Here is a 288,358-nt window from a genome sequence, read left to right on the forward strand (position 1 = left end):
TGGTATTAGTAAAGTTAAGTTTTCTTCCTTTTCAGAAGATCTCAAGAGTTAAGTGTTGCATTCAGCTATCACAATTTGACAAATAGCTCCTACTGATAGGAGTAGCCACACCCTTCATACTTATCTTGTGCTGGGTGTCTGATTACATCATGAGTAGACTCAGACATGTAAAATGCATTTAAAATATGTCTCCTCTTCCCACGCCACCCAACATAAAAGGGAAAAAAACCCCCAAACCACCAAATAGTTTTCTGCTGGTTTAGGTCTTTGCTCTGGCTCACTTGAAGAGCTGATGAGCAACCATACGGGTGCAAGAGGGGACAGAGCTATATAATCAGTAAAAGGGCTGAGTTGGGAAATGGGGTGTTCCTTCATTGCCAGGAAGCTATTATATTGGTATAACTATAATGTGAAGCCTTAGATTGTTTTTGCAGAGTAATTGCTCATCTTTCAAAAATATCCCCCCTGCAGATTTGCATTCTGTGCCCATATTTTGTTCATGGCAAGCACAGAACCTCTGAGGAAGTGTGACAGGCTTCCCAGATTTCAGTTGTATCAATAAATTTATCCAGATATCTTATGTTTTATATACATGTGTGTGTGTATGTGAACAACAATATAGAGTGATCTGATGGGCTGCTTTCCATCTGCTGTAGAAATTTTTTTTGCATCTTCAAACTTAAATAAAAACAACAATACCCAGATTGGTTTTCCCCACTTAGAGCACAATGATCAGAAAACAGAGTATAACCCTATCTGAAGCTGACATACATAATTCTCTAAGAAGTTTGGCACTTCAGAGATGATTTACTTGGTATAGTGCCATGAAACCTCCCATATACCTTACTTTTCAGTATTCAGCTGCATTGAGGAGTATTTTGCTGCTCTTGTTTGTTTCTTTGTACCACATTCATTAACCCCATCTTTGTAACTTTTTTCACCTGCCCACTTATTGGCATTCTAACTCACTTGATAAATGGTCTGCCATTTCTACAAATGCAATAGCTACAGTTTGTGTAGTAACAGAAAGGTCTAATCACCCCAGCTGTGATCCTCACATATTGCTACCAACCTTCTTGGGCACAGCAGACATTAAAGCAGGCTTACTGAAAGCATTTTTAACAGATCTAGTGTTTCATATGAAATTCTGCACAGATAATTCAGGAATTAGAAATCTTAGTCTGCAGTGAGGGGCTTGCTCCAAGCACTCCGTGTTTGATGTTCATTGTTTAGAGCAAACACATAAGGTTTGTGTTTGAATAAAAATACACCTCTCAATAATGTTTTAAGAGATTTTCATAACAAAACTTCACATCTTGTGAATGCTCAGCAACATTCCTTTAACTGTTTTATGCCAACTCCTTCTGGGGATTATGTTTCCTAGAATGTAAGCAGATACCAAGTTCTTTGTCCACGTTCATAGTTGTGACCTGGAGACTTGGTACTACGGAAAAATCAGTTCAATGCTGGTATAAACCTTGTTTCACCAGCTAGTTAAATTCTTTTTATTGCTGCCTTACACCCACAGAGCTAGCCAGTACAGCCAGAAAGTATTAATACATATGGCCCAATATATGCAGAAACATGATGGAAATTTAACTTGTTTAAAACTTTCATAAGCATATATGGATATTTTTTCCCAGCTTTTGTGCAGTTCTCATTACCCACCAAATCCTGACTCAGTTATTAAGATCTGCTTTTTGCAAATATAACTGATGGAATTATCTTTCTTAAAGGCTGTTTTGAAAGTTTTACTTGCAAGTTGAAGTAATAGATTTGAGTTTCTGAACATGTTTTGTATAAAACTATATTGCCTTTAACTGATATGTCTTTGTTACCAAATACTGACAGTTTCATAGAAATCCTTTCATGTTTTAGTTGTGGAGCTCAGAATACAAAGAAAAAGCAGCACATTTTAGTGACTAATTTTATGAATTTCTTTTTGTCAACTCCTCTGGAGCAGCTTATTATAGCATTATTTCTAGTAGTCACAGTGGACGACTGCACATGTTCTTAAGGCTTAATGGACATGGGCCTCATTGCTAGTAAATGGAGCCACATGAAAAAGGCACAACTTCTTAAAGAGCTGAATGCATGTGTTTGGCATTATGATGTTGTCTTTCTGTAGATCAAAAATGGTGTGAACAACTGTCTTAACAGAGATAATATTGTTAATGCAAACTTGTTGGACTGTACTTTTCCTGCAATACTTTTGAATAAATAGGTGTCTAAAGTAGGTAGGAAACATCTTACTACTTGTCTCTGATAGCTGTAGAAGAAACATGCATACCTAGCTTAAAACAGATAGAGGTTTTCTGATAGCCAAAGCTAGATGAGCAGAATCTTGTATTTACTCTGTGGAAGTCTGGGCAGAGCCACAGCTGGGAGATACTGATTTCAAATGTCCATGCTTGAGCCAAACTCAGGTCTTGTCTTTGCAATGGGTTCCTTACAGCTGAGACCCAGCAAGGTCTTCCTGTAAACTTTTAGATTAAGGGTTAGGAGTCTGGAAGAACTGTTTCTGTTCAAAGGTAGGCTGGTTGAGTAAAATGATAATTAAACATACGTGTATCTTCCAATGAATTTCTTATTCTTTGTTGAACTAGTGTTCAGACCAAAAAGTAACACTAATCTTAAGAAACAGATCATATAGAAGTAGCACTTCTGTAGCTATAGGACAGCTGCAAGAAAGGGGAACTCGGAGTGTTTGGTAGAAGGAAGCAAACAGTGTTTGGCTGGAGATAAGTGATTATAGTGACCCAGAAATAACATCCAGCAGTAAAAAACAGAGCCTGGAAACTGGTATGCAAAAGTAACATGAGGAAGCAGCCAGTACATGAAAGGGGTAATGACTGGATGAAATCACCAGAAGTAATTGATTTCATGACCCATGTAACACTCAGAGCAAGAGACTAGTGACATAAGCCCTGCATAGTAAAGAAAACTTTGGGGAAGACGCTCTGAAGACCCCAGGACTCAGTCACAGGTAGACCTGATTGCTGTGCGGAAGACTGTACCATGTTTGACATGACCCATCCTTGCCTATGACTGAGCATGACTTCCCTGGGAAAGCTGTGGCCTGTTCTGTGGATAACTGTAAAGGGTCACATGTGAGACATATGCATGTGTTGTGGTTTTTTGTTGGTTTACTGCTTTATTAACTTTAATTATTATTGTTTTATTAATTTTAGTTAATAAGTATTTGGATGCCTTGGTAAAACCACACCCACATAAACCAATCTGTTGTCACACCACACTGTAATGAAATTTTGTGATTTTGTGTATGGTGTATAGACAGAAGACATTGAGTGCTGTGAATCCATCCTTGCATTCCAGCGCCATGGCTGCATGCTGACAAATTGATGGAGGATGTGGGCAGCATGAAGGTGCAACAGATGAGTTTTGGAAAGCAACACAAATATTGTTTATTTCAGTATCCAAACCAGCAAATGGCACATTAAACTTTTTCAGTCTTCTTTTCATCTGAAGAATACAAAATTATGACTATTTGAAGCATCCATTCATGATGATATCTAGTTAATATATTTAATACATTTGAGATAAAAAAAAAAACTCCTTAGCTCTTTTGTCTTTTAAAAAATATGAGATTATGCTTAAAGGAAAGGGGCGTTTTGGTTTGGCTTTTTTTTTAGCAAAAAGGGATCACAGATGACAGCAGTTCAGAGATACCACTCACAAGCAGCACATTCTCATTCCTACTTTGTGATTATTCCCTTTAGGTGGATAGGCTTACAGGAAAGCAGGCAAGCAATTGTCTTAAAACTAATAACAAACAGCTCTGTTAATTAGCCAATGGGGGGGAGGGGGGGAATTTCTTATTTCTTTATAAACCAGATTTTGATTATAGCATATCTCTGTGTAGTCTCTGACATACTGCTGATTGAAAGATTTTTTTTGTTCCTGAACAGGGAATTTTTGAATAAGTTCTTGCCACTCCTATTGTTTGTTCAGATGACTTCCCCACCACTTTTAAAAGCCTTTTATACCAAGCAAAGTAAACTTGAGACTTATTAAGATAATGATACTTCTCCAAAATAAGTTTTGCCTTCCATTGCATCTTTTTTGAAGCACAAATGAAGAAAGTATCAGTGTGAACAATGAACATTTGGTCTGACAAAAAAGGAATAGTTACAGAAAAGCTAACATTTAGAGAGGCAACTGCATTTTTAGGAAGATGTATTTTTTTTTCAGTCCTTTACAAAAACTCTGGGAGTGGGTAAAATGATTAAGTGTCACCATGAGGTGTTTCTGTTTTGCCTCTGACAAAGGACGCTACATTTAAAACTACCTGTGGGGAGGCTGGGAAGAAGGTCGCCTCCTGATTTGTCAACCTAGGAAGCATATTTTGAATTGAAAAGGAATGTGTCATCTTACTAAAAGAGATTAACATTAAGCCCACAGCGTAAACAGCTTGGGTGGAAAAAAGGAAGCTGATTAGCAATTCAAGCTTTATCTTCACTGAAAAGCGACTGATGCCCAGAGAGTTCTGGCTTTCTTCACCTTTTGTTGACCATCTGTATCTATGAGCTCCCCAACAGAGATGCAGCTCACTTGGGGACAGAAGAGCAGAAGGGCATAGCCTCCTCTACAAGAGGCAGAAACCAAAAGCCACGCTAAACACCATCAATTAAAATTCATTAGTCCTGTAGGAGCTGCCCATTAGAGTGTTGAGTGTGCACAGATGCCGCTGTTACAAGCATGACACCAGTAATTAAGCACCAAAAGTAGGAGGACTTCACAGCCTATTTAGCAAAGATATGATCTCTCTGTTCTTGCATAAACTTTGCCATAACTTTAATTGCAGTAGATTTCACCTACATTGGTCAAAAGAAATATTGCCTTTCTTCTTATAACTGCTAGGACTGTTGCTTTCTAATTAGGTTTAAGACATAACAAAATAGATGAGATTACTTCATGGAAAAAAATGCTGTGCTATTAGAAGTGCATTAGTTATGATAGATGTCTATACTTAGTCAAGAAAAATTAAAGCCCGATTTATTCTTATACGTTTTCATGTTGGCTGTCACTGCTGACTGATGACTTGCCTTCTGAATGCATCTTTAATGCTTTAAGATAAATAAAAAAAGAGATGGTTATCTGCATGCAACTTGGTGGCACGTGCTTTTCAGTTCCATTTAAAGCTTGGTTTTCCAAGATCCTCAGAAGTGTAGAAAGTGATTCTTTTTACTTTAGTTTTTCTCATTTTCTTCACACAAAGAATGGGGATAGCACAGAGTTTGTCTGACAATGAGCACATTACTCTTGTTCTATCATCTACTTACAAATGGCTATCTGTTCTTCAGTTATTCTTTTGATTTCTTACTTAAATTGTATCTATCTATGCCACAAGCCCATTGCTTGGAGCTGGTACAGGAAGGGGAAGAAGTGTGTCAGACAAATGTAGAGAAAGTCACAGCTTAATTTGTCCTCCTTTCCCCTCTCCCCTGGTCTGAGAGCTATGCATAATATTTTGTTCCTTAGAATTGAGTTTCAGTGTCTTTATTTCATTTATTCAAGACTTATGAACTCATCTCTGGAAAAAAAAAAAATACACCTTAATTCCAGAGGGTATGAGAAATGGTGAACAATGTATGGGGTGGATGCAGATCCCAGCTGCACACATTCTTTTGTTGTTCCACAGGAGACAAGGTGGAAAAAATCCGCAAGCTGGACATTCAAGTTCCACACTCTGCCTACACCTTCTGTCTCCCAGGAGCTGGACAATAAAAGATAAATAGGTCATTTTGCAGCATTGTTATTGTGGTACAGAGAAGGGAGAATAATCTCTCTTAAATCAGGAAACATGACAATAGCCAGCTCTTTTCCCCTAAACTGTCCAATACTGCGAGATTAGCTTTGGAGGTTTGTACTATGGATTTATGGAGAAACAGAATTAATGTGCCATTCATAAAATTTCTAGTGTATAGTCATTAGAATAACCATCTCAATGCCAAATATTATCCTATTCAACATGGGAAATATGTTCACAATTAAAAAAAAAAAAAAAAGACAATCAATGGAAAAGACGGAAGATCGTTCCAGGCATAACAATAACATGGCAAACAGCAGCTTTATGTAGAATAGAAATAAACTGTAGAACATAGAAGGAGTCCAATAATACTTCAGGATTATTTAAATGTATTAACTTAATCGAACCAAGAAATAACTCTGTGAATATGAGTCTCTCAGGTACTTTTTAAAACTTTATATTTAGAAAAGTAACTGACATTTTTGCTGTGGTGGGCAGATGCCCTCACTCGAGCAATGACAACAGCAGGCAGTTGGTGTTTTGTCTCTGCTAGTGCTCCTGCTGTTATCTCAGTTGTGGCTGGAGGAAGAGCAAAAGTTGAAGGGGAAGGAATACCATGTAAACACAGCAAGTCTTTAACTATTACTTGCAACCACTGCTTTTGTGACACAAATGGGTAATCACTTTCTGGCAACATATATGCGTATATGTGTACCTTTGGTTACTTTTGATATAAATTTTGATCCATGTCTGATAATGAGTTGTTCTCTGCTGATATCTTTTCTCCTGCAAGTTAGTTACAATGAAAAAAGAAATCTAACTGAGCCTCCCATAAAAGTTAAGAAACAGTTTTGTTCAAAATTGCACTTTGATTGAAGTGCAAAAGTTCAAAGCCAAAACCAGCTAAATATACAGTAGAGAAAATAGTTCACATTCCATAGTAATGAAAAATACACGAATTTATCACACACTATATTCTTCCCGTTTGGCTTCCATTTTTTATAAAAGGAAAATTATAGGTATATTTCACAGAGGCATAAAGTACTACTGAAAGTTCATTGTAAGCTGTGACCATGCATGAAAAATGAAAAGAAGGTGACATACTGGTTTAAGGAAGTTGAGCCAACTAGGATTATAAATAATTGAAAAGATAAAAAATTACTTAAAGTAGTTGTGACTGACCACAGATAGCTTGGTGGTCAGCATAAATATTTTCAGTACAAGGCAAATGAAAGAAATTTACCATAATGAGAAGTGCATACAATAAAAATTGCTGATCCAGTCATGAGTCTAATAATTTACCTTACCTAAATCATAACAAAATAGTTGCCTGTATAGAAAACAAAATACATTTTTCACATACTTCATGAAAATAATAACTTGCAAATTAGATTTAAATAGCAAGATTATGGTCTTTTCTGACACTGAAAATATGTCAAAACTGTAGTCTAGCTCTATTAGGGTAAATATATATTAAAAGCAAACTTTAAAAAGGTTAATCTTGAACTAATTTTACAATTATGATTCCTGTTTAGATCCAAGTAACTCTTATGTTGTCTTCAGGGTAAATATGACTCAGTGTTTTACATTTAATTAACTATTTTTGACAATGAATACAGTGATAAAATGTATCTGTCTTTGAAGCTGGCATGTACAACCTGTATATAGCCTGTAAAGCAATGGTTAGCTCTGCACTCACGGTCTCTCAGTTGACCAGATGAAGGAACTAATGTGGGTACAGTGGAACTTCAAGGGTGTCCAGCCAGCTTCCCTCCTCACCAAAACTAGGCTGCAAGGGGAGCTGGAGAGCACTTGAGCCGTGTCACATCCAGGTGCACAGGTAGAACACATCCAGATAGTTAAGGCAGAGATGAAACCTGAAAAGAGGTTTCTACATGGCAAAAGCCCCCATTTTATTTCTTTTTTTTACCACATGGGAGTCGGAAGTATCATGGTGTTGCCTTTTTGTTATTGAAAGCATTATGGAGTTTGTATTAAGTAGTACAGCAAGACACAATGAATGTCAGCTTGTTAAAGTTGACCACAGTACCACATGAACAATAGTACTGTATAGGAAAAACAGGACATACAGGAAAAATCTAAACTAGTTAACATTGCAATGCATGAGTCAGCTCCCAACAGAGTAATTACGATTGCCATTAACATCAGTGTTTTGAGCTGAGTTTCATTTAGGTGGAATCTTAAACAGTATTTACATGCATATGGACATTATGCAGAAAAAGTCTTATCAGGGTTTCTAGACAAACTCATCAACTAGTTGCCCAATATGGCAATGACTCCCCCAGACTCATTATCAGAGACTGCAGTCTGCCTACAGATAACACATCCTCCAAATGCTATCTCTATGGAAAACGATTCATTTTTGGTATCATGTATACAAGAATGTAGAAATGATCTCGATTTACAGCACAGAACACTAGAGATAACACTTAATCAGATTATCACTTCATCCAGGCAAAGACTGTTATTTACCTTCTGTCTGTGCAAAACCAAAAAAAAAAAAAAAAAAAGTTTTCAAAGCAAAACCACGGGAACCTACAAGACTGGGATGTTGTTATTCCTGTGGTGCAATACTGCACTAGACCCCTGCCTTCCTTTTCAACCTGGTGGGTCAGCAATGGTTTTATTAGGCATCTGCGTACTGAAATGAGGTAACAGCATTGGGAGTTCTTACTTCATAGCAGGAATAAATAATCTGTTTCCACTACCACCACAGCTGAAAATCCATCACTAGGTATACTGCTTTTCCATGTAGTCCACAGGCTAAGCAGTCTCTGGACAATGCAGTAGAGACTGTCAAGGGTTCTCATCTTTCCTTATCAGAAGACATGACCTAAATGAATAGCGAGCTAGAAAACCAAAGTCCTAAACCAATCTAGCCTATACAAACTACTTTCTTATCCTTACCAGTTTTTAGACACCTTGTATGTACTGAGGATCAGGAAGCTCTGAGAAATATTAATGCCAGAACACATTGTGTATTCCTATACATCCTGGTCGGGACAGAGCAGTAATTAATATCTGTAAATAATGCTAATGGAGAAAAAGTAACTAATATATGCTTTAGAAATGTACCCACTTGTGTTCCTGTAAAGAAGCCCAAACCTCAGAAAGTCAGCATTCAGGAGAGATGACTTGTCTGTAGCTTTCCCTTTGCAGGTAAAATCAATGTTCAAGTAGAGTTGACCTAGCAACAGCATGCTATCGTCTTTGCCAACATCTTGAATTCTGAACAATGGCATTTTGGACTGGCACACAGCAGCATCATTCCTAAAGACAAGAAACCATGCACTTCTTCAAGCAGTAGAAAGTATTTTAGATTTTAGCACTTATATGGTTTCATATTTCTGCTGCTTTGACCCCCATCCACCTGATGTATCGTTGTCAAGGTTTTATGACGTTGTGGGAGCAGTTTGTATAATGTTACCATGATTCCAACCACTTTTTTCCATATCCATATGAACCATGGATTATCTATGTAATCTGTCTGAGTTTTGTCATCTTCAGGGATCAGACATGTCTTTTAACATTAAGAAATATTTTACTGTTGTGGTAAGATGACATATCTCCTTACCAGCAATATCCACTGCTGTATATTCAGGCTCTCTTGATAGAACCAGAACTTATACAGGTGTGTATGCCTGCAGAAAAGCAGTATTTTGATATTAAAAAATAAAACATGCAGGACATTCAACTACTTCTACACAAAAACTGCTTTGAAGAGTATTTATGTACTTACATAATTTCAGATGTAGCAAGACGTGCAATCTTTTAGTAGCTGGCTTGTGTGTTAACAGGATGTTTAGGAAAATGTTATGACTTGTCTCCTTTTCTTTTTGCCTAATGAACGTAACTATCTCTGTAGTATGGTTTCAGAGTTTAAAGAGTGAAAAAATTTGTCTTCTTCCTTCTCTTACCTCTTTGAAACACTGAAGAGGAAAAAAAAGTGTTACTGTAGGAATGGCCAAAAGACATATTCCCACCCCTAACTCAAGCTGAAGCACTATGTCTTTAATATATTATGCATAGATAGATACTTCAGATGACAGGGAAAAAAGAGCAGTAATGGGGAAGATGAGAAGTTTAGTTGTACTTCTTTCTTTACTACTACAAACACCGGCAATCTTCTCAATGTTCATAAAAATAAGCACATACTTCTAAAGAAGTGTATATTTGCAGAGTCAAATATTTTTTTTGAGTATTTGAAATCACATTTATTAAAAGAATCTTTTTATAAAATGTTACATACTTTACTATAAAAGGGGGGAAGTATGAACTCAACCTATTCTCCTCTTTACTCTCTCAGAGTAGGAGGCTCTCCACCAAGTACACTGAATGCTTTTTGTTAGCTAAATAAACTATCTCCTGTTACAGACAAGTGTTTGATTTATTATGTATTCCAAAACTTTAAAAATCCTAGCTTTATCCTCACTTTGCTGTCCTTTGAAAATGACATCTCATACACCGATAGAAAATTTCAGTAGACTTCAGTGAGCCTTTTGAGAACCCCATACACAAAGGCTCAATTCCAAAACCTTAGAGTCAAGATGTACTGAAAGGAAATGTGGATCTCAAGCACTGAAGTTCCTCTTACAGGCTTGTCTTTTTTGAAAATCCATATGACATAAAATTTCTATGGATCTTTAAATCCTAACTTACATTAATTTTTTTTCCTTGTCTGTTTTTAATACATCTTTTTTTTTAGTTGTCTGTCCTACAATAAAAAAATGTTTTTGGTTATTTGGCAGCATGCTTTATAATTGTATTCCATACATGCTGTATACTTGAATTCCAGGCCTGCAGCTTTGTGCCAAACATGGATATACTGTGAAAGGCTAAAAACAAGGAGAAGCACATGAAGAATACCAATGAAGCATAAAACAATCCAAAAGCATTTAAAAGCCTCTTTTTTTTTTTTTTTTTTTAAAGGTAGTTTTTGAGTTACCCTGAATTTCTACATAATCATATTCCTTTGGGCTGGGATTTTTTTTTTTATTTGTGTTGTCATTGTTAAAAGAATTTTGTTTACTGTGTTCTTTAACACGTTCAAGATGCCCTTGTCTAATGCAAAATATTATGTTCCTTAATAGGTTTTTGTTATGGTTGCTGTTAGGGGAAAAAAAACCTTGATAGAATTAGACAACAAACTGGGTAGATAATGTACCATGTAGGTGACTTAGCTCATACAACATGTGATTTAAATTTTGAACTTAAAGTCTGCTGTAAAAGAGAAACAATGTACAAAAATAATTTCTTTCTGTAATCATTTATTTGTCCATTGCTTACTCAAATGGAAGAAAAATCAGTAAGTAAATGTGTCATATTACTCCTTTTCTAGGATGGAGAGTCATGTTGATAATTGGTTAGTTAATTTCTAAGGGATGCTGCTGCAGATTTTCTGGATTCCGCCCCCCCCCCCCCCCCCCCCCCCTTATTATTGGTTCAGCAATTCTTTGCAAAGTTCAATGAGGTTCATTAGCTTATCTGAAGAAAATGGATCTGGTACTTTCAAGACAGCTTCTTTCTGTGACTTTTCTAATTAAATCTCTTCCATCAGACAAAAAGCTGCCCTTTTTACTTGACAAACATTTGTTCTAATTTGGCTTTCGCTGTTTTTTTGGTACTTGTACTTTTCTCTCTCTCTCCCTCTCTCTCCACCAACAGCAGCAGCAGCTGTTAGTCACAGGATCACAGTGTCTGACATTTACTCTGAATGTGCTTGCTTATTAAAATATTTCACTGTTAGACAAGCTTATCAGCTAAAAAATACAATAAAGAAGTTCCAGTATATTGGGTGAGTACCTTTCTAATAAAACGCATTTCTAGTATTTCAGTGCACAACTATTAATGTATGTATTTGTAGATATAAAATTAAATTAACCTTCCCTGGAAGGTTGTTTTGCAAGCTAAGTAATCAAGCATTAGTCAGGTGGGAAGTCCCAATCCACAACAAAGAAGTACATTGTACATATAAGAGGCTGAAGTTTTATAGGGACAGCATATTTGTCTACTCTTTTATCAGCATCCTCCAAAAAATTGTCAGTTTTAAGAGCTCTGCCTCAGAGTGGATTATCCTATGGGGAGGGGGAAGAAGGTTCAAGAAAAGTTTAATCAAAGCACTTTTTCACAATGCTTAGAAAACCTTGGTGAAAGCTTTCAGTGGACAGGCAGGTCACTGATTAATTCTTCAGGTATGTACTTTTCTCCTGTGTGAAATAACGTGATACGAGGTTAAGTGCTCACTGAGGAGCCAAGAGTTTGGGCTTTCAGTTTTCACATTGGACTATGGAAAGATACGCTCAGACTGTGACAAGCATCGCTGTACACAGTTTATGCTGCTATTCTTTAACACTCTCCAGTGTCATTAGCTTGCCAGCCATGTAGTCTGTAAGTAATAGGTTGCAATAGCAGCTAAAATTGACAAGTGCTTAGCCCAGAGCATGGATTGAATGTAATTCATAGGGTTCCTGAGTTAATTTCCAATACCTGTTTCATCAAGGCAGACTGATAGATGGCTGCCAGCATCTTCTGCCTTTATCTGTAAATCCCTGTGTCTTTTACTGCCATCATTCTGGAGCTGCTGTTATTTTTTTCCCCTTCTCTTTTCTTCCCTTTTTTTAGCTCCCCTTTTCTTTCCAGTCTTCTTATCTCCTTATTTTTTCCTCTCTTCCTTTTTTTTTTTTTGCATTCTTTCCCTCACATTTGCTCCTCCCTATTTCCATAACTCTAAATAGAGCTTACTCTATAGGCACATCATTCATTTAGATTAGAGGCCCTTGCAGCTAAATGCAAGACCTTCAGATGTTATTGAAGTGCATTTTTCCATGTGGCCCTGTTTAAAGTGATGTTTCTTTAGGGACTGCAGGGTGAAATATGAAGTTATCTGGGAGAGTAAATCTGAGATGTTGGACAGATGGTGAAGCGTCAGTGCATCCACAGAAATGCATTTCATTTTTATATAGGGGATGCTTTCAATCAGTTTTAGCCTGAGAAAACAGTTGCTGCTATTGCATCACTGGCATTTCATGTGGTTGGTTTTTTGTTTGTTTGTTTTTGTTTTTTAGATCAATAGTTAAGTCAATAAAATGGTAATAAATTTTAAATATATTTATGAATGATTTGGATGTGCAGGGGAATGAAGCACAATTCAGGATATCAAAATTGACAGGAAAAAAGCAATAAAAATATGGAAAAGAAAGAAATACTGCCCAATGAGGTCACAGAAAACCATGTTTGGTAAAAAATATACCCATTTACTGTGGATTATGCAAATTCATTTCTCACATCAGCTGTATTTCAGAAATATGAACTGATAACAAAATTTGTTATTTAAACTGTTTGGAATAACACTCATTCCCATAGAACTCGTGGGTGTACTACCAATTTTAAAATGGTACAATGGCTGCAAATAGTATGCAAGGACATCATGTGAAGTTTCATTTGATCTAGGCACAATCACTTCTGCTGTGTGGCCACCTAAGGTTTTGTGTTGTTTATTGAAGGAAATATCTAACTTGTATGGCTACATGTTTCTTCACATTAATTCCAGTTTTTATTGGCTTTTAATCAATCTATAGGCAGTTTTCTCTTTGCTGCTTACTTTGTGCAGCTATAAAATCACATGGATGAATCTTCTAAACCACTTCTGAAAAAGGTTGAGAGTCAAGAGTATAGAGTCTTTGCTTTCCATTAAGTTTCGGGCTAGCTGATATAAATCTGTGTTGCCAGTAAAGCATAGCCATTTGCTGGTTTTTGGTTGGTTTGTTGCTTTTTTGTTTGTTGGTTGGTTTTGGAGTTTTTGTTGTGGTGGTGTTTTGTTTTGTTTTGTATTGTTTTTTTAAATGAAAAGGACGGAGATATGCCATCAAGTTTCCCTGCTGTGTTTCCCCAACTACAGCATCTAATACCTTCGGTGTATGTTATTGCAAGTCTGAGTGATCTACCAGATTTCTCTGCTCTCCTGGAGAAATCAATACTTACAGGACTCTTTTGACAGTCATGTCAATAAAGAGTTGTAAGAAGGATAAAAAAAAAGTCAGCAGAAATAGTAATGCAAAGAGCACAAACAGCCAGAGTGCCAGCTTCTGGGGGAGGCCACCGTTGCTGGACTGACAGCTGCTAGCAGTAGTGGGGTAAATGTGTCATTAAAAATATTTTACTAACAATATAAGCCATATAGACATTTGGGATTTCTTAAAACAGAAATATATTTTAGGGCTTTTTTTATTTTGCAGTTTCTGTAAGTCTGCCTGATATTTAGCTAAAACCTTTCTTGTGGAACCTCTTAGGGTTTGTTCAGCATTTCTAAGAAAGAGCAGGAAGTTTTATGATTAGCTTGCCACTAGCTCTTAACCTGTGTTTTTTCTACAAGAAAAAAGTTTTTCTTTTCATTCATCTTTTGGGGAATATGACCTGTTTCAGGACATGATACATCATAGAAATGGAGTAAACTTAGCTTGCTAACCTATTTAGAACATTTTATTCTGAGCTTAAAGAATTTTGATTACATTTTATGATAGCTAACCCAAGGTCAAGGAATTTAGTTTCTTTCCATCAAGTGAACAGTGATGAGAAAAACACAGCCTGAGAGCTTTCCCATTGCTTATCTGGGTTGAGTCTTCTCATTCATTTTGTACTTACTTCCAGCTGTGCGTTCAAAACAATTAAGTAAACAAATACTATTGCTATTTCAATTGTTTATAAATAATAAAAAAGGGAAACACACCTGAATAAGTGCATATATGGGGTGCACCTGGAGGATGTTGGCTAAGAGAAAGTTCCTTTAATAAGTTCTTGTCCTTTCTGGCTGTCATCAGTTTGGAAAACAGAAGTGTTTGTTTGTGCGTCTGAATAGCTACATACAATTATTTCATGAAAAACACTGAATCAATGAACCCGAAATAATTTCGGCTGCAGATGCTTAATGAATTTGCCCTTGGCTGTTCTGTAACTTGCCCCAAATAATATAATTTTCATTCAAAGTCCTTGCATGACATATGGTAAAATTCAAACGCAGACAGTCTAGTCTAGAATTATTTTTGTTTTAATTTAGTTCTAGGGATGCTTGCAGACCAGCACAGGGCAGCAGTGGCTATCCTAAGCACTACAGAGATATAATATAGTTTGGGGCGCTATGAAAGTCAGTGTGAATCAATTCTGACTTGCAACCTGACAAGCCAACCTGTGAACAGCAGGTGGTGGGGAGCTATTTCATGCCCTGGGAGGCAGGAAAAATGATGGAACTTAGTATTTGAAGGATGGCTGTTCATACAGTTTCATTTCACTGGATGTAACCTGACATCAAATGGTGGAAAAAGTAGAATGTCAGGAAACAACAGTTTTATAAAATGTTTTATATAAGCTATTTACAAGGTCACCTTAAGTTTCACTACATATCTACTGAGATTTCCTGCTTTGTCAAGATATCATTAAAACTTCCTGTAGCTTCTGAAATATTTCAGAAATGCAATCCTTCCAAGTAGTGTTTATGTCAGAGGTTATTGTTTAAAGCAATCTGGGTAAACTTCAAGGTATCATTTTATTAGCTTATGTGATATTTAATTGGTAATCAATCTTTGTCGAGATAAGCAGTTTGAGCTAACTTAGCAAAGTAACAAAATCAGTTGGGAGGAGGCAAAACTAATTTTATTTGTAAACTAAGGTGTAGATATCACTTCCATTAGCATCAGTTTTGCTTTTGTTAAATAGTTTCCCAGGTTTCCTCAAATAATTTCTGGAGAGGCCACTTCACTTGAAGGCCTTCACAGTGTTATACTAATCAGAATGCTGCACCCTGTACACTGCCCATATTATATGTCAATGTGAAGCGGTATTTTGTTGAAGCAATATATGTAAGCTGAAAAAACTGATCCCCTATAAAGTAAAGCAATTGCACTTTTATTAAAGATTTGTGACTATAAATTAGCATCCTTAATTTTCTGAAAGATGTGGATAAAATTTTAAATTTCTTTGAAACCTTCTGTCAAGTGAATGTTTCAGTACCAATACTACAATATGTTTAAGATTGATGTAAGTTTAGGACAAGGTGGCTGGTTTAGGACAGGGGTTAATAGAGGTCACCATGTTATGGCTCTTACTGCTGAGTTAGGAAGAGGCAAAGACCAAGACTGCACTAAAAGTTAAATTTTAGCAAGTAAATCTGATAACTAGGCTACATGGCTGTGTTTGGAGTTATTAGGACTGGAGACTTGCTTTTTAGGAGGATCTGGCAGGTTATAGCTGGAAATGAGTCCACTGTGGACTATCAGAGCATGTTAAGGGATAGCAGAAGCAGCTGCATGGGAATAGATCTAAATCTGACAAGGACTGATGAGATTACAGTTAAGGTTTGGATTCTGGCCTCTCGGGACCAATGTGTGAGTGTCAATTTTAAGTATGGGAAGGATACAGGGGTTTGGCTTTTTCCCTATATCCATGTATTAGGTGGCAGGGATCACATGTCTAAGATTAGTGCTTGGTATGGATTTGGGGCCAGTCTGGGCAGCTACTGATTTGGATTTACTGTTCAGTGAATCAGAAGTAGCACAACTTCATTTATAGATTTGATTAGCAGGGTCTACTCAGCAGCACTGGTTTCTGAGTACTGTTAGAGTTTGTCTGGCAAGGGGTTGATGGGTTAGGGATAGTCTGTGCGGATAAATAGAAAACAACCAAGTTTATGAACCAGCTTATGAATCAGATCACTGATTGTCCACATTCATGGTGGCTCTCACGTTCTTTTGCTGTTGGGGATCTCAATGGGAAATTTTGTGGCATCACGTGCATATGAATGGGTTGGAGTGAGGGCTGTGGTCAGATTTTGGTAAGGGTTGCATTTACTGTACCTCTGTCAGAGGTCATTTTGTTAAGTTTGAGTCATGGGCTGGCAGGGGTCATGCAAGTCTTGCATAGGTTTGGGTTGGGATCCATGTCAGCATGCCTAATAACTAGCAGCTCAAATCAGCAAAGACTGTGTATACTATCCACAGTCTTCCAGTCAGTTTTCCCTCCTAGCCTATTTTCCTGCACACTCATGCAACTTCACACAATATTGTATTGTGGAGGTCTCAGCCCTTTCTCTTATCTTTCAGTGTAACATCAAAGCTAGTGTAGCTTCAAAAGAGGAAAGTAGGATTTAAGGCCATTTTCTGCTCCACTGTCTGAAGACAGTGTTAAAGATGAGAAGTCCTCTAAATGAAATATCTGCTTTTAAAAAGTTTCTGTTGATGAATCGTTAAATGTTTATGGAAAGGAATTCACATTCCAACAGACGTATCAGTATTTGGAAAATCAAAAGTATTTGTAGCTGCCAGTGAACTGGCATAAAGAGATTGGGATGAAGAGCTATGCATACAATTGAAACCCCCCCCCCCTATAATATACAATATCATAGGAAAGATGAATTTGTAATAAACAGAAATTCTGATTGCCACAGATGTATTTCAACAGACAGCACCACACACTGGTCCAGACAAAGCATTTCCTCAGATACACCAGTATAGTTTTTCTGAACCGATTAATTGCCCCACTACAGAAGAACGGAATATTTTGTAAAAACTGCAACAACAGTAATTTTCTGAGCTAAAGAATCATTGTAGGAGATACAGTAATAGTCTTTCTCCTGTATGGTGTTTATATCCCATATGTTGCTCTGTGCAAATATTGTTCCTGTCCCAAAAACATTAGGTAATTATTAAGGACTGTGTCCTTTTTCCATGCAATGGAATTTTTACTGTTGATAGAGGAAAGAGGACACTATTACATACAAATCAATACAGACATCCAGTCTTTATTACTTCTCCTTCAGTCCATTAACACAAATTTTTTTTTGTGCTTAGAGGTTGTTTTTTTTTTCTTCTTTCTTCTTTCATTTCTTTACCAGTGGTGTGATGCAGTTCTTCCTACTGCTTTATGTTTAAATCTTATATAAATGCTTGCATAGTGCATGTTACCTGCAGTTTTCCAGTTGTTTTTCCAATGGAAAGCCAGACATCATGGCAATATAAGTGGAACTGCTACCCTGATCAGATACAATTGTAGATACTCCATAACAATGGGGAAGTTCATGAAGTTTTAAGTCTTATGAACCAGGTTTGACTGGTAAGAGATCTGACCAGTGGTCCTGGGCTGAGGTGTATCAGAGCTGTAAGAATTTACCTTGTTACAAAAGTGAGTGAGTACATTGAAACTTAGTCCAAATTTTTTGCTTTGTTTTTGTTTTTGTTGTTGTTGTGGGCTTCTGGCTCCCTTTGTTTTTAACGAGAACTTTGAATATTCCTCCAGAATCAGAGAGATGGTTTTCAGTTCTGGGTCAATAATACATTTAAGAACTTTAAAAATCAGATCAAATGTATATGCTTATTCAGTTCAAAGCAGCTGCATATAAATATTGGTAAGGTTTATTTTGCCTAAGAGTGACTTGAAAATTTAATAGCCAGCTGAAGCTACCTAGATGCCCTCTGAAATAGAGACAGATACCATCAGAAGGTGATTCATCCAAACAGTCTTAGACAGCTAACTTTGGCTGGAATGAATTGCCTGCTGGAAGTGTCTATCTCTGTCTGTTTACTTCAGAGAAAGCATAGATGACTAATTTAATCTCCCAAAGTCACTTCTCTACAAGCTTGACTGAAGTTCAATAAAATGAACCTTTCCCTCGGTTCTATTATGGGAATTACACAGCAAACTACATATGTAAGAGCTTTGCAATGTTCACTTTTTGCTCCGGGTTGGTGCTAACCATGGAATCATAGAATCATGGAATGGTTTAGGTTGGAAGGGACCTTAAAGATCATTTAGTTCCAACACCTTCCACTAGACCAGATTGCTCAAAGCCCCATCCAACCTGACCTTAAACACTGCGAGGGATGGGGCATCCACAACCTCTCCAGGCAACCTGTTCCAGTGCCTCACCACCCTCATAGTGAAGAACTTCTTCCTGATATCTAACCTAGATCTACCCTCTTTCAGTTTAAAGCCACTACCCTTTGTCCTATCACTACATGCTCTTGTAAAAACTCCCTCTCCAGCTTTCTTGTAGGGCCCCATTAGGTACTGGAAGGCTGCTATAAGGTCTCCCTGGAGCCCTCTCTTCCTTCAGGCTGAACAACCCCAACTCTTTCAGCTTGTCTTCATAGGAGAGGTGCTCCAGCCCTCTGATCATCTTCATGGCCCTTCTTTGGACCCTCTCCAACAGGTCCATGTCCTTCTTATGTTGGGGTCCCCAGAGCTGGACACAGTACTGCAGGTGGGGTCTCACCAGAGTGGAGTGGAGGGGCAGAATCACCTCCCTCGACCTGCTGGTCCCACTTCTTGTGATGCAGCCCAGGATATGGATACCAAACTCCTACACCTAAGTATCCTACACCTAAATACCATAGGTGTTTGAAAAACTTTGGGGAAGATTTAAAGTTATGTAGTACATGTTGGTGTCTTTAAGCAAATAGTAAAGACTCTTCTTTCTCTACTGGGGCTCTCCGACATGATGCTCATATTTCAATACTTCACTGCACAGTCATGTCAGCTTCCCCCAGCAAAACTGACTAGGCAACCACCTCTTTATGTGTCCAGTCTTTCTCGAAATATTCATATGATTTCCTTTGATTAGATATTTTTTATACTGGATCTCAGCAGGGTACTTTCTCAGAAATCCAGCTATTTGTCTGAAAATTAATGTGCCTTTTTCAAACATCTACCTTTGTCAAGATAAAAATATCCCACTTTCTATCCTGTATGTCACATCTGCTTATGAAGCTTCTAAGTAGTGGCTGTCTTCCTTTGTTGTTGCTTTCAGAAGTTTAACGAAACTCTCTTGCTGTAGTCGTAACAGAAACCCTTAAAGGTAACCTTCCTTCACAAGCATGTGCTTCCTGCTTTGCAGAGCATTCTGAAAATATGAATGTCTGCCTCTGACTTCTAATTGTTAACTGACACCTAATTTCCCTGTATACTTTTATCTAGCGAGTGCTTATGTATATATGGTACAGAATATCAAAGCCCTGTTCTGGAATTCTTTCTCACAGGCAGATATTAAACTTCACAGATTAAAGCTGGTGCTCAAAACCCCTTCATTTTTTTCTACTCCTTCCCCCACCTTTTTCAGAAAGCTGAAGAGTCACATACATCTGTTCTATCATCCACTCAACTGGACTGCTTTTTTTTTTGTGTTGTTACTGCAAAGGGAGGCCCAAGAGGACAAAAAATCTGGAATACAGTGTTATTTCAGTTGATTAGAAAAGCTTTACTCTTGAGCACTATGAGGACCACGGGTGTATGGCAGAGAGTTGAACAAGATGTAGTTCTTTGAATGGGGAGGACTCAAACATCAATAGCTAGAATAAGTGGTAAGAAAATAATTTCCTTGGCATGCAGTGTTTTCAAAAGTAGGTTCCATGGTCATGTTCGTTCTTCTTTCATTGCAAGCAAGCTCTTTGTCTTGCCTTCCTTGGATGTTAAAATTATAGGTTTCTTCCCTCATTGATTTTTTTTTTTTTCATATTATGTATCAAGGTATTACAATATTATCAGAAAGTATAAAAGCACATAATGTTCTGTCCCATGCTAAGCACAGTGCAAAGAAGAGCCCTGTCCTAAAGACCTTACAGCCCAAGCTTGAGACAAGGGATGAAATTCACTAGCAGTCTTTGTGGATATGTTGGCATGTAGTATCAGCAGCTTGAGAATTTACAAATTTTTTTTTTTTTTTTCAACAAAACAGAGAGCACTGTTAAAAAGAATTTAGGAGCTCCTTAAACTAAGGGAGGTGCACAGTTGCACAGTTCATCACATTTCAGATGTTTAATTTTAGATGTATACAGCTTTGACACTGACATCTCAGCTGGTCACTGAGATAACTATAGTCATTGAGATAACAATTTATGGCATAATTCTCCTGATCTATTTTGAGATATATATATATATATATATATGTTAAAGTAATATGAAGAACTTATTTTCTTTGACTTTCAGGAGCCACTAGGTTGATTAATTCAGTTTTACAAATCTGAAGTTGTCTGAGACAAATACTATTTCAAATATCTGCATCAGGTGTTGCACCTTCTAGTTTTCTAGATTCTCCTAAATCTGTTGATTTTTAGAAGTTTTTTAAAAATAAAAAAATATTGATAAGGAACTGTCTTTCATTTTTACATTTTCATTTAACACCTTATTTAAATATGACCTCTCCCATCACTTCCATGCTCTTTCTTGTAGTTTAGCAGTTTTCATTTACAGAAAACACAGGGGCAGCACAATCATTCATGTCTGAGAAACTTTGTGAAAGAATCACATCTATAAATGATGTAGGCCAGTTACAGAAGTGATCTGGCTAACTGATGAAGTTACTACCTTTGGCTGCATTATATCTGCTAATATGCAGTAACTGTCCACGTAGACACTCCTAAACTACCCAGTGTGAAGTAAAACAAGCAGAATAGAGTTGGCTGGATCAAGCATTTTTCATTCATTCATGCCCAGTTCTTTTTGTTTGGGGCCCTATTATTCTGAGAATCTACACTACCTCTGCTGGTCCTTTCCCCGTTGTTTGGTGTGTCCTGTTCCAAAAATCTGGCTTAGTTAGTGGTTCTTTCAATAATGTATAACCATGATGTAAAAATTAAATGGATATGAAGTGCAAATACCTGAAAAGTCAAAAACTGATCAGATCAGACGATAAAAGGAACCCAGTATGCTACCTTTCTCTGTATCCCTGTCTTTGGCATTCTGTTTTGTTAGAAAGGTTTGTATTCTGTTAATCCACTTTTTAGCCGTCTTTGAAAACAGTTGTCTGTAAATTCTTTGCTTTTGTATGAGAACATACCCTCCCGTGGTGTTTATAAGATCTTTTTCTAACCACATTTTAATATATTTTGATGGATCCAAAATAATCAGACTCTGCCTATTCATTTTGTTGTTGCTGCTGAATTTTTTTCCTATTTATTTCTCAATCTAATGGAAATGTGAATGTACATAAAATAGTGAAGAGATGTTTTAGTTCTCTCAGGAAATTTTGCCCTCTCCATTGTTGTTTGGTAGAAACAGAGGTTATCAGCTCTGTATAGATTGTGCAGCACTGAAGAACTTTTTAATTCCCAGTGGAAATTTTAAGGTGCATAACCTGTCACCCCTCCAACCCCTATTTATGGCAAGCACATATTCACATGAAAAATGCTTTATAAGGATAAAACCATATTTAATTTCATTAGGAAATACATAATTCACTGGATGTTATCTAGTTATTTTCTAATATTTAGCAAATTAACTCAGTAGGGTTCTGAGTGGTTTCAAATTCTAATATTTGACATGCAGGTTTCTGCTTTCTTGAAATTTATGCAGATTTGCTAATACACTATTATTTTTAATTACTGCAATCTCAAGAAATGCCAGCTATGGTCAGAGTTCCACTCCTAAAGTTGCTAAATTGGTTTCAGATGTTACATCTTGCTCAAACATTTACAGTTGTGTTACATACCAAGGGTCATTTCTCTGAATGTAAACTTACTACTACAGTATATTGCAAGAGTTTTTATTATGCATCTGAATGAGTTCTGGAGTTACAAATACTTGTTCGTATTATAAAGTAGAGTACATGTTGGTTTTGCCTAACATGATGTGGGCCAGAACCAAATGACTCCAGTAGTCTGTTACAGTCATGCCTTTCTAGGAAAAGATTTAATTTCTTCCAGTGAAAATAGGATTTTGTCATTAATTTGATGGAGCATGAATAGTCCACTAAACTTGAGTAAGATTTGCTTTGCTTTACCTAACAAACTTGAAACCATTCTGAAGTCATTTATCCAATTTCTGTTTAATGTCAATACACAAATGCTCCTGAGAGCAGGAATCAGATTGCAAGTTTTCCATCACCCAGCTGAGTGATCAAGCTATTGGCCTAGAAAGTCATGTTCACTCCAAAAATCTCTTGTTTGGTTACGGAAATAGAAGACGATAAGCTGCTTGGTCGAGGTTGAAGTGACATATTTCAACACTGTCTCCCATTAACATCCTCATAGGGAAGCTCTTGAAGTATGGCCTGCATGAGCAGACAGTGAGGTTGATTGAAAACCAGCTGAATGGCTGGGCCCAAAGAGTGGTGACTGGTGGAACAAAGTCTAGTTGGAGCCCAGTAACTAGCAATGTACCCCAGAGGTCAATACTGGGTCCAGTCTTGTTCAACATCTTCATTAATGATCTGGATGAAGGTGCAAGGTGTACCCTCCAGCAAGTTTGCCGATGACACAAAACTGGAAGGAGTGGTTGATACACCAGAGGGTCATGCTTCCATCCAGAGTGACCTTGACAGGCTGAAGAAATGGGTTGGCGGGAACCTCATGAAGTTCAACAAGGGTAAATGCAAAGTGCTGCACCTGTGGAAGAATAACCCCATGCATGAATATATGCTGGGGTATCTGTGTTATAGTGGTAATACCATATAAGAGATTTGAAAATGTCTCCATCTCTTCAAGAATCAGAGATATGAAACGCTACCATGTTGCTATAAGTGTTTTGAAAATAAGAAAAAACAATAATTTTCTAAGTCAGTCATGAGTATAGGAGTTGTTTAACTTCTGTTGTGGCTTGCAAGCTTGGACGGACTCCTGAAGCATTTGGGCAAATTTTAAAGGAGGGCGGAAGGGGATGAAATCACAGACTGTAAGTTTGATATAAGAAAAGGAAATAATTTTACCTTCCTAGGAAGAGAAAGTGTCCAACAAAGCCTTTCATAAAACTGACTACAGAATAGGATCATGTGCAAGAGTAACTACAACTGAGTTACTAAACATCAGTGTTCATCACTGCATACTTAAAACTGAAACAGAATTTAAACTTAATGCTTAAGGTCATTGTTCTGACTTCAGTAACTGATGTTTTAAAGAAAGTGAAGAAGTGAAGAACTCCAGTGAAAAAGGATCTAGACTATCATATATTAATGGACAATAGGAGGCAAATAAGGAATGTGGATTTTCACATAGCAGGAACTATCTAGTGCCCAATATTTTTTTATGAAGTCAACATTTCTAGTCATAGTCTAAACCTAGACTCTTAAAACGTCATATCTAAGCAAAAAATGGGAATTTGTAAAGGAATAATGTTTTTTAATACCCACTCTTTTTGTTTCAAAAAAGCAAAAAAGTGATAATAAAAATACTTAAATTATTTAAAGTGATGTAATAAAATATTTCAATATAATTAGTTTGTTGCATTGCCCTGGATGAAAGTAGAGATTTACTTGTCCAGATATTACATTGCTATAAATCACAAGAGAGAACATGGATTAAATGCAAACAAAAAAATGGGAAGAAGTCCTGATACCTTCCTTCAGCTTCTTGCAGTAGCCTGTCTGAAGTTTTTTCATCTGCACATGAGACTTCCACACAAATGTAACTGGGATTAAAATTTGCTCCAGAACTAACTGCAGAATAGGCATGTCTGCAGAAAGCACTGAGTCCAAACAGAATACGCTTTAACTATATGATAAACTGCAGAACAACAAGTGTTGCAACTTTCGAAAACTAGTGTTTCTCTTTAAAAGAGCAAATTATAATCCTTTTTGTTTGAAATGTTGGGCTTGACCCTGGTATTAACTGAGAATGGCAGAGAGGAGAGAGAGTAAGACACTGTTGTTGATAGTTCTGCTTTTCTGTTTCATATGGAGTACATATTGATAGGATGACCCACTGCCTACTTCAGTCCTTGTAAGCAAAAGATGGAACAACTTTATGTTACCCAAGAAAACAATAAGCCTGTGTGACGCTGCTGAAAGATGACATAAGAAATATTTGAAGAAGATCAGCAAGAAAATGTTCTAAATTCTCAGAACCAAACGAGATCTTAGAAGCCTTAGATTAGGATGCAACTCAGGCACACCCTGGCTATCTAAAAGTTAGATGCCCAGTCCAAGATAGTTGATTAGGCTCTCTCAGGCATCTCCAGCTGGCAGTTCATCAAGATAGGTGGCAAAGATACACAGAATTGTGATTTGGAAATCCTGTCTCTCTCCATTGGCCATATAGGAAACATAAGCATTTGACTTAGATTAGGAATCTGACTTTTCAATGAGTAAAGCTGGGTAGTATGCATCCTCCTGTTTGGATCCAGAATTATTAGAACTCTGTCTTTTAGGAATGAAGTATTTTTGAAACCTATGGAACTCAACAGACATTATTTTTAAATTAAATAGAGATTTTTAATAGAAAATTATATTGAATTTAGAACTATGAGATAGAGTTGTCATCCTCAGATGTTGTTCCCTAATTAATTTAGTCTGAAATAGGTACAAAACAGCCTGCAGCTTACCATCTTTTATTTAAATAAGCAGATCTGTTACATAGCTCAGTAATTTCCAATATATATATTTTAACACATTTTGTTATTTTCCAGTGTTTTATTTCTTCTTATGTTTTTAATATGAAACTAAAGAGGTTTTAAGATTGTATGTTCAATTGACTGCATTTTTTTATTATTATATGTCTCCTGGTTACTTGATTTTTGCTATTCTATGAGATCATCAGGCAAATTAGGCGTTTGTCTTCCTTTGTCACTCAAACAGGCATTTTTAGTAGGATCTATTGCTCTCTTTTTCTTGGGATGTGTGTTATAATTTCTTAATGCTGCACTGTACCAATTTTAGTCAGCTCAAAATGCTCTCTATGAAACTCAGGGAAGTTATTCAGCCACTTGGCTCCTCCAACTGCTTTTTAAAATGTGCTAATTTGCAGAAATGGGTTACTGGTTTCACTGCTAATGATGAGATCAGAATAAGCTGTTGCTGCTCTCACTGCATTGAGTAACAGATACCCCCCTGCAAAGAGCAAGTTTACATGAATTTTTTTTCTGAAGAATCAAGCTGTTAGCTCTGCTGCTAAATGCCTATATCAGCAAAGAACTTTTAAAAAAACAGAGTGTATTCTGTCTTTAATCCCTAGAATAGAGTACTTCCATCTATCAACAAGAAAAATACATCGCGTAAAACCTAGAGGTATCCTTGAAAGAACAAAAGATGTGGCTGTGGTTATTACTCTTGAATGAGTTTCAAATGTTTCTGCATCAAGAAAAGTTGAAGGTATCAAAGAATTCTAGAGAACTTAAAAGGTTGCCTTAGTAAAGTATTCATGGGAGAGAATGTCCCCTTTCAGGTTAGCTGAAATGATGAAAGCCATTTACATTGAATTGACATGTATCTGCACAGGTACTAAAAGTATACCAAATGGTTTGTTATCAGCTGAGCTATCAAATCAGTAAAATGCTTTTCTGAGGATCTCAGGTTCTTAGAGCGTTGTTTACTTCATTTCAGAACAACAGAAACATCTACAACAATAATGTGAGGTTGTTGCCCTTCACTCTTAGGTTACTTTGAAGAAGCCTGGAAATGTAAAGATGGCTGTTTATATTTAATGTACCATATAAGGAAATGCTTCACCAATCATACTGAAATTAGCTGAAAGAAAGAGGAGAGGATAGACAGGAGGACAATAGAGGAAGGGTAAAATAGATGGAGGACAACAGTCAAAGTAATAAGAACATGTAACATGGAGGAAAACCATTTCAGAGCAATAACAATGACATCTCTCATGGGCTCTGATCCCGAAAGCTATCACAGAATAAGCTGCATTAATCATGGACATTTACTGCTTGTTGAGCTCTGAAATTTTGTGTGATTCTGTAGATAACACAGTTCATAATCACTCAGAAGAACATAGGGAACAATCTGTAAAACCACCTACTCTGAATGAACAGTGTTTCAGGACATAGACAGACAATCATATAAAATGATGTCAGTGACAATGGAGTGATGCTTTTTCATTCTCACATACAACAGAATCAAATCTCCAGCTCATTATTAAAAAACCAAAAACAATAACAAAAAACCAACCAAAAAACAGAAGGAAAGGAAACTCTGTTAAATTGTTGCAACTCATAGCAACTTTCCTACTACTGCAGGGCTTGTCTACAAATAGGTATTTCCTGGCATATCTATAATCTATGCTGCTATAGCTGTATTGGTTTAAGATCAGTATGGACATTGTTTCAAAATAATAGTAATTTTATTTGGAATAATTACTCTAGAGTAATTATTCTGGGACAATATAACAGTTTTGGCATATAGGATGTCCACATGGGAGCTAAGATTGATAGAACTATGGCAGAATAATTAGTTCAGTATATCTATGCCAGGAAATATCTATGTGTATACAAGCCAACATTGTCAATAATTATATTCTTTTTACTTACATTCCCTAGATATTTTCTACTGGATGTTTATGTTGCACATAGTCTATCTTGTTCTTGTTTAGAGGACCACTGAAAAATGGTCCACTTGAAGATCTGCAGCTATGGAATAGGGTCAGCACCCTGGTAGCAGGTGAGGTGTTGGGAGCAAAACACTCAAGCAGGCTGAGCCTGAGCCTCACTGCAGCACCGGGAGGAAGGGGTGAGTGACAGCAGTGGGAGGCTGCTGCTGCGGGGGATGGAGGACACCATCTGCCCACCTGGATTGCTGCCCTGGAGGGCTTCCTGCTTGCTAGGTGCTTGGATCTGGGATGTTGTGGAGAGTCTGTGGAGGCTTGTCCAGCCCTTGGACTGTCAATCTTTGCTGCTTTTCCTCACAGGCACCAATGATACTGTCAGGGACATGTGAAGCATATCTTGAGTGAGAATGCATGACTGGGGGTGAGGGTGAAGGGCATGGAGGCTGGAGTCCCAGACAGTTTTCTTCTCCATCCTGCTGGCGAGGGCTTAAGGAGTGGATGGATCCTGTGGATTAACAGCTGTTTGTGCTGCTGGTGTCAACAGCAGGGGTTTATGACCATTGGACACTTCTTCAGGATCAAGAACTGCTAAGAAGAGATGGGATACCTCTGACCAAGTGTGGCAAAAGCATCTTCACCAACATGTTGGCTAACCTGCTGAGAAGAACTTTAAAAATGATGGGGAATGGAGATGACCCCCAATCAAGGAAGAAAGTGGTGGACAGGAATGGCAAGCAAAGGGTGCAGGATGGTCATCACAGAAATGTGATCAGATAGTTGACACAACTGGAGCTCTGCAGTGGATAGATAAAGGCTCTTCAGAAAGGACAGGCCTTGATGGTGAGGAGGGGGAGCTGCCCCTTGTAAGAGAGAGCAGTGGGCATGCCTGAAGCTCTGCCTAAGGGTGGGTGATGAGTCAGCTGGGAGCTGAGGGTTGGGGATTAGAGGGAAGACCAACATGGGTGATGTTGTGGTGGGTGTCTGCTACAGACCACCTGGTCAGAAAGAAGGCGGTGCCTTCTCCAGACAACTAGAAGAAACTTCACATTTGCAGGTCCTAGTGACTTTAACTACTCCAATATCTTCTGGAGCGGCAGTACAACAGGGAAGAGGCAATGCACGAAAATTTCCTAACACAGGTGATCAAGGATGTGACAAGGGGAGATGCTCTTCTGGACCCGGTTCTTACAAACAAGAAAGGACTTGAAGGGGATGTGAAGGTTGGGGGCAGGCCTGCATAGATGAGCAAGGAGCTCTTGACAAAACTCAGACATAAAAAAAAAAAAAAATGTACAAGAGGTGGAAGTAGTTACATGACCTGAGAGAAATATAGAGACACCGTCTGACCATGAAACATTTAGGAAAGCTAAAACCCATATTGATTTGAATCGGGAATAATCCTGTGAAGGGCAACAAGAACGTCCTGCTGCTGAATGGGAGAGGGGACCTGGTAACAAAGGAATGAGGAAAGTCTGGGGTTTTCAGTGTTTTCTTCATCTCAGTCCTTACTGGTAAGACTGGCCTTCAGGAATCCCAAGTCCCAAAGACCAATGGAAACTCCAGAAGAAAGAAGAGGATCAGGTCAGGGAACACTTAAACAAACTAGACATACAGAAGTCCATGGGGCCTGATGGGATGTGCCCGTGAGTGCTGAGGAAGCCTGGCTGATGTCATTGCAAGGCCACACTTGATGAACTTTGAAATTACTCTTTTTTGAAAATGACTTGATTATCTCTGAAATGAACAGGGGAGCATATGGTCAAGTTGTTATCTACCAGAATCTTAAGTCCTTCTCTGCATAGCAGCTTTCCAGACAGCTGGCCCTCTGGGTGTGCTGGTAGATTGGGTTATTTCTCCCCAGGTTCAGGACTTGGAATTCCCTTCTGTTGAACTTCATGAAGCTCCTGTCTTCCCATTTCTCCAGTCGTTTGAAGTCTTTATGGATGGCATTACAACCACCTGGTTACATCCCTTTATGACCATCAGTCCAGCCAATTTTCGATCCGCCTCACTGTTCAATTGCCTAGTCTGTAACTCATCAGTTTGTCTATGTCAGTCTTATCAGAGACATTGTTGCAAGTCTAACTAAAGACTGGACAAGCTGATGAAGGTAGTAAAGAAGCCAGACCCTTCTCAGTTGTGCCTGTTGAAAAGGCAGGAGGCAATGGGCACAAACTGAAATACAGGATATTGCATTTAAACATAAGAGAAAAATGTTTACTGTGAGGATGGTTGAAGACTTGAACCTGGTTGTTCAGTGACACTGAAGTCTCCACCCTTGCAGATGTTCAAAACCCGACCAGGCATAGCCCTGGGCAACGTGCTGCAGCTCATCCTCCCTTGAGGACAGAGGTTGGACTAGATGATCTCCAGAAGTGCCTTCCAGTGTCAAATGTTCCATGATCCTTTGATTCTGTAAAATACATATGTTGCAGCACTGTTTGTTCTTAACATGATTATCAGAATTAGCATTTGTGCACTCTTGCTTAGTCTTGGTAAGCTCTAGTACTCAAGAGCATTTTTCATTATTTTTCCTTATAGTGATATAGTTGTTCTGGGAAACAGAAATTACAATGCAGTGAAATATTCAGCATCACTCAGTGATTTTAATTTGGTATCATAGTTGTTATAACCATTTTTTATATTTGTTTTAAAGATTATAGAAAGAGCACACACAATGTGAGATTGTACATTTGGTTGTCTAATACCTGCTCATGCAGAGAAGAATCCGTACATCATCTGGGCATTGCAAATGGATAATTTTGAATTTAATCTGAATATTTGTATGGATGAGCAAAATAAACATTGTTGGCACCTAAAATTTGATAATTGTAACTCCAAATTACTTTAATTTCTATAAATGAGAGATATAGCAAACTTTAGTGCCCCAAAATGCATACAATCTTTAAAGGTAGTGATGATGTGACTCCTTACTCCCCACAGGTCTCATAAAACCTTCCTCTTGTTAACTGTTACCCTCTAGTACAAAGATTTGACAATGGTTGCAGCTAATAAAAAGGGCCAGTGACCTTTTAGGAACCTGCAATGGAAAAGTCAAAATTCAATTGGGAGATTTTTTTTCTTCAGCATCTCATAAAGAATGAATGTACTAAATGTCAAGATTTTAGCTCAATAGGAATTTAAAATTCATTGTCAGTCATTCAAAGAATGACCTGTGAATAGCATCAGACTAGACTAGGCTATAGGAAAGGAAACCACAGGTGCCCCTTGTCCTCACCTTATCTCTGGCAAATACCACAGAACAATTTAGTGAAGTATTTTAGATTCACATTTTGCAGACTGCAGTGGGTGGGCTTCCGTCTCTGCCATTATTGTCAAGGGTTTTGTTGGTGAAAAGAGAAGCAAAGTGGTGGTCTATCTCAAATTTTTGTTCCTATAACTTGCTACATAAAAGATAAAACACAAGATTAAACTTGTGTTCTTCTAAAATGAGTCCCAGTGATTGCATCATTCTGGAAAGGAAGATAATGTTGCCAAGAAAAATCCCTGTCACACATGCTGATCATGTGTTTTTGGTGGAGGAGAGCTTGATGTTAGCTGGAAACTTCATCTTGGAGCTCTAGCAATTTTCTGTGCTTTTATACTTTCCCCTTCTGACATTGATCTTTCCAAATATCATGAGACAATGTTATGGCATCAGTTAATAGAGCATTAATACCCGGCTTTTTTGCTTGTTGCAGACATCCATCCCTAGTAAAGGATGGCTTCTACCACAGAGGAGAATTGTTTGTTCCTGAGACTTTCAGCTCCAGCTCTTACTGGCAAAACATGAATCCATGAAAGCCTCACAGCAATTTACGTTAAAATTCTTGCTTAGTATCTTTTGGTATTTAGAAATACAGGTTGTACAACCTATTGTATTTAGGTTTTGGGCCCACATCCAGGAACTACTGGTTGCTTTTACTGATCCACTGTTTCGTACCTTGGGCAAGTTACCTTAACTTTTAGTACTTACTTATAACACCAAGTGACCAGGATGATTAATTAATTAATGGGCCACATAATTAATGGTATAATACTATTTACTCCAAGGAATTGCATCAGGGATTAATTTGGTCCAGTGTTTCTACAATACTTCGAAAATATACTACTAAGTGCTAAGTATTAAGTGTGAAGTGAATACTAATATCTATGATTTGATATTGAGTCAAATAATAAAGCCAGTCATCATCTGTATATTTGCTCTCGTAATTTTTTTAGTTTTACTGTGAAAAATAGGTTAAGGTTAGGAAAGAGGCTGAATTGTTAAAGGGAGATGGCAACTACAAAGGAAAAATGACAACTGATAGAAAATTGGAGATACATGGTACGATACTAAATGCGCGAAGAATGGTGCTCAAAAGGGGTTATCTTTCATACAGAACAGAGACAAAACATCAGAGAAAGAAGATTTATAAAACTAATTAAGGGATCAAAGTGTAAGTAGCAAGTACAGAAATGAAAGGGTGATGACAATGTAAGTGACGCTGATGAAAACAGGTAGCTAGAAAAAAGTAGTATGAGAATGAAAAGACAGTTCCTATAGTTGATATCTTCTGTAAGGAAGGAAGTTGTAAAGTACACTTAATTGGAAAGAAAGGGGGGGGGGCAGGGTGTGTGTATGTGTAAGTATATGACAGCAAGAGAGATTTAATACCACCCAAAAGAATAAATGTTAGATGATACTCTACCTCTACAAGGATTCAGAGTAGTTTTTCTCTCCTCTTAAACTTTTTGAAGTTGCTAAAGCAAGACAGTTTCTGAAGAAACATGGACAATGTAAGCCACTTACTGTTAAAAATCAATTTACTAAAGGGGACACTGGAACAAATCCAAAGCTGATTTGAAAATTAAAGGGGATATGATTGTAGTAACAGTCATACCCTACAAAACTGAAGTATTTGAAGAGGAACAGTATTGATGCATTGATTGTTTGACCTGTATTGAAAAGGAAACATGAAAGTCAAAGCTCTGCTAGGTACAGACATTGACAACTAAAGAGGAGTCCTTGTAGCTGAAGTAAAAGCATGCCAGGAAACACTGTGTGCAACTCCACCTCCAGCTGCTGCTTCTCCTTGAACAGGTCAATAATGATAATACCTATCCCTTAGGAAACGGGGCCTAAGGTTTTCTATTTTTTCCCCTGCTGCTTGGCCTTTTCAAAGTCAGAGCTTAAATCAGTGAAACAAGTGACTTAAAAAACCTCCAGCACTGAAGACAGACCACAATCACTGTCTTTAAAATCTTTTCTTCACTGAGGCAATCATTTAAGAACAAATTGTCTAACCTTTCATCAGTCCAGGGCAGGTTATGACCGTAGACAGTATTGGATCAGGCTATCAATAGAAATTGTGGTTGGCAATATTCTGAAGTAGAACCTGAATACGTGTATGCATGTTACAGAAATATTAAACTAATACATACAGATGCATAGGTACATGGACACACAGGATTGAGCTAATCATACTGTCTCTACTACTGCACTTGATTTCAAGCAGAGCATGACACAGTAAACTCTTTGGGACACTTAGTATCACATGCTTTAACTAGTAAGTAATAAATCATTATGTATATATCGTGTTCTGCATCTTTCAATTGCCAGAAAAAAAAATAAAAATCCCTTTTATACAGCCTCAACAGCATTACTGTCAGCTAAAACTGTTACAGTTCACTGCAAATTCCATTCTTGATGGTAAGTGTCTGGTGGTAGTATTAATGAGTAATTCCTTAGATAATATCTGGCTGCACCATTGTGTTTTATACTTATTTCCCAAATTGTATAAGACAAGGTGCATGCACTGTAGATCTATTTTATTGCTATGCTATGCTCCGTGTACAAGCCTTGCATGGAATTCTTTGGTTATATAAAAAGTGTCTTAGTAGATTTCCTAATCAGGATGCATTGCTCTAAGGATGCAATGCCAGCATCCACCTGGGTAATTATTGCAGGATTTCTCTAACACCTTCTTTCAGCACCATGCTTCTCACTCTGTTGATTTTAGGAAATAATTTCAAGCAAGCAAAGGCTTGAGACCAGCAGGACGGCCCTTCTTGAGGACCTGAATAATAATACAGTCCAGGGAGCTTGTCTCCATGATGAAAAACACCAAAGTCTATCCTCAGGTGTTGCAGAGGCTCACTGAGCTGGGAATCGAATTCATTGCAAAGCAGATAAAACAGTGGTGCTTGAGGCAGGATGAAACAAGATCTAAGAAAATAATCAGACCCCTAGAGCAAACAGACTTGGATGACATTTTCTGAACTGAACAAGGATCTCCATTAAGTGATCATTCACAGTCATATTTATTGACAGGATAAAAGTAGGAGGAAGCAGTTTGAGGACACGTTGTTCTGGACCATGGGGTTCTGCTAACAAAGAGCCAGAAGGAATGGAGACAGAACTGAGATGATATGCAGCACAGGACACAGAATTATATTCCTTTATGCTGTGATTGTGCTTTGTCCCCCCACATATGACTGAAAGATATGGTTGATTGCACTGGATCCCTGGGCCTGGCATTAGAAATCATTCTCATGCTTATTTCCTTAAGAAATAGCTACAACTGAGGACAAAAGTATCTTAGCTTCTAATGGTAGCCAAGATATTTTATCCATTCATCATGGAAAATCTTCTATTTTTACGGTCCCTAACTGGCTGTTTCTGCAGGTACCTTTTGACCTTTTCTGCATGCCAGGATTCCAGCTGCCAGTGCAGTTGCCCATGTAAAAAAATGCTAGCATGGCAGATCTGAAAATGCCTGTGACAATGTGGGTGTATTTGGAACCATAAGTTCTTCCTCCACTGGCGGTTCCCTCCCAGGTGGACACTGGCTGACTGCCACCAGGACAGGTTTCTCCTCCTGATCTGGAATATGATCATACCAGCCAAAATATTTTGTCAGCTTTTGAAGTTCTTAGTGTTGTGCCTCTCCTGCTGTGTCAACAATCCCATTTGTATTAAGGTTGGATACAGACTAGAGTTCTTAAAATTTACATTGTCCAGAAAGGGCTTCCCTGATAGTGTCTTTACTGAGTGTAAGTCAAGCTTTTTAGTTGGTTCCTGGCTTTTGCCTCAGTTTCCAGACTAACAGCCTCTTTTCCCTTTATTTTTCTCTCTCTCTGAGTCTTCTGTCTGTGTCTCTGATTTCATGGAGTTTCTGCAGTACATGGAAGTTTCTCTACTCATATGTGCTACTTTTGGTTGGGATAGAGTTAACTTTCTTCATAGTAGCTAGTACAGGACTATGTTTTGGATTTCAGCTGAAAACAGTGTTGATAACACAGGGATGTTTTCATTCCTGCTGAGCAGGGCTTACCCAGAGCCAAGGGCTTTTCTGCTTCTCCCCCCACCCCACCAGCGAGCAGGCTGGGGGGGCACGAGGAGTTGGGAGGGGACACAGCCGGGACAGCTGACCCCAACTGACCCAAGGGATATCCCACACCATACGACGTCATGCTCAGCAATAAACTAGGGGGGAAGTTGGTGTGGTGGCTGCTGCTCTGGGACTGGCTGGGCATTGGTCGGCTGGTGGTGAGCAATGGTTTTCATTCACATCACTTGTCTTTCTTGGGTTTTATTTCTCTCTCTTTGCTATTTTCCTTTTCATTAGAACTTCTTCTTCTTCTTCTAATATTTTATTTCAATTATTAAACTGCTTTTATCTCAACCCATGAGTTTTCTCACTTTTACCCTTCTGATTCTCTCCCACCATCCTGCTGGGTGGTGGTGGTGGGGGGGGAGTGAGTGACTGGCTGTGTGGTGCTTAGCTGCTGGCTGGGGTTAAACCACAACATCATACTCCAATCTGATTAGATGTGAGCCATCTATAAGCTGATGCCACAGGGCTATGTTAGCATGGTATCAAGCCTGTGCATATATTAGGACACACCATTGTTCTTTTGCAGCTAAGCAGTTCCAGAGTTGACCTAACTTTTATCTGGCCAGCTAGAAATACCTGCACAAAGACCTTACATCTCTCCATCCTCTTTGTCAGTAAAATTTTCTAATCTGGGAGAAAAAGCCAGTCAATCCAAAGAATTGCTATGCTGTTGGGGACCCAGGAAAGAATGGGAAAAATGTGCCTTTCTGTCTCATCATGTTAAACACATATTACATGGTAGGGGCATTTTCTTCATATTACCATCTTAGTTTATCCAATAAAAATATCCATAAATAGGCTAACATTTTTCCCAGTTTTTTCTTTCTTTGGTGAATAACAAAAATGTCAATACTTTTGATATCATCACTGGGAAGCAACAAACTCATTCAAAGTCTTCTGATACCTTGATGATATGCATATCTATCTCTACAGAACTTCAGTCATGCATCACCAAAGTTGAGCAATACAATTGTAAAACAACTGTAATACGTTTACATAGTACATACTGAAAAAGCAAGTTCATCCGAGGCATTTTTGGCCACAAGAAACAGCCTCTGTGGGTAGAGCAGCAAAAATTGTGACAACAGTTAGTTTTTTATCTTTCATTACTATCTCTCCTTTTTGAGGGGACTTACTTCTTAATATTAGGAGAAGCTTCCTAAATAAAATTGTAAAAAATAGCTTGTCTTAAAAGCCCAGGGTCCCCTGGCACTACCAGCACAGTCTCCCTTTATCTTCAATAAGCTGAGTGGAAGAAAGAAAAAAGTCAAGAATCAACACATTGTCTTCGACAACTAATATCAGGCATTGGAACAGGGCTTGTGCATCACCCTTGGACAGCCTTAGGGGAGAACATTACAAAATTATAAAGCATTAAAACAGTCAGCAAACTGACTAGCAGAGATGTGGCCTCCTCCTGTTACTGTGGAAAATACTACTTAAAACTGCAGAGATGAAAGACCTTTTAATCTATTGAGGGAAGAATAAGATTCAAGTGAAATGTTATAGAGAAACTTGCTATAATTCTGCAGATATTTAGCTCTGCTTATGGCGTTAATACCATCAAAAGAACCCTCGGAAACTAAAGTGGAAATGGTAAGAAACTGACTTTAACAAAATAAATATTTAACTTATAGGGTGGCCAAATTATTACTTGTAGGTAGAATGTGACCCACATTCAGCAGCTCTGCAATGCAGCCTGCAGCAGTTTTATTACTTATTGGAAACATACAGCTTATAGACGGCCACAAATCCCAGGACATGCCACTCCTGAGAAAACAGATACTTTTCTTATCCCTCCCCTGGCTCAGAACCAGATTGATCAAGCTTGAGGCACTGTATGCTGAGAGCTGCAGGCCCTCGAAATTATCCCTGCTCCCCGCTTTTTGAAGTAGCTATTAGCTACTCCAAATAAGTTGTAACTCTTTTGTAGATTTGCAGTGCAAGGCCTTACTGGGATGATGTTGCCTCACTCGTGACATAGCAGGCTAGTTTCTTCAAGATTTTGCCTTAGTGAACTTCTGGTTCAAGCAAAACAAAACAATATAAAACAAAAAACAACCTCCAACCTAATTTCCACTTGCATAGCAATGTTACCCTCCAAGACCAGGAAAACGCATTGATTAGTAGCCGTTGGTGACTAGGAATCATCTCCATGGTAAAAGTGTCCCCTAACTAAGATACAGGCAATGGCATGACGGTGGAATTTTGACCAATGACAGTAGACATTAGATTAGTTTTGGCCAATTCCTTTCTCCTAGGAAAAATGCAAAAAAAGGCAAAAAAAAGCCCTTCATAGCCCTAGCATTGGTTACCTGAGGGTCCACTTCACCTGAGCAAGTGGAATATTAGATCTCGACACATAAGCAACAAGGTAATCCTGTGATTCAACCTCCTAACTTTTTTCAATTCCCAATTCATAATTCTGGGATTTTCTAAACTGAAGATTACTTTCCATGACAGAAATAGTCCTTTGGAGCAAAAAAGGCCATCAATTTACATTTTAAGATACAAGCCAACTTTTAATTATTGAGTGGTAGTGTAAAGCTTTACCTGGAGACAAGCTACCTCAGACCTTTCTGGAGCACCTGGCACCAACCTCTGCCAGAGGAGGGACCCCATGACGACTTATCTGAGCAGGACTGTGAGACTGTGATGACCGAGTCGGTCATCTGAGTACACTCTACTCAGCCTAAGTAGCTGTAATATTTCTAGGTATTTCCATTCAAATACTTTAACCCCAAAAGCTATATGCTTTGCCAAATCTGTTTTTAAGGAGATTTTATGTACTGCAGCAGGCTTGGATAGAAAGTGGTCAGTAGAGGAATTTATGGTTGTGTGCTGCTTAGATATTTTAATCTTGCTTATGTAGTCTCTCTCTGGTAAAATAAAATTATGCTTCTAAAATCCACCTAGACAGTGAAAGAGCATGCAAAGAAGATGCAAAGAAAACGCCAAACCATCCTCTTATTTTACCAGTTTTATCTCCTCCAGTCTTGGTCTCTTCAGTTTTCTGATGCTTACTTCTATTTGCTACATTTCGTTTATCCTTATATTCCTTCTCTACGGTTTCTCAGTATGTGAATATTTGAAATGCCCTCAAGGTACATATCCAGCCTTGTATATTCAATTCAATTTCATTATGTTTGTAGATTTCACTCCTGAAATAATAAACTCTGCAGCATGTGGTGAAACAATAAACTTTGCAGGCTTGTGGTGCATTCTGAAAACTCTAATGGTATTGTTACTGATGTACCTGTCTCAAACAGCTCAGGATTTTAAAACCACTCCAGTTTTGTTCTGTCCACCTTTTTTTTTTTTCCTTCTTCTTTTTGTATGATATATATTTACATGATATATAACAAAAGCTCTTGTTTCTGCATTTATACACTAAAACCATGTTTAGCATTTGTTTGGTGTAATAATACCACTAAATTGTGATAGTATTAGTCATTCCATATTTATACTGCAGAAACAGCTTTTAAAAAAGGACTAAGAAAGTTATTGTTACTGCTTTTATTTCTAGTCTTCAGAAGCTCCCACTGTGCGTGATGTAGTTTTCAAACATAAAATAGTAAGTCTTTATACTTATGTGGTCCCCATTATCATGGAGTTTGATCACCTCACGAACAATGCATTTATCTTCACAATAGAGATTCCTTTGAAGTAGGCAAGTGCTATTATTTCCATTCTGTTTTTCAGGAATAAAATGGTAATGTGATGGCCAAGACAACAAGGCAAAGCAATTAGGCACCTAACAATTCAGATGGAAATTTCTAGGGAACTTAGATCCCCAAATCTCAAAACCAGCTAGAATTCTCGTCTTTAGCTACCTAAACTCCTTCCTGTACGGGTGAGGTTTGTCTCACATATGAACTACCTATACAGATTAAGTTAGTTGTGTAGGTACCTTCTATCACCAACTGAGAGAGAGATCTTCCGTAAATCTTGGGGTTTATATATATCTCTTGATAGGAACACCAGTTTTACAAGAGGATGAATTAGTCCCTCAGGGTGTCTGGCTCTCTTTCTTGCAGAGGGAGCCTGGCTGATCAGGTTGAAATTAGGTAATGGAATTTAGATGAGATGAATTCAACTCTAGCTGGCTTATCTGAGATTGTGTGGAGTGTGGCAGAAGAGGAAGGCTCAAGAGGATCCTTTCTGAAGCCTCAAATCTTTCAGTTTTGTGCTGGTATGATGGCCCACTATCTTTAAAACAGTAACATGCATCTATACAGTCTCTTCAAGTGGATCTATCTGAGGATTTGAGAACTGAAATAAAATATAAATGAACAAATATGATGATTTTGGGGGAATTTACTTGTTGATTGCTTTATATAGCAGGTATAACTTATGTAGCTGATGCAGTGCCTTCAACTTGAAGTATAACTTACTAGTCTTCTGCTTCTGTCCAGGATCATTTTATGCACCTAGACTTTGTCTTTTATGAACTCAGATTATTTTAATCTCTACAAAGTTAAAAGCATATTGCAGAACAACAGGGATAGAAGAATGATGTTTGTATTACTGACACACTAAAACACCACTAAAAAGAAGTAAAATAAGCTTGAGATAAACTGCTGCCCCCCAAAAAACTGCCAAAGAAGCTAGGCTAAATTTTGTTGGTTTTTCCTCCTTTTTAATATTTGATGTTCATTATATATTTTTTATTGTTATTGATTTTATGTGGACAGAAATCATATACAATAGTGATAGGCAGCATAAAAGACAAAAAACAAACAAAAGATACACATGCAATTTAATTCCATATAGGACTTCTAAGATCAACTGAAAATTCTTCCCAATTCTCAAACACTCAATGGTTTTATTCTGTGATTTCTCTTCCGATTTTTACTAGAGGCTTATTTTTTAGAAGTTAAAGGTCTAATGCAGAATCTTAAAAAAAAAAAAAAAAAGGAAAATCCTTGTTAGTAATTTTAATATTTTTTTAGTCCAAAGCACATGATGACTGCAATTCATTTTCTTACATTTTTCTTTCTAAAATTACCCATACTTTCAATGTAATGCTCTATACTGTAATGCTATATGAACCCTAGCTGGTTTTTCTCAATGCCTACTTAAGTAATTTTAAACTTAAGTACTTCATCACCTTCCCCTACTTTTACTATTCTTTGTGTTCAGTCTGTAATACAGGTTAGTGTTGTTATAAGGGAATTGGTGTCTAGATTTCAGTCCAAGATCATTAATGCTATAATACTTTCTTAAGAACTTTAATATGTGTTGCAGCTTAACTGGCTGAGAGTGCTGGCCAAGTTAGTATTTATTCACTGGCAATAATGTACTGAAGTAGGCATGGTTTGTATTACATAAATATTGATTAAGCGTAAGTTCTACCAACGTGGAGAGCAGTAATACTGTAATCTGTATGACTGTAAGAAAGTAAATGAGTGAACATATGATCAGAACTTTGGTTTTCTTCAGATAAGAAAATAGCAAAGAAAAATTAGGTAAATATTTAAGGAAAAACAATGGGAGAAAGAGACTTTGGGAACTTAGGCCTGAATACATCCAAGCTAACTTTAAGCTCTTATAAAAGATGTCTAAATAGGATTGCAGCCGATTCAAGTTCCCTACGTAGGAGATAGGGAGGCACCTCCAAGTGGTGATGTAGACTGAAAACCCCTTTGGAGACATTTATCTCTCACCATTGATTATAAAGAAAGTTTAGACTGACAGTTTCCTAAACAACATCTCAGCAAAGCTCTTGAATTTAGGTAGGAGGAACTGAGGCCCTAGGGGATGCTTCATCGACATTTACAATGAATAACTGAAGAAGAACTGAATGAGGGTAAGTATTCATTGAAATGGGGAAAAAAAGTTAATTTCATTGTCTCTAGATATTTCCTAATGAAAGCTTATCACCAAAAGCATTTATCCTGTGCTGACTAAATTGTTTTAGATTTGTGATGGAATTTGGAAGTGGCTGCATCAGATAAATCTAAAGGTTCTTAGGGAACATTTAGCCCTTCTGAGCTGATCTTGGTTCAGTTCCTCTGGGTCAGGGATTTTAAAAGGAAAAAGAGAGAAAGACAGACAGTTATCTTTAAACCTGTAAAATGGCTATAACTCATTTTCTGCAATTGGAGTTTTGAGATATGTTTTTCTTTTGTCTTGGTGCCAGAATTATTTTTATACATGGTTTTATTTCTAGAAGTAGCATTTTAGGACAAAGGGACAAAATTCTTTTATGAACAAATTGCTATTATTAAATAAAGCACTTGTTCCTGGATTGAAATATTTGATAAAGTCACATCACAGATTACTCTGTTTATTTTTTAATGCCTGCTTTCATTTTTTATCTAGCTGTCTGTAAAATAGCAGATTGACTATAAACTGCTACTGTTGGGCTTTAGGATAGTTCGTACGGTGTAGCTAAGACCCGAGATTCACCTTCATGGGCTCCTACTCCCACTGAGTTTCCACCATTTACAAATCATATCTTTGTAATGACAAGGTACTCTGCCTTTGCTCAAAGCACAAATTATTACCATTCTAATTATTTACTGTTGCTATTGCAGTTCCATATCAGGCCTATAATTTCATTGTGGTAAACATGTTGAGTGCTCATATATATATACATAAACCAAAGGTATAGTCCCTTCACAATCCAAATGCAATATAGAATTTCTTTGATCTATAATCATTGCTGTGTCTTTAAACAACATATAAAATGTATTCTTTCCTATCTCTACATCAGAATATTTTTTTAAAAACCCAATAATTATTTCATCAGACATTACCGTTTCCTACCATGCATATTTTTCTCAGTCAGGTGCTGTGTGCTACTTCTGTGTTAGTTTACCCGAAGTGACAAAGAGTTTAAGGAGAATTTTTAAATTATGGCTAGTGATGTGTACTCACATTTTCATGTTGTCTAAATGATGATTGTTCTATTTTGATCCATAAGAGGATTTTTGGTTTTGTTTGTCAGACAGTGGTTTTATGGATATTTTCGGGTTTTGCACAATATTTGTCACATATAATACACTTTAACATATCTTTTAAATAATTGTTGCTTTTCTGTTATTTCTGATATATGCAGATATGGATATAGATAAAGATATAGATAGATGTAGAGAGATATAATGCACACACATGTATATATAATATTTTAAATATATATTATAAAGAAAGTTTTGCAGGCAGAAGAGTCAAATTTCCAAAGGTTTTATTATTTTCAAATTTGAGCTCATATTCTTCATTGTTAACTGAGGTGTGCAACTTTTATGAACGGAAGAGAATGATTGAGGTTGGAAGGGACCTCTGGAGGTCATTTGGTCCAACCCATCTGCTCAAGCAGGGCCACCCTGGGCTGGTTGCCCAGGACCATGTCCAGGCAGTTGTTGTTGACTGTCTCCAAGGAGGGAAGAAGACAAAAGTGTTTCCTGGTCTTCAGATGGCTCCTCCCATGGTTTACTCTGTGCCCATTGCCTCTGGTCCTGTCACTGAGCACCGCTGAAAAGAGCCTGGCTCTGTCTTTGCACCCTCCTTTCAGTTACTCATATACATTAGAAAGATCCCTCTGAGCCTTCTCTTCTCCAGGCTATGCAGTCCCAGCTGTCTCAGCCTTTTTTCATAGGACAGATGCTCCAGTCCCTTAATCATACTCGTGGTCCTTTTCTGGACTCTTTCCAGTATTTCCATGTCTCTCTTTTACTGGGGAGCCCAGAGCTGGACGCCAGACTCCAGGTATGGCTTTACCAGTGCTGAGTAGAGAGCAAGGATCATCTCCCTCAACCTGCAGGCAACACTCCTCTGAATGCAGCCTAGGATGCCATCAGTCTTCTTTTCTGCATGGGCAAATTTTTGACTCATGTTCAAGTTGGTGTCCAGCAACACTCCCAGTTCATTTTCTGCAAATCTGAAAAAAACCTTGTTCTTTAAAATTTGAATCATTTCTTGAAGGTATCTGCCTTGGTCCATTAGTTGTAGCCAAAAATAAAACAACTAGTATATGAAGTAATGAGGGATGTGTCCAGCTCTATGTGCATAATCTAGAAACCATCAGAAAATGTTAATCTATACTGGAATAGGTATTCTACAACAGCTCACTGAGAACTCACTTCAAAGAGTACCTTTTCCTTATTTTTCATGTAATACTTCCTTAGGTCTGAAATAAGAAAGCATTTACAAGCTAGTCATGCATTTCTGAGCTATTACTGAGTAATTATTTCTCAATAGTTCCATGTGTAGACAAGCTCTAAATGCAAGAAGTACTTACATTTTTTTTTTTTTTTGGAGTAATATAGTTGAAACAATATAGCCATGACCCGATGTAATGAGCTATAAAGAAAGGCCTGAGAATCCAAAAGCTTTCCCTGTGGATTCATAGATACAGGCACTGACTGGATCTGTTTGTGTCTGAGGTAGAAATAGATGTGGAAAGCCAGCAGGCAGCGTGTTCCTGAGAGAGAGGAACCCTCATCATGTCAGAAAGCTCAGCACAGAAATTGTGAGCAAGGAGACTCCCAGTTCCTGTTTGCTTCTACTTCATTTAGGACAACGAAACTTTGCCCGTTCCATGGAGGTAAATTGGTGGCACCAAAAAAGCACTCAACTGGTATCTGTTTCACTTCGTGATGGAAACTTAACAGTAAGACCTGAACGCTACCCGTCCAGAATCAACAATAGATAAGTGCATAAAGTAACCCAGTATATTGGTTTAGTTCAATGTTGCAAAGGGTTGAAAAGACTCTTGAGAAGGAGAGACAAAGAGAGAACAGGGTATATTGTTACTGAGCTTTTTATGGAAAGAAAATAGTCAGAGACAAGGACATAAGTCTAAAAGTAATAGGGGTCTTCCCTAGATGACAGAAAATAATAAGCCTTAGGAAAAGATAAATAGATTATAGAGTGTTATGAAAATTTTTTTCTTGTGAAATACTTTGGTTTTAAGGAAACAATTATTTGTTTACTGGGTTCTTGAATGCCTTATACTGAGACCATAGGACATCAGTGCTAGTGATGTCAGTCTGTTATGAGTATATAAAAACTCCACCCTGAGAGAAAAGGCTGCTTGTATTTTGACTGCTTCAGGGGTGACTACAAGGCAGCATTTAGTCAAGTTTCCACTGCTGTACGTGTATTGTTTCTGGCCTTCTGACTGCCCAAGTCAGGTAGCTGGTGGCAATGCACCCATTTGCCTGCATTTCCCATATGTGAAACTTCAAGTGTAGTGCTGGAAGGGAGGAAGGAAAAGGCAAAGGAAAAGAAATGTGATTCAAAACCTGAGATGAGGCTGAAAACCAGCCAGATTATACACTCAGATTTCAGAGTGTCATACTCCCTTAGGCATGAGTTCAAATGTAACAAAAAGATGAGGTTTCAAAGCTTATCAGTGGTAAAGGCCCCCTCTTTGTCTATGATAGTCTAACTGAAGACTTCTGATACCATTAGCTGAGAACTTGTAAACTTACTGATTCCTGACACACAGTTTTTTATTGGATCTCCTGTCAGGACTGGGCATTAGCCTTACATCTGACTCAGTGGACCTGCTGTGGAAATCCACTTTAGCAGATCTCTCAGAAGAACATCTGTGGGCTCATTTCACTTCTGGACAGTCTATAACAAACCTTGGAGATGAAAAAGTATTTGACCAAAGAGAGAGCAATATAATACAATATCTGTGTTGTTTTTACCTCCAAAAGGTTTATTTGTATAGCTGAACATGGCTTTGATTCTGATTTAAGGATTACAATTAGCACTTAATTTTGTCAAGATGCAGTGGTGATAACTGCATGGACTGTTACGTCTTCCGGTGAGCAAACACATTGAACGATATTTATAAGAGGCATGCCAGAATTCACTACAATATAAAGACAAACACATTTCGAAGTAACTTGTGACTACTGACACTTGCTTCCATTTAATTTTTATTAACTACTGCTTATTACTTGAGTCAAGAAAAATCTGTGCATTATTTTATCAAAATGTGGACAGGTATTTTTCTACACTGCTCCTCAAAGACTCTAACCATCTTCTTCCATTGTTACAGTACTCAAGGAAGTTATTAATGAGTACTGCAATATTGCACAGATGCCATGAAACAAAGTGACCAGAGGGAAAGAGACAACGATAAGTGGAATTCATTGGAGTAGGTGGGAGGTGAGGAAAGAGAAACAGTCAAGGACAATTTTACTTAGACAAATGAGTAGGATAAGATCTACAGCCAGCAAAACAAATGAGGTGGCTGAGAAAGAAACAAATGAGCAATAAAACAAAATTCCACAGGGCAAAGCCATGCTTGTGATGAAGGGAGCCAGCAGTATATTTTAAAGGCACAACAGAAGAATAATTTTGTGTACACTTTCACCTATAAGGTGGCAAGAGGAAGTCTAGAAGTTTGTCTGCTGCTATGCAGGCATGGCATCTGTCCTCCAAACCATATTAGGTCATAAAATTATCCCTGAGCTTCTCATGAATTAACAACTTTGAACTGTGAAAATTAGTGATGTATCTCCTAAATAATTCAGGAGTAGTCTGATGTCTCTCTTTAAGCCAACAGCAGTTGCACAAGTGTTAGGATTGGAGAGTCCTACTGCAGAGAGAAAATAAAAAGATTACATGGAGCCCTTGTAAAAGACAGCTTAAGCTGGAGTGATGGAAGGAAGAAAAAGGTGTGGCATGGATTATGAGGGTGGAAAAACAAGGGACAACAGATACAAGTTGTGGTTTGGGAGGTTCAAACTGAATGTTTGGAAAAGCATCATCCTAGGAGGGTTGGGGAGCACAGGGAAATCTTACTCAGTGAAGCTGTGCTGTCGCCATCCTTGGGGTTGTGCAAGACTTGGCCAGTCTAGCCAAACACTGACCTGGCCTATTACAGCAACAGTCCTGCTGTGAAGGGGAGGTTGGACTAGATCACCTCCAGAGGTCTGTGCCAACCCTCATTTCTCTTGTTCTGTGACTGTCTACTTCTACAAAACCTTTTCCTTTGAGATTGCTGCTGCTGCTGTGATGCAACAATCAGGATCTCCAGGTAAAATACAGCAGCAAATCAAAGGAATGGTGAAACATAGTAAAAATGAACAGCAGAATTTAGGGATATTTACCTAAATCTCTGTGGGTTTTTTTTTACCATATCACGTACATCTCAAGAGTGGGCATTTCAGGACCCGAAATAGTGCCCCAATCCATAATATTTCTTCTGTAAATAGAGTAAGCCACTAGCAGACTGCATACCTGTTATGTGCCTATCTCATTTCCTGAGGCAAAAGTAAAGAATTCAGCTCTTGTATCCTATTCATCTCTCCTGTCTCTTCTCTATGGTTAGAATATACTTCTCGGATTTCTTGCTGTGCTTCTTGCTGAGGATCCTGATTCTTTATGCCTAACATGCTGTCCTCCAAATACACTACAGCAGCAGCATTAGTCACTTCAGGACAAAGTGCTCTTGGATACAGCACATTGTTTCCTTCAACAGACAAATAAAATGGATGGTATAGCTGAGACTGCTTCTACTGTGGCTTTTAATGTATCTGACCTCCTCCAGTCTAATTGGAAAACAGCACATAGGTAGTGCCTGATTTACCCTTTGTAAAGACATTTAAAATTATGCGTTGCAAATGTAAAGCAGCACTGGTCTGATTTTAGGGGGTGGGGGAGGGTGGGGTGTAATTTTTACATATACTTTCTAAATATAAGATATAAGGCATTATTCCCCCCCCCCCCCCCCCCAAGTTCATATCAGAAAGAATATTTTTCCTTATTTTCTTTGTAGTGTTTCAGAAACAGTCTGAGCTGGGGCTACTGAAAGTTCCTGGCAGATTTTGCCAAACATTTTTCATACTGGGTTCTGTGGCAGATTATAGAATGTATGAGAAATTTCTTCAGGCAATTTCATGAACACTTACAAAAACTAGCAAATGCTATGAAACTTTCTTGTCTTGAGTGAGATGCTCTAGATAATTCTGGCTTTTTACTTTTGACTGGTCTTGATGTTTAAAAACATTCCATTTCTAAAATATTTTTCATTCCCACAGACTGCTCTCTCTCTTTGTCCCTCATTTTTTTAATGAAACCCCTAGAAAAATCTTTCTCTCTACAGTGAAAGCAGGATTTAACTCACTTAACTTTGGCTGCCTAAAAGTTAGGCATTGAGTCTAAGCTAGTCATTAAGGCTGTAGTCTACAGCTGAGAAAGAGTGAGCAAGAGAGATAGTGATTCATCCCACAAGTCTTGGACAGCTATTTCAGGATGGCATGAAATTTCCTCTGGGAGTGCCTCCTTATTTCCTCCACTGACTACATATGGTGCTGCTCACTCAGCTTCAGAGAAGGTAACGTTAGGTGCAATGGGTCCTTTCCTTGAATGCCTTTTCTAGGCTGCTTCAGATGGCTTTGCACCACCAATTTCTGTGGAATGAATCCTGATTCATGCGTGATTGACAATATTTAATTGAAAGGGTTCGAGTCTCTGGTGATGTAAAGCTGCTTAATTTTTAGTATTCATATTACAGCACTATTTGGAGAATGTCTTGTATTTGCTGTGAAAAATCAGGGTAGCTGTGGTTAGTGCTTCATTCAGCTTAAAATCGTATACAGAAATCTGAAAAAATAATTGTTTGCATTTTTTAAACTATTACATAAATTCTTCCTTTTCAGGTAAACACTGTGGAAGAGATACTTTTTAAGATGTTTGCTGCTAGATATTTATATAAAAACAATATACAGTGGAACAGCATAAAATTTATGTTTTATAAAGATATTCTGCCAAATTGGGTAAATAGGGCAGGGTCCATCTTTTCTTTTGTGTTTGAATTGTGCCTTATGTGCCATTTGTTATGTTTGACCTTTGCCTGGGACTCATAGGTGCTGCCTCAGTGTGAATCTCCTTAAGACTAACTGCTGTCAGCTCTTCTGGTCAGTGATTCATAAAATCAAATTACAGTAACACGTATTTGGAAACACAGTCCCTTAACAAAAAAGCCATAGCATCTTGCATCCCATTTTTAAACAAAAGTTTCAGCTTTGAAGAAACGCTATATCCTAAACACACTCTAAATCATGGCAACAATGTGGAATTGTAAAAAATTATTTTGTTTGTGGGTTTTTTATAGTTTTTCTCAAGGTTAATTTTCAAGCCTGTGTGAAAGATCAGCAAGCATTAAAGCACCTCCACACAAAGGTTTAATAGTAGTAAAAGAAATGTACAAACATGGTTGTTAGACATCATGAATAATCATATTTAGGAGTATCTGAGCTAACATAGCCAGTGACAGCACCTTGTCTTTGGCTTATAGTCTGTGGTTCTAAGTTGGAAAGTTGAACGAATTTGTTTGGACAGAATGTTTTTGTCTGAAAAAATACAAAATAGTAATTTTAAAAATAATATTTATTTATTTTCATGTGACTGGGCTGTTTATTTCCAGAACATGTTTCAAAATATGAAAATGCAAAACATTGATTGCTTCTAAATATTGTTCTTTTTTTAAATTTTCATTCAGTTATTAAAAAAACAGATACAAGTTTATGACTGGGTTATCGAAGTGGATCTTATGGGAATAAAATACTTATTTCAGCCTGAAACACTTCTTTTCTTTGTAATCTGGTTTTAAATTTTTGGAGTTTGGCCTAATTAAATGATAATGAATATTTGATATTCCCCAACTTTGTAAAACTTTTTAAGGTCAAAATATGCCCATTATTCACTTAGAATTAATTCTTATAATACCTGAAGAGGAGGGAAATCAGGCAGTGTCCAGTTAGTATCCTTGTTGTGAGATGTGACTCATAGAGTGTTTGCAAAGAGATGCAAAAGAAATGTTTCTCCTGCCCTTACCAATCCCTGAACAAAATTAATTTTACCTAACAAATCCTTGTATAAGTTACCTGGAATGTATAGTTGTGTCGTGAGCTATACCAGGTGATACACTGGGCACTGGCTCATATGCATAAACTAATTTCTTTAGTTCTTATGATGAAGTCCATCCTTCTCCCTAGACAAAACATAAATCCTTTCATAGATCTTCTGAGGTCTGTGTATGGATTAATGCATTCAGTTCTGTCACACAAGGTGCATCATGTGCTGTACTACTAAATATAGAGTAAGATCTCCTGGTTAAATATGACAAAGAATACTTAGTCTCCTTTTTTGTCATGCTAACAAGGAAACAATTTAGTTAAATGGAAAAGATAAATCAAAAGATGCCTCTGTTCCTCCTCTCGATGATGATGACCATTGGTTTTCTCATTATGATTATTTGTATCATAGTTATACTGAGAGAACATAGGATAGAAACTCACTAACTGGGAGTCCATGAAATCTGTAGTTGGGGGCTAGACAGTTCATTGTCCTTGATATTATTGTCCTATGGGCTTAAATAATGCAGGAAGGCAGGTGGTTTTGCCCCAACAGGGAAGGAAAATAAATATCTTGTTCTCTGTACTTATTACTGTTGTCTTATATTATGTAGAAATTCCCATAGGTAGGGTAGCAATGAAATGAGAAACTAGAGAAGAAAAAGACTTAGTCCCATCTGAGCAATGCTCTCTGTGACAGGCAAAAAAGAAATACAGGTGGAAAAATTTGAAGCCATTTTTGATCTCTTTGGTAGAGGAAGAACCAAACTATATATTTACTGAGCTGGAGTAGGAGCCAAGTCATAGATGACAAAGAACTGTTTCTCCTAATAGTTTCTTTATAGCTGTAAGAAACTATTTTCTTCTATCCTGTAGCAAACAACAAGGGCATCAGATATTTTATATTTATCCTAGAATGTCTGTTCAAGGCAAAAAATCTTATTTAATTTACTTTTCAGCTGGGAAAAAAAAGGAGGAAAATGTGTACTGCTAGTAGTGTTACAAAATGCAACTAAATTCGTCAGTGTAACTACCTAGGAAAGACGCAATTTGAGATCCCCTTGAACAAAAATTACTGCAGAAAACATTGGTGTCTTGGTAGCATTGTAATCTACAAGTAGTTAGAACTAGGTTTATACCTATCTGACTGTTCTCCTGACAAATCCTTGAACATTGCTGCCAGGAGAGTCTCTCCACTGCTGGGATACTCTCTGAAGAAGTATTGTCTGTTTTGCAAATTCATATAGTGTTCTGTAAGTTCCCAAGAATTCTTGAAATTTGCAAATGAAAAGGGCGGTAAAGTTCAGAGCATGCATTTCAGACAATTATGTACTTAGCATGCAGGGTATATTATGTTTTCTTTCATATTTTGGGCCTTTTGAAATGTTCCCTCAGTAGTAGATTATATCATCTGATGGGCAATTTACGTACATGTCTTGCCTGTCAAATCGCTTCCCTTAACTATAGACTTGGATGTGAGTAAGTAATGAATAATAGATGTAACGCCATTCAAAAGCTGTCATGACGTACTGATGCTCTCACTTAAATCCTACTGATCCTGGTGCCTCTCCCTGACTCACAGCTTCTGTTTTGCTGAAAAAATACATCATTTAAATAAGGGGAAGGAGAACAGGAAGTGTCTTGCATAATTCCTTGCTTCATCCCTTTCGCTTGCTTGCCAGGGCTAAGTTCTGCTGTAAAAGTTACCATTTTGCTGGTTACTAAAATACTGCATTATCTTTCCAGAGGCACAGTGCTCCCTATCGTGTTTCTGCAGATTTCTGTTCTATTCTGAGACATGTCCACATTATGGAAGCACTTATAGCTTCTGCTAAGGGCTTCAGGACATAAAAGATGTATTCTGTGACCTCCGGTGCGCGGATGTAAAGATGCATGAGCTTTAGCATGAAAGGGTAGTGCGTGGGAGGTAAGCAAGCCGCTTTCACAGGGGATGCTCAGTGCGGCAGACTCTCATACCAGAGCCTGCTCTCCTGGCTCGTGCAGTGCAAGAGGACAGGGACACAGCCTTCCTATACCCTTTTTCTACCCACCTGTTTTAACTAGCTGGGCCTAAGGACTAAGAATGGGTTAGTGATTATTTAACAGGAAGTAACAAACAACAAAATAAAACAAAAAGACTTGTTTCTGTTTCTTCCCCTTACTTTCTGCCTACACCAAACTACCAATCAATCTTGCCTTTTTTTGCCGTTTTTTTAGTGTCCGTCGTCCCCCCCCCCCCCCCCCCCTTTTCCACTGAAACTGTCTGTAATAAGCTTACCGTTCTGGCCCTACAGCATTAACATTTCACTAGTTTCACTAAGTGTCAAACCCCACGATTTTGTATATATCAGCAAAAACTCAAAGTATGTCTTCCCTGTCTGTTTGAGACACAGGAAAAATAATAGGGTCAGGTTGCACACTTTCTCTGTATCTTCCGCAGTTCATGCTGAAAAGGATTCTCTTCCCCTATTTAACACTATAGACGCAATTCTGCTGCATCATGAAATTCTTACTGAATCTGAGTTTTCCGGGCAGAAACTGAAGAAAGTAATGGAATCAGGTGCTTTTTTTTCCTTTCTTTCTCTTGTGGCAACTCCTTTGGCTTTTTAATGTGCATGTGATCTTCCTCTCCTTATGTTCTTTTTCTTCCAGTCTCTCCTTGCTGCCCCACCACCTGCTATGCTGACCCATCCCTTTATCACCTCCAGTCTATCACCTACAGCATAACAGCTGCTTGCCACTCTTCTCAGAGAAAGAAAAGTTAACCAGAAATTAACATCTCCTTGTTCTTACATTATTAATCCAGCATCACTTAAAATAACATTCGTAATTATATATCCCCTGATATTTATCCCTTGATCCCTTTCCTCCAGTTTGCATCCTGTCCTTGTGACAGCGTATGCTTTGATCACAGGGAAAATTTTGATTGAAAGCATGCATTTCAGCAAGCTTAGCTCACGTTCATTTAAAACCAAAGATGTTGAGGATCCCTCCTGGGAAGTCTGGGACCTCACTGGATTCTGGCAACCTTGATTCCTGGTCCCACCCTCTGTACTGTGGCACACAGATTTGCACACAAAAGCTAACTGCAGAAGTCATGCTGGCAGAGAAATAAACTTCCCAGTTTCCCCTTCACCATTCTAAATGAAAGCTCTGTTTTCCTTAGCCTGAAGTGTCTTTGGCTCCTCATTCAAGCTAGGAGACTCAAAACTATGCTTGAATAGCGGCACCTTTAACGCAGACTGCTTTGGGAACCACTAAACCAATTTCCCCTGCCCTTGATTGGTCTCTTGAGGAGCACAGCATGTTCCCAGCCATTTTCAGATGCCAAAACTGTCATGACAAAGGCAATTAATATGGTAACAAGAGAGTTAGCATCCAAAACACTGTTTCCTGAGGGGCTTGTCACATAAGCTGCGGAAAACATTAGAAACAGTTACAATCTGCATTTCTTTCCCCACATGCAAATTTCTACGAACCCTTGTAATTGCCCACATCTTGTATACTTGCAGTCAGGCAAAGATCAAAAGCCTGACTGAGTCAGATGCAGAATATATTACTCTTCATAGTAACTCAGACCAGTAAAGGCTGCCTTGGTGAAGGAACAAAGGCAACGAGCAAATCAATCTGGCAATGGAAAAACATGTATCTCCTAAATGAGTATCTTATGTGTATGTTACTGGGACATGTGTAGCCAAACTGGATGTCCACACACAGTTCAGACATAATCAGGGAGTGTGTGATTATTGTATCGTGGTGACTGTTGGCTTTTTTATTAGACTGTGGTGTAAACAAGTTGCTAAATACATTGGTTCAGCTTCTCAGCTGCGCCCATATACACTGGACACAGGTGGTAAGACAGAAAGGACCTATTATTGTGTAGCAGTCCTGGGGCTGATTCCAGACCTAATTTTGTGAGTCTAATTCCAAAGGGACATTATGTTCAAAGGGTTCACTGTAACTCAGCAGCATTCTGAACCGTGCCACTATAACCCAATCAGTATTGCAAAAGAAATGGCATACTTCCATTTCATATTCCCTCTCCTCAAGAGAATCTTCATCTGCTTTGTTAAATTGATTTTATAGCCCATTTATGCTACTAAAGAAGCACAAAGAGTGAGATCAAGAATCTGGCCCATTTCTGTTTCTAACTTAATTGTGTGCCTTAATGAAAACATAATTATATAAGTAATATTTATTTTCATGGTGTGGGTTAAAATAGATTTACCTATGAATCCACATAGGTCTCTGAGGCTTTAACAATTAGGTAAGTTTTAAAATACATATATATGTATTTATTACTCCTTTCTTGGGCTAAAGTGGAACTACTCTGGCCCCTTGGGTACGTCTGTAATTATGCAGCCTTAGAACACTGGTATGTGAAGCTTTTCCAGCCTACCATTAAATCCTTCTATGAAAAAAGTGGATTATGTATATAATAGACTCTAACACTTCCTGACTCTCTGCTGCAAAAAAAGTGGATACCATATATTATTTCAAATTATCTAGCTTATTTGTGATTCTCCCATTCTGAATATTATGGAAAACTCCACGCCCTCCCTCAAAAGCTGCCAAGCTCCTGTGTAGATTACTGCCCAGGTTTCACATTTTCAGAAGAAGGACATTTTAATGGCCAATAGGAGGATGAAGAAGCTATTTTTCAAAAGCTCTATGCAGACAGAGAGATGGTAACAGAAAAATGGACTCAAAATTATGCCACTCAAAAAGTGGCATTTTTAATACCAGTGCTTGCAGTGAAAGACCAAAAAGAGCCCAGTAAATTGTTGATGCAAATTTTTGGGCCAGTGAAACACTGAGAATACCATTCTGAAATTGGTACTTCAGTCATTGTCTTCCAAAAGCAGTTAGAGATTCTTCCTCATCACAACATGTTACTGTCTTAGAGGCTAGGAGATAGCAACTTTTCCCACGATCTGACCGTTGCTGACACTTGTGTCACTGAATGACGCTATGAACTCATGTAACTTTTCTGACTCGTGTTGCCAGTTCAAAACCTAGTGTTCCTTTCTTACACACAGAAAAGATGGGCCTCTGACCCACATCAGAAGTATTTGAAACCAAAGGTACCTCCTGTACACCGCAGTTGCAACCTACAAAGTTTGGATTCATCTCACTTAAGCGGGACATTTATTTCATGAAACTGAAAGCTGTAGACTCTGTAGTGGGTCAGTAGGAAAAGAATAAGCTGTATCTGCATTATCAAACTCGTGTGTAAAACCTTCTCGTGCTGTAGGCATATGCTGTTTTTTCCTTTGTAAACTGTATGTTCAGTCACGTACAGGTTTCACAAAGAGAAAGCACAAGCTTATACCAAAAATAGGAGCTATGGTCTATCCTATGAGTACCTGATCTGGGCAAACAATAGGGCAGGATGGCAGAGGGTACCATGGTACCTCTTGGTAAGTACAGCTGCACTCATGGATACCTTCAGAAGGTATCCATTCAGCCCATGCAGGATTTTCGTTGCCTTTTGGAGTTCCCTGTCACTCAAGTGTTATACTGGTCCAGTGGCATATGGGGCGCTTGAGCAGAACCTTTGCTAACAAGTGTACATGGACCTTGCAATTTAGAAGTCCTTTTCTACCTTCACTTTTCTGATCTAAATCCCAGTACTCTACAGTATAAGACCGAGATTTTGATTGAGGAACATTAAATTCTTTGTTTGTGTGCAGAGGGTGACAGCAATCTATGACTCTCTCAACCAATAATTAATGGATTTTAACTGAAATGGTTACGTAGACAATGTTGTTCATGTAAATGATATTGGCTAATTCTTTTTTTTTCCTCCAGTTAATTAAGAAACACAGCTCCTTCATCTTTTTTATGCAAAATGAGAGCCATGAATGCATATGATTGTATTTCAGAACAAGAGGAGCAATCTATTAGCTTTGATCTGCTTTTATAACCTTATCAGCACACTGTCACCTTCAAGTTCTAGCGGTTTCCAAGTGCCTGGTCAGCAGAGAACTGACAAGACAGGGGAAACATAGCAGTCTTCAGGTTCCCATTGAGACGAATGCTCTTCCATCTCTGTTCCTCTACCAGAATGGCCAGGTACAACATCCCAGCAGCTGAGATATGTCCCTTGCTGTGCCATTATTGACCAGGTGCTGATTTTGGATGAGGAGGGGCATGGTTAGTGAAGCCCCTCTTGATTGTCATCTGGGGTTCCCACCTGAGAAGTTGCATATATAAACCTATGTGCAACAGAATTAAAATGCATACATGGCATTTCCTGATGTGTAGTCAGCACGATAACTTACTACAGACACTCACATTGAGTCATAAGGTCACCTTCTCTTTCCAGAAGACTAGACTGAGAAAGCTAGAATGGAAGTGGAGCCAAACTTACTATTCCCACATATGTACAGGGCTATTTTACCTCAGTTTGTGTGCCACAGGTGTGTAACCACCCATTATATCTCACGACAGGATTTACCTCATCAAACATAAATGTCTACAAGGCAGATACTTACATCTGATCTAGCCACTGTGGACTACCTTTATAGTCAATGGTGAAAAGAAGACAGCCTGAAAGGGTGATTGATTCTATCCTAAAGTAGCTATCTGGAATAGGGCAGATGAATTGCATCCTAAAACTGCTTATTTCTCTCCATTGACTATAAAGGGAGTATGCAGTGATTAACTCGGATGTAGATGTCTGAAGTTAAGTGAGATGAATACCATCCTAAGTGACTTGTAGAGTTTTCCTCACCAATCTTTCTGTCGTGGGAGGATCTGTGCTTGGTTTATGTCATCAGTCCAGAGCAGAATCAAAATTGGACACATCAGAGATAAATGGATACCAGGATCCATGTCACAAACAAGCAACAACAAGTACTCCTTGCTTTTCTGACTGGATGGTGATACTTTGGTATGCTTTTCTAGTAGGGAAGATGTTCAATCTCTGTAAATATTCAATACAAAATAATAGCTGCCTCTAGAACAGTATCATTCCAGTGAAGAAGTCTGTTGAGTAACTGGTACTTTAATTACTCTTTGTGCTAGAAAGCAAGCTTTGAATTACACAATTATATTAACTTGTTAACCATCAAAAAGATTAAAAGAGTGTACAGAAAAATGCATTATTTTTAATATAAACTGTTACTTGCATTCAATCACTTGTCAGGTATTAAATTCAGGCAGAGTCAGAAGAAAACAGAGGAAGAACAATACATCTTCTAACACACCACATATTTTCATCATAATATGATTAGGGCTGAAATGCAGAAGTTCACGTATATCTGTTCAACTTCTAAAACTCAGGTCTTAAAATAAATATTTAAAAAATGGTAACTGAATATTAACACACATTCCCCAGGTATGTTGTTCTTCGTTGCTTGTAGGCCATCAGAAAATACTAAATACTTCTGAATTCAGTAGGGAATTGGTGTTTGGTAACTACAGTAAATGAATTTACTTTGTGAAGGGCTACTGAGAAAAGGAATTTCCTAAGTCAACATGAGCTGTGTTACACAATAAGGTATTATAAAGGTATTCTTGGTTTATGGTCACAAGTGAAGCCCTGACCAAAAAATAGACAAACCACTATTTAAGATTCATTTATTTTTTTAAGTTGCTAGTGCTTAACATTAACAAATTGCAGGGTTTTCGGTTTTGCACCCTTTTAGAAGCTGCTCTGACTGGTGATAGCAAACATGGGCTAAGACTGTGATAAAATATAGATTTACCATACAGTACTGAACCTTACATTCTTGCCCTAAAAACTGAAATTCTCCTATCAACCTTTAGGATGAAGCATGACTATTAGAAATTTAGAATTAAAAAGCCAGACATGCAGAGTCAGGCATAGTGGCTCAGAAGTGAGGGAGAAAGAATTGGGAATCCGACATAATAAATCATGCACTATATTTACTTTGCAGAATGCAGGTACAGGATTGATGGTTCTCCAATGCTGTTGCATACGCTGCTGACACATTAACTGATGCTGTGACTTTGCATGCTCATATTCAGAAGGAATGACTTGCTGCCAGTGGCTAAGGAAAAACCTGTAAAAAATACTTGTGCATATTAGATTGCTGCAACTTTATACACAATGCACAGGACTCTCATCCTTGACAAATAGCAAAGCCATAGATGGTGTGCTGGTGAGATGTCAAAGACCACTTCTGTGCATGATGTAGTACAATCTGCAGGCAGAGCATGTGCACAGCAAGGCTCTGGGATTGCTGATACTCTGTCTAGACACCCTCATAGTGTAACTAAAGCAGGAACATTGCAGCTGTTTGAAGAAGCCGAAACTTAGGAAAGGCTCTGCAAACCTTAAACCAATGTCTGATTTGTTGCTACACCTCAGACAGGCAGGTGCTGAAAATCCAAAGCTCCAGTTCCTTTTACAGTGTCACAAAATGATCAAGCTGCTCTAGAAGCATACCCAACAGTCACCAGACTTTCTTTTCCAAGAGAAGAATAATTACATTTTACAAGGAAATTTTATTGCATGGAAAAAAAAAGATCATTTTTACCAGGAAAAGTGCAAGAAACTACACTATGGAGACTTTACTAGGGTTATTTGTGGAGTAGGACATGTCATATGAATGCTTGTCCAGTGACAGAGAAAAACGTGACTAATATGGTCAGCATGTGTTTTGCCAAGAAGCTGACTTAAAAAAAAATCATTAATCGTTACTTATATACCAGACCAACTCTGGAAAATTGAGCAGGTATGGACAACTAAGTGACAAAGGCAGAAGTACTGGGATAAAGCTGACCAGTTTTCAAATATTTATCTTCCTGACTTTTCTAGTTTGAGCTATTTAAATCACATGTTGAATATATATTCATGGTTGAAAAAAATCAGATTAACTTGTCATAGCCAGTAGCCTACAATTTGTCATTTCATGGCTGTTAGGACAATTACACCTTCCAAATTACTAGCTGCCAAAACTGTCCTTAAGATAATGGTGAAGGGTAGTGAGCTATGTGCACAGCATATCTTGGAACAAGAGGGCAAATTTCCAGCTTTGCTCCATAATACATACACAGATCAATGCCATTAAGCATAGTCTAACACAGCTGATTTTGGTGAGAAATCAGAAGTCCTAAGTTTTGTGATAAAGGATAAACTCCAGGTTAGTAATCAGAAAGTCAATCTTTCTGAAAATTAAAAAACCCCAATATATAAAAACAGGAAAATTATATGGTGTAAAATATGGACAATATTCTAATAAAGACAAAAGGCGGAATTATTTGGTCTTTCTGTGTTAAGTAAAAGATGCTCAAAACAGTTGTACCTCAAGTCAGAAAGCAGGGAATGGTACTCAACAATTCAGCCTTCCTGATTTTGTTTCTCACAGGAGCAATCAGTTCAAGAAAGCAGTGTTTTCATGTTGTCAAGATCCACAGTGTTAACAATAGCTTACTCTTATTCAAGCCTTTTGATGAAAATCTTGGGAAGATGTCATTGTAAGTGTTGGAGTACACTTGAGAAATCTGATTATTGTAGAGACTGATAGTTACATTATATATATACAACACAAATGAAGCTGCATAACCTCCACATTGCTCCTGAGATAATGGATGGCTTACCATAACCAGCTCCAATGCAAAGTGTCAGGTTCTGTGAGCACAGAGGCAAAGATATATGCTCTCTTGATTTCTAGTCTCTATCGCTTATCTTCTCATTACTTGTTTTCACACTTTCAGAAAAAAACAAAAATGAATTATTACATGTTTGTGTTTGGTTGCAGGGGGGATGGTGCAAATTTAACTATAGTAGATAAGATGCAGTAATTACTAAGAATTACTTCTTTCATTAATTCCATCTAATGAGATGTACATGATTGCGTCATCACAAATTGTGTGGCTTCCAGGTTCCTGGCTCTACCTCCTTATTCTTTTCTTGGACAGTGGGTAGGTATTGGCCTGCAAAGCCATTTAGCTAGATTTTTGTGTGTTGTTGCTTTTGGTCTTTGTGGGGTATTTTTACATTATGGTGTTCCCTGTATGTGTGTTATCTTAGTCATTATCTCACAGGACAACTGAAGGCAGAAATGTGAAAACTGCCTAATGACTTAAAGATGCCATAGTTGCACATTAAAACAAATGATTGAATTTTTCTTGTAAATTCATCCATACGGTTAATCAAGGGAGAAGTACGTGTTTTATTACACATTCGTCTGTCAGAATAGTTAAACTTATGTCAAAGATAATGATCCTACAAGTACCCAGCACAATTAGACAGAGAAAACAAAGTTTAGGAACCACTCCTGAAGATTTTAGTCCATGTTAGGAATAGAAGAAGTAGATACTGCCATTTTCCAAATGGAACAAATTCTCCTTGCCTTCAAGAAGAGCTTTAGCAGATTAATAATTGAAAAAAAGATTCACTATGAATTTATCAGTGTTCCTGGTGAGGAATGGGTAGGTCAAGCATTTTTAACTCTTTACACTTCTCTATTACACAGGGCTTGCTGTCTTTTGTAACATTCCCATAGGCAATATAAGAAACATAGTTTGAATGAAACTTCTTCAATGTGACTGTAAAATGGCAAGAAAAATCTCATTGAATGAGAAGTTGTTGCTGTCCAGTGTTCAGTAGCAAACCGAAACATCTCTGCGAGGCTCTGCAGGGCTTTATGCCAGGTCCATTAATAGCTTAGTTCCAAAAAGATAAGACCCAGAGGGTCCATGATGGTAATATTCAATTCTGTAAAAGGCTTCTGCAGAATAGAAAGACATAAAGCAACAGTCCTGAGTGTTGTTCAAAGGAGCAATACAAGCCTATGAGCAATACAACAAATAATCATCTTAAATTTCAAAGGGGATTTAGGATAAGCATGATATGTATTAGGAAGAGCATTCTAATGATGATGATACAGATGTAGAAGCATATGTTGTGGAGGAAGGTCTTTGTCAGAAATGTTACAGGTTACAAATCTGTCAAGAATGGTATGGGTATAATGGATCCTACATTGAAACAGATGGACAGATTAGGTGAATCTTCGAGATCTGTTACAACCAGATTTTCTGGGTTTCTGTAATGCCCTTACTTGTTGTGTCAGCTTCTCCATCCTAAAGTAAGTATACAGACTTTAGGATAGCAAAGGTGGTTCAGGACAAGAGGTGGGAATCCAAATTGGTCACCTGGTAAAAATCATCCCATCTGCAGGTGGAAGGCAAGGACAAAAGCTCTTTGCCTTAGAAAGTGACCATGATATTTAACCCCATATCTTAGAGCCATCTACCAGTTAGGGGAGCTTATGATCCAAAGGTGTTGCCTCTACAAGGTAAAACAACCATAATCTAATGTTGGACTTGGTCTGTCCAATGAATCATGCTCCCTGAGCTTTAGCTTTGCTCAGAAGAAAACAAACTGGTTAAATACAAAGGAAAAGTACGGAAAAGTTTGTTTTACAAGAAATGATCATGAGTGAGAGAGATACACAGTGTTAGAATATGAATTATCTTCTGTACAAGCTATTTGCTTTCACTGAAAAGGTCATGATTTGAAAGACAGGTAAACATTTTGTTTATGTTGCTGTTGCCTTTGAAGTACACAGTAGTGTAAAGTTCCCAGTTCTTGAGGCTAATTGCTACAAATGTGATTTGTTCATTCACAGCCTTCCGTGATTTTTGCAAGCGGTTCTTCCAAAGCCCAGTGTCACAAAGGGATGAGTTTTGTAAAGGATTATACTTTTTGCCCGATATGCTGCTATAAGCCAGAGTGTTCTGTATGGCTGAGACACAGAAGATACAGCACAGAAGTACAGTGTCATTGTAAATTTAAATACAATTATATTTAATTAATACAGTTCCATCATTCCCTATTTTAAAATGTTTTGGGTATATTTCCTCTGAATTATCAGTGACCTCAATTCTTTGAGCCAGTTAGGTACAAACACTTGAGGGAAGGAGAATATAGGATATATGATAGTACAGGGGGACAATGCATGGTTTTCAGCACGTATAGGAGACAGAAATAAATAGGACCTGAGGTCAAGTTTGCGGCAGTTCCTCCAAACGAAGAAGCCAGACTGTGCACAAGCTGGTACCTAGTGGAGGAAGTCTGACCTGTCCCTGTTGTTTCACATTATTCCACAGCCAAGATCTGCGTTTCACTGCATCCTTAGTTCTTTTGGAACCTGCTGCCAGTCTCCTGATGTGACCCTGGCATGGGAGGTGCTGTTGGACAGCAGAGAGCCACAGCTGCTGGTTCATGCACTGTGAAAATATCAGAAAGATCCAAATGTTCTCCTTGCTACTTTCTTCTCCATGTTTGAATATAAGATAATTAGATTATACGATCCTTATTCTTTCAAGGGATATATTTTTTTCATTTTCATATTAATTTATCCTGAATGTGAACTTTATAAAGTGCAACCTTTTGAAATCAATCAATTCTTTCATCATCAAAAACAAGTCACAGTGTCCCGCCAAGGGTCAAAACACAATACCTATGTGATACTGTAAGTAAAGGGTTTCTTAAACTGTATGTTGTTTCCAGCTGATTTTTCTGTGTCATTTTAAGACATAACAAAATCCTAATCTTCTATCCTTTTTGCCACAACAGGATCTTTGCTACATGTCCTTAGAAGTGAAGGTACCAACACAAGGCTGCCATTCAGATCAGTTCTCCTTTGACCATTCTCACATCTCTCCAGTACTTCAGGATTCCTTGGGTTTTGTTTCCTTAAATCCTAGCCATATTGAATGACTGACTTTAGGCCATGCCCTCTAGCTTTACTGATTGTTAAAAGTCTGCTGTCAAGTGAAAAAAATGCATTGTTTTTCTGGCAGTATTTTGCAAGCAGCTGGTACAAGAAAAAATAGACCAAAAATAATATAGAGATTGTGCCTGTGTCTGGGTTTGAAATTGGTTACTTCATGCAATTGTAAACCATATATATTAGTATCAGCCTCCATGTTTCAGAAAAAGTGCACATCATGTCAGCATAGGAAAAAAAGGAAAAAGGAACAAGGGGAAGGTAAAGATGAAGGGAAAGGGGAAGGAGAAATTAAAAATGAAAGGGGAAAGGGAAAGGAAAAAAATAAAAAAGTTAAAAGGGAGAGAAAGCAAAAGCAAAAGCAAAAGCAAAAGAAAGAAAAAGAAGAAAAATAAGTGTAATTAGAAAACCACACTATTGTTTCTTCTGAGGAGGGATTACAGACCTGTCCTGTTATGGGATATTGTTCCCTTAGATGGTTTTGCACCTTGCTTCGCAATGAACAAAGCTAAAAAGAGAACTATATCGTAAAACCAATTCCTTTCTAATTTTTGGACAGTAGGTTATGAGAGTAGACCAGATTGTTTTGTTTATTGCTTTCTTTGTTCTTTTTTTTTTTTTTTTTTTTTTTTAACCAGCTTATATGCCTGCAACATTCTTAGAAAATTGTGCTATATATATGAATTTTCTTCCCAGAGCAGGGGAAAGAACAGTAGACAGACTGTACATACACGTATATGACTGCACACAGTTAGATTACCACCTGTCAGGTGGACCATCACAGACTGCTCCATTATGACACAGAATAACTTTGTTTAAATCATAGTTAAATTGATTATCCTTGCATCATTTCTTTGTCTATGTGCCTCTTGCTCTCTGGCTTTCTAAGGCTGCAAGTAATTTACATTCCTGACTGCACTATTGTCAGCCCACCAGTAGGTAGATATTCGTTCCAAATTGACTATAAATTTTTCTGTCTGGAAAAACAACAACAACAAAACAATGAGTTGGTTGAAGAGTAACAGGTCCAGAGAGTCTGAATTGACTTATCAAAGATTAGCAGGTTAGTAACAGAGCTGAAAATGTGGTCAAATGCCCTTATTTTTCACAGCAGAACCCAGTAAATCCCAGTTTCATGCTCTCCCTTTGCATTAACAGATGACTTCAGAGGTATAGATGTATCCAGTCTGAGGTGTTGATACAATCTCTGATCCCTACATAGCAATAAGGCACTCTTACTGCCTTTGGGCTTTGCAGTAAGTTTCAAGTTCCAGTTTAACCCTGGCTGGAGCTATTTTGGATATTGCAACTTAACACCAATAAATTAGAACCAATAAAGAGCATTTAATCTTCACTCAGGCAAAGTGAACCTGTGGAATCTACCTCAGGCTATCAAGGTAGTTATAGAGGCTGAACTTTAAAAGCCCTGTATAGTTTTATGGCATCTGAAACCTTTGTAGTTACGCAAGTTAATATATAAAAGCAACCTCATGGGACTTCAACAGATCACCTTATGTGTCAGGAAGGATTTTCTATTTGCATGTCCTACTTTACTTAATTGGGTAGATATATCATAGGACATCTTCACTATTTTCAGCTTATGCTTAAAAATTGTTCATCTTCATGGGTGGAGGCTCGCTTTTTCCCAATTTACTGTTCTGCCATTTGAAATCAAGTTCTTCTGTGTTCCAATCATCAACACAAAAACTGACTACAGACAGTTCAGTAAAATAACAAGCAAGTTTCACTCACAATGAACCATTATTTAGCCAACTTTGGTCTCTTTCTTTTTTTTTTAACTGCTTAGTACATAAATTCTTTAGCAAGTATTATAGAAGCATGGTACCTGGAATGCAATAGGTGTTACGTACAGAAGGTCTGCTCTTGCAGGTGAAATCATTTTACATGCATATGTCAAGTGCAGGGAACACATTATTGAAGTAGCTCTTACACGATATAGAGCCGCAGAGCTGCCAAGCATGCTAGTTTACCTTTATACCACTGTTTTGTTATGAACCAGGGAGCTCAGCTTTTCCTCTTGTCAACATATTTCTTTTGGCACTAAATTGAATGATGGTTAAAGAGAGACTTAGAAAATCCTAGAGTTCTTTGGCTGTGAAAATGGAAGCTGAAAAAAACTTTTTAAAAAGGTTTCATGGTTTATATTTTTAAGGAGAAAAGAATTTGAAAGCTGGACAGTTTCATAGTGGTGCCTGATTTTTTGAATTCCACTTATTAATTGCCTGCTTCAGATAATTAAAGCATTTGTGCTCAAAATAATTGGTGTCATTGAAAATAAAGGATTTAACCTTGGCAGTAGATTCAATCTGTCTGCTCCAATTCATTCCTGCAAAGACAAGAGGAATCATGAGGTTTTTTCTCTCTCTTAAGATTGCTAATAATTAGTTGAAACATTCAACAGATCAGCTGGGTAATGGATGTGTATAGTCCCTCATTGTTCTGCTTTATATGGCAGAACTGGAAGTGACGCTGTCTTTGAGACTAGGGGTAGTTGTGGTACTGCATTGGAAAAGGCTGAGAATAAGAGATGAATTATATAATCTGATCACATTTTAGCTCAACTTGGATATTACAGATTTGAAAATTCAGCTAAGTTGTTTATTTTTAGATTTTTGCTCCACAGAACATAGGATGGAAAGGCAATAAAGAAAGATGGACCAGTGATCTGAACTTCAGTCTGGGGTTTTGGGGGAGAAGCAGCTGTAGGTTTGTGCATGTCACAGAATTGTTGAGGTTGGAAGGGACCTCCAGAATTCATCCAGTCCAACTGGTCAGATGTATCCATTGTGATACAGAACAGATGTCATACAAGAGGTTTTTACTGCTAGAAGTCCAAACACTGTAATGTCTACTCTGGCTCACAGTCCAGAACCTTATGTTAAACATCTACAGTCGCTGAGGGAAGATTTAGCCATCACAAAAATCAAAATCTAAAATCTAAATATGGATTTGTCTAACCAGTGGAATTTGTTAACCAGTGGAAGAACTGAAGGGAATGAAAAGTTTTAGATTTCATAGTTATCTTGCCTGAGGTTGCCAACTGCATGGCCATTTCTTTTTTTCTTTTTTTTCCCCTTTCTTTTTGTTTTCTGAAGGAACAATGAAGGCTTTCCTTTCCAAAATATAGGCAATGTCTAATCTTATCTTATAGAAGAGGATGTGCAGTAAGGGAAAAGAATCTTTCCTTTACACGAGAAAGGGATTAGAGAAATTTATATAAGGTTATGTGACTTGAATGTTTGTCCAAGAGAAGGAAGACTCAGCTTCAGTTCCTTCTAATGCCTGATGGTGATTAAAATATCTCTAAAATTGATAGTGCTTTTGCAGAAAGCATTGTCCAAAATCCAAAAATAGAAGAATAGTCTGTTCTCCTCCTTCTGAAACTCTGTAAATGTGAAAAAAACAGTTAAAAATTCATTAGACATTCATTAGAAGTTCATTAGAAGAACATTCAGTGGAGTCAATGCCTCTGAAATTCTTGATCTCTCATTTGGGGGTTCTGGTCTCCGCACATTGTCCTATGGATTGCTTATGCCTTTTGTATGGAATAGAAATTCAAAATAGCTGATGATCTGACTTTAGCTTTGCTCTCTTGCTATAACTACATACTTGCATTTCACTTTTGCAAAATTTGCATCACTTGGGAGTTGGAAATAGCATAACAATGGTCAGTATTCCAGATAATTTTTCCTTCATAAAAATAAAACTTGTGTTTACAAGGCCTGTATAGAAGAAAAGCCACCTTCGATGCAGAGCATATCCCCATCTTTTCACAGTGAAATACATCTCCTGTATCCTTTTATTCTATAATGAATAATCATGCAGTAGCACCAGCAGTCTTTAGGGAATACTGTATTGTCATTGCTCTTTATATAAGTACTGATTACCCTTGCACCAAAACTATAACACATCATAATTAGTCCAACCTGTGGAGCTCATATCTGCAAACAGACCTAGCAGATCCCTGATGGACACATAAACTTACTCTCTTTGCTTACCGACAAATATGAAGGGCTTTTATCTCCTTAGGTAGGACAGCCTATTTTTGATCCCTCAAGCTTCCTGGTATCATAACAACAACTCAGCTGAGATGCTTGAGCTATTCCCTCCGTCAGCCTCCAACACTATTCTTAACAGAGTGACTGCAGCTGAATGATGGCAGGTAACTTCCAGTGCTGATTTCCCAATGCTAAAGAGCCAGAATAAAAGTTGCATTGGCAACACTGAAAGAAAGAAAGAGAAGAAGAAAAATGAAAAAAAAAAAAAGAAGAAGAGAAGAGAGAAAGGGAAGGAGTAAGGGAGAGGGAGAGGGAGAGGGAGAGGGAGAGGGAGAGGGAGGAGAGGACATTCCTCAGAGTAGAATACTTTAATATGAAGATAAATGTTTGTATGATTTCCCACACAATGGGTTAGAAATCTCAGCAATGAGGGTTCATTAAGTTCATTTAAACTGTATATCTATCTCCATATGAAGGCACATTCGTGTTGTTTTTTAGAACCCAGGACAACAGCCCGTTTTCTAGAAAATCTACTGTAAGTGGAAACATACATAGGAAAGGGAATAAATGGGTTTAAATTACATTGGGGGTTGGAAGACTAAAGGTCATGAACTCAATCTAGTCTTGCAAATGCAAAAAAAATACTTTTCAGAGCTTCATTTATCCTCAGAATTCATGAGATCTGCCCAGCCTCATTAGAGTGAAGCGGTAGAACAGGAGTAAGGTGATATGTCACTATTCTTTCAACAAGAAGATGGCACAAGCCAAGTAAAGCAGGTAGAAATACATTATTTAAAGTGAAGGAATTATCCCCTTTGCCTATTGCTTAGCATAATATAGATTGAAAAAAATCTTTTAAAGCTTATATGTCTGTAAAGCCAGTTCTCACTGATCTCCCTCAATGTCAGCTCCCACTCAAAAAAATTACACAGTTCATATTCAAATTCACATGCATATACATATGTATATGCATATACACATATTTATGCATATACGTATGTATGCATACACAAAAATATACAGTGACCCATCCCACCCACCTGCATCTTTCTTTAAGAAGTATTTAATGTTATAAAATTTGTATTATTGTTAAGGACTCTTTTTTTTTTTTTTTTATGTAGGTTTATAAAATATAGTGTGTAAGGATACATTTCTTCATCTTTGCTAAAGGCTTTCAATTTCCCTTCTCAGCAAAATCTTTAAATGCCTAAGATGATAGAATAATGGGAAAAGAAAGTGTTCTTTTCTCCTTTTTCAGAAGTGAATTCATGCCCATGGGATGTGCCAGATTTTAATGCTAGAAAACTAAGTCCTCTTATGCACTACATGTGCACTACAGTTGCAATCTTAGCAATGAGAGTGCGAAGTGCTCTGCCTGACAAGCTTAACTGCACAAGAATGACCAGCATTAGGGATAAGAGAGTACTTGAGCCTCAGTGAGCTTCTTGGAAACTGAGATTTTGGCATTATCAGAAAATCTATCACTTCATGAAAAAGGCCTGTTAATTTCAAATCAGAAGAAATGGCTGGATTTTTTTACATTTCCCCATAAAACTGAAATTCTTAATCATTCCTTGCCACCCTGATCTCATTTGCACATTTGAGATCCTTTAATAATTATTTTGATTTGTTTGATATTATGGTATACTATGCCCTCCTAATTATTTGAATTATTTATGAAGTCAGTTTCATATACTACTAATGTTTTGATTCATTCTGAAATTACAATAAAATAAATTCATTCTTTTTACATTGATGATTTTTTCATTTTTTCTTCCTGAAATTATACTGAAGATTGAGATGTCCTTTACTGTAATAAATGACTACTATATAAAAGTGAACATTATTTTTTTATGAAAACATCTTACTTTTAATCCTTTTTTTGGCGAGCCACACAACTGACTTGACTGTATAGCGGCAACTGGATTGTGAAGGAGTTAAGACTAACACTAAAATGTTACATCACATCAGTCACTTAACAGTTGTTAAACATGGACCAGAAGCAATTAATGCTAACAATAGTTTCAAACCAAGTAGTCAATTGGACCTTTCTGCTCAATTTTGTGGAAGTGCTGATCTGTCACAGGACATGGTGGCTGATGCCTGTGGCGTTCTGACAGCATTTCTAGAAAGAACATCCTGGATAGAAGTTTCTGCTTGCACTCCAAATGCAAAAGTCCTGTGACCATCTTAACATTTCATCTGTAGCTAATGGACAGTGCTGAACACACAGAACTGAGCTCTGCACATGGTACTTTTGGTTATTCCGAGGTGTACATATGATAAGTCCTTCTCAGCCAAAGCAGACCATATAGAAAGAAATCTTATATCAGGCCAAACCTGAATTCCAACTGGAAAGCAATGGCATTCATAAAAATTGAAGTAAAGACAAAATCTCTTGAATTTTTCACTTCTACAGTCTGGGTTGAATTAGGATTACAATTTAGAAGAAAAAGAATGCATTACAAATTCATGATGCTGTCCTAAACTGTCATAATACTCTGCTTCTAATCTGTAAACATCACTCCATTTTACTTTGAGTTGCTAGAGGGAAAACTACCAATAGTTGCTCGGTCTGCAATGTGGTTTTGTCATCTAACATACTGTCAGACTTGAAATGTTAGCATCAGAAGATTGTAGTTACAAACACCTATGGTATTTTTGTCCATGACTATCCACTATCATGGTGCTTGGAATGAGATAAGCAAGCAAACATACTCAGAAGAAAGTGTGAAAGTACATGTATACCTGGACATGATTTTGCACTGCCCAGAGTATACACAGCACAAGTCCTTATCAGCCAAAATAGATATACGTGAGAAGAAGGAGTGAAAATTCAATGGTACAGAAAAGACCATTGCTGTCTGGTGTGGTAAAAGCTCCATCTCCATCTCGATATAGCTTCATATTCCAGCGCAATCAATATTGGGAAAAGTTTGTTTAAAAGAACATTTTCAGAAAAAAAGTAAATATGGCTTTTTCTAAAACTGCCAAACTGTTTCTAGACAGCTGTATGGAAGGATATGTTAATAATCTACATCCAGCTGGTTCAGGCAGTTACAATGTTTAGAAATTTTCATCATTGGAGACATACTATCAATGCAAATTTCTTGCATTTTTGTTTTTGCTTATGAATAAGGGTTTTTTATAATTCAGGCATAAAATATTGTAACTGTGGGAACAGAAAGTGAGACTATAAAGGTGGACAGCACAATCCCTAAGTAAAGAAAACAGACTGGAAGAGCTCAGCGGCTTCCAGCATTCACTTTAACAACTAGATGGAATGTTTTTCCTAAATAAAAGGAGGCACAGCTGAGTCTTTGGTCCAGAGAGGAAGCAATGACTGCCATCCTCCCTCTTTATTCTAATTCAGCACTTCTGGCTATTCTCAGGGTGGTGTGGCATTCTGTTCCTTCCATCCTTTCCCTTCCCGTCACTGGGATTTATGTGTGATTTTTACTGTCTCCATAGCGTCCTGTCTCCACAAAAAGCAGACTGGCAATTAATCCATATTAGAAGCCAGTAGAAAACTCTAGATCCAGACTGGTACAAAGGACTCTCTAAAAAATACTGAAACTTGTATCATTGCCCAAAGCCTAGGTAAGACAAGGCGTTGTTCTCTGAAGTGTTAGACAGGAGTAGCTATCTCCTCAGACAGGGGCAAAATGCACAGCCACGATTTTGGGCTTTAGAACTTTACCGGTTGCATACGTATATACATATATTACTGGTTATGCATATTACTGTATACACATGCCAATTACATATGTGGAGAAACTCCTCTCACAGGTTCTATAAATAATTTTCTTTCAGATGGGATCACGCACTGCTCTGATCACCGCACTATTTAAATGGTGCATCCACAATTCCTGTTCTAGCCATCTGTCTGGAAATTAGTTTACTTTGTGATAAGGCTATGTCTGCAAAAGTACTGATCTTGTTACCCCACCCACTGCCATTTTTCATACATACCTACATGTGACAGATAGGAATCCTTGCCAGGCTGTGCAGGGATGTGACAAATACTAAACAGACATGCCATTAGTGTCTTCTGTCACTGCTCTAACGTGGGGATTATAACTAGTGCAGAAAGGGTTCTGCCAGCCTGTTACCTCAAGCTGAATTTCATCCACTAAACTTAATTACGGTATTTATATCTCTACAATTATGCATTTTCATGCGCATAACCTGCAGAAACCAAACCAAACAAAACCCAGGAATACCTAACCAAGATCCAAAAAAGCCTTATTTGGCAGAAGTGTTAATTATACACTTATGCGGATAACACAAGAGGAATATAATTCAGGAACCTCCCTTTCCCTCCCCGGCTCTGTTTCTGTGTAGTTTATTTCTGGTGTAGGTTATCAGAAGATGCGTTTTCAAAGGACAATACTTTAAAAATGTGGCAGCAGTGTGTATTGTTGAGTGTCATACAAAAGGAATTATACATTTATTCTTTCTGGCACATCTTCTAAAAAGCTGAGACCTGTCTTTTTCACTCCTCTAAATTTCTACTTGCATTTTTGTTCTTCCAAATACATTGGTGGTGCAAGTCAGGGAATTTGCAGCTCAAATGACCTGATTTATAGTTGCCATCAAGCACCTTGAAGTGCAGATTTTCTTGCGACCACTGAAAGGGAGGTACAAAGGAAGATCAGTCTTTCAAAAATTCATTCCTCATATATGCTGTCAAGAAATACCAGGTAGAGGGGAAAAAAATGAGGACTACAAAATAAAATATAATGAAAGGTGCAGTACAGATCTGTAAAACTACATCAACATATTATGAATGTTTTGTTGAGGCGCCTTTTATCTTACTCCTTTGCACTCCTGTTTTTCCTTTTTATGAAAAGAAATCTCAAGGCCCCAGAACTAAACTCTGAAAACTCGTCCTTTATCAGGGTCTCTGATAAGCTTCTGTAAAGGCTTTTCAGGAGTTTTGGTCTCAAAATATTGTGGCGAATGACAACATTCAATTAAAATGCAGCTTGAAATAAGAATTTGTATCCCTGCTGTAATATATTGCTTAATAATCAGTTACGGGATTATGGTGTCGACAAACTGCATGTTTGAGAAGATTTTAAACTTATGATTTTTTTAGAAATGAAAAAAATTAGAACTTGATTTAAATAAGCTGAAAAAATTTTATGGCTCAGAATATATAAATATATATATATATTTATGTATTACAGATCCTGCTGAAAGCTCTGGAAATTCCTTTCAGCACATAGTACTTGCATGAATGATGGGGTGTTTTGTCCTTTCTGCTGCTTATTTTTTCTTCTTTTTCCTTGGCTTTGATTCTGAGGACAGCACGCTCTTTTCATCTTGCTAGAGATATGGCTCTGCATAAATCTCTCAGGAGATCTCACTCTACCCAAGCAATTTTATGGTAAAAAAAGGAATGCTTCCTTATGTCTGTATAATTTCAGTTGTGTAAATCAGTGCATTGACCTCAATGCCAGCCTGACTTTATTGTGGATCCCCCTTGTTCACAAAGTTTGGCTTGTGAATTATAGTAGCCGTAACATCTCTTGCTTCCATGTTATGCAGCAGTAGATTGCAATTTTTCAGTAAGTGTTTGCACATAAGCTTTTATTTTCCTTGTACAGAAGCAGTTTCAGAGAGAAAAAAAAGAAAAGAAAAAAAACAAAGAAGAAAGAAAAAAGAAAAAAAAAAGTTGTGAGGAAGACTGAAAATTGAGAGTTATTGATAATCATTTTCTTGGTGGCTTGATTGAAGAAAATACTATCTGATTTGGAAGTATCAAGCATCTTTGCTAGTAAGCTGAGAAGAAGCCAGCTAAAGAATAAAATATGGCTATAAAGCTTCATATAAATTACAGAAATGACAAAATAAAATGTCTGTATATGCTAATTATATGGTGTACACCTAGTTTTGCATTTCCATAAATCCTTCTCTTGAATTGTTATACTGGCTAGTAATTAAGAGACTTATGACAAACTATTTGATTAATATTTTCAGCCAGGTCTGGACCCTACTGGGTACTGATTTCAGTGAAGTTTTAAGATGCACACAGGAGTATGCCATACTTTACTGAATGAACCTGCAATGTTTTTTGTGCTGTCAGATGTTTCTGGAGTGTCTGTGGAATTTATGGGGACATATGAACCTTTCAGTTGTGAGAGAATTCTGTTTCAAACATGTACTCACAATCTTAGCAAGAGAGCAAGACTGTTGCATCAGATACCTAGATATATCTAGAAAGCATTACAGGTATTGCTTTTTTTTTTTTTTTAATCTCAAATTAAATCATGTAGAGTATATATAACATTCAAATTTTATTAGATCTCCAAGAAGAAATCACTTCCTATGAATTTAGTGCTTGAATCTAATTTCTTTTTAGCCAATTATACAACACCAAAGAAATGCATGGAAATTTTTGTAGACAGTCTGTTTTGCATAAACTCTGTTTGATCATGGCAGAGAAGATCTAGGATCACCATTCCTAACATGACATAAAAAGGTTGAAAACTTGATTTACACTGTTAAAAAAAATGCTTTCCAAACAGAGAGGAAAAATATTATCCTTCTTTTCGTCAGTCACTGGTTTTGGTTGTTTGGGTTTTTTTGCATTATGTCTTTTGGTTTTTTAGTGGTTTGTTTGTTTGTTTGTTTTTAAAGTGGCCTGATTCATTTTGGCTACACCAGTGTATATTTTGTAATCTTTGTGTATACAAATTATACAAAGTGTTAATAGGCCAGCAGCAGAGGTCAGAAATACCTCTCTTTTACCTTGTGTACAGTAATCCATTTTCTAGATCTTATACAAAACTAAGCAGAACAGCTAGTCTAAGCTATTTAGAAGTGAGTTAGTCATAAAGAAGAAAGAAAACCCTTAGACAACACATAATTTTACTTCATGCCCAGGATCTTTACCATTAAAAGTAAATACTATATTCTTCACTCTGAGCTATATAATACATTTCTGTAGGGAAACCAGAGCTCAGATGTTAACTACTGGAGGATTTGCAGGACATTTAAGTATGATATGTAGTGGTACCTGCTACAAAGAGAAGAATATTATCCAAACAGTATGAAAATAAGTGCTGTATTCACAGATAAGGAGAGCAGTTTTAATTCCATTTTAAGAGTCATACAAGTATGTGTCAGCCATTATAATCATTGCCACAGGTTGGAAGGTTGCAAGAGACCAAAAACATGTTTATGGATTAGTAATCTCTTGTGGCCACAGGTGTCCAAAAGTGTTTCTTCTCTTCAGGAAAAAAAAAAAAAAAGTAAAAAAAAAAGTGGAGAGGGGGAGAGGCATGACAGGTTAAATATGAGCAATTCACACTTCAGTGTGGAGCTTCTTGCAAGGAACTGAGGGTGAGCCCCTGAAAAACTCCCGTCCAGCTATTGTAAATACTGCTTTGCAGCTGTGAAATCTTAATTAGTGTTTTTCTTCCATTTAACTGTTCCAGTGGGTAAAAGATGCCTTGTACCAATTTTTATCTTTTCACTCCCCATCTCCCTCACCTGCCCTTTTTTAAAAACTTTTGTACCTAAGATTTCCAGGGGGAACGGTGTCTATAAATTAAACTAACTGGCCACAGTGTTATATGATTATTGTCTAAGTGAAACAGATTTATCATCTTCACTTTTTCATTTCCTGTTCTAAGATTTCTGTTAAATACATATTACTCATGAATGACAAAAATTCTAACAGCATGAGAGGCTATTTCCCAGGAGGAGCAGGTACGTTCAGAGTGTGTTTATTACCGAGCTAATGCTCTTCACCAATAACTGATTGCACATTCTATTAGATTTTGTGCTCTGCTTTCTAAAAACTGTATATTTTATCAGGTGGGGTTACACATGTTAATCCACCGAGACCAGTGAAAGCTACTGCCTCTCTTAACACCTCAGGACATTGTCAATTTTTCACCCTAGTCTCTCATCACCTCTCCTAGCCTGGCCCTATGCTTGCATGTTGACTTGGGTGAGAATGCCAAGTAGAAGCGTCCAGAAGTGCAGTTCCCTGTGTTGCAAATGTAAATTAGAGATCCATGGAGAATTTCAGCTCTCATAAAATCTCACTTTAAGGCACCCTGGGTTGAATTAATCGTTATTAGTGCATTGCAGTCTGCTTTAATTAATATAGTCCATTAACATATAATAAAAATTCAGAAATGTAATTGAAAATTGTCAAAAGAATCTGACTGATAATAAAAGATCTATGCCCAGGTGATATTTTCTGTTTTAAACACATAGGAACAACATTAAATATCATCTCCATTGGGTACACATGCTTTCATCTGGAAGAGACCCCAGGTGAGCACTGCACACAGTTACCACTAAGCTGCTTTTTCTTCCAAGCCCCCTTCCTCTGGGGTGTAGAAACTGCTGTATGATTTTGGAACAGAGCATGAGAACCCTTCTGTCCTTGGATATCCGATGTTATTTTTTTTCTTCTTTCAATTTTCCTCTTTATGAAATACAAATAGCATAGTTTGATAGTGGCTGTGACAACATGGGAGCACTCAGTGTGTAAATAGTGTGTTTGGCTGTTTGCGGTGTCCTCTGATTACAGTCACTCATAAATGAAAATGATGTGCCTCTTTTTCACCTGTCATGAAGCCATATCTCAGGAAATACATAGCATGGACTAAGGGGCAGGCTGGGGGTTTCTGCATTCTCTTCTTGTCTCTTCTATTTGTGCGAATTCTGTGCATTTCAGTTGCCGTTTGCATAAAATGGAGTACTGTAATTTAAGGTACGTCACTGCTTCTGCCGTGGCTGTGGGGACATTCCTGCCCTAAATTTAAACTGACTTTGGTAAAACAGACCTGGGTGTGCTCAAGCACTTGCCTTGCTTCCAGTCTGAAGTTTGCTGCTGTGCTGTACTCTACAGCAGTTATACTGTATATAATATCTCAGTTAAAATCTGACATTCAGATGCCTTCAGGAGCAGCAGTCACATAAGGGCTGGGTGTTACCAGTATCACCAATTTCAGATGCTGAACTAAGATGGTAAGTTAGAAAACTGTTTCTCAGGCTCCCCGGACTCAACTGAGATGGACAGCCAGGTATAAAAGTGATTCAAAAAAAGCGACTTTCAAATCTGACAGTGGTTAAACTCTTAAATACTCTGAGTTTTAGTCCTTGTGCCAACTAAAACAAACCCAGGGGCTGACCATTGGCTCTGAGGCCAGTTAGCACCAGCTGACTCGTAATCCGTGCTGTTAATGCTGGCCCACCCCAGCTGGTTGGAGCAGTCCAAAATAAATCAAGTGGTGGGTGTTAGTTCAGTCCACAGTGAAGCAGTGTGGGTCCAGCACTCAGCCTGGCTTGCTTTTCTTTAACGGCACTTTCTTCATCAAATTATGAATGCGTCCAGGTCTAATCATCCCACTTACCCTGAGACATCTGACTGAAGGACCGAAGTTGCCTTGCTCAATTAGACTCCCTTCACGATCAATGAGAGAAACACACATGTCCAAAAGGCAATTCATCCCATCTAAGAACTTCATGAAGGCAGTGCCGTGAGTCTAAAGTTAGGTAAAATGAATCCATTTCCTATCGCTCTCCATTGTCTCTGGAGGAGCCAAAAAAGCCTCTGTCTTTCACTAATGTGGGAGAATTTAGGCAACTCAATTCTTTCTTATTGACCTAAACCTTATACAGTGTGACCACCTGTCCTCCTTTCCCTTAAAGATGGGTTTTAGCCAAATGGATACAAAAATTAGGTATCAAGTAAAAGCACTCTTTCAGTACTCTTATTGAAATCTGCATTTTCGAAAGCCTTTTGCTAAACAATCTGCCACAATTTTATCATTTACATTTAACTACTACTTTGAACACTAGAAACTTAAAAGAGGTCTATCTGAATGTCCTCCAGTATCTGGCTATAGCACTTTTTGCAAGGTTGGATCAAAGTTTATTAATAGCCATTATGGAAACGTAGGGAATAATATGACATTGAGAAGGGAGGACAGGTGTAACACCAATGAAGCTTCCTACAGCTCAATGGATGGAGAAGTTTTGCTTGCTGGGTTGTCTGTTTTGAAAATTTACAGGAAAAAGCAAGCTATTTTTTTGCTGTGGAATCAGGATCCCAGAAAATAAGGACCAAATTACTCTTATAAGTAATGGATTACAATGTCCCCGCTTACTATAATCTTATCTCTTTAACCACTTACACAGTAATTGTTCGACAAAAGACTGACACTCTTCTCTATTTCCTGGTTGTGATCCTGCAGGATTGCAGCCATTAAAGAATCATCAAGCAGAAGAAGTGCAAAGTCTTTGTTGCCCATTTTTCAAGCACCTTTATTAAGGTTTCTCTTTTTTCATTTACTTGTAGCACACGATTTCTCCAGTAACGATGTGCTGGTACTTGATTTTCTTTCAGCTCAACAACAGGCTCGATTAATTTTTTTTAAATGCCTTTTGGATTTAATTTCCTTCTCTTGGATTAGCAAATCAGACTGAGCAGAGTTGGAGAACAGCTGTCTATTCTTTTTCCACAATATTCATGTATTTAAATTCTTGATTATAAAGGTTGGACATTTATAGCATGTAAAGCTACGGTCAAGAAAAGTATTTTTAGTATTTGGACTTGAGTCAATCAAGATAATGTTGGATACTTTAAAAATAAAAAAGCTTCCAGTAAAAATTTTGATCTCAAACTGAAGAATTCTCTTCAGTGTGTTAGTTTCCAGATTCTCTGAGCTTTTATCAGATGCTTGTATCAACAAGAAAATATCATTGTCCATGTCTCATGAAACACATTCTTAACTGCATGTAACTAAAGCTGACTTCATCTGCTTGTATAGATTTTGAATGTGGGTTTTTAAAATGGCTCTCTTAACAAAAAAAAAAATATACAAAGAAACAAACAAACATTGTTTTTTAATCATCTAGAGAGTAAAAGACCTGCATATTAGGTCCTATTCATCCAGGGAGAGGCTAAGGTCTTTTCTCATACATGTCAGAAGTGTGTTAATGTGTGTAACTGGCATATTAAGAGAGATGGTGAGGAAAGGGGCCTTCAACTCTTTGATTCATGAACCCTTCTAGCTGCAGCAAACCATGCCTTATACTGAGTGCAACTCCTGGAATCAGAAGAGCAGGGAGAGAGAAGTATTATGTATACAGGACAGACTTAATGTCCCAGAATGCATGTGCATTTCACACTAGTCTATTCCTAAATTAAAAAAAAAAAAAAAAAAAAAAAAAGAAAAAAGAAAAAAATAAGGCTTGCATATAATATCTAGAGCATGCCCAAGTGATTATTAAGCCCTTTCTTGACTGCTTACAGTCATGTCCTGTGAGGTTTGCTTTCCTGGTGCTCATGCCTCTTTTCTGGTTGGAGAAATGGCATGTGCGGTCCTACAGCATCCCCAGTGTTTGAAGCTGTCCTGAGCCCAGAGGGGTCTGACAGCCAAAGCTCTTCCCAAAGGCAGGCTGCTACTCAATTTGGCTTCAGCTGAGATTAGATCAGCAGCAAGTTAGAAGCCATGCTGTTCTCAGCTGGGACAACCATGGAGATGAAATCTTGCCACCCCACTAATCACCGCTCTCTCAGCTCTTAAGAGGTGGCAACTCAAGATGGGGTCTGCTTAAGAGTTTTTGCAGAAACTCAGTATGAGTAGAAAAGAGACTTCCCTCCAAAAAGGTGTTTTTCATAATTTTCCACTTGATCTCAAGGACTGATCATACCCTGTAGCTGAAGGGTTAGAAGAAGGAACAGTTAGACTGAGGATGGACTAGTACAACTATCATACAGAAGCTACTTGCCCATAAATGTCATTTGATGGGAAGTGTGAGTGGCTAACTTCATACACTAAAGTCAGGTAGCATGGGCTTATTCTTCCCTAGGTGCTGGTCTTGTCATTTCCCTCTGTTGAACTTCACGAGATTCCTGTTTGCCATTTCTCCAGCCTGTTGAGGTCTCTTTGAGAGACTATTCTGAAAGACAACAAAACTGCCTGGCGTATCAACCACTCCTTCCAAATTTCTGCTGCCCTTAAACTCGCTGAAGGTGCACTTGGTCCCATCATTCAGTATATCACATACTCTGCAAGGTATCTGTGTTCTCCTGAGAGCTGGACAAAAAGAACTTTTGTTATGTGGAAATAAATCACTGTTTGAATGACCTGTTATGGAGCTGAGCTGTAAACAGTATGCACAATCCAGTTTGTAACAGCAAAAATTTCCTTGGTGGTTTTGATAAAACTTAGTAAAGCTGGGGATATGCAAATTGAACAGCAGCGCTTCCACAGACTTAGTTAAAACTCTCGATGGAGTGAGTTTCCATGCTCTAGACCCTAATACTGCAATTAGACTTGTCTGTACAGACTGGAGTGACATTCACCTTCATTTTGCTTGAGGGGACAATGGAGCATTGCACAGTTCATTGTCATTTTTTATTAAAACAGATAAGAATGGACTCTAGGTTGTGACCCTTGTATTCAGTGAGACCTCCAAAAATCACTCAGCTGCAGAGATAACATTCAAGAACACCCTCGAGGCTGTGTATGCTCTATAGCAAGAGAACCAAAGAGCCCAGTGAAAATGCTAAATGAATATTTTTCCTGGCTTCATCCAAATGTTATTGCTCTATGTACCTGTCTTGTAAGATCAGCTCTGAAAGTTTTGCTAGTAAAGTGGAATCTGGACATCTTGTTTTACTGCTGGTAACAGCAATAAATAATAGAAATATAATAGTACTAGGCTGTGAATTTTCCTCCAGTTATGAACTGTACAGACATATCAGAGAACAAGTATTAAGAAATATTGAAAATATTCATTATTAAGTAGCAATAATCACATTATTTGTCATCTCCTTTCCATAGTAACACAAGACAAATTGTTCCCTTTACTTATCTTTAGGTAAATGTTTACTGTCTCTACCTTAAAATGTTAACTACATCTTAACCTGAGCAGTCCATTCTGGGCACAATCAATATCTGGGTAGTTGTCTATAATGACAGATGTGAGCAATAAATGTCCATGTTGTCAAGCAATACTACATGGCATTTGGGGGTGCAGCAGTTACAGAATGAAGAACCTAAGTACGCTTAAGGCTCAAGCTCTCCATGGGCTGTCATGCAAAAGTCTTGCACTCCAGAAACAAATTTGAGACAGTGAATAGTAAATGGTGGTGACAGAATTACTTCTCTTGTTCCTTCAGATGATCTAGAAAATTGAGAGATTCCTCCTTCCACTAGGGAATGGCCTCTCCATGCTTTAGAACAAACAAAAATCTGTGGATTTTGCTTTTGTGGCTTTCTTTCCCCAGTTTGGCTTTTTTTTTTTTTTGTTTTTTTTTTTTTAAATAGCTGGTTTTCAGTTGTCTTTCTGGTCACCTTCTCAAATACTGATTTTGATCATTCTTCCATATATGCACTGTACTTCAGCTTGCACCTAGGCAATCCATGCTCTGTGAAGTTCATAGTAGCTCCCCTGCAGTGAAGGGAAGTTGAAGATGACCAGCTGCATCAGAGACTCCCCTTCTGTCTCTTGTCTCTCTCTGTCCCCTTCCTTTCCTCTCCTCTCAATCCCCTATATCCACTCTGGTCTCCCACTCCCTGTATTTAGCACAGCAACTTCTTCTGGATTCATGTTTCTCCCTTTTACCCTTGACTTTTTCTTCTTCCAGCTGCCCCCCCCAGCTTCAGGAGGACAGGGTTTCAGCAAGGTAGTGAGCTCCTTCAGCCCGTTTGGGTTTGCAGTGAGACGGAATGCCTGGGAGTGCTGACTCAGCACGGTGGAGCAGGGGCTACTTTGCCCAAGCATTTAAACAACAGTGCTGACAGCAGCTGAAAAAAAAAATTCTGCATGAAAATTACACAATCCATGAAATTTATTACACCTGCAGTTTGCTAGTTGACTTCCTCATTTGCATACGCTATTTTGGCTTCAAGTGACACAATATTTTAACACATGTACTTCTACATATAAAAATCCATTCTGTTCTAATTTGAGATAATGTTCCATTACCTATAGTAAATGCCTATATGTCAAACATTAGTATTTCTGAACTTCATTTGTTCTTTTAAACCATTTGGGTTTAGAAAGATCTTGCAGCATCTCCAATCTGTTGTTGTTAAGAACATTTGCATTAGAAAGTTGTTCAGAACCCTTACTCCCTAAATCTTTCTTCTTTGTTGCTTTGATTTACAGCTTCTAAACAATTTGCAGAATGTAATTTGTAATTAAGTGCATTCTTAGTCACATATGCAAATTCTAATGAATACTTGTCATGATTCTTCTATTTTTAATAACATTACTACTGCTATGCTGAAAATTCTTGAAGATCAGACCAATTTTAATAGGTCAGTGTTCTTTTCATAATTACCTGACTCATTTATTTTGTTTGCCTTAGCATGAATATTACTTGTTTGCTTATTTGATGGTGCTAGCAACAAAGGAAGTAAACATCTCTGCAGGTTTGGCGCAGAAAATAATTGTAAATTTTAACCTCTACAACACACTGTGGATATTCCATAAGACGTGTGAGTATTTCTTTCTTTTCAATGGGCAGAGAAATTTTATAGAAGAGCAAAAAAACCCAGTTATGCTTCTTACTTTTTCTAGGTCTATAAATGCCAGTAACAAAAAAAGCTAGGTTAGAAATAGCAAAATCTTTCAAATATTGATTGCATGGTTTATATACAGTCATCTTCATCTTTGGGTCTTAATACAAGGCCTCAGTTTGTTCATGAAAAGAAAATATGCCAGCCATTTTTAACTGAGTCCCAAATCAAAATTGGATCACATCTGATCAACATCATATAAATTGATCCAGAAGGACCATCATTAAGTCATGTAGTCCATCTTCCTTCCTCACAAGTGAGGTCAACTATACCTAAAACTTTTGTCTAATCTGCTCTTGAAAAATCTTTCATGGTGTAGATCTTACAACTTCCTAGGCAATGTGTTCCAGTGCTTAACTATCCTGGCATTTAGAAAACTTTTCCTAAACTCTAACCTATATCTCCGTAGCTACAATTTAAACCCATTGGTTTTTGGCCTGTTCTCGTATTTGAAGACTGTTATCAGGTCTCCCACAGTATTCTTTCTGCAGAACCAACCAACCTCAATCTTTTGCTGCAGATCATGTGTTTTTAGCTGTCTGATCATTCCTACTGCTCCTTCCTCCCTAGCTGATTTTCAACTGGTTCATATCTTTCCTGTGTGCCCCAGTAAACAGAAGTTCTCCAGTTGGAGCCTTGGACCCTCATAAAACTGAAGGGTGCTTCACATGTCTTTCACACTGCACTGTTCTTCATACATCCTGGGATGCTGTCTGTGTTGCTCTGTAGGAGCATGATTCTGCTCGGAAACACTAGGGCCACTTACTTCCCCCTGCCTTGAAACTGTGGCATCATGTGGGAGAAAATAGAAGATTTATTGACTGGAAGGTGCTAACCAGAGGCCACTTTGCCTTTGATGTCAGAACTGAGTGAGACTGAGAAAACTGTTGACTGCACTGATAACACTTTCTCTATGTTTTACCTAATTATCCTATAGTGCTGTCATAAAAAGTCCTTGGAGTGGAAGCCAGAATGTGGATTTTTTTCCAGCCCTGTTGACTGCCCATTTTAACAGGCTAAAGAACAATACTCCCTTCTCTATCTCATGTTCTGTCACTTCTGTGCTTCTCTGGCCACGTGTAATTCATTTTCCTGACGTGAAGTACGAAGTCTCTTGAGGCAGCAGAAGCAGAGAAGACATAGCACCACTTCAGTCTAGCCTCTTCAAACAGATATGTCCTTTATTCTAGGCTGGACAGCATAGGTTTGAACTCTTTCTGGCTAAAAAGGGCTGAAATACCCGTCTTTCACTTCTTGTACAATGGGTACAATCTCTAAGCATTTACCTGAAAGGATGGCTGTTCCCTCACTGTATAAAACTGCCTGGATGAAGTTGATCGATGCTGTTGCTATGTTAGGCAAGCTCTGAGTATGTCTAACAAATTAAGTGATGCCAGAAGGGCTTAGATACAAAAGTGAACAATAAGGTACTTGGATAGAAAAAGTATCTTTCAAATAGGGGGAAAAAAAAGTTAGACATGGTGGTAGGAGAACATTGAACACTCCAAATAACCAATCTCCTAAAAATACAGGTATCTACAACAGGATGAGCTGACTGCTTATTACATTTTAAGTATCTTCATTATGCCTTAGTTTTACACAAATTACCTAACTCCATATTTGCATCTGCCCCTATATTAAAATGCCATGACTGTTTCAAGGAAACACATGGAATCCTAAGAGGAGCAGACCGAGTCTGGAAGCTTCTTTACAGGGAAATAAGCTTGGGATTCAAATTGCACAGACGGATATTTTTTCCTTAAGAGTTTTCTTTTGAACTCTAAAGAAATACAATATTTGCTAGAAGTGTCACTGGGGGCCTGCCTCAATATGGAGGGTTGAATTTTCTTATATGAGAAAAAATCTTATCAAATTTTTAAGCTGAATATAAGAATAAAGATTTTTACTAGGAAATTTCAACTCCAGAAAGATTCCTGTCATGGCTATATAGTCCAAAATATATAGAAACATGGACAGATATTAATACTAGCCTTGGTGGGTCTTAACTGTTTTACTAAAAAGAGCTTTGCTATCCATAGCTGCGTGAGTCATCATCAAACAACTACCAACAGCTGCATTTGTCTGCAATTATGCTGCATTAGTAATACATAGGACTCAAAACAGTTTACTCAAGTAATAAGAATCAAATCCTTCCATCTTTAGTTCAGGTGATCAACTTCCTCCTGTTAAATATAATTGGATTACTCAGTGAAGAAGATATTATTCAATAGAAAAAGGAGTAACAGTATCAAGTGTTTGATTAATAATTGGGTAAATTCTTTGGACACAGAGGTACTACACTAAATAACATCTTCTGTTTTGTAGATGTGTACTGAAACAGTGGAATCAGAAATCAGCTGAAGCTAATCATCATTCCAAATTAGCCTGCATGATTGTATCTGCAATACTATGTGAATGTATTTCAAGTTGTATTTGACCTTGATTTTGATTTAACATACAAGGAATAGTTGGAATCAGTGGCAAAGTGTCTTTTTTTTTTTTTTTTTAGGAATAGGAAATTATATCTTACTGCAGTGAATATGGAGGGTCAAAGCCCTAGCTGATGAGAATTAGATGCAATCAATGAGCTTTTATCCATATTCATCAGCTGAAGATCTAGACTAGAAATTTAAAATCTTGTTTCCCAGAATGTATTCATGCAAGTCAATTTATTTTGGCAGTGTAGTCAATACCTCTGCAAATAAAAGATATTTACCATAGCATAACCAACATACTCTGGAGGTCATTACAGTGATTTCATATTTGTGTTCATTCATTATTATGGGGTAATATTACAAGATTCACAATGATTTCATTCAGTCATTTTTAGCAAATTAAATTATTGTAGTGTGCTACAGTTAGGATGATCATAGGAAACTAGACCCATAAGTTCTACAACTGACCTGGAACCTGGTGAGCTCTTCATCTACAGTGTACTCCTGCAACATTTTCTTCTTCATTTTTCACAAATTACTTACTCATTTTTGAAGTAACCCAACCCAAAATTCTGGATGCAGTGATCATGTACTTTTGCATTCTTGATCCTCTCAAGCCTAATCTTTCTGAGACTGGTGACACTGATATTTGATGTTGATAACTTAAGAAACTTTCTCGATACTGTAGAATTTGAATCCCGGAATTTGAGGCATTTAAAATAAACCTGGATAATTTTCATGTAAAGGTGATCTGCCATGTAACATTGCATGTGGCACTGCACAACATTTCATTGGAAACGTCAGATATGAAATTTTATTTATTTTGATCCTGCATTCTGAAGATTAATTCTTTTACAGATGATAGTCACTGAAATACAATAGCATTCTACAAGAGGAAATGGATACCAAGCTTGAACATTTAAGTATGTTCTAGAGTTCACTGAACTAGTCATAGTATAGTACTGTCTATAGGATGGGCATGAAATCTATCTTCCAGTTCCAGCTGTTACAAAAGGTGGTGGTTTAACATCTAAGAGAGATAGACTTCTGAAAAAAAAGATCAGTCAAGACCCTTTTACGCCATCCATGTAGTTCCAGAAATTACTCTGCAAACACACTCAGCTCTATTAACTCTGTTACTGCATCTGTGCATTCATGTGGCACCTCTGGTCAGTCAGGACCTATGGCTGACTGATCCCTGTGTATTCTTCATAGGAAATGAAACACCATATCATCAAACCATCAGCTAGTGATAGCAAAACATTCAGTCATCCATTTAATAGCATGAAAGTCTCACTATGACCAGTGAATTTTAACATGGGGAACTAAACCAAAGTTTTCTCTGCAAGCAGCTGTGATTTTTTTGTGGAACTTCTCAAAACACTAGATAAAAAGACAGATTATTTATAAGTGTATTTTTTAATTCTGTAAATTTGCAGTAGAAAATTTACATACGGGGGGGGGGGGCAGGGGAGAAACTAAGTAAATTATGTTTGCTGACACTTACTGTAAGCTGAATGAAACTCAAGCTATTTCTCATATGAATTTCACCAGGAATCTTCCACTGTGTATACTCTTAAGAGCATTATTGGTTCCATCAGCTAACGTGGTACCTGACATTTGGCCTCAAAATGTTTCACACAGAGGTCAGCAACAGTTGCCTTATTTCTTTTACAATGTGAAACTCTACTGTTCATTGTTTAAGGCAGTAGTTATTAATGGTTGATTGAAGCATGATTTGCATTACAAGCAGTGAGGCAGACGATTCAAGTGAAATAGCTCTGCTGGTCCAGGGCCAGTGCCTTCCAGTAGCCCAGGTGTCTTTGCACTGTACTCCTGGAATCAGTCAGGATATCCAAGACACCCAACCACATTGTACAGGGAGGTAGATGCAAAACAGTATTTCCAGTAAAAGGAAGAAATTAACAAACTGGAGAGATTCCAACAGACGACCGCTAAAATATGGGGGTAGTTAAGGGGCTGAAGCATATGATGCAGTAGGTGAAGCTGAGAGAGCAGGGTTTGTCCAGCATTAAGCAGAAGAATGTAAGTGTGGGTATCTGACTGCTGTCTCCAAGAATCTGACGGGAGAGTATAGCAACAACACAGCGTGACCTTTCGTCACAGTAGCCATACTCTTCATAGAAGTGCCCAGCAAAAGGACAAGATGAAACAGACAAAAGTTGCTTCTAGGTTTCCCTGAATGTAAAGAAAAAGTTTTTTTCACAATGAGGGCAGTCAAAGACTGGAACAGGATGCCCAGAGGGTCTAAGAAATCTCTGTTCTTGCAGATACTCAAAACTCAACTGCACATGGTTCTGAGCAAGCTGACATTATATTACCCCTGCTTTGAGATGAAAGTTTGCACCAGGAAACTACAAATGTCCATTCCAACCTAAAGCATTCTGCAGTCCTATAGTTCTTGTCATCTCAGGTTAGCACTGCTGCACCTGGGAAAAGAGCCTTTCACAGTCACCTTATAGACTGTCAAGTCCAGGATAGAAAAGGGTTTGAGAAGAGGCAGCCCAAAGGCAGGAAAAATAGTTCTGAGAAAGAGCTGCCGCCCTCCTTGGCAAAACACAAGACATTCCAACTTCTCAAGAAAGACCTGGATGGAAATGTTGGTGGAACTGAACTACTACTACCGAACTACTGTTGGTAGAACATAGGTGCTGCATGTGAACTGAATGATTTCCAGATTTACATTGCAAGATCTCAGAGATGAAGAGGAGTTTTTGTCTGCAAAGTGCTCTATAATATGTTAGCCTCTTGAGTGAGTAACAAGGCTTCCAACTGGAGCAATACCAATGATTCCCCTGTTGCACTAGGGAGGAAGTGGGCTGATGTCCAGAAAAGGATAGTGCAAAGGATCACTAGCAAAATCAGAGACATGATTCCTGTAGATACTCTGAGTGCAGTCTGAGAGCAGGTTTGAGACAGGGAACAACAAGAGAAAAGGAAGACATATACAATTCAGAACTCCACATTAAAGTGTTGATTAATAATGTGCACAAATGCAGGTAAGGTAGTCTCTGTACCTACCATTGCATCACGGTTGGATGTACTAAATCAAGTGCAGCAGAAGAACCAAAGCTGATTTTTAACATGAGGTGCCAGTAGCTTGAATTTTTTTTTATTTCCTTCATCTGTTTTTGTTCCCATGCAGACTTTTAAAAAGGAACTATTACTACCCAGACCTGCCCTTCCTCTGGGAATGTGCTCAGACTTACAGATTTGTGGTTTCTTTCAAGGGGGGTAGATCTTTTAGATGGAGAATCTACATTTAATATTATTTCCTTTTTAAAGACTTTTAGTGTTTCTTACTAATAAGTTACTTATGTTACCTGAAGCATTCAACACCAGGTGAACCAGTTTACTTTCATTGTAAGAGTGTGTCTGTTACTGTGCCAGTCTTCCCTAAAAGGTCCCTATTACTGGAAAAATTGTCAGCAATAGGTCCATTTGAAATAAATGCTCATTATGGTTTATAACAGCTAGAATACACTGACTGAAGATGATACTGGTGCTGTTTCAGAAAATATGTTTGAAGACCCTGCTAGGCTGAAGATGATGGGAAGGAAATTTTGGTCATGGAACCATGAGCATTCAAAATAGCAACAAGTGAGGGGGTTATGTTTTGGCAATAGCAGTGAGAAGCAAGTGAGAGGTTTAACAGTGGTGGAAAGCACACTGATGCACTTCGGAAGGGCTGCAGGAAGATTTAAGTGGGTGGGAACACTTTTATTTTATTTTTTTTTTTTTCCAGAGGAAGGCAAGAGAAGACATTAGGTATGGAAAAAAAGAGAAGAAAGGCAGAAAAGTTCAGGTGTAAGGGACAGGTTTGTTCACCTGCAATATTTTGGTCTTCTCAAGTTAGATGTTCTCTTTGTCAGAAGTATAATTATTAAATGTTAACACAGATTAACATCTAATATGTTGTGCTTCCTTCCATGTTGCCAGTATTACAAAGATGTCATTTTGCAGCAAGAAGCCCTTTTCCAGCAGTGCGGCTCTAAAAGCGTAATTTTCAAATGCTTTTCAGAGTTTATGCCTGGTGAGTAAGGCTCTTTACCTTGTGAACTTTCACATTATTGTGCCGAGTGAAATGGATGCTCTTGTCCTTTCAGGACGGAGTTTCAGCCATAACACTTAATTTCTGACCTTTGTGGGTTTAACTTGTACTCCATTCTGACCTTCAGAATGCTGGCATTAATATATGCATTTGCATATTATAGATCCACAGCCTGAAACATCTACCCAAAATTAGAATAAATAAGTAGCTGCTAGGCATGCACAATGCTTGTGTTTCTTCTTCTTTTTTTTTTTTTTCTTTTTTTTTTTACATCAGTGAGATTTTTATTTTTACTCAGGAATAAATACATATTGGTAGATGTGTATGTGCTGTAGAACACCAGAACCCATAATGTGGTATTGAAACTAATACAATGTGCAACACACAAGCTGAATAAGAAGACAGTAAACATGAGAATTTTCATTTTTCTATTAGTTTAAAATTGGACTAATGATTTTATATTTTTTTTTAGAATACATAAAAAAATCACTCTCAGACTAAAATCTTATTTCAAGTTTCAGCATGCTGTGAATTTTTATGGCCAAATTACAAGCCTCTGAATATAGAGGTTTATATAATGAAAATGCTGACAGCCCCTTAACTATAATAGCAAGAACAGACACTGCTATAACATAAAAGGAACTCTTATCCAGTAGAAGGGTGAATCTATAAATCATTGTTATGAAAAATACCTTTCTCCTTAGTTATTTTCAATCTGCAAATCATAAACTCATTTTTTGCTAGCAAAAAATAGACTGGATTGGATTTTAATGTTTTTTTCCTTGCTTCTCATCATTCTACATCTGTACTGACTCTTCCTTTCAATCATTTCCTTTGTGATTGCTCAGCTTCATGTTTCCTATATTTTGTTAGGCTAAAATGTAATATGCTTGAAGTTTATACTGGGAGTCCCATGCAGCTAGTCAGCTTAGAACCTGGCTTTCATCTTAAATGGGCAAAGCAAAAAGCCAGCAGAAAATGGAGGCAAAGGAGAAGAGAAAAAGTCATTTATACTTCTGAAGTGGCTAATGCTGTAAGAGTTATTCTGGAAGAGAATACCTCTCTCTTCAGATGAGTACTGGCAGCTGTGCTTTCTGCAGTATAGTATACCTGCTTCTGAAAGACACAGTCGTTCTGTGATACCTGTCTTATATTTACTTACTTAAGGTAAACTATACTTTCTTCTGCTGGATTCATTCTGCTTTCATTTACTCTGCTTGGCAGCTTACCTTGTGTACAAACTGTCAAAATTTGACTAATGGGCCTCTGGGAGTCAGCTGGTCAGTAAATCTTTCCGTTCTCAAGCTCCTTTGGCTTTGTCGAACTGCTCTGTCATTATAGTAACCAATTGAATTAGAATTGTTTTTTTATTTGTTGGATCATTCTCTATAACATAGGCAAAAATTACAGCAGCAGTATGGTAACAAATTGAACTGAAGGGGTGGGGGGGAAGCGTAATTTATTTTTTATTCCTCCCATGAATAAGAGTCTTAGATTTCCCAGTATCACCTGAGAAATACCAAAAAAAAAAAAAAAAAAAAAAAAAAAAAATCTACCTGTTTATGTGAGCAGTAATTATACATTCTGTGTAAGGAGAAAACATTCTGCTGTGCACTGATGAAGACTGTTAGTCATTTCATCATGTTCTGCAGCATTGCTCCTCCTGACTGCACACAGTACTAATAAAACAAGTTAATGGAGTTTATTCTGTCACAAACACTACAATTTCAAAGAGCTGATTGCTGTCTATGGGAAATCAGTGTCTAACAGCCTCTTAAAGATGTACAGTAGCTTTAACATATTATCCTACAGAAGATATACATTAAAGCACTCCAGTTAGTTATGTAAGAAGATATGGAGAAAAGGAACAACAACCTTCCACACTCTTGCTAATTCACAGACCATTTTATAATGGCAGGATCAGTACACAATGAGAGTCCCTCCATGTTTCCAGTATTTACAAATTCTCCAAATGATAGTTTGTCTGAAAGTCAAATTAGCTAGAATACAGAAATGAGAAATTCACATTTTATAAGATGCATTTAAACCAAATTGTACTGTTTAATAAGTAACTTGCAGCTTGGATTGATGTTGATAAAGATGTACAAACCAAATGCTGTTTCACAGGCTCTGAAATTGCATGTTATTCATACTAAAATATGAGGCTGATTATAAGATGCAATGATAATCAGACTGAATTAATAGGAGCCCTTTAACAAACCTTCATTTCCTCAAGACTCATGACATTGTCTGTAAGTAGACATTGAGAAGACGTACAATTTCAGAAAATAGTTTTCAATTGTTACATGAAGATCGAGGTATCTTGGTTTTGGGTTAATCAATAGAACTTCCTAATTTAAAATACTGTTTAACAGACGTGAAGGTTTACTACAGGATAATATGTTCTCCCACCCCTTCAGTCTAATTTCCATTAAACTCTAAGAAAAGGGAAAAATAAAAAGAAGATATTTCGTTGTTCACTAGACTTTAGCATCAAAGAAATGCATTTCCATTATGGAACACTACTATTTTACTTCACTATCTCCTTATAAGAGACTTATCTATTTGGCTCATGGAATACTAATTAAAGCTAGGGGATCTTAGGAAAGCTGAGGCTTATTCAAATTTCTAAATTTGAAATTTTCTGAAAGAGGCAGACACTAATGGGTCTTTCTTTCTTTGTATCGAATTTAAGCGCACAGAAACTAACAGGAATGCAGTAATAGCATTGGAGACAAAGTTAGTAATTTGAAGAAACAAAGCAAAATAAGAGTGAGTTTACTACTGGCCTGGACTCACCATTAGCGTAATATCCTTTGTTCTTGTTTGCAATGCTTTTTGTGGCTTGGTGAGAAGTAGGATCAAAAGGGAGATGGTAACAGCAGATGCAGATATAAAATGTGTACACTGTTAAACATATGGCCTTAGATTTGTATAAACAGAACAGAGTTGATGGGATTGCTTTTTCCATACCAGAATTTCTGTCACACACATGACATCTAGCCAGCAAACCTCATTTGCAGCCAGCACACTGACAATCCCTAGGATACAGTAAATGTTGCCTATATAATTTTAAATGTCTTTAGTGCAAGCATGTATCTTCCTAATGTTTCCTTTTTTGCCCTTTCCTGTACTATTTTCAAGGTTAAGGACATTTTATAAAGAGATGTAATACCATGTAGTCAAAACCATTATTGATCTCATTTCCATTGTTTCATTTTGTACAGTGTAAAGTCATTGTCTTTGGATAAAATATATGTATTTTCACATCATCCAATTAATGATGTATTAAACACTGTATTTTTTCCAAAAGTTTTTAAAGTGCATAATATTCTTTAAGCCATTAATTTTTCAAAGTAATTCAGTGCTTAAAGCCTGTTAAGTATCCCTTGTCTGCAATATTAATTACTAATACTTTCTGTTAGTATATTGTGTCTAAGTCAATCTGCCTTGGTTATATTTAACCTGCAAATCATATATGTACTTCTCATTATCTTATATTCCTGATTAAGAGGCTGATACTACCACTGGTAGGTCAGTGGGATACTGATAATGGGGCATATTCTCCTCTCAGACATATTGCTAAATCCTGAATAGGCTTACTGAAGTGCAGAGTTTATGGCTTCATTCTGCAATGTAAATGTGCAACGTTGCATGTGTGGATGTAAAAGCAAGATCAAGAAAGGCTTTACAGAGATGCTTAGTACCTCACTGACTGAAAGTTGCCACAGGCTGAAAAGAGGATTACTCAAACCTTCTGTCAGAAGATGGCACAAGAGGTTAGTGCCCAGTTAGGATAGCAAGAGCTGTGCTCAACCCCCCTGCCAATCTGATATGTCTATTATTTGTCATTTTATCCCTGCTTCAGCTTTCGCCCTTGCTAGTCATGAAAACAGCAAGCAACAGCTTCTATTACTGTTGGGCAATATTTAGGGCAGCTGTTGAGCATAAGTACAGCATTAATCTCTAGTTTAAGTCTCATTGACTTCATTGGGGTGTAAGTGTACAGTTATGAGGTCAGTGTCTCCAGTGCTGTCCTACAAAGAAACACTGTCATGAGCTGCAGTCCTAGCGCTTTCCCTTTCTTCTGATAGATTTACTTCACCTTAAGCTTATGCTCACTTAAACATCCTCTGCTATGTAACCTGCAAGGACTTGCAAGATCTTTGTTTACATACTCAAATGTAAGAGAATAAAACTCATGAGATACCATTTCACAAGCATTGTAGAAAACACATGTATGGATCCCCATTTCCTGATACAGCTTGTAGTTGTTGTGTCCACCTTTTTGAACAGTGGCATGCTCTATTCTCTCTCACACTGTAAGGAAGCAGAAGAAGTGTATCATGAAATGAGGATGTTCCATTAGTTTTAGCCTGACTACAACTTCAATCACACTTACATTATGTACTGATTTTTGAGTTGTGTTGGTTTTATTAAGCATTAAGAGCAGTGATTCCGAGAACAGATAACTAAAATTTGGAGAGAATAAAGTTATTAACTAATAACAATCATTTTTAGTAACATATTGTTATTAAAATGCAGTAACAAAATACTTGAAGATAAGGCATTGTTTTATTCCTTTGGATAGTACTGTGGTTAGTTCTCAGTTTCCATCCACCCATCGTAAATCTTCAGAAGCTATATTATCCAAAGGAAATGGGAAAGTAATCAACCTACCAAATGTCTTTATGGGAGTGGCAAGGAAGAAGCCCTACAGGTTTTTATCTCTTAACAGTTCTTCAACTCTTTGCTTTATAGTAGGTAAGATTTCTCATTTTTTTTTACTTTCTTATGTTATGCAAGGATTTCCCTTGGTATCTAGGTCCCTCAGATCCATCTTATCTCAATATGTAGATAATTCCTTCTTTCCTTCCTACGAAAGCTGTGAAAATGAGGCACTAGGGAGATGAAAGTCCCATTTGAGTCCTCAGACACTCTATACAACCCACTGCAGCACCTTTTATTTCGATATATCTGTAGGAATTTGTCACACATTACTGAAATCCTCTCAGGGGAAGTACAGCAGCTGTTTAACAATACTTGGCATCGGGCTACAACGTATTAAGGCAGGAAGTGATGAGCCAAAACATATCAAATTGAACTGCAGGGGCAAAGTAGGTATGCAAAATGCAAATCCTCAATCGGAATTTGGCCAATCCACCAGGACTAAAACTGCTACTCTTGCAAATAGTGCTGTGGAATTAAAACACAATTGTGGATATGCTGGATAGAAGTCTTACTAATCCCTTTGTTCAGGAACTTACTGAGAAATACTGACTGTGTAGATACCAGCCAATTTATTGAAGCTGTAGCCCTAGGGAGCTAGTGCAAGTTGTAATGCATTATGATGTTCTGCTCTGTGGCATTAGTGCAAAATATATACCCAACGAAAGTCAATCTTAAATGCATTTTGCTAGTGTGATGAATCATAGTCAGTATGTAAGACTTTGGATCTACTTCACATTTTTGAAATCTTTTTTTCTTCAAAGTAAGAATTGTTTATGTCTCCAATGTTTTTAAAAATTACAGACTCTTCAGATGTATTATGAAGTTTTATTAAAGTTTAAATTAAAGGCATTAAAATGTTGAGATAACTGAGGCAATAAGGGGGTTTTGTACCAATATCAGCTTGGGATTTGAACCAGGGCCTGGAGAGAGTTGGAGAATCAACTGTACTGAGAGATAAAGGAAGATGTTTCAAATGGGTGGAACTGAGGGAAGGCAGACTAGCTGTGTTGTGACTGTGCTAAGAAGTAGAGAGACTGGTAGCAGATGATCTGTAAGGGAACAGATCTGTTAGAGAAAGTACTGAAAATTATGGTTTAAAATAAAATACAGAAAGGAGGACTATAGCAGGGGAGATGGTATGAGGGAAGTATTTTCTCTTCTTCAAAACAGGAAGGTAGAAGAATTCTGCTAATGTTGGAACATGGGTATTGCTGGAACCTATATTTGCAGTACTCTTTGCAGGAAGAGGGTGCTGACAAGTAAAGGCTGCATGGATCCGTGGAGATAAGTAAAGAGAAAATGGAAAGTTGAAAGTCAAAGATCAAAGATGGCGTTAGTTACAAAGTAGTTCTCTCTGAATTACTTCTGTTTACCAGAAGGTCACAGAAGAAAATTAATTATATGACCAAAAATGTGATGAAAATACATGGAAGTTATACTCAGTTTTCAACAGAAAATGCTCTAGATTCACAGATAAAGATTTTTTTTTTAATTACAAGAAAGAAAATTATTCAACAAAATCAGACAATAGCTTAGCAATAAAGTAATCACTGAAAGTGAAGGAAACAGGGTAAGAAGGATTCAGATAAGTAAACGTATGATATGAAGATAAAAGGAGCATATTATGTAAAATTTAGTTTTTGCAGAGAATGTGCATTCTAATGTAAAGCAAGAACTTCTGAGGAATATGGGTCAATTAATTTCCATTGGATGAAAACACATCTAAAGCGGGGTGTTCCCTAAGGCTCACCAAACTGTCATTTATAGGCAGAATTCATTAAGGACTTTGCCATTCTTGATTAAAATAGAAAGCAAAAGCAAATTTCAGATCTTCTAGCTAACAAAAGCAGCCAGTTGATAGCTTGCTTTTGCTTCTTCATGGTTGTAGAAAAGTGTGGAATTACGTATGTTTTGTACTTGTAAGTATAGTCATCACATGTGTTGCTTGATTTCAGAGTCTATTTTGTTCAAATGCTTTAAGAAGCTTTTAAAAGTAATGTAGCTTCATGAAATGAAAGCCAAAATATTTCAAACCTTTTGAAAGGTATAACTGGAATTACTGTTGGTGTGTAAGGAACCTCTAAGATTCATTGGACATTGGTGGCTAGGATAGAAATTGGTGTGTATTATAATCAAAATATTAAAATCAAACCTATAATTAAAAAAGAAAATCTCACTTTGGGCTGTGAAAGCACATGGTCAATCCTACTATCAAGGGGAACTATTTGCCTACATTTGAAGCTCTCATGGAATGCCTAGCAGTTCTCTTAAAAACACTTTTACTATATTTTTGCTTAGTGCCTCTTCCAGACCACCTGAAACTGATGATTGTTGGACCCTCACAGGTAAGAAAGTACTTCACAGGCAAGCGCAGAAGAATAGGTGCTAGTGGCGATCTCTTTAGTCAGTCAGCAGAAAATGTGATGAGTGGTTGTGCTCATCAGTAGGGATTTGGAGAAGAAAAGGACCAGTAAAACTAAGGTTGTTGGGCATCCTAAGCACCACTGTCTGGCAGCACAAGGTGCAAAGGAGAGGGGAGAGGAAAGAGCCACCGAGACCCTGATAGTCTAGGTACTTCAGAGCTGCAAAGGAGAGAGCTCATGAACTCTCGATAATTTGGGAGTGTGTGTACCTATGTGTAGGTGAAAGAAGAGGAGATAAGGAGTTGGAGAAATGCAGACAGCTCTATGGTAACACTTGGAATTTATATTTGGGTGCTTACAGGGGTATGCAGAGCCCTCAAGAGCAACTCCTAGTAAGTGCTGGTTCTTAATGGGAAGTATTGAAACAAGATCTTCCCAATCATTATCAGACATATTTCACCTTACAAAGAATATTGGCTAAAGTACCCATTAAGCATTTGAGCTTTTCAGTTCATTTGAGCTGTACAGACAAAAAACCCCACCAATAAAAATGCTTGGGAATGACCTTATGCTCCTTTCTTTACAAAAGAAAAAACATATGCTGGGTAGATGAATTAGATGATGGGACACCATGGACTGGAGTTTAACTAAAACCATTGATCTTTGCAAATTACACTCATTTGACAATAGGGATCCATCAAAGTCCAATAGCACAATGCCAGAAAATCATTTTTTCTTTTTATACTTTGTTCCTTTTATCTTTCCTCCTCCTGTTTCTGATTATCTTCTCCATTTTATGGTGATGGCGCTAAATGCTAATGAGGTCATTCCTGGTCCTACCTCAGTCAGCCTTTTTGGCATGATTATTTCTGGAGCTGAACAAACTGTGTGGGATAAATGAGATTAACGCAGCAGGGGACATTTTCAGAGGTTCAGGTAAGAGCTTCCACTGATAGTTCACCTTGATGGCATAGGTTTATCTGCATTGCTAATTTGTGTGCTCGCACCTGCGTGTGAGAGTATGTGTGTGTATTCTCTTTGGCAGTTCAGTCTCACAGAGGCTACAGTGCTAGAGGGTGGCTTTCCCATTTGTCATAACTATGAGAAGGATCTGTCTTTTCCACCTTTCTTGAGATTATTTTTATTGCTGGTCTGTAGAAGTATAAGGAAGGCTGGGGAGTGATAGCCTCAGGAGAGCTGCAAAATGGAGAAGAGTCTCTATTAACATAAATAGAGATTCTGTGAAGCTGTATGAAGCAGTCACCAATGGTAAAATAAAAACAGCTAAAAGGAACCTCCGATGATCATGCAGAAGTGAATTTGGATTGGTTTTTTTTGGTTGGTTTTGAGGGGGGGATTGTTTGTTTCTTTGTTTGTTTTGGTGGCAATGTGGATTATGTTATGCTCGTTTAAAAGAAAATATGTAGATCTGGGATGACGAAGCAGAGGTTTAGTTAGTGTTGATTTTTTTTTTTTTTTTTTGTCTTGGATTATGTTTTCTCTTTAACTTTACATAGCAGCTTAGTAAGTTCTTGCTTGGGGCGTGGGGTTTGTTCCCCCCTGCCTTTTTTTCCCAAGGTATCACTGAACTAAGTTAGCAGATATCCATTCACTTTTTCAAATCTTTAGCTGAGCTATAGTAACTTTGATGACCTCTTGTGAAATAGAGCTGACCTAAAACTTGCTTACCCTGTAAGTGAGGTTTATCTGCCAGTTTAATGTCCAAAAGGAGGCTATGTATGACTATATTATCTCACATCTGTTGGTTGCTGACCTCCTTTTGGTTCTGACCACTGAACTAGATAGACCTTGACTCTAATCCAATGTGACAGTTGTACTGTCCCTCTGTCTTGAAAGATTTTTGGCTGGCGCGGAGATCGTGGTGAAGCTCTTATGCCATTCTCCTGTCCAACTCCGGAACAGGAGATAAGGACAGAGAACTGTAACAACACAATAATGCTTAACTGCAAAGTTGCTGCTAGATGCCACTGGTTTAGTGCAACAGAAGCTTTTGATAGGCACTTTTGCTACCCTTAGAGAGTTGTGAAGTATTTAAGACAAATATGCATATGTACACCTTTTTCATTACAGCTAAATGCAAAACAAAACAAACAAAACAACCCCAACCACACAAAGCTAACACCAGCTGTGTAAATGTACTGATTAGCTCTCTAAATGGGGAAGCATAGAGATTTATTGTTGTGCTTTTAGCCATTAAACTAGGAAATAGCTGCCTCATCTTCCCTAATTTGCAGCCAATTCCTGACTCAGGTTTTCCTCCCTTGATCAGTTCAGAGTCAGCAGAAGTGTTGTATGAATAAGGACAAAATATAAGCTGAGTAAGGACTCCATTCTTGATCTACAGAGAGAGAGAGAGAGAGAGAGGGAATGACTGTAGGACAGACAGTCTGCTATTCTTAATGGAAACAATTTATAACAGAAAATATTTCTGGAAACTGAGGGTCTTTTCTTTTAAGCTGTGTCGACTTGACAGAATATTTACCAATTTATCTACCTCCTTCTCTAACTGATTGGCTAGAAACAAAATGAACCCACAGCCAGATATTGTTGTCAGAGATCTGACTTCTGGTTCCATATACAGCTGCTGCAGAGCAGATCGTAGAGCAGTGGCAGGTGAAAAGACAGAACGCATCAATGCCACTGCATGGACAGTCTGAAAGACAAAGGGCCCTTATCTTCTTGTCTTCCCTCAGTCAGAAAGGAGAAGAACATGAGCTGAGGCCCGCTTTCAATTCCCACAGTTGTCAACATCAAATTCTCACTAAACCTAAAAGGGGCAGAGCCAAGTGCTGCCTGAGCTCCTTTTATTCCCCCCACACACCTCCCCTTCTGAAGGCTCCATTTTTAGATGGTTTTCTGCCATGTCATAGTTTCCTTCTCCCCATTGCAGAATATAGTTCCCACAACACAGAGGGAAGGAGGGCGAGAAGAGGGCAAGGCTGTCTTTTAATTCTGGAAGTTGATAGTACTTTCCTCCAAGGTAATGGAACACCATGAGGTGTGCTCTTGCATATTACTTCCTTTCCTAATTAAATTGAATGTGATAGTGAGAGCAGGTTGACATTGTTAAAGTAAATGATCCAGGGCTTTGGTAATGAAGACACATCCAGAGTGAAGTTTATTGTTTTAATTTTAATCTTGAACAACCTGAACACTATTGAGTAGGTTGTTCTAAAATATCCTGCGGTGCATTTTCCCTGTGAAATATATTTCAGCATGCTGCATACAAAATCATTTATAATAAGTTGATTTATGGATTGAAATGGCTTATTTATATGCAGTGTGAATTGATATAGAGTGTTTACTGAATTTTCTCCATAATAGCCTATCATTAGCCAGAATTCCCAGAGTGGGAGAAAAGGGGTTAGACACTGGAGACTAAAAAAAATGCTATACTATGTCCCATCTGCTTGGATAAGATCTGTTTTTATTAAATATGAATTTCAAAATGATTAATTTGATTTTTCTTGTCTCCTAGCCAGAAACTGGATTTGGAAGAAGGCACCCAATATATTAAAAAATTGGGAGTTTTAGCAAATCTGAGTAACATGAAATATTAATTTATGTTGGGAAAAGACTAAAATAACCCCCAAAAGCCAAAAAACATAATCCTACAAAGTCATTGCTTACCTGTTTATTACACAGTGTATTTTTCTTTTCTATAATTTTGGGACTTGAATCTTCTGTCAGTGCACTTCACTGTTATAACATGAGTGTACCAATTCACTAGAATTATACCAATCCAGCAGAACACAGAATCAAGCCTGATGCACCTTCCAGTATTAAGAAGCCATTTAATAACAGACAGTATGCCTGGTATACCACACTTCTGCAGCAGAGCAGCTTTATTATGTACTGTTGCTTAACAACTGTTGCTTAACAACGGATGAGGGTAATCCCGACTCTTCCATCACAGAGCCCTCCAGACTAGCATCAGTGCTAACATCTACCTATCTGTAAGGACAGGTTGGAGAGGAGGAAATTAAAATATGTAAGGAAGGCACTGCAAATATTCCTACCCTCTGCTAATCTATTTTCATCTCACATACCTTGAGTATTCTCACCTTTAAGTGCCTAATGCATGTGGGGGCTTCATGAAAGATAATAAATATGAATAACAGCCTGTAGCACTCCCACCCTCATGGCTCACATTTCTAGCTACCTCTATTCCTATCGCTTTTCCTTTCTTACTCATAGGATGTTTATCTTTATTTTTATTTATTGTGCTCAGGAGAGTTTATCACGTTAGTTACAGATTATTGTGATTCTGTTACTCAGTAATGACATCAGTAATGAGAATGATGTTAAAAATTCAGTCAAACAATAAATATGACAGCATAGCATCAGATTTTATTATGTATATGTGTGGCAATTGGAGGGTGATTTTAAAATGACAAAGTACTCAGGGTTTCAATAATACTTCCTGCAGCTGTGCTCTCCTTTAAGCTTTACTCTCCATTTAAGAAAGAAAAAATCTAAATCTAAATCATACATTATAAGCTCACAATTTAGCCATTTCAATATCAAGGGAAAGTTGAAAGCCAGTGCAGTCATGAATAAGCACTATGGAAAGCTTCAGACAACATCTACGATTTAAAAGTAATGGGAGGAAGAGGGGAAAAATGTTCTAAGGAAACAAAAAGATTTCAGAAATCGGGAAAACAACTTTGAATCAAGATGTACACATATAAAAATGTTAGCTAAGTTCTTACCGGTTCCTCCTTCAGAAAGGTGGTCTAATGGATTTATGGCACTATCTAAAAGGAGATTCAAGGTGGTATTCACAATGGCTGATATAAACAAAGGGAGGCTGGCTACCCTAAACTACATTCAGAAGGGAAAGGTATCCTCCATTAGGGAAAAACAAAGCAAAGCCAGGGTTATGATTTTTCTCTAAATTCTGTTTAAATAAGCCTCTCTTTCAATGGAGGCATTTGAGGTCAGTGGTCTTAGATCACATCTAGATTTTCAGTGTGTTTGGTGTCCTCCTTGTATACCTAACAAATCACACATGAGGACACCTGACTTCCAGAGTCTAAATTAACGATATGCTCGAGACCAGACAAGAAGTCATCTCTTCTGTGGACTTTCTCATAGCATAAATATAGAACAACACCTCCATCCCAGTCCCCTGGTTAAAATAAGCACTAATCACAAATGTCAGCTACCTAAAGACATTCAGATTTTGATGCACTCTCTTGAACATCCATTCTTGTTTCAAATGCATTTTAGGAAACCAAGTCTTTTGGGTTGTTTGTTTGTTTGTTTGTTTGTTTTTACCTACCAGTATTTTTTGGTATCACAGATTTTCTGTAGGAACAAGAGTAGATCACCTCAGTCAAAATCAAAACATCTAATTTCACCTCTCTTCATCTCTCTGTCCAGCTGTCTGTCTGCTTTATGGATCTGTTTATATTTGGAATATAGCTGCTCTTAAAAAGATTTCTGAGAGCAAATTTATTCATGACAACAGACTGCTCAGGTTCCCTGTTAATGTTAGAAAGAGCAGCAAAGTTGTTGTTGCTATATTGATGGATGTCTTTTCATCAGCTCACTACTGTAATCATTGTAATTTCTTAAGGTAATTTGTTATAGCACAATGCACTACCATGCAATCTACTATGGAATATTTCAGTTTATTGCAGTTCATATGTATGCAGTTACCTGCTATATGAGTTGACTCTGACTCATGCTGTGAGACACTGAAAGAGTTAATGTCTCAAACATTGTGGTGGGGCAAGTTCTGCTTAAGGACAAACCCTGCACAGCAAGGAACCCAGGTAAAAAGCCCATCAGCTCAGGCATCAGCAACAGGAGGGGGAGGACGTGCTGGAGGATGCCCTGCTCCATCTTCTGATAAGCTGTTCTGATACAAGGATCAAACAATGGCCACATCTGCAGGGAAGAAGTTACTCCACAAATGACCCCCAAGCCCAAAGGCTCACAGCCTGCTCATTAACCTGACGAGTTCAGGTGCCTGCCTGAAGGAGAGGCAAGGATGATAAAAGGACACAAACTGAAGCCCTGGGTGTGCAAGCCTGCCAGAACTGGACACCTTGGCTGACTGAACCAATGCTGGACCCAGGACCGGTGAAATCTTTCTCTCTTCCTTTCTTTCTCTCTGTCTTCTCTCTTTACTTTTCCTTTTCCACAATCCCTACACCTCATCCGTTTCAAGATATAAACCGTTGACCAAGTCTGAGACTAAGAGTAGTTCCAGCCGCCCCTGGGCCCTTCTCTGAAGAGGAGTCTGGAAAGCAAGGGGGTCTGCTCTGAACCTCCTGCCCCAACGGGAGGGCTCGCCTTACTCCCTGAATCAATGTATATGGTTACACAGTTTACAGAAGTAGTCTTATGCCAATTCCTGTTGTGAGAAACCCTGCCACCTACTACCACACTTGCCCAGTTACTTCTGTTACGAATAAAATCTTTAACTGATCGTTTGGTGTCCTTTCACCTTAATTTAGCCCAAGGGAATTTTGAATTAAACACAACTCCATGGTCTGTCCAGTCTGGGTTGTGACACATGCTGAGGTATCAGCCACCTTCTTGTATGGGAAGATTGGAGCAGAAAGCACACATGTGCAGACACAAGCAAAAGCATAAACACAAATCACTTTTAAAAATTCTAACATGCTTAACCCAATGGCAAAATAAAGCTTAACATTTCATGTGGGATTGCTGAGTCACAGAGGCAAAATATGGTGAACAGCAAAGCTAAAAGCTCTGCTCTTTCTCTACCAGAAGGAGAAGGACCAGCTGCAAATAAGCAGTGTTCACCATCCTTACCCGGCATTTCCCATGACAGTCTTTTCTATCTTCCCGTTACCTACTTTGTATTTTCACTTTGTATAGGATGCTTTACTTATGTTGTGTACATGCTCCTTCTTCTCTTTCTTATGCTCTAAAACTGATTCTACCTGCTCACAAGGCTGCATACTCTTTCAGTGACCATTTGAGTGTTATTTTATGCTCTTGATGCCTCTGCTATTATCCCGAACCTGTATTCCCAAAGCCTCTTTTATCAACCATTGCTTGCTACACTGGTACTGCAAACACTTGTGAACATATCTAGCTTTTCCCATGTAGTTAAATATAATTTGTAGTTGTCAGCTGAATCACGGCTTGAAAGAGCACAGTTCTGGGCATACGGACTCCATTGCATATTGAATCAAAGTATTTCATAATGGGACAGTCTCAGGTATAAGCAGATACGTTTTCAGAGTACTATGGGTACTCAGTGGGTATTATGCCACACTGCGTGGCACGCAGCATATGAATGGAATTCCTGTTAGTGAAACCCGTTCAATGTCCACAACGTGCTCTATTACCTCTAGTGAAATGAAAAAGCCAAGACAGGTATTGTGCTCAACTTCTGACTGTGTACACAATCTATTCAGCGTTTGTGAGGCCACATCTAGAGTACTGTGCCCAGTTGTGGGCCTCCCAACAGAGGAAAAACAGTCAATATACTGGAGTAATTCTGCTGGAGGAACTCCAAAAAAGGTCAGGGGGCTGAAGCACATGGCATATGAAGAGGCACTGAGAGAGCTCAGCCTGTTCAGCCTTAACGAAGAGAACACTAAGAGCAGATCTTATTCTGTCCATGGCTACCTGGAGGAGGGTGTAGAGAAGCTGGAGCCTGTCTCTTCTCAGAGGTGAATAGTGGAAGGATAAGAGGTAATGGACACCTGTTGGAACACAAGAAATTATTTAAACGAAATATATATTTTTTTTCTTTTTACCATGTGTATCATCACGTAACAGGTTGCCTAGAGAGGCTGCAGAGTCTCTGTGCCTCGGTATATTAAAAATTCAGCCTGACATAGCTCTGAGCAGCCTGTTCTGTTTGGACGTTACTCTGAGCAGGAGGTTGGACTGGAAACCTCTGTAGGTCCCTTCTACCCTATGCAATTCTGTGATTAGATGATTGCCTAAATTTCTCGTTGCACGAAAGATGAAAACAAAGTCTAAAGAGGACTGTCTCCTTAATTAAGTGTCATCCTTCTTCCCATTAATTCTAGAAAGAGCATAAACATTTTTCCTATTGTAAACAGCTACTTAAGCATGATTGAATCATATCCTAGAACTGCCTGTGGCTGTAAAGTGATTCTCGGTCACCAGCATGAATGCAAATGTCTCATTGCAAATGTCTAAAGTTCCACGAGATGAAAAAAGCACACCTCCAGTCTACTTGAGTTAGGTATAAGCCTTATGTGCAAAATATAGGGAATCAGTAGAAAATAGTGGGTCTTCCTTTCATTCAGAATTTCATTTGCTAAGCTTTTTCCTGAGTGCCTGATGGGGTTTCAGTCTGAAATTTTGCTGTGTATTCTAGTGGATGGGGTTGTGATTCAGAAAGCAGGGAACTGCTGTTGGAAGTCCCACTGAGTGTAGGGGAGACTGATCTCACCATACAGAGGAGGAGAAGGCAGCAGTGGGAACCTAGGGTTATTGCCTCTGTTTACAGGAATGTTTTGTTTGAGTTTTTTCAACAATGGAAGTCTGGTGAAAGACGTTAAGAAGCTGAGTATGATTCTGCTGCTTCTTATAAGACTGGAGGCAGCTCCCTTTTCACCCACTCTCTGACTCCATGACTCAGAGAGCATCTGCAGAGAAGTCCAGGAAACAAACCCAAGCACTACACACCAGCTTACCCGCACCGCTGAGCTGTCAGCTCCCTCCTGGCTCTGCCGGGGTCCCCTGAAACCAGCTTTCTCTCCAGAATGAACCTTCAGTGGGGAGCACGAGCCTTGACCTGGTACAAGTCACTTGGACTTATGGACAGGGACTGATCTCCAGCCCTCTCTTATTTAGCTGTATGGGCACAGCAGCAGGGGCTCGAACCTAAGGGCAGAGACTAGAAGCCTGCCTTAGCTAAGAACACCATGTTTGCCTGCAACACCAAAACATGACTCATACAGCCTTGTGAAACTGAATATGCTTCAGTTCACCTTTTGTAGAGCTGGAAAAAACCCAAGGGATTCTGTCCAAATTTACAATGAGTCTGACTTCATGCCATCCCGTGGTTTTGCAAAGGAAAACCCCAGTTGACAAAATATAGGAAAAATAAATGTACAGCCTGGCTTTCTGAGCCAGTCACTAGTATACCTATAATTAATTACTGGTTGAGATTTTAGTGTCCTGTGGCAACATTAAATCATTCATTATTTGCTTTCCTGATTTATGACTGACGGAGGTACAGTGCTATTGTACACATTTGGATTTATACTTATTTTATTATATTAATATTATTTTAATTTCAGAGCAGCTTTTCCAATGTTGTTGACATATGTTTCTAGCTCTCTGGGATTAGTAATTTTAGATAGGCACTATATCATACACGTCTTTCTGAACTCACTTTAAGTTTTGATAGGGAAGAAGGGAAGAAGTCAGGTATCAGAAAACAGAGATTGCTCCAGATCGTCTGCAGAATTTGTAAAACTCCATGTGATTATGCATTCCAAGAAAACAACGGTTATAAAATGAAAAATATTAAGGTAAAACAAGGGTTGGTTTCATTATATGAGGAGTTCCACAAATACTTCTTTTTGGCTCTGTCCTCATGTTCATGTGAGGTACATAACTGATGGAATCAAAGTTGAATAGGTGTAAATCAGTCCATTTTTTGTGTTAATCATTTAAATAACATGATTTAAAGCTAAACTGAATGGGTGTTTTTCTATAATTATACATATATACGAGCCACATTGAAACTGTTACACTGAATAATAACAATTAATAATGACTATCTGCATATTGTAAAACTCTGCCCACAAATGTTTCAAGGGGGAAAAAAAAAGGCTAAAAGAAGGGAAAAAAACACCCAAAAGGATTAAGAGCTTCCCAAAGTTCATTGAATGGACTCCTAAGCTTTGAAGTATGCTATTCAAAGAGAAGAGGCTTTTACACTAAAATCCACATTGTATGGGAGCTTGTGACACTGTAATTGTTTTAATTATGTATCCACAGTAACGTTTTTTCACTGTAACAGGGTTTTGTGTTAATGCTCCTCAAAAGCCACATGTGCAATGTTGTTTAACTGTTTAAGGCATAACTGCATTACTTTATAATATTAAGATGAAGTTTATATAAAACTGATGTAAAGACTTTCCCTGCAGCCTTATAGTACTTTCTTCTTTCATTTGAATTTCTCTAATTATCACTACTGCTGTGTAAAATACTATCCTGAGAGTGAATCTGATAAAAAAAAATAATATCTTGAATTTTGCTGTCGCAATGGAAACGCAGCTAGATTTTAGCTCAGTACACAAGTGGGAATAGAACTGAGCTTAAGTTCCCATTGATGCTTTTATACCCAAGAACTACTAGCATCGCTGTTGAACCTCGCTAAAACTTTAGTACAATGTACATGGTTAAACTCTCATCTTCTTTACAAAGTGCAATATTCTTTTAACCATGTCAGGGGAAAAACAATAACAGGAGCTCCAGATGTACTTGCTCTTGAAGGATAAACATCCTCTTGGTAGAAATGATTGTGTACACAGAAGGTAGAGATTTCTGGAGTATGAATGTTTTTGTACAGAGTCACTTTTCAGAATAGAATGAAACTCTGAAGTCCCATTACAGAATAGTTTTTAGAGAAATAATATCTCTTATAAAAACAATTGATACAGTTAGACAAAGCAGATAATCTTTCAGAGTTGTTTCCAAAGCGGAGGAGGCTTCTGTATCAAAAGACTGATTTTTCTCAATTGTATCAGGTATTATCTCTCCCTGAAAACCTTGCTTCATTCATATGCCTCGGTCTTCAGGGCTGTAACAACACCCATTAGATGAAAATACTCTTATTTAGGAATGACTTTGAAATATGTGCTTGTTAAATATGCACATGCATCAATTACAGTCAATGACACTCAAGCACTGCTAAATGTCAAGTACAGGTTTAAGTACTTTCCTCATCATTTCCTAAGGAATGGTTTGGGTCTTTGTACTTGTGTCTGGCTTTCTGATTCCCTTGCTGTTCTTCAGCTGTCCGCTGTGGCATGCCAGAGCCGTGATCCCAGATGCTTGGGATTTCCTCTTTCTCTGAAGTAGCGCCTCGTATTTCTAACCAGAGGAAAGTTACTGTATGGTAAAACAACCATGCAAACAAACAATAGTGCTTTTTTTTTTTTTAAGATGAAGATTTCTGTATGAAAGAGCAATAACTTGTTTTGCTCCTTTCTTGTGGTTAGGCTGTCAAACTGGATAGAACAGTGTTTTTAAATATTACCAATAGATTAAGGCAGTTCAAGTTAAGTCCTCTCTCAGTGCTCATTCCCTAGTCCAACAACATAGGGGTTTTTGTTGGTATTTCATACATTATGCAACACAGTGGCATTCCTCATTAACTTAAGAAGACTGAGAAGTTTACAGAGGTGCACTTATACCTGTGAGATTACAAAAGCTACTTATTTGATATATCTACCTTGCAGTTATTTACGTATCAGAAAAGAAAAGCCATTCCAAAACAAGAGAAGAGATGTGTGATAGCTTAGTGACTGACTGCAGTCTCGCTGAATGCAAGTAAGTGCCTGTAACCAAAACCACAACTGAGTTGTCTATTTTCTTTATCTGTGCTGAGGGTAAGGCGGAAAATCAACAAGCAACTTAAATAACATCCTGTCAACTTCAATATCCTAATATACTGGTAACACAGGGAAGGCATTCTTAATATCTACACACCATATAGCATATATATAATCGTTTACTTTTCCAAATTGTTTTTCTGGCATCTGCTTCTTCCAAAACCTTCCTCAGTTTACTAAGCCTGGTTTTCAAAATGTGAACACAGGCATGTTTATTCATCAGGCAAAAATGGATCTACAGTATATGCCTTGACGTGCTCCAAGGTAATTTTGACTTGGGTAACAATGAACCTGCAATGACATAGGCCTGCTGTGTTTGTCTCACCTACCATCATTGCCTGTGTTGCTGAGCTTTTTGTGTTACTGGTGGCTAACTAAGGATGGCTCTGCCATGTCTGCATGCAATGCAATTGTCTATCCTAGCTAGTGTGTGGTCAGAGCTCATGAAATATAAATCTTTATAGCGGCCCTGTCAAGTCATGGAAAGGCCAGCAGCCCTTTACAAATTTTCATTCTGTTTGTAGCCTTATTAGCCATGTTTTAAGATAGACTTTTCTATGGACTGGTATATGTCTCCATAAGGAAATTCCTAAGGAAAGGCCTGCATAGGTGGGTGCATCATCCCAAAAGTGAACGGGGCCAAGGTAAAAGCCAAAGATAGAGATTGATGTCACAAATTGTAAATTAGAAGGAAATAGCAGTTCAGATTATATGTTACTATAAGCCTTGTGGTAGTGATGCTTTTCTAAAGTTTCTATGCACTTGGCCCTACTGTGCTTCTTTCATTGCTTATTGTAAAACACTTCTGTTCAGATAACTGCTCTATTTTTTACCAGAGGTAGGCAGTAAAATTCAACATTAAGAAATTTTATGGCCCAAGTGGCTAAAGAGCTATGGCTGATAGTATTATTGACCTAGAATTTATTTCTGAACTGGGGTCAGAAGAGATCTCTGCAGCTCCACCCAACCTTGTTTTGCTATGAGTGTTACGACCATGTACTTGTACATTCATTATCATAAAGCTGGATCCAGTACTGACTTTCTGCCTTTCCTAAATAGAAGACTAAATTGAGTATTCTTCCTATTGTTCTGGGTCTCAATTCTGACAGTATTAAGCAGAAAACTTCCAGTAATATATATATTTTTTTAAGTCAGGTTTTATACTTAATGATTTGGAAATACCCATTCAAAGAAGAAATGGGCTAGAGAAAATCTATGCTCAAGGCCTTAGGCATATAACTATTGGGACATATGTGCCTTATTTTTTGTTGCTAAATTTGTCTTTTTCATGTGTGTTTATGTGTGTGCCCACGTCTGAGTGAAAGCCTAAGATAGGAAAGCTAAAAAAAAAATAAATAATCCCTTCTCTCAGTGAATTAATTTACTGCAGAAATCAAAGCTCTTTCCTCACCAAATGGATTGGTTATTGACAGATTTGCTTTTGGCCTTCAAATACCATGGTAAGAACCAAGGTCTGCTGTGTAGTTGGATTGAGCTTCACAACTCAGAAGACATGGGAAAGACAGACAGGTTTTCTGAATTCCCCTTGCTCTGAGAACTAATTAAAACCTGTCTGTTTTGATGTTGCTTACTATGGTGTAAATTCTTATTGTTTGGAGAGTTAGCTGTATTGTATTTGGTGCCAAATCCTATTCTGGGCACAGATGGGATCTATAAAATGCATAACAACTTGAAAATGGTGTACCTGATAGTGAAAATTATATGCAGTTGTGTGAAAGAAAAAAGAAATAGGAATAAGTGCCTGATTATGTTGTTTTGTTGTTTTTTTGTGGATTTTTGTTTTTGTTTTTTCTTTCCCTGTGGTTTTGCTATGACTATGGTTCTTAGGTGTTATAGTAATACCTGTAGATAATAAGAAAAAATATGCTTCTCAATGACATGGTGTTGGCTTTCCAAACTTGGGTATTCTATTGCTCTTGAACTGACTTCTATTTTTGCTGTGGTGACACTTCAAAATGAACATCACATCCCTGATTTCCATAAGCACAGATGGAATTCATCAGGGAGTCATAATTCCAATTCTTTCCCTCCTCTTCTCATTTTGAATGACAAGTGTAATAATAATGAGATCAGAAGAAGACATAATCTTTAAAATTAGAGAAGGAATGGCTAAAGTGAATGGTTGTATTAGTGAACTAAGAAATTACATTTCCATCAAGACAAAATTAGACACTTTCAGAAAATGCTTGGACAAAGCTGAAAATCACATGAGCTTTTCAGAAGATTAGATGCAGCAAATGAGACAGGACATCGTCTATGCACTGTGAAAAGGATGTGCCGTGAGGCTGTGATATTTAAGAGGGAGGAGGGAGGATGGAAAAGTGCAGCCTTTTCTATCTTGGAGGAAAATGGGAATATTTTGTCTCCAGTTGTTATCACGGACGCAGAAATATTTCAGAAAAGTCTTCTTGTGAATAGATGTTTGAGGTACTGCATCTACCTCTGGCAGAAACTAAGGTCTTTAGTTTTGTTTGTTCTTTATTATTACACTTTAGCATGAGTGGCAGAGCTTGTCACAGTGATAAGTACATATGAACTGAAATGAGCTACTTAGGAATCAACATCCGATTTTATATTCTTTGCTAAAGCCAGGGCTAAACAGTTTCTACTTCAGAAGCCAAGGGCTATTCAGTTTGATGTTCCTCTAACAATTATGGATGATGCTGGTTGCTTCCCTGAAGTTAGAAACACCTAAAAAAAGGCAAACAGACTCACCCTCTGGGGAGATGCCTTCAAATGCATCCTTTTTCCCATATGGACATTGTCAGCATTTACTTCAGAAGGATGGCTTAATGTAATGGGAGATAATACACTAAAATGAGGCGGGATGGAGGCCATTTTGTACAGCTTCAATCTACGCTCTCTCTACCAATCTGTGGAGATCATAATCAGCGCATTACATCTGCTACTTATTGTCAATGTGAAAAGAAGGTTGGAAAGCAAAACGATGCTTTCCATGCTGTGTTTTACTTCAGGAGTAGCTCTTTCTATGCCTGAATTTGGAATGCAAATAAAATTTGAACTTCTAAAATGTCCTGTTGAACTCACCGTCAGCAGTTCCTGTTTCAAACACGCTGAAATGTTTACAGTCTGGATAACAGAGGGAATCCAGTCAATTAATTTAAAATAAAATGGGATTTACATTATTTACCTAACTATTAAAAAGTAAAATTGAGCCTAAGAAGGTCATCTTGGTTTCCTCAGTTGTCAATGGGAAGATAGAAATCTTTTAAATGGTCATCCACTTTATCCTGTGAGAGTGCTTAAGGTAAGGGAGGAAACTCACACTCTGGAGCTGGTTTTGTCCATCCATCACCTTGGCTGTTTTTGCCTCTTCTGTTGTAACAAACTCCATGCATTATACATGTCTAGTTGAGACTACGAGTTGCAGCTGCTGGTCTGCTTTAGGTCTCTGGTACTGTGGTTTCCTTTCCATGCCCATGGTTTTAAGGTGCTATTGAGCTTCCTCTGTCTGTCCTCCACACTGTGGAAAACACACTTCAAGCACGTGCTTTTTGTTTAGTATTTATTTCAAATGGCATGAAATTAAAAAATTCCAATTTTATTGTAATTAAAAAAAAAACACCCAAACCAACAAACACCTTCCTGTTAACAACTAATTAGAGTGACTCTGATACTATGAACAAAGAAAGAAATAGGTTCATTTTAATCATAGCAAGGTAAATGCAGCACTTCTATGTAAGAGGCAGCTGATAAATGTTGCTTTGCGTTCAGTAGTCCGGGACTATTACTGGATGAATAGTGAAATACAGTACTTTATTATTCAACCTTAAGTATGCCTAGACTCAGAATCCAAAACTCTCAACATACCAGTTCTATTCAAGTCTTAATGAAATTTGTGTTCTCAGCTGGCTGGTACTCATGGATTTTTTTTCTTTTTTTTTTTTTTTCCCCCTCCTTTGTTTCTTTTTAAATTTTATTCCCCTGGTAATCATAAAAGCAGGGCAAGAATTACTTTCAAGGTAGAATCATTATTATTTGCATAGCATAGGCTTTCATTTAGTTAGAAATGCACATTTTTTATTACAATTCCCTTGAAAAATCAGTGGCTTAAATTGAGGAGAAACAGAAAGTCTTATGAAATTCCCAGTAGTTTTGTTAAGTCCAAAACTAAAATAAAACAAAACAAAAGAAAGATGTAAAGGTTTCATAAAACTCAAACACGTCACCACGGTATTGCCAACCTGCTGCTTAACCTATGAGGAGAATATTGCAGAACTGCACTCCATGCTGTGCCTGTGCTTTTGACCGTGTTTTCCCTCCTGTTTCATTTAAGTATTTAGGGTTAAAAATCTGTTGGGGAAATGGATGCCTCAGGGGTCAGATACCACTCAGACAAAACTTTCATTCCTGGCTCTGCAAACCAAGAGTACTCCTAAACCCCCTCTACCGCACAGGCTCACCTGCTGAAGTGCACTGTGCTCCACACAAAAAATGAAGGTTGTGAAAGACATGTTTCCAAACAGAACATGAAAAGTCAAGTCTGCAAGCAAAGGGCAAGCTTCCTAGTGGTTACTATGCAGACATCTTCTCAGCCAAGTCCCTAAGTTGCTAAAATGCAAGGCCATATCCGTGTCTCGGTCTTTCCCCTGGTTTCACATATCTTGAGCAATTCAGTTGGCACAGCGATAAAGGAGCATCACCCTTGCCCCAAAACGCACGGCTGAGATAAAAAGCGAAGGAATCTTATGGGTTTTGGAGAGAGGGATTGGCAAAATGGGAGCTTTGGACTAGGAAGAGATGAGAATATGATGTGTGGAGCAGGAGGTGTTTGAGAGTGAGAGCTGTGGAAGAGGTTGTTGGCACTGCCAGGCACCTCCCCTTCATTTGGCATTTTGTTGTGGGGCAAGAAGCACTTCTACCACACAGTTCATGCGGCTACACAAGCTATGTCTGTGTTACTCGTAAAAGAAAGCCAGGCATTGACCTGCAACTTTGAAGACAGGTGTGGTAGCGTAACAACTTATTCACACGGTTTAACATTAGCACCCTCTGGAGCAAACTGGCCACGCGCAAACTGTGCAGGCTATATCACGCTTAATAGTGGAGTTCCCTGAGACTTCCATGAATCATAACAGATGTAATTATTTCAATTTTTTTGAAGTAACGTGTGGTTCTGTTGCAGCGTGGAGATGTTATAGTATGTAACTGAGGATTAGTACTCCATGTGATATAGCATATGGGTGCTTGAGAATACAGTCTTTTGAGTAGGTGTTTAACACGGTAGGGTAGAGAAGCTAACACCAGTGTACCTTATCCCCACTGCCTTTTGGGAGTGGGATCTGATAGGAACAGCCTCCCAAGACAGTGGGGAGAAGGCTGTTCCTGTTTGGTAGGGGAATAGAAACTAGTCCTGGTGAAAAGCAGGTGGAGGATGAAAGGTCACAGCAGAAATAAAAATTCAGTGTGAGCTTCTAATATGGCGCTGTGATAAAATCACGCTAATGTGGTTGTGAGGTAATGTTTGCTGGTAGATGAGTTTGAAAACGATGTACCCTTTATTCATATTCTCTTGCCTAGTATAAGCCAAGTCCAGGCTAGACCCTTCCCACTGTATATAAACACAGATATCCATGGGTGGTATTTGAATTTCTGGAAAGCACATCATAGAAACGCTACTGTTATTTGTATATTTTCCATCCCATAAATCACTTCTTATTATCTTTTGATCGGGAGCCATGAGTAATAACCCCCTGAGACCAAATTCTCATTGTCTTCTTTGAAAGTAGGATTTCATCAGAGGTTTTTACTATTTGTGTAAAGCATCATTTATGCCTATACACTATTACTACCAAAGGCAGGGAAGATTCCAGCATTAAAACTACAAAATGTTTTCTGACTGTTTGAACAATTTATCAGCAAGAATTTATCATTTTACTTTACATGTTGTCTTCTTATTTTACTTTACAGCTTTTAAATCCTTTTTTTTTCCCTGACTCCCTGATTCTGACAATAGCAGAGTTTGATTTTGGGGTTTTGGGGTTTGTTTTTTTTTTAATGGGGAAAGGAGGGAGTTAGTAAGAAATTTTCCATCCTGAACAGACTGACCATCTGTAAATTCCACATTTATTTATTTCTGAGAATGTAAATGAGGAAAAAAAGAAAGAGAATCCCACAACTATTTCTTTCTTGCAAGATATAACCATGTATCTGTCTTCTCCGGTCTGCAGCTGTAGGATAACATTTAAATGTACCTATGATATTCTTTTAGTTTAATAGCTGTTGTTAGAAAAGCAAAATGCCTCATTTTTATGCATAGCAATAAGCAATAGTCTTTGAAAGGTAAAGAATAATGTATTAGAACCATTTGGATATCTTAGCAAGATCATGTATTTCTCTTCTTTTTCTTGTGAAGTAGAAGTTCCATGGCTTTTCTTAAGTCCAAGGGCAGAAAGATTTCACTCTCAGTGGGGTTGAGCAAACACGTCTAGAGAACAGATAAATCCAGGAAGGAGTAAATCAACTTAGTGACAAGGAAGAAATGGGAGCAGAGAGAAGTATGTCTCTTAACCTCACAGCATGGGAAAGGCATCTGTCTGAAGGACACAACAAAAATTAGTAGGATACAATCATAGGGATAAGTAAATTATTGCTTAGTGCTACAAGGTCTCTTATAACGTCACGTTCTTAATTTGACAACTGAGTTATAATTTACAGCAGGAATGAATTTGCCGATGGCAGATTTGGCTTGGGAAGAGGGAATGCTTACTATATCACTACAAAATATCAAACCATCTGGTTCATATAGGGAGGCACAGATTGAGAAGAATGGATAGTTATCAATGTGAACCAATATTCCCCATCCTCATACTTCGAATCAGAATTGTGCTAGTACTTTACATCTTAAAGTACATATACCGACACATATATATAAAATACATATACTGTGCCTTTAAATCTCTTCTTCTCTGCCAGTCTCTGTCTCACTCACAAATGCATACAGACACACACAAACACTCCGCTGAAAATACAGAGTTCACATGCAGTCATTTTCATATCAGAAATAGAAGAAATTCCATCTTTGAGCTTAAGGCAGGCACCAGGATCAGATGGATTTTCAGCCAAATATTATAAAATATTTAAAGACATTTTATATCTCATCTTACTGAGTACTTATAACCATGATTCAAGAATGAAGCTCTTCCAAATTGCATAGGATTTGTTGTTATTTCTTTATTAATAAAAAAATAGCCATTTCTGACATGTGGTTCGTAAATATCCAGTTACTGAATAAGATTTTAATATGCTTTGTGGAAAAAAAAAAATATCAAAAGCATTGCGCCTTAATGAAAACCACGTATTGTATCTCAGGAGGTTGCCCCAACAAGCAAAATGCAAAATACCAGATTAGGGAAAGTGGTTTAATTCATCCATATCAAGGTGGCTTTACTTGCAGCTGACACACTGCCAGGAATATTCACAGGCTGATAGAGGTAGTAAATTTTAGCAAGGTTTTATACAGCCAGATATATAGGTAGGTGGAAAAACATAGTTCTTCTTGACTTAGAGATCCTCACCTACATGGAGTAAGATTATGCTGGCACCTGGCAACAGGGAAGCTAAAACCAAGGCCATCTCTGCTGAATAAAGTAAAACAAAATCAGAAACCTCTAATTCTTGGACCACTTGGCAGCTTAATACAAGTAAAATGAATTTGTCCCTGCTCACTGCATTGGGGTTGGACTAGATGACCTTTAAAGGTCCCTTCCTACCCAAATTATTCTATGATTCTATGATTAAGGATGAACTGGGAAAAGACCCTAAGACCCTGGGTCTGGGAACAAGTTTAGGAAAGAAACTGTCAGGAATTATTTATATTTGGCTGGTTTGTAGAAATGCCAGTGAGGACTGCGCTCTGATAATGTGAGGAATCCAGATATGCAGATATATGGGTATATCTAGAACTTGCAATCAGACTAGACAAGGCAAACAAGGAAATACAGGCACAGAATGATGAAGTGACTTGTCCAAAGTTACCCTGTATGTCTTGGGGTGCCTAGTTCAGTTAACAGAACAGTGATATCCAATTTACCCAGCCTGAAAATACCCGTGAATCATCAGAGAAGTCAAGCCTTAGTCCAGCACCGCTAAAATGTTTTCAGTCTAAAGGGACAGATGCTCATAGCCTTCAACAGGGGGGAACTGTCTTTCAGAAAGCTTCGGATCCCAGCGTGTTTTCCCACTTTGGGTACCAAGAACCAAGACCATGTCCCTCCCCACAGCGGCCGGCCCTTCGCCCTCTCCTCCTCACCCCCTGCGCCGTCCCTCTTTCCCCTCTGCACGCCCCACTGCTCATCTCACACGAGAAGAATACGAATTGCATCCATGGTGTGTGCTCCTGGATTTTTTTTTTTTTATTTTTTTTTTGTGAACTACGCTTTAGAGGGGTGGAAGAGAGCACCAGGTGCACTGACAGAGGCTGACTAAGCTGTCTACAGGATGATGTACATTGCACTTGTCTCTCATTTACCAGGAACCTAATGAAAGATTTTCCTTCCCGAACCACAACATTATCCAAGCTGCCCTTGATTTGATGTTACTCTGTTCTACCATCTAGACAAAACTGTGTCAGAAAAAACACAGTGTGGCACAGAGCTTGTCAATATTTGTCACTGAATGAGATTCAGGAAGCCTATTTTCCCCAGAGGCAAAGATTTCTGGCTGTGAGTAATTATAGCCTCTTAACATGTTCTGTCTATTCCTAAGGTATTTTTGGAAGCATATGTTCCATCTCTTCACTGCTCGCAGAGAATATTTGTGCCAAGGCTTAAAACTCCAATCAGATAATCCTGAGAAAGCCACAGTAAGATAAAATTTTGAATACCAAATCTGCAAGGCAAGTTTGGATTTGGAATAGGAAAAGTTAGTATCACCAGTTTACCTTGCACCAACTGGCACTGAATTAAAACAGACCAAATAATGTTCTGGAAAACAAGTTTCCAACACATTTGTTCTAAAACAGCAACATAAGATTAATCCCAAATGTCTTGGCTACCTTTAAAGGAAAATCTACAGATTTTTGAATCTTCTGTATTTGCAGGATCCAGCTTTTAGAAATCAAATTGTCAATATTTTATGTTTATATAAAATACTGTTAATCTCTCTCTCATACATCTTATGACATCTTATCTTAAGATGTGTACATATATTTAGTCTGGAATAATGTACTAATTATAATTTTGACCAATACTCTCAAAGATGACCGGCAAATCCAGGTTTGCCAACACTGGAATTGCCCCCAGCTGTCCTCCCTAGTGCTCTCTGCCCTGACACATCAACTATTTCAGTTTTTGATCTAGTATTCAAGCTTGATTTATCAGTGAAAATGGGTTTGTTTTAACATGCCATTCAGCAAACTGCAGAAACCGACTTAGGCACAGGTACCTAGGCATGCAGGGTGGAAATCTCTGTAAGTGTGGATGAGCCATGCTTAGTGCTTATCTGACCAAGCCCTGAAAATTAAGCCAAATATCTTTGCTACCAATGATTTCCACAGAAGAAAAAAATGCAGTTCCAAATGCTTGGTAAGGAAAAATAGTTTCTGGATGCTTTAAAGGCAAAGATGAGATTGATTTTGCTTTGTTTACCAGTAAGGAAGCAAAGCCTAATGGAGAGCGAGCTAAAATGAGTCATTCTTCTTTCTACGCTGCTTTAGTCCGTGCTCTTCACTGACAGGGACTTGCAGTAAGACAGTGTTGTCTGTTTTTGAAACTTATACACAGGGAAGTAGGGAATTAGCAGAAAAACACAGTAAAGATTCTGACAGCTCAGTCTTTTTGAATTCATTCAGATAGTTCAGGCTTTTCTTTCAACAGTTATTTTGAAATAGTGTTGAAACAATATAATATTGTTTCACCCCTAGATTGCCCCTAAGACCTTGAGATTGTTACAGCCCAAAATCTCAACCATTACTTCTTTATCTATCATGAATGGTCCAGAAAGAGCATAATTGTTGAATGCAATGGGAGGTAATGGTTTTAGCACAGTGCAGGAGGGTGCCCACACTGAAGTGTAGAGTAATATTTAATTTATTATCTCTGGCCTCAAAAATATTTGAAGCACAGTATCTATGAGTTTTCAGGTGTTTCCTGTATTAAGTTAGATTCAGAAGAGATTTAAAACCTGTTGTAATTTTGGAAAAGCAAAGCTTCTTGCTCTTTAGTCTATTCCACACACCTTGGAAATGAATGCAGTTGATTCTAGTTTAGCCTGAGCAAATAGTGCAATAGGTCACTTTCTGAATTTCAGTTTCCTTGCTTACTTTTGGGGCAATTAAAACAGCTGGTTTTGGAGCTGTTCGAGTAGCAGTTGTTACCTCTTTGAATAAAATGCCTATGATGTACATAGATTGCTATTGGGTCTCAGCAGATATTATAATATCAGAAGATATTATAATGATAAATGAGACCTGATTACATTGCTTTTCAATGGCATTAATTTACATGTTTGTAGAAGTCTGTTGGGATTGGGTTTTATAGCTACTGTAATTTGTAGGCTTTTGACATTGCTTTGGGATAACTTGTCTAATTGGCTTTTTCCTCTCATCAGAATGGAGGATGTTTTGAAGCTGACATCACTGTGGACATTATGCTACAAGGGGTTTCTTTGGATTGTTATATGCAGGATTTTTTCCTCTTGTTAGTCTTTTGTACTTGTCATTGAAACTTTTCTCTGAGCTGTAAAAGCCTTTCTCTTTACACAGTAAGAACATGATGGAAAAATGGAAAATGTGTTAAATAAAAATTCATGAAAGGACCACCTATACAGTGATCAGCTAGGGGGGGAGGATTGCTTCCCCTGATAATTCTAAGGCAGATCATTCTAAAAAGATACATCAACCATGACAAAATGTGCTAAAAGAACAAAGCGCTCAATAATCTCTTCCTAATGCAATTTTTTCTAACAGCAATTTGTTTTCAGAAATTAACTTTTGGCACATCCGAGATTACAATACTGATATAGTCTGAGTTAAGGAGGTTTTGAATAATTAGAAAACTAACCAACCAGTGAGTCTAATCTCGTATTTCTTGTGTGTTGAAGATTTCCATTGACTTGAAGTGGAGGATGCTTGAATATACGTAGATCAGAAGTACAGGGGTAATATTAACTTTTCCCAAATGTAAAAAAAGGGAGATGCCATAGTAATCCTGCAGAGGAATTTAAAGGTAAGTGGTGTATTTATTTAAGGAAGCTTATTTAATAATGTGCTACTCATTAGGGGACATACAGCTGCTTTTCTTTTTTTTTTTCTGAGGAGCAAAGAGCTTGTTTCAGAAACCATGGGAAGGGAATCCTGCCTCCCTGTGCACTCCCTTTGAAAGACAGTCAGTGGGAGATTTCCTTCTTCCTGCAGGGACTGTCTGGAAGCTGAGTTCACGGTGGATATTATAGCTAGGGTTTCTTTGACAAGTTAAGATTGGATTTTTGCTCTTGTGAGTTTCTTTACATTTGCTATTCAAACTCTTTTTTTTCCCTGTGCAATTTCTGGTCAGCAATTGCCTTTAATGCTGCTTCTTTTGCCCCATTTCCTGCCTGATAGAAGTATTAGCTATTGAGTGTTTGTCTCCAGCCTTATCCTGATTTACTACAGGAAATAAAACCCAGTGCTTGTCATTGCCCAGAATCTTTTTTCTTTTCTTCTTCTCCCTAAAGGTAATCAATAGAACATTGCTAAAAAGATGTCAAACTATAGGCATTCACTAGGTCCTACTGGATAAAATTCCTCTTTTGTCTGCACGTGTGTAGATCTGTTGCCACACAGATAAAAATGAAGGTAGGATTTGGTCCAAAGACAGTAAGAAATGGCAAAGGATTGCCTGCAGAAGTGAATATTGATTTAGCAAGATCAGTCACTAGAAAGCCAATGAGGGAAGTGTACTAAGAAAGCCTTTCATAATACATTTTCTTTTGTTGCCTGATCTGTGTTAGTACCAGATAGATTTTATATAACTACAGGAAACTCAGTCATTTCATATCAGCCCTTGAGAAGGGAGTTCATTGCTCTCCCAAAATTTAAATGTGGCCATCATTTCAGGCAAAAGAAGAAGAACCACAAAAGTTTAACCATACAGGTGACTTGGGTGCCTTACTTTTTTTCCAAGATATTTATTTCAGGAAATGAGGGAATATGAATATATGTCATGTGTCCTAATAACTGAGATAACTTCTTTGCTCTAATCATATTGAATGTCTTCAAAGAAAATGCTTATTTTCACATTTCTTCCAATATGAATTCCAACCCAGAGGGAATGGATTATTCAGTTATCCAAGGGTCACATACTAGAAAGTTAAATTGAAGTTCTGACATATTTTTAACAAAATAAAAGCATCTGAATCTAGAGTTTACACATTCTTATTTGACATCTTCTTTGTGAGTGTCTAGTTTACCAAAAAGGTCATGAAAGAGAACACGAGAGATCCATGCATTATGCTGGTCGTGTGGAATATGTGCTATATAAGTAGAGTAACATCAATTCATTGAGTCCTTTCACTTTAATGAGAGATGATTTGGTGCCTTGTGATTTTCAAAAAGCTATAATTGAAAATATAATATAGTAAGGGTATTTTCAGAACACTTGTATATATCTTTTAAATCATCATGTTGGCTGCTCCTATGCTGCTGTGTAAACTGAACTGCAGCAATGATTCAAACGGTATAAGAGCTACTATGCACATTTTTTATCTCTAAAAATGGTTTTGGGGCTGGCTCTGAACTGGCTGGAAATATTCCCAAGAAAAAATAGTCAGTGTAGACTGGCAAGTAGAATTTCCCTCAAGGTCTACTTATCCACAGTATGGCTAAATCCCTTGCCCAGTACCAGCCTCCCATTATTACCTGGTGGAAACATAGATAGATGACTTAAATAATGTTCATCTGTAAGGCAGAATGAACTTCTGGCAGTACATCTCAGCCCATCCTAGGAATTAGGAAATACTCCTAGGGAAGCTCTCCTAGGACTTAGGTACAACACAGATCCAGTATTATTGTACAATCATAATAGGAATACTCACTTGCAGAAAACTTTTACGTCCTCAACTTTCCATTTTAGAAGATCTGTAAAGACCCTCTCTATCTACTCACTATGAAGTCAGAAAAAAACCTGAAAAAATACCCAATCCACCAGTCAAAAGAAATTAAATCCATTCCTTCTTTTGGTATCTTTTTTTCCCAATAGCAAACCCCTGAGTTCCTTTACTGTTTTTCACCTTCATCCATCTCCTTCCAGTGGTGTTGCTGAGAGGAGAGTCTGCAAACAGCTGTTTTTTCTCAAATAGCAACAACAAGATAGAAAACTGACACAGGACCAAGCTGTCTTTCAACTTTGGTTTTCCAAGAATTTCATTCTAAAGTGGACCCTTTTCTCTGACTGAAAACAGTCCATACTGTCATGTTTATTTTCTTTTAAAAAAGCTGGATTGGTCAAGTAGTCAAAGCATCCAAAAGAGATAATTCAATCTGGGGAGCCAAATCATACAGACTGTGTTTATTTAGCCACTCCAGCAAACAGAAAGTGGCTTCCAGGAGGTAAGCTTTTCTGAAACAGCACAATTAGTGCATGAAAACTTGGCCTTGAACCATGTCTCAGGGTTAGAAGTAGTATTAACTGCTAAGTATTTATCTGCACTCTGCCTGTTTGGAATAGGAAGACAATACACCAGCTGGTTCTCCATTTGTCTATTCCCTTCCTATAACAGGGGTGTCGCAGATAGATAAATTAATAGTATAGTTAGCAAGGAGTCAAAAGCTTAGGCAATTTTAGAGAATGAACTGATGCCTAAGTTATAAAAGAGGCGATGTATTAGCCATCCAAATCACTTGAGCGGAGTCTGTATTTACTAAATGAATGGAGAAAGGGGAAGACAATCCTGTACAGGCACAGTGATGTACAGCCAGCCTATACATTATAGACACTTTGCTTTAAATGAGCACTGCTCATCTGACAATCAGTCCACACCTACTTCAGGCATAAACATGAATCCTTACTGGAGTGGAGAGATAATAATAGGCATTGTAAAAAACTTAGCTGGCTTTACTGGAAGACACTAAGGATTTGTTTCGGTTGGTTACATGCAGGGATCTAGTGTCAGTTGGTATTTTTGGCCACATCATGAGGACAAGGCTTGATTCTGGCTGATAGCCTCATATGAGTATCTCAGATACTGTAGGGCACCTCAGATGTCTATGCCTAGGCAAGCATATCAAGTACATATCTAAATAATAAAAAAAAAAACCAACCTATTTCTGTATGCTTGTTTTATGTTCAAAACTCTGTATTTGGTCTCTTACTAGAAATAATTAGACTTTCAGGTGCTGACTACCTACAGTTGTCTGTGAAGATGAAATCAAAATATTCAGTACTACTGTGAGGTTTTTTTAGAGGGAGTCCCCAAAAAAGCATTTAGATTAATTACCAAAGGAAATTCAAGTTGCTTCAGTTAAATATCAACTATACATTTTTTATTTTATTAATCTCTGAACTAAGATAAACCCTGCAACTATTAATAAAAATACTGATGTCCTATTATTCAACCATGCTGGGAACCATCACTGAAAACCACTAATGCTTAAACAAGGCACTTAAATACTGTTGTCTTTTAATGAATTTTTAGGCTCCATTTCAAAACCCATTCTTGCTTTGTGGGATGCAAACAAACTAAACAAATATTTTCAAAAATCAGACTCTAAAGAGGAAAATTCAGCTGTCTTACCCCATTTACCTCAATAAGGTGAGTTCGTTGCTTCTCCTGTTCCTACCTCCTTGCAATCTGTCCTTCAAGCAAAATCTTTGCTTTAATGAGGTGCAAATTTTAAAGTCTAGTGGGACAACTTAAATGCTAATATTATTAAGCATGGGCAATTTTTCCTTCTCTTCATTCAGCCTCCCCCGCAAGGATATTAAACATGAAAAGCTATGTTAATGCAATGTAAAGTAGTATAGAGTGGCTGAGAAAGTTAGGAAAAGCAAAGTGTCTATTTTCTGTACCAACATTAAGTCAGCTATACTGCAAATCCTGTCTGCTTTATAGCAACATAAACATACATATGTTTTCCATATAAAATAATTTTTTCATAGCAAAACAAAATGAAAACATAAATGCCATATACCCATAGCACACCATAATCAGTTCTGGGAACTATAGCTGTCCTTTGTCAGGCTTCAAGAAACTGAAGTTCTCTCCCATTTCCCAGGTGCATGGGCACTACTGAAATCTTCAGTAATAAAAAGAACTGAATAATGATGAGGGCTGGTTAAAATGTTTTCTGGATTACCACCAACATCCTACTGGAACATTGAATTATCTGCTAACTGAAAGTTATTACCAAAAAAGATTTCAATTTTCTGCAAAAAATGAAGTTTTCTGTCCCAACTGTCATGTCTAGAGTCAAAATATTCTGATGAAAAAGTGAAATGTTTTTTTCAATGAAATATGCTATAGGTGCCTCATGGAAGCTGCACATCAGAAGCATCATTTGTTTTTTTCTACTTTGTCGGCAAAAATATCTAGTCAGATTGTGTTGCAGTAGTAACCGTCCTGAAATCTGCATTTCTTCCATCAAAAGGGAAAACCATATAAAGGAATCTAAACAGACACTTTAGACTATGAAGACACAGAGGCTGTAGATCATGAATATTATGGGGTTTCATGATGGGATTTTGAATAAAAATATTTATGTGTTGAAGATAAATATCTAAATTTTGGGGGGTAAAATATGAAAAATGTTGTTTTAAAAAATTTCATGTTATGAAGCCTATTTCTGTTCATAAAAAAGACATAATGGCTTTAAACATCTGTTTTCCTATGTCTTTTCGGAATATCAGAGAGGGGATGGGCACTCCAGTGGGAAAACGGGAGTTTCTCATTTCCAAGAAAGGAAGCTCCCATTTCCAGCTCTGTAGAGAAATGTGATAACAGACTTTAAAATCACAGTGTGTTTGTGTATAAAAACTCGTTACTGATCCAGGACTGATTCTTCTACAGCTTTGGCCTCTAGCCCAATTGCTTCAGAGAAGAAATGCCAAATCTGAGGAGAAGGAGGAAACATTTTTATGGCAATTTGATTTAACAATAACAACAACAACAACAAAAAGGAATCAGTCTGAAGCAATTTAAGGATTAAGAATATTGAAATAAAACTTGGGTTTGATGGGACATCAGGAGCAGAACAGACGAGGCAGTAAAGCTACACAAGAAATTAATTCATATAATTCTGTTAAATATTTAGTTCTGCAGGGCATATGTATTTTTCTATGTGAACATGAACATAGTCCTGTATCCAACTCTGTATTTTTTTAAGGCTACAACATCTTAACAACTTCTAAGTTTTATATTTGTTTAAGTTAGCACTAGCTAGGCATTTAATCACTGGTGTGAATGAATTCATTATGGGCTGATCTAAAATATACTCCTTTATAACATCCTGGGTGGAGGTGAATTTGCTTTTCTGATATTACTCCAACTAGGATTTAAGTCTACTTTAAATTTGGAGGGAAATTTCCTAACTGCAGAATTAATCATTTTATATTATTTTTGGATAAAATTAGAAAAAAAGATTGCCAAATAAAATAAAATTGATGCATTGAGAATTGTATTAAGTAAGCTCTAGGAAATGAAATAAATTCTAAGTCATCAAAAAAATGGCTGATGATGGATGCTTGACATTACACCCTCTGCTTAACAGAAGATTCCCTAAAACCTAATCTGTGCAAATCCTTAATTGTGGACTGAGATAGCCCATCAGTAAGGATTTCCACAGGTAGTTTTAGGAAGCAAACCATGCATGTAAGCTTAATTTTTGTAGAAATTAATAGTTTAAGGTGTTAGAGTATATTCACTTGCTGACATAAGCCAGGATGTTGTCAGAGCATTTGACCTGGCTCAGAAACACTTGCTGCATGAAGGCACGTTTATTACCCCTTTGCAGTCAGGGTGGTTAAGAAATTATTAAGAATGTTTTAATCAATAAGTAATTTTTGCTACATCGTCCAACCCTGAATTATAAAATTCATTTCATAAGTGGCAAAAATATTTTTTTCCTGAGCCAGTACCAAATGGCACTTAAAAGTACAGTATCCTAACAGGATTGTGACCTCAGAAATATCAGTGCACCAGCAAATTCGTGAAGCCTTCTGCTTCTATTCAGTAGACACAATGAAGCTCAAACACAACAGTGAAGGGTGTTAAGGTCTTAATTTTTTATATATATAAAATACACGAATGGCAGAAGAAAAATTGTATTATGTGTGCATACTCATAACCTCTGTTTTTATTAACCATTCATATATGATTTATAAAAAGAAATGTAATTTACAATCAATGATCAAATTATTCCATCGATGTATATAACTGTATTTCTTTCAAGCTGTGTAAACCCCACTAGTGCTTCATAGGTGCAATAAAGAACAGGTTATAAAGAACCAACACCTTCCAAGTAGGTGATAATGGTGTGTGGTTTTGTGGAATGAAGGTCCGGTAGCTCATATTTCCTGAATGGCTCCCATAACAAACTTGTGTATCCATTTTACTGAAAGAATAAAAAAGAAAATGCAGCCTTGCAATTGCCCCTTTTGAGGGAATTAATATTTTGAAGGTTAGTATACGTATTTTTTCACTTGTAGCCTATGCAAGGAACAGAACCATCGAGGACCAAACCTCTTCAGAAATAGCAAATATGTCAACACTCCCACAGGATCAGCACTGTTTGAAGAAGCTCACAAATCTAATCTTAGTGCGATCATTTGATCTTCACACAATGTATTTCAGGCAGTTGTACTGGATCATAGGCAAACCTCAAACTAAACTTGCCAGAAAATCAGAGGACTTCAAATATTACGAGGCATGCTTCAATCAGAAGGAAAGCTCCACACATTATCAGTAGCTCACCTGAGTGGTCCGAGACTGCCAGCTGCAGAGATTATACAGAGGAGAGCTTGGCTTTAGAGTGACATCATCTTCACTCTCTATTGACGAAGCATGCGTGCACTATCAGGCATCATATTGCCTGATGAGATTGTAATTCAAAGTAATTGATTTGAAAAGGAATGTAGTAGAGTGATAAAATACTAAGCCAGATTATTGATAATGCAAGTAAATAAATGAGTAAGAGTGTTGAAGTGTGATTTGTGAAATAAGGATTAGAGCTCCATTTGTGTTGTGTCCTTTATCATTTAATCAGGCTCATCCTCACTATCCTGAAACTAGGTTCATATCCTTACCCCACCATTGTAGTTAATCATCCGGATTTTTTACCTATTTTATAGTGTTACAGGGCTTGGATTACTTTTATTTTAATGTATTATGGTTTCATACAGGTGAGCTGCTTTTTAGCAGATGATGTTGCTTTCACTGCACAAAATGCCTTCGAGCGTAGGGAAGAAGAGAAATTAGTACCTTGAAGGGTAGCACCGATGCATGCAGTGCTTCTAAAAACCTGTGATACTGCTAGTGCTGCCAAGATTCAAGTTGCTCTATATCAATAAGGATTAAGAGATTTGTGCACGGTATCACACTTATGCTTTAGACTCGCATTCCGCATCAGAAAAAAAGTATGGAACTGGTAAGAGGTTGTCTTCTTAGAATATATTTTTTTTTCTTTTAATAGAATCATAAAATCATAGAATGGTTTGAGTGAGAAAGGACCTTTAAAGATCACCTAGTCCAGCCCCCCTGCCATGGGCAGGGACACCTCCCACTAGCCCAGGTTGCTCCAAGCCCCATCCAGCCTGGCCTTGAACACTGCCAGGGATGGGGCAGCCACAGCCTCTCCGGGCAACCTGTGCCAGTGCCTCACTACTCTCACATAAAAAATTTTCTTCCTTATGTTCAATCTAAACCTACCATCTTTCAGCATAAAACTGTTGCCCCTTGTCCTGTCACTACAGGCCTCAGTAAAATTTCTTCATCTTTCTTATATACTTATTCAATATGTATTGAAAGGCTGCAATATGGTGTCCCCAGAGCCGTCTTTTCTCCAGGCTGAACAACCCCATATGTCTCAGCTTTTCTTCATAGGAGAGGTGTTCCAGCCCTCTGACCATTTTCATGGTCCTCCTCTGACAGGTCCATGTCTTTTGCTGGGGACACCATGTCGTGGTTTAACCCCATCCAGCAGCTCATCACCACACAGCTGCTCACTCACTCCCCCCACACCCAGTGGGACGGGGGAGAGAATCAGGCAAGACAAAAAAGTAAGCCTCACGAGTTCAGATAAGAACAGTTTAATAGGACAGAAAGGAAGAAAATAATAATTGTAATAACAACAATAACAAAATGACAATAATGATAATAATAATAATAAATAAAAGGATTGGAATATACATAACAAGTGATGCACAATGCAATTGCTAGCCACTCGCCGACCGATGCTCAGTTAGTTCCCGAGCAGCGATCTGCCTCCCAGGCCAGCTCCTCCCAGTTTATATACTGGGCATGACGTCACATGGTATGGAATACCCCGTTGGCCAGTTTAGGTCAGCTGCCCTGGCTGTGTCCTGTGCCAACCTCTTGTGCCCCTCCAGCCTTCTCGCTGGCTGGGCATGAGAAGCTGAAAAATCCTTGACTTTAGTCTAAACACTACTTGGCAACAACTGAGAACATCAGTGTGTTATCAACACTCTTCTCATACTGAACCCAAAACATAACACTATACCAGCTACTAGAAAGAAAATTTACTCTATCTCAGCTGAAATCAGAACACCCCAGAACTGGATACAGTACTCCAGGTGAGGTCTCATGAGAGCAGAGGGAGAATCGCCTCCCTCAACCTACTGGCAATGCTTCTTTTTATGCAGCCCACAATATGGTTGGTGTTCTGGGTACACTGCAAGCTCACATCCAGTTTTTCATCCACCATTATCCCCAAGTCATTCCTTGCAGGGCTGTTCTTAATCCATTCATCCCCCAGTCTGTACTGGTACGGGGCATTGTCCTGACCCATCTGCAGGACCTTGCACATGGCCTTGTTGAAGTTCATGAGGTTTGTGTGGGCCCACTTCTCAAGCCTGTCAAGGTCCCTCTGGATGGCATCCCTTCCCTCTAGCGAATCAGCTGCACCACTCAGCTTGGTGTCATCTGCAAACTTGCTGAAGGTGCACTCCATCCCACTGACCATATCATTGATGAAGATATTAAATAGTATTGGTCCCAGTATGGACTCTTGAGGGACATCATTCATTACTGGTTTCCACCTGGATATTGAGCCATTGACGATAACTCTTTGGATGTGGCCATCCAGCCCTTTCCTTACCCATCTAACAGTCCATCAGTCAAACCCATTTGTCTCCAATTTACCAGCAAGATTGTTATGGAGGGTCATGTCGAAGGTCTAACAGACCTCTGCGTAGATGACATCTGTAGTTCTTCTTTTGTCTACTGATGCAGTTACTCCATCATGGAATGCCACTAGATTAGTCAGGCACGATTTGTCCATGGTGAGGCCATGTTGTCTGTCTCTAATCACCTCCCTGTCTTCCATATGTTTTAACATGTCTTCTGGGAGGGTTTGCTCCATGATATTACTGGTCACAGAAGTGAGGCTGACTGATCACTAGTTCCCAGGGTCATTTTTTTTACCCTTTTAAAAATTTGGTATGACATTTCCCTTTACCCAGTCACTGGGGACTTCGCCTGACTGCCATGACTTTTCAAATATGTTGGAGAGTGGCTTGGCAACTACATCAGCCAATTCCCTCAGGACCCTGGGGTATACCTCATCAGGTCCCATGGACTTATATCTATTCAGGTGTGGCAGGTACATCTGCCCTGACAGAAAGCAAAATTTCTCTGGCCATGGAAAGGAGAAAAAAACCCTAGAGGCTGCAGGTTGGAAGTTGAACTGCCCACTGTCCACACAGTAGTGCCAAATTACAGACACCAGGTACACGTGTCAGGAATATGGAAGTGTTGACCCTCGGCCAATGGGGACTAAAATGACCACATATGACCACAGGTCAGATTTGACTAGGGTATAAATGGGGCTCTGCACTGAGCCAGTGGTCTGCAGCCGGGGACTCTTCTCTTGGGTTGGGACACAGCTCTAAGTAACTCCTTGCGGTTGAGAGCCCTTATCTTTTAGGTGAGTCGTATGTACATTTTGAGTCATCACTTCTGAACCTTAAGAATTCTTAAGTCGGCTGTGTAGTACTCATTTTCCCTTACATCATTGAGCCTGTGGTTTACTAATGTTATCGGAGTTCTAACTTTTATTTATTGAAGAATAAAATCTAGTTTTTAACACCTGTTTGATCTGATTGTGTGTGCCTCCATGACATCAGGTCCCTCAGGTGATCTTGAACCTGATCTTCTCCTACAGTCAGAAATAATATAACAACCTCCTTCTTCTAAGAAAAATAGCCTTTTAGGTCAAACTTACCTTAAATTTCATACCTGTAGTATTTCTTGTTCATCTTAATGCTTCTCAAACTTTATGCTGTATAAAATTTGCTAAAATTTTGTCACTCACGAATCAGGTGACTCTTAGTACCAAAGATCCCTTTAGGGATTACAGGCAGCTGGGCTTCTAGTAGTGAATTTAGTCGATGAAGTCTTACAAGCCACAGTTCTGCCATTGATTTAGATATAGACCAGAACAGGTCTTTGTCCTTTGTGTTGCCTGTGCACTCCTACATTATTAAATCCTTTAGCAGCTGCAAATGGTCTGATGTTTACTGTAACACTACCTCTTTTCTTTCTTGTGAAGGTTACACCAAAAGTGGGGGTGTTATGACTCCAACAATTGCAATAAAAAAACAACAGAAGTTCTGTGAATGTATAGCACGAGGAAAAAGACTGTCGGTTCTCATTAAACTCATCTTCGTGTTTTTAAAATCTGAGGGAATCAATAACATTCAAGCCCTGTGTGAGAACAGCAGAGGAAGCATTAGAACAATAGAAGAGAAGAATAGAGAAGGAAGCATGTGACGTACGATTGCAAGTATCATGAATTCCTTTCATCCCTTAAAAAAAAAGAAAATTCGCCAGATGTAGTAAGCAAATTGGAAAGTAAGAAACTTTTTTTCTAAATTGCAGCTTGCAAGGCTTACTGGCTAAATTCAGTGTCAGAAGCAGAGAATAGCGTCACTCAAGTTCTCTTTTCTGGAAAGCATCCCTTTTCAAGAAAAGACTTAAACATTTGCTTAATGAGATGAAGGCAGATGCTTAAAGATAAATTTACGTGCATGCCCGAATCAGGGCCTACAAAATTATAAGGCAACAGGCTGGAAATATAAGCTGTTGAAATCCTGTCCTTTCCATCTGGAGATGGAAATACTTGTTGTCATATGTTCCATACTAGAGAGATGGGATGTTTATCTGCTTGCTGAGAAACACAGCTATGCAAAAAAAAATCTTACAGATAACAGATATGCCAAATTTTGCTTTTTTTTTGGTTTTGCTTCAAAGATGTCCAAGAGCAGTTTAGGAAATTAAAATACAATCCATGTGATTTATTTTTTTTTTTAGATTTTTTTTTTTTTTTTTGCAGTGATTAAATTTGATCTGCAAATTTCTACAAAATTTTGACATGCAAACACCCACTTAGTGCTCTGGTGACAAAGTCCATACAACATGTATTCTTCTCTGCCTTGACTGCATGAAGAAAAATGACAAGAAATACTCCACAAAAATATTGTAAATAGCACAAAGAGAGCTATTATTTGAAATTCATTTTCAGTTTTTAGAGGAATTGGTTATGCTAGCTTTCAGATGTTTGCAGGAAATGCTTCAAGTGTGATAGAAACTAGGTAGGTTTCTACCTGTCTTTGTAGGGGCATACATTAATTCCATTTAGTGCTGCTTACATTTTCTCTATGATTAATTTATTAACAATGACAGTGCATTTCTCATCATCATGCTTCTACTAAGTGTACTTACTGTATTAATAAAGAAATCTGGAACTGATAAAGATATATCAGGTGCATTTTCATTATAAGAGCCACATGTCAAGTCTGTCTGCTTCATCTTTTCCTAATTTTAATGTTAAAGGACCCTTGCCTTTTGTGTTAAATACACACAATATCTGCATGGTGAAGTTAGAACCCTCTACAGTATTTTATTATATCCATGTCATAGCTTGAAGAATAATTTAAACTATCATTTTTCTAGTTCTTATCCCTCCCTACCTAAGTCTTCTGAAAAAAAATCCTTGCCATTTCCCTGAAATCTGCAGGTGAAAGGTTAACTCAGAGGAATCCCATTTATTATCTATTAAATGCAATAGGGAGTTTTTGTCACTGCATTTGCCTTTTAAGAGTGTTTCCCACTATATCTTACATTGCACTTAGGCACTTATGATCTTAAATCTTTATCACATCTCTGTGAACTCAGCTATTTTTCTTAGTGCAGAAAATTACTAATGATTTACTTAAACTGGAGACATCAGTCTTTTTCTCTTCATAATTAGTTAGGTCTAGAGAGATTTAAATGATTTCTTTTCCTTCTATTGTATTTTTCCACAGGTTTCTCATTCTCCATATTTCCTGCCTTCTCTCTACTTATTTGAGCAAGATGACACACAGACTTTTACAGAAGTACAAAGTGCCTGAGAGAAGCCATTCTCTTATTTGAAGGAGGTCTGGTATTGTCTGACCTATGAGCTCACTATTGGACTTCGAGACTATCTCAGGTAATGCTATTGTTCACTGAAGCAGATCCAACTCTTGCAAATTACTAGTTGTCATATGTTTTCTCTTCCCTTTCAAGGACTGCTTCACAGGCTAAATGTCTAGTAATGAAAAGAAGAGGATAGTCTGTATTTAATAAATCTATTTTATAGCAAAACATACTGGGATCATGTGGTTTGTAGGCTTACTATTTGTGCAGAATAATAATACTGTGTGACCAAGCACATAGGTATAAAAAACTGCAGTTTTATATAAAAGTCCTGCAAGGGGCACAGGAGAAATTCTCCCACTGTTATGGGGTAGAAAGGGCTGGGAACTTAGTGTAGGGCAAATATAGTAAGTTGCTTATTTTTTACTTTTTTAGAGTACCCTGTGTTGAAAGAGAGGCAGTGTTTCTTCATGGCTGGTAATAAAACAGGAGAAAACTTGTCATAAATCAAGGCTGTGCAGCAGACTTGGTGAGGCATCAAGACAAAGGAGAGTAGGCGGTGAGGTTACCATGTGAAAAGTAAATAAGGACACGCTGTACGCTATTTCTTTTTTTTTTTTTCCTTTAAAAATTCTTATTAGCTTGCTACCATTTTTCTTTATCTGCCTTGACTATTGAGATCATAAGCCTTTGAAGTGGGGTTCTACTCTTTTTATATCATGTAGTCTATAGTCCAGTAAGGCCATGTTGAGATCCATCAGTGCTATCAAACTAAACTTTAAATATTATAAATGCATAGCCAAGACACATCATAATATCTTTCCATTATATAACACGCAAATACACATATGGTTATCACATAAACTTAAAGACATAAATTTATAAATATATAAATAATGCATTTAGATGTAATTAGATGTTATGCACACACACAAGTACATTCCTTATTTTTATGGCAATTAGTACGTGTGCTTTTAGTATGCATCCACATGCCAGAAAATGTCCCTTTAGTGGAGGAAAGAACAAATAAAATGGATTATTAAGAGGTTTGTCCCACTAATCACATAATTTCTCCCTACAGGCTACCAGTGATTTTTAATCTCTGTTTTTTTAGATTTCAGCTGCCACCGTGTACTGCAACTGAACTCCAGTTTTTACCTTTACACTGTCTTCTTTCAGTTTCTGCACCTGAGGGAAATTGCAGATTTCACGCCGTTCTTAGCAATAAAACAATAGGAAATAAAATTACAAGATCAGTTTGTTCAGGTTTAATAAGTGTTAGATAATATATTGCAATAATCATATTCTATATTCAACAGGAAGATATCAATTATATTAATACTATTTCCCCTGGTGTGATAAAGGCATTTCATGACAGCAATTAAGTTAATCTCCTACAGCAATGAGGTTCTGTGCTATAGTAAATCCCACATGAGAGTGACCATAAGACTCCATGTCATATAATTTCATGTCACGAAGGTAGCCCACCTGCTTCCCTAGTGAATCATAGGGTTTGTTAGATTACTTTGTAAAAGCAGAAGTGGAAACTGAACCAATTGTAACTGTGTTGAAGACATGAAAGAAATGACAAACATAATTGACATAGCGATACCCACAGCCTGCCAGAGGATTTAGGTTTACAGTTCCATATGCCAGTCATTACCCAGGTTCACAACGGCCCAGATTTATCCCTCTAATTGTAAGCCCTTACCTTAGGGTAACAAATTGTACCTATTTGGCAATACACAAGGCTACCTAACCACTGTTTTTCTGTTACTGCTTTCTCATACTTCCAATTCTGTGTGCCTCATCCCTATCTTTTACTCTTCTGGTGCATCAGTGAGCTAAATAGGTTCTTAAAATGAAGTGGGATGAAACTGAGAGCGGAGATGCATGTTCATCTGACTAGAAGTAGGAGCTCAACTTATGATGCTCAGTGGCAACAGATACAAATAGTGGCCTCACTTGGTGGTCAAGGTGAATCCCTTTCTCTTGATGAGTCATAATGGGAATTTAGGAAACCTTCCTGCATCACATGCAAACCTCCACCAGTAACTAGAACCTACAGGTACAGCTGACTTGTCTCCTACCTCACAGCTTAATTCAGTTATCTGAACATGGGCATCTAGTGCCATTTGAGTTATTTCAAATTAACTTGATTGTCCTCCAGTTGCCATGAAGGTGATTAAGGGACTGGAGCATCTCTCATGTGAGGAAAGGATACAAAAGCTGGGACTGTTTAACCTGGAGAGGAGAAGGCTCACTGGAGATCTTATTAATGTGTATAAACACCTGAGGGGAGGGTGCAAAGTGAACGGAGCCCAGCTCTTTTCAGTGGTGCCCAGTGACAGGACCAGAGGCAATGGGTGCAAACTGAGACACAGGAGGTCCCGTCTGAACATCAGGAAACAGTTTTTCACTGTGAAGGTGACTGAGCACTGGCACAGGTTGCCCAAGGAGGTTGCTTAGTCTCCATCCTTGGAGATCTTCAAAAACCGTCTGGACATGCTCCTGGGCAACCAGCTCTAGGTGGCCCTGCTTGAGCAGGGGGGCTGGATGAGATGAGCTTCTGACATCCCTTCCAACTTCAACCATTCTGTGATTCTGTGATAGAACTCAGAGATACCTTATCCTGAAGATGGATTCAATATAGTCAAGTCCTTAACCTTGTGTCTTCTGCTTTTAAACAGGTATGGGATCTTACTTTATTGTGCACTATAGACACAAAACAACATACATTCCTCAGTCCAATCCCTTTAGGGTACTCTTGGCTACATTTCTCATTAGGAATCCATATAAATTTAAGTTTAAAAAAAATGTTTTCAGGATTATGAAATGCTGGTTGAAATGTGGTGAGGGTAGCCATTCATTTTTTGTTTAATGAACTTTTCTACATGTAAGTATTGTAAAGTTACTCTGAACACTGTCCTTTGCAGATGCAGTTATTCATGGAGCAAACTGAATGTGAACAAGAGAGTCATGAATAAGTGAATCTATGACCTACAGAAACAATTCTCATATGTTCTCTATCATAAATAAATGTAGCGAGGAAGAGCAGACATGTCAGGTAAGTACAGTGAAGCTGTATTTTTTGCCAAGTCTCCATCCAGCCTCTTACTCAGTTTCTCTCTTTATCTCAAAATGATTCACAGATTTAAATAACGCATGGCAGTGATGGAAAATGTTATAAATTACCGAAGACACTGGGACAGCTAAGATAATCTGAGAAATTCAGACTGACACTTTCATCTGGTCTGCCCATGAAAGACTTAGAATCAAGAGATGGTCATCAGGCTGCTGGGGACGTGCATGGGCTGTGTATCTTACCGTGTACTTCTGTAACAAAACCCTGCATTTAGAGCAGAATTATTCCAAAATAATTATTGTCTTCTGTTAACAATGCTTAAATGTGACCACTAATGTAGATTATGAAGAATCCTATATTGCTTACTGTTTGCATGCGTCTGCTACTTCAGCAATTGCAGTTTGTTCTGTGTATTAAGAACATAGTTAAATGTCCAAAGCATTTTCAATTACCCTCGTCTCCTGTCTCAGTGACCGTACCTTCCACCTTTCTGACTACAGTCCCTGTTGGTTTGCTGTACTCACAGACGTTTGAAATTTTGCTGCATATACAATTTTCCTATCTCATTGCTTTGGTCATCTCCCTGCTCAGCTTTACATTATTTTCTTAGTGCTCCTTTATGGCATCAAATTAAGCTACTTGTTTCAATTTTAGAAGCTTTCTATGACCTTTTCCATTTTCTATAATGTTCTTACTCCCATCTCTCCATCTCTTATCTCAAGTTCACTCCTCAGCTCACTGAATTTTTGAGTAACCACCTTTTTTTCTAGTGCTAAGACATGCCTCTCACTGAGAGGAGTTTCCTGTAATATCATTTTTTTTTCTGGTAATGTCTACAAAAGACATGGAAAATGAGAAGGCTGTTGTTGCTGAAATACAACGTCTATCATGCTGACTAACTTTGTCTCATTGCCTTCCTCTACTCTGCCATCTGTCTGTCTGTATTTACTTGTTATCCCACCCCATTGGAGCATGGATTATTGTTTTATTCTTTGTTTGTAGACCACCTTTTGCAGCCAGGCTCTGTTTCAAAACTAGGCTTCCCAAGCACTGTAGTACCCAAGAGTAACTTGTAATGGGTCAGGAAAAAAAGATGAATCATGCTCCAAAAGCTTGCAGTGTAAGCCTAAAACAAGAGACAGCAGATGGATACTGACAGACAGATGGTGTTGAGCAAAAAATAATACAAGCAATTACCACTAATATAAATAATACAAGCACAAGGAATACACATATAAATAATACTCACATATATGATATGTGTAAATAATAATGCTAAAGAAGAAAAATAGACATAGCTGGAAGAAAAGCACACGAAGATATTATGATTTGTACTCTTCTCAGCTAGTTTCAGATTTAAAAAATTTAGATGTCTTGCCTAGGTTAGAATCTAGGTTTCCTTGGCAAATAATTTATTTTGAGGAATGTACTTATATTGCCTAAATTTGGGTCTTCAGCTTAGGTGTCTAAGTTAGAAAATTAATCTTCCTAAACTTCTTTATTACAGAAAGGAGGAGAAGCACTTCCAGAGGGTAATTCCTGCAATATTAGGATGGGATATGCCCATCATTATGAGAATCTATATAGAAAATTCAGATATATCTTCTAACTTCAAAGTTAGATGAAGAAAATGAAGATGTACATAAATTGAAGCAGACATATGAAGCTTATGAAATGGCTGAAAATTAAACCCAGAATTCTCAAGTCCCAGCTAATCACCATAGTTCTGAAACTCCCTTACCGGGAAGCAGCAACCCAGTAATAATAAGGCAGATTTCATGGGTCTTACAGGGCAGGACCTCAAAGGCCCTGTTTTAGTTTTAAAGCAAACAGACTTTAAGTAGAAATTATCCTTGAATTGCAGTCAAGCTCAGCAAATTGGTCTGTCCAGGACTTCCATCAAAAATTAATAAATCATTTCCTTGAAAATTTATCATCTGTTTCCTTAGTTTCTTTCCTTCTATGATTTTTTACAATAGCCTTCAGATAATATGTTTATAAATTTGGAGAGGTGTTATGTTGTGCTTTCTATTTTGCCTTCTTGTAGCTGAGGTCTAAATTGTGGGTGTAGAGTACTCCAATTGATAATGCAACATACAGTCACTATTTCTGCAGTCAATATTTGGACTACTGGGTCAATGTCTTGGCAAGTACACATGTACAAGGCTCCAAATGATTAGAGAGTATATTTCATGTTACTAGATAAACAAATACCAGGAATCAAGTGGAATTAAAATGTAGCCAATTAGGCCAACAAACCACATCCCTCTTCTATTCAGATGTTTGACAATGTGAAGCAAACCAAAAAAATTGTGAAAAACAGCAGCAAAGTTGCTGGAGAAAGAAAAAAAAAGAAAAGGAACAGGATGTAGATAAAGATGTTATTAAAATACTGGCTTTCATTCTCCTGTTACTTTACTACTTCTACATTATTTACCCATTCTCTTAACATCCATGTTTTACACTGTAAAATTTGACATTTTACATAGAAAAGGGAGAGGAACAACGTATTTTAGGCATTGGTAAATCAGTTACTGCATACGCTTATCTATAGTTTCTGATGTCACGTACAAAGTTTTTATTGTTGGCAAGGCATTTGGCAGTGCATTCCTCCTCTGCCCCCTGAATATCTAGGAAAGCTCGGTTTAGTGAGGGAGGAGTATAAACAAAGAAGTTAGGACAACTTGATGGTCTCTGCGGCTAAGTCGGCAAAGTGCTTTTGCCCACGCAGATGATGAAGCGGGGCAGAGCACGCTGAAGTGCTGGTCGTCGCAACGTCGGTGCTTGTTGTGTGCTGCACAGAGCACAGCTGGGGTCTCTCAGGAGCAGGACTTCTATCTGTCCAGAGTGCTCCATGTTGATATACTGCATGCTATCCATGGAGGGTCATGCTTGTCAGCTCCAGAGCCTATGCAATTTAAAGTAACGGATTTACAGCTGTGCTTTAAAGTGGGACTTTTTCTCAGATGGAAAGCAGGAGCTTAACTTATTGATGTGAAAGTCTCTATAGATACCGTAGGGTACGTAGATATCTGACTAAGCTTGGCTTATGGGGAAAAATAGTATCCTACAGAATGACAAACTCGCAGAGAGCCAAGGCAAAGATATTATCAGTGTTGATCTCCAAACCTCTATCATTTTGGATGCGGACTACAGACTTTTGGAGGAACTGAGGAGAAAAATCAGCTATTATCCCAAAGGCTGAAATGCAGGATACTCAGAAATGTTTGTGTGCTCAACAGCATTCTGAAGTGCTGTTTGAAATGATTCAGATACCAAATCTCTGAACACTGGGCAACCCAAGTGACATAATATCAGTACTTATTGTCATTTTATAGAGAGTTCTACATATGAACTTCTATTGATATGTGCTAACATATTTAGGTATAGCTGTTATGTTGCTGAAGGCTATATGTGGACAGATATAACACTAAAAAAAGGAAAAAAATGCATGAATAATAACTTTTGAAGAATTTCCCACAATGTTCAGAAATGTTTAATTCATTTCATATTACATGCAAGAAATTCTGTCTTCATTCAGTTTTTATTTTACAAAAAAGTGTAGTAGTTCCCTTTTTGTTTCAGGCTTCTATTTCTAACCTTGGCATAGGCTTGTAGTTGAAATAATTCTATTTTAATGTTTAATAAAAGACCTCAATCCCCCATATTAGTATTTTTTTCCCAGAACTGATTGGGAACCATTAATAAGTTTCCAAAAGGTTTTCTATGCTCTGTGGATATGTAAAATCTTGGTAAAATAACCTGAAAAAATATCATAATGTCCTGTACCGATCTGAGATGAAAATTAACACTAGGGGTTTCATTTCCAGAAAGCCTAGGGGTAAAACTGGCTTAAGATTTTTTTAATTTCCCAACCTTTCTCCAAAGCTTACCCTTCGTCACATGTAGTCTACCACTCTCTTAGTTGTCCTGGCAAAAATGGCTATGGGGCTGACCTGAGAAATACTCAGAAGTTTGGATTAAAAATATAAATATAAAACACAAATGCAAATATATTTAATAGTGTCTCTTTTAATGTGGATTAACTCCTGAAGCTTCCTCACAGCATGTCCATACAAACAGTTATCTGGCAATACAGCTAAGGGATCAGTGCTGGAATAGAAATGAGAAGAGGAAGAGAAGAAACAGTGATTCATTAAGTTCACATTAAAATCAAGAAAAAAGCAAATGTAACTGTGCCCCAAGGTGGTAGCCAAAGAGGAATGTATTAGGTTTACATAATATAGAGGGTTTTTACACATCTGCTCACATCAGCTTGTATTAGCACTGTAGGCTTCCCTCAGCAAAGATTGCCTTTGCAAAGTGTCTAGTTTTGAGGGCTGCAGAATATAATTTTTTTGCCGACCAGAAAGAACATCTCGAGTTCTGTTTTCAGTGTTATTCTGATACAACTTAACAAGAAATTTCACCATTTGCTATTTGTCCTGGTTTCAGCTGGGATAGAGTTAACTGTCTTCCTAGCAGCTGGTACAGTGCTATGTTTTGAGTTCAGTAGGAGAAGAATGTTGATAACACACTGATGTTTTCAGTTGTTGCTCAGTAGTGTTTAGACTAATTCAAGGATTTTTCAGCTTCTCACGCCCAGCCAGCGAGAAAGCTGGAGGGACACAAGAAGTTGGCACAGGACACAGCCAGGGCAGCTGACCCCAACTGGCCAACGGGGTATTCCAGACCATGGGACGTCCCATCTAGTATAGGAACGGGGAAGCGGGGGCGGGGAATCGCCACTCGGGGACTAACTGGGTGTCGATCAGCGGGTGGTGAGCAGTTGCCCTGCGCATCATTTGTACATTCCAATCCTTTTATTACTGCTGTTGTCATTTTATTAATGTTATCATTATCATTATTAGTTTCTTCTTTTCTGTTCTATTAAACCGTTCTTATCTCAACCCAGGAGTTTTTCCTCTTTTTTTCCCAATTTTCTCCCCCATCCCACTGGATGGGGGGAAGTGAGTGAGCGGCTGCGTGGTGCTTAGTTGCTGGCTGGGGTTAAACCATGACACTATTTGAATCTATGGATACAAGGCAGAAGGTAAGGAGACATTTCTGGCATGTAGGAATAGATTCCTCAATTGCTACTGATCCTATTTCTGCTTGAAATTGTTAGTTTCTCATTTTCACTTTTTATTTTTGAAGAAACTTTATATATTCATATATATATTAAAATATATACTATATATATATATCAAAAAAAGTCTCATTTTTGTGTGATTCAAAGGAGTGCCTGAATTCAGTGTTGACTGTATCACTTTCAGAGATTTAAATGAAAGTTCCAATGAGGTGAACTGCACCATCTGTGGTGACAAAAAAGAAAAACATGCAAGAACCCTGATACACATTTGTAGATCTGTTGATTTTTGGAAACCTATATTTCTCAGCTCAAAATACAAACTCAGTGCCCAGACTAAATTATGTTAGTTCAAGAGATTATTATGTTGCATGGTCTTTTTCAATGCTCGTCTTTAAAAGGACATAGTTTTTATAATTTAATGGACTTACGCAGTGCAATGATATATAGAACTACTGTGTGGATAATTCATACTTTCCATCAGCTTTTAAATGTTGGAGAAGTTCTGTATTTTTTAAAGAGTAGTGTTTATAAACAGGAATATTTTTTTCAGAACTTGGAGCCACAATGATTAAAGTAATGCTTTATTAAATGTACATTTGTGAAATACACAATATGAAACAACATTTTAAGGTTAGGCACCTAAACACATAGTGCAGGCATTTGAATCAGTGACTTAACCTTAGTATTGCTGAGCAGCTCTGTCTTTCATTGATTGCTTTCTTGGAAAAATACTCTGCTGACACCTCAGCCCTGGATTTCACTGTGGTACGTCATTGTCTTCTTAGTATTCATTGATGCTGAATGTACTAATCTGAGGAAAGAATAGGTATAGCCTAAAATGATTGCAGATGTGGATGGCAGCAAAATTAGCTGCCAATTTTCTAGACGAGTTGTAGCATTTTTTCTGAAGAAAAGAATAATCCTACATACAGATTCTCACTCCCCTAGGATGCCCTTGTACTCCAATGCATGATCCATTACCAGAATTTTTAAAGACACATGTCCTCCTCTCACAAAGTCACTGAGCTGTAGCAGTAAAGAATGACACAATCGCAGATAGACAGATAAATAACGCAGTCTAACACTGAATAGGGTTTGACCACTTGGGGGATAAAATGATTTCTGTTTTGTTTCATGACTGTGGGTTAGACTCCGTGACTAATGAATATACTGCTATGTCTCATCAGCCGTAACAGAGCATCAGAAGTCCATCTTTATGGAATAAAGTTTTCTGTGCTGGAGCAAAGGGATTTTTGTGGAAGCATGCCTGACTGTTAGTGACTCTTTTTTACAGAAGCAGTGGCAGGAAAAGCTGGAGCTCTGTTCTCGATGATCATCAGAACTGAATGTACGCAATTTCTTACTACAAATTCAATACAAGAATCGTGGATGAAATGTTGATTGTGAAGTTCCTACATCACATTGAGTGCAGCTAGTCACTCAGGCAAATATTTTATCATCTTCTACTGTCACAGCGTCAATAGAGCACCTCCCCCCAAATAAACAACATCAAAAACCTCAAAGCTCACCTGGCCCCAAACCCGTGAAGTACAAAGAATAATCTACGGCACTGGAATACATACTCAGGAACTGCATCTGCAGATTTTTCCAATGGTGCACAGTGACTCACAGATTTTGGACAAATAGGCTTCTACTGCTACAAGGACCAATTTTTTTCCCATATAAACTGTATTCCTTCAGGTAAGAAGTGAGTATAGCATTACCAGTCTGGAACATGCCTTGCTTGCCAGCCACAAAGTGCTCCCACCTTATTCACCATGGCAACATTGACACAGCTCTCTATCCCTCTGTTTCCACAATAAAGGACCGGTAGGTAGTGCTCCACAGTCTTATGAAAGGCTTCTGACGCAATCACAGATATCCAAATATTCTAATGGCTAAAATTTGTGTAAAAGCCTCTAAAACATCACAGCCCATCATCTGGGGGGGAAAAAAACCCAAACAAAACAACAACACACACAGGAAACAAGCCAAACCACAAACCAAGCTGGAGGCAAAGTACCCCATCATAAAACCATGGAAAAACAAACAGCGGTGTGAGAAAGCAGAACCAATTAAAGCTTTCCTCCACCATTACAGATAATTTTAAAACTTATTCTCCAAATCACAGGCTTCTTTTAAGGTTTTTTTCTGTACCTATGGCCTTTTTCAAAGCTTTTTTCCTCGTAAGCACAGCCCTTGTCAAAACTTCCACCAATCACAAATCTTTGAAGTGAGAGTTATTTCCCAAACAGCGAGCTCTTCAAAGTTCCCCACACACAGGCACAACTTTAAGTGTAGAGGAAAAAAGGCTACAGGTAGCACTTTAAAATTCACCAGAGTTAATTACAAGCTCTAGACACATCTTCAAATCTTACACTGTAGCCAAAGTTACTCTGTTAGTCTCAGGCTTCTTGGTTGGGTCTGAGCACTTCTAAAAGCTCTGTCCATCATTTTAAGGACCTTAGAAACGTAATATACATGAACCGCTTTTGAAGTGTCTCCTTCAGGCCCCTAAATCGCTTTGAAGCTTTTGAAATTTTTCTCATTCATCTGTTTGAATACAAGACTAGCAAAAAAAGTTCAAAAATCATAGGGACTTGTGTCCATGACTAACTACATTATGTGAGCAATGAACTGTTGAAGAAATTAAGGCTTTGCTTGTGATAACAAGACAAACACCCAGCAGTTACTTTGCCCCACATTTTTCTCTATTTTTATGACAACTTTGTAATACTGTCCTTAGTATATGCATTCCTAAGCACTTTATTAGTTTAGTATTCAAACATAATGTGCTACTAACTTGATTTTTGGAGTTGCGTACAGCACCACTGATTTTTGCTCTGAAAGCCAGGCTACATTTTGCAGTTTCTAAGCATGAAATGAGTAGGTAGTTATAGACATGCAATCTTGGAAAAACAACAAAAAAATTGTCTTTCAGAAGCATAGGTATAAAAAATATGAGTTTCTTTCCACTTTAGATATCCCAGCAATATTACTAATTTGCTGAATCTGTGGGCATTACCTTGCAAAATGCTTCAGTAGGGGAGCCAGTGCTATTGTACCTTACCAGCAAATTCCTAGTATTCATTTAGATTTTCCTTACTAGGTCACTTCATTAAAAAAAGATTAAAGTCTACTCCAGCTAGAGGCATGAATTCCCACTTCTGTTTCCAGAGAAGGCTGGTATCAGTGCAATTCTGAAATTTTTTTTGTTATAAAAGCAATGTTAAACACACTCATTAGGAGACTGAACGTCTCTTCTGGGTCTGCAGTGGGTCACAAAACTCTAACATTTGTTTGTAGCCCTGGAATTTAATGTAAGGGAGCTTTCCCAAAGAGTGTTGCTTTAAAGATGCAGGAGTTGAGGCAAGCCCAAAGGTAAACACAACATAAACCCACAACACTGACATCTGCTACAGCATTTTCCTTACACCTTACTGCCAAATTCATAACTTCCCACACATGCCATTTCTTCTTTGAAAAAAGATTCACAGAGATCAGCAATCTGAGATAGATGTTCCCTGAAACACTTCTGAGGGAGAGAGGATTCCCTCAAGTGAACAGCATTCTGCTGGGAGGAAAACCCCTTGGGATATCCAGGAGATGAACAGCTTCCTCTGTGGAACAGGACCAGGAAAGGACTGCCTCTGCCCATTCTTCACAAAAATCCAATAATTAGAACTGAATTAAAACTTTAAAGAAGAGTGGGTAACATTTAAATCCCTCTCTAGTTAAACAATGGGGTTTAAAACAGTGACAGTGGGAAGGCTTACACGTAAAAATTGTCCAGTAGAGAAGAGTTTTCACTCCTGATTTGCACACGTGAAGTGCACTGATCTTGTGCAGAAAAGCATGGGGGAGGATTAGCCGTGCTATGAACACACTTTCAAACACATCTCTGCGTTGGGTAGAAAACATCTATTTCATTAACGTCAGTGGGTTTTAAGTGCAAACTAGCTAAAAGCACCTTGGCACCAGAAGAAGGCTTTGTACCACAGCTTTATGCCACAGCAATAATTTACGCGCCCTGGGGATCTCACCAGCAGAAACACTGGAACTGACAGACTTAAGACCTCAACAGCAACTAGGCAAAAGCAATTGCGAATATTCCTGATTGCCTAAAGGTTGAACTTTGGCAACTAAAAAGGTTTTCAGGTGCCAGATTCCACTTGCTAAGTCCTCTTCTGATTTCTGATTCTGGTCAGATGGACCATGCCGACTTTCATGATATTTTTACTCAAAAAATTAAGTGTATTCATTTGGCTGTGCATGTTGCAAGAGCACTAAAAGACTGCTAAAGTACATGCTCACCATGGGCCTGATCAAAGCCCTCTGAGATCAATGGGAATATTTCCTTTGACTTCAATGGGCTTTTGATAAGATTCCAAATTACCCAGTGGAAAGTTAACCTCCGAAGAACGGTCCTGATGTTAGCAAACCCATGGGCACTGCGCTCAAAAGGAGGTGGCTCCGCACCTGGGTGATACGCTGTATCTCGCGCTAGAGCAGATGCAAGTGCGGCCTCTCCTTCTGATATTTCGTAAATCACCACAGTGGTGATAGAGGAAACATATTTTGATTGACGGATTCAATACTAGCTGGTACTTGAAACAGCTTGCGGCCACGTCAGGATCTGGCAGGAAGCCAGACCCCATTCACAATAATGGGACATCATACAAATATCAACAGGGCTGCATCCAAACCAGCTGTTATTATTAATTTCATGTCTTTTAAGAGGAAGAGAGGATTTCAGCCATTTGAAAGGATTTTTAAAATGGATAATTATACTGTTTGGTGATATTTAATTTCTGTTTACCCCTGAATGCTACTAAAGTTGTAGCTAGTGCTCCCATATGAGTTGGATTTAGATATACAATTGCCGTCTAATTTAGCTGAATCACCTGAAAACTCTCCCGCATTTGTGTTACAGGAGGTGATTTTTGTGAAGAAACTTGAAGGCAACTGAATGTTGACAAAAATAAAAAACATAAAGTTGGAGTTTAGACCACCGTGCTCTGATATAAGAGCCTGCAGACAGTTTAGAAAATATGAAGAGAAAAGAAAAAATATTTGCTGTTGTTTTGGAAAAGGTTCAACAGTTGGAGATTAGAAGTGAACAGACAATTCACAGTGAATTGTCTCAGCTCCACTGAAGTTTCCAGGGTCCTCATTCCATTTTGCCTTAAGAGCTAGCTTAAGAGTAGACGTGCTACTCTTTTATGTTACACTACTTTCTTTCTTTTTATTAGAGAGAATTTCCAATAAATAGAGACTTCAAGTTCAGCTATATCTTTAGCCTGTAACAGCTGCAAGTTTTCTAGTTGCTCTATGGAAAAGGCCTAGTCTTTATATTGGAAGGCTTTATTAAATAGAGTGAATAGAAACTTAAGTGATAGTGGAAGAATGAAGAAAAAAAGAAATTCTAACATTAGGTGGATTAATCAGGTAAAAGGGATAGATGTGTGGTCAAATTTACAACCAATAAAAAGTTTCATAGCTCTTTTAAGTGACTTACACATGACATTTACATGTGGAACAATTTGTCCACTCTTTCTTCGATATTGTTTGTATTCTTTTATTGATATACTCATGTGTGCATATATATGTATACATACCTATATACAAATGTATTTTTATGTAAGGCATATAAACTACATATATTAATGTTAGAGGAACACTATAAAATGTGTGTTCTTAAGCCTGATGTGGAGGGGTTATTTTGACTGGCAGAATTCAGACGAAAACTACAAACATAGGAGTGGACAGATGTATGCAGGGCATTTTTAAAACGTGGCGCAAGTCATGAAAGAGTTTGGTTATGATATGGAAGTTGTAGGAGAAGGGGAAGGAGAGTATCAAAGGAGACTTCTGGTTCTGGATGACAGAGGGTGGTAGCATGAAAACCTTAAAGGAAAGCTTTAGACAGGTCAGAAATGGGAGATTATGAGTCCGGTTTAGTCATCCAGGTTTTGAGAGATTAGTGAGCTGCCTGAGATATATGACTTTGAAAGAATACAGGTCTTTTTGAAGGGTTTGCTTAGGATACACTAGTGGAAACCCCTGCAAGGAGATACAGCACTCAGAAAGTAAAGGACAACGGGCAAGAAGAGAGCCCTCAGATTCCAAAGAGAGGTAGCAGAAAAAATTTACCACTTGCAAAAAAACCCACCATTGGTTACATCCATACTACGAAAATAGGTCTCACAAATACAGTGGGTTTTAGTTTTAATTGTAGTTGTCACTGTGGCTCATATGTTCACTGCTCTAGAAAGTTTATTTCTTACATTATAAAGTCATCATTTAGACAAATCATCTGCTGAATTTTTGTCCTTGACAGGTTTGAGTACTATATTTAAGTCCTAATCTTGTTATCTCAGTCTCTATCTTTCTGGTGTTGCTTGCTGTTTTATCTTCAGATTTCAAATAACAAAGTCAAAGCTTGGGCTTCTGCAAAAACTATACTGAAAAATGAGCTCTGCAGACATACATTTGAAAATGTATGTATCTCCAAATTAAAGCTGCAGGTTTCTTTACAGCTCTACCTTAGCAAATATCCAACCTGCATATGAAATATATTTGTGCTTTCTGTGCTTTTAAAGTTGTTGCTAGCTTGACTGAATGTGCAGCTGGTAGTGATCTACAGTTTTTGTTTATCCTGCTGAGTGAAAATGAGGGAGGACGTATTTGCAGACTCATTCAGATAAAATTCTAAAATGCTGCCTCATGCATTTTATTCTCCTGAAATGCTGTCTCATTCAGTCAAATTTCTCAAAGGTTCATTTCGGTAACAATAATGCTTAATAAACCCAGTACCCGAACTTTCCATGTCTAAAAATTGCTGCCTGTCAGAGGTTAGTTTCTGTGGATCCTTAGCTGTAAGAACTTTCTTAAGACAGGATCAGGAAAATACAGGCTCAAGGGCCAGTAATTTTAGGTGGCAAATAATAGTTATCCATGCTCAGTTATGATGAACTGAATATTTAAGAGTTCAAATATTTTTGTAGAATCACTTTTGCTTTTACACACCCTTTGATGAACCAGAATACCACTTAAAAGAAAAATCTTATGCAACAACTACCTCTCTGTGCTAGTTTATTAAACTGTCTTTATCTCAACCCACGAGTTTTCTCACTTTTACTCTTCTGATTTCTCCCCCATCCCAACACAGGGGGAGTGAACGAGCAGCTGTGTGATGCTTAGTTGCCTGCTGGGGTTAAACCATGACAGTCCTTTTTGGTGCTCAACATGGGGCTCCAAGGGTTCAAGATAATGACAGATTTGATTGGAATGTGCTAGATCAAATTTATAGCTGTTATTGCTGTTTAGCTATTAATCGGCAGGCGTCTGTGCTTGCCGTGGGGCTTGCTTGCCTTACTGTATATTATGTTCTAGTACTCCTTAGCGGCTGCTTTTTGCTTTCACTGCTTGCTGTCCTGCTGATCATCTTACTCTGCTGTGCCTGGGAACATTCTGATAACAGCAATGGCGATGGGCCTGGGCTGGCAGATGGCCAGGGCATCGCTGCCGTTCCTGTGCTGCTGTCCTGGACAGGCTGGAACTCCAGTGTGAACTCGAGTCGAAGGGACTGTGACCGGTGGATGAGTCCACTTGGGAGCGGGACACCCCAGAGCGTCATGGTTATGTGTGTGCAGGTGTATCTCTGAAGGCATTCTGGCCCATGGATAAGGCCATGCTGGAACCGGTACACCCCTGAGGGACTGTAGTCTGGGGATAAGTCCAAGCTGGAGCAGGGGCGAAGGGAGGACTTCATTGCAATGTTAAACCCTATAACCTGGCCCAAAGGGACCGGGGTGGAGATTGTAATGGAAATACCTTTAAATTGTCTAACCCATGATTTGACTTTCATGTTCTAGGATTTACTATAGCAGGAGCCACCTGCACCAATGGAGGACGAGCCTTACAAGAAGCAGTGCAAGTGCAGCAGTGGCCTGACCTGAGCTGGTTTTGGTGCCCAATAACCATGCAACACACCACCTCTCCTGTCCTGAGTGACCACCATAACAGATGGAACCCAAAGTAATGGACTAAATGAACATTTTGTGGACATTTATGGACATTTTGCAGACATTTCCATAGACTAAGGGAATGATATCTTTGTATTATATCAACAAATGGGAAGGGTGGTGGTAGGTAATGAGAATGTATTGGATAGTGTGAGACCTGAGCATGACATAAATGCTATGGAAAAAGGGGTGGAAAATGTGCTGGGTTTGGCTGGGATAGAGTTAATTTTTTCATAGAAGCTAGTATGGGACTATGTTTCGGATTTGTGCTGGAAACAGTGTTGATAACACAGGGATGTTTTCGTTCCTGCTGAGCAGTGCTTACCCAGAGCCGAGGGCTTTGCTGCTTCTCCCCCCACCCCACCAGCGAGCAGGCTGGGGGGGCACGAGGAGTTGGGAGGGGACACAGCCGGGACAGCTGACCCCAACCGACCCAAGGGATATCCCACACCATACGACGTCATGGTCAGCACGTAAAGCTGGGGAAGGAGAAGGAAGGGGTGACGTTGGGAGTGATGGCGTTTGTCTCCCCAAGTCACCGTCAGGCGTGATGGAGCCCTGCTGTCCTGGAGATGCTGAACGTCTGCCTGCCCATGGGAAGTGAGGAATGAATTCCTGGTTTTGTTTTGCTTGTGTGCGCAGCTTTTGCTTTACCTACTAAACTGTTTTTATCTCAGCCCACGAGTTTTCTCACTTTTGCCCTTTTAATTCTCTCCCCCATCCCACAGTGAGGGAGGTGAGCGAGCGGCTATGCGAGGCTTAGTTGCCGGCTAGGGTTAAGCCATGATACTCTTTAATTATTATGTTCCAAAATCTTTGGACAACTTCTGGATCCTGAATGTTTCTGAATTGTATTTTATTAAAACTTTTTAATATCACATTGATAAAAGGAAACATTACTTCTATTTAAAATATACGGAATGGAATATAAAATGTTGCTATATACCAGTCTTTCTGTATGGTATCGATGCCCATCAGTATCTTGTATTTGCCACTAATTCTTGGTAGTATAAATATATCCCAGTGCTTCCTTTTTGATAGTGTCTTGTTGCTTTTGGTTTGGTTTGTTGTTTTTTGTTGGGGTTTTTTTGCCTGTATTACAGTAGCTTTTCTTCTGTCTGTGATCTACCAAGATACAGTATTCTATGTTTTTTGTAATATGGGAGATACTGTTTTATCTATGTGCAGTCCTGTCTTTTTGTTCAACATCTCCTTGAAAAGGACAATTATTTTCTTGAATCAACACTTCAACAACTGTTGGGAGTGGTTTGGGTTTTTTTTTGTGGGTTTGTTGAGGCTTTTTTTTTTTGGTTGCTTGTGTGTTTTTATCTTTTCTTGAAGCCACAGATAAGCGTTTCTCATCTATTGGACTTTTTACACCATATGGATAAAATCTGATATTGTATGCCTTAATGTGTGATGCTCTTCCTCTTTGCTTTAACAGCTACTGATGCTCCTGAGTCTATTTATCTGTTTACATGATTTATCTTTGAATGTGCTAAGTCTTAAAAAAAAATGATACGGGAGGAAAGAGGTAAGTGTACCTATTTATTTGCACGAAGTGGAAAAAAATGTTTTATTTCTGCTGCCTTGTTCACCAGCTTTCTCTTGCACTGCATATACATTTTTTTTACTTTTGGGCTTTGAGATCTCTACCATTTATATTTATCAAAGATAGTCTTCCGGTTTAGAGTAATTAGTAATAATGACTCTGTGTCTGTCACTTCAGAAAAGTACTATGCCTTTCCCACATAAGCCATTGTTTTCTCAAATGCTGGGTATCTATACTGTGAGGCAGTCCATCTCCATATCAATAGCAGCTTTTTTTTTTTCTTGAATCTTTTCTTTTATACACTTTTCCTTCAGAGCACACTTGTAAATCACTCAAGTAATAGTCTAATTCTTTGGACTGAATTTGTTACTATTCAAGTCCTCTGGTTATTACCAGTAGTTCTTCAGCTCATCTCAGATCTTAAGGATTTTCTGCTCAGTAGACTAAATGTGCAAGAAATTATAAATCGTTTTTTATTTCAGAGACTGCATTGCTAAAGTTACATGTTCTTTCCAATTCTCTTGGTCTTATGACATAGTTATCTTCATTTTCTTCCATGTTTTACTTTCCATTTCTCATTTAAATTTTTCATGTACCATATTCGTTCTGAAACCAATGCATTCATTCAATGTCTATTTCTGCTTGTCATATGACTGTATCATTTAATAAACCACTTGGATAGAGATACCCAGCTGGAGTCCTCCTAAGTATAATGGGAAATGTTGCTGTTGGCTTACCCTTACTGATCGTAGACAATTCAGTTTGATCCGTTTCATTCATCCAAAAAATAAGTTACTGGAAGCCATACTTTAATGAAGGGATTAGACCTTTGCCTTTGCCATGTCCATGATTATGCCATCTACATTAAAATGTATGGAGATTTTCAGCTGTAAATTACCATTTTCTTACTTCCAACTTTTCTGCAGTAGTATTAGGGTTTTATGTGCTTATGATTTTATAAGAACTGGTTGAGAGAATTTTGCTGTAACTTTTTGGATGAGAATTTCTCTTTCATAAAAATTGAAATGTTTGAGAAGATTGCATTGTTTGGGGCAAATGTTGTTTTAGAAAAAGTCCTACATAACTGCAGGACTAAAATAAAGTAATTTGTTGTAATTTTATAATTTCAAATTTCTTTTTTAGTTTTGGATTACTTGTCTCTTCCACCCTGCCCCCCCCCCCCTCCCCCCCAGTTTCTTTTCTCTTTCTTATATTTTTTTTATTTCATTTTATTTTCCCTATTTTATTTCTATGGGAAAACCAGACAACGATATACTCAAATGTCACATGCTTCCCTGTATCTTCCACCATGTAAGAATGAATTGTTTCAGGTCAGTTCCATTTCATGTGGATCAGTGTGACTAAAAGTGTTTGAGCTCAGCCTTTTGGGTAAAGTAGTAAATTTGCATGACTGGAAGCTATACTTGGCAAAGATTGGTAGGTATTAGGTTGATGTTCTTCATGATTTCAAGGTATTAATGTGAAAGGCTTTCTCTAAATCAACCTTTACAGGGTCCTGTCTCAGGACTGCATAAATGCAATTAGCAGATCTCAGTGTGAAGCTACTCATGGTAACGGGGCAGCTTACACGGGCAGAAAATGATAAGGATTGATGAAGTTATCTTGTGACCCTGCAAAGAAAATGGGAAAGAGTGCCAGATGGCCAAGAGGAAGATATAAGGAGTCTGCTTTGCTTAAGACTAACAAGTGATCCAGAGGGTAATGTTACCTTAAGGCATAATCAAGCATTCAGGAGGCAGATGGTGGAAAGAGTATGGAGTCAAGACAGTTCTAATTAGTCCAGCACCATATGGAGTTGTCTCTTTTCTAGAAGCTCAACCTTTCAGACAGGCCTGTGGGTTTACCTGCTGGACATGCCAGAGACCTTTGGAAGTGTTTAATGACTACCAAGCAACTCACTTGCCCAGATTTTCATCCCAGAAATAAGTGGATGATGGTAAGTATGTGAAACCTGATGCTTAAATCTCCAGTGTGAAACTGAGATATAGCTGGACTGTATACAAGAACCAAGAAATTAGAAGAATTCCTAAGTTTGGTATGGTCAGAGTCTATCAGGTGTCCCTGAAATATTACTCCATTTTGTTTTCATTCATAAAAACTCAGCTTCTTACTTCCAGCCACCAGGTAGGAGGAAGCACTGCAGTTCTGCTGCCGTGATGTATGTAAGCTGTACTCCCACTTTGCATTTTCTTTTGGCCACCGTGATCACCACCTTTATTATTACTCCTGAAAAGTAGAAGGCATCTTCTGCATCTTGATTGTCTTTATCTGTCCTTGTATCCTTTTGTTATTTTGTTCATCAATTCCACAAATCAAAATCCTACACCAGCTATGTACCTGCTGGGAAGGACAGTGAGGTTTAATCCTAGGAAAATAAGAAAGAGAAAGCAACTAGAGAGCATATCTACAGTTTATGGTGGATTGCAGTGCAGCCAGGTAGAGCCAGTAAGGTACGTGGAATCAGGACCTTCCAAATCACATCTGGAAACAGCATGGCCACAGCAGGCTGATTCATTTGAATGGAGTCCTCTTCAATGTCTTTACAAGGAACCTATCCTCTTCTGTATGCATCAAGAAAAAATGAGAATAAAAAAAATAGGTTTATATTTTTTTTCATACTACCCACAGCCATGAGAAACATTGGAAACATGTAGAAGATTTTCTTCATAAAACTTTTAAATCTTGCAGCAACTGATGTGTAAGTCCTAACATGCCACAAATTGTTTCTTCTCATCACTAGCAAGTGAGCGAGTGCATTTGTCAAACCTTGTCCTCTAAGTGAAGACATAAATACAGAATCCACATTAGCTAGTATTGTAATGCCAGAAAACACAGTATTTGCCTTCATCCTTACATGTTTAGAACCTCAGTGTCTTTCCGGATAACTTTTTAGCTGATTCCTAATACTTTTGCACAAAACAAGACAGACTGCCTTCTTACTATCACCAATAACCCATTGCTTCCCCCCCGCCCCTCCTTTTTATATTTTAAAAAATAATTTTGGTTTTTCCACCTCCTATAATGAAAAACAATGTCCTCACCATCCTATTCTCATGTTTTCCTAATATATTCATTACATATAATCTAAATGTTTATAAACCACTCATTTTAAAGACAGGAAATTATATTTAGTGGAGTCTTAGTCACTCCTTTTCAATTTCAACCTTCTTTCCATACTATAAGACATCAAACGCACTAGAAAAAAATGCATAGCTTTTGTTTCTGACAGTCAACTGGCACCCAGAATCTGAGGCAGTCTCTAGGTCATACATCCTAAGACAACACTTATGAGCTCAGGGTGACATTATTTTCTTTTGTTTCTTCTGTTACCAAATTCAGAGTTTAAGGAGCAATCTAGGCTTTATTGTTTTCATCTCCAAGTCCAAAGCTTCACAGTCCCCTAGCGCTCTGTCTTTATTCAACTGCTCTGTAAAGCTGTTGAGAGAGGTAATGACTAACAAGAGCTGAAGTGCCAGTGTTATGCAGGTGACACAGTACCAGCATAATATAAAACCTAAACCCCAGTGTTTCTCAGAAATCACAGTGCTTATCTGAAATCAATACTTGGCTGAAGAGCAATTAAAAGGCAGAACTGAAGAAAAGTTAAAATGATGGTCTTAAGAGAAGAATTTGTCCTCTATCGGTCTGTACATGATGAAGTTGACTTGCAGCTTTAAGATATTTGTCCATTATTTAGAATTTGATCTGGCCACTGTGACATCTGTATTGACAAACTTTTTAATGGAATTAACTGGAAGGGACTAATCTCAATAATGTTAGCCATTTTAAGTTAGGTGTGTACCTAAGCCAATTGTCTAGGCTCCATGTATAGTCGGCAGGGAGAGAGAGTCACCTCCAAAGTACGACCGATGCCATTCACAGCTTGCTCAGCACAGCAGTTCAGATTCTATATCTGATTTGTCTTTTCCATTGCATTGTCTCTTCCTCTCACTTAAATATCTGTTTGACTGGTTAAAAATACTGTGCTTCTCAACATAGATGTTAAGTACCTAACCAACCACACCATAGAAATAATTTTTTTTTCTTTTCCCCTCATGCACAACACTTCTGGTTCAGCCGGCCACAGATTCTAGCTGCTATCTTTGTGGATTTAGTTATTCATAATCCTCATTATCTAGCTGTCTCTTCAATATGTCATCATCATTAACAAAATCCTAAGTCCGTATCTGAAGATGAGGGCTCTTGTACTTATACAATGCCAAATACTTTGCTCCTGCTTATTACTAGGTGAGCAGTATCTGGTAGCAGCTCATCTTTCATTATGATGGACAGGAGTGAAGCGTTCTGGGACACAACAATTATAGGCTCGTAAGGTGGAGAAGGAAACAAACTCAGAAAATCTGTCACTGCTGGAGCTAGTTGAAAGTTTTTCTCTCAAGATGGGCAGGAAGGGGTTGAATATAAAAAGCCTGAGGAAAAGAAATTGAGGGGTGGTGCAGAGAGCACGTGGAGAAGCTATGTGTCCACGTTGTTGCCAAATGAAGAGTTTACGGTACCTAAAACCAATCCCAACACCTCAGATAAATAATTTCTTTCATCCATTAATGCTTGAGATGCACTTTATTTTATCCTATTATTCTTTTCTTTTCAGATAACCAGTCACTGCAAATTTCATTGGTATTTCCCTTTTCCTGGATTTTGTTGTATAAATAATATTTTAGTGTATTTTTTGGTTTGTGCATTTTCTTGTTTTTAAATTAATTATTCATTAAGCATTAATTTTGGGAGTGAGATTACTTTTAACATAAACTACAATATATAATCATATTTTTCATCATAATTACTAAGAGTAATGATAGTATGTAATTCTGAATGGTAAATCGGGAAAACATTTTACTTCACACACCTCATATTTCACATACTTAAAATGATTACTTAGGCCAGGTTTTATATATAGATTTTTTAAAAAATCATTTTTCAATAGGAGACCTCTGGGATTGTTCTCCTGTCTTTTCTTTTGGATTCCAACTGTAAAAAGAATGCCCTTGCAAAGAACATAAGTTTTGAAAAGTTAATAAAAGAGATTTGGGGGGGGGGGAAGGAGAAAAAAAAAGGTTATTTTCCAGGAGTACACTAAATTACCATCAGGAGAAGTTTGTCTGAGTTTATTGACTACATCATTAACCCAAATTATCTTGTCTAACAATTTAGTCATCTCAGTTGCCTTTAAGCTAAAATCCTCCTTTTAAAAACCAGATTCTTTGTCTGTGCAGTATGCCTTGCATTTGATCATCCTCAAATACCAATGAAAACATAAATGCACAGGACCATGGAATATAAGCTCACTTTTTTACCTGGCAATGTAAGGAGGTTAATAGGTGAAATGATTTTGACATCAGTTTTTAGTTGCACCAGCTCTGCTTTATCAGGCAGAGGGGACAATGATGTGGTGGATCTCCAGTGCCATGGATGATGCCCAGGATAACAATTGCAGGGGCAATGCAACTGATTTCCTGGTGTGTGCTGAGGTTCCTTTGTGGAGTTTTTGCTAAACCTGCTGGGAATGCCTACTTCTTCTGTAAGCAATCATTTTATGAAACATTTATCTGTCTGTATGTGCTAACACTTATTCATAAACTAAACCTGACTGCCAACCTTGCAGAAAGGAATTGTTACACAAAAAAATGAAATGTTTGATCTATGGTAATGTGGCCTGTGTAGAAAACAATTTTTTATTATTTTTTTTCTGAGCGCATAAAGAGAAAGATGTTGATAAACTGTAGGGAGTTGGGTGGAGGGTTGTCACTACAGTACAGGTTGGAGCACTTGTCCTGCGAGGAGAGGGCAAGGGACAGGGACTCGTGCAGTCTGGAGAAGAGATGGCTGCAGGGGCACCTCACAGCGGTCCTCCAGTCGAACGAAAGGGAACTTCTCAAAAGCATCAGCGAAGAAACAGTGCTGTATGCTACCTCGTGTGTAGGTAATGTATACTGCCTTCTAATCTGTGGGGTTTTGGTTTTACAAAAGACTTCAACTGGTCCAAATTCAGTGATTTCAATGCTAAAAGTAAATGATTATATTATTATTAGGAGAAACGTTAGTGTTTGGGTTTGGCATAGGGAGGAAAAAAAGAGAAGGGCTTAAAAACCATGTAAACCAGGGAAAATAAACGCTGCTGCTGGAAATATACTGAACAGTAAAGCATTCAGTTTTGTCAGTCAATGAGATGTAAAGTGTTCTAGGAATGTTCCTGCTTGCTGTCCCTACATAAGATTAATGCAAACTTACTTTAAGAGTACAATTTATTTTTAATCAATGGCTTAATCATGTGAGTTTTCCCACAGTGGAGTTTTCCATCCGCAGTTACCAAATTGTCTGCCAACAGTGTTGTCCACTGTTGTTTCAGTTTCTCCATGAGATCACAAGAAAAACTCATTTCAGGGGTATTAAAAGTACACAGTTAGAAAGTAGGTCTGGGTAAATGGTTTGGAAAAAATCCAAATCTTATCATGCATGAAAAGCACAGAGCACAGAAATAATGCAAGAAAATAATTTCTCATGCTATTTTAGCCATACTGTGTGTCCAGATTTATCTGAGTACCAAACACAAATGTCTTAGGTGATTGATCTTTGCTTCATGAAGCTTCTAGTTTGGATTTGTCTTGCCCTCATGCAACTGTGCAATGACACAAAATGTCATATGTGATGGATATGGCTTTGCAAAAAACACAAAACCCACAGAAATAGCATTAAAGCTTTTTCTCCTTATGATTTTGGTTCATTTGACGTCTGTTCTGAACCTTGTTGAAAATAACAGAAAATCCATGAAGGATCTCATGTTTGGAGGGAGATTTTGTGAAAAAGCAGCTTTATCAGGAATCATCTTCCTTTGTCTTTCCATCCCTCATTTTTCTGAACACACTTCTAACCTATAAGCCAATTTGAGGTCTAATGGTCTACTTGAATGAGATATACCAAGGTATAACTTTCAAAGCTCTTGGGACCAAAATCTTGTGCCCTGCTTAAAGCCCAAGGAAAGTAACATTACATGGGAATATAAGAGATTAAATCCTTTGTTCAGTTCAGATCTCCTGTGTGGCACAGCCGCTGAGTCACATTCATGGCCGCTTTCTATTGAGCACCGCTGCAGCTTGGCTTACAGAGCTGCAAGAGCATTTCTGTTCCCATCACTGTGCTGTGCTGGCACATGGGCTCCTTTCCAGACTTGCAAAGTTCTCCCTTTGAGGTCCATCGCTAATTCCGGAAGGCTATGGTTTATACTATGTCACAACATTTGTCTGTGTGAATTGTCTTGCACAGTTGAGTCACAATATTTCTGTTGCTTTTGAGGAAAATTATTCCTACACTTAATGGGACTGAAGATTTCTAACTCAGAGATTGTGCCAAAATTGCCTCTAAAATGTGCTTGAAAATGCTTATGTAACAAGACATGTTTCCATTGTTATTTCCATCCTTTACTCATGAAATCTCCTGTGAAAATTAGATGAAAGGTCATTCCAGGACCATTTCCTGGACTTCAGTCCTAAACTACACCCCTTAAAGGAAGATCATGAGTGCACATTACAGAGAAAATCGTCAATAGTTAATGAGTTGGGTAGGAACAGGTTACATCACTAATAAATCCCTAATAAGTCACTTACAGAAATTGTAGCACTTAATGTAAGCCATACTTTAACTCCTTCAATATGGAATCCCACACTTCAAAACACACTGAGTTGTAATTTAAGACAAACAGCTATCCTTTTTCAAGCATATTAAATGATTATATGTATATTACCTTATACATACAGTTTATATCTATTTTACTCAGAAAACACTTAGACACTCTGGTGATAAGCAATATACTAAGCCACAAACTCATTACTTCAGTATTAGTAGAGTGGTTAAGAAAACAGAAATTACTCTCTAATGAGAAATTCCTACATTTTGAATAATTGTAACTTCCCATTAAAGCAAAAGTCAATGTTTCCAAGTATTTTATGGAGTCAAAGGGCTTAAATACTTTGTTTTGGAAAAACTGATGTAACATTTTAAAATATTTTGTTCAGGTGACATAAGATGATTGCAATATACTTTCAAATTTTAACTGTAATTAGTATATGTAACATATTAGATAAAACAATGGAAATTAAAATATCTTATTTTTACTTTCAGCCATATTGAATATCTTCCCTCAGAAATGTCAAAGAAACAAACATTGCTGTCAAACATTTTTATATTGTCAGAGCATTATTTTTTAATTGAACCAATTCATTTTAAAAGTTTTAATCAACTTGATGTCTTTATTTTCCTTTACTTTTTTCCTATTAATTGCTAAAGCTAGCCAATCACGTACTGATCCTCATAAAAGTGTTTTTAGTATGCATGACAAGTATGGATGGTATTCAGGCAAGTGGAAAATGAAAACAGGAGAAAATACTATTCAACATCACTTGGTTTATCTCCCCCAATATAAGTGCAATCCTTGCATCTATCAGGAATGAGGTTTGTAGCAGAGAGGGTAATGGTTTAATGTATTTTACAAGGCATTACTGGTACCTGTCTGGAATACTATACACAGTTCTGCTCATGTTCAAGAAATACAAGTTCAGACTGATTACTGATATGATCAAGGGTTTGGAACACCTTTAGTGTTGGAGAAGACTTCAGCCTAGTAAAATGGAAGCGGAAAGAAGATCTATTTTAGCTAAATAAATTGCAACAGAATAAAAGGATATATATTGTCAATTAATAACTTTTGTTCATAAATTACAAGAAGGTTCTTATTATCTGAATATTTCACTATTGCAACCATGAGTCATTAGAACACAGGTGAATGAGAACATATATTTAAGTTGTAGCTTCCTAAATTTGGGATGAAATTGTGTCACGTAGTTGCTTACAATAGCAGGCATTAGAACTAAATATTCCATGGCTGCTGAGAGGTGCTTCAATAAGGGCTCTGAGTTCTTTTTAAAGAAAGCTATACCCCTTGTGTGGCCTGCAAGTTTTCTTTACATGAAGACTAGGACAGAAGGGGCATTTCTGAAAGGGAGGGAAAGAGCTGCAGTGTACCTGCAACCATTAGCTTAAAAGCACTCCCAGATCCAGTAATACAGAGCCATTAAATGCTTTTCCAGTTCTATATGCTATGTTCTCATGTTGCTAAAGGATGGCATTTCCAAGCATGCCAACTGAGGACTATTTTAGATGAACTCTTTAAGCAGCAATGTGGTGAGAGGGCGGTCTGCTGTGTTGTTAACAGCTCTGTTGTTAAAAGGTAAGGTTATATTTCTAATTGTGACTTTAATGGCCACTTCTTACTCTGTGTTTCTGCTCCCTGTGTGCTCTCCACTTATATCTGCTACTTTAATGACTACAGCAAATTTTTACCATGACCATTAGCACAGTAGAACAAATGCAGTGATGGAATGTCTACTAAATTATTTTTTGATTCATGTACCACCAGCAAATTTCTTACATGTTTTCTTATTACTGAGTCCTATCATTCAGCCAGAAAGCATAATTTCCAGTTTCCAACTTGCATTTATTTTATCTCAGAAATCCTACTGATCTGTCCAACATGCCAGTTGCCACAGTGGTAGGCAAGAAAGCAGGCAGTGTAAGGCTACTTCTCAGAGTCATAGATCTTTACTTTTTATTATTATTGTTCTGCTTGATTAGGAGTTAAGTTGAGAATCAAGAAAATGGAAAGTATCACCATTTTTTCTTTTTACCCTCAGAGTAAAAAATCAAGGGGGATTTCTTGGTGTTATTTTATGTTTGGTTTTTCTTTCATTATTGTAGTTACTGTTTTTTAGATTATTTGCTTTCATTGAGTTATTCTTTGCCTCTCAATGTGCTCACACTGAATTCAGATTCATATCCTGTATGGATGGAAAGAACCATTATGATTATCTATTCCAACCACCTGTGTAACAGGCCATAAAATCTGAACCAATAATTCATACATCAAGTTCATATCTTCTGCTTGAGGGACAATATATCTTTTAGAAAGACATCCAGTTTTGATTTAAAGTCTTGATTCTCTCTGACTAATGTTTACACCTTTCTAAGCCATCCAGCAGGCCTGCAAACACGCTGTAGGGAAATGGTATCTTGAGGTTCTCCCTCGGTTGGCTTTCATGTTAAAATTGATCATTTAAAATTGACTTTTACAGTATTTCTTCCAGTACTCAAAAAAACCCCAAAACAACAAACCCCCAAAGAAAATAATATTTAATCATATTTTCTCCTCTCTGTAGGCATAACTTCAACAAATATTCAATGAAGGACATGACTTGCAAAATAAAATCTCTTGCAGGAACTTCACATTGTAAAAAAATGGTAAGGAGTCAGGGGTAATGTCTGCACAAAACAGAATATATATCATGTTTTAAATAATCGGTTCCTATTGGACTTTCTGGAAAAAAAAACCAAACCAACAAAAACAAAAAAAACCAAAACAAAACCCAACCAAAAAAAAAAAAACAAAAAACCCAAACCCCCCAAAACCAAAAAGCCTTTACCTTAAAGTTCCAGCTGTTACAGAAACAAAGGGAAAGCTGGTCATAAAGCCCACCTTGATCTTTGTCCTGCTTCCATTGGTTGCTAAATCTCATGAAGTAGATAAACACTTCCATCAGTCATGCTAAATCTTCCTACAAGATTGTACTTACATAGTTTTTGTGACTAATCAAAGGAAACGTCTGCAAATTCTGTGAAAGTGAACTTTTTCTGGTGTTTGCTAAAAGGCATGGCACAGACTTATGAGTAGATTTCTGTTCTTCAGAGATAAAATAATTAACATTAAATATAAACAAACATACAAACAAAACCTAAAATAAACTAAATCAAGTTGAGAAAATTTCAGTTTGCCTCATGATGAACCTTATTTTGGAAAGCATACTTCTTTTCAGATCAAAGGAAGAACAAAGTTTGCTTTCCTTCAGAATGAAATAAAAGGTTTTACATTCAAGAGTTTTACTAAAGCTCTTTTGAAGAAAGAATCATTTTTTGTGTCTAACTACAAATCTAATGAGATATTATATACCCATTTTCTTTGCCTACCTAGGAAAAGGGGACATTAAGGGAGTGATTAGTCGTAGAAAATGTTGCTAGAAGAAACTCTGAGAGGTCATCCAGCCTATTCCTCAGTCCAAAGCAGGATTAGCTACCAGTACGTCACTCCTGATTGATAATTCCTCAGTCTGATCTTAAATGCCTCCAAAGACAGGGTGTTTACAAGATCCTTAGGAAATCTATCCTAATGCCTCACTGTCCTTACTGTTACAGATTGTTTTCTGTATATCTGAACTCAAGTTCAGTTCCTACAATTGCTTCTCTGTTTGTGCTACCTCTAACTTGCTGGGCACGCTGCTGGCCACAGCATTTCAACTGTAGCTTGAGCAGTGCCGAGTAAGTGGAAGGATTACGGGATGTGTTTTGCAGAGGATGCTCTGCTTGTACATAGCAGTCTGATATTTGCTTTCTTTGTAACAACATGACACAGTTGACTCATGCTCAGTTAGCAATCCGCTATAATTCCCAGATCATCCCCATTTGGCCAGTTGTTTCCCAACTTATATTTGAGCAGCTGATGGTTCCAACATAAGTGGAGTACTTTTCCCTTGCCCTTTAATCTTGTTATACTGGATCAAACTCAGATCATCAGCTGTTGTATTCAGTGTTCCTTAGTGATAGCTGCTTGAAGAAATATTGCTGCACATGGATTGATTTTCTGTGGGAAATTATTTGCTGACACCAGGTCTGCACAGCATTGTATCTGTATCATCTTATTCCTATTCTACCACGGAGTCTAGCTTCTAAAGCAGCAAGTTCCATAGATTTGCTGTGTAATGAATGGTGTATATTTTTTTAATTCACATTATTAAGCCATGAAAATGGTGAAAAAGGTGTTTTTCTTTTTTCTTTACTGGTATGTATCTACAACTTACTTTGATAGTTAACAGAAAGACATGAACAGACCTGGAGGATCTGACAATCATACTACTGTTCATAAGCTCGTTTAAATCATAAGCTGAGATACAATTATAGGACTAGGATCCTTGTCAGGAGGTGTGTGGTATTACTTTTAGTCATAGTGCATTTCCTTCTGCTTCAAAACTATTGATACTCATGGACACAGACTCTGAGTGAAAGATTCCAAATGTCACTGTCACATACACCTATAGTCATTGCAACAGAATTGTGTGCAGCACAGTCCAAGGGCTTTAGTCATACACCATATTGAATATTTTACTGGGCTACACCAAGATATTCATATGGCATAAGGAAAAAATAAATTATTACAGTGCATATATGACCAATTAATGTTTTTAACATAGCCAGCTAGTTCTCAACATAGCTTTGATATCAATATGTGTTTTACATGATACTGTGAAGAATTCAATGATTGTGCTAACCAGGACTCTATTTAAAAAAAAAAAAAAAAGAAAAAGAAAAAAGATGATGCCTAGTAAATTTGAACTACTTTGTTTTCCAGCATCTGTACAATTTTATATTTTATTTATTTTATATTTATTTTTATATTTTATATCCATTCATATAACTAGTTTTATCATTACTGTAAGTGTGATAAAATCTTTGGAAGTTTATAGGTGATCCACCGGAATCCCGGGAGCTTTTATATTAACATAATAATACTAATAATACTACTAATAATAGTTGTTGTTGTTGTTATCATTGTTGTATTATTATTTACCACCTGCCAAAAATGTCAAGGTGCATCAGTAAACTTAGTACAAGATCAAACCTTTGTGATGTGAAGAAAATATGGCTGTGAAGCAGGAGGATTAAGTGTTCTGTCAAAGATGGTGCTGCAGTTCTGAATTATTTACAAAACATGGAATTCAAAATAGTAAAATTCTGGTTTCAGAGTCACAGTTTGTAAACTGCACATCTGAGAAATACACTTTTTGATGCTTCCCAACTTTGGGGCCAAAGTTAAACACAAGTCATTTCTCCAGTCATGAATACTTCTATTGATTTTGGACTCTGAGTAAAAGAAAACTCAGCTGAGGTCACAAAGTTTCTAGTGTGGCAGCCACAGTGCAAGTGATTAAAACCCTGTCTCTCACCTTAAGCATTCCAATTCAGTCTTGTGAAGTTTAACACCTCACCTCAAGTCTCAGCCAAGTCTCAAGGGACTTTGAATTGACATCGCAAACACACCTCCAAGTTTAACAAAGAAGCCGAAAAAGACAAACAAGGAAAAGAAATACTTATATGCCAGGAGGAGCTATTCCACAGAGATTCAATCCAAAGGAAAGCTGGAAGAAAACACTGCAAAAGCACATTTTTTTCCCCTTTCAAGGGCTGTAACTAGTCCCTGCTCCTACCATAGGAGGGCTCAAGAGTGTCCAGATAAAACACTCTCATCTTTTACCTTAATGAACTCTGAACTGACAAGTCTTTTATGACAAATTCAGTGTTCTAGCAGTAGCTTCAAAACTATATGAGATTTGGAGCCCCATTTAAAGCCATATCTGGTCTGTCTCGCCTCTGTGACAAGTTCTCTCAGTTCTCATCTGGGTCACTAAATGGAGATCCCATGATAGGGAAAACTGACATCCCATTCATCTTGCTTTGCATGAGTGCTTTGCCTGTCAGAAGAGCCACATAACAATGTTAGTTTTATATACTCTCAAGAAATGCAGCCCCAAACTGGCTGCCAAAAACCAAGCAGGAACAGTGCAGACATGAGAATATAGCAAGACGAGGAAACAAATTGAAAATTTAGATGACTACAAATGAAAAACAAAAGGGCGGTTGTCAAGCTTCCTTTTTTAACCAGAAAGATGAATTGCCTTCTTTTTCCTACATGCTAGTCAAAACCAGGTGTATGAAAAATGTCATAGAGTTTCAGGTCAGAAAGGATGATCTGATCATTTAATTCATCCTCCCCCCAGGGTCTTATATCTGTTCCAGAACTCTTAAATCGTGCTCAGTGACCTTGGTTAAGATTAGGCATCCCTTTCAGCACACCAGAAAAATTGATATAGGTCTCCATTTTAGATAAATGTAGAAGAAAGTGAAACACACCAAGAACAGATCTGACCACTTCTGTGCAGAGGGATGAAAAATTCTTTCAGACCCCAGCATACATGTGGCTGAAAGTAGTGTGGGGTGTGATTTGACTACAATTTTTCTTTATTCAAAATAGTATGTGTTAGGGATGTGTTGAGGAGAGTGCTTTTTTTCTCCCCAAAGCCCTTCAAAAAAAGGAAGTCAACCACAGTTTTCAGAAAGCCGTGGATTTCAGAGCCAGAAGAAGCCACCAGGCACTGTGCAAAGTTGAAGCTCAACAGAATAAGAACTAAGCTAACAGTGGTTGTCAGTGGGAAATCATCATTACAAGGGGATGTCACAAGTGGCACTCAACAGGTTTTGAAGCTCATGTTTGCTTTTTTTTTTCCTTTCAATTTGAAATAAATATATAATTAATTCTAAAATATGTGAATGACACAATCATGTTGTGGAGTCGTAAATCATGTTGAGCATAAGGCAGCTATACAGAGTCATTGCAAGAATTTGCTAAGCAAGGCCCACTAAATGTGTATATATGTCTAAGAACACTTCATTTTCAATAATGATCTTGACATGGTAAATGTGTTTATTTAGGAAATGGGAATGCATTCCAGGTGAACACGGAAGGTGGTTACTTTGAAAATGACTAAGGAATTTTAATACAAAAGCAACTCAGAGGACGTCTCAAAGGCAGAAAGACCAATATGGTCTTTGGGTGTATAAATTGTAGGAGACCTACTTCTGTGAGCAGGAGTAAGACAACAATGTGTCTCTTTCAGTGTTGTTTGGTATGCCTAATCTTAAAGATAATAAGTAAAGTTTTGCTGAGGTTCTTCTTGAAAGAACCATTCAAAGCTTTGAAAGGCTGAAAGAATTATGCCTGAAGAGCAGAAAAAAAATATTTACTTTGAAAAGAGTTCAATCTGTTTAGTTTATCAAAAAGAAAATGGAGTCATTTGATTACAGTGTTTACATTGTGTCTTTTAACAAAACTATTGTACTAAATTATCAAAAGAATGAACAAATATTTTTGCTGTGTCATCATACTGAAACTGCACAACCATTTGGAAGATAAGCTTTTAGTCAAATTATGGGAACAAACAGGTTAGGAAAAACATCAGTTTGTGATATACAGCATGTTAAACAAATTATTGTGAACCCTCTACCTTTAAGTTCTATGTATGTATCCATGAAAAAGAAACTAGCTAAGACGATAGTGGAAAACTCATCATTTGTGCAACATTCAGTAATAGATGTTTTAACTCTTGTGGTGGTAAAGAGGGAAAAGGAGAGATGAGAGCAAGAAAGAAAAGACTTTTTTGCTATTAATCAAGATGGAGTACATTTTAACTTGAAGGCTATAGAATTCTTTCTCTTGTTGCATTATGATTATGAAAAGAAGGAGAATTGATTTTATTTGCATTTGCCTGAAGTATTTAATAGGTACTAAAATAAAACACTTCAGATTTTTGGCTACTTTGGCAAGATTTGACAGCATTTCAGCCTAGATAAAGTGAATGGTTTACTGTGGAACATTTAGAAGACCTCATGCAACCCTCAGTAAAAAATGTGTTGCTTTAACTAGTGTCTAAATGATGTGCAAGTCAAATTAAAGATGGCATTTGTCATCTATACAAGTAAAGTGACTCATGCACAAAATTGAAGGAAAAAAAAAAGAAATTTGTCATCACAAAGTCTTTTATTTGCTGCTTCATCTTTATACAGTACATGAGGAAAGAAGGGCAGAACCGCTTAAACCCCAATAAGTCTGAAACTAAGAAACAGATTATAAGCCAAATCTAGTCAACTGTAAATGTCTATTAAAGATGAGTTTAAAAGGAATAGTAAAGTTACTAGGCTCAAAGATAATCTATAAAAGAAGACTAATTGAAAGGGGTAGATGAATGTCAGGCTTCACTTTGCAAGCAAAATAAATACAGACACAGACTTCAAATTAAAAAACTTATGTTTGCACTATTTTGCTATATTTTTTACTGACATTTACTCTTACTTACATCTCATTGCAATTTTTTCTAATCCTCTGACCATCATAATACTGACATCTATATAGGAAATTGTATACAACACTTTCCTTCTTTCATATGAACAGACATATTATATTTTCACTCTAGTTGTGTAAAGCCCAGAGGAAAAATTTTATGGTTGTTCCACAGAACCTCATATACCAAAATAAAATACATAAATAAAACCAGCCTTGCCCACTTCTCTTGAAAACAGTGGAAAGGAATTTCAAAACACAGCATCTGAGACATACTTAGGGTTAGATGCCAATACAGGTCTAAGTATAATCTTTCAGTAATCTCATTACAAGCTTCATAAATAGAGTGGGTAGGGGCCAGTCATCAATGTATAAAATACTAAAGTGTTCTAAGATTTTCATATCTAGTCAAAGTATGTGGAACTCCCAAGAGACGGTTGGTTTCAGGACTATATATTTAGAAGGATGTGGCATCTTCTAGAGAACTCGGTATGAAGTCTGCTGCAGAAATGCTTGATTTACTTTCATGTTTTCCAATTGTTGTTATAATGGTGATATCACAGTGTTGTGTAAGTCAAAAGGACAGCATTACTGTTACAGCTAGTGTCATCAAATATAAACAGTGGCTCATTTACAGTTAGATATTTAATAATATACAAATATTCCAAGTGTTTTTCTGTACTGGTCTGGATTTGGGGTCTAAAATAAATTTTTTATGTTGTGAGGACTACACAACACAATTATAAGATGGGGTTTTCTATTTTTACTTATATCAGTATACTTCTAAGCATGCCATTTTTTCTGCACATTTAATTTAGGTAATACTACAGTGTTTGTAAAGAAACATCACTTTAACTCATTCACTGCAAAGAAAAGCTTGCACATCTAATAGTCTTGAAAAGAAAGAAAGAAAAAAATCTTTCAAACCCCACAGGTTTCTGTAACAATCCTGCTATAGAAGCACTCAGAAGAACTGCAGGTGCAACCTGATAGCTTCAATGCAAAAACATTTTAGAAACTCTACCAGAAAAATGTAGCAAGTATTGGGATTATAGGACCTAATATCTCCATCACTGTCATCATGATCATCACATACATTTGTATAAACGTTTTCAGGACAATGAACCTTTGCCCACTTTAAAGATGTTAGACATTTGTATTATGTATTGTATTATATTCGTAGTAGGCATACATTATACAATAGTAAATAACAGTGGGATGATTAAGTCAATAAACTTTTTAAAGGACGTGAGAAATTGAGGTAAAAAAAATAAACAGCTAAAATATGAGTTGTTTATTTGCTTGGCTTTTGGAGGCATTGGCAAGAGAAACAGTAACTTTCCTGTTAGTTTTGCTGCAACTGTCATGAAAATGAATTTGTGTGTTTGTTTAAATGTTTACCAAGGGCATGGACAATGACAAACAGGATTCTCTTAGTTATGTTAACATTACGAATGACGGTAGTTGTTAACGTAAGGCCCAAATTAATTGCACTGAAGCCTGAAAGTCAAAACTTATTGCAAGTGGGAGTGAAGACAGTATTTTATGTCCAATACACAATGGTTCATTCTTAAATTTTACCCATAGATTTGTTTTCATTTCATCTAATTTCATTTTTTTGTCCTTGCTTTATATTAGTCATTCTGCAGTGGCAAAAGTGCAGGAAGGTGGTAGACAGACTTGTGTATAAGAGATTTTCCCTGATATGGTGTCTTATGGTAATATGTTGACCTGCAACTCCATAGCAATAATTCTGCTGAATGTTAAAGAAATTGCTTTCAAAGCTATAATGCCTCTAGGCACTTTGATCAATGCCTGTGCTTCCTTCGTCTGTCTCTCAAAGGGGCCCTCAGCTCTTAAGAGCTACAGCTGGTCCCTCTCTGCATGATATGTATATGTATACATCATACAAAAGTAGCATAGGAACATAATACGGTTGAACCATGCAGTTCATAATGCTTACTGAATGCTTCCACAGTTTTTAGGTGCACACTGTGCAATCTTTTTTCCTCATGTCTTCTAGACTGTTTTCCTTAGGGTTAGCTATGATATTCCAATGTCTCAGCAGTTTCCAAAAGCTGACGTTATTTATGGTATTTTAAACACCCTTCCCAAAATACTTTGTCCATTTCTTTAAATACAGAATACATCTTACTGACTCTACACAATTTCAGTCTGAACTGGAGATGAATGATGAATTTAAGGTTTTATGTTTTCCATTGAGGGTTGAAAAAGGAGCTTCATGCTGCTGGGATATGGGCATTCCCACTTTTCAGGTAGTATTCAGTGTTTTTTGCTTTTGACAATAGTTTTGGAATTATGTTCCAGAAAAATCTTTTAAATATTATGGCTCCCTTAAACCTCATATACTTGTCTTGAGATAAATTAATGTAGAGTTTTACAGAGGAGAGTAAGTAACAATTGCTACTTACAGCTAACCTCCTTAATACTCTAAGATATTTTTCAGAATGATTTTCAGTGGGCATGTGGAGAGAACATGATGATGTAAGTATGGTTATGTTAGCAAAGATTACCCAGAAGACTGTAATTCTTTTATGGCTTCACTGTCAGTTAATAATATGGCATGCTGATAAAATATTTTTACCACAACCTCCTAGACTGTATTTCATATATATGAAAGTTTGAAGCTTACAGGAAAATACGAATTTATTGGTTACGCAATCTACCACTGTGACAATTCTGGAAAGAGTAGTCTTTTATATCTGCAGAATAGGTACAGAACAAGCAGTGCATCTGCAGACTTCTTGCCAATGTTCCTTAGTCTTGACCTCAGGTGGCTACTTCTTGAAATGAGAATGAATCTCTGCTCTTTCAGCATTTTTTTTCCTTTGCCGAGACTGCTGTTGAAGTGCCAGTTACTTTCTAAAGTGTGAAGTGTCTTCAGAAAACTATAATTTTAAAATATATCTGAGACTCTTAGGCCAAAACTGTCCAATGTACAAAGCCAGTAAGGGAAAACAAGCAGAGAAATTGCACCAGGTATGAACACCGCTCATTACCTTTTTAGTAGATTTTAGCTCTTTAACCTTGGTAAAAACATGGAGGCATACCATAAAATCTTTCTGTTTCTGAATAATGTACACTTTATGTTTTCCATTATAGCATCTTCAAAGTCAAACTCACTTGAAAGGATAATAAATCAAATATTAGGACACAATACAGCTATAGGCAGACATCCTGCAACAACCCAGGCAAACTTTGTCATGCAAGTCAAAACGAGTCAAATGAGATTTATCTCACACCCAGGCAGGTGACTGTGGTTTTGTTCTTTGAGCAAAAAAAGCCAACAAATTCCTTGGCTTCCTGCATCCTGTTTACTTTGTCAAGTTTCAGCATAGGGTTTATTTACATGTTGCATGTTATATATTTACTTACTAACTTTGGCTTGTGCAGTTTGATGAGTTAAACTTGTTTTGTGAATAAAAAGCACAGCAATGCAAAAAAAAAAAAAAAAAAAAAAAAGTGATGCTTTCCTGGAAATGGATAAATACCTGTCTGCCGATGGGAAGTAATGAATGAATTATTTTGCCTGCAGGTGCAGGTTTTCCTTTACCTATTAAATTGTCTTTATCTGAACCCACAAGTTTTCTCACTTTTGCCCTTTTGATTCTCTCCCCCATTCCACTGTGGGGGGAGTACGTGAGTGGCTGTGTGGGGCTGAGCTCCTTATCGTGGTTAATCTACAACAACAGCAAATGTTCAGGCCCATTTTAAACCTAGCAATATTTTAAACTTAGTAGGATAGAAATAGGTACTCCAGACATGGTAAGTACAGAACTTTGCCCTAAATAGGGTAGAGTTCTTGGGCCGCTCTACAGGTTTTTGTACTTTGATGACAGCAACAGCTAAGACTGGTTCAAATTAAACATGTAAAGTGGAAGATCACTGTTAATGAAAAAACAAATACAATGTGCAGCAGAGACCTTACAGAAAGCAAATCCTCTGTAGCCCATAGGCCCAGTTCTCTGTTCCACAGGCTCATGGATGCTTGTGCAAAGAGCAAGTAAAAAATGGCTGCTCATTTTCTGACACCAGATTGACCTCTACCCACCTTACAAGGGTGAAATGAGGTAATACAATATCCTGAATGGAAAATTTAGAATCATAGAACAGAATTATAGAATGTCTCAGGTTGGAAGGGCCCTCAAAAGATCACCTGGTCCAATCTTTCATGGGAAAGGGAGCCCAAATGACATTATCTAGCACCCTGTCCAATTGCACCTTAAAAACCTTCAGTGATGCTCACTCTACCATGTCCCTGGGGAGGTGGGAATGTATTGGTTTTGTGTGGCAAGGTTTTGGTAGCGGGGGGGGGTGTTACAGGGGTGGCTTCTTTAAGAAGCTGCTGGAAACTTCCCCTGTGTTCGAGAAAGCCAATACCAGCCGGCTCTAAGACGGACCCGCCGCCGGCCAAGGCCGAGCCAATCAGTGATAGTGGTAACGCCTCTGTGATAACATTTTTAAGAAGGAAAAAAAAGTTGGGACGGGGAGAAAACAGCCGCCGGAGAGAGGAGTGAGAACATGTAAGAGAAACAACCCTGTGGACACCAAGGTCAGTGAAGAAGGAGGGGGAGGAGATGCTCCAGGCGCCGGAGCAGAGATTCCCCTGCAGCCCGTGGGGAAGACCCTGGTGAGGCAGGCTGTCCCCCTGCAGCCCAGGGAGGTCCATGGTGGAGCAGATCTCCACCTGCAGCCCGGGGAGGACCCCCCACCGGAGCATGTGGGTTCCCGAAGGAGGCTGTGACCCCGTGGGAACCCCGCGCTGGAGCAGGTTCCTGGCAGGACCTGCGGATCTGTGGAGAGAGGAGCCCACGGAGCAGGTTTTCTGGCAGGACTTGTGACCCCGTGGGGGACCCATGCTGGAGCAGTGTGCTCCTGAAGGACTGCACCCCGTGGAAAGGACCCATGCTGGAGCAGTTCGTGAAGAACTGTAGCCTGTGGGAATGGCCCACGTTGGAGAAGTTCGTGGAGGACTGTCTCCCGTGAATGGGACCCCACACTGGAGCAGGGGAAGAGTGTGATGAGCCCTCCCCCTGAGGAGGTGAAGTGGCAGAAAATAACGTGTGATGACCGTAAACCCCATCCCTGTCCCCCTGTGCCACTGGGGGGGGTTGGTAGAGAAATCCAGGAGTGAAGTTGTGCCCGGGAAGAAGGGAGGGGTGGAGGGAAAGTGTTCTGAGATTTGGTTTTATTTCTCATTACCTTACTCTGGTTGATTTGTAATAAATTGAGTTAATTTTCCCCAAGCTGAGTCTGTTTTGCCAGTGACGGTAATTAGTGAATGATCTCTCCTGTCCTTATCTCGACCGCAAGCTTTTTTTGTTATATTTTTCTCTGCCCTGTCCAGCTGAGGATGGGGGAGTGATAGAATGGTTTTGGTGGGCACCTGGTGTTCAGCCAGGGTCAACCCATCACAGGGACCTAACAAACACTGAGTGGGATGATCATGCCTCTCTCTCTGCTAGTAATGCCCCTGTGGATGCAGCCCAAGATCCAATTTTACCTTTGTTGCTGCAGGAGCGCACTGCTGACTCCTGTTCAGCTTGCTGTCCACCAGGAACCCCAGGTCCCTTTCAGTAAGGCTGCTCCTCAGCCACACAGATCCTAACTTCTACTGGGCTCTTTGGTTATTCTGTTCCAGGTGCAGGACTTTGTTAAACTTCACACTGTTCTTGCTAGGCCACTCTTCCAGCCTGTCCAGGTATCTCTGTAAGACGGCTCTCCCTTCTGGTGTGTTCATCTCACTACTCAGTTTGGTGTCAGCAAACTTGGTGAGGGTGCTTTCAATCCCATCATCCAGATCATTCATAAAGATGTTTAACAGCATGGGGCCCAGTATTTATCCCTGGGGGACCCCACTTGTGACAGGCTGCCAGTTTTACTAAAAACCATCGATCACCACCCTCCGAGTGCAACCTGTTAGCCAATTTCCCACCCATCTCACAGACTACCCACCCAACCTGTATCTTGCCAGTTTGTCCAGGAGAAGGCTGTGGGAAACAGTGTTGAACACTTTGCTGAAGTTCAGGTAAACAACATGCTCTACTCTCCCCATGTCAATGGAAAGTGTTACTTTGTTGTAGAAGGTGAGCAGGTTAGTCTGGCATGATTTGCCTTTAGTAAATTTGTGCTGGCTTTTCCCAATCACCTGCTCCATTTGGCTTGCAATAGTTTCTAGGAGGACTCGTTCCATTACTTTTGCAGGGAGTGAAGTATGGGCCTGTAGTTTCCTGGGTCCTCTCTCAGGCTCTTCTTGTAGATGGGTATGACATTTTCCCTCTTCCAGTCACCAGTGATATACCCTGATCTCCAAGGCCTTTCAATTATTATAGACAATGGCCATGTAACAATGCCGGCCACTTCTTCTACCAGCTTGGAGTGGATTCTGTCCAGGCCCATAGATTTATGTGGGTTGAGCCTTTGCAAGAGGCTTCAAACCAGCCCTTCCTCCACTACTGGTCAACACATAAGCTGTTGTATCTACTTGCTCCTGTGATCTGGGGTCCAGCTACACCAGTAAAGACAGAAGCAGAGAAGGTATTGAGAACATCTGCCTCATTAGCATTATCAGTAACTAGTTTCCTTGCCCTGTTTAGTAATGGCCTAAGTATTCCCTGTGTTTCTGCTTACTGCTCATGTATCTGAAGAACCCTTTCTTGTTGTTCTTGACATCTCTGGCCAATTTCAGTTCAAACTGAGCCTTAGCCTTCCTGACTGCATCTCTGCATGCCCTAGCAAGGTTCTTACAGTCCTTGATGGCTATTTGGCTGCTTTTGCATAGCCAGTATGCTTATTTTTTGCTTTTAAGCACACCCAAAAGCTCATTATTAAGTCAGGATGGTCTCTTGTTCTGTCTTCTTCCTTTCCTTTTCTGTTCTTTTACTTCCAGGAGGATGTTCTTGAATAACTCCCAGCACTCACAAGCTCCTTTGCCCTCTGTGGATGCTTCCCATGGAATTCCTAGGCTCTGAGTGCATTGAAGTTGGCTCTTCAAACTCCAGGGTCTTTGTCCTACTACCGGTCTTCAGTGTGCTCAGCAGGATCTTAAACTCCACAATGCTGTGGCCACTATATCCAAGGCTACCATTGGTAGTTACATTGTCAAGTAAGTCTTCTCAGTTTGTGAGCAGTAACTCTAGCAATGCACTGTGCCTAGTTGGCATGTCCAGCACCTGTAGCAGGAAGCATTCCAGGAATCTGATGGAGAACTCGTGCACTGCTGTGTTGTTTTCCTACCAAATGTCTGGGTAATTGAAATCATCCATGAGGATCAGGTTCTGTTGGCCTGAAACTTCCTTGAGCAGCCATTAAAAGATTGTGTTGATCTCATTATCCTGACTGAGAGGTTGGTAAAGGATAATATAAGGTCCTCCTTGGTGACAATCCCTCTAATCTTGATCTAAAGGCATTTGATAAGAACTTTCATGGTCTCCATAGCTCACCTCTGTACACTCAGATTTCTCTTTTACATAACGTACAACTGCACTTCCTCTTCTTCACTTCCTATCTTTCCAAAAGAATTTGTAGCCATCCATTGTAGTCTTCCAGCCACCTGTGCTTTCCCACCAAGATTCTGCTATTCCTATGACATCATAACTCTCAAACTGGGCACAGAGCTGCAGTTCCTCCTGTTTGTTGCCCCAGACTACATGCGTATAAATGCACTTGACATGGCCGGACTTAGGGTTCTTGCCTTTGGATAGGGTTGGGAAGCATTCCTCAGTAGTCTGGTAGGTGTGCTTATCCACCGTGTTTCGTATGAATATGCAGGTGTCACAGCTTTGGACACTACCCTGCAAATTTGGCGGATTAAAGCACAGTTTGGTAAGTCAGTCAGCCAATCTGCTAGCAAAGGTTGTCCTGTCTCTTCTAGATAAGTTGATCCCATCTCCCCAGTAGGCTGTATTCTTTGAAGAACATTCTGTGATCATAGAAACCAAAGTCCTGGTGAAGACACCAACCACGAAGTCAGGTATTGATCTGCACGATGTGTCGACTTCTGCCTCCACCCCTATCTCTGACTGGTAAGACAGAGGAGAAGATTTCTTTGGCATCTATGTCTTTCACTTGTGCCCCCAGGACTCTGAAGTCCTGCTTGATCTTGCCCAGGTTTTGCTTTACCGTGTCATTGATGACCACATGGAGAAGAAGTAGGGGTTAGTAATATGTGGTTCTAACCAGTTGTGACAGTCTCTCTGTGACATCCCGAATCTTGGCTCCCAGGAAGCAGCCAGCCTCCCCTGACTGTATATCAGGCTGGCAGACAGGTGCCTCAGTGCCTTTCAGCAGAGACTCACCCACTACTAGCAGTGGCTGCTTCCTTTTGCAGTTTTTAGTATGTGCTGTTGGTGCAGTTTCTCCCAGTGAATCTTGCTCTTTGATTTTGTCTGCTGCCAAGGCTTCGTATCTGTTGCTGGTTGGTACATACAAGGAAGGGGAGTGAAGTGAGATCTTGTTCCCATGGGTCACCAGAAACCATGGCACCTCCTTCTCCAAGGAGCTGTCTGTTTGTTGTTGAAGCTCTTTGCCTGGTAGTTCTTGGAGGTCACTGCCATGGGGCCTTAGTATTTCTTCTTGCAAAGTCTTGAATACTACTCTCTCATTCACTCTCCTTAATAGAGTGTAGCCCGATAACATCCTCCTGCACGCTCTGCCTGTGTGACTCCACCAGAGCACACCTTGTGCAGATGGAGCTTCCACCCTCTCCACACAGGAGGCAAAGGTGAAGCGTTTGCAGCCCTCTGCCTGGACAGCAGCTTCCAAGAGAGGAATCCCTGTCTGGGTGGCCTCCTCCAGACTAGCCTGGCTAGGAAGGTGATTCCTGTCGGCTGCAGAGCACGGCCCTCACCTGGTCTCTACCCCACCATGCTTCCAACAACCTCAAAGCACTGCCTAATAAGCCCTCCTAATTCCCTGGAGACCTCAAGCTGCTGGGTAAGCTTGCACAGCCAGCAGCGACCTGGGGTGACCGTACTGCTGCACAAATTGCTGACGCCACTCCGAACCCATGCTGCTCCCTGTTTGTACACCCTGTTGTTTGTGGTGCTCCCTTGGAGCTGGTTATCTGTGGCTTCCCACAGTTTGAAATGGCCCCGGGGACAGCCAGCATGGCTCAACTCTTGCCTGCACCTCTTGTGAGACTTGGCTGGTGCCTCCACATGCACAACCCAAGGGTGCTGGGGGCCCAGAAACCCCCTCAGCTACCTGCCAGGGACCCCACAGGCCTCACGCTCCTCTCAGCATGTGGCTACTGTTGGTAATGCTAGTACTGTCAGCTTCCCGTGATTTGGCCTTCTCTTTTTGCACCTTCTGAGTGTAAAACCTAACAACAGAAGCTGCACTCCAGATAACAGGTTAGGCTGCTTGCTGTCTATCACCTCTGCGAGATGTCTGCAGAAAATACCAGCAAACGAAATAATGGAACTGTATCTTCATTTCAGTGCCACGTTAAGATCTATAACAATTATCCTTATCATTTTTTTCTTCTCCTGAATCCTAGCCAAAGGCAACCATGCTGTTCTGCAGGCATGTGGAATGAAGGATTATGTGACACCATCTTTTCCAGAATACTTACAGCCAATATACAACTGATAAAACTGACCTGACGAGAGAAAATTTATTTTTTATTTTAGCTTCCATCTCTTAAAGCTTTACTGGATTTATTAAACATTTTTATTATCAAATTGGCTAGTATTATTGGTTGATAATTCATAATCTCTCTTTTGCTCTTCATGTTTTTATGGTTCAGTTTTAAAATCTTCTTCATGCATCTGTTAGCTTTGTCTTAATTTCATAACTCCTGATATATTTTAATAGCTGTGCCTCTAGGTACTGATCATTATGTACATTCTTTGTCTATTAAGTATGAGTTTAAAAACATCTATGTTCATATGATTTCATTATCTTGAAAATAACTCATTTTAATAACTTTCTGAAGTAGGTTACATATATCTACCTACGCAAAATAGTTTGTTCTGAACTTAAAACTAGACATGATTGTTATTAATGAGATCCTCAACAGTTATAGCTGGATGGGAAAAGTCAGCGTACAGTTTTATCTCTCTTATGTTATGTATCTAAATTTCCAATATTTGTTTTTGATTATTTAATATTCTTACATCCAAACTCAGATGCCTATCATTAGATACCTAAAGCCACACTAAACATTAAGCTGTAGGTAATAACTGTGAAAACAAAACCCCTTTGTTAATGGATTTCAGCTACATACTAGCTCTTATTTTGTCATTTCTTTTGTCAAAATTCTGTCTATGTGTGGGAAGCCTGTTCTGGATAAAATCTTCTACTGTTTTGCTTGCTTTCCCATAAGTGCTCACCTTTTGGCTTTGGGTCAAATCCTGGTCCTGTTGACTCAGTGGCAGTAGAGCTAATGATGACATCAATGGGACCTAGATTTGGTATCTTCTTCATTTACACTGTATCTGATCAGCTTTGTTCAAAAGAAACATGTTCTGCATCAAATGAGAGGCCTGGCTAATTCTATCTGAACAAAATTGTACCTTGTAAAACCTTATCAGAAAGTGGATGCTCCTCAGCAACATATGAGTCTGTTAGAAATCCTCACCAGAGTTTTCCATCTGGAGTATACACAGACCACATTAAGGCTCAGTTGTGCAATATCTTGTATACTGAATCTCAGTAATTTCAGGGAAATCAAAAGGAACATCAATGGAAATATTTATTACTTTCACTGGGACAGAAAATCGCTTCAGCTACAGCTTATGCAGCCAAAGTAAACCTTGATTTTCCAAATAAGGTGTTGATTGGTGTCAAGTTTAATTCAGAACATCCTGCTCGGATCTGACATAGTCTGATAGAACAAGATTCCAAATTCTAGTCTTGTGGAAGTAAATGGCAATAATCCCATTGACATCAATATAACCACAACTCAGCAGAGACAAGGTCTTGTGTCTGTTATGTCATCATAATGACACATAATTTTAATATTGTTCTCTGGATGTTACTGCGCAGTGAATAGTGCACAATTACCCAGAAGAACTGGTGTCAGAACTAAGAAAGCATACTTTTCTACTTCTGTGAGTATTTGGAAAAATTATTGTCATGAACATCTGTGTATTTACCAAAAAATTGCAGAGTTCAGAGGGTTCATAGCATCATTCTCTGCAGACTGGCAATACATTAATCTATTGTACAGTATGTATAATTACAAAGTATTACTATCTAACAGTAGAAAAAACAGTCAAACAGGTTGATACTATACTGATATTTCACAGTTGCCTTGCTTTTGGGGAAAATAAAGTGTTGCAAAGGAAGAATGGATGCCATTCATTTCATTTAATTTTAGGCATCATTAAGTCATATAAATCTAAGCTGGTAATCAGAGGGCCTTTATATACAGTCAGTGGAGGTATCCTGACATCTCTGAGGGCAATTTTAGGTACTCCCTTTAGAAGGGAATGCAGGTACCTATTTCTTTTCTGAAAAAGGGAAATGAGATGACTAGCATAGGCATAGATAATTACTTAGATGTCTGAAGATATGTGAGATGAATCCCATTCTATGAAGTTAATTAAAACACCTTACAAAGTATGAGGCTGTCAAATTACTGTTTTCATACACATTTCCTCATCATCTTGTCTTCTAAGGGCTTGTCTTCACTCCTGAGAAGAAGACAAGCAAACAAACAAAAAGTTGTGTTTATTATAGCCTCAGGGAAACTAGCACAAGTAACATGAGAATACCCTTAACACAAGGCATTCTACTTTTACTCTGAAGTAAACTTGTCCAAATGAGTTTCAGGTAGAGTAAAAGGCTGACCTTAATGTGTTTACACATCTCTAAACTTCCCATCCTTTCTGCATCAGAGAGGGCTGACAGCTTCTTTATGCTTGTGAGACTCTTTATTATTACCCCTTTCATTTTGATATTCACTACCCCCTGCAGTAGGACAATTTCCTTTTGATTATACCTTTCAAAATGTCTGTGTGAATGTGGGATTCAAATAGATTTCCTAGGCAATTCACCCCTATCGCTCCTGTGAATATTTACCAGTTTTCAGGGAAATGCCTTTACTGGGAGTGATTGGTTTATGGCAGTACCGAGAGCTATCTCATTGGCATGTTCACTGTGGGGCCACTCTCAGGCTCTGTTCTTGGGCCTTTAGCTAACCTCACTTTATTCATACTGATGCATTATGGCTCTGCTAGTCAAAATGGTTTCTTTTAATGATTTAATTTTATAAATTTATAGATTCTGAGGCCTGAGGTGGCAATTACGGTGCTCTAATGTGACTGCATAGCATAGGATGAGAATCCAAACTGCAGCTCGGTGATTTTGCATGGGCAGCCCCCTGTCTTTTTCCTTCCCAAAAGTCATTTGACTTCACAGGCCCTAGAGACTGTCATCTGTGATTTCGTAATAAAGCAAGATGTTATGAAGTTCTGCATTTCAGAAAATTCACAATTTAGTGATATATGTTCTGCTAAGGTATATAAACAACTTCTCCCTGGTATCGTGATAGGAACATTTATTTCAATACATCATAAACTTTAAAATAACAAGATTCCTCTGATCAGCACTTGAGTTTTGTAAGTTCTAATATGCAAATTTTTTATGGCAACCGAGATGATGAGGCTCCATCTGCTTAAACAAACATCCCTACTACCTAAATTACTAAAGAATAATCCTTGAAGGGACCTAGTACCAATTGTGTCTTTACTTACTGGTTGTCTTATTATAAATCAGAATATGTTATAAAAAATTCAGTCTATGTAGAGAATTTATATTCTTTCAACCAAAGGTGTTGTCCTCTTCTTGCAGCTTAGAAATAAGTAGCACAAACACCATGATTTTTACAACAAATCTTGGTCAGCTATAACAAATTCTGAGTAAGTGTCTCATTTTAGTGGAAATCTTCTATGTTTACACTGGCAAATAATTGAAAACAGAGCTTGACGATGTATTTCTCTGCCTATTTTATGAATCTCCTTAATGAAAGCAATACTGGGTTTATGTACTTGTCCACCTACTTTATGATTCTCCTTAATTAATGTTACAGAACTTTAAAAAATATTCATAGTTGTTCTTTTTATTTTTTCCATTAAAAATAAGCTTAAAGTTAAATCAAGTAAAGGAGAAACAAAGAATCACAGATCCCTGCAAACATTAAATACAGAGAGAAACTCCAAAATATCACAATGCAATTTGCCACCAGCACTAATTAGAGCTATCAAAACAGTTCAATATCACAGTTATAAGAAAAAAACACCAATAAAAGTGTGTATTCTTGCCAGTGTCATAATTATAATTCTGCCACCTTCTGGAACCATTATGAGAAAAGTACTTGAGTCACCAGACAGTTCTGTCATAGTAGGAAAAAAGACAGTTTTCACTGTGTCCCACAACTTGCTATGCAACTCATGTCATTATGGACTTCTTAATCAAATCTGGATTGGAAGATCATTCAAGTCTACCTGTCATTTTAAATCAAAATTTTTAACCTTGGGATGCAACTGATAGTAGTATTGTTGTCATTCTTTCAATCAAGGAGATAAATCAGTAAAAAAAATATTTTTGCAAAATGTACCCAGATGTTAAATTGCAAATGGTTGGTCCCTTTTGTATGGCAAGAAGTTAAATAATTTTTATTTTCTAACACTGCCCAGGATTAAAAACAAAACAAAACACAACACAACAAAACAAAACAAAACAAAGCAAAACATAATGAATTGGTCTGTAACTATCACATAAAGCAGCAGCCAAATTAAATAATTTCTATTGTCCAAACACTTACACAGAAAGAAAGTGTTTCATTGTCATTTTCAACTGGTAAATTCAAATACAGACCATTTTCATGGTGTCAAGATAAAGTCATATATCAGGAGAATTCTTTATTTTTATGAAATATTAGTATATAAATTTCTGATGTCTCCTTGGGGCCAGTGTCTTACTCTCCTTCAACTACAGAACACCTATGAAGTAGTCAGAGAAAATATTGTGGTTTTATTTATGACTCATTCTTTTCCTGCCATATTTCAGCTGGGTTCAGACATATGTAAATGAAGAGTCTGCAAGAGAACAATGTAGGCAATGTTGAAAAAATAGTGTTACAGTAAATGATTAAAAAATGAAAACTGGTTTGTGAAAAACAAAAAGAAAAAAGAGAAAATTAAACAATAAGGAGATTAAACAGGGGAGCTTAATATTGTACAACAACAGATGGAAGCTTTTGCCTATGACATGAAGGAAATAAGGTAGTAAACCAATAATACCTTTAATATGTATCTGCATTTACTTATCATGCTACATGAAGCCAGCTTTATTGCTGATGGCCTGGGGATAAACATCTATGTTCTCAGAGCCAATATTACCTTTAGCATTTGTATAAGGGTTGAATTATGTGCGAAACTAGAAAGGGTAGGGATTGCTGGGCATCTGCTTGTTTGGCCTTGAGTGTTTTTTTATTATTAACTTTTATTTGTTGATATTATTTTTAAGTTTCTTTAATTAGCTCTTTGACAATATAACAGAGGTGTTTTAATTCTTTTGTCTCTAGAAGAGATAAACATAGTAAGGCAGAGAATAGAGCTAATAACAGTAGCTTTGCAGCCTGTTTTCTGTATTTGTGAAGCAGAATCCAAATATTTCTGAGATAACGGCTGAAGAATAATATTTATGTGTGCGTATGTGTGAGTGTGTGTGCTTGTGAAAGAGAGAGAGGAAATTACAAGATAAATCATTGCATGACACATACTAGCTGAGGTAGTCTTGTTTATGTGTATGTGTCCATGTAGCTGGAATATTGGGATTGTTTGGAACATATAGAAATAGCAGCAGAAAAGCCTTTCTTGCTTTCTCCACAGTGCTGTGTTTCTATCGACCATTGTCAAATGCAAAATTGAAGTCAACAGTTTGCTTATATGTAACTTCTAACACAGTATTCCCTAGTACATTAAATCCTTCATGGGTGAAGACTTCAAATCATACTTCATTGACTGTACCTGTTAAGCTGACAGGTCACACAGAGAAGCACATTAAGGAAAGAAAAAAGCATCAGGAACAAAACCCTCTGGTTATCTCTGTGCAATCACTCAGTATTCAGAAATCAAGTTTTTATACCATCCAAAAACCCGTGTTGGTGGCTTAAAAAACTGAGATTTAAGAGATGCTGAATGCTGACAACTTTGATTTACCTTTGTCTTCCTACTTGGGAGGAGGATTTTTTTTTTCTCCTGAAAATCCTGAAAACTCAGCAACTATAATCTTGATAGAGGAGACCAAAAGTATTTGTGGGGAGAGAGGAGCATCACAGCTGCGAAGGGAAAAAAAAAGTGTGAGGAATTCTAAGGAAAACAAGAGATCTAACTAGACACTTGCAAAGGAAAGATTGTGCTAAGTGGGGGAGAGGAGCTGCTGCAAAGATATTTTGGAAATGTTTTGGGGAATGACAATTAACGGGGAGAAAAGCATAATGCTAACCCATTGGAATTGTTCCAAAGCTGCTTTTTCAGTGCTCATCTCCCCATAATGCCAGTATTGCCAACACTCAGGAATCTCTTGTAAATTACTTGGTTGTAGGGATGGGGGGAAGTCTTAGAAGAACAATTCTTGAGAATGACTGTTCTCACTCTGCAGGTAAGCAAAAGGTCTGCTGAAGAAACTGGCAGACAGATTTGCCAGTTCTCTTACTGTTACAGTGCATTGGTAAGGGGCCAAAAGACAGGGCAAGAGTTTTAAAATTCTTTTGCTTCTTTTTTCTTCCTGTCCTGGAAAATGAGAAGAACCATAGAAAGAGCAGACATGAAGCTAAAGAGGACAGAGCTATTTAAAAAATGGTACTATGCAGGCAGAAGGGTTTAATGATCAGAAGGGATATGAATTCTGGAAAATAAAATTGATCAGGGGATTGCAACAGAATAAACTGGTAGAAAGAATATGGGATATGGGCTAAAGGAAAATGTAAACATTCGTTTTCTTCCAAAGGGCTAAAATTCCCTTTTCTAATATCGGTGGGATAGTGGACAAGTCTGTCTATCTCATGAACATGCATATGCCCAGAAATTATTTGGAGTTGAAATGAGATATTAGAGACATACAATATCTCTATAAGGGTTATTTGGGCAACCAAGCTCATAATCTATCATCTATTAAAATACATACCACTGTTTTCTCCTCTCTCCTGCCCACTCCTCAACACAATCACCAATACAAACTGGTCTTCATCCCTCAAACCTGTTGAGACTTCCTGGAAAAACCTTGTAAGGGAATTCTAGTCTTAATAACACACTTTCTACTAGGACTAACTCTCCCCAGTGTTTTCAAATCTGACATTTAGAGCTACGTGCAAATTATTTGTGACTGAGCAAATTAGCTAATTAAATAATTGGCTTAGGGCTTCATAAAATTTGGCTGCTATGGAAATGAGGCTGCCTGCTATCTTACAAGCTTCATCTAAGCATTAAAAGTACTTCATGTCTCTACTCCAGCTGAAATTGCAGTAGTAGCAGATTTGTTTTTAAAATGGTTGTTTATAGAGTTGTTCTGGCATAGTTTCCAAATCACTATGCAGTGGGATACTTCTTCTGAGAAGTACTGTACCCAAATAAGACTTCAGTCTACCCTCCTCATACCATACATTTACATAACAATAACTATACACAATGATTTCAGTTGTTGTTCAAAATCACAGCTGGTTTTTGGTATTTGGTGTACTATATTGAGATTTGGGCCTCTGAGTAATGCAGAATGAAAAAAGTAAGGAGTTAATTTTATTTGGAATAATACAAGATAAAGATAAGTCATTCCGTTTATCCCAAAGTACCAGACCAAAGCAAGACTGTATAAAACAAATTAATATATGTTTAGAACAAATTCAGGGTGCTTTCACTTTGCCTAGCCCTTCAGCCATGTGCCCTTCATCACTTCATTAAGTTATAAAGATAAGTACTACTGCTCCACACAAAAAGGATATGGGTACTTTCATACATAATAAGACAGAATAATTAAATAGCCTGTTACAAATATATGTAAAGTGAAACATAATTGAGTGGGGTTTTCTCTGTTTGTCACCTATTACAGAGTGTGGCACTGATACAGGTAAGAGACAGACAGTATAGAAAAATATTTTACTGTTGTTGGGATGCTCAGAACTCCAGCCCAGTGCAGCTCCCATGTGCCCTCATGTCTGTTAAAGAGCATGCAAAGCACCATTTATTCTCTGCCACCGGTGAACAAGAGCCTTTGCTGCTGAATTTCTCAGAGTGGTACATAGGGATGAATGTTGCCTGTTTTCCAAGATACAGCTACTTCTGTCCATTATACCTTAAAACATGTCAGAGAAGAAAAACAACCATCTACATGGGGGATAGTCAGGACCTTCTCTGAAATTCAGCAGCTTGAACAGCCTCAGTGCCCACCTGCAGTAGAGAAGGAGGCAGTGTCTACCCCCAGAATGAAGGTAAGTGAAACCTCTGGAGAAGGGAAAGGATGCAAGTTGGTGACTTCTGGCATGAAGAGGATGCTTGGGCTTGTCTTGGCCTGAGCTGGTTTTAGCTGTTACATCAATTGTCTAATGGTCAAGTGACAATTTGACTACTGGCTAACTTATTTTTACTTAGCTCTTTAAATGCTATATATTGTAGACATCTGACAAACCCAAGTAGTCACTGTACGAGCAATGACCATTTATTCTAGTCCTTTACCATTAACTGAGGCCATCAGTTGACAGAAAGGGGGGGGTGGGGGGAAATATGTTATGTTTCTCTATATATACATTTCAAATTCTAACAGGTTATTTAATTATTCTCTCTTATTATGTATGAATGTACCCATATCCTTTTTGAGTGTAACAGCAGTATTTATAACGTAGTGTGTAATTTTCAAACTTCATCTGTAAGCCAATGAAAAGAAAACCAGCATTAAGATAACATATAAAAATAACTCTAAGCAAACCCCAAGACTGAGAATAAAGGGTTCCCAGCTATCAGTGTTAATGCATCCTGGACACTGTGGTGGTGACCTCTCATAACACTCCCTTGCATTTTATTGGTGAAACCTAAAACTGTTGACCCAGAGAAACACTGGGAAGGGTTCCAGAGAAGGCAGGCAGATAGCATGAATTTCTTGTATAACACTTTCCTTGGACCACTCTTGAGGAAGTGACTAGTTAATTTCATATAGAATTGTTATCATCTGTTGTTAGTAATTGGACTGATAATTACCACTTGTATTTTGGTTGCAAGGTTAAGACCTCAACTATAATAACAGTAAATTCTTGGCTACACATATAAGGTGTTTTCCCTTTTACCCACAGCAAGGATTTGAGGAAGAACATCTGATTTCCCTAGTTAGCTTTAATTTGATGAGAAATAAAATTATGTTCTTACTTTTGATTAAATGCTAATGCTTTCATAGTGACCTTTCAAATAGTAGTTACTCGGTTGTTCAAGTATAAAGCATTTTGGTATAGCCACACTCTTACAGTCTAGGTTTTCATGATTGCTTTTTTTTTATTTAGAGAAGACTAGTTTCTTCCTTGCTACAAACATTTTTAAGCTATAAATTTAATGTATGAAAAATAGCTATTTCCCATCCAAATTGTTTGCTTGAAATCTCTACCTATCTTCTTTCAGGCTACAGCAAGGTAATAGAATTCCTTCCCTATGGGGAATAAGCAATCTAATACTGTTATAAGTTGTAAAATGAGTCTAGAACAACTATTTCTCACTAAGCACATTTATATTTATTGATTTATCATGCATACATTTTAATGCGACAAGTGAGTTAAGATTTGTCGGTTTGCATTGCAGTGCTGGCTGGAATGTGATCTATTGATTTCAGGAATCACTTCACTGATACCTGAGGCTTATGACTCTGGCATCACGATAAGGAGAGAATGCAGTCCAGTAGGTCTAAAATAACTGCCTGTATTCCCTGTATGCTTAATATCCATAGAAACCTTTGAGGACCTGAAGAGGGAGATTGGGTATACACCAATTATTTGCTTCCTTGTTCATATTAATCATCTAAAGATCTTCTTTGATTCTAACTGGTAAATTAGTCCACATATGCTAGTGACAAAAATTTGATCAATGCTGAGAGGTAAATATTCCATTTCTCTCTTACTGACACGTCTAGGTTGTTTGGGTTATCTACATTGCAGTTTAGGGAACCAAGATACTATCTGCTCAGTAAGTTTAAATTTTCATGTTAGCCAATGTACACAAAGCTGCATTTTCACCCAACAATTTTGACAATAGTTTATGTAATTTTCTTATTTCATACTGCATATCTATTTATTTATTTATTTAGTGAGTATTGTGGTTTGGTTTGGGTTTTTTATCCTAGACCTAAGATCTGTTCAGTACTGAGAAGAGCCATTTATGCTAACCACCCATCAGAGAAAGGAGTTAAAACAAAGCACAATTTCGGTTTTAAATGATTTTTAAGGATTGATGGCTGAATGAACATATGCCTTATTTTACTCTCTTCCATCTGCCCAAGCAAGTAGCAACATTTTTACTATTCATTAAAATCTATAAAGTGATTCTACAGTCCAAAATCTTGAATAAAAACAAAAAAACTTTTTATCATCACCAAAAGCTCAGTTCTAAAATCTGCATTCAGGATTTGTCAAGCCTTCTGGCCCAGGGGTGGAAATTCTTCTGTCTTATGCCAGGTATGGTATGGTGTGTTCCAATTAAAGCTTGTTTGATGAGATGAGAACATCAGTCTGCTTTTAGGTATGAAAGGTACATTATTTTCTGAAGTATGATTGAAGCCCATAAGATGCTTATTAATTGTGTTCTGAAGTGCAATTAAGAAGTAGGAAATTTCCTCTCTGGTTATAATGCCTCTTTGCTAATGTGCCACCTGGGAAAGGAATCTAAAAGGAAGTATTGCTACAAGATGCCTCACTTGTTTTCCAGAACACCTTTTAGGTTTGGAAAGGTCTGAGTCTCCCATCCTTCTCATGAGTTCAGCACCTGTGTGTGCTATGTGCAAAATATCAAACATGGGGACATACCTGAACAAATAGCCCTAGAAATAAAATTTGACATTTCTAGGCTTTTCTTGGAAGCTAGCATAAAACATTGGGGTCCTTAGAAATGGCTGATTCCAAGTGAGAAAAATAATTATCACCTAGGCTATAAAATTGAATGAGGCACCTCAGCTAGCTGTGTGAAAAGAAGGTAAGTTTTCCTGAAATAGTTTAGTTAGTTCAACACAAATAACTGACCTTTTTTTGAACCCAGACTATCTGTTGATTCTGGATAGAGGTCCGTGCCATTCTTCAAGTCATTTGGTCAATGGCTGTGGTACTGACAACCTTAAGTAAATCAGCTCTTTAAGTGCAGGCTCCCCCTTTTAGGGTTTCCACTACCCCAAACACCTGGTGGGGCCCAGTACCGGTTTGCATTGGGTGCAGGTGTCAACATGTTGTCAGCCAGTGGCCTGCAGGGATGGATGGCCTCTGTGAGGAAAGGCCGTGCTGGACATGGCTGGTTCCAGTTGGCTCCAAAGGACCCATCACAGGTTACAGCTGAACCCATCATCCAAGATGGTAGTGTATTTAAGATGGAAAGTGTATTTAAGAAAGGGCAGAAAATGCTGGACAGGCAGAAAAGGAGGGGGGGGAGGAGTGAGGAACAGCAGAGGGAACACCAACATCAGAGAAAGAGGAGGAGAAGAAGGAAGAGGAGGAATAGGTGCTCCATGGAGGAAGAGATAAACCCTGCAGCTCATGGAGAGCCCACACCACAGCAGATTTTCCTGAAGGACCCATGCTGGAAGAGAGGAAAAGTGTGCAGAGGAAGAAGTGGCAGAGATGAACTGTTATGGACTGACTACAACTCCCATTCCCCATCCCTCTGCGTTGCTCGGGGAGGATGATGTAGAGGAGTCAGGAGTGAAGGACTGAGGTTGAGCCTGGGAAAGGGGGAGGAATGGTAATGTTTTGATGTTTGCCTTTTTGATTCCCATTACCCAAAAATATTTATTCTCTTTGGCAGTAAATTAAATCAATTTTTCCCAAGTCAAGTCTTTTTTTGCCTGTGACAGTAATTGGTAAACAATCTCCCTATCTTTATCTCGACCCATGAGCTTTCTCATTCCTGTTCTCATTTTCTCTCCTTCTCCTGCATGAGGGGTGGGAGAGCGAGTGAGCTGCTGGGTGGAAGTTTGGCTGTCAAGGGTAATGCAGCACAAAAATATTAAGCTATTTGTTATTAGGATGACATATTAGGTTCTCCTTGCATATGGGATGACTAAAAGACAAATAAAGTTGGAGACATCCATGTGAAAATTCATACATCTTTTGTGAATAACATAGAGAAAAAGCTTTCCAGTCAAAGACATAATGGAGAGCAAGGTTTACTGTTCCTTTTATGAGAACAAGAGTAATAGTTTTGATTTAAATACGTAGTGTAGGAACACTGAATTACCCAGTTCGGAATAAGGCTCTGTATGTAATGCACAAAATCTTCTTTAATTCTGATTTGCTCCATTTTTACCCTAACCTCCAATATTACTCCATATGTGAATACATTTTAGGACAGCAGGGAGAGATGGAAACAGCATTAAGTGTCTTCACAGAGAATAGGGCTGATGGTGTTTTTAATTATTTTGCTAACATCATTGGAGCCATTACCTCATAATAAAAAGTGCTGAATGGTCACCTTTTCCCAACCTTTCTTACCACTTATCATCAAAAAGCAAAGCATAATGGGCAACAGCTGTTTCTGCTATGCCATGGTTTGAGCTACACTCCCTAAGTGAGCAGTTTAGTTCACCAACATTCATTTCTCCATAAGTCCATAATTACAAAACCAAAGTTAATCTGCAAAACATTGGTATCTATTTTTAAGACAGATGAAGGGAGCCTTTTAGTTTTCATTATGATAATTTACTTTTCTTGTTTGGCCTTTCTTTTTCTTTCTTTTGTCTCATTCTGAGATTCCACTCCCACATCTTTGCTGTTCTTAACTATCAGCCTTATTATAATTCTTTCAGCCTTTTCTTTTTCACATCTTCAAAGTTAGAAAGCTACAATTTTGTGTGTTTGCTGGCTTTGCATCTTTATATTTCTACTTGTATTTTGTTTAATTTCTTGGGGGTTTTTTTGGGGGTGGTGGTGGTGGTTTTTTTTTTTTAGTTTGTTTTGTTTCTTTCTCTTGATTTCTGAGACAGTGCCAGTGTCTGGGTCAAATGATAAACAAAGTCTAGAGAACATGTACAAAAGTTAAGGAAACTTTTGCAGTAGAAAACTTTACAGAAGGAAAGACTATTATATAATAATAAGTAATGAATATAGTAATTGAAATGTTTTCAGTCTAAAGGGACAGAACATACTGTTGAGTTTGAGGTTTATTAGGGAAAATCTTTTCTGCTCAAGAATTTTTTTTTAGTTCAGGATGAATTTTGCAGGGAAGATTTTTCTTATTTAAACTATGGCTGAAATTAGACTTACCGAGTTCACCATAAATATTCATTTTTCTATTACATGTAGGTAACTAAACAAGATGATCTCAATTTTCTCTCTTCATCTAGAAGCCTATTTTTCAGATCTCCCTGTGAGTAACTTTGGCAGTTTGGGTTATGTCCTCTCACTGAAAAAAAGAAAGATGTTGGCTTTTGCCTGTTTTTGGCATGTCATAAGTCAAAATTATTAATCAGATGCACTAAAAATCTTTATCTTTTAAAGCTGACTTAATATTCCCATCACACTAGAGGGGTCACGTCCTGACTACACTATAGAGATACTACATTGTGTACCCTGCAGTCCTGGTTCAGAGAATGGTGCAGCTGCCTTCTCTTTTTCAGCCCACACGGTTTCCTTTTCCTGGAAACAGAAGTGCAAAATGTGATCTGGCTGCATCTTAAAACCGTGTCAAGAGCCTGGCCATGTACCCAAACTAGATAGCTAGTCATCTATTTTACAGTTATTGCCTGTGGATTGCGTTCCTAAAATAGAGACAGCTAGAATCACTCATCAATGCTGATTATGGTTTTTTAAGCGGGTATCTCACTAAATCTCCTTACTCAGAGGAAAGGCAATGGGTACTTTGCATTATTTCTTGAATAAAATTAGTATTTTTTATTTAAGTTTTCCATACACTGGTCTTTTTTCAAATACATAAACAAAGCTGTCACAAAAAATGTTTGTAAATTCGGGGGGGGGAGGAAGTGTTCTTTACAATACAGACCTATTTAAGATGTTTTCTTTTCTTTCTCCTCAGATCAGACAGGTTTCAAGTAAAAGACTGGCTAAAGTGTGGTTCCTTCTAGCGCCCCAGATCATTACTGGGAAAGTTGGAATAATGTAGATTTTTGGAAGTTTTGGAAGCTGTTGTTTGTGTAAACTGCTTTTCCAAGGTCAATGACTATCAGAGTTAGTTTCGTATAGGGTTTTTGATTGTACTCAGCATTGAGGTCTATGTAAACGAAAGTACAGCTCTATGACTAAAGACTTTTTATAATCTTCTGCCCCATTTCAACAGCAAAGGTGTATCATTCTGATTTGTAGGCAGCCTAAAAAAGGCTTACACTATTACTTAAAGTGATGCACAAATCAAATGTTTTTTATTCTCAAGTCCGTGATGAGCTCCTTGGCTAATCTTTACACTGCCCCTCTGACTGCTAGAGCTCGCATCCTGGCCTGTCAGATACAGTGGAATGAAGGACTGTTAAAACATTGACCTACAGCTAGGATGCAGAGGACTGCTTTTTACAGTGCTACAGGGCAATCTCTTTTATATGTGTAAAGCTTAAACCTGTAGATGTGAAATTCAAAAGAACCCTTCCCTTCCAAAGAGAAGAGTCAGACAACTAGTCATTGTATAGCACTCATACTCAGTAGTGATAGGAATGTGGCAAGTCATAATGAGATAAAATTTTGCTTGTTAGCTCTACAGTTGAACTTGGTGTAGGAGTATGACAGCGAGCTTCTAGTTGTTGATCCTGTAGGACAACTTGACATCTTTCTGGAGCATATACATGAACCGAGAAAGGGTTTTGTCCTATCCCCATTGAAGTCAGTAGAAATCTTGGTAACTTTAGTGACATCCTGGACAAGACTGCACTTGATTTAGTTTTTAAAGAACAGGGGACAAGCAGTTCTGTTTGGTTACTTACTACTACGCAATGGAGCATAATATGTTCAGATTTTATCAATTTTATCTCACAGGATTAGAAAATAAAGACTGTTGTGCATTGGCTTAAAAAAATAGTTATTTTTTACACTGTTGACTTCCCTGACACTGGACTACTAATACTTTCTTTGGTATTTCTGGGATAAAGTGTAGAAACATCTTCATAGTTAAATGTTTCTGCTGATTTTTTTTATTATTATTTTTTTTTTTAATATACTGCATCACAATTTTTATTGTCCTCCTGGAACATGCTTAGACGTCTAAGGAAAACCATCATCAACCAGATTCCCCCATCTAGACGGGGGGGATAATCCATTCTTTGTATGGCTATTTGGATTTTTCAGCTGAAAAATGTTCTAACTTTCAGCATGGCTAATCCACCACTAATCCTTAGAAACCTTTCACCATGAAACTGCAAGGGGAGACACAAAAATGTATATTACTCATTGTATACCTAATACCCATATGTTAATTTCATTTTTCTTAATTTTCATTTTGAGGAACAGCTAACCTCTCCAAAGATGGGTTAATAGTTCTAGTTCTTAATTATGACAAAGAATTACAAGGTAAAGAAACATATTTATCCTATTTTTTTACTGTAGAAAAGAAAAGATGAAGCTGCTCACACTGCAGGTGAAGTTTAAAAGACATCCTACTTTGCAGAATTCTTATATCAGTTTGGAGCAGAAAACTAGAGATTTGAAAATAGATCATTTTGAAAACTCTGTTTGGTATTTGCTGCATAAAATAAAAAAAAGAAGATCTCTCAGTAATGAAAGCTTGTGATTTTCTACATTCCTGTAATTTTTTTTTTATTTATTTTTTTTTTTTTTTTTTTTTTTCACTTCACAGCTCTTAACCTTCTTTACTGAAGGGAGAATATACTGTTTGTCTTCACAAACACAACTCTTATAACCTTGAATTGTTGAAAATGAAAAAGAACACGCTATTGTTTTTGTTTAATGCTTTGGGTTGGGGTTTTTTGGTTGGTGTTTTCAAAGAAGTTTTTGCATTTCAAAGCAGAGCTGAGCAAGGAGCATTCAAATTCATCCATATAATGCATATGAGTTGTATGAACTAAACAGTTACATTATTATTTCAGTTCCAGAGCACATAGCCATTTTCCTGAATGATCTTTTCTTTAACTTCCCCACCTGTGGTGATATGGTTTTTCTGTTTATACTTCAGCATATATGAACTGGAACGGTCATTCACAGTGGAGGTATGTGTTCCAGTCCGATTAACTTAAAAACTTCTGATCTCAAGCTAGGGTGTGGAAAAAAATGGAAGACACTGTAAGAAGAAAAGAAAAAAAAAAAAAAAAAAAAAAAGAAATTAATTTCTTCCCTTATAAGAGAAACAAAAGAAAAAAAAATGGTAAGAAATTGCTTGTCTCTAGAAAAATTTATAAACTGTTTTCTCAACAAGCACAGAGGATGATTTTTGGAAAGGGGTACAAAAATCAGAACTTGAGCATGGACAGAGAAATGTCTGTATCAATTTATTAGGGTAATTATATTTCATAAGAGCTCTTGGCTGGTACTGTTTATACATTGACACTTCTCAGATATCAGAGTCTCCAGCTCATGGGAACTCTAAAAGGGCTCATGGAATGGCTACACTGTCACAGGAGAGTACAATACACAACATCCCTTAATAAGGAAACAGTTTATTTTTGCAAGCATGGATGCTTTTCATTTTGTAGCACAGCAGTTGGTAGATGAAACATGGTGACAGTAGTCAAACTGGTGAGATCCTCCCTGACCCAAAAGATGCAAAAACGCCGCAGACAAAACCAGACCAAGGGACCCATACCAATAACAATGTTGACTTTCCAGACAAGAAACCATACCTATGCCTGGAAGCAATGAATGTAAGAATTCAACTTCTGCATAGAACTGTCAATGGGAAGAGAATAAGGAAGAGAAGAATTGAGTGAGAATAAAGCTCTGAAACATTCAAGCAGACGATAAAGGCATTTAAAGAGTTTTACTCTCTCTGACATTCAAGTGTGGTTTTGGGTTTGGTTGGTGTTTGGCTTTTTTTTTCATTCAAATGAAGAAGCAAACCAGAATTAGATACGCAAATTTCTGATTTAGAATTCTAGAATTTAGCTATATTCTGAAGAAAAAATGAATGATGGGACATTGGATGCCACTGTGAGGGGAGATATCTGTTTCTTACAACAATCTAATACTAAATAAAGCATACCGGTAGCAAGGGCATCTAAACCAGAGGTAAAAGAACAACACAAGAACAATAATGCAGACAAACACACAGACTGACAACATGAAATTCAGGACCAAAAAGGCAGAAAACACAAGAAAGCAGAAAACTTGATCCAGAGATTACTGTGAATTAAGCACGAATTAAGAAAAAAAATGAAGCTGTAGGCAGAAATACAGGGATTATTTTTTTTCTTTAGAACAGTGAGAAATAAAGATATTATGTGTTCAAATACAAGTACCCAAGGTTGACATAGTGACCAGTGGAATTAAGTCAGTGAAGCACTGAACTGATGAAATTTGGTTTTGATCCTATGTGCCCCACACATTCTCTGTGTAATCAACCAAATCCCAACCAGGTTTCTCTGCATATTCATCACTATTTGTTTTGTTTCTCCTTTCCTCCTCTGTAACTCTGTGGTCAACAGTACAATAATTTCTTACATTCCCCACATTTTGAAGTAGCCTCCTTTCATCAGTCTATGTTTTCTCCAAATGTTCCAGGAGCAGTGTCTAAAGCAATTTCCCTAGCTTCCTCCTATGTCTCCAATTGCTAATATGTGCTTTCTGGTCCAGAAATGCAAATAAGTGAATTGGATAGGTCACACAAGTTTGGTATAAAATTAGTGCTGTAGCCTGTCCCTCGGTCAGTAACTCTACTCTGTTTCAGAAAGCCATCTTTAAGGTATTTATAGAGAAAATTTTACCTTTGAGAATATGTTATCCTCTGTCAGATTTTCTTGAACTTATTAAGGGTAGGCAAGCAGACTGAAAATAAAAAGACAATATTTTCACATAAACCTTTAAAGAAACTAATCTGAAAAGCAGATGTACATTTGGGGACTGAGAAACTTCTAATGAAGAGGGCATTGCAGCATGACTTCGGCAGATCCAAACCCATTTAGCTACAGAACACTTGCAGCCATTCAACAACCATACTTGCAACTATGCTTTCAGAGAAATAGTCAGTTTGATTGTAACTAAATTGTGGATCCAATTTCATTATAACCCCAGCAGTGCTTCTAAGCAACAATATTAGATTGGAGGAATAAGAATAAGCATTAATGATGTACAATAAAACCATTGTGAGGGCAATATAAGGAATGTAGGTAACAGGCGAGCTATGTTATTGCATCAAATTTATAGCAGTTAACATACAAAAATATGCTGTACTTAACAGAAAAAAATGAATGATAAGCAGAAGTCATCAAGGTGAGCTATTGCAAAGCCACATATAGAGGTGATCAGAAACATATCAAACCACCAAATAATCCAACCATCAGGTGAATTGTCATACAATGTCATGGCAGAAAGAGCATGTATTGCAGTACAATATGTCTTGTCTTAAAAATTGTCTTAACCTTGAGAAAATATGCAGCAAAGTGGTGAGGTTCATAAAGAATACTGTGTAACAACAGCAACCAGCAGAGAAAAGGGAAGGGGGAAAAACCTCCAAAGCTGAAATTCCCATATCAATGATGATAACTGAAATAAGATAAGGAGGATTGATCAATACACTTGAAAAATAGAGAAGCTTAAGTACAGTTAGAAGTAAATGGTGCCTGATTTTCTTTTTTAAATCAGACCAAATAAAATCCTATTGTTATCTTTCTTTTGTTAAATGTCTTGTCTGGTTCTAAACAACAGCTTCACTTATATTGGTATGCTAAAAGGCTTGTTATATTAAAAAAATAGATCCTGTAGATTTTATCACTCATGTAAGCTGATACTTGTCCACTATATTCAGGGGAAATTTTGTCTCAGGGAAGATTATAACACAACTTCGAGGCTCCTTTCATGATAATTCTTTTCAGAATATTTTAGTAAAGTGGAAAAAAGGAGGAGGAAAAGGAAAATAAGTGACATGATACACAAATATATAGGTTTTTGTTTTCCATCACACTGCAAAAATAGGCAGAGTAATTAGATATACTTTATTCTTAAAGTAATTTCCCTAATCTTTTGTCTGGTCATCAGTATTTCTCTTTTCAATGAGCAGATTTAGGAATAGCTCCGAACACTTTCCAAAAGTAACAACAGGTAACTTGAAAGACTTAAATACTATTTATTCATAGCCCTCAAAAATGTAATATTTGGGGTCTACATTGGCATATCATCAAAAAGAAATTTAAAAGATTCATTTATTTGGGCCAAGAGAGCCCTCAAAAATGCACATAATTTTTCACACTTTATTCAGTGGGAAAAGCATGTGAGTGTCTGAAGGCAAGATTTGGCCTCTGTGGTTACAAGCTCTCAGAAATTGGTCTTGAAGACAAGATGCACTATGAAATAGCTTTGTTATGGTACAGAATTGCTGCCCTACTTTAAATGTAACTGTGATTTTTAAATGGGACCTTTCCTTCATACATTCATTTGGGGAATGTGTGTTGGTGTACATATTGTATCTATTGTCCCTTCAGTAAAGAAGGTTAAGAGCTGTGAAATGAAAAAAAAAAATTACAAAACAACTGGTCTTGCTATTAAAGACTGAGGCAAAGGAGGCATTAAGTACCTCAGCCCTTTCTTCATCCTTTGTCATTATGTTTCCCCCTGCATCTAATAAAGGATGGAGTTTCTCCTTAGCCCTCCTTTTGTTGTTAATATATTTATAGAAACATTTTTTACTGTCCTTTACGGCAGTAGCCAGACTGAGTTCTAGTTGGGCTTTGGCCCTTCTAATTTTCTTGACATCCTTGTAGTCCTCCTGAGTTGCCTGCCCCTTCTTCCAAAGATCTTAAACTCTCCTTTTTTTCCTGAGTTCCAGCCAAAGCTCTCTGTTCAGTCAGGCCAGTCTTCTTCCCCTCTAGGTTGTCCTTTGGCATATGGGGACAGCCTGCTCCTGCACCTGTAAGATTTCCCTATTGAAGAAAGTCCAGCCTCCCTGGACTCCTTTGCCCTTCAGGACTGCCTCCCAAGGGACTCTGTTAACCAGGTCCCTAAACAGGCCAAAGTCTGCCCTCTGGAAGTCCAAGGTAAAAATTGTACTGATCAACCTTCTTACTTCTCCAAGAATTGAAAACTTTATCATTTTGTGATTGCTGTGCCCAAGATGGCCTCCAGCTGTCACATCACCCCCAAGTCCTTCTCTGTTCACAAACAACAGGTCCAGCGGGTCACCTTCCCTGGTTGGCTCAGTCACCAGCTGTGTTAGGAATTTATCTGCCACACACTCCAGGAACCTCCTAGACCGTTTCCTCTCTGCTGTATTGTATTTCCAGCAGACATCTGGTAAGTTGAAGTCCCCCAGGAGAACAAGCGCTAGTGATTGTGAGACTTCTCCCAGCTGCTTGTAGGATATTTCATCTGCCTCTCCATCCTGGTTTGGTGATCTATAAGAGAATCCCATCATGATATCTGCCTTGTTGGCCTTTCCCCTGATTCTTACCCATAAACACTCAACCCTATTGTCACCATCAACAAACTCTAGACAATCAAAGCACTCCCTAACCCACAGGGCTACCCCACCCCCCCTCCTTCTTTGCCTGTCCCTTCTGAAGATTTTATAGCTATTCATTGCAGCACTCCAGTTGTGCGAGTCATCCCACCATGTTTCTGTGTTTGCAACTATATTGTAGTTTTCCTGTTGCACAATGGCTTCCAACTCCTCCTGTTTGTTACCCATGCTGTGTGTATTGGTGTAGATGCATTACAGCTGAGCTATTGATCCCACCACCTTTTTTGAGGGAGAAGTCCTAATTCCTATGTGACCATTCTCAGCCGCTTCCGTGGTTTCTGACACATCAATAACACTTGCGTCTTTGTGGTCACATGGCTCTCCATCCCCTACCTCCACTGAGATGGAAGACCAAAGGACCTCGCTAACACACCATGCATCAAATATTGGCATGCCACCCCCAGGTTTTATCTCTCCCCCCCAGGCTTATCTCTGCTGTAGCAATAACGGATGATGTGTCATCAGCCTAGGGAGCAAACAAAAAGTAAAACATCTGTCGTGGTTTAAGCTCAGCCAGTAACAAAGCACCACGAAGCCTCTTGCTCACTCCTTCCCCCCGGCCCCTGTGGGATGAGGAGAAAATACAAAGGGTCGAGACAAGGACAGGGAGGGATCACTCACCGCTTATGGTCACGGGCAAAAGACAGGCTCAACTTGGCGAAAAAACCAAAATCAACTTAATTTACTACCAATTAAACCAAAGCAAAGTATAATGAGAAGTAAACCCAGACCGGACCACACCTACCCCCCATCCCTCACTCCTTGCAGACTCAACCCCCATCCCGGTTCTCTCCACCTCCCGCCTCCGAGCGAGCGGCGCAGGGGGACGGGGAATGGGGGTTGGGGTCAGCCCGTCATACCTTGTCTCTGCCGCTCCTTCCTCCTCAGTCCTCCACGAACTGCTCCACCGTGAGTCCTTCCCGCGGGCTGCGGTTCCTCACAAACTGCCCTGGCGCGGGTCCTTTCCGCAGGCCGATCTTCAGTCACAAACTGCCCCAGCGTGGGCTTCCCCACAGAGCGGCGGCCATCTTGTGGGGCATCCTCCCCCCGCTCCCCTCCGCGGGCTGGGGACACGCAGCCTGCCGCCTGGTCTCCCCACGGGCTGCAGGGGCATCCCCTCCTTCCTCCCTGCCCTCGGGATCTGCACAGGGGTTCCTCTCCCATCCCGATCCCCCGACTCCCGGCAGGTTTTCCCTGTGGAATCTGTACTCCCAGAGGCGGGTCCGGCTCCCAGCCGGGGAAGCTTCCAGCAGCTTCTCACTGGAGCCGGCCCTGTCGACCCGACCCCGCTACCAAAAAACCCCGCCACACAAACCCAGAACAACATCAAACCAAAAATCTCTAGAAAAATAAAAAGAAAAAAGAAGAAACCTGCAAGGACATTTTGTGCAAGACATTGCCATTGAGTTATTTGAAGATGAAAAAAACCAACCATAAATGAGATGTAATAAGACAAGGCTGATAATAAGCAGTCTAATATAGGAAATGTCTTGACTAGTTCAGATTTTTCACGTTTTATTAATACACCGAACAATATATAATAGAAGCAATGCTCTTTAAATCTCAGTACTTTTGTAAAGATTTTTTAATGAAGAGGTCACAGTGTTCTTCATTTCTCTCCCCCTTCAATGATTTTACTGTTTTCTTATTCTCTGCAATTGGTCATTGCTGAACTGTGGCATTCCTTCTTCCTACAACATACTCTTTAAACTGTTAGCTACAGGGAGAAGGTACTCCTATTCCTCTCTCTGCAATTGGGTACTGAAAGAGCCTAGAATGCAACCTAAGCTTTCACATTAAACTTTATCAGTGCTTCTTCTGTAGCCCATTTTGAAGTCTTCAGGTTTTGGTAACGTATCTAAGAGGTTATGTAGAAGTTCCCACACATTGTATTCCACATGTTACAGTTCCTGTCTTACTTGGCAAAGAGGAATCTTTGTGTGGGTTGGGTTTGTTTTTTTTTTTAATTGCACACTACATCTAACAGCAAAGTCACTAATCAACTGTCTTACTAATGCTATTTTGAAAGCTGGATCTCAGTATCCAAACACATTTATTTTTATATTTTCTGAACAAACACAATAGGCCGTCATTTACCTGTACACTGGGAAACAGTTATAAAGATATTCTTACTTCTGTGTAAGTGATTAAATACCTAAGATCACAGTAATGATCGTGATGACAATACCACCACTGGCCTTGCTGTGGTCAGTAATACATACCAGTACATTGGCTGCATCTAGCTTATACAGAGTACATTAAGGCATTCTTACTTTTAATTTCTTAGCATCCCTCTGTGGGATGCATGTGTCATATAATTTTTACACAGATCACTTATGTTGAAATCCCATTTACACAATAGGGTTTTTTAAACTGAAAAATGTTAAATCTAACAGATAAGCTTTTTAAAATTAATATCTCATAATTTCTGCCTCTGTCCTAGAAATTAGGGGGGGGGGGGGGGGGGAAGCCTTTTTTCCTCAAGCTTAAACAGCTTATCCAGCCAGTCCATTTTTATTCCTTTGGCTATTTTTATGAAAAGACAAATTGTCTATAAGACAGTGTCACACTGAGTCATCCCACTTGGGTCAGATGTCTACTTTTCAGGCAAGGAAATGTCAAAGTGAATGTAAAAGAAAATCACCCTTAGTGAATATTTATTTAAACATCCTAAAAGGAATTTGAGGGCTCCCAGCAATTCTATCGACAGATTATCTGTCAATATACTTGTGCTGTCACAGCTTTTCATTTGGAATAATCCCTCTCTTTTTCTGTGGAAAGCACCATAAAAATTAATAGAAGTGATCCCTGAACTCAGCAGTCTGAGCAGAGATTTGAAATATGACTTCCTGAGTAATAAACAAGGGAAGTGGCAAAGGCTGTGACAGAAGGGGTGGGTTATCACAGTGAGGTAATTTGGTTACTCATCTAGAGCTGGAAGTCTGGTGTTAACATCATAAAAAAAAAAATTTAAAAAATATAATCACAGCAATTGCTGCCTTACTTAGGTAATACTTTACAGTGCTGCAGAAAAAAAGGGATTTCCAGGTCTTGAAAGAGATCTTTAACTCATACTCCATTGAAAGAGGTATACAGGCATTCTGCTGAAGTTGGCATGTGAGGTATTGAGGTTGGTATCAATGGTGGCAGGTGTGAGAGACAATCAGAGATAAGGTCCAACAAAACCAAAGATTGGTTAGAGGAAGGACTTGGAGATCTCGATCAGGAAGATGAAGTCAGTGCACTCATATTTCATATGGCTCAAGAGCTACAAACAGAAGAGAATTTAGATGTTCCTACATAAGACTATTCCAAACCAGAAAGATCCCTGAAACAGCCTGACTAAGAATTCTTCCCTGACTGAGATCACAAAGTTATACTCAATTTTGTCTTCCATGTTTTATGAATACCTTGTATTTTGGGTTTGGTTTTTTTTTCCTACTTTAGCTTTTAAATGAGAATAGCTTGTAACCCTCAATGTGGAGTAGTGATAGTGTAAACTGACTCCAACTCTGTAACTTGTCCTTTTTGAATGGCTCTTCCAGAAGTTCAAATTCTCATTTTCAGAACTATAAGGGTCATTGGAATAGAACACCTCCTCAAAGCACAAGAATGGTTCACCTCATGTATACGAAATTAAGCAGGTACAACAAAAGGCCAGCTTTGCTGAACAGTGAACTCCAGGCTGTGTTCAGACACAAAAAAGGAAGCTTATGAAAGGTGAAAGTGCAGACACGATACCTCAAAAGAATATGGAAGCATTACCCATGCAAGCAGTGATGGAATTAGGAAATTTCAGCTGCAGCTGAAGCTGGGAAGGGTCTGTGAAAGACAGCAAGGACTTCTGTAAGTACACCATCAGGAAAAGGAAGACCAGACATACTGAGGGCCTTCTGCTGAATGGATGGGATAACTTAATAATGAGAGTCATTGAAAAGGTTGAGATATTTTCTTTGCCTCAGTTTTTGCTGGCAAGGGCTGCTCTCAGGCCTTCCATTTTCCTGTTCTCAGCTAGGCAGTTTAGGGAAGAGAAGTAACATCAATAGAAAACAACTATCAGACGATGGATTCTCAACCAAACTGGACATGCACGAATCCATGGGGATGGATGGGATATATTCAAGGATGCTAAGGAAGCTGACCAACATCACTGTGGTAACTGTGGAGAGGCCCTGATGCCTGCAACAATGCACATCTTCAAATAATTATCTTCAAAAATGGCACTAGGAGGATTTAGAAGACTACAGATTGGTCAGTCTAATGTACTTATGGACCAAACCCTTCTGGAAGCCATTCCAGGCACATGAAGTTCAAGAAGATGGCTCGGAACAACCAGCATTTATTTATCAAAGGAAAAATCATGCCTGACCAGCCTGAATGGTGATGAAATGGCTGGACAAGGAGAGAGTTGTTGTTGTTTATCTTGATGTTAGTGAGACATTTGTCATCTTGCTATTGCATTTTGATAGCAAAGATGAGACAATATGGACTTGCACCCAAAGTGAGTGAAAAACTAACTGTGCTCAAAGTGTAGCAGTCAACTCTTCCAAGTCTAACTGGCAGCCAATTGTGAATGGTGTTCCCTGGGGTTGGTTGTGGGCCTGGTACTGCCTAACATCTTCAATGGGGACCTCTGCCACTAAAAACCAAGCACCTCAGTGAATTCGCCAAAGACTCCAAACTAGAGGGAGCAGCCAGCTACCTAAAGGTCAGGGTCCAAGGTTCAAAGGGACCTTGACAGGCTGTAGAAATGGTGTGAAAGAAACCTCATGAAGTTCAGCAAAAGCAAATATAAATTCCCGCATTTGTGACAGAATAACACCTTGCAGCTGAACAAGCTGGGGTTAATTAGCTAGAAAGTATCTTTGCGGTAGAAGATGGGAATCTGGGGGTCTGATGGACAACAGCTTGAAAAAAGCCCAGTGGATAACAACCAGCAATGTGTTCTTGTAGTGATGAAGGCTAACTACACTCTGGTTACTGCAGCAGACAGGCTGAAGGAATTGGTTGTTCTTCTCAACCCTTCTGATACCACTGCTGGAATATTGTGTCCAATTTTGGGCTCACCAGAGTAAGAGAGAGAGTGACAAAACAGAGTCCACATGAGGGTACTAAGGTGGCCAGGGGGTTGGAACACATGGAATATGACTTGAAGATGAGGAATTGTGAAGCAGACAACTTAGAGGGAGGAGAGATAAGAAGGTTTGACTTGCTTTCTTCAACAACCTAAAGGGTGGCTATAGAACAGCAGGAGTGAAGGAATTCTTTGAAGGTGCACAGAAAAAAAGGTAACAGTCAGAAGTTGCTGCACAGGAGATTCTGACTGAATATAATGGACATAATTGTCACAGCGAAGGTGATTAAGCACTAAAACAGGTTGCCCACAGAGGCTGTGTTGTCTTTCCCCTTTCAACACTCAACTGGACAAGACTCAGAAAAACCTGACCTAACTTTGATGTTGAAGTTGCTTTGAGCAGGAGGTTGACCTGTTCAAGTGACCTCCACAGATGATGAAAGTTTTGTCACCCAGACTACCTAAAGTTGAACAGTTTTACTGTGTAGGAATTTTAAGATGCAATACTCACTAGACACTAATCAGGAAGTGGTATGCACTGTCCACTAACCAGCAGAATCTCTGAATTTTCCATTGTGTGAGGAATAGTGATGAACAATCTCTGGCATGTGCACTGTGTGCAAACTGTAGGAAGTTTAAACAGCAAGAAATGGATGAACACAGGAGAGCTGCTCACTACACCATGTCCTCATTCTTCTTCGCCCTTCACTGTCTCTTGCCACTTGCACCAGTTCAAAAAAAGGTGGAAAAGGCTCATAAATCATAATTGCAACATTTTGGGAAGCAGAGTAAGTGGCTATCCATTAAAGACCAAGGGATTATGATTCTCTACTATGTCAGTTTTATTTTTGCACAATGCTGTTTATTTCAACAAATTTTCTTATTTGTACCATTTGATGTAAAGGAGTGAAGAATCAAATATGTCTTTGTAGAGTTAGCCGTTAGGCATACAGATATGTATATTCATCACCAGACTCATGGAAAGAAGATAATTTCAGAACTTTCCATAATAAAGCCTTATCCCACTGGAAAGCAACACATATGCAAAGAAATTAATTCTTTTATTCTTAAAAAAAAAAAGGAGCTGAGATGAAGTTATGCTTTCCAAAGTCAATGTGAATTCTCCTGTTTACTACAGTGAGTGAAAAATGGGCTCTAAAGTAGTTTGCATAGTTTCCTAATGTGAAAAGCAACACAAGAGTCCTTTTTTTTTAAGGGATTTATTTCATTTTACTGATCAGTTGCTTACTCCCTACTGGTTTTTCTCAGTCTTCATAAGGAGCTTCACATCTTTGGGTCAGAAAGATAAATTACTTAGATGGGAAGTGTTCAAAAAAAAAGAGCTACTTGACCTAGTGGCAGGCTACAGTCTTGCTGGTTTTCTTTTCCCCTTTAATGATGCTAGCCTGTCATTCTGATTGTGCAATGTGATAAATGTAATTTTGAAGGCAATGTTAACCTGTTGCTCAGCATTTCAAAACCTAGATGGTGCACCAGACAAATAATGATTTAACTAGACACTATGCTTATACCTTCTGATTTCTAACTAGAAAACATAGCTGGTTATACTAGTACTAGCTGCATAAAAAATTCAGAACAAAAAGGGCATCCACATCCAACAAGCTCGTCTTTTCCAACATCATGTTAGTCCAGTTTTAGGTTTATGCATTGAATCACACTTGTTGCTGGTGCCATACAGCACCACTGTGAACACTTGAGTTCCTAAGCCAAGTACTGTGTACCCTTCGCAACCTCAGTGTTGCAGCGTGAGGACCCTTTGGGGCAGTGCAGCTGTAGCCATATCTCCTCGGAACACGGCATATGCTACATAGCATGCCCTCTAGACTTATTTTTGGTTTATTAATAGACACAGTATGCAAGTGTCAAAATAGATCCTGAGGATGCATCAACATTAGACTTCGTAACTGATTAGGACTTGGATTCAAGAGAGAGCGTACTGTGTAAACTGTAGGCATGCACACAGCAGTACCACTGATCACAGCCATGCTGAACATGATTATGTGTCAGGAATCTTCAAGCTTTTGTGATTTCTGGGTGACACAGATATCTTTAGAAATGAATTTTATTTACTGTAGAGGATATGCAGGACTGATCTTCTCAGCCATTTATCTTAGTTCCCTTAGAAGCATCTCCAGGACTAACCTAGATAATGGACTACAAGTTGAAAACTCTGATACACACTGCTGAAAACATGACTTCCTCCTACACAGATTCTAGTGTAGGGCAGCCATGAGAATAGGATGACTAATGAAGTAATTTTTTATACCTTTCTGGGGCAATTCTTTAGCTAATGTGGCATAATTAGAAGGCTGTCTGTGCATCTGCAGTAGTCAACACCTTCACAGATCTGGTGCTTTTCTAGTTGGTATTAAAAGGTGTGAATTTCCTCTAAATTACACTTATGCAAAGAAAGAGTATTTCTGCTGAAACTAGTGATATAAGTGAAGCAAGATTCAAATTTACTGGCTTAGGACCTCATTGTTTTCTACTCTGTATCTTCTGTAGTTTTCCAAATAAATTAAAAAACACTATGGAATGGTACATTTGCCCTTGGTAATATTTTATACTGACTTACACAATAATAAGTGATTACAGCAAAAAGCTTGGATCTGAACTAAATAAAAAACATTATTTTTTTTTTTGGCTGTGAGAAGTGGCCTTGAAGAATATATGAAACATAATTGCACTACCTGAAAAGCGTAAAGGTACTCCACTGGAACTGTAAGTGAGGTTTAACATACAAGGCCATGGAGAATCAAACTCTTCCATCTAAAGTTTGGACTCCATATCTCTTAGTAGAAAGCTCCCATTAATGTTTTAGTAAGGCTTAAAAGCTTCATTTTCTGTTGGGAAAACTTATTATAGCATTAAAAAATACTCAAATAGGCTTTTCACAGGGAAAACGAAGTTTTAATGCTTCGAAAATTGCCATGGGAACTTCATGTTTTGAGAAGAACTTCCAGCACAGCTACCCACTGTAGCTTTAAACAAGTTTTTTCTAAACATTAAAAAAAAATTGAAAAATAACAAATTGCCTTTTCAGTTAAGTTGGGAGAGACATTAATTATGGAAATTTAAGGTAATATAAATAGACTGTAAGCTTCTGCGGTTAAAATCTTTTTTTGGTAGTATTAAAACTATATTGGTCTCAGAGGGTTTAGGTGCCCGTTGTGCTGATACCCAGTACTGCAGTGGAGAAAAAGGGGCATTTTTAGGGTGTGATTCACCTGACTTATTTTAGGCATCTTGTTTAAGATTAAAGAAATTGCATCTCAAAGGTTGGACCAGATGATCTTTTGAGGTCCCTTCCAACTCAGGCTGGTCTATGATTCTATTGATTGATTTAAAACTTTCCAGTTCTCTGCATTGATTGCAAAGGCTTCATGAGTTGATCCCACTCTATACGTCTGTATTTTGTCAGATTAATCTTCCCATTTTAGAGACTGACATTACAGTAATTCAAGTTGAAACAGTTTACTGCACAATCATTAAAAGACATGGAAGCCAATTAATTTTTTTTTTCTGAATAAAGTGTGTGCACTCTTCTCTCCATTCCAGAGTATTGCAAGGTTTCTAGAGCCAAAACCAGATTGTGTTTTATTTCTTTTGTATCCAGCAGCAAACAACTCTTCATCCCAGCAATTTTTTTCTCTGCTAAGAGATATGCTAATATATCTTCTTTTTTATAGCCTCAAAATGGTTACAGAGAAATGTATACATTAAAGGATTTATGATGCATCAACAACTATAGGTAAATTTTATGCATTGCTGACTTTAAGTATCTAGACATCTATCAACATGAGAAGAAGTTGTAAATTGGTTGAGGTTATGAGAGTACTCATCAGGCTGAAAAAAAGATCACATCTCTAATGGTAGATCCCAAGTAGCTAATAAGGAGTGAAATCTTGCAAAGTCTAGATAAAATTTAAACCATCCTTAGTTCCTGCATATTAGATTAATATTTTCTTCTGTTTTTCACATTTTATTTATTTTTCCTTTTTTTTTTTCCTTTCTATACTATTTTTTCTTTCTTTTTTGAGGAAGTGGTCTTGCCAAACCATCATTTCATCTTCAGGGAGCTGCAATGCTAACTGTCATAGATGCACTCTGCCAGTAACTTAATTTTCACTTGGTAGCATTTTATACCCTCTTTGTGGCAATGGGAGTTATCAACTGTGATGCAGAAGACAGGAGAATCAGGTCTCTTAAGAAACAGATTAGAAGTGTTTTTATCTTGATGAGTAAGTGATAATATCAATGCTTACTGGTGGAAGGAGAGGAAATCTAACAAATACAATCTGGATACAGGAGTGAAAATAAACCAGAAAAAGCTATTACACAAGCTGAGCTCAGTTCTTGGATGGAGCTTCTCTTGGTAAAGGAACTGATGGAAAGCAAAGGTAGCTTTATGATACCTTTGTGTCTGGATTCTTGTCTGGTCTTTGATGTATGTCAGAAGCAGATTGATTGGGAATGTACACAGAGCTTCCATGACCTTTTCCTCCCTCTCTTTTGCCCTCAGAGGCAAATCAAGAGGGAGAAAGTAAAACAAGGGAGAAGACAAGCCTGGGAAGAGTTTACTTTCACCTCCACTGATGAAAAATTCTGAGGTAAAATTTTCATGCTAGGTTTGCATTCAAACCCCACTTCTTACCACTTGTATTTTACTAGCTTTTCATACTAAAGGAGCTAACAATCCTAAATGGTTCTCAAATACTAAAAACGAGAAAAAAAAATAATCCACAAATCATTCCTTAACATAAATGTCCCAGAGTTACAGGAGAAGTTCATGAAACACATCCTGACTGAGCTGCAAACATTAGAGCAAGCTGAAACTCTCTGCCAACACAGGAACATAGGTCTCCTGCCTAAATCTCTTTCATAGTAATGGCAAAAGAATTCCTTCAAAATTGAGAAAATCTATAGGATATTTTGAAATTTAAAAATAATCTTAATGGGCTATAGTAATCTTTTTAGTTTAAAACTTAATTTAAATTCATAATACTGTATTTTTATTATTGAAAAGGGGAATTGGGATACTTGTTCTGTGACATCATAAGAATGTCAATTGCCCTTTCAATAATTTTGCTGGTCTGTAATTTTCCTGTGTCTTTTATGTCCTCTTGTCTCTCTGGAGATTAAATATAAATCTGAATGAATAGTGGACACGCATAAATTCTGTATGTGTATACACAATAGATCCAAAGACCCCAAAACTTTTTACAACGATTACAAATTAAAATTACAGCAAAACAATTGAAATAGAGGACAGAATAGGACTGCACAGGGCAGACATTGCAATATTGTCACCATTGTAAGCTGGAATTTGAAAGGCTACCATGCATTTTGATTTGCCTGAGAAAACACAGAAAACTTGTGGCTTTTTTTTCTCTTCTTTTTTAGTTTACTGTTCAATCCTCTGGGCTAAGTGTGATCTGAGATACCTCATCTTAACTTTGTGATCAGACCAGTGAGAAGGTCATTTTGTCAGAAAAAAGTATAGTTTGAGTATTTGAACATACTTAGGCTTGAGACAGGCACCATGTCTGTCTGCTTTTCCATTGCAGCTGCAGTTCAGGGGATACTCAAGATAAAGGAACCTAGGGAACTTTATTGCTGAAATGATATTTCCTGTAGGTAGGTTATAAGCATTACATTCCTGGAATTAAGGACCTATATTCCAACTAAGTCCCACTTCAAGCATTTTCCTTGGATAAAAGCCAAGTTTTTTCTCTGTATTGTTTGAAACAAAACTAGTGATCCAATGTTTTGGCCACATTTTCCCTTTTAAAACCTTTTTCCCTAACTTTACTAAACTTTCAAGAGTTCAAGCTGACATTTTCTGGTGAGCTTCAGGACAATTTTGGAAACAGTTACAGAAAATACTTTAGAATCTTCCAAAAATAAATTGGAAAAATTACTTTGTCTGTAAAACCTTTTACTAAATTGTATGATAATGAAGAAAAAAAAAAAACCTATAAGCCCTGCAGAAACCAGTTACTTGAGAAGCTCTAATGACTTCTGGTTTTGGAAAGGGGATTTGGTATTTGGAAGGTGAAGATTACTGTGCTCTTTTGTGTTTTCCAGGAAAAGCTGTTTACATTTTTGTTAAGTACACATCTTTTCTTCCAACTTGGTCAACAAAGTATTGTTAGACACTCTTCCAAATATTTCTATGTACTGTACATGTACTGCATCATTGAAACAATGACTAAAATTCCTTAGCAAGGGCATCACCACATGAAGAATATTTCTCTCACTGTATGAGGAATATGACAGCCTGGTGATATTAGCTGACGTTAGCCGCCTTAAAATCTAGCATGTGTTTATGTTAAATCTAACAATTTGGTGTTTCTCACCATTGCTCTTCTCTGCTTGTTCTGGGGCAGGGCAGGGGGGAGAGAGAAAAAAAAGAAAAGAAAAAGAAAAGAAAGAAGTGTGCCTTGTTTTTGTCTGAAAAGTGGAAATAAATATGGTTTTCTGTGAATATTTCATGCTCAAGCCCTAGATTTTTCTTCTCCCTGTCAGGTCTTGCTTCCAAAATGCTGAGGCTCTTTTTACTACACTAAACCAATGCCTTGGTTTTCTAATGGGCACAGTACCATGCTTTTTTTTTTTTTTTTTTCGTATTTCTTCCTAAAGCCATTGTAGGCCAACAGATTGAAGATCTCTGCTTTTAACACTTAACTATTTTCCAGCAGTTCTCGCAAGGGATGCTTTGGATAGAGAGAGAGCAAGGTTTTGTTTGTCAAATCTTGCTAAATATCCAGTGGGAGGAGTAAAAATGTCACTCACTCTATTTTATCAATGGTACAGACACATTTCTTGTAAATCTGGCAGTTAAAACCAGCTTTGACTAATTATACTAAGAAAATCTAGACAAAGACAAAATCACTGGTAGCTTGAACAGATGCAATTTAATTTACTTCAGAAATGTTTTACCTCTCTGCAACAGTGGTAATTAAATGTTACTTAAATCAGGACCTAGACTTCTCATCAAGCAGTTGATAACAGTGGAATTAAGGAAATAATCCCAGTTCCCTTTAATAATGGGTTTTTGATTACTGATAGAAACTACAGCATTCCATCTGACTGCCAACAAGGGGTGCATCCATTACACATCTGGGTTCCCAATATTCTGGAATCAATGAAGGAGAAAAGCACAGCTGCAAAGCTAAATCTCTGTCTCATGTCTGAGTTGCACAGGAGAAATCTCCCCATGTGAAAGTTTATTCAACTTTTGAGCAGAGCAACTAGAAATTCAGAAAGAGAACAAAAGTAAATGTTCATATGTGACTAGGTCAGGCTGGGTCCCTTCATAATCGATGTAGAGCATTCTAGGGCACAATTCATCTCACCCTGAAGTTGGTATCTACTATAGGCCTTAAATATCGGTGATTTCCCTGATGAATACACTGATGGCTGATAGCAATTTCCCTGGGTCATAGCTCAGGTGTTGTAGAAAACTTCAGCAAAAGGGTAGGGCAATGAAGTAGTAGCTGACATTGCAGACAGGTCCTCATATGGATGGTATATGTTGTGGTCAAGGTATTACAGTAAGATTTAACTTAGAGTTCTTTTCTGTGACAGATGTTATTTTATTACATTATTACATATTGGTAAAAAATATCCTTTTAGTCTAAAATCATACCTAACTTTGAAAGTAAAGAAAACCATCTTAATCTAAATAAAGAATTAAGCAGCAGAGCATTTTTTTTTTTAAATCTTTATTTACAATATGTTCAAGATGGGCAGTTATCTTCATGCTATTTGATAAAATCTCACTGACTGATATATATAAACTCAATACTTGATAAATTGCTAGAACAATTAATAAAGCAGATAATTTGTAAGCACCTGGAGGAAAATAACTTGTAAATAGTAGGCAACATGGGCTCATCAAAAACAAATCATGCTGAACTAACCTCATTTCTTTCACTGATAGGATAACAAGCTTAGTGGATAAAGGAAATGTTGTGGACATACTACGTCTTGATTTTAATAAAGAATTTGATACAGTTCCACATGACATTTTCGTAAGGAAACCAGAGAAATGTTGATTAAATGCAAACACTGCTAAATAAATACAATGCTGGAGACAAGAAAAAAAAAGTAACAACAAAAAAACCCCAGCAACCCACAGAGCAATTATTAATGGTTCAGTGTCAGGTTAGGAAGAAGTATCAAGTGTGGCCTACAGAGGTCTGTTCTGGGTCATGAGTCCAATTCTGCTTAATATTTTCAATGTGTGCTTGGAAAACAAAGTAGAAAACATGCTAATCAGAAATGCAGAAGATAAAAAATAAGAACAAGTTACATTTCTGTGGATACCTATAAATAGTTCCACAAAGCTTTTAAAGCAAAATAGCACAAATCCCTGCAAAGCTTTACCTACTCTGAATCTTCAGCAATGTCCTAAGAAGGAAAGCTGATTTTCCCTGGGCTAGGTCAGTTAGGATGGTTCGCTTCCCCACACAAGCATCTTCCATACAAAGTTTGGGTTGGATCAGAAACTCAAAGGGCTTTTTGTGAAGCAATGACCTTCACATTGAAGTAGATACTGGGATGTAACCAGATAGGGATCAGCTCCCTTCCATAATAATTCCTATCCTTCTGAGAGTCTTCTGGGGCAGAACGCACAGTACAGATGCACTTGTTTTTCTGACCTAATGACTTTATAGTATATAATGAATGTTGCTAGGAATGGGGATGGGTTCCAAAAAATCTGAAATGGTCAATTTTACTCTTTAGTTTTGTCAATTTTAAATTAGTTTATTTAAGTAAAAAAAATCACGGAAAAAAGTAAAAATTATATATTTGGTTAACATTATCAGCACAAAGGAAGGGCTGGCCCATGATTAGCTAAATGTAAATGAACTGTCTGATAACATTACAAACCCATGAATATTGCAAAGTAGTACGGTATGTACAACAAGCAAGTAATTAGACAACTAACTGCTTGATACTGATCAAGCTTTAGAGAGAGTATTGCACTCAGTTTGGGGTTCCACTTAAAAAAAAAAAAAAAAAAAAAGAGAAAAAATGGAAAAGGTCAGAGGGAAAACCAACTATAATCTGGAAATATATAAAGAAATATTAGGATGACAGGGACATTTACTCTTATTAATTGATAAAGATAACATAAAAACTAATGGGCTACATCAACAGGGAAAGATTAGAATAAATGTTAGACAAAACAGAATATACAAAGCTTCAATTATATAAATTTATCAATTGCTTCAATGATATAACTTTATCAATTATAAACAAGCCAGTTCTTCTCCAGCTCATCAATTATATACATTTACTTGAATTATATACAATCGTATTATTTTTTTCTCTTCAATTCTATACATGTGACTTTACCAATGCCACAATCTCCATGGTCTGGAAGGGTGTCATAGAAGAAGACTTCACCTGTAGATACAGTGCAGAGATGCACAAAACAAGTAACGCTAAGCTTGTGGAAGGCCAACTGCAGTATGCTTTTATCAGTTCCATACACATTCAAAGGGCTACAAAGATACACAGGAATTTTAAACACCAGACGGTAATAACCCCCTGAGGAGCAGTAGTGATTTCAGGTTTCTTTCCTGAAGAAATACTGATAGGAGGTAGTATGATTTGCCACCTAAGCAGCAGATGTCTGAAGAGTCATGCTGGGTTAAGGAAGTAATATCATCATCCTTCTCTTACAGGATGGAGAATTAGAGCTCCATTGACGTTAAGAGTCCATCATTTCTGAATTAACAAAAGTGATTTGTGGGCATTTCTGCTACAGTGCAGATGTTGGCACATGTAGGCCAGATAATGCTCACTCATCTTCAGCTACCTGAGACATTTAAGTTAGGTGTTGTCCTGGTTTTGGCTGGAATAGAGTTAATTTTCTTCGTAGTAGCTGGTATAGTGCTATGTTTTGGATTTAGTATGAGAAGAATGTTGATAACACAACATGCTGAATGTTGATGTTTTAGTTGTTGCTGAGTAGTGTTTAGACTAAGTCAAGGATTTTTCAGCTTCTCATGCCCAGCCACCTGACCCAAACTGGCCAAAGGGATATTCCATACTATGTGAGGTCATGCCCAGTATATAAACTGGGGGGAGTTGGCCTGAGGGGTGGATCGCTGCTCGGGGATTGGCTAGGCATCAGTCAGCAAGTGGTGAGCAATTGCACTGTGCATCACTTGTTTTGTATATTCCAATCCTTATTATTATTTTTATTGTCATTGCTGCTGTTGTTGTTATGTTATTGTTGTTATCATTATCATTATTAGTTTCTTCCTTTCTGTTCTATTAAAATGTTCTTATCTCAACCACGAGTTTTACCTTTTTCTTTCCGATTGTCTCCCCCATGCCACTGGGTGGGGGGAAGTGAGTGAGCGGTTGCATGGTGCTTAGTTGCTGGCTGGAGTTAAACCGCAACAGGTGTTTAAACCTTGTATTCTCTTCTTGTAGACAGTGTAGATTGTTGCAAACATTTTGTGAGGAAGACAAAGCAACAAGTGATATTTTTTTCCCTGTTTTGCAAAACAGTCGAGGAGGGGGCAGATACTTGAACTTTCGTAGAGTCCTCTTAACTATATTTTTTTAGAGCCTGTGTTGGTCGGTAAGGAGGAAAGAGAGCAAAAAATGTGAAGGTATGTACTTGTGTGCAGGTGATTAAGTGACAACATTATTCTGAGCTAGGAAAAAGGTATAGGAGAAGATTAAATGCCCTGTGAATGACAGAGAAGCAGATCTTGCAATGAAGAAAGAAGAAAAAAGAGAAAAATATAAAAAAAGGAGTAGAAAACAGTAAGAAAGGGATAAAGGAAATAGTATGTTAGAAATAAGGAAAAAAGTGGAAAAATAACAAAAATTGAAATGCTGCAAAGAAGCACAAATTTATTCACATAGATAATAACTACATGTGTACATATCATTCTGATAAGTTAGTCATAAATGCTGTTAAATTAGCAATGACTTTTAATCACAGCTATTTCTGCTATTTCCTTTTCACTGATGTTGTCTAGCATGGCTGGGAGTCTTTATGTGAACCATAGAGTTCTTTTGTCAGGTAGATGAGAAAACAACTTTATATTTACCACAGGCTGTCCTGGGGGCTCACAGAAGACAAATATTCACACCAAAATGTCCCAAAATATATTTTTGAAGTAAACCTATAAGCTGCACTAAATTTCTTGTGATGTTTCTCTCCATCAAATTTCATTAAAACACTGGCCATTTGAGGAGATGCAGCATGACAACAGGCAGATGTATTAAGAAGAATAGTCTCTTTCAGGTACATATCCTAAAATTCTAAACAGGTATTAGCCAGAACTGCTAATACTGAAGAATTAGTCCAGAGTTAGTTCATACAAAGAAAAAAAAAAAAAAAAAAAAAGACAGACTTCTAGTTTTGGAGAAAAACAGAATTTGTCTGTTTTAACACTGTCTCATAATACACTCTTAGCTGTAAGGCTGCTAGCAGGGCACCTCGTAATATAATTTTGTGTGACATATTGTTTCACTACTTAACGTGTGCATTTCAGTAAGTCTACATTTACAGTTTACTTTCCCAGCTTTATTCGCTTTAGTCATTAATTTTATTTTAAGTTATTTAGCTCTACAGCAATATGTCTTCAGCACCATCTTTTATCAGCTGTATAAAAGAGTACAGGAAGATTCCTCTCTGTTCTCAATCATACAGTTTTAGTAAGAGGAAGATGACAGTGTAATCTTCTCATGATAACTCACATAGAAACACTTTCACAGTCTTAGAAGTGAAGTGTCTTTGTTACAGAGCCAGTAAATGAGGAGATGTGCAGAAGTCAGATGTGAGTGAAGTGGTTCTGGGCTTTTCTGCCAGTTGTTCTGCAGGTTCCAATATTGTCTCTTTACTGTACATCACTGCAGAATTAGTTGTATTAATTTAAGTGAAGATCTTATTTTTTTCTCAATCCAGCTAATATAAGGATGGCTGCTTTTTTCTGTGTGTATGTGGTTTTATTTCATTAAAGACTCATCTCTTATGCATACTCACTATTGGTTACAGGTAGAGAACAAAACTCTGAAAAGTAAAAAAAGGAAAATGCCTACTGAAGAAAAGCAGATGGAGACACATGCTGATCCCATAAACACTCTAATATTCATAGAGCTGTTGTGGAAGGTGGCAAAGCGGAGCTGCATAAGCATGTGGACCATACCCGATCGAGACATAAAACAGCATGTGGCAATAATGCAATAAGACTGTGAGGCTACAATAGCACAGGAATGTATATAAATTATAGAGGCTGTTAATATGTTTTGGAGGGCTTTAAGGATTTTGTTTAGCTGCTTAAAAGTAGTCATTCATGATAAAGCAGAACTCCTAGACTACTTAATGCTTTTGCTTAACGTTGACCTATTCTGTGATTGAAGGCGTAAGGAGACTCGGAAAGCCCCAGAGTGAGTTTGAGCCAGGAAAAAGAGATATAGTAACAACTAGCCCAAAAACCAGGAAAGAACCTGCCTAGACATGAGAAAAAGGACTCAGTGAGAGACAAGGTGACCCCAAATCCAAATATTACTGTTGGACCAGACTGTGGTGTGAGGGGCAGGGACTTAGATGGTAAATGGTATAATTGCCCAGGGAATTTAGTGTTTGGGGTCCCTCGCCAGAGGCACCCAGCTCGAGCTGTTTAAACGCGTGCAGCATAGATAGACTAAATTACTTTTTTTATCTTGAAGGCCTTGATTAGAGATTCTGCTTTGGGGAACGTAGGGTTGAGCCTAAGGGAAGAGGCAGCACCCGTGGGTGAGTGTGTGTGGGGGGAGGGGGGGGTCTGAAGGGTCACCCGTGGAATCACTGGAGTCGCCCGCTGCGAAGGGACTCCAGTCCAAGCAGTTAAAGTCTTGGGTGCTGTGCATGTGACTCCTGATCGGTGTGTGAATGCTTGGGCAGTGGCTGCTCCCTTAACAAGCCAAAGGAAATGCATGTTAAGTATGTGTTAGCTGCTGCCACATCTTTGGTACCATGTCCAGTCTCATTGGATGCTGTACAGCAAAAGCATTTCTCCCAAAGAAAAATTGCTTTGACAGTACTGGCTCCCAACATGGGATTTTTTATTTTTTTTTTCAACTTAAAAGCAGTTTATATCATTTCCTTTAACTTCATGCAGTGCTACATAATAACTAAATTCACATCTCTTTTAAATTTCCTGGCCACTATGACAAAACAGATTTACATACATTTTCAAACTATAACTGAATATGTATTTTTATATACTTCCCACACTTTAGATACTATACCAAAAAAGAAAGAAAAAAAAAAGAAAAAAAAAAGGAAATTGAAGAAGAGAAGAGGATCCTTTGAAACTAAATTGAACCATGACCTTTACATACAGCCTTCCTAGATCTCTCCCAGTGAATCCCATAAGCCTCAAGAAAGGTTGGAAGTTAAATTCATTTTCTGGGTATTCCTTGAATATCCAGACTGGAAATCTAGGTGTTAGTGTACTACTCAGTATGTTTCGACACACACATTTATATATCTGAAGACTGGGCACTAATGCCTTATCACCCTGTGAACGTAGTGTGTGTGAACCAAAGCTCTTAAGCTGTTTCTAATGGTGGAAACACAACAGGAGAAAGTTGGTTTCTCAGGTAACAATGCACAAAATCATTTAAGGATTTCTAGGTCAGAATCAACACCCCCGTGTTACCTGAAACTCTTTTAGCTGCTTCTGCATGTCAGTGAAGTAACTCTTCATGTCTCTGGGAGAAACTCCAATTGTTAATGAGCGGTTGACGTTTCCCATTGGAACAACCCTATTCATAGTCACATAGCAAACATCTTTATACTGAAAATATATATATCCTATTACTAGTATGGCAAATGATGGTGAGTAGAAAAGACTGCCATTTTGCAAATAACAGAGAGCACTTTTAGACCTGCTGCAAGAACACCTGGAAACACTGGGTTCAAGCTGTGGTCATTTGTGACAAACTGTATGATGGCCTCTGGTAGATCTATGTGGAAAAAGTTGAGAAAGTTGAAATTAGTTTTTGAACATTTACCCTATATTGAATTAAACTAGCTTAATTCTTTACAGTAAAATACAGTGATCTTGGCAGGGGGTGGTGGTGTGATTTTTGGAGTGTCTATATATATCGAGAAGGTATAGGTAAGAAACTGTGCAAAATCCCAATGAAGTCATATTTAGTCAGGACAACTTAAAAATGACTAGTCAGGTCCTAGTCAAATGTATGTTTTTCTCTCAGGTTTAGAATTAAGAGGCATATAAAAAACCTGATGGACATGAAAATGCTATGTAAGATACTGCAATATCAGGTTACAAATTAGATAGGACTGATAGGTCAGATTGCACTGGCGAGTGAGTGTTGCTATAGCTTAAGTTATATAAGATGTATCTACTGTGTACAACCTCCTATCTCCCAGGTTCACTGAAGAGCTTATGCACTCTTCATGTACAGTGTCAGCTACCAGCTGTTTTTTCAAGTGAAATGAATTGTAGCATTTGGATTTAGATTAAGTCCAAGTGTGTAAGAGTGCATGTGTTCCAAGAATATCCTCATGTGTCCTCCCACACTATGTTGTCTTCCAATCCCCATTCTGATGTATTGCAGCATAGCCATCACACTATCTATCTATCTCAGGTACTTTGAAATGAAATATCATGCACAAAAATAAAAATTGCATTTTAAGAGCAGAACACAGGGATCAGAAGAGACCTTGGCTAAGTTGTAAACATGTGCATTTTTCTGTAAAGAGGACTGACTTTAAGCAGTGTGGTCACAGTCCTCTGCATATCCTAACTTGAGGCCCAAGTTGTTCAGTGATATAGGTGCAGATAAGTCAAACAAGGTAAACAAATTAACTGTATCAATAAGAAACATTCCCTCTGATTTGAATATTTCATGTCTAAATACAAAGAATATTGTAGGAAAGTTGTGTTATTAATCACCTGAATGGGATAGGTATATTGACTGGGACATGCTAAGGGAGATGAGAGAGATTACGACGGCAGAAAACTCAGTAATAATGAAATACTCAATTATTCCCATGAAGATTGGTAAAAAGTAATTTTGGGACATGTACTAAAAACTAATTTTAGATGCTATAATGATTGCCTCTTAGAGCAGCAATTTTTTATATAATTCTGAGCAGAGCATAAGAACTTACTGAAATTTTTACTACTGAAGAGCCATTGTGAAATCCTGACTATAGTACATTTAAATTCTTCTTCTCTATAAGAATGAAAAAAAAAATAAAATTACACATGCACATATATAAACAAGGGGACCCCTATAAAAATGAGTGATATTAGAAAAAAAACCCCAAACAAATTAATAGAAGAATCTTAAAGGATACAATTATTAAATGTGTAATGGAAATCTTGTAAAGTTCATGGTGATAAACAAAATTATGTTACTGATAAACAGCAGAATAAAGAAGCTCTTCAAATTAAAAGCTTACTCTCAGAAAATGGAATTTATAGCCATGTAAGGAAGATCTGAATATCATGAGCTCTGAAAACTTTAATGTAGAATCAAGCTAAGACGAAGAAAAGGTTTAGAGGGCAAGCTTGTGAAAGGCATGAAAACTAACAATAAGCCTTTTTTCCAACTCATCAGAAGCAGAATGTCTGCCAGGGAGTCTGCAGAGCTGATAGATGGTGGAGGTGTAATAGAACTCAAAGGAGATAAGACCACAGTAGAAAAATTAAGTGAGTTCTTCACATTGATACTCACCACTGAAGAGTTTAGGAAGGTTCCCACAGTTGCTGTTTTCTTTGCGAAAGATGAACTGGAGGAACTGTCTTAAATTAAAGTGTCAATAGAAGTGATTTTAGACCAAATAGATAAATGAATAGTAACAAATTGCCAAGACAATATGGTATACAGCCCAGGCTTCGTAAATAGCTCAAATATGACCTTGTCTTTTGACCACAGATCTTACACTACTGCTCAAGTCAGCTTCTGTCTGAGAAGAGTAGAGGTTAGCAAATTTGATGCCATTTTTTAAAAAAAGGATCCTTAGAGAAACTTGGTGGGAGAGATGTGGGGAAGTTGCAGAAATTAAGAAGTTCTATGTCTGATTCTTTACAGGTAGATTGGTAGAACAGGAGTCATAGACACATAGATAAATACAATAAAATGAGGAGGAATAAAAATAAATTTTGTAGAGAAAATTCTGGTTTTTTAAAGTTCTTAGAATAAATGAACGTAAGGGCATGGGTGTTCTGTATCTGGTTGATACACTGTGCCTGGATTTTCTAAAAACTTCTGACAAGGTCCTCTGTAAAAGGCCCCGAAATAAACTAAACAGTCATAGATTATAAAAAGGAACTTCGACTTGTGGATTTATAAATACCTGAAGGACAAGGAATTAATAAATATCTAAAGGACAGGAAACAATATCTGGAGAAAATGATCAGTTTTAACAATGAAAGGTTTCTGAAAGGTTGCAAAAGCTCCTCACACAACTAACTGGGTGATAAAAAGGCAGAGACAACACATACAGAGAACACCTGGGAAAAAGACAAAAGGAAATTCTTACTGTCTATAAATGGTGAAAGGCTCTAAACTAGGCATTGTTAACGCAGAAAAGATGTTTGCAGCTCCTCTGGATACACCTAGGAAAATGTCAGTTCAGTGTTCACTGACAAACAAAACCAAACCAACCAACCAAACACAACCCCCTAAGAATTACTGGGGAAGAAAAACAGAAAAAGACACTCTTTTACATAACAAAATAATTATCAGAGCCATTAGATGAAATTGTAAGGTAATAGGCTTAAAACAGTAAAAAAAAAATATTTTTTTTCCATTCAACCCATGACTGAACTTTGGAACTCATTTTTACAGGATAGTTTGGATGCCAAAAGTTTAAGTGAGTTCAAAAACCAATTGGACAAATAAATGGAAACTTATCAAGGGCTGTTAAACACTGAGATACAAGCTTTAGTTTAGGAATTCCCCTAAGCCACACAAAACTGAAGAAGTATCCTGAGGAGTATGCTACTCTGTGCTTGCTCTTTTTAAATACAATTGTAAACATTCTATTATTACCTTAAGTAGCCAACACTTGTCTTAGAGAAAGGGAGGTAGGACTGAGTTTGGACCTCTGATCTGATCCAGAAGAGCCACTCTTCTACAATCTTCTGTTCCTGTGACACCAGAATGTTAAAAAAAAAAAAAAAGTTATTCTTCCAATATGTGGAGTCAGCTGTTCAGGCAGTGTAAATCAGTATCATACTGAAGAGGTCAGTGTGTTATCTTGGTTTAAGCTATGAACAGACCTGATCGAAGTTCCTTATTTGAGGCATATACTTTTCTACAGCAAAGCATTTGATTTGGACTTCAGACAGTATGTAAATGTATAAAAATACATATATATATTTATTAATACAAAATGTAATGTAAATAATATAAATATAAACACAAATATAAGCATAATTATAATCAGTTCTTGCATGTTTCACAGCATGACTTGAACAAGTATATGAAGAACCTGCGGAATTATTCAATAATCATTATGAAACCACACACAACTCAGATAAACTGTTCTTCTGCCCTGTAGGTATAGAATAACTGTGCATAAGCAGGCTTACTGTTGATGCCTACAAATACTACGTAGTAATAAGCCAATTACTACTACTTCTTAGGCCAATAAGCTAGAAAAAAATCAAGCTTTAACTAGAATTAAAGAGAAAAGATTTTAGAAACAATTACTTGCTTTAGTTTTCTTGCCTGATGAAACCTATTTTAAAGCTTTAGTTGCTTTAGGCAACATAAGCAGCATTAAAAGGTAAATGCAAGCTTAACACAATGAATAATGTCAACTAGGCAGAAATAAGTACATCCAATTGGATGAAGTTTATCATGCTTTTGTATGAGATGAAGAATCCTTTTTTTTTTTTTTTTTTTTTTTTTACTTTACAGAATTAAATATATTGAGGAAAACCTGAACTCTTTGTGATCCAGCTCATTTCCAAGACATCCTCATCTGACCAAAAAAAATAATAAAAAGTCTCACACTACTAGTGAATTATGTCCCCAGAAGCATGGTACAAAGGTGGGCTATGGGAAATGAGTTGATGATAGGATGTTAATATTTATTTTTAGCACGTTATTATTTGCTTCTGAGAGAATCTCTGAGTGGTCACTCACCAAGGCAATCAGCTCCGGTGCAGGCGCATTCTGCAGCAGTGTGGGGTATTGCAGCACACATGGGGGGTTTCAGGAGCTGGCAGCTCTTAGGAGGGAAAGCAGCTGATGAGGCCTAGGCAGGCCAGGAGGAATGGCGGCCACCTCTCACTGCTACCAAGGGCAGCACGGGGGAGCGCTGGCGACCAGGACCATTGTGACCAGAGCAGGCAAACAGGGCATGGCGTGTCAGGCAGGGCCTGGCGCGGCCGTTGGCGTGGGAGAGAGCTTCTCTGAAGGAGGGCCATTCCACTGGCCATGTGGAGAGGCTTGAAGTCCACCTAAACAGCAACCAGGCACCATTCTGTCACCATCTGCGCAGGCCAAGGGCACTCATCCTACCTGACCCTCTAGGCAGCATGGTGGGGAACGTGAAGTTCAAGGGCAGCCATGGCTGCAGTGACCATGAAATGGTGGAGTTCAAGACCCTTAGGGCAGCGAGGAGGGCGCACAGCAAGCTCGCTACCCTGGACTTCAGAAGGGCAGACTTTGGCCTCTTCAGGGATCTGCTTGGTAGAGTACCATCAGATAAAGCCCTGGAGGGAAGAGTGGTCCAAAAACCTGGTTAATATTCAAGGATCACCTCCTCCAAGCTCAGGAGTGATGCATCCCAACAAAGAGGAAGTCAGGCAAAAACACCAGGAGGCCTGCATGGATGAATAAGGAACTCCTGGACAAACTCAAGCTCACAAAGGAAGCCTGCAGAGGATGGAAGTAAGGACAGGTAGCCTGGGAGGAATACAGACAAATTGTCCGAGCAGCCAGGGATTAGTTTAGGAAAACCAAAGTGCTGATAGGATTAACTCTGGCCAGGGACATCAAGGGCAACAAGAAAAGCTTCTATCAGGTAGGTGATAAAAGGAAGACTAGGGAAAATACGGGCCTTCTCCAGAAGGAAACAGGAGACCTGGTTGCCCAGGACATGGAGAAGGGTAAGGTACTCAATGACTTCTTTGCCTCAGTCTTCACCAGCCAGTGCCCCAACAACACCGCCCAAGTCACATAAGGCAAAGGCAGGGTCTGGGAGAATGAAGTACCACCCACTGTAGGAGATCAGATTTGAGACCATCTAAGGAACCTGAAGGTGCACAAGTCCATGGGACCTGATGAGATGCATCTGTGGGTCCTGAGGGAACTGGTGGATGAAGTGGCTAAGACATCCCCATTTTTAAGCAGGGAAAAAAGGAAGACCCAGGTAACTACATGCTCATTAGTCTCACCTCTGTGCCTGGTAAGATCATGGAGCAGACCCTCCTGGATACTATGGAAAATAAGCAGGTGATTGGTGAAGCCAACATGGCTTCACTAAGGGCAAATCATGCCTGACAAATTTGGTGGCCTTCTACGATGGGGTTACAGTGTTGTTGGATAAGGGAAGGGCAACGGATGTCATCTACCTGCACTTGTGCAAATTGTTTGACACTGTCCCACATGGCATTGTTGTCTCTAAATTGGAGAGACATGGGCTGGACATACAGACTACTTGGTGGATAAGGAATTGGCTGGATGGTCACGCTCAAAGAGTTGCAGTTAATGGCTCGATGTCCCAGTAGAGGCCAGTGTTGAGTGGCATTCCTCAGGGGATGGTATTGGGATCAGTGTTGTTTAAGGTCTTTGTCGGCAACATAGACAGTGGGATTGAGCGCACTCTCAGCAAGTTTGCCGATGACACCAAGCTGTGTGGTTTGGTTGACATGCTGGAGGGGAGGGATGCCATCCAGAGGGACCTTGACAGGCTTGAGAGGTGGGTCTGTGCGTATACCTTGAAGTTCAACAAGGCCAAGTGCAAGGTCCTGTACGTGGGTCGGGGCAACCCCAAGCACAAATACAGGCTGGGCGATGAGTGGATTGAGACCAGTCCTGCGGAGAAGGACTTGGGGTTATTAGTGGATGAAAAACTGAATATGACCCAGCAATGTGTGCTCATAGCCCAGAAATCCAATTGCAAGAATTGTGGATAGCCAGTCGAGAGCGGTAATTTTGCCCTTCTGCTCTGCTTTCGTGAGACACCACCTGAAGTACTGTGTTCAGCTCTGGAGCACCCAACATAAAAAAGATCTGGACCTGCTTAAGCAGGTTTCCAGACTCCTTCTCAGAGAGGAGCCCAGGGGCGGCTGGATCCGCTCCTAGTCCCAGATGTGGTCAATGGTTTTGCGTCTAAAGGGATGAGGTGTAGGGATTATGGCGGGAAAAGGAGAGAGAAAGAGAGAGTGAGACAGAGGGAGAAAGAGGAAAAGAAAAAAGGAAGATTTCACTGGTCCTGGGTCCAGTGCTGTTCCAGTCAGCCAAGGGGTCCAGTTCCAGTGGGCGCACGCGTGTGGGGCTTTAGTTTGTCTCCTTTTATCATCTCCTTGCCCCTCCTTCGGGCAGGCACTTGAACTCATTAGGTTAATTAGGTGTCATGCATGGTTTGTGCTTTCAGAACCTTTGGGAAATGGGTCAGTGGTCTTGGGGGTCATTTGGGGAGTAACTTCCCCTTCCGTGCAGACATGACCCTTGTTTGATCTTTGCCCACGCATGGTGAGCCACTCTGCTCAGTGTATCAGAACACAGAGCTGCGCACCCTTTGGCACACCCTGCCTGTCCTGTTGCTGATGTCCTGTTGTTGATGTCCTGTGCTGATAGGTGCTGATCGGCTTCTTTTCACCTGTTTGTTGTTATGCAGAGTTCGTCCTTATGCAGAACTTGCCCCACCACAATATTTGAGACATGAACTCTTTCAGTCTCTCACATGAGGCACTGGCACAGGTTGCCCAGAGAAGCTGTAGATGCCCCATCCCTGGCAGTGTTCAAGGCCAGGTTGGATGGGGCTTTGAGCAACCTGGTCTAGTGGAAGGTGTCCCTGCCCATGACAGGGGGGGTTGGAACTACATGATCATTAAGACGTCTTCCAACCCAAACCATTCTATGATTCTATTTTCATGAGTAGTGAAAGACTTCCAGTGAGTTCTTAGGCTATAACTCTTCATGCTGGTCTCCACAGGCTGGAAATTCAAAGAAGCTTTCATTCTCTGGAAATAAGACAACCCTGAAAAAGGTACCGGGAAGTTCTGGCACGGGTCTTAGTTGGCTCAAAGTCAGTTTTCATATGTTGGTAGAAGTGTTTTCATTCTTTCAGGAGGTATACTCAAGGGGAATATTTCAATCCTTCAAGGGGCTTACACAAGGTAAGAGCATTCCAGGGACCTGAACAGTAAACAAACCTTGCTATGAATCACGTGTGCTCAATTCCCAAACATTGAAATGGTGAATAAATTCAGAGTTACTCAGATTTTCTTGCTGCAGTACCTGAAGCTTTTGTTAATGGGCATGACAGATTTTCCTGAATGGGAAAAAGTCTTCATAGAAGGGATTTGCCTTTGTCACTTACACATCAGTCATCTCCAATTGATTTATACTTATTAGAGTGTCATATTTGCATTTATACCAGTGAAAATGCTTTGCATGGAATGTAAAAGACCACAGCACAGAAAATACCAGGAAGAATCTTCCAAAACACTTCAAGGGGTATTAAAACATCTATCAGATTAAAAAAAAAAAATAAATGGATTTCAAGCAGTCCTGAATGCACCTAAAAATCCTACTGTGCAAAGAGCACAACATACAGTATTCCCACTAGTGGATTTTTAGGACTGTCATGGAGACAGGCCTCAGAGGGTTCAGTAGATACAAAATTTACCAACACACTGTCTACTGTCTTGGCAGGGCCAGATGAAAGAAACAGTTTCAGTCCCATGAAGTTCCTATTAATTTCTGACCATAGTTGGAAGTGGTAATACTGACCTTTAAAGTTCTGTGTAATTTGAGTCCTAGATAGCTTAGACATCACTTCTAGTCATGAACACAACTAAAAGAGTTGAAATCAGCAAGTTCATGCCTGTCAGCATATTTGTGCATCTAGGAAACGGTGTTAGAGCTTGGAGAATGACTATTGACCCAGGACTAAGGGCTGCTGATACTGGAATTTGGTTCTCCATTTCTACAAAACCCATTGATTTTAACTTGAAGCATAGAGTAAGGTTATGTGCCTTGCCTTAACTTTTTCTAGTATAAACAAGCAAAATGTGTTCATATTTCTGGAGGAACTGAGTTTCATTTTGATAAAACTTCTTATTCATAACTTTTTAAAGTAGCAGATGTACCATTTTAATTCTAGGGCAAGCAGATAAAGAAACTTAATGTGTATACATTTTAGGAAGAATAAGTTGTCTACCAGAAAAACACAGTTGCTGCAGAATAAGAACTTAAGAAAAATATATATTCTATTTGAGAAAAGAAGTGACAAACTAAGCTTCTTAGAACAGACCTTTTATAAAGAAAATAATTTAAAACTTCATCTATTTTAAACCACATCATATATTTAAAAACACTTCAACTGCATATTTCATGAAGATTTCACTCCCTCAACTACAAGAATACCTAGCTGCACAACACTTGTTTCATATGAACACTATTATTGCCATTTCTTAGGCTTTTCAGAAAAGATAGCACAGTGTCGTTTTGACAAAACAGCACATTGAACTAAGAATGTAGAAATCACTTTTTGAGTTACATAAATTAAGAATGAATTGCTTATGGCACCAGTTATTGGGCAACAGGTGTCAGAAAGCCATATAAATGTGCAAATGAAAATTGAGCCCCTCAGAGCTTCAGGAGTTGGTTTCAGAAGGTTATAGAGATATGGCGAGGCTTTAAATCCTAGATATCACCTTATAAGTGTCTCGCAATTAAATTCATTTCTCAGAATTATCTATGCTGAGTGCCCAGCAATAGGTGATTTCACATGATATGGCAGACCACTCATAGACAAAATAGATGCACAATACAACCCTTGGCCTGAAAATCTACTGGGATGAGGCAGTTAGTATTGCACTAGGAACATGCTGCATGAATCTAGCTGTAGCCAACAAGCTGAACTGCATGTGTGATGAATTAATTACTACAATTTCACTTTTAGATAAGATTCAGGGCAGAGCAGGGAGGAGGTTAGAGGCAGACAATCACAAGGCCCAGAAAATGTTGTGAGGAAAAACCTTCCCAGGCATAAATAGAGCATCAGTATAGAGGCACTAGAAAGTGTTCCTTTTACTCTGATTGCATGAAAATCAGGCTGTACCGAGAACAGAGTATTTTTATTTACAGAGCATATGTGTCATCTCTCTCCCATTGGGATAAACCCATATCTTGAGTCTCTTTTAGTCTGCCTCTCTTGTTTATTTCTGTGCTCACGTCAGCGGTGATGCTTCATTGCTCATCTGAGTGCCTCCATCTGCCTATGAACAAGAAATCTTTCTTAAAACACTTAAAGTTCATTTCTTATTCTTTCTAAGAGATAGATCAAGTTTTCTACAGAGCTTAGAAATCAAAAGCACCAATGGCACTCTTGGATCTACAACATTTTCTTTTTTTTATACCTTGTATGATAACAAGATGTTGATTTGATTTCATGTGCAGTTTTAGCCAGCTTAGTAATTCAGGGGGTTTTATAATTTGTTTTGAACTACAAGCATAAAGAAGTAGTAATACCTTAAATTCATCCTAAAAAACCAAAAACATTTCAGGTCTGGTTAGATAAAAATCAGAGACATATGGGATAAATTAGTTGTATCTCCCATTCTGTGATGTTGATGGCTTAAGAGTTTTTTTCAGATTACTGTCCTGCCAATGCCAAATGCATTAAGGAAAACTTCATTGTACAGGTGTGTTTATTTATTTATTTATTATTTCATCTGTAGGGGAAAAAATAAGAGCAGATGAGGACAAATCTGATCATCCTTAAAGCAGCTGATAATGTGCCGGAAGGACATCAAGGAAAACCTTAAGCATTAATAAACTAATGTGTACTGTACGCCCCACTTCATTTATTCAACTTATATGTTCTGCATGCATTATGCATTTGTGCATTTATTCACTTTGTACTCAAATATGATTAAGTAAAAGAAGTCTAAATTCTAGATATTCTTTCCTGTCTCAGAGGGTTATTTTTAGAGAAATGTAGCAGTGGCTAAGTAATTATTTGCATAATTTGCTCTTTCTTTACTAATAGGCTGAATGTGGCATTCATTTATTTTTTTTTTAATTTCCTGATGAAAAACATAGCTAATCAAGACCATCCTATCTCTCCTTAGATGCAATAGACTTGGGTTATTCTTTTGCCTTCTGAGGTAGAATGTAGGACAGGGAAGTAACCAGTCTTCTAATCTGTTCTTTTATTGTACATTGACTTATTACTGAAGAAAAAAGATTCTTGATTTGAGTGCTTGAATGTTTTTCTCTACTATAAGCATACGCACACATGCACACCTATAATTACTGCCCTCTCTTTTGTGATAAAGCTTTCTTCTGGTTAAGAATTAACAGATGCTGCTGACCTACTGATTTTTTTGTTAGCTGATTGCACACCCATTTATACACACACACGCAGTCTGCAGATTTCATTATTTCATATAGCTTTTAAGAAAACGAGGCCTAAAATTTTCAAGCTGACAATAAACCATTTAATTTTCATTAATTTTATGACATATCTGTTTTCTGCATTTGCAGCAGCTATAAAACATATGTTAACTTCGTAATAAAACCTGAGTAATGTTTTATCCGTCACCTTTTTTTTTCCCCCCTTTTTTTCTGCAGTGGGAAACAGTGCACAAGTTATTACCTAGGGAACAGTTGTTGCTGTCTCCTGTACAGATCCATATCATTCTCAAATTTGCATTCTGATGGAGAAGCAACAAATGTTACTTAAATCCCATGAAGTGTGTTAATTACACTGAGCTCCGTGAAATTATGGGTGAGAGAGCCTAAAAGAATTCTACAATTGCATCTTGTGTCTCTTGAGCATATCTTGTCAGATTAATGTCTTTGTCACTCACATGATAACCTTAAAATTGCTTTTCTCCCTAAGTGATATTCCCTAAACCTCAGTGATATGGAAAATCTCACACAAAGCTAAATAGCAGATGCACTTTGTATTGTTTACATAAATAATGCTGGTACTTTTATGAAAATAAATAAAAATTGAATTTCATTAATAAGTGCAGCTTGTTACTTTCCCTTAATTATTTTACAGTCCTTTTTCTGTGCTTCTGCATACAAACCGCAGTATGAGTCCCTGAGACAATATCTCTTCCTAGTATGTCCCCGGAACAAAGGTTAAAATCACATAACTGCCTAGGATGTACTGCTTCATTTTTTTTCTTTTTTTTCCCTCCTAATTCTTTGCAAGCCCTAAATACCCATAGCTACCTCATTATTTGAATCCAGAAGTCACTGGGCTGTGTAGCTGTAACAGAAATTGTCCCAGAAGATTTGTCCACATGGGTATGTCCCCACAGCTCAACTGAAGGTTTCTTAAAACTAGGTAATAGGGAAGATTTGCTGTGCCAGGGCTTGAGGTGCATGCTTCTGTTCCCCAGCAGGGGACATACTCCACCCTCAGAAAGCTGCAAGTCTTCTCACAAAGTCACAACTATGACTGGCGAAACTCAACCCATTGGAAATCTATATTAGATGTCAGACCCATCTAAGAAACAAATCTAATCCTTTTGGCTGAAAAATAGCTCACAGCAGTCTGCTGCTCCTAGTTTACTGATATTTGGAAGAATGGTTTGGTTTGGCAATCAATGTCCTAGAGCCACCAAAGACCTTGATATTATCTTTTTTTCTTTAAGCCCATAAAGGGGATTACTGGTAGAAAAAGAAAAGAGGAAAAAAAAAAAAAGAAATTTTGTGATGTTATATGAATGCCACCAGTATTACTTATCTTTCAGTTTTTGTTTTCATAAATAATAGGCTATGTTACTGAAGCTCACTAGTAATATTTTAATTATTTGTATTGCATTGTAAAGCGTTGTAAGCTTTACTTTGCTAAATGAGAGAAGCGGCGCACAATCAGATGTGTCCTATACAATAAGAAGTACATTTGGAATGAAACGTTCTTTTTGTCTTACCAATATCTCAGAAGTGGTAGGTGATGAACTCAAAAGATAAGAACCTGAAAAAATGCGCTAAAATCAGAACCATAGCAATTTGCATTGGTTAAGAATGCAGACAAAAATCTTTGAAAATACGAAGGACCTCATTTTCCAGAACTTCATACTATAAACTGGTTTTTACATTGGTGAACGTCAAACTGTAAAACATGACCATTTAAGTTTTGTAATGCTGTGCTTTTTCTTTGTGCTTACTATATACAGAATAAACACAAGATTCATGGCATTGATAATAAGGGTCATGAACAAAATAGAGAATTACTTTCAATTTCCTCCTCTGAGAATCTGGCACTTTACATTTAAACATCCTTTCTGAAATATAAAATTTTATAATGTAGCTTGAAAAGGGGATGGTGGGAATGAAAGAGTTATGCTTATGGAAGTCCATCCATTCAGTCCCTGCAAGGCTACCAGATCTATAAATAATGGAGAAAGGCCCTCAAGCTAGGGATGCCAAATTTAGTAGCGTCTAATGAAAAGATAGGAGTAAAGTCCTGAAATCTCTTTTCAATTAACTGCAGCAGAAATGGGCACCTAGATTGAAAAGTCCTCAAGAAGCCATTGGTAGAGGTTTCTCTGAAAATCTTTATATTCTTTGTACAAATAACTTCTTCAAGTTCACAATTAAAATGTCTGTTCTTGCTATGCGTTTTAAAACCTGATCTGTTTGCTCAAATCCAGGCTTTTCAAGCTTTGCTTAAAGTCACCGTAAGAAGGGGAGGGGAGAGACAAATCCTCATCATTACTTTTTAAAATGTCTTAAGAGCAACCGACAGCTGAATAAAGGAATGTCTGGAAGGACCTATGTGGAAGTCTGTCTACAAAGTAGATTGAAAAAGTGTTTTGTTCTAAATCCTAATCTCTTCTGTGGTCTCAAGAAGGCTAACACAAGAAGATTGCCACAGAGATGAGTGATATTTGTCACCAGACATCTGCTAAGACACAAGCACAGTGTATTTTCCCTGCTGGGTGGCATGTAATAGAGGTTACCCAATCTAGTGTTTACCATGAAAATTCAAATCCAGTGTTAAGAGATTCTCTTGCTGCAGCTCTTAATGAAAAGTGCCTTCTGGATCGGTTATATCAGCAGGCTGACAGGAAATGAGTGGGATATCAAGACTTGAAAGCAATAGTTTTTAATCTGTGTGATTCCCAGTTTAACTGTACCATAAATAAAATACAGTGATGCTAGCAGTTAGTAACAGGAAGAAGAACAGGGCAGTGAGACTGTGCATAAGCCCATGACTGGTTGTCCTGAAATCACACAAACACAAGTTCCTTTTCTGAGCTCAGTCCCACTTTGTGCTTTAGGAGTTGTAACACTGTGAAAGTAAATGCAGAAGCGATATACTCCCCAGTTTTAGAGTCTTTGGGGGAGATCAAACACTGAAAAGCAAAAAAGGACTTGAGAATAGATGAAGCAATGCTAAGGGGCTGGTCAGGGTTTGGGGAATGGGTGAATGACCTTGACGCAAGCATCTAATCAAACCTTTCGAGTTTTGCCCAACACTAATTAGTGGAAATAAGTGAAAGGACATAACACAAACTATATGTGTTACCACTTTATTATTCCTATCTTATCTGCTCCACTGCAGAAAATATACCATCCTTTGCTGTATCCTCATACGTGTCTGGGATGACTTAGACTGGGATGCGTGAGGACAGGCAAGCTGTTTCCTGTAAATCTTCCTTATGCAGGGAACCCTGTATTGAGACTCTGAAACTGCCTTCTATTTTTCTTTCTGTGTCTTATTCTCCAGTTTGATCCTAACAAGCTCTGATTCCCCAGCAGCCCCTGGTGTTAGGATCACTTCTGCCCATAGCCAGAATGATAGCTTGTGGGCAGGTTGGGGCAGCTTCAATCACTCCGGTCAAGAGTCCCTGGTACTGCTGCGTCACCGCACCGGACGCAAAAAACAAACCCACTTTTGTGCTGTTAGCACAGGAAGCAAGCAAAGGCAGTCCCATCCTCGTGATTATCAAGACTGGTATTTTTAATTTGCTCCTGTATCTTTCTGTCTCCTTTGAAAAGCAAAATACTATAAATAAGAATTAAAAGCTATGTAAAGCAACCTGCTATAGGCTTTTCTGCTTACTATCTGTAAAGGTCCAGGTTGGAAATAACTATTTTGTTGTAAAGAGCATCTGAGTTACACAGTGCTGTATTAGGGCATTCCAACAAATTACCCTCTGTAGCCACACAAGTTTCACCAAATGACTAATACCATGCAAATTGACAAATGTCCCAAAACCTAATTTTGCAAGCAAGGGGAAAGAAATATGTAAATCTCAGTGAAAAAAAAGCCATAGTACTTCACAAAATTGTGGTCCTTTCCCTTTATTCCTTTTTCTTACTACTACCATGCAAAGAATTCAACTGATCTTCTTTAATGCTACAATAAGTACTAAGCACCGATAAAATACAGACACAATCAGATTCCCTGTATATACAGATACATTCTTTCAAAGGGTTTTGAAGATGAATGTTTTCCTTTTACACCTAAGAAATATAAATTTAATTGTAAATGTTCTCTATTTTACCTTTGTCTTTTTAATAAGTCTCACCGTACCTGAAAAAAAAAAAAAAAAGGGTGGGTTGGTGGAAAGATTTGGGAGGTGTTTACAGTTTAGATACCTTCTGCTCTAAAAGCACGACTCTTCCAAATGAGCTAATGAAGTACTGTAACTCCACTAGCTCAGTCTGACAGCCATTACTCCCAGCTCTGCAAACACTGCATTAAATCTCTGTGTATCCTTGGTGACTGTTATTAGTAGGCCTGGGTGTATTTCACCAGACATTTGGAATTCAGCTAAGAAAATTCTCAATCAGAAACAAGCTGTAACAGAGCTAAAGATATTACAATCACTCTCTTTCTCAGAAGCAAGCAGGGGGGGAAATGATTCTTTCTGCCTAGAATTGTTTGATTTTGATAACCAGAAAATTGCTAAAAGAGCAATTCCCATACCACCACCCCGCAGCCTCCCCAGCAGTATGCAGTTTTCCTGCATGTTTGGGCATCTGCTGATGCATGAGAACTGCAATTCACATAGAGTTTTAAATAACACCCAGTGCTCAGATTCTTTAAACCATCCATCTACCTCTTCCAATACCTTAAGTCTAACGTGAAGGCACCGCTTACACCTTTAAGGCCAACACTCAGCTCTTACCCCCTCTGACAAACATAAATTCATGTCTGTAAGAAGTAAGGAAGCCTCCTGTATCTTAATGTTACTTATATTCCCATGAGGAAATATTTTCTAGGTCTGCCTATCCTTTGATTTGGAGGAAGTCCAGAGAGACTGGGCTCTGATCTTAGCTGAACACCTGAAATTAAATGGAATTAAGAAGTATTAACATGTTTTGAAGTTTTGGATCACACTGCCTCAGTATCTAACTCAAACTTATTAATGTCTTTCAAGTAGTACAATCCTGGATGAAAGTAGGTACATAGAATTTACTTGCTTTATTTTACAAGATATATTAACATACATTTTCCCATGTTTCATATAAAATACGACGTCTCTATACCAACACTCTTACTTACTCTTATGCCAATGGCACTTTTTTTTTTTTTTTTCAATAGTAAAACAGAGAGGATTGTTAGTTACTTGGTAATCTCCTGTTAACTGACCTTGTGGTAATACTTAGTGGTTCTTGGATTTATCTTTGTGGAGTTATTGACACAACTTCCTGTAACCAGTTACATATGTGAGGTTATTCACAAACTTATGTTTATTGGTATCTCTCTGCTGGCTGACACCATTGTTCACATTGAATGTCCAAAGTGTCATGGTTTAACCACGTTAGTGGGTAGCCAACAACTAAGCACCATGCAGCTGCTCACTCACTTCCCCCCCACCCGGTGGGATGGGGGAGAGAATCAGGCAAGAAAAAAAAGTAAATCTTGTGGGTTGAGATAAGAACAGGTTAACAGAACAGAAAGGAAGAAACTATTAATGATAATAATAACAATAATAAAATGACAATAATAATAAAAAGATAATTGGAATATACAAAACAAATGATGCACAATGCAATTGCTCACCACTCACCAAATGATGCCCAGTTAGTCCCTGAGCAGTGATCCCTCCCCAGCCAACTACCCCCAGTTTATATACTGGGCATGATGCCACATGGTCTGGAATACCCCATTGGCCAGTTGGAGTCAGCTGCCTTGGCTGTGTCCCCTCCCAACTTCTTGTGCCCCTCCAGCCTTCTTGCTGGCTGGGCATCAGAAGCTGAAAAATCCTTGACTTGGTCTAAACACTACTTAGCAACAACTGAAAACACCAGTGTGTTATCAACATTCTTCTCATACCGAACCCAAAACATAGCACTGCACCAACTACTAGAAAGAAAATTGACTCTATCCCAGCCAAAACCAGGACACAAAGTCAGATTCTCAAGGATACATGTGGGGTTTTGTCCAACTGTTAGTGGATTCTGGCTAAAAAGCTTACATCTCTAACAGCAGCATGATTCCCTAAGCTCTGCAGCAGGCAGGATTGCCATTGGCGATACACGCCTAGACTGGAGCTCGGGTGCTGTTGGCCCATTTCACTGCACAGCATACCGTGCTGAGCTAACACAGCTGTTGTCTTTGCCCCTTCAAACTGGTGTGACAACCCCTTAAATTTTTTCTTGAGAACCAGTCTTGCCTCCTTGAGTCCCACCAAAGTAAAAGGGTGAGCAGGATATTTTTTAATCTTTCCACCTGTATTTTATAACGAAACCCTTCAGCTTGAGCTGAGTTCAGCCCATTTTCCCTTATCTTCCCATAAAATTGAATATAGTGCTAACAAAACAGAAATCTGCTATGAAGTTTTCCTTTAAACAAACTCTACCAATGACTTCTTATCCAGACAAGGCAACAGCTCTGCTATCCCTGTCTTGGTCTAGTGAGAACTCCAGATGTAACCATTCAGAAGAGCAGTGCTTCTTCTGGGAGGCTTCAAGTGAATTTAAAATGAGGCCAAAACATTTTTTTCCATTGCTTGAGCCTTCAGTTCAAATCAGAGATGAATAACAGCTCCAGACCTCTGCACAGCCTAGTCTATCATTGTTTTAATGAAATTAATTCTGGCTCAAGTAAGGAGTTTCTGCCTTTCCAGTTGCTAGATACTGGGAGAGGATTTTTGAATAATTTCACCACAAAAAAAACCCCTGTTTTTTTGCCTTCCATAAGCATCTTTTATTTCCCACCATTTAAAACAAAATATTGGGCTAGACAGAGTGGCAGTGTAACCCCATATATCGTACTTACTTTCTTCTGTTCCCTTATGGTTTATTCAGGAGCTGGTCCTGCCTCCAGTGAAACCATCATCAAAACTCAATTTGACTTCTGGGAAATGGGAATACACTTTTAAGTGGCTATTAATTCCAATGCTTCACATGCAAGATCATTTCCAGGACACCAGGAGTACCTTGTAACAACTGCTTCCTCTTATTCATATAATAAAAATAAATAAGTAAATCCATGTTCAGTAACATTGGTGTGATTATGAAACAATTCCTGTGATGATAAATAGATGGGTTTGGAATTGTATTCTGTACTTCAATTTTTTCCTTCTTAAAAAGGGTGCCAAGGAAACAGTACGTGTTTCTATGAGTGGAGAGTACCAGACCTTCCCCTTTTGACTTTTACACGAAATCAGATGTTTTCCTTTCTCCCACAGTAGTTTCAGTTATCTAGCTGATTTTGGGTTGTTGGGTTTGGGTTTTTTCTCCTCTTTTTTTCTGTTAGTGATGGATAGAATTAGATGACTTGCATCCTGCAACTGGCATATCTTCTGATGAAATTCTCTAGAGAAAAATCAAAGGCAGATGTGAAGAAATGTTACATTTGACTCTGACCAGAGCTCTGTGTAAAAAGCTGTGGCTGATCAATACTGGCCCTATTAATTCTTATCCTGGACGGATGATCATTGCTTCTGTTCCCTCCCCAGAGCTAAATTACTTTGAAACAGCACAAAAACTGGTCACAGAAGTTAGTCCAAAGACATACAAAAATATTTTCTTCCAAACTGTCAAGTATAACTCATAGTTTCACAAACTGAATAGAAGAGAATTTGGTTTTATATTGCACCCTTCATCAGCTCCAAGTACCCCCAAAGCAGTTTGCAATTTTGAATTATTCGAAGCACTGACTGTGTAGTGAGTGTGCAAGCAATAGTTCAGCATTGGTTACACAGAAATCTACGTATTAGAACCTGTTTTGCTGAGGGATGGAAAAGCTGGACAGCCTTCCTTGTGGGATTCTGCACTTCCACCTGCATTGCTAACTAGCAATGGGCTGCAGGTGGTTCGTTTAAACATTTCATTGAATGGTGCAACACATCCTTTACGCAGCAGTGCCCACATTAGGCATGAGTATGCATGCCAGTGAGCATGAAAAAGGAACTATATTAAAGTAAATCTTTAGGTAAATATAAAGAACTAGAGCTTCAGCTGGTGAAAATTGGCATTGCTCCACTGAACCCAACACAACGCCGTTGATTTCCACCAGCTGAAGATCTGGCTGTAAGTATTTTGAGACTGAGCCAGGCCTCTTTCACAATTGTGTTAAGTCGTTAAGCTTTATACTTAAGTGTGCAGTCCTATCAATTGTATTTAAATAACTAATTTATCAATTATTTCAGAGTTCTGTTCTGTGAAAAAGCAAACACGTTTAGGTAGTATTTCCCTCTTAGGTCAACTCTCAAGAAAGCAGAGAAGAAAAGTAAGGAAAGGAAACCGCTTTCAGTTACAATTTCTTTTTTACTTTTTTTTTTTTTTTTAATTCAGAAATCAAAATGAAGGGGGAAAACCAGCACTGAACACACATTCAGAAGAAAAACATTATATCACATTCTAGTGTCTACCTTACTATTATTTTTATTATCATTCCTTATAAATATTCATCAGCGCTGTCAATGCACATTTGGAGGATTGCTTACAACCACAGAATCCAATCATGCCTATAAGGTATTGTCATGGTATTGCAGTTAGTGGAAAGCTATTAATGTTCTTCTGAAAAAAAAGAGAGGCACATCTCTGCCCTAAATACTTTGATGATTTGGTCCTATAACTTTCTGCCTAAGTCTGTGCTGCTCTTAAACGGTAGCTCATGGTCAACCTACCTCCCCTCTAAACATCTGGCAATCTACAAGAGCAAAGACAACTCTGTCCCAACAGCAAATAGATTTCAAGTGATGCTCAACAGACAACGTAGACATAGCCATGCAACTCTCTGTACTCCATCTTTCAAACAAAAATATTTCATTAATTTTGTTTGGGAGAATAGAGAAAGATACTCCTTCTCCTTATATTTTTTGAGGGTGTGGTGGGATGACCTTGGCTGGCTGCCAGACAGCCACCCACCCAGCTGCTCTCTCACTCCATCTCTTCAACAGGACGAGGACAAAATAAGATGAAAACGCTCGTGGGTTGGGATAGAGAGATCACTCACCAATTGCCATCACAGGCAAAACCAGACTCAACTTGGGGAAAATTAATTTAACTTATTGCCAGTTAAAAAATGGAGTAGTATGATGAGGAGCGAAGACAAAAACTAAACCAACTTTCCCCTATCCCCTTCTTCCCAGGCTCAACCTTACTCCTCCATTCTCAACTCCTCTATCCCTTCCTCCCTAACGTGAGCAGTGCAAGGGGATGAGGAATGGGGGTTCGTGACACTTTCCTTCTGCCTATTCTTCCTCCTCACGCTCTTTCCCTGCTCCAGCATGGGGTCCCTGCCGTGGGATACACTCCTTCATGAACTGCTTCAGCATGGGTCCTCTCCATGTGGTCCATCAGGAACAGACTGATCCAGCGTGGGTGCCCCACGGGCAGTGGTTCCTGCCAGAAAACCTGCTCCAGCCTGGGATACCCTCCACAGGCTGCAGCTTCTTTTAGGGCATTTCCACCTGCTCCGGTGCGGGGTCTCCATGGGCTGCAGTGTGAATATCTGCTCCCCCATGGTCCTCCATGGGCTGCAGGGGGACAGCCTGCTCCACTGCCACCTCCACAGGCTGCAGGGGAATCTCTGCTCTGGTGCCAGGAACCCCTCCTCCTTCTTCTTCTTTCACCTTGGTGTCTGCAGGGCTGTTTCTCACATGTGTTTCCTCACTCCTCACACTGCTGTGCTGCAATTTGCCCTTTCTTAAATATGTTTTCCCTGAAGTACCACCATCTTGGCCGAGGGGCTCAGCTGTGCCCTGCGGTGGGTGTACATGGGGCAGCTCCTGGCGTCTCTTCACATAGACCAACCCTGACACGACCCCCACGGTACTAAAACTGGGGCACATAAACCTAATACAGAGGGAAAGCTTACATTTCAAGCACTAATACATTAATCTTGATAAGGAAAAGAGTAACAGCTGTCCTTTCTTGTGTAAGACAAAATTAATGAAGAAACTTGTATCTACTTGGTAAAGGAAAATCTGCTCCTAAAAGCAATTGTTTGACCAGTTTTTGTAGCTGTTCAAATAATTCAGGAAAAAACTTTCAATACAGGTGTTAACATTAGATCCAGAAAAAATACGGATACTGAAATTGGTGGAATTTTCCTCACTGAATTTTAGACATCTGCAAACCAGTCACCTGCAGCTGAGCTGATGACTCCAGATACTCTACAATTCAAGGAGGGAGAGAAACGTTCTTTCAGGGTGAAATTCTTCTAACCAAATATAGATGGGCACCCAAAGGTAGGATTCTTCTAAAAGTGTTTATTTCTCTCTGACAATAAAGATAGCTTAGCTGCCTATGTTTAGTCACATAAATTCCACCTCAGGTGTTTTATGATCAGATTTCTAGATATTTGGATGCCTAATAAAGACCATAAACTTGATGTGTTAAGACATGCTGAGCAAGCGGAAATGCCTCTTCAGTATGAAATGCTGAATTTAGTCATAGGCTGGTGGTAATTAGTAAGCTAGAGTGAGACAGAATGAAATTCCAATCCTTGTTCCATAAATATTGCAAAAATTTTATATAAGCAGAACGTTTTTAAGCAGATGAACTTGGGAAGACCTGGTTTGAATACCAAATAGCCTATTGGTTAACAGATGGTTCTGGTGATATAGGTTCACCTCCCTACAGCAGCGTGAAAGCTCAGATGGGGTCTTCCAGGGACATAGGTGCATGCTCTAACCAGTAAATTCCTATGTAAAAATTGTAGAGGGCAAAAAGGAGTACAACATCTTCCACCAGTAGTTTCTAGGAGGTTCAACGCAATCGGCATGATTTGAGAAGTCAGATGACTCAGTCTCAAATGGGCAATTCAGACAGGAAACTATCTTGTTACGTACTGACAGAGCTGAGTTATAAACTAGACCTTATCTGTTCAGTGCTCCCTAGATCTAGGCAGTTTTGCGTAGACATTTAAGGTTCTTAAGCAACTTTAAAATGTAAATGTAGGGACTTCTAGTGTTAGGCAACAGGTTTTGAATGTGTAGTCTGTAGTTCTTCAACTGGCATTTAAGATTTTTAGCATAAATATTCTCATTTATGATGTGAAGATGAGTTAGAGCTTTTCTGCCTTATATATATATATTTTAATAGAAAACTTACAATTAAACAAGGTGAGGAAAATTTGCAAAAATAGGGTTTCTAGCAAACAAAATTTGAGAATCATTACCAGAGGAAAGTATGCTTGCCTGTCTGGCATTGAACTGTATTTGAATAAAGGAGATCCAAATACATAATATCACTATACCCTTTCTTGAAATTACTTTGATTTCACGAGGAGCGATGTATTGGTCTGTGCCGTTTCAGTGTGATGTGTATTGACAAGGTGGAGACCTCAGTACTGCTCTGAGCACCCCATGCACTCCGATTCCCCAGGTTACTGCTTTCTTACTTCTTCGTGTGGCCAGTATCTAAGCAGAGCTGTAGGCAGAGACTCAGGGTGTTTAGCAAGCCATGATAATATGCCATCCTCAGCATGTCAAATGTGGTGCATAGCTCAGAGTTCCCCTTATATGTATCGCTTCTGCTGCGGTTATCATTTATAATTTTTACAGTGCCCAAAAGAGTATTCCTAGGCAGGAGTAATTCAGCAGCCTGGCAGTTTCATTAGTGCAGAGTCAGGCTCTTGTGTTCAACACATTTTACCTTGCACTTGCAACACTCTGCAGTTCTCTGGGCAGGATGAATGCTTATATGTATAAAAGGAAATGTGTTCCCTTTTCCAAACATTTCCTGCCCCTTATTTCCATAATTCCTCACTGTGAACAGACTTAACTCTTATCAAAAACTAACAAAAGCTCCTAAGCTCTAAGGCAAGGCAACTTTAACCTCCCATATCAGTAACATCTATAAACTATTTGCCAAGTTGTTGCTAGCCACTCAAGTAAAGGAGCAGGAATTTCTCCTTACAGATTACGACAATCGCTATTCCTTTGCTACATGCATAAAAACGCATGTCAGGCTTAAAGTATTTTGGATGCAGAAAGCTCATCATTCCCTTTTGCAAACACACCTTCCTTTGGAAGACGCGCTTGTAGCTGTTTAGCAGAGTCCAAAGTCTATGTAACTGTAGAGACTTCCACTTTCAATTCTGGGTTTGCATTGTTTTATTTGAAGATTTCTTTTCGTGCTTATTTTAAAACCTTTCCCAACTTATTTTTGTAACTTTTATTGGTAGCATCTTCAAAAACCATCCTCTCCCAACCTGCCCTTTCCAGTGTTCTAAATATAAATGTAGAAACAAAGAAATGCATATTAATAAGTAAAGAAGCACAGGTGTGCCTTGCAGACAGTAAGTTTTTTAAAGTCCTTCCTGAGTTCTTGAATCATTATCCCTGCATAATTTATACTGTGTTACTGTGTGCAAATGCTGAACCTGGCCTACAAAGAAGATGTGAGCCGGTTCAAAAGATAGACCTTGGATTCAAAAGATAGACCTTGGATTTTCACAGTAGAGGGTATAAGCTATTTATTTATGTATCAAATAATTATGAAAATTTCTGGCTGTATATTCTAATCAAAGGAATGTGAAAGAAAGGCAGAGGATATGTAGTTCATTATTGCCTTTCTACCCCTCTTGCTCAGAGCCAGGGATGCTGATACTATACCCCTTGAGCACTGAGTTCTCTTCATTGTCATTATCCTCCCGTGCTTTTAAGACTTTCTCTATGGAGAAAAAAAGAGGGAAGGATACCTCTTAAAGTGGCTGCTGGATTAATGTACTGAAGGAAAAAAAAGGGAGAATTAGTTGTTTGTGCTAATTGCATTGACTGAAAGCACAGCATAGACACAGCCTGGTCCTGAGTACAGATACATAGTGTGAACATGTATTTTACAGGACAGCTCCAGGGAAGTGACAAAAAGCCCAGACTCCTTTGGATGCAAAGTAGGTCCACTCTTCTCCCCATGCACTCTGCATAATATCTGAAATTTATTCTCCAAAATGGTTAAATACATCAAGATATAGTAAAATTTTAATACATTTTCCTTTTACTGAGTAATATTTTAATTTTTTTTTCTTTTTTCTTCCTTGAAGAGTAATAAACCCTTTAAATAGACCTGAGTGTGATGAGATATCCTTAGCTACCAGCTAAATGCCCACCCAGCTGCTCATTTACTGCCCATCCTCAACAGGACATAGGGAGAAAATAGGAACAGAAAAGTTCTGGGTCAAAAGAAAGGCAGGGAGATTGCATACCAGTTACTGTCATGGGCAAAACAGACTTGTCTTGGGGGGAAAAAATAAAAATATTGCCAAGTAAAATAGGTTTGGGAGGTGACAAACAAAACCAAACACTAAACCCCAGCTTTCCTCCTTGCTTACTCAGGCTCAACTTCCCTCCTTTCTTGCAGACTCCTCTGTCTGACGCCCATCCACCCTGAGTGGTACATTGGGGTTGGGGACTGGAGGGCCAAGTCAGTCCACAACAGCTCCTCTCTGCCACTCCTTCCTCCCCACACATTTCCCCTGCTCCTGCGTGGGTCTTCCAGGGGCTGCAGGGAATCTCTGCTCCGGTGCCTGGAGCTCTCTCCCTCCTCCTCCTCTGACCTCAGTGTTCTCTCTGCTGTTGCTCACTCTTTCTTCCCCCCCTGCTCCTCTGCTTGTCTGGTGTTTTGCTCTTTATTAAACACACATTTCCAGAGGTGTCACCACCTTGGCTGAAGGGCTGAGCCGTGCCCTGTGGTGGGTCTGTTGGAGCTGGCTGGAAATGGCTGTGTCTGGCATGGGGTACACTTGACTTGGGTTGAAAAAGAATTTTGTCAAGTTTTCACAGAGGCACTAAAGATCACTAAAGTCATGTTTGTCAAATGGAAACATTTTCTTTGATCTGCAACAAAACATTTTGGTTTGCATTTTTTTTGACATTTACCTATTTTCCTCTTTAACTTGTGCAATTTTAAAACAAAGTAATGATATTTTGAAACAAACAGTTAATTAATACGAGATTGAAAAGTTGAAAATGTTGAGATTTTTAACACTATTGATTTGAAGCATTCCATTTTGGAAATGTCAAAATTAAATCTGTGTGATTTTTTTTCTCTTTTGCTATTTTTATCCCAGACTATGTTGGAGTGTAAGGGGAATTTTTTAAAGATTTTTCCCCTCTGCTACATGGAAATGACTCATTCCGTGTTTTTCAGAATAGCAAAAGATTTAAGCATCTGTCTAAAGTCCACATTGCGAAATTGCCTTGCAGCTATAGAGAATCGTTTTCACCTGAAAGCTGAGAAGAACCTCTGTGAAGAAACCAGAAAGGTTTCTACTGAATATAACTCAGTTGCTTAAGATTTCAGTTTTGATGAATCAACATTTTTTACTAAAGATTTTTTTTTTTTGCTCTAAAAATGTTCAGCTAATTTTGTTGTTAAGTCATGTCATGTCATCGCTACAAATTCATTAGGCCTTCTTAATAAAGCTAGTTTTACCTTTTACGTGATGGAAACAGTTATAGTTTGATAGCCACACACATAAAGTATCCAGCAGTGAAATGAAGGCAAGTCTAGGCTCGTTTGCTTTTTCAAGAAGTTATTTTCAACAATGGTTTGTGGGGGAAAGTGTTGGATGCCAGCATCATAAAATGGTTTCCACAACTTCCATAATTGTTGACCATCCCAGCTCAGATGCTGATGAATAGAAGGGAATGAAGACTGTCTTCTGACTTGAAGACATGGTAGCAGTGGGCTCAGATACGTATCTTAAACATGGGTTTGTGAAAAATGTGGTTGTATAACTCCTGTTCTGAATTTTGACTCTACCAATTTGGCTATTTTCATGACTAAAGAATTAACTTTTTTCCCCTCTAACAGACTAGAGAAAAAAAAAAAAAAAAAAGAAGAAGAAGAAGAAGAAGAAAAAAGTAGAGTTTATGGTACAGGCATATTAATTTAGTATATTTTCATTTCTGAAATATCTATCAAAATCTTGATCAGATTTCTAGACCAAACTCATTTTTCTTGGCACAAAAATTTAGTCTCAACTTGTGATTTAGAATACTCATCTCTCTTAGTTATCTCACTTTTAAGTTTTATCTTTCTCTTCTGAAATCTGTCTGGATATATTTTGTATCTCATCCAGCTTTTCTTTATCAACTCCTCTTCTACAGTGTTTATGTCTCCAACACATCAGAATTAAGGGGGAGACAACAGAATGATGTGTTAGAGTATAGGAGTATTTAACTATTTTGTTTAAGCTTTTGAATGCATAACTACATATTTTTTTTGTGACAGTTTTCATCGTCGTAGCCTGAAGTGCACCACTTCTTTAATAATTATTGACTGGTTTTCAGCAATTACCGGAGGGAATAGCAATGAGCATCACAGCTTTTCCTAGTGGGCTCAGGGAAGCCCGCTCACAATGTGAATAAGTCATCAACAGTCCACTGCAGGTACAGCCAGAATACTTTGTCAGGTGGATAGTTTCCTAGATGCAAACCAAATTATTTTATGCTTGGTTAGTTACACAGTATATTTCTACATTTACTTCTATTGTTATGCTGCATTTAGCTGACTAATGACTCAAGAACTTTATTTGCTAACTTCATTCAAAGCACCTGCTCAAGGATTGCAATAATATAAATAATTTCTATGGAATTAACAAAGGAAAAAAACAATTTCAGCCAGAGAAAGTCCAATACTGCTTACAAAACACACCATGATTGCTTAATAAAATCACTGTAAAGATCTGGCCAGAAGACTAGTCATTAGGGAGAGCAGGACGTATTGATGTACAAATCTCAGTGACACTTCAGGACAGATTTGCTGAGGTGAAGGTAAGATTCTGGGGCTATAGCCAACCCATCAACATGTCCTTGGGCAGCATGCAAAGATATGACATGGCCGTAACCTTACAGCTGAGCAGTTGTGCTGACCATATTGAAGCTAGGGCCAATCCTGATGTTATCAATGGATGGATATTGTGGGATGGTTTGCCCCAGTCTCAATATGATTAAATTTAAGTATGCATTTAAGTCTTTTGACTTAGTTAAGGTCTATGCCACTCTGTGACAATGCAGAACAACAGCTGTCTTCCAACAGCACATGTTAAAGGATATATTAGTATAAATTATTATTTGTAAATCTCTACTTTCTTAAAAATTTGTGCCAAATGAAAAACCTTAATCTTCTCATTTTCAGTCTTGATCATGTTTCTTCTGTATGATAATCTATTCTTAACATGTAAACAAATAATTTTATGTAGTGATAATTAAAAATGGAAAGGAAGACAGTACCAGGACATTGTCTTGCACAAGAACATTGACTGGGGCTGTTGGAAAGAATGGGGGGGGGGGGGGGGGGGGGGGAAGTATACATTTCTTGAGAAATGAGAAAGTACTAGTTCCTATACTAGCTTAAAGAAAACACATACAAGGTATTATTATGACAAAGTTTACCGGGCAAACAAATGTGTATCTGTATTCACACACAGTCAAGACCATGAAAATGTCCTGTCTTCAGAAGATGGCATTTTATAATAAATGTTTCATGACTTTTAAGTGAAAACTATCTATGTTAAAATGGTAAACTAAGCATACCAAATTCATTACAGTATCAAGTGAAGAAGTAGAACAAAGGATGTAAATCCTCTGCATGATTCTCTACCTGATAAGTTTAACTCTGTCATAATACCTCATCTGTGTACAGTGACAGCCATGTTAGATTGACACAATTGGAAAAGTAAGTGAACCTTACGTGGTCCAGCTGGCATAAATTAAAATAGTGGATTTGATCTTAGTTCTTCAATATACATCAGTTGAACTTTGTGATTCATATTGGAAGCAAAGGTTTTTCTTCAACAAAACTTAAAACCACTACAAATGGTCCCATGTGGAAACAAATTGACTTGACCAGTGAGCAGTTGACATATATCAATATAAAAAAAGTTGTCAAATTTAATGAATACTTTTAAAAGTGACATTCATTCCCTCTGATTGTACAGCCTGGACCTAACCACAAACAGAAGGTATCACATAAAATAAAAAGTGATTTATGCTGTGCCTTCTTTATTGACGACTTCTGCAAGCAGAGAACACCCAGAACCTTGTCAAATGACAGAGAAAATAAGTATTCCCATTTGAATTTGAAAAACATGCACTTGACAGTTTTCAAGGGCTGTTTTCAGAATGGCCACAGATTTAAAAGTTAGCTGAGGTTTATCTGAGACCTGACCAGAGCATTCTGTTCTAAAGGAAAAAAAAAAATTAAAAAAATTGCTGAGTTTTCTCCAGGGACCTGGTAAATTGCTGGGTTTTTTTCTTTAAAAGATTGTCCATATTCAGCACCATTGTAGTCCTGTAAAAAGTAAGAACAGACTGGAAAATGTCCTGATCTTGAACTTATGTTTGAGGGAATAATCTCAGTGAACACAACAGAAGATTTGTTTTGAATCAGTAATATAAAATCAGTCCTTCATTTATTATCCCAAGTCTGTGTTTATTGTTCTGTGTTTCCATAAGAGAAAGTGACTCTTGAGTCCAAAGCTTCCCTACTATTTACTGTTCTAACAAAATCTACTTTTTATTTTGATAGAAGGTATCGCTTTATCTGCACTGCAGGGAACCCATAACTGAAGGGTTATGTGTATTGTTATCAATCTGAGTCAAACAGATAACAGTTGGTGAGATTTGCATGGAGACGATCATAAGACTCAGCTTAAATCATTTAAAAGCATTCTAACCTATCTGCTCCTCAGGTTTCCACTCCACTTCTTTACATTTTCATTGCTGAGAATTAATCCCTGTTTTGCTTTGCTATTCCTTTGAATAGATAATGCATTGGATAAAATGTCACAAAATGGCTAGCTTTTACAGAACTCATCCCTAAAGGAGTAAAGTTACCTCCTTGGAGAAGAAGGACAGCAGAATTTTGATGAATGAACACTGAATAGAAGATTTTAAAAAAAATATTAGTTCAGCATTGGACTATTGGGAGCAGTGTTAGACCACATCTGTATACTTAAAAAGTACGCTGTATTATTCATTATTGATATGATAGATCTTATATAAAAAACCTAAATGCATTCTAATTTGAAAAATGCTCTTACAGCTACAATGTTGTTTTCAAGTCGATCTAGTTTCTACAAGTCTTTGAAAACATTTTCTTTGTTAGTAAATGTAAGCAGTTAGACAAGGGGGTTTCTTCATTTTATTTCTTTTTAACATTTCCAGTTTGTCCTTATTTTTTGCCTGTCCTAACGCATATATTTTAATCCTTTTGATAGTATGTCTCTTTTCACTAGAAATAGTGCAGCCTGCTGAGAAGTATAACTGATAGGGCAGGATGCAGCTGCTTGGACTGTAATCAGTGCAAAATGAATTGACCGTATTACATTAAAACTTGGTTCATCAGCTTGCGTCAGCCCTAAGGTTTTTTCACTGATGTATGAGAAATTATGAAATCTCTGGGATTCTTTGACCCCTTGTATTCCAGAATTCTAGCTGAAATCATCAAAGAAAGTTTTCATGACACTTGCTTTAGGAAGCTGCTTTTCATCATGTTGCTGTCTAAATAAAACTCCTTGCTATGGGATATTAGAAATGCATTTTACATTTTACTTGCAATTCATATGGCTTTATTCCATTTCTCATGCTTGAAATAATATATCCAGTATGTTGTGTAGTTATGCTTTGGAATTTAATTCCCTACTAACTATAGAACTAAACTAATTGTCTGCCAGTTCTCTGGCTACTGAAAAGTTAAAAGTTCAAATGTTAAGATGTCTGAACTTCAGAGAGATTTTAACTTGTTTGAAACAAAATTTCAAGACTAAATCCCAGGTGTGAATGTCATTACATTTTAAAGTATTTAAAATCCCTCTATAATTTTAAATACTATGACCTAAATTTATATCCACATATTTTTCTTAGTCTCCCCTATACACACATTTAAACATACACACAAAATCACTGTCTCACCAGTACCGTATTTTGCCTTTCTGTTTTAATGAGAATATTCTCTCTTTTGAATGTAAATTTTGGAATCTTATGAATACAGTAAGAACTCCTATAACAAAGAGATCTCTCTACTCCACAGTGTTTTGCATTGATTTATAGCATATACTGTATCATACACATTAACCTGCGCTAAGATTACAGAGGCTAAAGCCGTATAGAGTGCCTCTAACTTGGTTTCAAAGCAGCCTATGACAACTAAGCATACCATAAAAATCAAGCTACTACATGGCCTACTTCTGGGGAAAAGACTTATATGTATCTATATTTTCACAGTAATCTATTTTTTGCTCTCATTTAAGTTCCATAAGTAGTATTATGCTTATAGGAGTTTCCTTTGAATTTGAAACTAAAAAATGAATAGTAATAAGCCATTGTCATCATTTAATATTTGCATTATGTCTCTACTTCATATTCTATGTCCTGTGATTAAAAAATGTAATCGCACGAAAATGTATGAACTATGAAGAGATAAAGAAAACAAAATAAGATTAATCCCTTTTCATTGGTGGAAATTGAAAGAAAGAAGTAAGAGGGGAGGATTACCAGTATTCATCTACTCTGATTTATAAGTTTAAGCATAAATTGATCATCCGGATCCCTCAGAAAGTGTGTCTGGAACTCCAGTTCTGTCTCCCCTACCATAAACATCTGAAGCATTCTGCAGCGAGTAAATATCATCAACAACTGTCTACCATCTCTGATAAAGCTAGTATTAGACATGAACATACACCGACTTTGCAGACTGAGGAAGAAGTGAGGTACCTTGATTCTCAGTGGATCGGTAGGCAGGAGACATGCACTCATTTCCACTTGGGAGCATGTATGGGCACTGCTCACATGGCTGCCTAGGGAAAAAGGAGACACCTAATAAATCTATGCACCAATATGTCCAGAGAGTCACAGTAGTTAAGCAGGTTGTATGACTGTGTGGGACAGATGAGTTTCAGGTGGTTAAAGGCTAGGTAAGGGTAGGTAGATTAAGGCTGTTTTTAGGTGGAGTGTATCCAGCACTTAGAAACAAAGCAAATGGATGCAGTCATTAAATGGAAACATAAAATGTTTTCAGAATGTGTGCTTACCAAAGGGAAAATTTCCCTGGCAACCTAAGCAATGGGCCTGTGACATTCATCAAAACTGGCTCTTTTTCACATACTATATTGTATTTTTTGAATTAATAAAGTAGGAAAAGTGGGTCACAGAGTGAAACATTTGCACTGAAAGAAAATGTCATGTAGGTAACAGGAGATTATTTGCTATAGTCCGAGGTCAGCATGCATCTTGCTGAAACAGCTCAGACTGTTTTATAGCTGCTCTGTTACCTGGCATATTTCTATTTTACAATTATATCAATGTACTGCATTGATACGGTAATGATTCTTGAACCGCTTTTGTACTTCTAAGCGTCATATACCTGTCCAAGGTTTCCACTTACAGGGAATCTTAATTATTCTATGGAATTAACAAAGATCTAAGTTATCTTATCCAGTGAAAGTTCAATAGCACTTGCAAAGCAGATCCTGGCAGCATCAATTTACAAAATTCAAGTAGTGCAAAATCAGCTTCCATCTGTTAGGGTAGATAAAACAACAGTTCACATACTGAAAAGATTAAGTGAGTGTATTGGCCAACATTCAGTAATTACAGGTACTTGAAAAAAAAAAAAAAGAAAAAAAAAAGAAAAGAAAAGAAAAAAGAAGAAAAAAGTGCCACAAAATGACCGTGGCCTCCTTAGCTAAAGCATATTTTTCTGAGGCAGGGGATGTTGAAAGGGAAGATATAAACTAAGGACGGATCTATCTATAAACTTGCTAGTGACTATTTTGCCAGAAGATATTTTTCATCATACAGGTATAGAACAGATTGTTTTAATTTTAAATAAACACTAAATAGAAAATAAACTGACTAGAACTGTTGAATGGCTGCACTGATTACAAGCTAACATTCTGATTTACACCTGTGTGTACAGGGATTATGAAGGGGAAGCTTCCACATTGTTTCTAATACAGAACTCTTGGAAGCTGAATTGTAGCCATGTGGAAACCCTCCATCACTGTAGCAAGGTAAAATAGGTCAGAGCTGCATGGGGCAAAACTAAAAGAAACCAATTCTCTAGTAGTTTCCTTAGCTAGAAGACGGTCTAAAAGAGCCTGTGACACCAAAAAACTTTAAATAAGATGTAATAAATACTGAAAGGGAGTGGGAAAAATATAGGCAGACATCTCATGAATAGGGGAGCGTCTTCCAGTTTGTGCAGGCTGCTATAGCTATGTGGTAACAAGGCATTTGTGCAACCTACTTTTCCTTAACAGTATTTAGCAGGCATGCAGAAGTAAAGGGATTCTCTATTTGAACATTTATGTTGCTCAGGGGTATTGCGTCCCTCTGCCACTGATAGGGGCTGTAAATACCCAGTGTTATTGTTAGTGTTATGATGTGCCAGCAGTATATGTATTTATATGGAGGCATTAAAATACTTTGTACCGTGTTCCTTCATGGTGAATTGGAAGAAAAGTTTATGAGAATCTAACAGAAGAGAGAGAAATACATCAAGGAAGTTTGGGATAAGACAACTGGTCAGTTATTTGAACCACAGTGCTAGAATGGTTGGACATGATGAAAACTTCATCCTTGCATAGAAAGGAACTTAAACAAGAACTTGATGACACTTTAGGTCAAAGATGTTATACACATGTCTTTAGCCCAACACAATGTAAGTCATATGTTTTATGAGATACTAATTAAAAAGCAGTATTAAGGGTAGATACCTTGGAGAATCTCTTGCTTGCTAGGTTTATTCATTCTGACTTGAAGCTGTTGTTTTGCTAGCATTCTTATTTCACAAATTGGGAGCCCTTGTGAGGAATTTTTGCTTCTAGGTACTGTTCAATCAGAATAGAGGGACTTTTTCCCTGAAAGCTTAAAACCAAAGGCTAAGACAAGGGACACTAAAACACAACAGTTATAAAGGAAATACAGGAAAACCGTGACAGTGTTAGTCATCAGACTGGAACACTGTTCAGAGTTGTTTGACTATTGCCAAATTTGCAAATGGTATCATGAAGAGTTAGAAGGAAGAACTGCAGATTAACTCTACATTTTGTAGATGTTAAGAAGAAAGAAAAATCCAAGTATGGGAGAGAAATTTCGATCTATTTGAAAGCTAGAATGAAAATAACATGTAGAAATGCTTGAAAATGAAGTCCAGAATTTAAAATATTTTATATACAATGTGGCATACAAGGGAAAGGCCATGAAAGAGCTTAGCTTCATGGACAAAGGAACACGACAGAAAAATGATCTCTGAAATACCATTCTGGGTATAAGCAGGGAAAGATTGTAATTGTCCAGACTAAAGCAAGGGATTTTGTGATGACAAACAGATACTGTGAATCTGAAAAAGAAACTTGGCCACATACATGTATGGAAAAAGCCATAAATAAGACCTTAAATCAAAAGGATCTGCAAAATGTAGCCTTAGTTTTGACATTAAGATCTCAATAGATGTCCAACAGAGGGAGGCAAATTATTTTCTTTCACTGGCAACCTATGTTAATGGAGCATCCCCCTTTTCTACCCCTTATCCCTTTACCCATGTAAGTTAAGGGCCCTCCTGGATCATATTACCTTCCAGCTGGGAGGATTCTTTTTTAATTAATCTCCCAGACCCTGCCATAGCACTAGACCTAGTGATGTTCATAGCACAGCAGCACAGATCCTTTCTGTCAGCTTCAGTCTGGTAGTTGAAATTAGCAAAAGTATGGCAGGACCTGTACCGGTAAGTTATGTTTTTCTTGGCCACAGCAAAGGAATGGCAAACAGACTGCTGGAAAAGTTAATGACTCCTCTTTCCCCGCTTTCTTCCCCTCATAAGTTCATCATAGAGGATTCAGGTTTCTGTCCACTGTGACAAAAAAATAAGAAGTAAACTTGCTTTTCAACCACAACTATTAGCTGTTGCTATTTTAAAATATGCTAAACAGTAATAAGATGAGCATTACTGTTAGCTTAAAACAAAAGAATTAAACAAAGAACAAAAATTTAGAATTTTAATTCATTTTGAGTTTGTAAGTCTGAAGTGAAATCAAAGGAAATCTTTAAAGAATGCTTTAAAAGATGAAAATGTTTCATCTGGAAAGCACTGAAGCATAACATTTATTGTACAGTGATTTTTTTTTTTTCTCCATGAAAGGAGAAATATACAATCATAATTTGATGTTATTGTAACCACTCTTCTGTGGATGGAAATGTTACTGCAAAGAAGATAAGTATGGTCAAGTGCAGCTAGGGTGAGGAGGGGTCACCACAGTGTGCTGCGGCACTCGAGGACAGCAGCTAAGGAACTTCTCTGATAGAGAAGAAGCAGGAGAAATACAGAGAGAAAAACGTGAGCCACAGGGAAGGAGAAAGTGCAGAGAGCTGTGAGAAGATGTCTGCAGAGAGAAAATTCGAGCCAGGAGAAAAAGGTCTGAAGGAGCAGAAGAGCAGCCGAGGCTGCAGACATGAGATTCAATTAAGCTCAAGAACAAAACTGTGTCAGTAGGAAAATGAGAGGACGGATTTGTACTGGAAGATGTCAGTCAGGTCACAGGATTTGCTTCACACAGAAAATGTATTCTTGCCTACATATGCAAAATATCTGTTGCTCTGGGTCAAAGTATTTTGCTGGTAGCAGATCTTTTTGTAGGAATACAGTAACATTTTGAACAACAGTTCTTGAATTACCACCTCCTTTGGACATTTTTGTTTGACCGTGCAGCCTCCCTGTGAGCTGTACTCCAGATAGACAAGTCTATTGGACACTTTACCAATCTATCTTAATGATTGTGCGAGGACAGGAACAATTTTAAATCCTTAGGTTAAAAAACAATGAACTAGGGATTTAATACTGATATGCAGTTCTGGTGGTTTTAGTGGAGAATCTACACTTCCCTAACTAATCAGTTCCAAATAACAACACTCAAATAGTTCAAAATTTAAACAAAAATCTACATAAAAATTGATTACACAAAATATCAAACAAAATATTAATAGAAATACTCCCACTAGAGCTGAAAGAAATGTCTTGAATGGTGAAATTCTCTCTGAAGAATATGTCGTCCAATACATATTTTTTTCAATAAAATATTGTCGTATATAACACATTTTGATGAAAGCATTTGAAAAAGAAAACTTGTTTTTGTTGCAAAGTGAAATTTTATTTTATTTTTCCAATTTAAAAAAATATTTTTACTTTACTGTAGTTCTCTCTCATAGCCTTTCTTATTGTTGAACATAATAACAATAATAATAATAATAATAATAAATGATGAATGGCATTTACTTTGGAGGCTGGGAGTTCATCCTTTCCTCTTTATCTTGGTTTCTTAACACACAAGGTGTATGGGGTCACAGCATGTGACTATGGTTATGTCTCTATTCCAAGAGCGGTCACACCAGTGCTTCAGCCTGTAGGTGACTTTCAATGGCATTTCACAAACACCTCAAATGGCCCTACTATTTTACAAAAATAGGCTTCCGTGAAAAGGAAAGACTGTGACTGAAGCATTCACAACGTTGCCTCTCAGGATTTTCTTAGCTTCTCATGCAGCTTCTGCAGTCTCTGCCAAAATCTCTGTAGGATGAGGGTTACAGGGAAATGAAAGGGAACTATACGTGCTATGGGAAGTCCCGTCCTTCCTGCATACAGCTTTTTCACATGTACTAAAGCCATTATCCATCCTCTGCATTTTCCCTCGCTGAAGAGAAATGCTTCTCATGCCTCCTCAACTACATTCCCAGACTCTGTTTCTTTGTCCAGCTTTTAAGACAGCAAAGCAGACCTGCCTGCAGGTTCCTGATTCCATCCATACACTGTGGTTAGAAACTCCCTGTCATTTCTGTCTCCTGCAGACTCTAAAGCCTGTTTATCTCCTGCACATTAAGCTCCCTGTATTCTTGGCTATTTTGTTCTTCTCGTTATTCCTGCGATGAGATGCTCACCTCCTGACCACCTGCCCCGATCCCTGCGTTCACTTACCAGAGAATTTCAGGTGCAGCTATAGCCCAGTGAAGCCTCCAAGCCCACTTACCCCCACGCAGAAGGATGACGCCATTTCACACAGATGCAGCCGTGCAGCCCTGATTCCACTTCTGACTCCTTCACACTCCTGACGTGACACGTGAGTGGGTCATTTGTGATATACCTCTTACTGGAGAGGATGGGATGTCTAGAAGAGGAGGAGTGAGTTTTGAAGGGCTTCGTATTCAAAAGGAACCCAAAAAAGCAAAAGATTGCAATGCTTTTCCGTAGCTTTGCTTCTTCCTTATCACGAGACTCACCTTCCCCATCGGATGTGCTGATGTTCTCAGCATGTAGCATGATGCAAGTCTTCTTTTTCAATATGACCTGAAACATCAAGCCATGAAAGGGTGGAGCAGCAAACTGGCTGCTGTGAAGCGAGAGCTGATGCTTCACTACCTACGGTATCTACTGCAGTCACAAAACACCCTGAGTTCATTAAAGAAAAAAATGGCCAAGCGTCTTACAACTAGGAGGGAGTCGAATTCTTTAGTTCTGTATCTTATGGAGCTCTCTCATTTTCACTCTTCTTCTTTTCATCTGAGTACTTTGTAAAACAGTACCAACTTAAGAAAGAGTTACAGAATTCTGAAAAATAAATAAATTGGGTTGATTTTGCTATGTCGTAGCACAATTTGAGAAAATTCGAGAGAAAGCTGTAGAAACACAGTTAAAAAAAAAAAAACAAACAACAAAAAAACAGAAGAAAGGAATGCAAAAACCCCCTATGAATAGAGTGTACTGTGGTACTTTTGAAATTACAGAAATCTGTAAAATTGCTTCTATGTTTATTAGCTGTCAGCAATACATCCACATTATTAAAAAAAAATTTAAACCCACATGGATTGTTTCCTTTGAATTTCAGTATTTCACTTAAGTGTTGGAAACACTGAATATATTGGAATCTCTTTTAAGTATATGAAAGAAAGAAAACAAGAATGATCAAATTCTAAGTAAGTGATTGGTAATTATCTTTTGTACTAAGAGAAATGTAAAACGGTAGGGCAACATAAATATAGTGAATAATATGTGTAAAATTCATGTAAAATTAAATAATTTTCTTTGAATTAAATAGTAATAAAATATATGGATGTTTTAGTATATTTTAATAGGTGCTTCTTTAAGGCCAGTGCTTCTTTAAGCTATTTTTATCTTTATACCATCTCACAGCTTTCAACAGCATTGATTTCAATCATTAATGGTATGGATCCAAAGTGGTACAGAAATAATCTATGATAATCTATTTTCAATTATTTGAATACTTCTGTCTCTTATTTTCACCACCATCCCTATCCTTATCCACTGACATTTTAATAAAACTGAGACAATGCATTTTACAAGTAAGTGATCTGTGTACTAATTGCTCCTTCATTTTAATGCCTGTTGCGGTAGTTTTAGGACAAGCTGAGGTTTGCAGAGGATGCTCTGAGGTATACCAAGCTGCTGGAAACCTAACTGCAATTTATAGTTTGCAGTGAGTCTTGGAAAGTTGAAGAAGAACATGAGAGTCAGATCCACAACAGCTGTATGGCACATACAGCTATACTGAATGTCACTGTAAGAGCATCCAGTCTTTCATGTCTACCTTAAATGTTTCCATAGTCTCATATTAAAATACCTTCAGCTGTTTAAGTCAAACAATACAAAGATCCTGATACCTATTGACACGTACCATTTGCATTTTCTCACAGTCTTACATCACTTTCAGGAGTACTCCAGAGACCTGAGAAGTTGCTGAAACTGCCTGCTATAGCAGTCTGAAGGAAAAGCAAAGTAAGTGACGCTACATTCTCCTCTATACTTAGTGACTTTTTCATGAAGAAAAGGTCCTCTGTCTCGTTCAGCATGGTAGCTCACACCTTCTCTATTGCCTGCTACACTTAGGAAAAGACTGGCCCTCCTGACCCCTGGAGAAAACACTTATACACCCAACTGCTGTGAAAACAAACCTATTAACTGTCTCCTCTTTGAGCTTAAGAGTCAGTGAGCTTGAGCGAACACAAACTGGTGTAATTGATTCTTTTCTTGAGACTCTTTCCTTTGTAAGTTTTTCTTTCCCTTAATGCCTGAGATATATTAGGAAGATTTTGCTTCTGTAAAACAACTTTAAACTCAACTACTGTACTGTTAAGAGGACTATTTATAAATCTACCGGTGCCAGCAAAATGCTAGTCATTAAGCTATCCTTGACTTTAGAGAAGAAGATTGGAAGGGGACTTGGTTCTTTGTTTCATTGCCCTCTCAGAAGCCATCACAGCTGTGTATACTGGTGTAAAGTGTTTTCCAGTCAACGTGACACCATTTCTACTGTCTTTGTTGATGTAGTTTTACATATTTATTTATTTATTTATTTTACAGAATAAGAATGGCAATGCAGTTCATAGCAGTGAAAAGAAACTGAGTTTTATGCTTTTGACATGTGACTTTACTCGATAGTTGTAAACCAGCTCATAGAATGTTTTTCGCTGCCTCACTTTGCGTGAAGAACTCTGATATAAATCAAAATAAACTCATCTTTTGACTGGTTCCTGTCTTCATTCTCTTTTTAACTTAAGCTGGGCTAAGCAACTGTGTTCCATGTCAAAACAAGATAAAGCAAATTGTATATTAAGATAGCTGACTGTAAGGGAGACACTGCTCAATATTTCTCAAGCTCACTTACGGACTGCTGCACAGAAATGCTAGATCTTGGTGAAGCTACACCTAAAAACCAAAAGTATGTAATATCCTTTAGCTTTCTAAAAGTAATACAGAGAATTACTTTTCCAGCTTCTAAATTCCTAACATCAAATTGGGATCCACAAATCACTTAAATAAATATACATGCGTTGGTACTGGGCTCTTTCATAAGTGTTTTGTATGGAAAAACAGAAACAAACCTTTTACTGCAGGCAAAAAGAGGTGTTGTAACAACACTAAGAGGTGTTGTGGAGAGGAAGGAGGAAACTCGGTGCCTGTGCCCTGTAGTATAAAATCTATTTGCGCAGCGGTAGTTCATTGAGTAAGATGAGAATCACTTCAGCAAAAGTGGCAAATACCCAGTATACGCATACATGACTGCCACTTCCCTCACCTCATGGAAGTTGTGCAATCTTTCCAAAATGAAATAATTGTAACAGGCTACCTGCCAAGCTGCAGTTTCTTGTCCAAACTCAAGGTGGATGAACCCTGCTGTTCTGCCATGCATGCAAAACTGATTTGTACAGTTGCTTTGATTTAAAGTTGTTTTGGATTTACGACAGGAAAAGATGGTGCTCATACTGTGCATTAATATGGATGAAAAGTTTGCTCTATTATGGTAATCTTTCATCTACAAGGAATTCTAAAAATCCTATCAACACAGCACAACATAAGCATTAATGCACTGTTAAAAAGGCTTTCATAAAGGAACATGTGGATAAAGAAAGAAAGATTGCAATACAGACGACTAACAAAAGTTAGTGCTGCTTATTTTTCCAACACCCACTCCTGAGCACAACAAGGCAGTATTCACACATTACAACCAAATGCAGGTAACATATATGGATATACAGCTCTACTGAAAATTAACTGGGAATGAGGTAAAATTAACTGCCCATGAGGTAAATCAAAAGAATTCTTTGGAAGCTTACAGATTCGATATTTGACTTCATTTCTGTTACTTTGTATATACTCTTTGCAAATTTCCTCTTTGTTTTATATAAACATGCATATGTATAGGACTAGCAATATTTCAGTAGTGGTTTCCTTACGATTACTATAGCTGAACTTTTAGAAACACTCATACCAAAAATACACAAATAGTCTACGTTAGGGGACAACAATCTTATCCTAAGAATTTTGGGTCATTTCCTCATAGTGTTTTCAAGGTGTTATAAACAGCAACAGAGTGAAAAAAAAACCCAAGCCTGAAAATGAGGAATACATTGACAGAGTCTTTTAAAGTAGTAAGTCACAGCAGGGTGTGGGGCTACACTACTGCCTAATAGTTGTTAATCTGAATAAATAATATGTTTTTAATCATCAAGTGGCATTTAATTAACCTGCAATAACTGGCTTATTAATTCTCAATTAAATCATTATTTGAAACACTTAATTTAAATGTGAAAGAGTATATTTTCTGCTACCTCCTATAAGGTATCTCACTATTTGTGATGAATTGTAAGTTAAAGTTTGGCATTTGATCTCCCTCTTCCTCAATGAACATCAAGGACAGGTTTGAAAAGCTTCATGCTGTTTGTTAATTAAAGTAAACCAGAAGAGCAAAAGACAGGGAATTCAGAAAACAAAATAACCCAATTACCATACACTCCAACAGTGCAATATGCTTTATTTACACTTAATCCCACACTTAACAAATACTCAGACCCAGATCCTCAGCTAGAGTAAACTGACAATATTGACTTGAATTAATTTATTTACTAAGCTATTACATGTTTTGGTTTGGATTTTTTTTTTTTTCTTTGAGGTTGGTTAAATATGGGTAGTCTGTTGGGTTTTGCCTAAGAATCACAAGCAAAAAACAATCCCTGTTCCAGGCAGTTTACGGTCAGGTGTATAGGAAAGTGGGAATAATATTTTGTTCCTATGGTGCGATGCACATGCCAGTATGCATATAGTATGAAAAGAATATTTTTTACTAATAATTTGAATAAAAGCAGTGACCCGTAACTGGGAATAGGAGGTAGAGGAAAATATGCCACTAAGGAGAAAGAAATGGAAATGTAGAGCCCCAAACACTAAAACACACTCCATGCCAAGAAATATTTAAGAGCATCTTCTTGTAATGAAGTGTGACAAGCCTTTGAAGGGTTAGTCAAAAAGGCTGAATTTCACCTATGAAGGAGAATCTTCTTAGGCATCCTCAGAGGAGGAGGACACCTTCAGTGATGATTAAGAGCCTCTTGTTATGAAATATCTCCTTTGTGGAACCTGCTCCTCTCCTTTGATTAAAGAAGATACCTGCAGAGACTAGCTTTCCTGATGTAAGATTAGTCTTTGCAAATACCTCTCTTTAGCTTGCCTCAAATAGCCAAAGGACTACACAAGAAAAATGCTGGAGTGGTCCAAAATGGCATTAAACTGCGTCCCAAGACAAGGCACAGCTTTCTTCCATAAACTGCTTAAAGCCCAGCCAACATAAATAAATAAAAAATTTCAGGTGCTGAGCAAAAAACTAAGTTCTGATTGTGTCCTGAAAAGATAATAAGGATATTGTGTAACTTGTACGACATATTTCACTGGAACAAATGTATTAAGCAGCTGTGATAATATGCTTGCATAATGGAATCTATTTCTTGCATTCACAGGACATGAACCCATCACAGGAATATATGTTCTATATAAGGTGAAGTTAATATTTGCACCCAAACTGGAAAGTTTTATAATGTATTGTATCCATGTATTAACAAGCCTTTTTTTTTTTTTTTTTTTTCCCCCAGATTTCTTCTAATTTTCTTACTTTGTTGATCTTCTTTTTTATTTATTTTATTTTATTTTATTTTTATTTTTCTGACCTGATAAATTCTCTTCTTTCATTTTCCACCCAAGATGTTCCCCCAAATTACTTCCCTGGCAGCATAGCATATTTGCTCCTATAACAACCACCTACATGCCAGAAAATCTCCTAGTTCTAAATTGAAATGGCTCCTTGTTCTTTATACAGAGGGGCCAAAATAGGTTAGAAACATAGAAAATATTTTAATGGCCGTGGATTAAACAAAAATGATTCAGCAGTTTGCTTCATGGTTATTTATTGATACAGGGATGAAATTAGACACTGATTAAAAAAACTAGTGAAAGCTATGCCCTTCTGTCTCCTCCCCCAGCTCCTTTCTCTTCCTTCCAGATTGTCTCCCTCCCAGAAGGTGGTGCAGTACTGCAGTATTCAGATTCACTTCAAGACACCACCCTTCCTTTAAAATAGAAGGAGGTAGAGAGATAAAACATAATAGAGGTCTTCCTGAGTGTCAGAAGGTGCACCTTTAGGTTTTCTGTTTTCACCTGTATTCTTTCCATTTTTATTTCTGCTATGTTACTGTTGTAGCAAATACCTTTAAAAATCTTTTTTTCTTGTTTTTTTTTTTTTTTTTTTTTGTTTGCTTCTTTCTTTCCGTTGGAAGCTTTTCCAAAGTCTCTTGCTTTCAGGCACCAGCTGCAACAACTGAATACTAAACTCCCAATCAGAACTACACAGTTCTCTGAGGTGATGGGATTAGGGGAGATACAGAACCTCACCAGAAGAAGCCTGTCTTTTAATTTCCATCGAGGGATACTTTGAAACAAGTTCAGGTATTTTACTACCAGCATATCTCTGCACTAATGTAGCATTTCACAGAGTTTCCGCAATAACTATCGTTGGGTCTTCTCATAAGAGCCCTATAATAGTCATAAATATTCCTCAGGAGAGCCAGATAGACTCTGAAAGGCATATAATAGCTATCATAAATGAATAATAAAATGTAGAAAGGACAAGCCACCATGAAAATGGCAAATGAATATGATGACGTGTGTGTTGTACATGAGTTAATTGTCTGAGTTTTATATTTACAGAAAATCCCAGCTGTTTTCTGCTGTGTCAGCAATATTTATGGAAGAGGAAGCATCCTCTGGAAGGTTAAGACTTTTTGCAGAACAAGTGAAGTAATTACAGAGTGGAAAGCTTGCACCAGTGTTCTATGCGTACTCCTTATGCATCTTCTTAAATTGTTTGCTGCAATGACAAATTCTGGAAGTTACGGTCCAAGCATTGTCTTCATCCTGCCAAATGGTGCAGATAAATTTTACTTCAGCACAAAAACTAAATCAGGGATTTCAAAAATAAGTTAACACACGTGGATAGCATAATACTGCACTTTAAAGCCTCCCTTTGAGCGTTTTCAAGCCTCCCTTTGCCAGGACTTCAACGGAGTAAGAATACTGGCCTTGTCAGATGCCAGGTTCTCTTAATAAGAGTCAAAATGTGATTACCTTGATCTAAAAGTAGTCATGTACTTCCTGCATAACTTCATCAATTTCAGTCCAACAATATATGGTGTAACATACCACTCAACTTGGGAAGTGGTACTACTCTGTAAGCAGTCCCATTAAAATCAAACCCATTGCATTTGCGATGAAGTCTTTAGTTTTAATTACGCTGTCATAATCAGGCTTTGAAATTCTTCTTAAGGGGATATTATGGCTTCATAATCTTGAAAAGATAGCCAAAACATGAATGAACATACGGCTATATACAGAAAATATATATAGAAAGGGAATAAAATTCATGTGACAACAGTGTACAGATCTGAATAGCAGAAATCTTGAAATCTGAGACCTGAAAAAAGTTAATTTCTTTCTCTATGTAATGACAAATATAGGACCTTCTGTTTAAAAACAGGCGTGTTTGTCAGCATAAAAACAGACAGTAAAGCACACTGCAAAGTGGAAATACACTATCACTATGTGACTAGAGAGTAAGGGAAATTTGGTTAATAGTGGCTCAATATTCTCCAGAATACTTTATATCCCCAATGAAGTCCTTTTCTATTTTTGCACAAAATAAAACTTTCTTAAGACAAGTCATTAAACTCATAAAAGACAGAGATATTCCTTTTTCCTTGGCATTTCCAGAATCCTCTTAACATATATTGGTAAATCGAGAAGACACTATAACAATCTGAAGTATAAGAAGGCTATAGAGAGCATGCGTCATGATTTATTGAAGGCTGTTCCTGGTATGTTTCACTTAGATTCTTTTATGAGCATGAGTCTCTTTAAATAGACAATGTCACAAAAAGACTGAATGATACAACCCAGCTCAAAATTTCCAAAATAGTTGTTTCTGAAGGGGAAGGTCTTGAAATCAGAAAACCTGCTCTTTTGATTGTGGGGTGTTTTATTTTCCTATTTTCCCTATTTCTGAATATTACTTTCTCTTGAGTACTGTATGTCTTAAAAAATAAGGGTAATTGAAGTCAAATCTGTGTTTAATTATGTGTGTAATTTACTAATATTTAGATATGTTTAACGTCATGCTGTGTCTCTGGCTTGCTTTATGAAATCGAATGCACAGTTGTACAGAGGTGATTTGCGTTGGATGTGAATTATTTTGTTAATGGTACATTAAGCCATGGCACTACACTGATCACAAGTTACGTGAACCTGCTTTATACACCGAAGATTACGGTGGATAGCCATTTTGTTTTCTGATCCATAGATTTTGTTTTTCCTCTTCAAAATTCAATTTTGCTTTGTTTGACTGACACAGAAGCTAGCAGAGAAAAAAATATCAGACAGAGATGCCTTACAGGAACCTGTGAGCTGATGAATGCCCTCAGCTCTTATTGCAGAGAATAACTTAACTGTTTACAGCATTGGACTTTAGGACGGACAGGAATGAGTCTCTATGGCAATATGTAACACAGGACTACCATAAAAGTGAGACTGAATTTACAATTACTTGCCTTTTCATATAGTAAAGTAACTGCCCAGCTCCTGATGTTGCCATCTCCTCTCTGACATTAACAAAGCAGCACTACATCGGCTGCATGTTTCTCGTCCTACTTCTAATTAAGCACACGGGAGGAAAAGCCACCAAGATCTTATAATTTGAACTGTAAAAAGAGAAGTCTTCAGTTCGATGCCTGCAAGGATATCTGATTTTCAAGAACAACAAGAGCTTACCTATATAAGGATTCTAAGGGGGAAAAAAGATATAGGAGAACACCGTGAGGCTGCGATATCAGGCAGCTCCTTGTCAGCTCCTCTGACTCCTTCTTTACAAGCACGTGAAACCTCCAGTTGTAGAGTGGAGATTAGCAGAGAGAATATGATGCTCTCTTCTTGTTCTGCATTTTCCTCTGCTGGTGAAATCAAGGGCTGTGTAATTAGATCAATTTAACGCAGGTTTCAAAGCTGTAACTTCCGCATTGAATCTCTAAATTATGCACCCTGATTCAATGGGAGAAAATCTATAGAGGGAAAAGGCAATTATTAGCATGTTTGACAAACATTAGACAATAAGATTTGAAACTTTCAGTCAACACTTACCTTATGACATCATATCAGAAAGCTGTACTCAAGTACCTAGGATCAACATTTTTAAAAGTTAAAAGCCTAGGCTTAGGCGTCTAAATTTGTATTTAGCTTTAAGGCTTAGTGTGCATCGAAGAACTCCTATTGAGGTAATTTTGAATCTAGGCAAGATGATCGTAAAACCAAAACATACTTATTACTCTCGCAGACAGTCTTTGGAATTATAACTATTATTATCCATCTGCAGACATGCTCTTTTATTTTGGGCATTATGTTTAAATAATACAAAACTGCATTATTACTTATGTTCAGAAAGATCAGTAAATGAAATCTGTTCTTTCTATGAACTTTTCAGAAATGCCTGTGTAATCTGCAGAGGACAGCTTCTGAAGAAACAGACATCTGGAGATCAAAGAGGCACCATCCATATGTCTGGACTGGGTTATGATGTAAAGCACAAATATAGTCCTCCTACTTAATAAATTCCTCTGTATGTAATTTCCATTTGAGAAGAACAAAGAATATTTTTACCAAATATTTACAATATGCTTAGAAATTGTATCTTAAAACAAAATAAGGATATTTTAATAATTCTTTTTATAAGCAATAAAATAATAAAAAGGAATTTGTGTGTGTTTGCATTTATGTTGTCCTCTCCTTTTTTGTCTTGGGACATCCCTGCATTTGTGAAGCAGATAAATAGTGATGTCTCTATCTAAAAAATTCCAGACAGGTATTATTTCAAGAGATATACCTTAGAGGAATGAGCTTAAAGAAAAGTGACTTCATTTGCAAGCAGTATGTTTGCACTAAATGACCACACTTATTCTGAAATTTTGTTTTCTTTTATTTCGGTTCAGGACCTACATGTTAGGTTTAGGAAAGCTGCAATTTACCCACATATATCAGTGAGAAAAAAGGACTTTACTTCCTCACATTTTGACATTGATGTCACCCTATGTAGTGTTTAGTCACTACTTGCTCCTTAATTCCCTGCTGTCAAAGATTTTAAACTCCAGGATAAAACATTCCTCCACACTCCAAATGCAAAGAAACAGTCTGTATTAAGGAAGTATATTGGAATCTGCATTGCCTTGTTTCAAAAAGATTTACAGTTTAATGATCTTAGATCTGTTAGGAAAAAAGTAAATTCTGAAATGACTGTAGGATGCTCTACGTAAAAGAAAAAAAACCCGCTTATTTGTTCTGTGGAATAGTCTGGGAACACTGCATCTATTAGCCACAGATCCAAAAGATGATGGCTCTTGATTTTTCTGGAAAAACAATGCCTGTCCATTATGTTAAAGAATGACAAAGGGGTTTTATAGTGAAAAGGTTCATACAGGCTGTGACTATGTAGTATTAGATGACATGTTTTACTTATTTGATAGGCAGGAAAAACTGAAGCAACACTAATTACATGTGCAAATCTAGGGCCTCAGAAACAGAATTCTTCCAAGTAGAAGTAGTAAGGGACCAGCAAGGACCAGCATTTTGTTGTGATACAGTTTTCTTTGGCTCTTATTTATCCTGTTGATTTCCCTTTTTAGAGGGTTTCACAGTTATGCCTTAGACTGAAGAGTAGCTGTACTTCTCGCTTGTTCCAAAACAGGCATATTTTCTGTGCAACAGCAGTCAACAGAGTCCTTTTTTTTTCCCAAGTGGTATTTTGCAAGAAGCTCTACAAGTAAATGCATTATTCACGTCCTAGATATGTAGATATTTGTCAGACCAGGGAAGGGGAATGTATTTCCAAAGGCTAATTTTTGTCTATAAAGGCTAATTTCCCCAGAGTCCCTTGTAGTCAGTAGAAGAAGATAGTATGATAGTATCCTCCAGAGAACAGTTCAGAGTAGGAGACTAATTAATCTCAGAGGGGGAGATTAACCATACTAGAATATAGTCAGGCTTGGTGAATGGCTCCCACTCTGGTCATTCACTCAGATTATGCCAATTGCACAGAAATAACCTCTCCTTTTCCTCATTTATTATCCCACCAAAGCCTGTCATCTGCAAAACTTGCTAATAAATATTTTTACATCATTATCATAGACACAGGAATGGACTGCAATTTGGTCCTAAGAGGACTCTTCCTACTACTCCATCGATACCTATGCACTGGCCGCACATATTGGCTGCTTAATATATTTATTCCATGCAGTTATCTTTGGTCTCCAGATCAAGTTTTGTAGGGTGGTTCACATCCGTGTTCTTCAATGTTAGTCTAGGGCAAACTAGCTGCATCCACGCTAAGCAGAGCTTGACACTGACTTTGCTTTAGTCTCACGTGAAGGCTTTATCGCAGCCTGTCACAGCCATATTTTTATAGCTTGAAATGTGTTGCATGCCCTGGCATCATGGTATGTTCAGGAACTTGTGGGTCAAGAGCACATTCAGAAAGTATTGGAGAATCATGTAGAGCACGTGGTAACAAGTCTATTCTTGGCTTAACCCTTCAGCCCTTTGGAAGCTATCTGTCAACGGAGGTATTCCCAGAACTACTTTCAGGTTGTGTTTCAGAAGGAGTGATTTTGTTCTCTTCAAAAGGAAGTTTAAATAATATCTATGCAGTACAATCAGGAGACTAGATATGGCAGTGATGAGGGGAACTGAATTATTTGGCAGTGTACCTGTATCCATTAAGAATTGCATTTAAGATTATTTGGAAACTCAGTTTTCAAATTACCTGCTGTGGATCTCTTAATTCCAAGTAATGGTAAATCTTCAACCAAAATATTGTCTGGCACTATGAAAAATCGATTAAAAAATAGGTTTTGTAACATAAGTGATCTGCTTGGTAGGGATTCTTGAAGAGCTGGCTAGTGCATGATTCTGATTACTGCCTGATCACAACTGTTTTGTATTAGCAAAAGTTATTAAAAATAAAGACTGTCTCATGCAAAATTCATTTAGCATCGAAACATTTATCATGGATCTGTTTTATCAAAGTAAACAGGAAGAAAAGTGGGTCTTACAATCCTGAACGGAAAGGAACTGTCCATGTAGCAGTTTCTCCCTTTAATGATGACCCTTATTAAGAAAAAGTTTGACCCTTGTCGCTGTAAAGGAAGGTCTAGTTTTCTCTGTGAGGGTAAGCAACTTTAATTTACACACATACCACCTCCTTCCTCATTTGCTCTGTATCCCTCCGGCAAACTTACGTGGAAATACATCTTGAAACAGAAGCTTAGCAAACATTCAAGCAAGACACATGCACTCTGCAGGAGACAATTCTTCTGTGACAGAGATACAGATAATGGATCTCTTCTCTTTGTTATATCTAGACTTGAATGAAAACTGTAATATTGTTATTTAAATCAGCTCTACATGTTTCATTTTGTTGGTGCAATGAACAACTGTATACATCAAAAAGCAGAGAGTTTTTTAGCCTCATTCTGGACACACAGCTATGTGTGAAGAAAACCTAAAGGCATGTAATCTCCAAGAAAAATCTGATGTATATTGTTTGAACTGCATCAGGATCATGCTGAGAGCAAAAAATGTAGTTTAGAGGAAAATTTTTATTTGTACCCTGAAATTTAAGACAGCTAAACCAGAGGAAACTTTACTTCTGTAAGGATCTAATGCGACAAAGTTATTGCTCCAGCTGCTTCTGGCTGAAGTACATATAAAGGCAGAAACATTATATACAAAACCTTACAACAAATCATATAATCTCAGCTGCATTACACACATGGAGGTGTGTCACTACAGTAATTGTCTCTTCTTTAACAAGAAAGAATGCTACTGAAATATGTGCACTTACAATTTTTGTAGACAGCAGCTATTGTACTTACATATTCCAATGACATCGGGAGCATGAATCTCACAAAGGCACCAAGGAATTCATTACCAAGATATAAAGGCATGTAAAAGGGCCCAATGTCTCTTATTAATCCAAAGAATAATACAAGATATGTATCAGTGAACAAGCACAGGCAATTAAGGTTAAGAGAAATAATAAACATCTATAGGACGTAATTTCTCTAAGTTTCATGGGGTCAAGTGTTTTGCTTTTTGTTAATGAAAAAAGCTTAAAGAAACTCACAGACTGAAATATGCAAAGTCCTGCCACAGTAATCGCTTACTAAATTCAAGATGTTTCAGCCTGCAAGAGATAGTCTTTAAGTCTTTTTGTGCTGTCTTCCATCACTACTTTCTTAGAATGCGTAAAAGAACAGAACTTACATAATCATATTAGAAATCAACAGCAACAACACAAAAGAACTGTAAAACCCTGTCCTCCCTGGCAAGTTTGGAGTGTAAACAGTATGTAATAAAAGATTTTCTCCCTGACAGAATCTTTCACCTAGAAGAGCAAGGCATCATTTTTGTGGAACTTGGAGAGCACACGATGTCAAAATTTCATAGCTCTCTGGCAAAACAGAGGTGACTTTTAACTGGTAATTCCCTCTTTTTAAAGAAAGGCACACCCTCAAAAGTATAATTTTTTCTTTGATATAAAACCTTTATGAAATAGCAGCTGAGTGTTTTGTTGTGACTGCTGGAATTAAGAGAGTTTTAGGTCTGTGATTCATACTAGAACAAAGGGAGAAAAAAATATTTAAAATTCTATTTCTGTGTGTTCTTTCATAACTGATCTTTAATTCTGCTTGAAACATCAATCTGGCCTTCTTAATTTACAGTCTAAGTGAGTATGAAAACCTTTTTCCTGAAGTGGTGAGAAACTCTTCTACTCTTTCCCGGAAAGTATCTGGCCCCTTTAATTACAGCTCATCTCACTGTTGTCTTGTATCTTTTTAAATGTATGTAGAGTGATCCACTTTGGTCTTGCAAGTCCAAAGACTTGTGTTTTTTTCTGGCTCTTAACAGCGACTTGATCAGTGATCTTAATCAAATCCCTTAGAACTCAAAGCAGCAAAACACAAAAACAGTTTTTATTTGAATAGGACTTAACATTTAGCAACCACTTGAGTATTTTGCATTCTGTTGGTCTGTGCCTCCCATCTGTGTAAAGGAAAAGAGAATGTTTATACCTTCTTTTCTTCCCTCACAGATGTTGCAAGATTTAATCAGTTTGAAGAAAGATGGGGGTTTAATTGCATTGCAGGGAATTGAATGGCCGTGATACATGAGAAAAGATGCAGTCTGACCAGCAGCAAGACTTACAGAGAAAAGGTGGGGTTGAGGAACTTGAAGTACAACTCTCACAGATTGGTGAACATAAAAGGCTATGTTGCTTCCAGGCTCCCATTTTAACTGTTTTTTTAGTAAAAAGTTTCCTTATTTTGTTGGGTATTTGTTTTGAAACTTTTTTAAGAAAAAAGAAGTAGTTAAATATCAGAATTCCCTAAAGAAATCCCCTGCTGTTTTTTTCCCCAATAAGCTCCAGAGTTAAGGAATGCCATTAGTATTAGTATTCACAAACAAGGGGGCTGTAAAGATGAGATATGCATAAAATAGATATAGTTTCTTTCATCACAGAAAGTTCCCAGGGCTACTGGTATTCAGATAAATCATCCTTCTTTTGTTTCTGAGAAATTCTAGAAAGTTAAGATATTAATAATTAAAGGCAACTCCACCACCCCCACCCCCCAGCTCCAAACCATAAAATCCAACAAACCAGCAACAAACAAAGGAAAGAAGCTGTAAGAGTCATTGGGGACGGATTTGGAAACGCTTCCTGATATTTTTAAATGCTAAACCTTCTGTGTATATGTGTACATAACACTGATGCCTTAGGGAACTCAGCTGTTGGGGTAAGTTTTTAATAATCTATTTTGGATACTCAGGGAAGCATTCTTCAGTTTTCCTGCTTCCATCTTGCAAGACCTTGTCTGCCAAGAGGGGTCACGGGTGTCCTTGCAGATGTGGCATTCTAGATTTGACCTTTCAGAAGAACAATAGAATTAAATATTTGGAGCAGATGACAGGAAATATTAAGTTTCTTCTCTACAATGCAATTAAAATCCCATATTTCTTCAAAATGAATAACACTATTGTTTATGATCTATATGTTGTTCTTGATCAACATTCATAAAATAAAGCTGAAATCCTGAGTCAAACTAACTGGGAGCTTTTAATGAAATTATTAATGAAACATATGTTTTAAAAAAGTAAAGGTGTGGGAAAATGAGTTAATGTAAGTGAAGGCTTTATAGATCATGCAGTCCACAGATAAAACCAATAAAAAAGATCAGAAACTCTAACATATACAACTCCACAGTGATTTTAACAGTTTGTTCTTAAGGAAACTATGAAAGCCTTTTAATGTTATCAAAGTTCATGTCTGAAAATTATGTTGTCTTTCCAACAGCAAGACATTGTACTGAGGAGAACTGGTGAAATCTCCTCCATGTGTTCTTACTGCCTGATCACAGCTCTGTTAAATTCTAGCTTGTTTCCTAAGCTTAACAGAGAGTAGACCAAAAATGGAGAAATATTCTTGCATTATGAATGTTTAGGTCAGCATATTAAAGGATTTTGCAAAGATAAATCTCATTTCACGGTTGCTTGGGTTATCATGACACTATGGCTCTGTATAGGTAGTTCATACAAAATTTTGGGGTCTGTTCCTAAAAGTAAATAAACAATTCTTTTTTATATCTACAATGTGTATTCAAGATACTGTTGTCTTTTTCAACAGTAAAAATAAATTGATTTCATGGGCACATATTCTTTCCTTTTTTTTTTTTTTTTTTTTTTCTCCAAGATGGCACACAGAATAGAGAAAGAACTGTTTTATGAGGAAAATCTGACAGAATTCTTATCTCCTGTTAGTTATTAAGAATCCAAGGCTCTAAAGAGTAAAGTATTTTAGATATGATGTGCTTTTCCCCTGTGTATGAAATCCATGGTGCCAGGACAGTTTGTTGTGGCAAGGCCTTCAGACTTTTTGACCCCCGTTGCTGAGCCCCACCTCTAAGTAGGGGTCAGCTTTTGGCTCTGCAGGAAGAGCCTAGCAGCCTTGAGAGGTTTATACCAAGTCTGGGCTCCTGGGTTTTCCAGGTTTCTTGGCACGGAACTGTTGAAATGGAAAGTTGTGACAATTTCACATGACTAGCAGCAGCAGTCAACCTGACAAGAATGTTAATTCCAGTGTAGCAGCTGCTGGAGATCAATGGTGTGTGACCATAGGAAGCCCCACTGGGCAGATTGTCCTTTGGCCAAAGATTCTAAGATGTCTCGACTCCTGAGCCAACTCATTCCCCAGCCTCTTGATACCCTCAAGTATGTGATTTTCGCTTAGCAGCTGCAGGTCCCAGTACATTTATTTTCCTTGATGGGAACAGAGGGCGATAGGGGAAAATGCCTTTTTTTCTTCTTCAGAATTTCTGTTCATGGGGAATTTAGCAAATTTGGTTTCTGCATGATTTGGTTTAAAACCAAATATAGAAATATCATTATGTAGGTTTTATTACACAAAATAGAGTATCTGAATTTTGGCCAATTGTTGTGCCAACTACTCCCATCTGCCCTGAAACAGGCATGTAGCAGAAGTAGGTTCTAAGGACAAAAGTATGAGAGTGGCTGGTGTTCAGGGTGAATTGACTGCTATGGAAAGTTTTTTTTTAAAAAAAAAAAAACAAACCACTTTTAAAACAGACTTTGATACAGATACTTTTTATATTCTTTTTATTAAAAATAAAGATAAAAGATCCTTGATTGAAAAGCTATCTCCAGAACAATAGCAAGAAAGCAATATAGCTGTTTCACACAGCCATCTGGTCTTCCCAGGGCTTCGGCAGTTAGACCCTGTTAACCCTGATCTAGGTTTATTTTTTTTTATTTAACTTTCTGATGTTGGTGGAAAGTGCTTACACATGCATTATCAAGCCATTTTGTATAAATCTGTACTAATACTCTTAAAACCACACAGCACTCAGAATCCAGGATTAAGGCTTTAAACCAGATGAAATATATATTGGGATTCCCAACAAGTTTTCCTTCTTTTTATAATGCAAATGTGTTAATGCTCTGACCTCAAAACTGAAAGACCAAAGCCCAGATAGCTATCAAGAATCTGGCAAAGCACTGTTACTCTAGCACAGGCACTCAGAAAAACAGGACTCCCCATCCTAAACAACAACAAAGAGAGATATCAAAGACTTATATCTCAATAACATTATTTTGCTTCCATTCTAACTGTAATTTGAGATAAGAGTATTGCAATACTTTCAGCTTTCTGCCTGTTAAAAAAAAAAATTGTAATTCCACAAAGTACAGTATTTTTGAAATCAGTAGCTTCTTGAAAGAAAGTATGTTAATAATTTAATACAAAACACCAAAAAATGCTGAGGCACTTTTCTGGCCTGCGAGCAGTTTATAATAAATAAACAATAAATGGTAACAACAATAAATAGTTAAACAGTATCTTCTATTTTTGTGATTTTTGAGCATGTGTCTTGTGTCTTTCACAAGTACATAACTTCTAGTATTTCTTTCATTAAGGTAATAATAATAATAATTAAAAAAACCCAACAAATGTGATGTACTCAAAACCAGCACTACAGTGCTACTCACAGTTCTATGCTCAGCCCAATAAAACACAGCTTGTTGCATATTAGACATTCCAGATGATTAGAAGCAACTGGTCTTCAAATAAAGAACAATATCAACCTTGTTAACCTTTCTTTCATGTTTTTTTCTGTTGTTTTCACCACCACCACCAAAAAAAAAAGCAAGCTATATATACCCCTAAGTGAAATAAATATCATATGTTTTTGTATGTACAAGAAAGAATGAAAATAATACAGAAGGTGTGAAGGGTGCCCTAATTTGGTGACTCTTTGCTTATTAAGCACAAAGTAGCATGCAAGTGATTTATCAGCAGCAGAGTGCCATAGCACAAACATTTAGTCTCACCCTATTTTCCCTTTCGAAGGTTTCCCAAATGTTTCATCATCAAAAGGCATGGAAAGCCTGTAGAATTGGCATCTTTGGTCTATGCATTCAGCCTCTTCTCATCGTGGTGAATTTGTTATACCCTACCTGAAGGCTGCATGGGACTATCCTCTAATCTGTCCTCTAACACCTTTATCAGTAGCCTGCAGGAGGTGAAAGAGCGTGTTCTCACGGAGTTTGCAGATGTCACCAAATTGGGGAGGACCAATCAATATGCACAAGGGCAGGGCTGCTGTACAGAGGGACTAGGCCCAGGCTGGAGGAATGGGCCAACCTTATGAAAATCAACAAGGACAAATGCAAAGTCTTGCACCTAGGAAGGAAGACCTCCTTGCAGGTTGGGCACTGACTGGCTGGGGAGCACCTCTGCTGAAAGTTGAATATCACTTATTGGTTATAAAGAGAAAACTTTTTACTATGAGGTCAGTCAAGCAGTGGGACAGTTTCCTGGAGAGACTGTGCAGTTTCCATCCTTGGAGGTTTTCAAGACTCAGCTGGATAAAGACTTGAGCAACCCGGTCTGATCTCATAGCTGAAGCTGGTTTGTTATTGACCTAGAGGTTGCCTGAAGTACCTTCAAGGCTGCAATGTTCTACGATTCTGGGATTCTATTTTTTTAATATACATTTTTTAAAAGCTCCAGTCAAACTAACTGTCTACTTTGTCCAGTATCCTGTTTCTGACAGGAATCAATGCTGGCTGCCTACATGGAAGTGTAAGAACACGGCAAGTGTAGTAGTATGGCAGTCCCAAGCAAAAATTCATTATCAGACTTTGTGCCGGAACTCTCTCTTGGTTAACACCACATCCCTCTGATTAACTCTACCACCCTAAAACTTTTCCCCATTCTTCCACAGTATCAGATGGCTAAGGAAGACCTCAAGTTGAAGACAGGACAGCATATGAGGGCAGAACAATACTGCATTTGCCTAGGTTCTTATTCTTTCCCTATGCATCCACCACAAATCATTTCCAGCACAGAGATATTGGTCTAAACAGACACTCAGTCTGACCTTCTATGGGCATTCATGCAGAGAGCATCTGGCTTTGCAGGTTGCTTTCAGCTTTCATATTTGTACAAACTTTAGATTCTCAATGCCACCAAAGCAGTCAAAAGTCAATTGAGACAATATCTAAAAACCCTGAGCACATGCATTTATACCTTAGGTGGGAAAAAAGTGATTTTCTTAAGGCAACGATGGGATTCAAAGTTTTATGTCGGCCAAGTAAAGTGCAAACCCCAGGAAATAATAAATTAATAATGATAAAATTGATAGCCAGGCTTTGCCATTCAGCCAGATGCACATTTATAAAGATCCAGCCAATTTTTTTCTTGTAATCTTGCCAGGGATGGGAAAAAAATACATTACCAGAATTTAACATGCTGTATGATTTTGAGAATAACCCTTCAGGCTGTCAGTCTTGTTGCCAAAACTACTGTGCAACAATATTAAGCAACAGGAGCATGGACTCCTTTCAAGCCCAGGTGCTGAGCGATTTGAAATGCATGAGCTCCTTGTTGTGAAACAATCATTCCCTCTGAGGCTCTTTGTGTCCTCCTCACTCCATGAACTGTGCTCATGGTGAATGTGCATTTCCTTGCCTTGTTCACATGCAAATTTCCGAGAAGAGAGAACTATCTCCTCCTCTCTTTACAGGGTGCTGTCCTTCTAAGAAATAAAGCACCGTAAAACAGCTGAACTGGAGGGTTCAGCACTTAAGGCAAGAGTAGTAAAGGAAACTTAGAGAGCAGATGACCTCTGATGCATGCACAGCCCATGTACTAGTAGCAGGTAGCAACAGAAGAAAAGTAAGAACACTGACGGTCAAATAAGGCTTAGAAATTTATAATAATTTATGACTCATACAAATAGGGCTTTCTGACACCCAAAAATTTTAACTACTGTGGGATTTTTAATAGATCTTAAAAATCAATTTCAAGAATAATTAAGGACAAGCAGTATGCCAACAGTTTCTGCAGCAAAGCTCATATACATTTTCAATACTTAAAGCTATCCTCATTCAGCATGTGATTCGTCTCATCCAGCTTCAGTTGTCTAAAAGTTACTTGTCTGAGTCAAAGCTGGAGCCCATTATACCATTGAGGAAAAACAGACACCTCAAGATGAGATAAATCACCTTTCAGGGATGCCTATTTCTTTCTTTTGACTATAAAGTAGAACTAAAACAAGGAGCTGAAATACGGACACTTTATCTGTGATTTCAGAAGTATGTAGCTGGCAATTTGTTGACTTAGACAGTTTCTCAGTCTAGTTGCTTTTATGCTTCTGTCAACCAGGAGGGTAAAGAGTGCAACACAAGATCGGGGCAGAAAAAATATGGGTCTGCAGGGGCAAGGAATACTTCAAGGCAATATAGCCAGCAAATAAGAAATCTTATCTTAACTTTTAGATATACACATTAGGTGAGATAAATCCATCCACAGTACCTCACCTCAATGAAGCTGAAAAATGGTGCAGTCATTTACTTCAGAATTGTAATTTCATTATCTATTCAAAACATCTGTTTTCTATTGTTATGTGAAAATTACCATAGAGTGGAGAGTGAGAATGCTTTAACAAGCTCAGGCAGCAGATCTGTGCCAGAGTTGGATACTGATCAGTGAGTTATGCACTGGGCAGTACGAGCCAGTGCTAGAGCTAGTCCACCCACAAGGCACAGTTCAGTGCTGTGCTCTGAGAGTAGTCCAGAAATGGATTTTCAGCGTCCTGTTTCCTGTACAGAAACAGGGCAAAGAAATAAAGCAGAGTAAATTAGTGTGTCGTGTATACCATGACAGTGGTCTAAAAATAGAAACCAGGTGTATTTGTAAGAGAAAGGTAATATTTTTATTAGACCAGCTGATACAACTGGTAGAAAAATGGCATGCTTTTGAGTGTGTAAGCACTCTTCACGAGTTCTCTGTTTTTCCAACTATACAAATTTAGAAAAGTTATAAACAACTGAAGACAGATTTTATAATGGAAAATGTAATGAAAATTTAACTATGCAGCTCTACTATCACTGTCTATTATTTACTATAATGAATTTTTACATATAGGCAATATATATTCATTATTCTTAGCTTTGCTAACATACCTTCAGAGGAAGAAAAGAATATTAGCGTTGTCGAAATTTAAGTCTTCCCATCACTCACTTGAAATAGTATCTTACGACTTGAAAACATGCAACTTCTATAAATAACAACACAGCCCTAGCTCAAGGAAAGAAAGTTGTGACATTAATGTCCTACCACAAACTAGACATCGGGCAATGGCAAACCACAGATGAGTGGAAACCTCAACCTATTACTTGTCACGAATTCATGAAAGGAACAAAAACCCGTTCAATTCATTTTATTATTGATTGAAAGCAAATTATCTGAGCAGTTTCTCTGGATAACTGTGTTGTGAGTAAATGACAACATTTTGGCGGGGGGCCTGGAGGGGTGGCCTCTGTGAGGAGAGGCCAGCTCCAAGCAGCCCCAGCAGACCCACTCTCGAAAGGGGAGAGTGGGAAGTATTGTTTTAATTTTTGTCTTTGTTTCTCTAGAGCAACTCTATTTCTAACTGGCAATAAATTAAATTAATTTTCCCCGAGTGGAGTCTGTTCTTCCCGTGACAGTAATTGGTGAGTGGTCTCCCTTTCTGTCTTGACCCATCAGCTTTGTCATTCCTATTATCTCCCCCTGTCCTATTGAGGAGGGGGAGCGAGAGAGCAGCTGTGGTGGGGTTGCTGGCCAAGGCTAACCCACCACAATAACTTACAACAGGTGAAGGCAACATTAAAAAGCTTCATCCAGGTTTCCAGATACTGGCATTTATTACTAGTCTTAGCACAGAGCAACAGACAAGACTAATTTACCACTACTAAGACACTACAACACAACTTGTTCTGAAATTAACTATACAGAAAATTTATAAATTACCATTATAACAGAACGAATTATTCATCTGTCTATAAGTAGACACAACAGAGCAGGTGCAAATAGGTTAGGTGAGATACATTAGGCCCCTAAGACGATATTTAGCATAGAATTTGTGCTCCACTTTCTTTATCCAACTGTTTTTTCCAGTTGTAATGATAAACCTTCAGAGTTCCTGATCCTAGGAGGATCAAGACTTATTTTTCACATTATTTATTAGAAATTCTGAAATGTCATACAGCAAAAGCTCTGTATGCATTCCTCAGTAACTTTAAGAAAGGATCATATTAGATAGTTTAACTTGCACTTAGCATTGTGTTAACTCAAATTCATTTCCTGGTTCTCAGTAAATCCTCAATCAGCCTCTTTCTAAGGCCTTCTGTATTGCTCTTGAGAAACCTTTTCAAAGGACTTCTCTCTCTTCTTTGACTAGGCAAAGGAATTTAAGGTGAGTTTAGTTTCTAAATGCTTTAAAGAGCCTGGTCACAGATATATCCTTAGAAAGAGAGATATCAGCATGCAGGGTAAAAGGAGTTTTGTAGTACACTGAGATTTCTATTTGGAAGTCCAGAAGGGGAGTCACTCATCCCGTTAAGAATGTTCTCAAGGTGTATTATGTTTCAGAGGCACCGTAAAACTATAGTCACTGATAATGTTCTGTATGGTATCTGGTACAACTACTGACTTTTCTAAGCTATTGTTTATATTTTTAACAGTGTACATAAATAATTTTCGAAAGTTATCATTGCTTTATAAATATTTTTTTAAGTTCTGTCCATTTTAAAAAATTTCTTCATTAAGAGAAGAACTATTTTATATGTTTTTACAATTAACATTTCAGTGTCAGCAAGCTACACCAGAAAACTCTGAAAAAGGAGCCATGTGTGAGTTGTGCTGATGTGACATATTATTACAAAGGAGGATTTTATCTTCATTCCAGTACCTCAGTTCCTCAGAACCCTTGTTTTATATGAAGAAGTCTTATCTCTGAACGATTAAGTATTGCTAAAAAAATGTATTTTGTTTTGGTGTCAAAGGGTGGACTGGTGATTGGTGGGCCAATTAGATCAGTCATAATACCCATGTGATAGATCTAGTACTAAAAAAAAGCCTGTGGAAAGGAGAATTCCATTGTTGTTTCCTCACCCCTGCCCCAAGGTCTGAGGTCTGAAAGTATTTCCAATCATTGGGTCCAGTACATTGTACTAGGTAGGCAGAGGCTTCCAGGCCCCTGAAAGAAGCAAAACATTTACTGTAAAATATACTGAGAAACTACACCTACATACTATCTTCACTGCACACCTATAAGAAAAAATGATCAAACACAAATATTCATGTAGTGTCGGAAGACATAGAAGGAAATTGTGAAAGGGATTGCCATGACTGTAGCTTGAAGCATTCCAAATACAAATGTAAACTATTAATCATAATAGAAAGGAAGACATAAAAAGCAGGTTGTTAGTGAGAGACTGACAAAAGACTAAATAAAGACTTTCAGGCTGAATGTTCCTTCCAGGCAGTATAGTGGAAACTATAAAATACCCAACATAATAGGACAAAAAGCAACTTTCACTACAAAAGCCAAAATCTAATCTTGGAAACATAAAGGTAGATGAATAGTTTAAATATTTTAAAATAAAAATAAAAATCACCCTTTCAATCTTGATTGAAAAAAATGTGTTCTTAGTGCTTTCACACACTACTCTGTGTTTCATGATTAACTTCACTTAGAGCTGTAGGTGTTCATCAACTCTAAAATCAAAGCACAAGTGTTTTAGCTTTGGCACATCAAGATGGAGGCGTATAAAATTACTGTGCATCATTTTCTCCATCTGTAAAATATAAGCTACAACTCTTTTTCACCTCACAAGAGGTTTTGTGGCAGTTAAATCATTATTGGTTTTAATAATATCTGTAATATCTGGAAATTTCTACTTCTATTCTCAATATTCTGAGTAAACAATGTTTTATACTTGAGCCATACTTTCACTGAAAGTGCCATTTAACCATTTCATTCTTCTGTGGTTTTTCTATTGACATTTTCGTTGTCATGAAGATGTTCTTTTATAATAGGGACTGTTTTCTGTGTTATCTGTTTGGTTGACTAGATATTTACAGAGGCAATAAAAATTAATAAAACATTATGAATGAGTAACTGTAACAACACATGAAAATTAGTGACAATGAGAGCTATATGCAGATGCTGAATGAAGCATTTGGTCTAGAATTACAGTCTACAGTATTTATATTATTTTTAGGACATATCAATGGTTATATAATATGTCTTTGGTACAAATAAACATGATCCTTGTGTTTTTGACCCTCTTATTACTTCAGAACTTCTATACAGAGCTTTGTGTCATCACTTTTTATACTCGTTACCCTGATAGATCCAAAAGCCACAGACAATTCTAATCTTATCAATCAATCCTCCTAACAGAGCTTAGCCTCTTAAGTCTTATAAATTTAGCAGTGCAGGAGTCAGACTTAGTTACACATGGATGCCATAGATTTCATTTATATCAATCTGTCCTTAAACTATAAATGGATTACATATTGTCTTTACAGTGTCTGTTGATGATTTCATAGAAATAAAGTTGTATAGGTTTGGTGTTATCAAACCTAATAGAATAGACTATTGGTGACCTCTTTGTAAGATCTCGACTTTGAAAGATTCAAACTTTGATTAATCCTATCTTTGCTTTCAGAGATAGACATCAAAAATATCAATGCAAATCAGTTTAGTCGTGATGTCATGTGAAACTAAGAGTGAGCAAGAGGAAACAAGGAGGGGGCATCTACATTTCTGTTTAACTATAATGTCCCTATCACTTCATAGTTTATTTTTAAGCATTTTTTTTAAAAAATCATATCACTATGCAAGCCCTTATGCAGTAAAGTGTGTTTCTGTATGAGTGTGTTTCTGCATGTTCATGCATGCATGTAACTGAATAAGACACATTCTTGGTGCTTTGGAACCTATTGCTTTGAAATGATATTTAGATTTGTGTAAGAAAGTAATTTCATGTAGTTATAAATGAAATAAACAGGGCTAGAAGGCAGTTCTTTCCCAGAAATTATGATTCACAGACCATTTTTCCAGAGATTTTTAAACATTACAAAGCACTGCTGTAGTGAGAACTTCCTGTGAATACTGCTCATCAGTCTTTCCCTGGAAGAAGGATAGAAACTAAAATGGGGGTCCGAAGTTAATAATAGGAGCACATATCATAGCCTATTGACACATTTCTCTCTTAGAGGCTGGTGAGGTGCTCAAACTTGTTCATCTCTTTCTTTGTCTGTTGTTTCAGAGTCCACTTTGAGCATGATAAGAAAATATCAAGTTTTCCACCAGAGAAAGTTCTATTCCTTCATATCATATTTCCCTGTGTGAGAAGTCCTGACAAAGAAATGGAAAGTATTATTAGAGGTGGCTGTATTTCCCAGATGTCTGTTACTTATCTCCAGAGGGATCTCAGAGAACTGTTTCATAGTCAGTGATTCTACTAATGACAACTCACACATAGGGTACAGGATATTTCAATATCATGTTTCATGTTTAAAGATATGAACAGAAATGTAAAAAAAAATAATCTCTTTTTTGGAAAAGTTTAAGGTTTCCAAGTTTAATTTTAATTCTGTGCTGGAACAAAATTAAGACTTTTGAACAATGTACCAAAGAGACCTGTATCTTCTGAGGTAGAGAAAGCAATATATCCAAGACAGACTTGCTACTAGCTCTGTGTTTAGATGCTGGAGTAAGAAGCAGAAAGGCCAAGTTAAACCATATAAGGATGCGTGTCTTCAGTGTGTCTTTCATATCTCAGGCAAAGGGTCAAACCTCAGGACTGTAAAATCCAGATTTTTTATACATTCTCTCTGGCATGCTTCTGCAGTTCAGAGGCTAAAATATACACTCATGGTCTAAGAGGTTCATAATCATCGTATATGTTACTTGATTTTGAAAGAAAGACCAGAACCTACCCTTCCAATTCCTTTTTAATTCTAAATACTGATTGCTCAAGGCTTAACTCTTGAGTTTCACCATTTTTTCATGTGAAAAACCCTCCTAATGAAATCTTATCTGGAATGATGAATATTTCTGCGAAAAAGAACAGAAAGTGCTGTCAAGTAAATCACAACTGCTTCTCCCAATGAGTATCTGTGTGCAACTTTGAGGGAAATCATAGAAGATTGGGCTTTACATATGCCATCAGCCTTCTTGAGGTCATTCAGGATCTATGTTTACCTTTTCGTTATATTTAGATTCCAGAGTTTCAGTACATTCGCAGTACATGAATCAGAGCACGATCTGAGTGAAAGCAAACTAAATGTGATTCATTGGCAAAATACTTGCTGAGGTAAGAAACCCCTTGCCTGAAGCTGTGTTGGCATACATGTATCTTTGAGAAATGCGTGTTCACCTTTGGCTCATTGGCTACAGAGGTCTTACTGCTGCTCTTGACAGCCTTGGATTTTCAGATAGGAGATAAGGTTTGTAATACTTCTTATCATTTTAAGACACCAAGGTGTTGCAGCTGCTCCTCCTCAGGCTACATGCGAAGGCTGAAAATTTCAAGAGCTACGGATTTCCGCAGCGCAAAGAATAGACATGTTCAAATAGTACTGGTGCGTAAACCTCTGCACTGGCTCCATGTCACCTACTATGTGCAGATCAGCTTACTCCTGAATATCTTTAAAGCCTCAAGCAAGTTAGAAACATAACAGATCTGTGCAACAAGATTGGAAAGTGACTGAAAACAAGACAAAAAGTAGGAAGTTCTTTGGATCATTTATGCTACTGTTAGTACTCTAGACTGTCACCATATCCAAACTAGCTTTTAACTAATTTAGGAGCTGTAACAGGTAAAGATATCAGCATAGACCTCAGCCTCAGGGACTGAATCCTACTTCTCATTTATAGGAGTTTCCAGATGATGCTTTTGCATTTCACTCTCCAGAGTTTGTCTGGTAAACTCTGATCAATCTCTGTTTCACTTCAGTGTGCTGTATACAGCATTTCTGTGGTTAGGCTTCTGGTTAATCTTCTTATTTGATTTTTTGGTTGAATTTACTGAAGATTTGTTTGTTTTATGGGGAAAGATTACTATATTGAGCAAACAGGGGGACTTAACACTTGGGCAGTTATTATTGATCTTCAGTATACTCATTTCATCACTTAGAAATAGTGACTAGCGGTTTATACACCTCCATAAAAAAAAAAACCAAAACCAAAAAAACCCACCGCTTGTGCTATCAGCTGACACTTCCAAAGAAATTTTATCTTATAGACGTCATGAAGTAAATTAAATGTAGTAGATATAATATAAATTATAGTAAAATATGTTACTAAAATATTATCACATTATTACATGCAATATACTGTACATATACTGTACTATTATAATGATAGTGATTATCACATATAGAAATATGATTTATTATGTATATTGCATATTTATATTACATATTTAAAAACTGTTGTTATTTTCATTTAGATTCATTTGACAGCAAAAGGCATTTCCAAAAGTATATTTCTCTTTTAAACTTCAGTTTGAGTAGCTAGAACTTTTTTTCCCAGACTCTGAACTACCCTGGGTCTTTTGTATGCTGTGCATTTATATGTTGATTGCTGTACATTTTACTGGATTTAAAACAATACATTGTGTGTGAAGACAATCTGTGTATATAAGCTTGCACAGAAGCTAGAATATTGACTCAAGTACACAAATATCACTACTCCTTGCTAGTATGGTTACTGAGCCAAAGGGCTTGTTTAGAGCACTATCTTTATAGGGCAAATGGTCAAGAAAAGAATATTGTCAAAAGGCTTGTCTACATTATGGATTTTTTCTACAGGTATAGTTGCACCAAAGTACAGTATATTTATTTGGTTTAAAACACAATCTGCACCTGTATAGCTTTGGCTTGGTTTCTAGCTGGGCTGAACACTGCAACAGTGGAAATTCCTATTTCGCTAAAGAAGACTTCACTAAGAGACCAAAGCTTCATTGCTAATAGAAAGTCATTGGTAGAAAAACCTTTTCTGTTGGGAAAGGTGGACTTAATTTAAGTACTTCTCCTCTCTCATATAAAATGCTCTGTAGCAAAAGCAAACATCTGGTATAAATACTACCACATTCTAAGGAAACTGAGAACATCAGAATTCTTCATGTGACATCCTTCTTAGTTGTGTCTATAGTGAGCAGTCTGCATTGCTGTGCACTCATAGGTCCTAGTCCACAGACACCAACGCCCTTACACAGAAACAAAGGAGCAAGAAGTGGCCCAATACAGGTCCATGTCTCATCTAAAAATGCAGTTCACTGTACAGCTCCACTCAGCAAGTGCTTAAGGAGGTTAGGTTCAGATGTCCACATGCATAGTTTACATAGTTTATCTCCATATGAGATAGTTTACAAAGCACCTGTGCAGATATTAACCAAACTCAGAGAAATTCTTGCAGTAGGGAATCATGTGACCAGCTCAATCGTAGAGACATCCAGATCTAATATAACAATGTAATAGAATTCTTTTGTAATCCATAGAAACAAATAAACACTTTGAGTATGATTTAAAAATATATTTTGAAATAGATCAGCTGAATCTTGCCCTAAAAGTGCCCATGTGTCCCCTCTAACACTAATTGGAACCAAAGATGATTAGTTCATACCTAAACATAGGTGAAAGGAATCCTACTCTTAAAGCATTATTTAGACAACCAAATCAGTATACTAGAGGTCAACATTATCACTAGAATTTTTCAAAGAAGAATAAGGTCTAGAATGATGCAGTGATTTGCCATGAAAAACAAAAGCTTAAGTCTGAGATATTATAACTGGAGACTGTGGCAAAGCACTCCATGACCAGACCATGTTTTCAGTAAAGAAGATGGAAGGCATACCTTCATCAGTTTTAAAAATAGGGAGGGTTGTTGTTACTTATGTTATAGCCTCCTTTTTTAAGAAAGGGTGAAAAACACTGCGCAAAAGCAGCTGGGAGAGCAGTGAGACAATGTGAGAGAAACAGCTATGTAGACACCAAGGTCAATGAAGAAAGAAGGAGAGGAGGTGCTCCAGGGTGTCAGAGCAGAGATTCCCTTGGCAACTTGTGAAGATCATAGTTCCTAAGGGTGTTCCTCTGCAGCCCATGGAGGACCATGTCAGAGCAGATATCCACACTGCAGTCCATAGAGAACCCTATGCCAGAGCAGTTGGATGTTCCCTGAAGGAAGGTCCAGCCCACGGAAACCCCATGCTGGAGCAGGCTCCTGTGGCCCATGGGGGACCCATGCTGGAGCAGTCCATTCCTGAAAGTCTACACCCTGTGGAAAGGACCCATACTGGAGCAGTTCTTGAAGAACTGCAGCCTGTGGGAAGGCCCCATGTTAGAGAATAGAATAGAATAGAATAATTTTAGCTGGAAGAGACCTACAGTGATCATCTAGTCCAACTGCCTGACCAATTCAGGGCTGACCAAGTTAAAGCATGTTATTAAGGGCATTGTCCAAATGCCTCCTAAACACTGACAGGCTCAGGGCATCGACCACCTCTCTAGGAAGCCTGTTTCACTGTTTGGCCACCCTCTGAGTACAGAAATGCCTCCTAATGTCCAGTCTAAACCTCCCCCGAAGCAGCTTTGAACCATTCCCACATGTCCTGTCACTGGATACCAGGCAGAAGAGCTCAGCACCTCCCTTTCCACGTCCCCTCCTCAGGAAGCTGTGGAGAGCAATGAGGTCGCCCCTCAGCCTCCTTTTCTCCAAACTAGACAAGCCCAAAGTCCTTAGCAGCTCCTCACAGGACATTCCTTCCAGCCCTTCCACAAGTTTTGTTGCGCTCCTCTGGACACATTCAAAGACCTTCACACCCTTCTTAAATTTTGAGGCCCAGAACTACACATAGTACTCAAGGTGGGGCCACACCAACACTGAATACAGCAGGATAATCCCCTCTTTTTACCAGCTGGTTATACTGTGTTTGATGCATCCCAGGATGGGGTTTTCCCTCTTGGCTGCCAGGACACACAGCTGACTCGTATTGAGCCTGCTGTTAACCAGCACCCCCAGATCCCTTTCTGCAAGGCAGCCCTCCAGCCACTCCTCTCCCAATTTATAGTTGTACCCAGTATTACTCTATCCCAGGTGCAGAATCTGGCATTTTGACTTGTTAAATTTCATCCTATTAATCATAGCCCAATGCTCCAATCAATCTAGATCACTCTGCAAGGCCTCTTGTCTCTCAAGAGGATCAACATCACCTCTCAGTTTAGTATCATCAGCAAACTTGCTAATGGTACATTCAGCTCCTGCATCCAGGTTGTTGATAAATACATTGAACAGGGCTGGCCCCACAATTGAACCCTGAGGAACACCGCTGGTGACTGGTCACCAGCCAGACATAGCCCCATTCAATACAACCCTTTGAGCTCTGCCCTTCAGCCAGTTCTTTACCCAGGGCACCAGGAACGTGCTCATCCCACAGTTGGACAACTTGTCTAGGAGGATGCTGTGAGGGACAATGTCAAAAACCTTACTAAAATCCAGAAAAACAACATCCACTGCCTTCCCTTCATCCACTGGGTGGGTGACCTTGTCATAGAAGGAAAAGAAGTTAGTGAAAGACTGTATCCTGTGGGAGGGACCCCAAGCTGGAGCAGGGGAAGAGCATGAGGAGGAAGGAGTGGCCGAAACAAAGCATTATGGACTGACTGCAGAACTCATTCCCCATCCATCTGCGCTGCTCAGAAAGAAGAGGTAGAAGAGTTGGAAGTGAAGTTGAGCCTGGGAAAGAAGGGAGAGATGGTAGGCGAAGGTGTTATTAGATTTGTTCTTATATCTTATTATCCTACTCTGCTTAATTGGCAATAAATTAAATTAATTTCCCCAAGCTGAGCCTGTTTTGCCCATGACAGTAAATGCTGAGTGATCTCCCTGTCCTTATCTCAACCCACAAGCTTTCATTGTATTTTCTTCCCCTGTCCTGTTGATGGAGGGGGAGAAATAGAGTGGTTTGCTGGGCACTTGGTGACCAGCCAAGGTCAACTCAACACAATATTCTATAAAAAAAGAGGAAAAAAGAGTTTTCTGATGATCTAGAGCATACTCTAGTACATCTCTGGGGGGTGGTTAAACTTTCCTCAAAGCCCACAGCCCTCTAGCAAAGTTAATGTATCAGTGACAGTTGCATGGTTTCTTGAGCTTTCTCTTGAGTCTCTTGGTGCTTATGTCAGAAAGTGGTAGTCATTCAGCACTGCATCCTATTTAGTATGAAAGGTCCTTTTTGTTTTCCTAAGCTAATCCCTTTTCATCTAGATTAGTTGAAATTCTGAAAGTAGTGTCTGTATTTTCCACATAAGGACTGAGCTATATTTCCTGTGGCATGTATTTGCTAGGAAGCTAGGCTAAATTCTGCAGTGAGTCATTCATCACACTTGTTTTAGGTACCTAGTTTATGATTGTTCCCCCAAATTTTTTTCTGGAGGTACTTCTCTCTGTCCATTTTATAGAAAAAAAATTTAGACAAGAGTCTCAGATTAGAGGCATAGCTTTCAGAGGCAACTATAACCTTTTCTTACAAAATTATAGAGAAGCATGAGATCACTAAGTGAGAGAGAGTTAAGATTTTCCTTTTTGTTTTTGCACTTTGACATTAGGAAAAATGAAAGATGACACACAAAAAATACTTTCTTGAAGATTCTTGAAGCCAGTGAAAGTGAAGTTATTTCAATCTTCAAGGGAGAATTTGAATACCACATCTGTCCCTTGTGTATGCTAATGATTTTGGCACTTATAAATAAAATGAACAGTGCAGTGCAGAATAATTGCTTATTTCCAAAAACTTCATAAAGATTTTTATTATGTATAGTTACCCTATGTGCTTGGATGAGTGCTTTAAAGTCTCCCTCAGTAGGCATTGATACAGTAGATCATAGCAGCACTAAAAAAAACATTATAGTCTATTATGTCAATGAGCTGTGCATGAAGAATTTCCTTAGTAGTATTTATTGGCACAATACACCATGACAACTGTAGAATGTATGATTATGCTTTTGATGGAGGAATCATAACAGTTACATTAAGATCTCATGGAAATTAAGTAGCAGTGTCCCATGCACTTCAACCAAAACCATAATAGCTCTAAAGGGTCTCCTATGATCACCATGGATGAAATGGAGAGTAACTGTCAGTATAATCAGACCAGGTCTTTTAGTATGAGGTTGTCTTTATCCTCTTCTATAATTTTTTCTCTTAATGTTAAAAATTATGGAAAGATCCTTGTTAAAATGCGCAACAAATTTTCATTTAAAACTCTAAACCCATGAGACTTAGACTAGCTTTTCTCTCCATATTTAACTCATTTCATTGCACCTTGAAGTATTATAGGGGTCTAAAAAGACTGTGTGATCTTATTGACCATGTATGCCATAATCCTCCCTAAATACAAAAGCTGTGTAAAAATAATCCAACAAAAGCCAGGAACTACAGAGTTAAGGCTTCTTATTCCATCCCTAATACAATCCACATGTCTGGGGATTGCATTTGATGTTCTTTGGTTGCGGGCAGATGGGCTAGTAAAACACTGAGCTGATTCAGGATGAGACACTGTTATGCCTCTTCGTTTTCCCCGCTTCGTGAGGAGGTGGAGGATTGTGCAGACAGTTTTCACCAAGGTATTGCTAATTAGCAAAGTGTATACTCACCATAGGTTGCCAACACAAACTCTTTCAATACAGTGGTTTTAAAAGAATTGTTGAAGTCTCAATGTTCAGTCTCTCCACAGATGCCTTATGTGGAGTTCCTAAAAAAACGTAGGGTTCTCAAATCTCTAGTCACCTCTGAAGCTTTCTGAAATCTGTACTGCTGTAGGCAAAAGTCAACAGACATGAAATGGTTATATGGTGCTTCCTCATAGCCAGAGCAAGAGCCATTACCGATGTTATTCTTTATAACAACTCTTACAGAAGACTGCTGTAAAGGACAAATTCCACATTTTTCTGTCAATATGGAATTATATTCAGTGAGATTGAAGTCTCAGGCTGTCGTTTACCTGACAGCCTGAGGTTCCTCAAGTATATAGAAATAGCACATGAAAAAACTCTTGTCATGTTGGAGTAAACACCTGTGATTTTGTTAAAGTGAATGTTTCCTTTCAGAGAATGGAAAAAAATCAATAAACACTAATTGGCATTTTCATTCTACTCATACAAGGCTTCATGTGAAACAGGGAGGTAGAATTATTCTTCACCTTTGTTTTTTTGTTTTGGTTGGGTTGGTTTTGTTTGGGTTTTTTTTGCATGGACAGATTATCTTTTTTTTTTTCACTTTTCAAATGAAAGGATATTTCACAGTGAGATCTAGCTTTCCTTTGTCTTCTGCTATCTAAGATCATTTACATATCTGTAAAGTGGATGAAAAATAATTTCATAGTTTGTTTGGTTACAATTTGTGAGCAGTCTGTGCATGAGTAACCAAAATCTAAGACAGTGTATAATCAGGGCAAAAATATATTTAAAAAAACCCAACAATTCACTAAATTTTTAAAATGATAAATTATACATCAGAAAACGGAAAAAAGGCTATGAAGCAGAGAAGTGTGTACAAAATACTTTGCGAAATTCACTTCATTCAAGTTACCAAAGTTAATCTGGGAATAAATTCAGTTCCCAGATTGATAGAAGTGACATTTGCCTTTGATACAACCAATGGTCTCTGTATGGAAACCATTGCGGAAAGCCATTGTTTATTAACTAGAAGACAGTGCCTTGTTAATACAGTGATATGGTTTTCCAATTGGAAGTAGAGAGCTCCCTATAACAAGGCTTGTAGAAGAAGTTCAGAGTTATTTTAACAGTGGAGTGTAGAAAAGAAGCAGTGGAGGAACAGAAACTTTTTGTAATATGGTCCTTTTATAAAACATGCTTTTCCAGAAGTAGTCCAAAATTAATTGAAGCTACCTCTGTCATCTGATAAAAGAAATAATTCGTTTTGTCAGTAACATCTGTTTTGATAGCAAAACTTCTAAACCAAAATGAATTCAAACTTTTTAATTAATTCCTTCTGAGCAAAATCAAGCTGTATATAATTTATAATGAATGCTAGTCAAAATAGCATCCAGAATTTGAAAAGGTTAAATACAATCCAAAAACTAAAATAAAAAGAAGTCATTCTTTCAGTGGTGGCCTCCCCTCCATCTTCTTAATTATAGGCCCTAAATGGACTTTTCAAAGGCTGAAAATAATCCTACATAACTCCTTTTGTAGAACATTAAATAGGATCAAAATATTATATTAAAGAATGAAAAAGATAAAAGTAGCAATTACAGTTTAATCTTACCTGTTACAGAGCTTCTACTTGCTTATTTCCACATACTGCACTTATTGCCCACCACACCACTGTTTCCTACACTGTCACAGTAAAAATAAATACAAAAATGTATGCAATTGGTGTGTGGACATGGTTTTGAAAGATTTACAGCATTCGTGTTGTTCATGAAAGATGTAGGGGAGAAAATGGTTCTGCACTGCTGAGACTCTTTAAGGAGTCCTTGAAGAAAACGGAATGCAAATGCTATTTTATTTTTATGTCACATCCTGTGTCTCATCAAGTAGTCTAGAGACTTACCTTGATGTTGTCCCACCTGGAAAGTAAGAGGAATCAAAGGGAAAAGGATACTCACTGTCCCTGTTTCTCCCATCCATCATTTCTCAGTGCCTGCAGGCAACGTGATCACCACCACTTTTTCACAAATGGTAACCTCCCTCATCTTACAAGTCCTGCTTTCTGAGACACAAGTATTCCAGTTTATGTAAGGAGGACAGAGTGTCTCAGAAAACACATGTGATACCCTGGAGACATATGAGACAAGGGGGATGCAACAAACTCCCTGGATATGAGTTTGAATGTAAAAGCAGAAGGAGGGACATATTTCTCAAGATAGACAGGCTTTGAAATCCCAAAACACAAGGGATGATGAAGTTTACAGATGCCTTCCCCTTCAGCATTTCATCTGCCTTGCTACCTAGTCTTCCAGTGACCTTCACAGACCCACACCTTCCCTTCATCTAGTCCCATACTCTCACCTCCACCTCACCTGCACTTCTGTCTCTAAATCCTCTCGATAAAGAAAATTCTCATTACCTGGTCACCCACTCTAAACATTTTAATTGTATTTACTGCTGACTCACAGTATACATGAGTTAAATAAATACTATTCTAGATGAGCAGATTGCACAACTATTGCAAAGCTAAAGACATGCATCAGAATAATGTTTTAGCTGGTGTATAACAGTCACACACCAAGTGCTGTGTCTGCAAGATTAACTCAAGACAGAACTCTTTTGGACTGGAAGATCAGAAGTATTTCTTAGAAATTTTACAACAGGAGGGTGTAATGGTACGAGTGCCACAGTCACCAGTACTTAGAGGACACAACTGTCATATGAGTGAGGAGTGATCACTTGTGGTGTTTCCTGCAATTCAGTATAAGAACATGTTAACGTGCACCTAAATGTTACAGGGAATCATCTATTACAAAGCAGTCTGTCTTTACTTCTGGCTAACAAAAAAGAAATGCTAGCAAACACATCTTCTGTTCCATTCACTCTGCAGCAGGTGGGATCTGTTCTACTTTTAGTGACGCTCTCTTCCCACCAAACAAGAATTTATGTGTATGAAAGTATTTTGCAACTATGTCATGTGTCTCTCAAATTAGATTTCCGCTCAATAAGATGTTGAAGTATAACATCACACAGTAGAGTTCCTCACTCTCTCTTCTTTCCTCCTTTTTCTACAAAGGACAGATTCGAATTAACACAGGTGAAAGTCATGAGTCATCTATTTCATTCAGTACTATCTGTCAGGAAAGAAACCCTTCAAATAATTCAGCCAATGTGTGTGTGCAATATAATTGGTGGAGTTTGTGACCACTGAGGTTGCACTTACGTTGAGAGCCAATTTTTTTATTTTTTGTCTTTTTTTTTTTTTTTTTACATGTTGATATTGCTTCTTATTAATTCTGTTAAGTGATATGGTAAGACATTGATAACTGAGACTCTCCAAATGCTTGCTTTGAACCTTTATGTGATCAGTACAGAAATATTAGTAGAATATTTCAACTTTGTATCTTATAACTCTGTTGTTCAAATGTCACCTAACTGCAAATGTTAAAGCCACATCTAAGCTTACCTGTTGGAATATGCGATTGGGTTATCTGCCTGGTCCCTTTATTGCTCTTGTAAATCCAAATTGTCCATCCTCAGACTTCCATTTGACTAAAACCTGCAGCTACTTTATTTTTCCAACAAATGGCACCAAGTGTGAGTGCATTCATAAAAATTTGGATTTGAAGGCTATCAAAAGCCAGACCCTCCAGGTTTTTGTTAGTTGTCACTCATAATTTTAACCTACTTTCTTTCACTATGGTATCATCTTTATTAAAAGGCAGTAATGGATTATTAATATATATATAAATAAAGGGAGGATACAAGTGTTTGGTAGAGAGGTAATAAAAGCTTTATTCTGTTTTATTCCCACTGAAAATTCCCCATTTGTTCCTGAGCCAGGGGCTTTTTCTAATTATTGTTAATAAAATGGAAGGAAGAAAGGAAGTTTGCATGTATGTTTTTAAGTAGATTTTTTTTGTCAATAGGCAAACAAAAATCAAAACCAAAATCAAACATAACTTTTGCGCCCCACTACAACAGTGGCTAGTTCACAATCTTGTAATGAAGAAGGCATAATGGAATTTTCCTGAATGTAATAGAATTTTTCCTAATGATTGAATTATCATTTGTATTTCATGTTTTAAGAAATAATTTTTGTTCTTTGTTGAGTGCTCAATGTCATCTTTCCTTTTGTCAGAAAGTAAATTAAATAGCTCAAAGGAGCTTTGTGCAGAAGTGTTTGCTCCTTTATTCTGTCCCAGAATGTTGGGAATACAGATAGCCTCCTTTCTTTGCAACAGCAAGTGTAATAGCTTTGACAAGCACATAAGAAGGATAGTTGTGAGCAAAGACAAAATGCAAATAATATGGCTAAGGGCCCGGTTAGGGAATAGCTAGCACAAGTGTGAGCCATTATTACCATGTCAAGCTTTGCTGAAGTCATATCAAACTCCGAAATATTTGTTTTGGGATTGATTTGGAAAAGTCTGAAAAATAAAATAAAAATTGGGCTATTTGCTACTACTTTGCTAATAATATGATACACAAACCAGCTCTTTCCTGCATTCATCAGAGATGGGTTCAAGCTGCTTATCAGGAGAAATTACAAAAGGAGTGCTTTTCCTAATTGGGCAAGACACTAATATCTCATAATGTACAAATAACAAAATCTTTATGAAACTATCATTGCTTCTGTTTGTTCTCCTTTGAAATAACATGAGAAGAGTTAAGCACAAAAATCTATCGGAGCCAGGCACATAAGCTGCCAGATCCACAAACTGTAAGACTTTAGGGACCTTAGTTCAGACTATTCATAATTTACTAACCTCTTACCAGCTACCACCTAATTTTGGAGGTGCCTAAACTGTCTAGATAATTTTTTGCCAGTAAAAATTTTTATTGCCAGGTTTCCAATGTCATGAAAAACATTGAGTGCTTAGACCACAGTGGGACTGACACAGTCTGGAGAAACTTGCCAGGCTGATTGAATGGATGTAGTCTGAAAAGTCATGTTGGACTAAGAACAGCACTAGTTCCACATGCAGTGACCCAGCATTTAGAGATGCTTAAAACATTCCTCAACCGCATCATTTAAGATTATGTTTTCAACACAGCTTCCCTAAAACCATTGGTCAATGAGGGTATCTGGCTCTTAAGTCAATTTTATCTCTTTTTTAGCCAAATGAGAGATTTAATCATGGGACACTGTGCTGGTTTTGGCTGGGATAGAGTTAATTGTCTTCATAGCAGCTAGTATGTGGCTGTGTTTTGGATTTGTGCTGAAAACAGTGTTGATAACACAGGGATGTTTTTGTTATCACTGGGCAGTGCTTACCCAGAGCCAAGGGCTTTGCTGCTTCTCACTCGACCCCACCAGCGAGGAGGCTGGGGGGACTCAAGGAGCTGGGAGGGGACACAGCTGGCACAGCTGACCCCAACTGGGCAAAGGGATATCCCACACCATATGACGTCATGTTAATCATGTAAAGCTGGGGAAGAAGAAGGAAGGGGGGATATTTGGAGTGATGGCGTTTGTCTTCCCAAGTCACCGTTGGGGATGATGGAGCCCTGCTGTCCTGGAGATGCTGAACGTCTGCCTGCCCGTGGGAAGTGGGAAATGGATTCCTGGTTTTGCTTTGCTTGCACATGTGGCTGTTGCTTTACCTATTAAACTGTCTTTATCTGAACCCACGAGTTTTCTCACTTTTACCTTTCTGATTCTCTCCCCCATCCCACTGTGAGGGAGGTGAGCGAGCGGCTGTGGGGGGCTTGGTTGCCAGCTGGGGTTAAACCATGACAGACACATATCACAAACGAATGCTCAACATCCCTCCTTCTTGAGAGCTTTTGTGTGAAGCCTAATAGGTCAGGCAGTCTTTTCTTTCAGGTTATCAATCACAGCAGGCTCTGTTGGAAGCAAAATAATTATCATGAAACTTACCTCAGAACTGCAATATGAACTTCAGCTCAGAATGACTCAGTAATGTCAGGACTTGGCTAGTTGATTCCCCACAGCTTTAGCACAAACATGAGCCTGCAGTGAATCGTATCACTAGAAAGCTAGGTCATAAGACATTTCAGCTTGCCTACAGTTATAGGTGAACAGGAATTTTGTGGAAAGAGATTTGAATGTATTCAAGTGCCAGTGAAATGCCTTAGCCGTAACTGAAAATGTTATATAAGAGTTTTAGAAACTTTTGGATTGCTACTCTTTATGTCCTACTTAAAGAAATCCAACAATATGAAACTACTCTAAAGATCTGCTATACTTACAGGGCCCCTCTCCATACTAAGCCTTGGGCCTTTGTCCAGCCAGGCAAGTTTAGAACTTCTTCTTCAAGAATGTGTGTATCTGAACAGTTATTGAATTTCAGGGACAAATTTCCACTGACTTCATTGAGCAATGGAAGAGGGCTAAGACAAGTCATTAAGGTCCAGACTGTTTCAATTATTTCAGCATCTCAATGGCATTGATCTCAGTGGGATTCATGTCCTGAAAGATCTGCAATGTGGCAGAACAACCTTTGAACAATGAATGACTATGACGCTGGAAACCTTCACCTAGGGGATCTGAGTACCAGGGTTACATAAATATGGCTACAATCCTTATCTTTTCTTAAGCTGTTCAAAAGTCAAGCAGGAGGGTCAAAACAAATCAAATTTCACCCAGTGTTTCCGTTTCAAGCATTCAGTCCTATCCAGGAAAAAAAAACACCAAGATCTGTTTACCTTTCCTCTTGTATTATCTTGAGGTAGAAATGCTCCATGATGGTTGGCCTGGAACCTATCACAATGAATAAGTGCAAGGGACCAGGGTTTTTTTTCACCTGAACCTAACTCACAGTTCAGCTGCCAGTACCTTTAGCCAGTTCCAGGGCTTTATGGACCTGCAAAATTTGCATAGGCAGCAGTTTCACTAAGGAGGAAAGCAAAAAAAATTAAAAACAAAAACAAAAACAAAAAAACCCCAAAAGCAAACAGTGTTTTGTTTAAAATAGGAGCACAGATCACGTTCTAGCAGCACCAAAGCCTACATTGCTGATAACATTGTCACAACAGAAACAAATAATCATTTTGGGGAGATATGATTTAATTTTCCTTTCCTAACCAGCTCCAAAGGAATAAGCAGGGAGAATAGCTTAGGTACCTTCTGCCTCCTTATTTTTTGCGACAGAAAGCTTTATGGGCACCTATGCTGTTCCTACTGTCCCCCAGACTTTGTCAGTACTGGTGAGACAGTAGAGGTGGAAGCTGCACAGCAGAGTGTTGACAGCTCTGCTTGGCTGTGTTATTTTTCCCCATGTGTAATACCTGAGATGTCTCATTGATAAAACTTTCTTTTTTCAGCACTCTGCTATTTCCTGAGTTATACTGACTGCCCTTCAAAATCATGGCCTGGAGGTAAATTAGCAATGTCTACTGGGCCTACTTTAAACAAAACTACCAGAAAGATGCCTCATGAAAGCATCCTGTATGGTAACACACTGCCAAAAAATGGGCCATCCTGCTCAAGATACAAGCTCAGTCAAGCCTGGCTACGTTTCAACACTATAGAATTACGATATTGCCCTCCTTCATGGTAAATCCTACTTATTGAATCATTGCTTACTGAGGTGTTCCACATTCTGTGATCCAAATGCTTAGAACTAATACTGTTGTATATTAAACTGTAATCTAAATTATAACTGCTTCAGGGATCGCTTCAGACTCTGATTACAGGTTGCACTACCAAAAATCAGTGATACAGGTGTTAAATTATCATGATAATGGTCTCCTGGTGCAGAGAAACAGCCCAGAATATATTTCAGTTACTGCTATAGTTTCATAGCACTCTGGAAGATCCTTTAGCATGGAAGTGAGTGAATTCTTCATGTTTTCAGAAGCATAGACAGCTGGTGACCTCCTCTCTCTCTCTGCATTAATATACAGCATTCTAACTTCAGTGGAGATTGCAAACAATTATCATAATAATGATATTTATTACAGCAATGCAGATCTGCTTTGGAACTCATTAGGTAATATGAGTTACATTTAAAAATAAAGACTTAGGAATAAGCCAACACAAAAACAAGTGTGAAAGCCATCTAACCAAAGTTTAGATAGATGCATTGTACATCTACTTCTGAACTAGTCACAGTTGGGTCTTTTTTATATACCAAGTGGGGAAAAAAAGAATTTACTGAGCACTATTCTCCTGACCTATTTCAGACAGTTACTTTACTGTGAGATGAATTGCCTCCAAGAGTTTCTATTTCCTTCTGGTGACTACAAATGGAGTTGAAGGTGAGTGCTCTGGATGCAGACATATTCATCAAGCTGGATGAATCTCAGGCACACTGTCAACCTATCAGTACTTTTAAATGGTAGGGTCCACTGCAGGGTCAATCCAGTCCAGCTGTGGAGAAAGAAGTGCTGTTGCGAGACCACTAAAACACCACAAAATCAGAAGTATTTATTCTACACTCGATGGGTTTAGTGGGAATGGAAGGAGAGAGATAAAGGCCTTTAGTCTGATAAATCCATGTTAAGAGTTAGCTGGCTCCACAATGTTTCAGCTGAACTGCTTTCAACACTTGAACAAACACCATTGCCTGTACAGAGCACTGCCATCACCGGTTCGGACATGTCCTAACACAGCTGTGCCTTATCTACACTGATAAATTAAATGTCTCCGAGCCTGTTCTCTGGCACTGAGGTAACCGGCATGGGACAACTCTCGGTTTTATGCTATTATCCATACAATTGCAGTGTTGCTTTCTAAACAGACTGGCCACATGCAAACAACCTGCAACCCTTGGCCCACTCTAATTCCCAAGCCTGGTGAAAATACAGGGGACAGTGTCAACTGACGAAAATAATTCCTGAGGCTTTCCATCAGTTTGATAGCAGAGAGACTGTCAGGGCCTTGAGGGCACTCACAGGTCTTACTGTCCGTGCTTAGACCCCCTCATGGTTTCAGCCCACCCTGCTAATGGCCCAGGACACCCATTTCAGCCTCATCTGACCTGACAGAGCAGGAATCTTTATAATATTAATTAAGTAATACATACAGTTGCCACTAGACCTGCTGCAGAACAAGAACCTGAAAACAGATTTTCTGCACCAAAATCTCCTATGAGAATGGGGGTGGACACAGCTCAACTGGAGGTTGAACTGTAGCTGCACAGAGGTTATGGGGATGTCATATGTTCCTATGGGTTGGATTTTGGTCTGCAAAAGAACAAATAATCCCCTAAATCCCTTCATT

The sequence above is a fragment of the Accipiter gentilis genome, chromosome 13, assembly GCF_929443795.1.
Source record: "Accipiter gentilis chromosome 13, bAccGen1.1, whole genome shotgun sequence".
NCBI classification, from domain to species: Eukaryota; Metazoa; Chordata; class Aves; order Accipitriformes; family Accipitridae; genus Astur; species Astur gentilis.